This window comes from Gavia stellata, chromosome 18, assembly GCF_030936135.1.
Source record: "Gavia stellata isolate bGavSte3 chromosome 18, bGavSte3.hap2, whole genome shotgun sequence".
Taxonomy (NCBI): domain Eukaryota; kingdom Metazoa; phylum Chordata; class Aves; order Gaviiformes; family Gaviidae; genus Gavia; species Gavia stellata.
The window spans coordinates 10,916,313-11,155,947 of record NC_082611.1 but is presented as its reverse complement, the minus strand read 5'-3'; the positions used below and the strand labels follow the sequence as shown (position 1 = coordinate 11,155,947).

Sequence of the window (239,635 nt, the reverse complement as noted above, 5' to 3'; positions counted from 1 at the left end):
ACAAATTCTCAGTGTGCATAAATTAACACACCTTCTAAAGATTTTCTGCCTCTGTCAATTTAGTCTGAGGACTTAACCCCTTAGTTGTTAAAGACATTATTTCTTCACAACTTTTTGGCTTTGAAGATTAATTTCGCAGAATAACAGAATGGTTGAGGTTGGAAAGGACCTCTGGATGTCCAACCCTATTTGACACATATATAAACTTCTGTTTGCTGCTTCTAGTAATTCAGTAATTTTTTTTAAAAAAAAGAAAAAAAGATGGGCGAGACTTGTCCTAATGTCTCTCCACCACCCTTTCAAAAACAGTCATAAGGGCTTTATGACTATTTCAGAGAATTGCAGTGATCTTATTGCCAGCTGAACATGCAGATTTCAATAACCAGGAAGATGAACTGAGGGTTCACATAGGTACTCAGGAAGAAGGGAACACACTGCCAATAGCTTCTAGGCATGCATTCAGGTGACATTTTCATGTCACGGGTCCTCTCTAAGAGCAAATGGGATGAGAAGACATTTATATCAGGTGCAGTTCCAGCTTTGTGTTATTCTGGATAGCTGTGGAGATGTAAAGTCTGAATTTGATAAAATGAGAATTTCAAAATGTATTTTTCTACTGCAAATCTTTTATGCAAATGAACCTCCTGTGCTTACTAGTATGTGAAATACATCCTTCTAGGCTTGCAAAATTCACCAGAAGGCCTCTGTCTTTTTCACACCAGAAACAACCATCCAGTAACACAGCATAAAATAACCAATTTCATACTGCAGTGAAGGTGAAACTGCCTGTAGTTTGTTACCATATCTGATACGTTAAGGTCTCTGTATAGCACAACCTTTGAAATCTATGCAGTCTCAGCCTTCTGATTCTCTGCTGTAAGTGCCAATGCTTTCTGCTCGTGCTGCTGCCTCTACTGCCAGTGCCAATCCAGTGAGATGTGCAAGAAATACTTGAATTTGACTAAAATAATTAATTTCAAGTTGACTGAAAAATGTCTGTGTTTTTGCAAATGCTTAATAAACATTAAGTGCTGTTCTTGGGCTCTGTCTGTCTTTAACTAGTGTGTATATAAACAAAGCCAGGTCTTACGCAAAGTTCTTATGGGATCCTCATGGATCACACACAGCAAAAAGCTGAATTTTATGTCATAGACCTTAACACAGTAGCAAAGTAAAAGATAAGCAGGGATTATTCACTCCCTTTAAAGGTTAGTTACATACATTGTCATCTGCCTCTTCTGAACAAATTCAGAACAGAATTTCTATCTTCAAAGCCTTATGCTGAAGCCAGTGGACTTAATTTCTCTTTTATTAAAAAGAGGTCAAACTTTGATACAATTATCTGTTTAGATAATTAATACATTTGCAGAAGGGACTGAGGAATTCAGGTAGGGAAAACATATAAAAAACTTTTAAAGAGAACAGAGGTTAGCAATGGGGTCCTTACTGAAAGATTACACTCAGTGTAGTTTGTGTGGGATACTCTTGGGAAGGAAACGGTTCAGAAGATTTGATGCTGAAGGAAGTAATGTATTCCACAACTGGGAGAGAGAGACACCATCTCCATTCCCTTCTGTAACTTCTTGTATATTTAGAATGAGGAGGAAGCTTTACGGAAAGGTTTCAGGCTGAAAAATTCTGTTTCATAGACTTCATGGCCAACAGGGGCAAAAAAGATCATTCAGTCTGAATCCTTGCATAATGCAAAGCAAAGAGTTTTTCCTGAATCAAACCAGTGATGTTGAGTCTCATGCCATCTTCTAGAAAGGTATCCAAAGACTTCAAATAACGGAGGATCTTCTGCATCTCTAAGAAATTATTTATGTATTTTAATGAAATTTTATCACCTATCAAAATCAATCTAGCCTTAATATTCTAATAAGATACTGTTCTCCCTATCTGACAAGATTTAAAGACTTGGTACAGCAGGCAAAGCTTTCTCTATGCATGTAGTGGTAAACTGTTAAAGTTTTTATTTATTCCTTGGATAAACTACAATACGTTGAGCTCTGTCAGCCCCTTGCTAAATCATTCTTCAAGTTCTTTTGTGAACCCTTTTTTGCAGTGCAACCTCTAATTTGAAATGTAGACAGTAACGCTGCAAAGATTAATCCCAGCAACTGTTTCACATATGCCTCATAGATAATATTTTTTTCTACTTCTGCTTAATATTCCTATGCTTAAGTAGCCAAAGACTGTGCTCCTTAATTTCAAAGTTGCACTAAGAATTCCCATTCTATTGCCAGTCAAAGTTACTGTAATCCATTTTAAACAAGAACGAAGAATGCAGATTACATATCTGTATGAATGTTGTGTATACTCTTCAACGTCATCCACCCTAACAAAAACTGCCTTCCCTTTTTTTGCAGTTTATTAATTTAACGTGGCAGTGCCCAAAAGCTTGCGCCATGTACCCAGATAGCAAAACAAGACTTCATTGCAAAGAGTATAGTAAAATGCATCATTCCCCTCCATGCAATGCTAGGAACAATTACAGTTATTTGTGCTGAGAGAAGTCTTAGCACCAGAAAAGACTAATGAGGTGTGGAGTATGTTCAGAAAAGACATTGTCAAGGACAGCTCTGCTGTAGCAGCAGGTACATGAGAGAACTTCAGAAACTGAAGAACGGGCCTTTTTGTTTGCTATATTCAGGGAAAGCCAGCTGTAAAGTGAGGCTGTGAAACAACAGGAGAAAAAGGACAGCAAGTCAGAGTCTGTGCGCACACTCAGGGTTTTTTCAAGTGATGTAACATGAGACACCTATGCAAACGCTCCTCTCTGCCAGAAGACCTTAAATATGGGTTCTTGATGCAGTAACCCTCCTCCATTTTACACTGTCAAGACTGATTAAATCAGAGAGCGACCAAAAGGGAGCATGAATATATAGCCTAGTAAGTAGTTCAGTCACCAGAGATACAGAGGGAGCGGGAATATGCTGTTCCCAATTCTGTTACTCTACTTTATCCAGTTACAACAGAAGTAAAATGCATAAGCACTCAGATGGCTGTGATAAATACAGTGTCTGGCCCATATGGACTCACAAACCATGCACACAAAGTTCTACACCACATGAGATCCTTTATCTGTGGAGGAAGTGTCAGCTTTGTTCTGAATTGTGTGTTCTTTTATAGGGTATAATTTGGTGGCAGGGTAAATTAAGTTACAACATTCTTGCCTGGAATCAGTATATAAGTAAGTATCTCACTATAAGTAAGATGTGCACTTAATGTGTGCGTACATAAGAATAAACCCTCACACTATTACTTCTTTGATTTGTCAGGAAAGCAGCCTTCCTCTCGTTACACAAATATTTAGAAAATAAAATACAAGTTTTTTGATGAGTTCTTTTTCCACCTCTAGTCTTTTCCTTTCTCTTGTTCTATGCTGGTATAGAGAAATCTAACTCTCAAAGCCTGGTTCCGTGTGGTATTCTTATCTTACCATTGCTTATCTCTCTCTGTAAAGTAAAAAACACCTTATCTACTAAGGGTGTTCAGCTACTTCCATTTCATGCATCATATACTTTTACCTCCAAAATGTAAAAAGACTGTTAGCTGCAGCTGATTTGCCATGATACGCCAGAGGCACTGAAGGCTTTTGCATTAGTTCAATGTCTAGCTTAGAATGGTCATCATACAGTAATGAATTATGTGTTTGTAGTAATTACACCTGATATGATATGGCAATTACCTATACGGTGTTTTGCTTACTGTTGTGGGGCAGAAGTTGAAAAAACAATGGAATACAGGTTCTCTATCACTGAAGGCCAAATTTGGACAGAAATTCAAGTCATAAAGAAACCGTTTGCAGAAATCAGGGCTGTGACATTATGGCTTCCAGTTCTAGTGAAGGGGGTAGTGAAATGCTCCACAGAAGTGATGGGCATGACTGTTAGCATGCCAGGGTAGTGGAGCATGTACACTGCATAGGAACATGGATCAGCAAGATGCTGACACAGTCTTTTTGTTTGCCTCAGAGCTTGTAAGGAGTTTTGAGCTCTCTGTGTAAGATCCAAACTTGTGTAGGTAAAATGGAGGCTTACAGAAACTCACCTTTACATTTTGGGCTAAGTGAAATGAGGAAAGGCTCGGGCCGTAAGAGAGCTGTGCTTGGGGATGCATGCTGCTGTGTTTGCAAATTTTACACAGTATGTTTATTACTTTAAAATGGACATGCCCACATACACACTAAAGTATTACTTATTGTCTGCTGTGTTTGCAAGTCTCCTAAAATGGCCCAGACCAATTTATCTCAACATCCAAATTTACTGAACTCAACTGTTTTTCTATCTAGCTATGGCCACCCGTCACTGATACAAAAGGCACCTGCACAATGATGACTCATCTGCACAACAGTCAGTCCAGTCATAGCACTGGAGTTGGCTCCAAATGCCAAAAATAAGACTCTTACGTGGACGACTTCACCACCGTGGTATTAGTAACATATCTGACAGATGCTATAACAGCTTTTTCTGTAAAATTTTTACCTTAAAAGGAGAGTGAATGTAGAAAGAGTTTACTAAGACAAAAATAAAATGGGAAGGAAAAGAGTTTGGAGAAGTATGTTTCTGAAATCTTTTACGGTCACAACTACAGCCATTGGTCTCTGCAGATTGTCTCCATTCTTTCTACCAGGCATATATGCCCTGTCTCTTCTGCTACTACATCTTCTGAATTTGTGCTGTGTTTTCTGATCTTCTATACTGAAAATAGGTGAGATAAAGCTAAATAAGTGGAAAGCACTATGCCAGCTGTAGTAGTCTCTATTACTCATCTCCCAGGAACGTTTGCAAATAGGCTCAGTACAGGTACAGACATGATTGTCAAACACACTTAAAAACTTGGCATAGCTGAGCATAGGCCATTGATTTACCAGTTCAGTTTCATCTGAACCATATTTTAAACTGGCCAAATGTTTAACAAGCTATGTCCAGCCTAGACTGTGGTTTGGGAGCTCTGCAAGGCTCTGTCTTGATTTGAGATAGAAAAGCAATTAAGTACTCCTCCTCCTTAGAGTTATCTAAATATTTGCTAGATAAGACTCAACTTTACAGGACAGATATGCAAATTTGGATAAGAGATAGGCAGTCAAATGCTGTAGCTCCAGTGCTGCCAGTTAACATTTATTGCATGCAAGTCAAGTCATAAGCAGCAATATGCGGAGATTTTAAAAAATAGAAAATTTCCCTAGAAAAACAGTTTCTAGGACATGAATTACTTTAGTATAGTTCAACCCAGACCCTGTGAAGCATATCCAACACATAATTAGTGACACACCATCCACTAAAATTTGCCATTAAATGCTCGTCTTTTTCTTCCACAGGTCTACTAGAAATTCAGCTTTGGAGAAATAGTAAGTTGAATACATAGTCAATTTTTTTCTGGGTGCATGTTTGATGGAAGTTAATAACACATAGAAACCAGCACTACATTAATAAAATATTTCACATGGAAACATTATTAAAAAAAAAAAATCAGAATAAGATGACATTTAATAGGTGCTCGGGTAGAAATACTTATGAACACTCAAATATTTGGATCACTGTCATACCTCAGACTCATGACATTAAATTCAAGGCATCTCATTTGCCTTTTAACAAGCTCATTAGAATGCCTTGCTTGCCTGCAATACAGACTGCTTTTGAGCTATAGATGCACTTTCTATCCTGATAGATATGTAGGGTAGCTGTGGAAAAGGACCAACATCCTAGTTACTTTACTGCAACTGTTGTGAATTATTTATGAAGTTACTTCAGCTATAAAATATTTTTAAAGGAATGGTTAATATATGGAAAGGCTGTAACTCTGAATAAAGAAATAAGTATAAAAAGGACAGTAACTAAACATGAGCTAGGATTCATAAAAAAGGTAACAATATAATAAGGACATGCGTTGGCTTATGAATCCAGGCCCTCATACTGCACAAGTTGTGCTACAGCAGATCCTCTTTCAAGTGCAGAATGGTAGAGCCCAGGCTTCTGAGAACTCTTTTATGCTAGCACGAAATTGAAGGTGGAAGCTTACAGCAAGAAAGTATTTTCTGTATCAAGGATCTTCTGGTAATTTTCAGCTATCCCCTCTTTTTAATTAAATCATATTTAATTATGACTCTTTGAAAAGCAAATGAGATTTACTCTGGTCTAATACAGATCTTTCAGGGAGAGTGATAATACAAATGTGTATGAAATACACTTAGAATGACACCGACCTGATTTTCTGTGATAACTTGAATTCATAATACAGTAAGATCCTATTTACTCAGACAAGCTTATACTGTGTTATGACACAGGCTAGGGACACTAACAGATTGGAAGCATTTTCCCCCACTATGTAAAGCTGTCTATAGAGACTGGTCATAATGATTTCGGAAAAGGTGAAATAGAAGGTACAGATTTACCACTACAGCTCCCAGGACAGCACGCTGCCACCATATCACATGATGTGGCTGTAGCCCCAGAGCTGCACAGATCCTCATTCATTGGTAAGCACTGTGCTGAGTGAAGCTTTGTCTGTTTACCCACAGTGCTCACCCTGGCCATGTGGCATACCAGTATGTAGCGGGGATTCTGGCTGCAGCAGCCTCAAACAACCCCTGTGCTAGGTTATGACACTCCTATTTCTACCCACGTCATAGGATGAAGTTGGGTCCTTGAAAAAGTCATGAGTTGGCTGAATTTCAAGCACAGATAAACCCCATTATTGCAGGGATTATTTTATGTGAATGGTGCCCTACAACAACCCTATTGTGTTAAGGGCTTGTGTAGATTCTTTAGCGTAATTGTGGCCCTCTTTGTCTTCATCCCACAGCAAGTCTGCTGCATAGGATCATGCAAGGGAGGAAGTGTCATGAAGCTAAGTGTGTGCCTTCTAAAATCTGTGACTATCAGGTTTGCCAACAGACAAACATTTTCCTTTAATGCTTTATCACAACCTTTCACCTGTGCCAGGACACTTTTGTGCCATGCACATGCCTGGCAAGTGAGATCAGGAGGTGGCAGAGAGGCTGTAGTGTGAATGTCTGGAGGCTGACACCTCCCCAGGCTCCTAACGCACTGCTGAAACAGCTTATGGAATGTAGGGTCAGAGGTTGCACAGGGTACCAGGAGTAACTGGGGAAATTCTAAAGACCTGGAACTACAGAGGACCCTAAGAGCTAAGGGATGAAGATTCAAGAGGAAGTAAGATTAACCATGACATCAAATATTAAGGAATTATGGCAACTCCTCCAACACAGAAATGTTCTGAATCAAGACTTGGTGTTTAAAAAAATATTACAGGACAGATTCGCAGGAGTCCCACAACTTGTGTTATGCAAGTAGTCAACTTACATGAGCACAGTGCCCATTCTGTCCCTTCTAGATACGGATCTGGGCATTTATGCATACAAAATGGAGTTACTGTGCATAATCCACTTAATTTTGTTTCATCAGCTGAGTTGCAGGTTATTATAATGATAAATCAATGAAAAACCTGGGCAGAATTTTAACACTTTCTGTTATTTTTGTGTTGGAATGACTATACTGTCTGACAAAGAATGACCCTGACTTTTACCTTCACTGCAGCCTGCCCCAGACCCACTAAGCAGCTTTAGAAAACCCTTTCAATACACTAGATGTGCCCATAAAGACAAGAGAGATCTGAGAACTTAAAGCTGAGAAATCTAAGATGCTTGAGAAGCTCCATCAAAGCAAAGACCATTTTTCCCCAGCAGATTTACAAGCCATACTGCCATTAGGGATTTTTGCTGGGTAAAGTGTGCCCGTTGTTATATATAGTGTCATGTCTGCCATGGGACATCGGTGATGTCTAATGGAGGCCAAAGAGCAATAGACAGGAGAGTGGATTTGCCAACTGCCACTGACCAGCTATAGCTCCTGATGGCAGGACTTGATTGAGAAATGGGAACTAAAGCAGTCAGGGGAAATGACTGCAAAAGCAAAATGCACCTCTGTTTTTATACCAGGCATTATCTTACGAGCAGTGAGAAGAGACCTGAATTTTTATATTTTCTTCCTTAACAGTGCTTTCAGCAGAAGAAAACCAATCTTTGTGACTAGAGGAATTCATATATATTGCTGAGGTGCAGTGAAGGACATCATCAGTAGGGGAGAAATTTAATTCCACTTGCAAATGCAGCAGTGACAATGCTCCAAAGTCACAATAGCAAAAATGCTAATCCTAGAACATTAGCAAAACAATTGGTACATACTTAAGTCTTGCAAAACCTTTTGTGCAAATGAACTCAGCAGGATGGCTTCCACATACCGGCTCTTACGTTTAACAGTCTGCAGGACTGGGCCCTTACTGGATTTTGTGACTTTTTCAAAATGGGCAGATGAAAACTTCCTAGTTACAATAAATCACCTTATACATTCTTTGCTTTATGTAAGTAAACTCTGTGCATCCAAGTTTCTAGTTAGTGGGTGTTTTTCTCCCATACTAACAAATGCAGAGCTTTAAATATTCAGCCATTTCTAGGATCATTCCTTCATCTCCTAAACAATGCACTTGGATTATAATTACCTAAAAAACTTGAAGGGATGGATTGACACTAAATAGTCCTCAGATCCACCAAAAACTGGCCCTTCTCCCTAATCAGCCTGTTTCCCTTAGTCCAACTCTCATCCAGATCCCAGATGGGCTCTTATGTTCCTCCCACACTTGTGTTCCTCACTTCTACAAGTGAGTCAGTCCAACCCACCCCAGCAGGCAGCTGCACTGTCACCCAAAATCAGCTGTGCAGAGTGTTGCCACCAGCTTTTCTGCTTGACTCACAGCTCTGTTTGGGCTCCATCTCTAAAGGCCAAAACCAGCAAGGATGGAGCATTGCACAGTCAACAAGAGCTCTTCCAGCATGTCTGGTGCTCAAATAATGGCACATCCCTGGGGAGCACAGCTGACGGATCAAAATCAGAGTGCCCTGAAGACCTCTTAAAACATTGTCCAACTCATTTTAATTTGTTAGCTAATTCCAATTCTCAGAAAAAGCAGAGAAGTGATAACAGATTTTCAGTGTTACAATTTTAAAACCGATGTGGAGGTTTTCTCTCCTCCAACATGTGAAGCACCCCCCAAACAAAATTGTTCATGAGTAGCAGCAATGTACGTCAGTCCAATTAGTAAGTAAGTACACGACTGAATATAGAGGTAGTACTTCTGAAGTGTATGATTGAGGGGCAAGGCAAAGTTTGTAGGCAAAGGTAGGTGACAAACAAACAAGCTTTCATGCACTCAGTATGTGTTCGGCATTACCAATACCCCCTGAATCTTCAAATAAATTAGGCAAGGAGTGCTAAAACCCCGATTTGCTGTAGGGCACTGGAGAACCTGCCTAATTCCTGCTTCTTTGTCTTTACATCAGAAATCATACGACACGCAGTAAAGTGCAATGGGATTTCACTAGGAAAGGTACTCTCCAACTGTAAAATGCTGTTCAGGGATTTTATCCATATAACCTCCCCTACAATAAAAGAAAAAATTAATAATAATACCAACAATAATTATCACCACACTTGTGCTTTCTGCATAGTCATTTCCTTCTCTTCTAATCCCAGCAGGCTGCATAAGCAGCAAAGCTGCATGCTTATGAAAAATACATATGGTTATGAGAAATACAAAATCCCATCACTTGCTTGGGTGCTGTCCCCCGGCTTTTGCCAACATGATGCTGGAATGAGTGTTATTCCATTCAGTGCAGGACTTTCAGGAAAGCCAAAGCAACCTGAGATGTGCTAGACTGCAAAAGCCATGAGTGGCTGTGGATTTTACCATTATTCCCCAGCTGCTCAGGCCAGAAGATGTGCTCAGTGCTGCACTGGCCACAAGAAGGACAGTCCTCCCATGCCCTGGCAGTGAGCGTATTTACTAACTCGCTTGCCCGAGTCGCTTCGGCTATGCAATGGGAGGGCACACCGCAGGTGAAGGGATGGGGACAGACAAAACCAGCTAGCCAGGGGGTCTGAGCTGCACTGTCGTGAAGGTCAGTCTGCCCATCCAAGCCGGAGGAAAGGAACCGACCCGCCCTGGAGTGCCTGGCAGGCGGGGCGTATGTGCAGCATGTGCCCGGTGACGGCTCCCCGCAGGCTGTTACGGCTCGCATTGTTTCTCTGCCTCCCCCCGCCCCAGCTCCGCACTGAGCATGTGCGCAGCGCCCCTTCCCCCCCACCCACCCGCGGGCCCCCGTTCCGCGCAGAGGAGCGGTGAGCCCCGCGTCGGCTCCGCGGCAGTCGGGCCGCAGCCCCGCTGGCATGGAGTGAGCTGCGGAGCCCCGCGCCGCCCGGCCCGGCCATGGAGCTGAGGAGGTCCATCTCGGCCAGCGCGGAGGCCGAGAGACCGATGAGGCGCTACGGGGCAGTGGAGGAGACGGAGTGGAAGGCGGAGGCGCTGGGGAGAAGTGAGTGGGGGGCGCGGGTGCGGGTCCGGCTGACCAAGGCAGCCCCGAGCGGCGGGGGGCGGCCGGCTGCGGCGCGGCGGTGCGGTCCCCCCGGGTCCGGGTCCGGCGACGGGCGCACGCCGGGGGCTCCTGTTAGCAGGGCGAAGCCACCTTGGGCTTCTCGGGGAGGAAGATTTGTGTGACCATTTTGCCCTCTGAGGCTGGTGCTTCCCGAGGGGGCTCTTGTCTGTCGAGGGACCGGGAAGCAAAGGGCTGGAGCCGTGCCGGTGCATCTCCGGGCACTTCAGTGTTTCCTTGCGAAATGGGTTGCTCGCTCGCTCCGCAAAGTGAAGCGGTGAGAGGGTGGCTGAGGAAGGATGACTGAGACGTTAATTCTCCCTCGTTGTTTATTAGGTGGGATTTAATATATGGCTTTTCATAAATACTGGTAGTCTTTAATGTGCTTCACATTTGAAAGGCACGGATGACAACCACGTTATTCCCTCTTGTTATCTCAGGAAGAGGGTACAGGAATACAGCACTTAGTTCACTTCTTCAAGTGGTTGCACTGGATTTATGAGCTCAACAAATGTGTGGTGGAAGAGCTCTTTCTTGAAATCATAATCTTCCAGAAAGCAGCAATTGAGATAACATTTCAAAAGTGCCAATGGAAGGAGTAGTTGAAAAGATACATAGTTGCCAATGCAAGTTATCCATGGGACCTTGTTTTCTCAAAGATATCAGTTATTATTCTTTTATTGGCAGAACTATCTTCTTTACAACCTAATAAGCCTGTAAACCCCTTCTAATTTTCCAGGTAAACACTGAGGCAGGAAATGTTGAAAAGACTGTCACAAAAAGCTCTGTACTGTACTTTTCTGTGTAAAGAAAAATATTTTCTAAGTTTCATCAAGTGTTTGATTAGGCCACAGGAAAAAAAGCTTTGTGTGTATCTGTTGTGACACCTTCATCTTGGCTGACTTTGGGATTGCTGATATTCTTGATTCACCATCCATCTTTTGATGTGCACTGTGAAGTCTCACCTGGATGCCTTTTAACATCCCAGGGCTTTGCAGCATCCTGGTAGCAGATTTTAGCCAGCACTTTTGCTATGTTTAGACTTTTCAGATACTGCTGTGTTCTGGAATCATACTTCACCTCTGGCTTCAGTTTTTCATGCATATGTTATTGTCTACCATATGCTGATGACAAGGGTGTAACTCTCCCACTCTGATGCTTCAGTTGCAGTGTTGGTTTTGTTGCAGTGCCTGGCATAGATTCAGGACTGAGTAACTCCACACTTTCTAAAAAGGAATTGAAGACTGAAATCACTGTTGACTGAGTTGGTTGACTCAGACACATGCAACAGTTTTGCAGGTTCTCTGGCATGATACAGGCATGTGCTTTTCTTGTTCTCATAAATATGTCTGGTTTTGTTCCAGAGCTCAGGAGCTGAGTGCAGCGCAGCACTTGTAATAATAATAATAATAACTGGTAGCTTGAGGTGACAGAAGGGTTACATCTTGCAAGCTTTGGACAAAAGATCATGTTTGGCAGAGGGCAACACAGAGGCTGAGTGGGAGACCCGATCTGCTCAAAAATATGTGCTCAGCATTGAGCTTCCACCCAAATCACAGCTTGACCAGATACCAGAATGGGCGGTTGGCAGGACTAGAACCAAGTGTCTAGGTATCTGCACCCTGGCTCTGCTGCTAAACTGCCCTTCTACACACTAGATTCAGTTTAATGAGACTATTTCTCTGTGTATAACAATTTAGATATAGAATAGGAAGTAATCTAGAGGCCATGGTCTGTTCTTTGAAAAGTAGAAAATTAGTATATTAAGACTTTGCTATTTGAATAATTCATCTGTTTTGTTTGCTCATAGGCTTCAACTTTCTTAAAATACTGAGGAAAATGCTATTTATGGTAGCTGTTTTAGATGATCCCTGTATATCTTTACTATTTTAATACTAACACTGACTTCTGGTCACACTTTTGCATTGATTGAAAATAAATAGATCTTCCTATTTACTTTAATGCTCTCTTACAGCATAGGTCCTAAATTGCATGGCATGATGACAGTAGTCTCCAGAAGGTCTGGGAAGAAGCTGAAAAAGCATCATCCCCTTTTTTATTAATGTCAGCAATTAGCCTTTGGTAGTTGCATATTGTTTTAAATATGAAATGCTAAGTAATAGTATTAACAAAAGCAGAAGCCTGTTATGGTATATGCATTTGCCCTTTTTACTCTGACGATTTGTTGCGTCCTAAATCAGGATCTCTTTAGAGATAGAACTGGTGTATCTGTACAACACCTGCACAATAGGGTGCCATTTCCTGGTCAGTGCCTTTTGATGCGAGTGTAGTCATATCACAAGAGAATGTACATCCTGATTATGTCCATTACAGAAAGAATGTAATGGAAGTTGGGTAGTTTCTATTTAATCTGTTAAATGGAAAGGGAGCTCAGTGCTAACTTCTTTATCTGTGGTACAGAAAGCATTGCTGGTTATTGGTTATAACCAAAGATGAGTTACTTCATAGCAATGAAATGTAACATTGTGCATGTTTCTATTCTACAATGGCTTTTTTTAGCCAGATTATGAATGGAGTTAAGTTGGTTCACAGAAGCTGAGGGTCTGATGCTCTACAACCTGAGGGTGTAATGATCTCCAGTGGGTTTGCATGCAAAATATGAAGCGGATTGTTTCAAGGTGTCTCTTTAACAAGATACTGAAGCCTTTCTCTTTACATAAAGGAGGGAATTTCCAAGGAGTAGAGAACATTAAAAATGACAGTTTACCATGTACAGCAACTCATGCATTTTCTAATGCATACATGTAAAACACAGTCAGGCTTATAAATTGTCAGGCTTGTATAATAATAATATGGTTACAGCCTTCTCAGTAAATGATCTTTACAATATAGTCTTGGGGAGTCTTCTCTGAAGCAGAGCACTCAAGCATTTTGGTCAGTCCTCATTACCAAGTGCACAGCTTCATTTGGAATCATCTGTCTTGCTGTTGGCAGGGAGTCATAATGCCCTGATTAAATAACTGCATGCCACACCAGGGAAATAGCCACAAAGAAATAAAGCAGTTTTTCACCATCCTTTTGAACACTGTACTTCTCAGATACATCTCTGCTGATCTCTCCCTTCCTTTTTCAGTTTGTACGAGGTCTGGAACTGAATGCAAAATTCACAGTGAATGCCCCAGCTTCAGTCAGTATAAGGAAGCAGAAATGCCAGGAAACTGCAAAGGTTGTGCTGTGATGCAATTTTGTGCACTGTGAAATTTGCTTATTGTTTTCATTTTAATGGTAACTCAGCATTGGAGGTAAGGTGCCACACTCCTGTATTGCAGAGGTCCACCTTTTCAAATGTTTTTGAACATGAAGTGGAGATTAGGGGAAAGGGGCCCTATTACAGGCCAGCACTGAAGAGGAAGCTGAAGATTCCCAACATGCGACTCAGTAGTAGCACAAAGCCTTCGTAGCCAGCTTTACTTGCTCTCCCTTCATGCTGTGAATGTTGTTTCACAGATTATGTCCAAGCAAGGTACTGTGAGATGGCAGTGCACTCCAGAACAGGACCAGTAGGGTGATTTTATCTAGTTTTGAGATTGCTCTGATTTTGCCCAACAGCAGAAAGATCATACTGTTCCCAGGTTCACAGAGATCCTGGGCTGACACATGTGAAATGTTATTTCACCATATTCAGTTAGTTTATCTTGAAAATCTTTCTAAGTTTGTTAGCCAGAAAGAAACTCTTGTATGTATTTATATGCTGCACTGCTGAGCACTGAGAGTGGTTCAAACACTGAAAATATGCACTATTTAATATTCTGCATTTGCATTTCTTGACAGCATGGGAAGGTGGATGACTTATATCTATCAGGAACATTTTTGGTTCAAGACCAGTTTGTTTTAGAAGTGCTGTTATGCACAGAGATGGTCTTTCAGCTTGCAGAAGCTTGAAAAGATAAAAAGATGATGACCGTGGATTGCAATAACGTAGATAGTGGTCCTGTGGTCAGGTTGTCTTTTCTCTTTGGTGAACAAAGAATGAAGAAAAGGCATTTATACCCTGGTTATGGGCACTTGCTTTATCTAATCTACTGGGAACTGCTTGTGTCACCTTTAAGGCCTGATTTCATTAACAGAACAGAATGGCTGCGTCTTAGACCAGGATCTGTTTTAATGTCGCTTAATAACATTTTATAATAATTTGAAAATTTTCTGTTGCAATATTATAAAAATCAATCAAGTAGCAACAGAGAAACACATTTGTCTCACGCAGCAAAGCCTGCACAGCTAGTGTCCTGTGACATCTGTCATTCTGGTCACCAGTGAGTAGTTAGGATGGGTTTGTATTAATCGTATGCCTCTATGTATTAGTCAAAAAGTAGATAAATGCCAATTTGTTCCTGAATTTTTGTGTCAGCTTTATAAAATTTGGAGATTTAATAGCTGTCTATATATCTAGTACAGACAGACTGGATAGTGTGTTGGTTCCTGTGAGACATCAGTGCACCCTGTGTATTCATGCTGTATTGGTCCCAAGTGACTGTAGAAAAGCAAACTTATTTATACTCTAACAAAGGTGGATGCAGCCTTGTTACTTGGTGAGGTACAGCTGAATGTCCTCATTCATCTTCCTCCTGTATTGCTTCATGAGCGTGAAAGGTGACTCGTGTTGTCTCACAAGATGGGGAAGGAAATGTGATTACAAAGTTGCAATGGTTCTCAGGGCTGCCAAGTCAGAAACTACAGAGCAATGCTGGGAATTCAGGAGTTCTCAGGATGAGGGAAGACTCAGGAGTTGGGACTGACAAGGGGCTGAAGTTTACTCCGGACCGCCCACAGTTAAATCCAAACCTGCATCAATTATAGCTGTTTCTATCATCTGGTAGTTACATATTCAAACACACACCTTTGGGCCTTCTTCTGTAATACCCCACTATTGCACAGACATCCACAAACCCACTTCAGTGCTTTGCATAAAAACTCTCTGTTACTGTAACACCTCTGCAGTCAGTCAGGAATACAGTATGATGCTGCCTATCACGCTCTTGTGATACTGTCCCCCAGTGTCATCACGTTTCCACTCTGATTTAAAAAAGAAAAAAAAAAACAGAAAAAAAACCCAAAACCGTTTCACAGGCACAAACGGAATTTATATAGCCCAACTACCACTGCTGTTCCTTGACAGTGATGCCCTTGTGTTACGGTAAATTTCCGTAAATTGTTAATTGACTTATTACAGGCAATAAACCAGCCAAAACAGATGAGGCTTATTCAGACCATCTATTAAGATAGGTGGGAAAGAAACTAAGTGAAGGATATACACAATTACATTTCTTTTTATAGAAGCAGCAAGTCTGCTGGCATTATGAAGGTCTGAAGACAGGCTTCAAATAGAGAATGTAGTTAATATTCTCTCCATGTCTCCATTAAAAAAAAAAAAAAACACCTGTGTAAAAAATTTTGGAGAATGACCAAGAAATTCAAATGTGACAATAAAACACTAATAGTGAACCCCACACCTTTTTAGAAAATATTTGACAAATTACTGTAATCAACAGAGACAACTGATTCAAAGGATGATGCCAGTTCTAGATTTTTTCTTGTTCATAATTATTAATGTTAACATATTTATATTGTAGTTCAAGAGGAAAAGCAGCCTGTGTCTGATCTGTGAAACCAAGATAGAACTCCTACCCTGAAAATCAGAAAGGATTTTTAGAAAGGATTGAGGCTGTTTTCTACAAAACAGTTGTAAAACTCACCTGCTTCAATAGCAGTCAGATGACTCTCAAATTCTCCTACATAGCTTAGTGTTTTTACAAATCACTGGTGATTTTGGCTAGCAGTATGCACATACAACTTATCTGCACTTTCATTGCTTATCCACTTTTACATGTACTATGTCCTGATCCTTCTCCTTCTGCAAAGTATTTCTTAAATACAGAACCTACCACTTAATAATCTCCACCAGGTCATTCCTGCATCACCTGTAACTCATAAAGGAAGGGTGTATCTTGGTTTTGTTTTACTTCACAAAGAGCCAGGAGAATGATTTACAGAGTAAGACTAATCCAGTTTATATTATCAACACATTGTCTCATTTTTCTAATTCCTCCTCCCACAGCTAGGTGCTCCAGGAACCTGCTGATACAGAGGAAGAAGGAAAAGGGAGAACTGGAATTATTTTAGTGCCTCAGAATGCATTCCTGCTAAAATATTGGTCAATAACAGGAGGAACTGTGACCCTTAGAGCAGCTTCTTCCAGGTGCTACTTCACTTTGGTCTCCCAGAATTCTGTAGCACAGATCCCGATAGAAATATACTTCCTTATCTGGTGACAAAAGTAAAATCACTTAATGGGCTACCCTTGCCCCCACAGTCTCCCTATCATATTTCATTAGTTTTGCGCTTCCTTCACTTTTCTATCTAGCTATGGGCTATGTGTGTCCAAGGTTTCTCAACAAAAAGTGCAGCTAATTTACTCCCTAACTTGTTTCATGGTTCTGAATGTAATTGTCTCTTGATGATACTTTGTTTCTACGAAGTCCAACCTGTCCTACAAAACACAGACAAATGAGAAGAACAACAACCAAACCCACCCCAATGTAATCAAAGCTAAAAGGGCTGAGTGTAGCAGGAGTCTGCCTAATTCTGGATAGGGGCTACCTTGCAAAAAACATGTTGGTTTTTACGGATCAGGATCTTACTGCTGCATATCTACTCACATATGTCACCAAAGACATTTCTCTCGTCCGAGATACTCATAAATCAGAGGGTTAATGACTTCCAAAATCTCTGTGCCCAACTGTGTGTACCAGGCAGGAAATCATGACTTAATGTGTAATGCAGTGTTTATATTCAAACCAGTGCCAGCCAATAATTGTTGGAAAAGTTATAGATGAGGCTGAAGTGTCATATTTGGGACTGTTGCTTATGAATTTTCCTATTTCCTTTAAAGATATTTTACAGAAAAAATGCATTAGACCTGGAAAGTAGGACACTTGTAACATCATCCCAGCTGCTGGTAGCCTGTGGGATTATGGACTCGGTTTGTGTAATTTTTTTTACTGTGTTTGATAATTGATCCCTTAGTTGCATAGCATGTTTTCATCAGAGTAACCACTTGTGAGAATGTGTGCGTGTCTGTCTCAAGGGTGCATTATAAAACAGGATTTTAAAACTTACATGCAGGATTGGGCATGTGCTGCAAAGTATTGTGTATCATGCGTGAGGTTTATAGAGTTTTCTTCTAGTTACTGAGGACAAGAAAGGTTGGAACTCAGCACTCTGTAATCCTGAATCCCAAAGTGCTTTTGCTCTATAGCTGAATATGTTCCATTTGCATAGAAGTTTTACTTAGTAAATAGTCCCAGAGACTCAATAAATAATGCTCATTTATTTCCATGAAACATGTTCTGCTGTCTAACTACATAAAAGACATAGTATAAATGCATTCAAAATTCAAAGATGAAAAATGTATGCTTGGAGGGCAAACTATGAGAAATCAGTAGGAGCACCCTTGGATAATTATGCTAGCTGCCCTTCAGGATCAGCAATGAAACAGGAATTATCAACGTTTTGTCAGTTCATAAAGGGCAACATATTTGAGAAAATAATTTTAAGAGAATTTGTCATTAAATGTCATTAAATGAGACAAGCTGCTCATTTGCAAAAGCCTAATGATTGCAAACACTACCAAAATGCAAAAGGTAACTTGTTATTGTAAGAATATCAGCAGTGTTTAAGGATCTTTTTATTGTCCTGAACCCTTCCCCCTCAAACCCTTTACTGATTAGGGATTTAAGAGGTTTTGTACAGATACATTTGGTTTTCTTATATACTTATAAAATTGAACAAAAGATTCTCATTATAAAGTAGTTTAATGGTTTTGCTCATCTCTTGGAGAAAGCAACTCCAAAACCAGAAAAGGAATCAACAGTCAGTTCTACCACTAATGCCCTATATTGGGTTTGCATGGCAAGGTTTTTGTAGCAGGGGGGCTGCAGGGGTGGTTTCTGTGAGAACCTGCTGGAAGCTTTCCCTGTGCCTGATAAAGCCAATGCCAGTTGGCTCCAAGATGGACCCACAGCTGGCCAAGGCTGAGCCTATCAGCGATGGTGGTAGCGCCTCTGGGATAACACATTTAAGAAGGGGACCACCCCCCCCCCCCCCCCCCCACCCCCCCCCCCCCGCGCAACAGCAGTGGAGAGAGCAGTGAGATGTGAGAGAAAAAACTCTGCAGCCACCAAGGTCAGTGAAGAAGGAGGGGGAGGACGTGCTCCAGGTGCTGGAGCAGAGATTCCCCTGCAGCCATGAAGACCATGGCGAGGCAGGCTGTCCCCCTTGCAGCTCATGGAGGTCCACAGTGGAGCAGATATCCACCTGCAGCCCATGGAGGACCCCATGCCAGAGCAGATGGATGCACCTGAAGGAGGCTGTGACCCTGTGGGAAGCCCACGCTGGAGCAGGCTCCTGGCAGGACCTGCGGACCCGTGGAGAGAGGAGCGCATGCTGGAGCAGGTTTGCTGGCAGGCCTTGTGACCCCGTGGGGGACCCACGCTGGAGCAGTCTGTTCCTGAAGGACTGCACCCTGTGCAAGGTACCCACACTGGAGCAGTTTGTGAATAACTGCAGCCTGTGGAAAGGACTCACATTGGAGAAGTTTGTGGAGGACTGTCTCCCATCGGAGGGACCCTATGCTGGAGCAGGGGAAGAGTGTGAGGAGTCCTCGCCCTGAGGAGGAAGAAGCGGCAGAAACAACGTGTGATGAACTGACTGCAATCCCCATTCCCCATCCCCCTGTGCCGCTCCAGGGGAGGAGGTAGACAAAATCGGGAGTAAAGTTAAGCCTGGGAAGAAGGGAGGGGTGGGGGGAAAGTGTTTTTAAGATTTGGCTTTATTTCTCATTATCCTATTGTGATTTGATTGGTAATAAATTGAAGTAGTTTCCGCAAGTCGAAATCTGTTTTGCCTGTGACGGTAACTGGTGAATGATCTCTTCCTGCCCTTATCTTAACCCATGAGCTTTTCGTTACATTTTCCTCTCCCCTGTCTAGCTGAGGAGGGGGAGTGATAGAGTAGCTTTGGTGGGCACCTGGCATCCAGCCAGGGTCAACTCACCACATGCCCTTTCAGTACATGAGGCCAAGTAAGTTTTAGAATAATGGTACTGAAGCCAAACAAGCAAGACAGTGACCTGACCTCCCTGGGAAATAACAGAGAAGCTTGACTGACACTTTCTTAGTTACAAATACAGAACGCAGTCCTGACTTCATTGACATCAATGGAAATTTCCTCACTGATTTCAATAAAAGTAAAACTGGACTGGGCTCTGTGCCTTTGTCTCCTTGAGCCCTGTTCACCTCGATTCTCTTTAGAAAACTCTGGTGAGGGAATCTGGGGGCTGTGCCAGTTCCATGAGGATTCCCCTGGAGATCTGTGCCAGGCTGCCCTGTGAGTCTGGTCTCTCTGCCCTCACTTCTGACTGGGCATGTCCTGCAGAGCCTTGGCAAGCAGCGACGAGCATTCACTCCCTGGAGAACCGTTTGTGCTGGCAGGGGTAATGCCATTTCAATCTTCCTGTCGTTGAGCAGTGAATCATTAGCTAATACATTGGAGCCCCTATGGTGAGTGGCTGTTCCTCTATCGTGTTTCACCGGGGAAGAGGAAGTCACAGAAATTCAGTTATACATTTGTGCCCCTGCTCTCCTTATCCAATCTGTAGTTTCTCTCCTCTCATCTTCTACTATGGATTCCCATAAAACTTCCTCTGGGCACTGTGCCTGGGAGGGGACTGAATTTACTGCAGTTTGGCAGACTCTAAGACAGAGACATTTTCCTTCAGGCTGATACTTGCCTGTAGCACAGACAGAGTATGTGGGATGTGATAGTGAAGGGCACAGCCATGGAGTTTTGAAAGCCAGTAAAATCAAGATCCATTTGTCTCTGCCTTGGTAAGGTGTGAAACATCCTGCGATTACAAAATTTCTTTCTTTCTCTCATACAAAGAGGTGCCAGCCAGCCAGCCATTTGTCTCAGTGATAAAGACTGCTGAACTGCCTTCATTTCCTCACCTCTGAGACCTCCAGGAAGGCAGTCAGCCCAGCCTCACATCAGCCCAATGCCAGTTGTGAGGAAGAAAATACTAGCATATTTAAAGAAAACTGAATAAAAATTAAGTACGCAAAAGCAATTAACTTGGTGAAAACAGGTTGCTAGAGAATGACGCCACATCCACAGATGAAAGGCAAGTGCAAACCAGATATGTTTGTCAACTGTCATGATTATTTTGTGTGATTTGAAGAGATGAAGCCCTGTGCTGTTTCACCTGAGTGTACACTGAGAAAGAATCAGACGGTTTTGGCTCTAGTGGCTTTGGCAATTTCATCTTTAAGGAAGGGCACAGCTTTTGCCTGTGGCTCCCTGGAACCACTGTGTGCCTCATACATTGGAGAACAAGATCCCAGTATGATTCTCTGCTGCCTGACCTTCCACTTTGCTGTTATACTGTACACATTGTATGCCCATGGTAGGAATAGCAACATTCATCCCCCTGGGAAATTACTAGTCTTTTCTCCTATGAAATGTGAAACACCTTTTTTCTTGGCTTCTGAGGAGCATCTTCTCAATATTTAATTACTTCTTGGAGTGGGAATCTGTTATGTGAACCATTACAGTCTGAAGCAATTCTCCATACCAGTATCACTTTGGCCTTTACTGGATTAGACTCATATGTCTATAATATTTATCCAATGGTTTTAAGGTTGCCTGAAATTATCTACCAGCTGCTGGGAGGATGTTTAGAGCACTGTTAGAAAACTGTGTTGTTAAAGAATCACATCACAGAGGGGGGAGAGAGAGAAACAAGCTTTCTGGTATGCAGTCAGATAATTTCAAAGGAGAATATTGTAAAGATGTGAAATTTAGAAATGTCAGTGGCCATTTTACCATTATTTCACTCACAACATATTGCTCTTTATCAATTGATGCTCATAGGAGAAACCATAAAACCATATATTCCTAAAGAGGTTTCGCAAGACTTTTTGAGGCTGAACATTTTGTTGACTTTTTTTTCCTGAAACAAAAAAAATCAATGAAGATAGAAAAAGTCTTTTAAAAATATCAAACTAAATAAGCTTTAAAAAACTGAACATTAGCTCTAGCTGGCACTGTTACAGCATTTGAAACTTAAATGCTGAAGTTTTGTGTTAGTATTACAGGATCAGAATGTGACTCTAGTGAGGAATAAAATGGAAAGCCACAGGCTGTTTCCTTTGACCACTGAGCAAAATGACAGAAGTAAATGAACAAGTAATGTGTGTGTCTTAATACTGCTTTTTAATTCTCCATCACATAAGATGAATTGATGAAGCATGATTTGCGTTTCTTGGAGTGTAGCTTAAACACAGTCTTGTTCCAGATGGGAATGTGCATTGATTTCAGTAGGGAAGGTACCTACCACAGTAACTAACTGTACCAGTTTCTATTTACAGCCTTCTGATAGCGCTGAATCTCACGCAGGGCTGTGGCAGAGTTGGGCACAGAAACCCCTTCTTGAGTCTTCCTGACTCCTGGCAGTCTTCCTGAGCCAGACTAAAATAGCTTCTTGCAGATAAAGGTCTAACCCAGTACCTCTGAATAAAACTGACAATAAGGGCTTTTGGGTCAGACCTTCAAAGGCAATTTTCCTTCATTTTCTGTGTCTCATTTTGGATCCATTTTCTCATAGGAACAGCTGTCAGATCATATATACACTGTGCAAACTTTCCCACCAGGCTGCATATAGCTGCATATTCTCCCCATTCTCTGAAAGACAAACTGCTGTTTAAAGTGCATAAGGTTGTATTTTCAATTCGTAAACATGATGGGAAAAGGTGAAAGGAAGATGCAAAAGTGCAACAGTAACTACATTGTCAGCATCATGATTTATTTAAATGTAAACCAAGTTTTCATCTCACACAGATCTATTTTGAAAAATAAAACATTATTTTAAGCAGTCAGTCCATTCCCCTGTCCCTCTGTCCTGCATCCCCCCCACCTCCCCCATGTGAAGGCATTAAAGAACAGATACTGAGAGCTAGGTACGTTAGGTACTAGCAATTCCTGTCTCTTTTGCACTAGCTTTAAGATAATCAGAGAGATACTAGAAAAGATAGCCCCTGTTCTCACAAATCAGACCTCTAGAAATAGGTAACTAATGCAGTTTGATTTGTGGATTTTTTTTTCTATGTCTCTGAGGCACTGGAGGTCACTAGAGAGAGGACAAAGGGACTGGTGCTTGTGGTGTGAGAAGCACTGAGGTACCTGGAGGCAGTCAGTGACCAGCATGGTCCTTTTTATTTCTGTATTTATAAAGTAAACAAAGTATTCAATAGAGATGTAACAGTGGTACTAGGATGATTACTGGGGGAGGAGGGGAATATTGAGGCCTATTTGAAGGCTTGATTACATTTTAAAAAATTATTTCCATATACTACCATGGGGTTCTGATCAAGGTGGGTGCCAGAGCTCTTGTACTGGCTCAAGCAACATTTTACACTACATTCAATTCTTGTCTTTGATATACAGACACTGTGCTAGAATGAATGACTGAGCTTAATTCATCCACTCTCCTTGATTCCTCCTCTCTTTACTGCAGCACTCTCTGCCTCATCTCCTAAGTATGTTCATTCAAAGAAAAAAACCCCAACTATGACTCAAACCACAGCACTTCTGCTCTAGGGTTTGTATATGCAAAACTGTAGTGTTTTGAGGACTGGACAGACCACACCTAACACATATAAAGCACTCTGAGCTCATGTAGTCCAAGTTGTGTCTGTTCAGCGGAGGTATAATGCAAGGGTACTGAAACTTCAGGCTAATTCCCTATCAAAAATAACAAGCATGTACAAGAGTTCTTCCAACAGGAATCTTAGCCAGGTGAAGTATTTTTTCAGTCATCTTCCTAGTTTTATATTGTTGCAGTGATTTCATAATTGCTGATGTGAGTTTTTTCCTCAGTAATTGTTAAGAAATTTTATTGCGTTTACCTTTTATGTAGAATAGTCTTGATATAAAATACCTTGGTGATAATTTCTTACAGTGAAGAAAATCATACCACTTAATTTCATTGTTTTAAAATTATGTGGCTAGTCACAACAGAGTAAATCCAATATAACTATTTTCATGCTGGGAAGATGTTACACCACTGTGTTGCAAGCAAAAAAAAACCTGTCTCCTTCTGTGAGTCCTCCCCTTATATAGGTATTTACACCAAAGAAAACATTGTCCTTGTAGCATGTTTTCATTCACTCTGCACAAGGGAAAAAAGACATTTCTTAGAAGTCAAATCATTTGCATGTTTATAAGGAGGCCATCCACTGCCCTTCACAGAAGTAAAATAGACAAGGAGCAGGAAGCAGAACCCCTTCTCATAGAATATCTTTTTAATAATATCCCCAGGCTTCCTTATTCTGGAGTGGTAGAAAGGCAAAATATCCCAGCTAGAAACCATTTTATGTCTACTAGAACAGATGATCAGAATTCTCATCAGTTTCTAGGCACTATGGAAAGTGCTCTTCTAGAAAGAGTAGGGAGAGTTTTCTGTATGCTATCTAAGAAGACTGGATAGTAATGACATTTCTGTGGGCAAAACCAGGGCATTATCAGATGTTGGCTAGGATAAGATGGGTGTTTGCCAGTGAGTCAAATAAAGAAACAGGCAGCATGGGAGATGGTAGTTTTGAGATGTGTATCCTTCTATATGAATCAATATTGCATATGAGCTGAAAATTGTGCAAACAGATGCAAATAAAATAGCATGAACTGTTTACAGTAATACTTGAGTATTAGTTTATACCCAGTCTGCACCAACACAAATAAGGTCAGAGATAATCAATTCAGAAGAAAGGTTGGTAAAAATGAGACTCCTCACCAAAGGCTTACTTAATCCAGGAGGTGATTAACTTTGCATAGTGACTTCTGAGGAAATAATTAAAAGGAACTTACCCATTTTTTTTTAAACAAATAATTTCCCATTAAAAATGAAAATTTGTAAATAGAACTTAAAATTGCAAGCAAAAGGTAAATTCATTACTTAATCCTGTAGAATTTACTTAAATCACACTTCTGTAAGATCTATTATTAGTCTGCTGATAGCAACATATATGAACAGTGGTTTGAGACAGGTTATAGTGAGTGTGTTTTGTCTGTTCAGTTTATCTGATAACACTTCCCAAATAGAGTCAATATTATTTTCTTTGCTGGTTGCAAGAAGTTTTCATTTAGCACAGGGGAGATATAAACACCTAATGAAATCGGAATATCTGATTGTAAAGCCAAAAAATTGAATAGGAAAGATTACCTGAGGGGGAAAGACGAAGAAAAAAGGAAGCAATTTGGCTTAATTAATTTTTAAAAACAACAGATTTCATGCTGGTGGCATCCCAATATTTTACTGAATGACAAACCTGTTTCTAGCTCTATTTGAGCTTATGTTTAATTCATATAGTGAATTCCCACTTAAGAAACAGAGGAGTCTGGTCTGTTTGTTTTGTGGTGGCTGATTCCCAGGGATGTGTATGTTTAGCATATGTCAAAGATCTAGACCTCAAGCTTTGTAATGTGGAGATGTACTGAGATCAGATTCTGGGCTCAGATGAAAAAAACTATTAGTTTTTCTAAGACCTCCCTCAGAGAAAAGCTGGCTTCTCATATAAGAGACCTCCAACTTTGCACCAAGTATTTGTATCACACACATTGATTTTTGCAAAACAGGGAGAATTCTCCTTCATTTCCTGGTGTGAGGGGATGAGGTCACATATTACCTTGGTACTGAGAATTTCTCTGGGCAGCATTTTAAATGGGACACATTCCCAGGCTGAGTATATAATTAAGAAAATCTTCTCTAAGGCTGTGATATGTGATATAGCTGTGACTGTGATAAGAAACAGCTGTTTTTTCAAGAAAGTAAGCAGCTCCCTTTCCATCCCAAAGCTGCTCAAATCTTGGGTCTAAGCTGCTTATGAATAAAGCATAGCAAATTAGGGGCCTATATTTTCCCTAAAACAGGCAGGTGGGGAGGGGTGAGGAAGTGGCATGGCCATTACTCTGTCCCTTATCTTGGCTGCTGAAAAGACTTGGCAGGTGCAAGTTGAAATGGAAAGATGTACAGCAATTTACTGCACACCTTCTCCTGAGCCAGGAGGAAGCAGAGAGCACAGCTGGATGCAGAGCCCCTTGGCTGGTGTTCCTGTTCTCAAGCTCAGAGAAAACCAATCTCTGCACCAAAGCTGCCTGCCACTCCTCACAAAATCCAGGTCTGGCTGAGGCAGGCTGGACAGTAGTAATGACACAAACAAATGAGAGAACTTCCTGGGTTTTCTGCAAGCAGCACGTACTTGAATGCTGAAACAATATCATGCAAGATCAGCTAATTTGTCTCATCTGCAGAGATTTATTTATTTATCTGTGTGTAGGGGAGGAGGGAAGAGAGAGAAACCAGAAGAACAGTATTAGGAGTATTAGGAGAAGCTTCTGGTTTTAGACCTACTGGGAATACTGAGGGCACCCTTCCATCAGGTTAGGTCAATAGGAGAATCACTGATAATAAATAGATGGTGGAACATCTCCTAGAAAGAGGTGGAAGAATGCTGCTCTCCTGTTTCAGTTACAGCAATACAAATTAGGTTGCTTAGTTTCAGACTGACATGTAATGTGGTCTGGGGGAAACTGCTTTCACACCTCACCTAAAGCCATCAGCCAAATGTGTGAAAAATCCTGTTGTCAGAGCATCTGGCAACATGGAATGTGGTACTGATACCCAAACTAGAGTTTATTTAAAATTGAAATAACAGTAGCAAGTCTGGAAAACGTTCTTGCACAATTAAATTACAGTACTTTGTTAAGTCTGTCATAATTCTCTGCAGAGCTAATTATATGGACAGCCCTTCTTTAAATCCCACTCAAAACCACTTAATCCTTCATTATACACAACAGAAATGGCTGGATGAGATACCACAGGCTGTTTTGCAAATGGACTGTACTAATCTTGAAGAGAGTTTGTGGCTCAGTTCAGGCACTGGGGATGCTGGAAACTGAAGCCTGAAATGGTCACACCAGTCATGATGATGCCCTTCCAGTGTGCTGTAATTGCTTGAAAAATTTCTGTATGTGAGCAAGTCCTTTTTCCACTCTATCAATATATCTGAGACACCAGTAAAGACACTCTGTGTTGCTAGATTTTTATGTTTGATGTGTGATAGGAACTGTACTGAAATGATACTAAGCTGGCTACTGAGCAGTCACTTGCAGACCAGCTTGCATCTGAAGGCGTGAGCTGTAGTGACCTTATCACAGCCACCATAAGAAAAAAAAAAAGTTAAACCTGCCAAATTTAGAATCTGAATATTTGAAAACTGTCTCAACTCAGACATGCAATTTGTATTAGAACAGAGGATTCAGTTTCAGTGGAGTGGAGAATCATGTGTGAATTCACAAATAATGTCTCTGGGGTTTCTTAATTCAATGGGACTTGAGTTTAAAAAGGATTTTATAAAAAGACATTAATTCCAAACTCCCTTTGCTTATTTTCATGATTCTGTTTTCCTCATTTTTATGCATTTGCCCTCTAAGAGGCCGAAGAGGTGTGTGCAACCTTGTTATCATTGACTGTAATGGAAATTGGCTGGGGCATGCAAATTGCCTAGAGTGAGTCTTAGCATGAACTTCAAAGTTGCAAGGTTGAGCCCTATAATTGGAGTGTCAAAGTCCCTAAGGGTTTTCAAGACCCAGTCTGTGAGTGTCATTATGTTAGTGGACGTACTTCTGCATACCCTGAATTTATTTACATCAGAACCACTTCCTGCAAATTTCAATCACATTAAAAAAAAAAAAAAGCTGTACTTTTTACTTAATACTACGGCACAATTAAATCAGGCCTGGGGCTTTTATTTCATTGTTTACAGGAAGACTTTCATAGGAAGTTATATTTATCTTATATTTTCAAAGAAACATTTAGTTCAATATTAATTTCTGACTCCTTAGGCATTTATTGCTGTGAGTGCTGAAATTCTGTTTCCTGATCTGTAAATATGGTTTGTATTAGCTTTTAAACTGCTGCCAGAGGGGGTACTACTGAGGAAAAGTCCTCCCTCTCCTCCTAAGATTGACTGTTTAGGGGACTATACAGGGTATTGTGAGTCACAGATCAAAGACATGATATTAAAATAGAGAAAGCTAGTAGAACTCTCAGTAGTAGAAAAAACCTACATGTAAATCATAATGGTAGTGCTATAAACCAGCACCAAATCATGTATAGATTTACAACTAGAAAAGAAATTATTCTAGTTACAGATAATTAGGTAGCAAATTGTCCTATTGTACTGAGTCAGTTCCCTGCACCCTTAAGCAAACACCCTTAGATTCAGATGGAAGAATATGAAAGCAGAGATGGTGCACTATCCTTGAAGTGATAGTTTAATTTGACGGGATGGATCCTTATGACTTCATACATGGAGAAAGACTCTGGAATCTTGCGTGGGCAATGTCTGACTGCAGAGGACACTGGACCTCAAAAAGCCTACCTTTAAGAGTAAAGCCCCAGTTAATGGTCAAATTAATCTTTTCTACTTCCTGAGTCCACCCTCCTGCAACTGCAGAAAATCATACAATACCTGAGCTTATTCGCAGGACCTGTCTGGGTTTTTTCCCCCACAAAGTGAGGCCAGACCCTTTAAAGATCCGTATGTTCTGATCTTAGTTTAAAACAGCTTTGATTCCTTTCCTCCAATATCCTACTTGAAAGACTGCTTCAGAATGTTATTGCTTTGGGTAGTTACTGGCTTCCAGGCCAAGCTTATTCTTTACCTCTACTTAATTTTACACCAGCCGTTATAACTTAACATAAACAATCCTTTCCCCTGTCCTTGATCCTTTCCTGTTAGCTAACCAAAATCTCCATCTTCACAAGTAGATGAATACCACAATTTTGACAGCATCAAAAGTCAGGAGAATGCTGAAATCTGAAAGCTTAAGTGCAAGATAGAAGAAATGGAATTTATCATCCAAATACAGGATGGCAGTATAGATTTTAAGAAACATCAAGTCTGAATATCACATTAACTCCTATGCATCACAGTAGATCTCTGTAAGAACTCCAGACTGGTGCAGATTCAGAGGGTCTTCGCTGTCAGAGAAGGATGAACAACTATTAAGAGATGAACTGTTTTTCCAGGATATCATTACAACCAAAATGAAGTCTTCTATGCACAGAGCAGTTTAAGACTAGAGAGATCTTTTTCCCGGGGGAAGTGTAAGATTAAAGGGTTGCATAATTACCCACTTAGGAAATTGGAACTGTCATAAATTGACAAAAGACAAAGCCAAGAATAATTACTGCTTATAAATTTCTCAGGATAACAAACAAGACAATTAAATTTTGATGCTTTTTTTGAGAGGCAAGATCTTTATTCATCTTATCATTAGGGACTTGTGCTGACATACATCTTTAAATAGGGAACAAGGGTCACTAAATTAGAAAGTTGGAACCATCACTTAACCATAAAACTTCTAGTTAGCAAAGTACTGAAGACCATCCTTAATTAGCAATCACTGTTACTGCCTGAATGTCTATTTCTGCTTGGGAATATGTAGTTGCATTAGAAAGCTCAAAGCAGGATCTCTTTCAGGTTCAGTTTTTAAATCAGCCTTTCTTCAGTGCAATACTACTTGATCTACAGAAGTACAGCATAAAAGATGCGAAGCAACTAAGAATCTCATTTGGGCACTGGGCAGGTACAGGCACTTTCTTACATCAGACGTGACAGGAGTAATTGTGTGCAATGCTTTGAGTATGATACCATAGAAACCAAAAGGACTTTGAGAGTTAGAGGAAGGAGTTAATATTCAATACTGTGAATCTGGCGTTTATATTTCAAGAGAAATCTCAGTGAGACCACAGTGTACAAAAGCCTGAAATGGAAAAGAATAGACTGCTGCCAACAGGCTTTTTGCAACGGTAAATAATGAAAAATAAAAGGTCAAAGCTTGAAGATAAGAACAAGAACGTACAGGATAAGCAACTAAAAGAATCTTTTTATAACAAGAGGCTCTTAGATATGGAACAGACAGGGCAGTGATTCTGGAAGTGCAGTGGGCAATTGCACACAGTGCTTTTTATACTCTCTGCTTACCTAATTTTCAAATGGGGTCATATGGTAGAGTGTGAGTGAGACACTTTTGAAGTGGAAACTCAGGTTGTAATATGTCTAGACTGTAAATCTAACTGTGATAATTTGGAAAAAAAAAGTATTCATGACCTGAACAAAATAAATCACAATATTATAATTGTGCTATTGCACTCAGACCACAGCTGACTGTTTGAAGAGGGCCATCTCCAGTCACATCACATGACTTAAAATACCTTGGAAGGAAATGATATGGCAAACAGAATGACCTCTGGTGGTTTTTAGGAATAGGGTTTTTTTGTTACTGTTTGGTCGTTCAAAGACTCATTCAAATGCTGCTGAATTCAACATTATGAATGTCGGTTCTGTCTTACTATTTTGCTTTTTTCTGGCATTCTTTTTTCCCCTCAGCATTATCCAAAGGCTAGCATATCACAGCCCCGCTCCACAAAATTCCTCAGGCTGTTAGTCAATTTTAGACAATACGAACAGATTTCTACAGATTTCTGAAAAGCCAAGTCTGAACTTCCATGACTTTTTCAAACTTACACTTCTCCTTCAGAGGCAAAAATAACTGCATGCCTGGAAGGACAAGTTATATATGACACATGCAAAAAAAAAAGGAAAGAAAGTAGGCTGAAGTAAAAGACTCCTGTTGACTTCAGTGACCCTTGGATTAGGAGAAGGGACCTGCAGAGCTAATCATCTCCACAAGACAAATTCACCCTTTTCTGTCCCCTCAACCTGGCTGCTTTTTCCCCCTACAGAGCCTATATGGTGTAGGGCTTACTGCTAAGATTTCTGCATAAAAGAAAACTCCAAGTTTTGTTTTGTTTATAATTTTGAAGTTATTTACACATGCTTAGTGAATGCTGATCAGACCATTCAAAGATGGCAGAAAATACATATAACAGATTCAAGCTATGCATAGAACTACACAAACTCATTGTAAGTCATGGTAGCCTGTTATTAGAAAACAGGAAGGAGTAATTTCATGTATTACAGAAACAGACTATCTTTGATAGTCAATGTTGAATACTAAACAAGACTGAGAGGTGGTCAAATACCAAATGAGAAGAGGCAGATGAATAGAGCAAAAGAAATAATCATAGTATCCATATATGACTTCTTCCAAAGGTTGATAGACAAATTAATTCAGCAAAATTTGAAACAAAACCTTCCAAAAATTGGTGTATTTGCCATATAATAAATACGTCTTTTTAGGTTGCTTGTGCCTTAATGCTGTTAATATGTCCTACAATCAGAAGATTTCCATTTTGATTACAAAAAAAATTAATCTATTTCCATAAGCAATCTGTGCAAAAGCAGCTGTCATCCTAAAGGATGGTAGAAAGTATTTTTTATTCTCTCCAGTTACAAAATAAAAACGTTTTCACTGCAGCTGATGCTGCAACAGTGCTTTTCCCAGTGATTCTAACCATTACTATGAAAGCAAGATTTCCTCTCCTCCCACGAATAGCAAGTTTAAATGTGTGATAATTCATTTTTATAATCTCAGAAAGATGTCGCGCTTCTCTACAGGTTGTACCAGTGTCTCTCTACAGACATGAAATTCTGATCTCTTGACTGAGGAGCTGCTGAACGGACTACACATGTGAAGGGATTGCTCTAGTCTAGCAGTTTATCTCAGAACATAAGTGATCTTTACACAACACAGTACAGAGCTGAGGTGGCTAGTACTTTGTATTTCAGGTTTACTGGAAGCATAGATGCACCACAATTCCCCATGACTCAGAAAAATTCCCCATCTTCTTTTTCTCCTTCCCCAAATGACTGTTCATAAGCAGGGATATTTGGCGACTGTGACATTCCCCAAGATCCTGGTGTTTAATCAGTTTTCAGTATGTGTCTCTGGTTCCTTCCTGCCAAAGGGGTTCCCTAGAGCTGCCAGATTTCACAGCTGCATGTTGCAAAGCCAATCTGTGAGGGGAGTCAACCAGCCCAGAGGTTTACCCTGAGACATGGAGCATGTGAAAAACCAGCTTTGGGATTTCTAGGTGCCCTGCTGTCTGGCAAAAATATTGGAAGCTTTGATGCCTAGTTTAAGCCAGTATTTCAGGGCTCCAAGATTACCTCCTGTGCACATGGGAGCTGCACTGCAGTTGAAACTTCTGCTTCCAGGGTTTTGTGGAGAATTTAACATCTCCAGAACTGCAAGGCTGCTCTGGATCCTCATGCACTGACAGGAAACCAGGCTCTTTGCACAGAGGCATTCCTTTTAACTTCATAGTAAACATTCTGAATCCAATATGTTATCCCCCAAATACTCTGAATGTCATTTCTCTGGCATTTTCTAGCAGACCCAGTTTTGTCAGAAAGTTTCTGGCCACCATTAATGGCAGAGACAAAGCACATCTAGCCATCTGTGAAGGATATATGCTCAGTTTGTGTCAGCTCAAAGTGCATTTCATGGCTCTACATGCCAGTGATTCCAAATAAATAACTGTGTTGCTTAACCCATGGAGAAGTATTAATACAGATTCAAAAGCTGTAACAGGCCCAGTAAGAGAAGAAAAAAATTTCAGCTTCCTGCTAGAATAAAAATTCAGTTGTGTAATCTCCAGTATTCAGTGCTATTGATGGCAGTGGAAGCAAAGTGAATCTGAGAACTTTAGCACATGTAAGGGGGGGAATAGAACATTAGTTTTTTGCTCCTCCAGTAACAGCCTCTGCACACTACTATTGTCTTTAGAGATTACTTTTTCCCCACTACTATTGTCTTTAGAGATTACTTTTTCCCCACTGTTAAAACTTGTCAGGTATGCGCGCTCCTGTTGCCTCAGTGTAACCTATTAGCTGGTTACTGAGGCCTGATACAACCAGCAGCATGATTCCAACTTTTACTAAATTGGCTGTCATCATCAATCTGTTTTCAGTGCAAGAGATGAAACAGGAGGGCTAATTGACAAGCAGAGGGAAGAGATTGCCTTAAGGGAGAAGAGGATACAGCATTTTCTAAAATAACCCACTGAAATGGACTGTGGACTGTACTCTGCAGGACTGATTCCTGGGATGCACGTAGAGCAGCTGCTATCTCAGAGGCATTGGGTCTTACAGGCAGTACAAAAATATTCGTAACATTGTTCATGGAAAGACAGAATATGAAGCACTGACTTTATGTAATGCACTTAGATGCAGGTAATACCCCTGTGCACTGCTGTTTGAAACAGATGTGCAGTCATCTGGTACCGGTTCCCACAGTCTATATTTAAATATGCAGATTCCTTTGGAATTTCTCCAGAAATCATCAGAATTAAAAAAGGGAGACCCTGGTGAAGTAAGCCTTTGTCCAAGGTTCACTGCAGTCATGAGTATTTTCATTAATAACTGTAGGTGGAGGATCAGTGTTGGGTACAAGAAGAGCTGGCAGCTCCACAAGGGTAGGCAAGCCATGTGCTGAAAGTCATAACAAGGCAGGGGCAGGGACAGTGTCTTCACTGGCAAGAGCACATCCAATGGTACGTGAGCAAGGAAAGCAGAGCGGGTCTGGTGACAATAATGAGGGTCAGCCACGGTCCAGATCTCCAAGCAAATCCCTAGTACAAGGCAGGCCCATGGTCAAGTGGGAAGTCAATTCCAGGTCCCCAGGTGGGGAGCAAGGGCCAAGGGCCAGAGCCTCAGCTTGAAATCTGCTTCTGAGCAAGAGGAGGGGGAAAGGAGGGGGAGCCTCTGCTGAGACTTCTCAAAGCCAGACACCTGCACCGTGTGCTCAGCATCGTGACAGTCAGGTCACTTCCACACTGGTACTGTCCTGTGCCACCTTCCTCCTTTCCCCCAGTCTACCCGTTTTAAATTGCACAATGTTGCCTGTCTGTTAGAGAAGCCAGGAACAAAATATATTGCAGCTGTTTGTATTGTGTTTAGTTATTAGCTATATTTATATGGTAATTCCAGCATAAAACCTTGAATAAATACCATTCCACACACATGCCAAATTTAATCATTGTTAGGATTTGCAGTAATAGAATGCTGCGGCAGGCTACATTAGGAATAAGCAATTAGATGTAGTTTTTTTCTGCACAGGTTAGTTATTGGCCACTGCATCCTGCTCCAGATGGGTTAGATGGGTTAAATCAAAGAGCAGAAAAAACCTCTGGGCCTCTGAATACATTTGAGGCAACAGTAAAAGGTATAGTAAAAGGCGTCGCTACAAGACTAGTCATTTGTGCCTCCGTGTGACAAGCTAGTGAAAAACTCCAGGAATCATCTGATTCTTTTCACATGAACAATTTTATCTGGAATATTTTGTACTATAATAATTTATTTTACTGCATTATGCAACTATTTCAATTTCCACCAAGTGTGTTGTTTTTAAGTTGTACCATCTGGTTCTGTCTTCATCCGTCTCTAACCTGTGCCTCCTGCTTACTTCTGCTTTGGCTCATCAACTAATAGTGGTCTTGAAAGTCTTGATTTTGATACCTGAAACAGCATTAAGAGTGCACTTGCTACACTGTGCTCTATTAGCATTTAATATACTTCAGTGAAAAAGGATTAATTTTAGAATTTCACTGAATTCTTGAGAAAGCCCCAAAAGTGCTAACCCAGATTTGGAACAAAACTTAGCCATGAACAGTATTTTAACAAGGATTATCTTATTATTGGACTATTTAAGGGAGCGGAGATAGGCCTCAAATTACTCAGTTTAAATCCAATCCAGGATAACAATGTCTTAAAATAATTTTCAACTGAAGCACTGTAATTGAGTGGGCTGACCAGTCAGGTTTGTTGCTGAGTGGTGTCCACATTAGAGAAGCCATGCAGCTGATCTGTACTGCAATCCTTTAAAGAGCTCTGAACAGTCATGGATTGAACAAACACAGAGTCTCATTTAAGATGGTTCATCCATGTCAAAGATGAAAAAAAAGTGGCAGAGTAGCTGGGCCATTACCCTTACCTGTGCTGGAGCTCTTCTGTTGCTAAATGACTGAGATGACTCTTCAAGGCTGAGTGACTGATAGTTTCCAACAGCAACAGATTCACAAGCAAGAAAAAGGATAAACAATGCCCTGAAGAGACACCGTGATCCAGCAGACCTTGTACTGGCTCTGCCACAGACTTGCTATGTATCCATAAGCAACTCATTACTCAGCTCTTACTGCCTCGAGACTGCAAATTGCCTGCATGCCGCTTTAGGTGTTCATGAAGTAAAGGTCTGATTGCTGTTCAGTATATGGATACCACCAGAATAACAATGGCATAGTTTTGGTTTCTTACAGCATAGGTTTGGGACCCCTTTGTGTTATTGATACACCTCACCTTCTCCATGCCTCTGTCTTTTACAAAGATGATGGTAACAAAACCCCCAAATTAGAATTAAACCAGCTAATGGTTGTAGAGCACAATGAGCTTCTCAGTGAACAATATGCTTGCATCAAGTGATTGCATCACTCACATCAGATTTTTGCTGATAATTACTTTTTCCTTACAGCATTCCTTAGCAATTTGTCTGAAACTGTTGACACCAGGTGTAATGCATTCTCCTATTTCTCGTTGTATCACTTCAGGTTTCTTTTAAAGTTTTCTTTGCACTTATTGACTTAATAGGTATATTATTTTTTTGTTGCTTGTCATCACAGGTGGCTAATGTTCCGTTTCTGGCTGGCACACTGAGGATGAAATGTGATCATTAAGTTAATACCCAGTTTAACTATACCAGTCTGCATTTAAATTGAAGCAAAAATATGCGTAGATAGCTTCAGGTTTACCTGTTCAGTTCCTCTCATTATATGTAATAGCTTGATAATTTTATTTCTATATAGTAATTATTTTCATGCTAATATCTTTTTGTGCATACAGTAATAATATTTTACTTGTTTCTTTGTCACTGAAAATTATCCTGGAGATTGCAGAGCAGACAAAATAGTTTCATCGTGTCACTGGCTGTGACTAATCTCAGCGTTGTCTCCACTTTTGCTTTACGAATTTTGGCTCATTACCAGAATCAGAGCTTAATAACAATATATGCTAAAAAATAGTTGACTAATGCATGCATGCTTTAAATAAAATGAAACATTTCTCCTTTTATGAAAAGGTAAGAGACTTCTGTGTGAAGCTGTTCAGAATCATGTCTCAAAGCACTAAAGGTGTCATTCATCACTGGGACAGAGCTAGAGCATTACTCAAAGGCTTAATAACATTAACATACTCTTTCCCAAGTGGTTTGCATCTCAGGAGCTCAAACCATTTTATGAAAAATAATTAATTGCCCTTCAGCATAGCTGCTGCTAGGTAGGCCAAACAGTTATGCACAATATTAGAAGAGAAATTCAGACACAAACAGGTTAGTGATTTGTGAGGATTGCAATGGTGAAGGTGTGAGATGGGAATCCTGACCTGTGGCCTCTTCAGAGGCTTGTATTTCCAGAGTGCCCTCACACATGTGCTCTACTATTTCAGGATTTCTGGGAATTACTGTGTTCTAATTGTGCTGTTTCCCTCAAAGCCTGCCTTAAAAGTGCATACTCTTCAGAAGGGGCCAAAGTGGGTGGTATATTGCAGCTGTGTTAGGTTTATGAGACCTATGGACACACCTATATAAAGGGAATCAACAGCTGTCAAAGGAACTCACTTAGTCTTCACCTGTTAGGAAGGGAGGTTTAGAAAAGCTGGAGATTCAATGCAAAAATGATATCATTCCTTAATAGGGCATAGGTGAACATGCATAAAGAATGGATTGACTCTAGTTCCCTCTCCTTGAAAGACCATGCCTACCCCTCTAGAATTGGCTCGTAATCTCTTACAGCACCACAGTGTTTCCATACTCAGTTCTCTATATCCTCACCTTCAAATTTCTTCCCATTTCAACTGCCTGGTCTGTTTTTTCCTCTCAAAGTTCCCTTAATCCAGCTCTTGCTGAGATGTCCATGAGAATTAATCACTTTACAGGGTGTTCACAGCACATGTACTGCTATGAAGATAACTGAAACCACTCCTTATATCTCTGTATTATTCTAGCTACATCTCTAAGTTTGCAGACAAGTTGTGAACTAATATCTTATGGTTTCTATATTTACTTCCCTCCACTTTCAAACTTGTGGTGCCTTGCTTACATTTTTGATTCTTTTGAAAACACTGCATAATTTTGGATAGCTTTCAAAATTATTTTCTCTGGTTCAAGCACACATTGAGTGGGATGTGAAGGAGAATCCGTGACTGTTCTTCAAGAGGTCAGACTAGACTACTGCTTGTCACACTAATTATTGTGTTGGCTTTAAGCACATACTCAGGGCATAAGGCTTGCTCATGATTCCCCTCTTGAATCACTGAAATCACAGTATGACAGCTGATCTGGTCCAAGGGGTAACACTGGGGCATTTACAGCTAGAGTTGCAGAGTGAAAATAACATAGCTACTTTTTTTTTTTCTGTTTTCTGAGCTCTTGAGAACTAATTTTAAAATATGTATGTATATGTGAAATATTTGTGGCTTATCGTTTTAATTACCAGTATTACTGGCTTTAATTCATGGTAGCATCAGAATAACTTCCTCTCTCCTGCTTAATATTTTTGGAAAATGAGTTTGTACCAAAGCCAATTATGCTGCAAGCAGTTAAAATAACTCCACAACCCCAAAAAGCAACAACAGGCAAAAGTAAACTAGAACAAAGATTCTGTAAGTATATCAGACATCACTCAAAAGAAACATCTAGTGAATATTGAATTATAATTCTGCCCATCCATTAGTGGTAACACAGTGTGTGTTAGGTACTCTGCCACTAAGTTCAAGCCTTTGCTATGATTCCTCATTCCCATACACCCAGATAAGGGTGTGAGGGGAGGGAAAGGGTGGGGCTGAATACAGTCCCTAAAGCATTTTCAATGGTGTTCAACCTTCCTCAAGCAGATCTAGAATTTCCAAGGTTTTTAGGTTCTATTTCAACATCTAAGTTAGTGACTGGGATTTCAAAAAACTCATGTGTGAAGCTAGCCATTGATGACAAAGCTGGAACAACACTTCTTAGGACATCTGGGCTATACCTCAACTAAATATACCCCAACAAACACAATGATTTCTAATAGGAAAAGCCATCTTCTATAGGCAGCAGTTGTGTGTTCAGACATACAAGATAGCCTTACTTTACCAATCAGTTTTGCAATTTGAGTTTTAAAAACAACTACTGAGAGGTGATTGTTCTCTCATGAGAGACATTTCAAAATCTGTCATTTTTTTCTCTCTCAAGATTCTGTTATCTTGAAAAAAAACAGTGGTTTTTAATATTTATTTGCCTTTCTTCATTATTAAGTGAATCCAAAACTTGCAGACAATACTAGCAGGATAACTTAAAAAAAAAATTATATACTTTTATATATAAAGAAAATATATTTTCTTTATATCCTGTAGAATTTCTTTACTTTGCTTCCATTTTGGGAGAACAGGTCTTTGTGAACTAAGCTCATGCAGGAGCTGTGTTTGTTGAGATTCTGTAGTTTCATTCTTATTCCAAGCTTCTGTCAGAAATTCTTCTCAGCTGTTTGTGCTCGGTCTGTTAGGAGGGACTTCAGAATTCATGTCCTTAATTAATTGAACAGCTTTTTTTGATGCTTTTTGTCTCCTGTTTTCTGCATAATAATGCTGAGTACATTTTGACCTCTCCATTTTCCTTTTTTAAAGCAACACAGCTGAAACAGGCCTGCTTTCAGCAATATGTCTCCATTTGGGTACCAAAACATGCACTCTAATTTTTAGTCTCTAAATTCTTGTTCAAAATGAAGGTCAAGTATGGTGAACCCTTGGAATAAAGTTTTCCAGAGGCCAAGTTGCTCCTTCCCTAATCCACCTTCTATAGATTGGTTCCTTCTACCTTCAATGAACACAGTTCATAGCCCTGTTTCTCTCTGGTTTAGAAGAGGTAATACATCAACTATAGAGAAATAATCATAGAAGGACCCTGGCCTTACCAGTTGCCAAGTATATTTGTCTCCTCAACTGATTTCAATGCCCTAGTGAGAAACACTCAGCCCCTCAAAGGATTAGGCCCTACGTCATTTCTAATCACATCCTTGGGTCTTCTCCAGTGGGTCTGGGCTTTAGCTGTTAGTCAAGCTGAGATGGTGGAATGGCATGAAGAGTTATAAGAATGTAAGATAGGAAACCTTCATCAGCTTACATTGCCTGCACTTGCACCAAGATAGGACTTTTTAGAGTTGCAAGTAATTGCTTTGAGTGAGTTTTGTAGCAGTCTATGGCTGTTCTTTCAAAGTTTGTAGTGATACTCAATTAAGGAACAGTAGCTATAGTTATGTACTGGGTTAGGATTCCTTAGAGGTATGATAGATACTAACTAACAAAATGAATGTCACTTTGGCTTAGAGATTCTTTCACTTAAAAATGGTTACATAGAAAGTAATAAGCAAAACAATAGAGAAACCAGTCAACGTAGCATTCAGCTAGAATATTCTTTACTACTTGCATTAATTACCCCATAGTCAGATAGCTCTGTGATTAAATTTACATTCCTGAAAAACCCCATTAAGACAGTTTGACTAGCTTAATTCATTTTCTCTGCTTTCACACACAGATCAACTTGACATCATTTCAATGGCTGAAACAACAATGATGCCTGAGGAAATTGAGCTTGAGATGGCAAAGATCCAGAGACTTCGGGAAGTATTAGTCAGAAGAGAATCAGAACTCAGGTTTATGTAAGTATCAATACTTCTGAGAAAACACTATGCAAAATTAATCAAAATAGGGAAGAATGCTATTTAGAAGACTTATCTGCTTGACATTTTAAAAGGAAGAAAGATAAAGAGCATCTCAGTTAGGTGAATGCTTGCAAAATGCCATTGGGAAATGATTTTTGTAGTTGCAAAGGAAATTACCTTTTTTTATTCAGCACCTTTTTTATTCAGCATGATTTGCAGAAGACGTAAAAGGGTTCTATTACTTAGAAAAGGAAACTTTAGCAAAGTATGTGTCTATGGAGCATATTTTTATACCTGACTTCAATCCTTTGTGGGAAGGATATTTGTCTGAAGAAAATATCAACAGATAGGGGATTTGGAGCTTCCACAGTCTAACCTAATTCAGGCTTTATTCCTCACTTCATTAGTTGACTTAGACAGTTCATGTCACAAGAGAGCACGCTGTGTTTTGGTCTAATAGCAGCAAAGATTTGACATTTGTTAAATGGAAGCCATTAAGTTATGAACACAAAACACATTTTCAATGTATCAAATTAAATAGCAATACTCCAAGAGAGATTTTCAAAACTGCCAAAAGGGTCAGGCTTAGGAGCCTCACTGAAGGTTAAGGAATATTAATCCAGTTCTGATCATGAAGTCAATAAGGTTTATGTTCCTAAATCACTGAATGTAGAAGACCAGGACTTTATTAATAAGTAGTATATTATTTTGAAGTCCCACCTGTCTGTGAGTACCTGAGGTCAGAAACTAGCGCCTTTGCTGACAGGCCAAGAACCTCAGTAGATCTAAAACCTGCTGAACCCAGACCCTTGGCATTAATGAAGCTACAGTAGCCTGAAAAAACTCACTTGCTCTCTTTTCCCTTTAAAGTACAATGATAGGACTGGTACTTTAACCCTTATACCTGGAGGTTAATTTCAGTGCCCTGACTTGCACTGCCAGAATTTGAAAGCCTCACCCTCAAACAGCACCGACATCTGTCTTTGAGTATCATCCCAGAAGATTTCAGCCCAGAATCACTGCTTAGACATGTTTGGAAATAATTACTGGTAATAGTGATACTGACCTTTAACAATGCTCTAGTGGTACAAATAAAGTAAACAGGAAAGGTTTTGTCACACCTGCTCCTGGTAGTCAAATAACTACTTGGTTATTGGCTTACACATAAATTTAATCTGGAAGAATCCTCATCATTGAACCCTGCACTTCTCTTGACATTTTCTGTATAAAACAAACATCGAAATAAACTGTCCCAGTGAATAAGAGCCATGTCAGACATCTGCTTGTCATCATATTGCATGTTCTTCACTTGCTCTTTTTGTTCTTGTATCCAGTCTGTTCTTTTCATTTCTCCCATGGTCACACTCATCACGCTCTTTACTCTGTATTGTCTTGCAGGTGTTTGAGTAAGGAATTTAACACAGGGGAGCTTGCTTATTGAAAAGGGAATATAACTGACATTCATTCCGTGCAACAGTACTCTTCCTGCATTAGATATCATACAAACACACTCTGCCTAGAGCTACCCAAGAGCACTCCCCAGCTGCTCACTGGCTGAGTGAGGAAAGCTCTTCTGGGCATCAGAGTCTCCACTAGGTTTGGCCGTACGTATTAGCAAAGCAGGCAGGTGACAGAGGCAGCAACTGCCAGAGATGGCTCCATTTTTTTGTCCTTTTAAGCCATGGAAAGACAAGCTTGTTACTGCTGCTGCTGTCTGCAGGAAGAGGGACTGAGGTATGTGCCACTGCCACAGACCCTCTTATTCCTTCACTAGCAGTGGGCCAAGATGACCACTTTTCCAGGGATATTCACACAGCTTTCTAGCCCGACTGCTTCCTTCTCTGTGGCAGAATATCCTGACACTGCTCATTAATCCTTGAGGCAGTTAAATTCAGTTTGTTAACACCACTGAATGAAATGGTGAGATAGCATCCATCTCTGCATTGGGACTCTACTTACAAACCAAGACTGCACTGATCATGATTTTTCAAGCCCTGTGTAGGCTTCCCATCTTTCTAAGCCCATTTACAACAGGCAAGTTCTTCATACCGGCTCATGAAGTGTGAAAGAAAAAGCAGCCTCTCTCACTCACAAAGGCCTCCATAATTTGAACATGCTTCCCTTAATAGCTTTTAGGAGTCCAAAAAATTGTCATTTTAACTTTATCTCATTTTTAAAAATGTTTTTACATTTTATTCCTGACAAGTGAGAGGTATGTTGCTAGTGATGCCCAAGTAATATAGCAGCACCTGTTCTTTACTGCCTTTCATTCTGGATGGTTTACACTGACAGAGGGGCTTGGCTGCATTTGTCTTCAATGACAAAGGTCTTTTAATGACAAATGTGTTTTAATGACCTCTTGCTGAGATTAACAGCACAACTCACGGTTACCTCAGTGGTCCAAGTTTTATATCTGTTTAACTAAGCAAATTGCATAAACTCTAATTCATGGACATATTGTGGAAGACTTTATATGTAGCCATATTTCATTTTTTTTCAGTTGTTTCCTGAAGTAACGCATTGCCAGTGTCCCAAGAGCAGAATTCTGTATGTAGGTCATGAATTTTAGTAATTGTTTTCTTCTGACAGGACTAGATTGCCCTATGAATGACCTATACAACCAACTGCAGGAAACTGAGCCACCTCAGACAGGTTTAAGGCAGACTCGACTTTGAACATGTGGCTGCTAACTAGCAGTACTACACCTACGCTCAGACCAATGAGTTCAAGATCAGCTTTAATGAGAACTAGATCTCTTTAGTTCTTGTACCTGCTTTAGCTTTTAGCTCAATTATAACAAAAGGATAAAACATACCTGTAGTAATAGAGAAAATGTGTGGTATGTTTGTAATCTCTTTTTTCCCCCCTCATGCTATTAGCAACAGAGTAGAAATTCTCTTGAGTTAAATTGGGCTTTTGTTAGTTCTTATAAAAGCATGAACACGATGAAATAATTCCATATCACTTACACATCCAGCCACAGCTTACATCTCTAACTATGTTTTTAAAAGTAATGGTTCATTCTTCTCACTGTCTGTCTGTATGACTGATGTTTTTATTCACATGTAGCCAGATCCTAAAGCTAGGACAAAGTACATTGTAGTTGTGCTTTTAAAAAAATAATAAAAATAAAGGAAATAAGCTAGAGGGCTTGTGCTCTGAGTGTATCACAAGCCCTAATGGTGGCCACGGCTCCTTCCTGTTAGAGGCATACAGCCTGTCAGCTTTAATTACACACACCAACAGCTACCACAACTCTTCACAGCACAGACACTGTATTTTAACAATATTTACACTCAAGGACAAGAAAAAAAAAACCACTGCAAGCTAGACCTGTTGCTGATAAAAATCAGAGCAAGCTGTTCCGCTGTCAGAGCAATGCAGGTTTAATCCATGGAAGGAACTTGCTCTAAGACTGCTAATTGAAATTACTGTTTTCCTTGAAAAAGATGCACAAAGATGATCGAGATGGGATAATAACAAAACTCACGGTTACTGATGTTTGAAACAGCTCTGCCACAGCATGTGTTGTCTTTAACTGTTATGTCAACATTTTGCCCAAACAAATGCAGTAGCCATAAAATAAGGGCATTTGGCAAAGAACTGCTCCAGTTTAGCATATCAGCCAGTACAAAAAAACCAAAAAAACTAACCAAAAGAAAACCCATACCCAACTAAAAAAAAACCCTAGCAAGGTCTGGATGCTCACTGCACCTGCAGTTGGTTTGCATTTTTCACACTTCTGTGCATGAACCAGTAAAAACTTTTCCTGCTGATATGTGAGATCATAAATAATGTAATATTCTTTCAGGCAGTTCCTCAGCTGTGATCTATACAGCATGTGTCTCTCTTCAAGCGACATGAACTCTACATGAGGGAGCCTTTAGCAAAACATACAGCCAGCCTTCCTTGCTTAGAAAGTTAAGGCATCAAGGCCTTATTTTTACCACAGTAATACTATGAGGTCCATATTCCCTCTCCCCACTGAACAAAGTAACACCAATGACTAATGATGTCTGTAAAACAACAAAAGGGATAAAATTAAATATGTTGCTCCTATGTCACTACACAAAATGTGTCACAAACATGAAAGAAAGAGTGGGATGGTGAAGAAATAAAAGCTAGATACTTAATCATCATTATTATTTCAAAGCAAGTCCTAAAGTATTTGAGAATCAGGCAGTGGGATTAAACTCAAAAGGATTTAATAGTATTAGACTTAAAGTGGTACAGAATAGTGTTCAAAAACCATACAAAACTGTGTGTGCGTGTGTCCCTCATACATATCCAAGCACGCTGTGTCTCATCCCTTAGCCTATGTCTATCAAACATACTATTAGTTCAACAGACCCAGATTTTCAGTTTTCAAAATGAAAATTTCAATTCTATTTGAACAAATTTCACATACATTTCTGTAATTAAATATTGAGCTAAAAACATCAAAGCTTGTTTTTTTAGTTTGTTAATTTCCCCCCACCTCTTTGCAACAGTCACACTGTGAATAAGCAAGTTGCTTTGTGCTGTACTAGATATTAAAATTACTCACCATCTTCGCTCTGGGCCATCAACAGAAAGGTTAATCTCCTCAGGAAGAAATTTTCCACCCCTAGAAAAAGATTTGAACACACAGTCAGCAACAGTAACTCACGTGATACCAAAGTCAGTCACCAGCTAAAAGAACTCACCTGCCTGCAGGTTGATGATTCTGGTTAAAGAAGGGAAACGGCAGCAAAAAATCCTTTAATAAGGGGCACACTTTATTTTTAAAGTTTAGTGGGAGTCCTTCACAGGGACCCTTCCACTGCAGAGCCGTGCAACACAGTGCTAATTGCTTGTCCTCACAGGTGAAATGAGTTCTGCGGCCACATCAGATAAAATGGCTGCCATTCTGTGGCAGCTCAACCACACAATACAAAATGGCTGCCCTGTCTGTGGGGCTACTGCAGCAACCCTTCCCCTGACACCTACCTTCCTTTTGCAACAGCTTTGAGGTATTTTTTTTTTCCTCACAAACTCTGTGTGCTCCTCGTATTGTCTGCTGGGCTGTGTGGCATAGAGGGCTGTGTGCTGCCAGCTAAGGCCCTCAAAAAACTGTTTTTCTAGCGACCACCTCCAATGCCCCTGGCTCCCATGGGAGGCAACAGAGCACTGGTGAGTCTGTCCCAGGAGGCCTTTGTGAAAACCAGAGGATGTTTGGATGCAGGGCTGTTAAATGCATGTGTCCTCCACCTGTCCTTCAATAAAAACACTCACTGATCACCTGAAGTACAGCACCCAAGAAGGCCATGTACCCTGGTCCAAACCTGAACTCAGTGCAGTTTACAGGGCACAGCTCTGAAAATTAAACTGGCTGACAGACATCTACTGACAGCTTCCAGAAATTACATCATTCCTGACTGGTGGACAAGTCAGGTATGTACTAATATCCATCAAAATTATTTTAAAATTCAGATGATATCTTTAAGAAGGTGTTGCAATTTGTCTGCATCTCTATACCAGGCCCACAAATCATGTATTGTCCACAGCCCCACAGAGCAATAGATACTGGTTTTTAGTGACAGGCCAATAATTTACTGTTGAAGGGGAATACTTGTGTTTTCTCTTAGACAAATATAGACATTTCTGTAGTCTGCCTATCACTGTGTTAAACTTCCCCAAAATATAGAAGAAGTGAACGTTCAGTGGAAACAGGATTTACCCTGTTTAAAAATGAAACACCAAAAATTTTTAAGTGAAGACTACAAATATCTGTATAGTGTCAATACATGTGATTTTTCTTTCTTTTGTACTGCTTTGTAGTCCTTTGTATGCTTTTTTTGTCTCTGCCTGGCAGATAGGAGTGGAAATTCCTTACTGGTGTACTAAACATAATGTGAGACCTCATTTCCTTAATTAAAAACTAAAGCACTTAAAGGCAAAGATACATTTAAACAGTGTAACTTTGTGGAACTCTGAAGTGAAGCAAAAACATACAGTACAGGAAACTCCAGTTGACGTCTCTGATTTTCAAATTTGTGAGGCTTCTTTATTGCAAAACACAGCTTTTTAATTTTGCTGAGTGAAGCTCAGTACAATTAGATGTGTGACAGCATGTTCTTAGCCTGTCCCCTGAAATTTTTTTATTTGAAAAGCAAGGGAAGCAACTGAACTCTTTTATCTGTTTAACAGATTACATGCTATATACCACAGTGAAATAGTTCATCTTTTAGTGTATACTTTAAGAAAGGCCAGCTTTCTGATAATTCTTTTTTTTCTTTTTATCAATACAAAGAAATAAAGAAAGCAAAATCAGCTGAAGCAATCGATTAATAGATCATGATGTTTCTCAGAACTTGGTGCAAATTGCAAGTCAGATACTGGCCTTTGTAAGCCTGTCCTTTGCTTTGCTCCATGCTGTTATTTCCTCCTTTAAAAAGAAAAGGAGGGCAGCTGAAGACAGCTGTACTCTTCATATCCAGGAAGTCTTTACTATTTCCAGCTGAATACCTGCTTCCTATGAAGAATTACCTGAAGTTTACATGGAACCAATTTTCAGATTATAAAATCAAGTCTTCCTCAATTAGGTAATGCCACAATTTACGTTGTGCAATCACATTTTAGCTCAGGCAACCACAGCCACAGCAGAGCAGATGCACTGTGATTTGCTCTGTAATTACGTTATTGAATCCTATTTTTGTCTCAAGACCCTGCCTCACTTAGTGCTCAGGATGGACCTCCTCAGGATATGTCAAGGTGCTGTGGCTAGTTGTAGCATCTCTCCTTCTATGCTACTGATATTGTGAAACTTCATAAAATTATGCCAGGAGCTGTTGTGACCATCTCCAGCCAGCCCAGGAAATGAAAATACAGCTTAAAGCCATCATATGCTATCTCCAGCTCTTCTGGGTTTATTTTCAGTAAAGCTGAGGACTCAGCATGTATTGATATGAAGGAGACAATATGTACGGAAAAGCATCAGTTTATAGCTAGCCAGCATTCCCCCTCATTTGCTTCTTGGGCTTCTCTCAGCTCATTTCTTAAAATGTTCTCTATAAAAAGAGTTTTGGGTCAAACTGTAAATTTTCAATCTGTCTTTGCTGTTAAGGAAAGCAAACGTACCACTTCAGAACATGCACACTCTCTCTCCCTTTCTAATTCTCCTGTCCCACTTCCTTTTTTTCTTTCCTGGTGAGATAACAGACCCAAAAGCCGAGGGAGCTGCTCAGGCAGCATCCTCTCATTGCACATTTAACGTGTTACTGCTATGAATACTTGTGTGTGGCTTCAGAAGCAGTTGAGGATTCATATCACTGGGGGGCATGGGAATCTACAGTGCTGAAAGACATGATTGTAAAAATGGATAATGCATGGTTAGCTCAGTTTAGCTGACAGAGGAGACAGGCAGCAAAACCTCCGACCTCTATATGATATAGGAACAGATCAAAACTGAACCTCAGAATCATTTGTAGTGCAAAATTCATGCATTGTAAAATGTAATAGCATATTCTGACCCAGTAAATATTAATAGTATAGGTGAGATCACCCACAGTTACTGCCTATGCCTGTGAATAGAAAAGGCATGGAGTTTTTATGGCATTCACTGTCCTCATGAAACATGCTCCTTGGGAAATCTGCCAGTGCCTGATACTGCTGGCTTTCCAGATGGAAAGCAAAACTTGAAGCCAGCTATATTGGATGACCTTGAACTAAAACTGGAAGTTGCTTGCACCTGTGATAGCTGTCTTGGGAGTAGTTATTTCCGCCATGTAGGTGATACTGAATGGCAATTTTTTAATGTACAGGGAATATAAGATATTTAATAGTAAGCCCTATTAGGTTGCTTTAGGCAATTATTGAAAACAGTTTCTTACCTCATTGAACTTGTTTTATCTGTAAAAATGTTATAAATGTAACACATAGAGTATTTGCTTAATGTCTGTGTGGTTATTACATTGCTAAACTAATACTGTAAAAAAACCGAATTCACGTCTACATTGACTTAGCAGAATTAAAATTGGTCATTGTCTTTGTACACTCTCACTACACACTATTAGATGACTCCCTCTTCTCCAGAGTGCTCGTAATACCTACATCATCCAAATTCTCCATAGGTCCATTCAGGTTTTTAGACCATTTTACAGTATTATGTTTGCTTACTTGTAATCCCAGGAACAATTACCTTTTATGTAGGTAAGTTTGCTTCAACTTGACTTTGCCCTGGTAATAAACTCATACCAGCAGTCCCACAGCTTCATTAGCTGTCCAGAGTACATAATTAATCCCCATTTTGGTTTTTTTTTCTTGCTTCCAATCAGGCTTACTTTTTCTTTACTTGCCTTTTTAACCTTTATCCTTTTCCCACTTTGCAAAAAACCCATAAATCTCTCTTTTGCTGCTGTGACATTGATGCACCCATTGCTAGTAGTAACAGAGGTGAGATAGTCAGTAATGGTCATTCTATGGGGTATAATAGGACATAATGGTATAATATAGGACATAATGGTGGAATCTCAAACTTAGGGCAAATTCATAATGGAGAAAAATTTATAAACCATATTCCTTCTAAGGACAACAGAGGTCAGACAGGATTCTCACCTTGACGTCTTTTGCAGTATGCACAGCACATTAGTGTTTTAAAGTACAAAAAGGTATGTCTGCTGATTGCCTGGCTTTATGCAACCACTGCAAAGTGAAGCAACATCAAGCGACACAAGAACTGCAGAAGTGAGAGGTTAATTCCTTTGGTGATGGCAACCTTCAATAAACCAACATAGAAATCCTGTATTTTAATTTAGAATGAGTGCAGTAAATCTAGCAGACTCACACAAAGTGGGAACATGAAACAAACAGTCTTTCATTACTGGCTAAACTTGAAAAGTAATACTGTACTACAAAGCTGCTTACGTGGAGTGTTTCCATTCTGAAGTAAGAAAAGACAGCAATGATTGCTGTCTTTGTATGAACGAAGTTCATTTCACATTTTAATTATTTTTTCAACCAAATACTTTATCTCTCTTTCTAGTGACTGACTAGTGTAGCGTCAGTTATGACTTTTCAGTGGCTTAATGCCACGTGTGGCAACAGTGGCACACGCTAAGCATCACCCTGGGTAAGCATGAGAGGGAGGGAGAGTATAAAGAGATAAACAGGCTGTCAAAGGCGTGAATAGTGGTGGTAACTTGCTGGTTATATATTGCTAAGCAGGTGTTCTGACTTTTGCTTTCTTGGCTAGTTTTGATTTTTTCTCTGCTACTTTTTGTCTTTGTACTGTATCTATTTTCTATTATTTTCTATTATATATTTTCTCTCCTCTAAGGTTAAGCATGGAATTCTCTTAGGACTGTTTACTTTATGTACAGTATCTAGTACTTTTCTCTGAGTTTGGCACCTAGCTGTTACCAGAGTGCAAAGAAATAACACAACAAAACCAGATTTTTTTTCATGAATAGAGTTGTGTTGTCAGTGTTTTCTGATAAGGTCTGTCTTTTCACGGAAAGGAGTAATAAATCTTTTCTCTTTCACAGTTCTATAATCTTAACTATACAATATAACTTACTGTGAATTCCTTCCTTTTTTTTCCTGACTGTATCTTGCTCTAGGAACACAGGATGCACTTTGGGATGCTGTAGAGAAGGAGGCAGTTGTGTGATGGTATATATTTTTCAGTAAATATACATGTCAGGTTGTCGGCTTTATAAGATAAGGTACCATTAGGGAAAATACCAAGCCCAGCTTTATGACGGATACGATGGCTGTCCCACTGATACAGCCTGGTGTGGCACACACTCCTCTGCAAGATAGGATTGATTTGTGGCTGTGACTGTGTGTCCCCATTAACCTTCCCATCCCAAGCACATTGCAACAATGTCTCACCTGCAGATACCCAGAGTCCTTGAGGAAATAACCAGGAAACTATAAGCTGGGAAATGGCACAACCTGGTTTCTGTAATGAAAGTTGTCAGATAGTCAGAAGCCTCAAGCTTTGAGATCAAGGACACCATTTCTAGGGGACTGCCATGGATCTGGGAGCCTCAAGGATATCAGCATGCCCACTGTAGAACTGGGAACTCCTGGAAGGTCCAGCTCTGGTGAGGGTCTCCCAGGTCTTCAGATGGGAGCCTGCAAGCATCAGGAACATGAGAATTGCAACGTTCTGGACTGTGCACTTTAAGCTGAAAGTATAACTACAAATCAGCTCTTAAAGAAAGAAAAATGCCTTTGTTCAGTTTGATATCTCTGCAGAGCCATCTCCTTTACCTTGTTTGATAGTAAACAATCAGCCCCAGAGGAAAATATGACATTACACTTTCAACTGTGTGGCAGTTAAAATGCTCAGAAGAAAAGCATTTTTTAGTGTTGTACAATGATAAACATATCATTAGCAAAATATTTAGTGAATTGTAGACTTAGTACCTATTAGTTGAGATGTTTGTGTCTTAAAAAAGAAAAAAATGTAGAAGGAGGAATTTTCATTATTATCTCTGTTGGACAGCTAGGAAAATAATTATTTAATAGAAAACTTTCTTTAAATAGCATTTTCTACATTGAATATATGTTGTGGTTGTCACAAATTGCTGTTAATAGAAGAGGGAGCAGCTCTGGGTATCTTCAGTCTTTTGACCTAGTCATTTTTAGGTCAGTAATTTAGCACTGTATTTCCAAATGTAACCTTTAATCCCAAACTGGTTTTGATTTCCCAGTTCTTAGCTACCTGTGGTCTGGTTTGCATGAGTGGATGGTAGAATGAATTGTCTCCCATGACTCCATGTATCCAAGATAACGTATTCATAATACATCATGCATATATAGTACTCACAGTTACTATGGCCCACCCTTTTGCACAGTTAATCTTCCTATAGGCAAGGATGCTCTGTAGTAATGTGTAACTCTTGACCTGTGGTATTTCAGTTGTCTCTCTCACTCGCCTTCTGCTATAAATAGGAGAGTATAGATCAGTGATGATTCAACAGTGAATTGAAAAGTCCTGAAATGGACTGACTGTCAATGTTTGATTTTATACCAGATACCTCTATATTCTTTGCAGCTTTGATACCAAATTGTTGCTCTTCTCTTTTTAAAAATAAGAACAGGTCAAATATGGAGGCAAATTAAGAAGGAAATTTATCATCAATTCTGCTAGAGACAATAAATAGCCAAACCCAGAATTTCCTACTTCTGCTGCCTAATAACAAAGAACTACCAGACCACTTTAAATGAACCATGCACAGAAGTTGGCCCTATGCTTTTACATACAGTCTTCTGTATGCTACTGCAGTGGGGTTAGATACTTCTGAATTTTAATCTAACTTCTCTATTGTATGTTTTTAGACAAATTAACTTAGTCAGTTTTTGCCATGTAGAGAAATATTCCCCTCGACAGTGAGGCATTTCCAGGAAAGCTCCTCTTGTTACTATTGAAGTTGACAGTAAAACTTCATAACTGGCAGAGGAGATGGTCCAGCTCAAGAGAATTTAACAATGTCAGTGAGAATGAAATACAGACAGCTTCTTTAGACACTGTTCTGAATTTCTGTGAAATATGCCTTAAATATGACCTCCAGGGACTGAGATTTTCAAGTCCTGCCATCTTCAATTGTCTGAAACGACAGCTGAATTACATTACTTTGCAAGTTGTGGTCCAGTGCTTCTATCCAGTGTTCCTCCATCAGAGAGCACTTTTAACAAGAAAAGATAAACACACTTATTTTAATAGTTAAAGTTAATCATAGGACTTTTGATTTGTAACCTGACCTGCCAAGCAGGCTGGTCAGCAATCTGTTACCTTAATTGCCAGCTTTGTGTCTTCCAGCCTGAGCAGCACCAGGTGCTGAGCTAAACAACAAGGTGATAAACACATACCATAATGACTCAGACAATGTGTGCTATATTCATTAAATCTTGCATGTGATTTCACAGATTTATAATTAGAGGCTTTAAGAAACCAAGATGAGTTTACAGGGACAGAATGGAGTCAAATATAGAAGAGGGGCTTACATCAACTTCTTGTTTTCTCCTATTCCCAGAATACTTTCACCATTCCAGATTCCTCACAGCTTTAGCAAGGTCTTAAACACCTGCAGTCCCCAAAGGCATCCTCCACTGATGTCTCTCCTCCCCACCTCAGTCCATATTTTAACAAATCTGCAGCTTGACAACACGTTACCATCTCTGTAGCAATTCTCTTTTATTTCTATACAGCTCTTTATGTCAATCACCCAAATTTCTACATCACTATTGGCTACTCTTGGCTGGTGTTCAGCATGTTCATTGGTGACACCACCAATGAGATGATCTTCTTATCCCTATATTTGAGACCTTCTCCAGATACATGTAATCTTGTCAACTTGTGACTTAGCATGACATCTGATTCTTAGGCCGTCTCCTAGACTGGCATATTGAAGTCTTCAGAAACTCTAACAATTACAAGCATTTTACTACTGGGACAGGTATATATTAAAACAGAACTAAAAATAACCTAAGTGCCTGCAAACCCTCTTGGAAGAGAGGGAAGGAAACCAACAAAATGACTCTACATTCATTTTTTAACTTCAAGCACTTCAATGCAATAACAGAAAACAAAAGAATCTCAGACCTCCTCTTACAGACGTGCTAGAGGGAGCACAGATCTATTCCTAGCTTTGAAAGTCATTCAGCAAAGGCAGCAGCTCTCTAGACACACAACTCCTCTGCTCATCCTGAAATCAACGAAAAAGATATTGATGCTTACATAGCTGTTATCAATAGTTCTTATGCCTAAACCCTAAGCATTTGACAAACTTATTTGCCATCTTTTTTTCTTTGGCTGACCATTAAGGTGACTGTTTTTTGATTTTCCTGCTGTGTTTTACAATTGTTTTTGGTTTTTTTTCCATCCATGGCTCTAGATGGTATCTATGTCTTACACTAGGGAATTTGGTTTTCTTCCTCAGCTGAAAAGACGACAGAAAAATTTACCTGTTATGTAATAATTTCTATTGAAACAAAACAAAACACTTCTTCTGTGTCCAGTACAGAATGTTTCTTTTTTAAGTCCTGCCTGCCATTATCTTCCACAGCCTCTGAGACCTGCCAGGGCACAGCTGAATGGAAGGCCTCCTCTCTGTTTCCTTGCCCTGCTCCAACTCAGTTCAGATGGTGCACGGCAGAAGTGACTCATGCTGTCACCTCACTTGTGGATCTTATGGAAATGACAGCATTCAGAGCATTCTTCTCCTGGTAACTGGACCACAGAAACACATACTGGGGCTGAGTCACTGTGCCAGATTACTGCAGACTCTTCCGACCCACTTATTTTCCTGTCATTTTGTGACATATTTAAAAAAATCTTTTGCTCGTGCTGTTTATTCATTATGAGCTATTTTATCTTTTTTTTCGCAAACAGAGAATCTGCTTTTAGGTTTTGATGATATAGCTTAAAATACCAAGAGAGAAAAGAATAATACATGCTTATGTGATATCTCCAAGCATACAGAGGGTTTCTTGCAATAAGCCATCAAGAAATAGAAAAGCAGAATTGCAGACAGTGCATCAGGAATACATGAAAGCACACTAAGAATTCATCCCTGGTTCAATACTATTGCAATTACTCCAGGAATGGATTTGGGCTCTTAATAATCCAAATGTTTTATCATACTCATAACTCCTGTGTTTAAGATTGCTGGGCAGACATTTAAAGCTCAGCTCTGGGGGGAAAACTGACATACTGTAACTGCTGTTTGCTTTACTGATGTTTTTTTCTACAACATCAAAAGCGATTTCACAGGGACTGGAAAGAATGTACTACCTATTCCAGAGAACAGATAGTTCAGCAAAGGTGGGTTTATATTGCAAATTTTATGCAAATGTCTCGCAGCTTTGCAGGTAACTTAAACAGGCCAGGAGGGTGTCACTTCAGTACCCTATGCCATGCTGTATCTATAGGGAAAAAGCCATTGCATTCTGCACAGACCCATAACCTGACTGTGCTGCTCTCCTTTGAGAAAAGCACCAGGTGCACAGGGAGCATAGCAGTGCTCTTAAATAAGCTGGACAATAGTCTGTGTAACTTCTCTTGCCTGTCTTGCACTCTGGTAGATTTGACTTATAACATAGGAGAGAAAGTGCTGCAGAATTAGGCTCAGCATGTTTCTCCAGCTTCTCTGTAGAAGATTAGGGAACCCAAAGGAGTTTTGTTTTCTCTACTCTGCAGATTCCTGCTCTCTTTAAGATTCCCAAAAGCTCTTTTTACTTCCTAAAGAGGTCTGACAGTAATACAAATATGCTCTCAGTCAAACCCTGCTGACTATTCAGCTTTCAATTGGGAAATCCACTGGGATCTGATTTTTTTTTTTTTCCAGAAACAGCATTAACTTCTCCTGGGCCTCCTGTAACTGCTCACATCCAAGAACCAAAGCATAAGGGGGAAAAGAGAGGAAGGTTCATAGTACCAGTACAGATTGAATGGCCTTCTAAGAGCTTTCTTTCCCAGGAGTTCCTCCTCTTCCCTTTTTTTTTTTTTTGAAAGCAACAAGGTGACTGTTGCTCAGGACAGCAGTTGTAGCCCTACATTCAGTATTACTTGCTAGCAGATGTGTGATGTGCTTTATAGTTACAAGCAACTATACCTCCTGTTTTCATTAAGTCAGATGGATGAAGCCTTCACATAGTTTTTATGAATATGTCCCATAGCCCTCCTTTAGTCATTTAATGAGATCTTTTTTTTTTCCCTAATCAGCACTGTGGAGTGGATGAAACACAAAGGCTGTTTGACACAGATGGGAGGAAAGATGTTCCATGTGCTTAAGGGGATTTGTACAGATAGTGGGTTTAGTCTTTGTCCATCATCAAAATGCACTAGCCTACAGAGCTGGGACTCCAGAGAGGTCATCTGGCTTATGACTTTTGGAATTCAGATTGTCACGGAGCCGTTACAGCTCTTGAGTGCTTGGCCACATATGTACTTCTCTCCTGTGAGTAACAAGGCAGTAACAAAGTTTAGGTCTCAGGAAAAAGAGATGCTAAGAATATATATGCAGAGTGCTAGCTATATGCCCTGCAGTCAGATTAAAAAAAGAGCTGAAATAATGGGAGGAATTGCAACTACGGCGCAATATGAGGCCAGTACCTTTGCCGCAAATTGAGCATAGGGGCTGTAGGGACTACTGAACATCGATGATCTTGCTCACTTGGAACATACTGCCAATGATATTTTAAATTCTTGAAAATCCTGACAGAAGAGAAGTGAGATTAGCTTTTGGGAATTCCTTGAGGAGGGCAGGGAGCCAAACTGATACAGTGAAGTGTTTTAATTAGTATCTTTCAGATCTTCCCAGGATGAAGCCCAATCTACCCGATACAGAAAAAAGAATATTCTCTCTTTGTATGTCATAGAGATCTCCCTTGTAGAAACTCACTGTTCTCTTCGGGAGTTGAGGGTCTGGCCCTTCGATATCATTTGAATATAGCAGTTCAATATTGAACGTTTCTCACCAAGAAATTGTTGTCTTTGTTAACCACGGTCATTTTCCTCAAGTATATTAACACTCATTATATTAATGTGACACCCAAACTGCATGAACATTGAATGGATAAGGAGCTGTGAAGCTTGCTCACATCCCAGCACATTTTAAATATTGATTCTCCTGAGGGGATAGTGTTTAAGATTGTTAAATTGATAAAAGTAATTCCAGTACCATTTAGCATGATAGATCTCAAGAGTAAAACAGACTTTGCTTGTGATCAGCGTGAATAATATAGGGAGCCCAAGTAAGAATAATCATCAGTATAAATGTCTCTGCCTCCAAGCATCCTAAACGCATACAGCAGTGAACCATAGACTAGCCCTGAGGCTAGCATGCTGATCTTCCCAATAAAAGTCAGTCTTACAAGACAGATGTATGGTGGGAAAGTAGATCCCTAGCAGAGGTGACAGTGGCATCTAAACAAGGAAGAGAGGTCAGCAATAAAGATTATTATCAGAGGTATTTCACTGTCACATTTTGGGAAGAGACAAGTAAAAAGGCAGCAGGAATAGCTGTCATAGCACGATGAAAGGAGCAGAACAGGCAAGATGGAGTTAACACAAGCAGCAAATAATAAAAGAATCAACATGTTTTAATAACATGAGCAAAGCAGCTGAAGGACAGCTCCCTGCAGAGAGCTGCGTTCATAAAAGCTCTTTGGTTGTGATTAAAATCTTATTTGTGCCAGAAACACCTACTTTTTCCAGTCCTCACTTAATTCAATAATTTGACTGCATTATCCTTTGTGTGCTTGCTCTCACATACACACACACTCTAATCTCTCAGGTTTCCTCTCTTGAATTACCATTCTGACAACCCATGTTCTGATACCACTTCAGCTACCTTTAAGTGCTTAGGCAACAGGCAATCCACCCTTCCAGCACAGGATTACGAAGCACAGACTCTGAGATCTGTGGGCAAGGATAGCATTGGTGACATCAGAGTTGAAGAATGTACAATTGAACACAAAGGCTGTTTTTTGTATTCTTCAGGGCATGATTTCAAAATGGAAGCCCCTGATGCAGCCCTCAGAACCAACACCTGAGCCTTGGCTGCCAATATGGCTAAGACACTAAAAACAAAACATTTGCCAGGAAGCTACTGCTGAAGTTTGCTAGCTTCCGGGGGATAACTCGGTATAGCAGTCCTCAGGATAGGTATCAGTTGCAGTAAGAACTGAAAGAATAGTTTCTGCTAATGTTACAGATTTTCTTTTTTTAGCTGTCTTCTGTGTCTTAACATTAATGGACTTTCTGCACACATCAAGGATTTGAAGCACTTGCGTCAACCATGGAAGACATTCACCCAAGGCACAAGACCTCAAAACAGTTAGATGCCAAATTACAACAGTTTCTAGATCTTTGGTATCAAGGCTAAGTTATTAGTAAGGTCATAAAGAAAGTTGGTAGTGGAACATAAACCTTATCTGGGCTGTGCCAAATAATGTATCAGCTTCTGCTGCCCCTTCCCAGGCTCCCTGTTATTCTCACCCTTGCTCTTTTCCCTAGTGAAAACGGTTGCTGCAGTATGTGCAATATGGTACACCTGTCTTTTTCATGACTATTAAATATACAGATGGCCATTCCAGAATGTTTGGTGACATTCAAGAAAGCAAAAGGCATCTGAAATAGTCTGCAGTGACAGATATGACCTACACACAAATTAGATCCCAATAAGACAAATAATCAAGGGTTCAACAGGCATTTAGTATTAAATACCTTTTGCTATCTGTTAGAACTGGTGAATGAACAGTATTAGTATCCCCAGGTTAAACCTCTGCAGTTCAAGCTGATGCACAGGCCCCACGCAAGGGACAGTATCGTATATTCAGATGAGATCTGGCCAATCCCATCAACACAGGATGGAGTTTGCATGTCTCTGACCATGCTTTTTCTGTTTCTGCAGGATGGATGACATCCAGCTCTGCAAAGACATTATGAACCTTAAGAAAGAGCTGCAGAGTTTGGTAGCAACCCCAGGTAATGGCTATCTCCAACCCAATATTAGGATAATGCTTGGGTGATGCATGGGTGGGGATGGTGTCAGGAACATACCTCTGCCCCTAATGATGAGAAATCTGCCCCAAGGTTGAGTTTTGTATCTCTTTCCTCTAGTCCTTATTTTTTCTTCTCATTTTCCTTCCCATCTTTAATCTCCTGGTCTCTAAATTTCTTTTCATGCTGTATTTCACTGCTCCCTTACCAGCAACCCTGCAGATATCACTCAAACAAGGTGCACATTCCTTAGTTCTTGCACTCCCTTGGTAATCTCAAGAGAATCAAGTGTCATGGAGATTGTCAGGTAGAGAAGACAGAGTGCTGAGATACCCAAGATAAAAGGGAGAAAGGAGAGGGATTTATAACCATCACTGTGAACATGATAGCTTTTTTTCCTAGATATAGGAAAAGGTAGTTAAAGGTAGTTAAAACTACCTTATAGAATAAAGTAAAATGGGTTTCTACAAAAAGCAAGGGGCAAAAGTCTGCTTCATGTTTTGCCTTAATTCTCTGCAGATTCACTGCTCTAAGGAAGGACAGAGTTGTGGGCAGTTTTGCAGTCCTTCACTCCAAACTCCAGCTGAAATAAATGACAAATTTTGCTTCACAACAGCTTTGCTGTTTTAGATCATCCACAATAGCCCTACTCTGTTCAAGAAAAAAAGTAGACAGATCCTGCAAAACACTCAGCAACTGCAGTGGGCCATTTACACTAGATATTACTTCATGGCCTCTGGCATCCTTCAGAAATATTTTGCTGCTGCCAAACTATCAAGGATAAGTTTTGACTCTCCTTTGGTTATTTATCCTCATTTCCCCCCCACCCCATTTTATTGGGCAACTTTCAAGGACAAGTTTCTCCCCAGAAAGAAGAGAGGTGGTCACTCATGAAATAGGAAGCAGGGATCTACTCTGAGGCCACACGTTCTTAGTTGTGTCAGAACTTTTCCACTTTGCACCCAAACAAAAGTGGATTCATAATCTTACTTTTTTCTTTCTTTATACTTCTTAATTACTTACAGGTCACATTAAGTTCTAATAATTCTGTTGGTACATTATTGGTTTAAATAGTATTGGAAAGGATTATGAGTCCTAGAAGATATCTGTGAATGATTCCCCTTGCCTCCCCTCTTCTAGTCTGCAGCTTTCCTACTCATACATTTAACTTACACTTAGGGTTGATCGGTTTTCTTTTTTTGGGGGGCTTTTTTTTTTTAAAACCTTTTAGAAAATATTTTCCAGTCACAAAGTCTTAAGCAGAGATCCACAGACAGCAGTTTCTCCTTAGCACTTTGCAAATCTCAAACTTAAGAATTAAGTATGTGCAGTTCCAGCAGCACCACCTTTTGGCAGACTCACAACAAGAATACTTTTGTCTTAATGAAGACAAAAAAGCTGCTGGCATTCACGCAGAACTAAGTGCTGACACAGCGTGTGCCTAACCTAGAAAAACACTTTCCAGAAATGGGTTAATTCATAACATCTTAATCATAATTTTCCTGTTAGTATACAGATTTGTATAGAGAGACCTGCTCTTTGGTTTCACTAGGCACGGTTTAGCCCATTTCAGTAGACATGGGATCAGTCTTTTAGGACAGAGTATGCAGTACTTTGCCACAATTCAGGATGCATATATTTGGCAGGCAGTTTCCTGAAGGATATCATGGGAGAGCACATCTCAATGTGGGAAGAGGATAGATTGAAAGGAAGTAGAAAGTACCTTCTACCTTCAATAGCAAGAGGAAGTCCCTTGCTCTATAAACATAAGAGGCAAAGCAAGAAAAAGCAGTGATTTCTAAGCATTCTCCTTTTTTCTCTGCTGCAAATTCATCATTAATCACAGGAATTCTCCATAGGTAACAACGTAGAGGTCTTAGAAATCTTCGCAGCAGTCAATAATCACCTTCCTTTATCAGTTCTAAAACACAGAAAATACATCCCAGACAAAGCAGCCTTATGTTATATTACAAATTATTTCCTCTGCTATTGGCAGTCCATAATTTAAAATTCTCCAAGGAATATGACTTTAAGATACTTACAGAATTTAATTGTCTTGAAAATATATTCAAGCTGCTTTTATCTCACTTACTAAGGAATGGATTTAATGCGGAAATTCCCAGCAGTAAGCGTCCTGAAGCCCGTGATCCAAAATTAAGCTGTATTAAACAATTATATTCATGTCTGATTTATTTAGCTGTTTAAAATCTCTTATAAGTTCAATCAGCAGACATAACATAGCTCAGATGCATCAGACTGCAGGCAGCTTACCCTTCTTCCCACAATTCTTATTGTACCTAATTTTATGGTTCTCTAAACATAGTTCTACTGCTCAAAACCAAAATTCTTGATTTAATGCAAAGTGTCTTCTCAGCTAATCAAAATTTTCAGCTTCTTGAGGAAATATATGGGCTGGGATTTGCCTCCGGCTTTCTCATCTCTGCTCCACTTGCTAGGTTTGAAGATTTCTGTCTTAACTACATTTGCTTTATAACCTTAAACTACAGCTCTAATCCCTAACATTCATGAGTTTTAGTTTATGACAGGCACATCTTTATTGTCACAAAAATTGTTGTTTATAGACAACCTAGTCATTACAGACTGGCCAATTAACGAGGACATACAGTAATTACTCAGATTTTTGAAGCACAGGGAAAATAAACGCTTCCATTTATTTTTCCACATTTTACAATTGATATTATTTGTGTGGATTTGCAGCTCACCTGCCTTACCAGAGTAGTAAAAAGCGTTGTAGTCAACAGCCAACCTGTCATGAAATACAGAGAAATGGCTCCTTTTGGTGTGGTCTCATTTCCCCTGAGGTCAAAGGGAGTTTGTACCATGGATTTTAATGCAGCATCCTGGACTGTTTTCTTACCAAAGCTCTTTAAAAAATTCAAAGCAGTGTCTTGCAGAGTAATTTAATATTAAAAGTAGGCTTGGCAAGCCCCACACAGTCTCCAGACCATTAAGCTGATCAGACACAACAGCAGCAAGTGGAAGCGACCAGAACTTGCTGGGGTTTTGGTGACTCAGGTCTGAAGAACCATTGACTTCAATCAACAATTAATTCTTAGATATCTGGTATGTCCACCCACCCCTCGCTCCCTAGAATCCAAAGTAATAGTCTCTTTTCTCTGTTTTTGACCAGAAAAAGAAAAAACAAAGATGGAGAAACAAAGAGAGGATGAACTGATTCAGAAGATCCACAGACTGGTACAAAAAAGAGATTTTCTTGTAGATGATGCAGAGGTGGAGAGATTACGGTAAGAACTAAAAGGAACTGAACTTACTAGTGAGATTTCACAAGTCTAATACTATACTGGAGTGAGTGACAAAATTTACATTGCCATTAATGGGAGAGAATTGGTCCTGTGAAACAGCTTCCCAAGTTAAAAGCCTCCTCCCAGTTCCATAGGAAAAACATTAAAACTAGATTATTGCACTTCTGTGGCTCTTTATCCCATTAATTATTCAGTTGTCTCATGACTATAGTAGTGTTAGGTCTCTTACTTTCCTACCAGAAAGTGTCTGGGCATTTACCATAAAGAGAAGAATTTTTGCTGCTACCAGAGGATCCTCTTGGCAGGAGAAGTAGACATGAAGTGGAATTCTACAAGAGGCATATTTGTAGACATTTAAAATATGCCTTTTTAAAAACAAATTACTAATGTGGCCAAGTTTTATTATTACTATTCTCACCCTGCCATAGCAAAAAAAAAAAGAAAATGCAATCACTAACACAGGTCTACCTAACCTAAAGCATAAGTGAGCTCAGAATGGTTTCATCTCAGTATCTTAGCCCCAAGTTGCTGAGAAACCTGTGGTCCTTCTCAAAAGTTAGTTTCCAGCTGTTGCACTGAGATCCCAATACTCTACAAATAGTCAGTTTTGCTTACTTCCCCTATCTCCTTCAACAGTAACGATTCAAGGTTCATCAGTCCATTTATCCTAAATGACAATATCTCTTCCAACACATTTAAATTCAAAGCAAGCAAAGGACAGCAGAGAAGAAAGCTTGCCAGAGTCCTGCAGCTGATCAAAGAGAGCGGGCCAAAGTCAGCAGCTGACAAGAAGCCTGAGCTAGTAATGTAATGCAGAGCTCTCAACTGCTAGTTCAATGTGCAAATCGCAAAAACCTCATCAGCAGCCAGACAATACAGAAGCCTGATTGTAGGCTACTGAAAATGTACTGCTATGCACTGTGCAGATGTGAATACATCAGCGTCGATTTACATTTGCAGGAAAACCTGAGGCTTTTTTTTAAAACTCTTGATAATAAAATCCACTTCTCTTAACTGAGATATTCAATCAGTGCACTTATTGTTAAGTAACAACATAGCAAAGAAACTAACATGGAAATACCATTAATAGATACAATCAAGGTTAGCAACACAATCTTTTTATTTTGGGCCTAACACTGTCATCTTCAGGCAAAGAGAAATATACTTGGTTTTGGTAAAGACTAGCAGCAGAATACCATGAGATCCAGTCTTTTGTCTAAGCAGGCCTTTAAAAATAAGCAGTACCATCACAGCAATATGTATCCTCTGCTTTACTTTGTATAGGAAGCATTGTGAAGCACTTAAAACAGGTGATACATTATGGTTTAAATCTGCTGACTACGGAATATAAAGAATCCAACACTATCAGAGACAAGTAAAGAACCTTGGGGAAAATTCTGTCTCTGAATTATACAAGAAGTTTGTTACTGTTTTCATTTAGGCAAATATTTTGCTCTTTAATAAGCAGTAAAGTTAAGTAGTTTTAGAAAGAACAAAGTAGTGAATTGTTCACTAGTGATTTGATCCTAGCTACTCTAGCTTTTACTGTCCCATTTACAGAGAAAATATTGCTATTTCTATAACAGATTTATTTTCCTTTTTTTCCACCAGAGAAAAAGAAGAAGACAGAGAGATGGCTGAATTCCTTCGCACCAAGTTAAAACCCTTAGACAAAGCAACACAATCTCCTACCAGTGAGTTCCTAAACATTAAGAAAAACAATAGGAAAAACTCTAAAAACAACTAGGTAAAAGAGCATTTTCAAAGGCCATGCTGGGCCAGCCTCTGCCAAAAGCTAGGTTAATCTAGCTAGATCTCCCTGAAACAAGATAGTGTATCAGCAATTGCTGGCCACTTAAAATTCAGATGCCCAATTACCCCTTAAAACTGAGTCAAAGTTATGTATGGCCACTTTAAAATTGCTTTGTATGTTTTAAATATGCAAAGTATATTTGAATCCACATTGCCACAACCTGCTTTTGTAATCAACTAGATGTATTTTTGCCAATCATTTTCCCATTTGATTCTGCAAAAATACCTGGAAAAAAGCTCTTAAGATATATGCTAGGATATCTGAAGCAAAGTTTGCCTGTTTTACTGCAGGCAAGATGGAAACTGGAGAAAAGATGGCAAACTTCCACAGCTGCTCCAAATTTCTTACATCGTACCAGCATAAATAGGCTTTTCGATCACCTCAACCCAAATCACTTATGGACAGAACTGCAAACACTACTTTCTCAGAAACTAAGCAGTTCACTTGATCCCTTGGAAGCTTTTAGCTGCAACTTTCAAACAGTCACAGCATGAGCTCTAAAAGGTAACAGATTTTGACCTATCTCAAACTGAGCTCTTAAGCATGGAGATAGTCAAGTGAGAAAGGTGCCCTTCTTAGAGAATGAATTTGGTCCACTAGCTGAAGATGTTTGTATCCAAACACACTGCCATTTTGCAGAAATCAAGATCTTGCTAAAGAGTTTCCAGAGGGATGTGGAATGACTGTTAAGTTCAAGTACAAGGTTGATAGAGACATTTTAAGATGCATTGCTAATTGTTTATACCCTTTTAGTCACAGGGAGCATGATTCATGTCCCTTGTTTGTTTACTTCACGTCATTGCTTTTAAATGCAATGTTAGAGATAAAGATTCTTTTCACCCTGGAAAATTAAAATGTACCTTTATCTCATTCTCTTAATTATGACAACCAAGTTGATAACAGAATAAACTCTAGCAATATTTCTGTTCAACTCCTTAGTTGGGGGTTAAACACAGTAGGATAACTTTCTGTGGAAGGACCTGTTATCTGATCCTATGGCTGTGAAAAGGGACACCTGGATTGAACAAGATGCAAGTTTACCCTCCCATTGAGATGTCTGTATTCTTTAGCCCCTCTTAACTCCCTCCCCTGAAGAGATCAGACTTCCTGAGCTGTCTGAATCCACATACCAGCTTGGTTACTACCGAAGTGTTAGATGTGTTGTTCAAACAAGTGTTAAAATACCCAGGGGTAGAGGGGAGGGCAAGAAAGGCTTGCATTCTTTAGGCCAGAAGTAGGAAGAAACAGTTTGACCAGCTCTTGGTTTTAATAGTGTCCTGTTTTGAACATTGCAGGAAGCCCAGCAGAAAAGAAGGCAGAACCTCCTCCAAGCAAGCCCACCATTGCCAAAGCAGGATTGGCTATTATTAAAGATTGTTGTGGGGCTACACAATGCAACATCATGTAGCTCTGGGCTCTCTACCATGTTTGTCTTTTCAAATGTTTTCGCTGAATGAAACTGTAGGATGAGGGGAACTAACAGCGTCCTGCTAACGGAATCACAAGCAACCAGTACAACAGTAATACATGGAATGTACAATGGCAGGTTCTTCACTGTTGCATGGATCACTCAACACGCATGCCTAAAAACAAAAAGAAATCTATATAGTGGCTGTCCAGTGACCAGAAAAGGTCTGTAGTAGAGTCAAAGCACCCCAGTGATAAAAGTGAATGAAAAGAGGCTGTATTTCATCCAGTAAGGTGTAAACCAGCAATTTTAATAGGCCATCACTTTGCAAAAATTTGTTGTACACTTTCCCCCTTGACAAACAGCACTCAAAAATTGCTGAAATATCCCATTTTGGCTACTTTTCAAAACAAAATCCACACACAGCAATGCTGTATATAGCACAACTGATAAAGCAACTTTAAGATAACTGAAGTTGCATACAAAATACTTGAAGTAGTGTGACATTCAACTGCTTTGCTGTGGAGTTTCACTTCCAATTCTTCCTAAAGAATGAGGATCAGTGACAAGGATGCTGCAAGTAGAGATAGATTTTTATATCCCATATGATTTCTGAATTACTCAAATCAAATGAATATTGCTTGCACCAGGGAAAATAAATCTCTAGTAAAGCTTTAGCAAGCATAGCTACAGTAATCTGCAAATAGATGATGTAGTCCAAAGCTGTGTCACTTCTTCTAGATCTCCACCTCACATGGAGTCAGAGAAATATTCACCCAGAGAGTTTTGTCCACTATTAGAAGTTACATGCAGTATAAGATTACATATCACTGGTATGTTGCTGGGAGGAGAGCGGAAGACAAACAAAATTTAACTAATATTTAAATAATGCTTAAAAAAACCTATTAATTGCGTATTTCATGACCGTAAGAAATATAAGCTATCAAGCATAGGAAGACACTAGCCACCCAAGACAAATTCACCACAAGACACATACACAAATACAGAAGTACGTATTTGTGGTAGGAAGATCACATTCTACACAAAATGGATTTAAAATTAAGGGAAATACAGAAAGACTTATCTGTGTTTCACCATTAAATGTGTTTCTGGTCTCTATTCAGATTAAGCCTTGTGGAATCTAATATCTTTATATTAGCTGTCAGTAGCTGGTTTGTCTGTGTGATGGTATTCCATATAAATGTACTGTGATAGGTGTAAATAGTAAAATAAACATACATGAATCTAATGTGAAAATCTCAGGCTTAGAAATAACAGAGAGCAAAAAGTTCCTAAAATAAAGTTTTTTCAAGAGGAACTTTCATTTTGTGAAGCCAGCTAAGTAAAGTGTGCACTTATATACAAAGGAACCATAGTCAGAGGGAAGGAGAAAAAAATTAACAGCAGTTACCCAAAAAGGATTAACAGTAATTTTTTTTAGAGAGAGAAAGTATCTTAAAGTTCTAGGAGATAGACACCATCTAAAGTAACTCAGACTATTCTTGTACAAATCGCTGATGATTGGGGTGATCTCTGCATGCTGTACAGCATCTATAGTCCCTTGGGAAGAAAAGTGAAATTGGTGGAATGTAGGTATGTATGCAGAAGTTTCATTAACAGGAAACGGAGCTAGATGTTTCTGGGATGCAACTCTCATGATCAGGCTACAGAGCCCCCTCCTTTAATTAAAATTAAGAGAAAACCCAGCAAGTATGAATATATAATATTCATATACAGTTAGCACTGGTAGCCAGTTCCCCAAAGGGACTTGCACAACAGCAGTATTAATGAGAGTGAACTTCATTTTCAGAAGTTCTAGCTTAGCTCAGCCAAAAGGCTTTCTTTGTGTGAGTTTGTTTTGGTTTTAATTAGCAAATGCTTCTGTTCTGTTTTTATTTGGGTGGGTTTGAACAGCTTGCCTGCAGTGCACCAGTGGTTCCTTTAGAACGGGGTCAGTGATGCTGCTTAGCAATAAAGTCCTGGATGTTTTAGACTGTGAGGTCAGATTTTCAACTGTGTTCAACACTGGCTTACAGTCTTGTCCATCCAGCACACAGCAGAGCCTTAATGGCTTACTTCAAACATAATGGGTGTAACGAAACAAATTAAACATCGGAAGGAATTAAGTGTGTAAAAATCTTGGTCCTTGTTTTTAAAAATCAGACTAAACCATTGAGTATTCCCAAGTACAGTGAGGGGCTTTAAATTCCATGATCCTATGAACATAGTACAGTATGCAATCCCCATATGTAAAATCTGCAGAAAATATCAGAGAAGTATCTTTAGGCGATCACATTGTGTAACTGGCATCATTTCAGAGCTGATTTTCAGATATCTGTTACTGTCTGCAAAGAGGGACATCGGTTGACTGAAGCACCCAAAATCTCTTTTAGAAGTCCTGGCTGTTTATCACTTCAGAAAGAAGGCAAAGCATAAGAAAGAAATTTAAAGTAGATTTGACACAGTATTTCCTCTATGAACTGATAAATACAGCTATATTCAGGAAAGGATCTTGGTCTACTGAGAAAAAGTGCTGAAGTGCTATTTGTACTAAATCACCAATTCTACCAGCAAACGGTTCTCCTGTACCTTCCCCTAGGCCTACTGAATCTCTTCCAAATAAACTAAGCTGCTGTGTTATACTAAGCATATGTTTCTTCCTGTTACTGAAGGAAATAAGTGGTTGTGGAGTAGAGTGGGATGCTGCGATGTTTTTCAAGAAGAATAGGATTATTATTCTGCAAGAAAGGAATAATTTGATCAGTTAGTGATGCTACTGAAATAAAGGATTTCATCTCACTGAAAAAACAGTTTCTCCAATGACATTCCACAAAAAAAAAACCCCACCAGAAAAGCCAATCTCATTATGCTCCTACATGACTTTGAAACCTCACTACAGCCCAGAGCACTGCAGATTAGAAGACAGTTCCCAGCCCTACATTGAGAAGATAAAGGTCCCAACACATATGAGAATCAAAAACATTGCCAAGCCAGAAGGGCTTAACAGCAATTAAAAAAATTTTTAAAATCAGCACTGTCTGGTCTGCTCACCAGACTGGCTTTACAGATGCTACCTGAAGTGTGGGGCTCTGGAGACCTCAGAGACCAGAGACTACATGACCAGATAGGGGAATGATATGCACCTAGGTGTGGATCACATGTTGCCGCTTTGCTCTCAGGATCTACACCTGGATTCCAGGCAGCCTAGGCAACAACTTACAGTCTCGGAGATTAATAAGGAAGTGTTCAACAGCAGCATTTCCCTTACATTTAAGCTTGCACCCTTTACAGCATTATTAGTTTCTTAATTAGAGGCAGTTTTCTGCAATAATACTTCAGGTGAGGTTGAACTAATTGTGGTAAGACACCAAAAGACATTTAAACCAATACCTAAATTGAACCGATACCTAAAAAGTAAACCTCATCACCTGAACAGAAACCAGTGGATTATAATAGGCTGGATGTTGTAAAGGATTAGACTTTCAAGCCTGCTTTGACATGCTTTAGATAGACTCACTCCAGTAGGTAATACAGCTAAACAAAGAACTTCCAATTTAAAATTTTCAAGTTACAAGAATAGAGAGCTCATGCACCACAAAGAGCCACAAATGATAGCAGCAATGCATTTAACCATTTCTGTCTTCACTTAAAAACATCAGAAATTCCATTGACTGGAGGTATGTGCTTGGTTTTCCTAACAAACAAATCCTAAGAGTTCCACTGAATGGGTCTTTTAAATCAACTACATGTGATTGGATTTGAAATGCAGAAAACAGTTTTCCTTTATGATAGTACTAGTATTGAATCTTTTGTAAACACACCTATATTCCATTACTATTTGTTTGTGCACCTTCAGGCCAGAAAACCTCGCCAACAACCTAGCATTGTTTCACTGGGCAATCAAAGCTGCTCTAATAAAACACCATAAATGCAAAAGCTCTTTAGCTACTTGACAACATAGAAGACTGTCACTGTAATCTTATCTTCTGTAGCTAGCACAAAATAAACCTGACAAAGTCTTACAGCCCTCAATCAACTGATATTGAGCAAATGCAGGTCTACGGAGAAATTATATCCAAGGCACAATATTATCCAGTGAATTGCAACTACCACAGGCACTGCTGAACACACTCCTGATGCATGAGACAGTGGTGTTTTTATTAGCAAAATCAAAGACAAACTGCAAGAAAGCAGCCCAGCAATCTTTACTTCAATTTACAACTGCTTATTTTAAAACTAAGCATATCAACTGAATGAAAGACTCCACTCACTCCTAGGGGTCATGAATGTGACTATAGATTTGAAATTCTCATCATCCACTTGTTTCTCAGGCAAGTTCATGCTCTTAGTGACTGATGTCCAAGAGAACCCACACAAGTACATCTTCCCTGCAGGCAAACAAATGACAGATTCTTTCCTGCAAACATCTTCTCCTTCAGGATCTGAAGTAGCACCTAGAGTAAGACCACCCTGTCTCATTAATGAGCAGCTCCATTGTGCTCCAAGATTCTCTGTACCGAGACTGTACCCAACTGCAATCAGATTCTACACAAGTTTAAAGTGTCATGTATCAAAAGGTTTTAGCAGGAGATTTACCTTTAAGAGATCATTTACACATCTGAAATAAAGGTAAGAAGTAGAAATACATGTCCTTAGAAAGCAATGGGAGAGTCCAGAGTCAAACTGAGGGTGGGTGTTCTTGACGACAGTGCAAGCTCCCTCAGCATCACTGGCAAGTGCCTCAACACAGAGACAGTAATGGAGGTCACCCTGCCTTCCTGGTGTCCTTTGCCACCATCAAAATACGCACTGTGCCCATGACACCAGGAACCTGGCAAGACAGTTGCCATCAGGATTTCAGAGCTGGAACATCAATGAGAACTCCACTCATGCCCACAGTGGTCATCCGAGCTTCCGCACTAGGAATACCTTAAGTGACCAGACCTTGTCTCATGCTGCTCCCAGCCTATTTGGTAAAGCTGCACATAACAGACCTGCAGGGTCTATGTCAGAGCTAATGAAATAATTGCTGGCCTGTTGAGCACTTCGTTTTATGTCTTGGGCTTCGACCAAAAGTTGCTCCAGGTAAATTGCAGAGTAGTTTCAGAAAGCTCAAAACCAGCAAAGGTGATTGCAGCTAATTCCAAGTTTCTTGGAGCCAATTACCTTATCCCATCTACACTGACTAAGTTGTTTGGTTTTTTCTTACCAGTAAACTTCATCACATAAAATAGATTTTCTGGCAGAAGGCCTTTTTTTATTGAATTTTGAATCTAATAACTGAAAGGCTGACTCAAGACTTGGGTCCACAGCATGACATATAATAGTGCTTTGACAGCCATGTACCCATCTGACCTGCCGGAATGCCTGAGGCTTTATCATATCCTGTACCCCAGCACCACTGAATAAGGCTGTAGGCAAGTCAGCTCAGCATTACTGTATGTACCATATACTCAGTAGAATAGCTTCCGGCAGTAATACAGGTTCCAAATCTCAAGGTGAAATGGGTACGTGTCAAAATAGATCTGCAACCGCTGATGTTTCTCACCATCTTTCTTCCTGAATTACTACAAACTTGTTTCTGGCACAGTGTCACAGCTCACAAATTGCTTTGCTTTTGAGCTGGCAAAGGCTGTTGTACAGCCTCCTTAGACAGGCATACAAGGTTGGATTATAATCACTCCAAAACCCTGTTTGGCACAGATACATTTTAAAGGAAATATTTTGAAGGCTTTTGCTTTAGGACTGTCAAGCTCAACAGATTATAGACATAGTTTCCAAAGGGATCACCTGTATCCCCATGAGCAATAGGAACACTCCAGTTTCCACCATTTGTCTTGTAACCAAGAACAGTCTGTTAAAACACAAAATACAGAGCTAAGCACCAAAAGTATAAGCCAGATGCTTTTAAGCCTTGCCTGTACCTACACAGGCCATCTGTAAAAGCAGGAAGATCATCTTGGTGCAGGAATACCTTGCTCAACTTTTCAGGTAGCAAACTGCCTTAGTGAGGGCAAGGAATTTCCTTATATGTCATCTTGCTACTGCACTATTACTCTTCCTGCAGGCATTACCTATGCTTCAGACAAAGTCCAGGATACCTTGAAAGCCCTGCAGGATATGGATCCTTCAAGATACTGAAAGCTTGTGGTCAAAGAGATAATTTTCAGGAAGTTTTCCTATTCCTCCCCTAATCCATTTTTGATTATTTAATCCTAGCTCTCTCTCCCCAGAGAGCATCCTGGAAGTTTCCACATACTTGTCATATTCCACCCTCACATTCCCCTCCCACACCTTTAAAAAACACAACAGAAAAAATGAAAGCAATGTCTGTTTCCAGGGCTATCATGTGAACTGTTCCTCTCCCTCCCTTTGCCCAACTTGATTGTTTTTCTCTGAATTCCCTTCACATATTAAATGTTCATCAGACTTTTCAGGTAAAATTAAAATTACTTACCTGCAGTCTGATAAGGTGCTTAGGTCTCACTGCATAATATTGATACTCCTCTTCATCCCACGTCTGTTGGCAACAACCTTCAGTCATCATTTAAGAATCCTGTCCTAATAGCTTGAACTTAAATTTGAAATGTCTTCAAATCCACCAATCTGCACCTCAAATAACCACTCCCTTCAAGTGCAACCAGCATGGTCAGGCTTCTTCTGTCAAGCTTGTCACTACTTACAGCCAAACTGTTTAAATGCTTAGGGAAAACAAATGCAACACTGTCAGTGGCAATTAGCCAAAAGAGGAAAAAACAAACAAAATCTTTCTTAGATAGGTATTCTAGATACAAGGCAGCTAAGGATTGGATAGGACTAGTGGAGCATCTAAAAAAAGGCCTTAAAACTGATCTATCATAGAGCAGCTTTTTTTACTCTACAGAAAATGCTCAGAAGTAATACCAAGAAGGAATACTACATTAAAAGTAATGCATGCTGGAAGAGTAGAGACATCGTATCTCATCCTCTGAACAAATACCAACTAAATTGTGGGAAAATATCTGAAAGATCACCAGGTATCTCAGTTTTTCTACAGCAGACAACCACTGTAAGACATCACACTATACAGTAATAAAATGCTGAATTGAAGTACATCAGCATCTGACTTTTTATGGCCACAGACTGAACAGGTATCAAGGTCAAGCTTTGAGAAATGACCAAAAGCCAAGGTTCTCAAACTCTCAAACTCTTTTCAAAGGCACAAAAGAGATTAAATACTCGAAGTGTAAAAGGTTAGCTGCAAAGACACTTAACACATTTCAAGTGTCAAAGCCAAGAAATTAAGTGACAAGATTAAAAGGAAGGGTTACTACCTCAGACTGATAAGCAGGCTTCACTGATAACAGTTTTCAGTTGCTGACATTTCTGTAAATGGCAAAGCAAAGCCAGGCCATGTTTTTTCCTCAAGCAGTCAGTTTTTCTCTCCATACCCAAGTCCTGAGGCTGTCTAGAATACAGAAAGCAGTCTGTCCTTTGTGGCCAAAACCAAAGTCCTCAGCCCATTTGTAGAAAGATTGCTTGCTTTCTTACTCTTTCACACCCGGAAGCATTGCTTTGTCCAAAGGAAAAGCCTTTTATCAGCTCCTCTGTTCAGAAACTTCAAAGGTTAAGAGACAGTCTTATGTTCTCTGTTCTCTTAAGGCAGTCATGCTTCCTATCAGCATTATTCCACATTATACCTGAAACGTCAACCAAGTCACTTCCCTAATGCCCTTCTCTGGCGTTAGGCCCAAGTCTCTCCTTGTTGTGCCTTTTTTTAAATTACAGTCAATAGAAATAAGAGTTAAACCATAGTTCACCATGCAATTACACTGTCCTGTTACATTATGGCAGACAAAACAAGCCATATTAATTTTAGAAAAAACCCAAGTTATTTCCATCATGATTTTTAAAAACTTTTTAATAAACAGATGGCTTAACATAAAATGAGAATGAAATGAAAGAAGCGGGAATGTTTGCAGCATGATAACAAAAGAACAATTAAAATCAAACTCACCTTTTGAAAGTAATCGCATACCAGGTGGTATGAGGGATTTTACTCATGCAGACTTAAAACATTCACAACTACTGAAAGAATGAAATTACAGAGTCGTGATTATACCGTTTGTGGTGTTGCTTAAGATGCTATAGAAAGTTTTTCATAAATTAATTGCCTGCCCCTCCTTTTAAAGAGTGATATTTATTACATTATTTATGGAGAGTTTCCTGCTAAATAAGTTTTTTTAGGTAGTTACTTTAAAATCGTTTACTGAACAAGCAAGTACTCTGCAAGGTCAAGTGAATGCTTACCTGCATCAGGCCTGACAGGCTGTTCCACTTAATAGCTCCATTAAGTAAGAATATGTAATAAGACCACAAAAAAAGACAGACAGGAGCAGCTCATCCCGCTCTTTACTTTTGTCCATAAAGCTGTGAGATTATGGAACAGTCCAATTTAGTTGCAGATTTTTTTTTAAATTATTTTGTTAGATTCTGAAGTGAAGTTCAAAGCACCCTAGTGAAGCTGCAAAGTAACTTGCTTGCCAGGCTTGTAGTTCTTGGATAATTACTATCTTCAGCAAGCTGGAAAACAAGGCTATTATAACTCAAAAGTGACTTAGTGACTTTATTGCACAGTAACACTCCGTATGACATTATTCACATCAATTTTAATATTTCAAAGTGAGACTGAAACTCAGGAGGAACCTTACTTCCACCTGTTGCATTTACACTCCTTTCTCCATTTTTCTCTTTAGGCTGATAAATAATACAGTTTCCTTCTAAAATAAACCCTAAACATTATATTCTATGAAGAGCAGTAAGAGATATGAGTACATCTGCTAACAGCTGAATTGCAAAAATTGGGAAAACCCTCATTCTCCAGAATAGCAGATTATGGATTTATGGTGTTTCTTTTGCCTTCACTAAACCCCAAATTTTAGCTCTCTGCTCTGTCTGGATAATTAAACTTAATGTGACATGGCAAGTTGAAGATTCTAGGACAGGTTTTTTTTCAGGTCTTCAGACAAGGACAAGGGTTATGCTTGCTTGAAAATTTTATTGACACAACTGTTTGGTCCCAACGCACAGAACAGCACTTGAGCCACAAAAGAAAGTGTCCAAACAAAGTAGACAGCTAAGAAAAGCATTTTTTCTTTTCCCTCCCATTCCAAGAAAAAGATAGTGCATAAATTGAGGGCTTCAGTGACATATTTTTTTTTAAACAGACATGAACCTGAAGTAGTACATTTAATTGTTAAATTAAAGAATTTCATGGTTGTAATGCTTTTAAATCTGAAAGTCACATCATTCATTTAACCCTTTGGATAAAAAAATATATTGCAATTCAATTAGCTATTTTGTTACACTATGAACACAACTTCTCAAAAGTATTATTCTATTACTTTCAAACAGCAATTTCATCAGAATCACACATGAATCCAGGAAAGATCTGCTGACCTCCATAAATGGTATAGCCACCACACTCACTTTGACAAATACCATATTTTCCTCTAAAGCAAAAACCTGGTTTTCTTTAGTACTCCAGATGACTTGTAGCTGCATCTCATGAAAATAGAATTTCAGGCTGGTCTTTTCTCCAATGCATGCACTTGTGAAACAAAGATCTAGACTGATCAGTGTTAACCTTATCAAACTTAAGGTGAAAGCAGATGTTCTTGCATTTAACTCATTAAAAGCATTCCCAGAAAGCTTACTTCTAAATTTCTCTTTCTATAGCAGTATGTCTGTAGAGGTTTACTAAGGACTCAAAATACTGTGCCATAATGCTCAGAAAAACTTCCAAGTGTTTCTCTGGATTCACAATGGCTATAAGTTCACTACTGGTAACACTTGCTAAATTTAAAAGATTTTATAACAAAATCTGACTAGTAAAATTCTGTCTATAGCCATTATTCAGTGGCATTTCCTGTTGCTGGCTGAGAAATTAGACCCTGTGTTCTATCTCTTGCATATTACAATAGAATCCACTTAAAAATACTCAGTTGGCCAGTGGAAAACCTCTAGTATAGGTTCTTTCAATACTACAAGCAATTTATTTGCTGCCTGGCAAATACAACCCATTGTAAATGCCATGGTTACCCAGAATGGGTATAAAGTCTCATACACTGGACATTTCTGCTAACTAGAGTTAAGGTCATCCACTGACTTAACCTCTCTTCCAAAGCTGGGCCTTTCAAAAGCCAACACAAGATACCACAAATTGAAAAAAGCTTCCAACACTAGGAGTAAGTTTCAGAATAAAATCAGACACAGCTAAAAGACAGCACATCAAAGAATAAGCTTCCCATTTACTGAACATGCTTAAAAATAGAAAACAAGGTTAAGCAGAACAACCTTAGCATTTCCACATGTAGTTAGAACTTTCCTTACAGGTGGAAATAGCATCAATACCTTCCATCACAAAACATTTTAATAAGACCTGCTCCATTATCTGTAATTTATGCATTACATGCATATTTCAGAAATATCAGAATCTTCCTAACTTCATTTCTAGACACAATAAAATGTGTGTGTCTGTATCTTAAACTCATGACACCAAGACAGTCTTTTCCTTAACCAAATCCATGCCAGACTGGAACTAAATATAAAAGGGAAGCTTAAAACATTAATGTCCTAGAAAGCTCCTAAATGGAACTGAAAGCTACAGAAAACATTTAAAACAAGTTTTACAAAAAAATCCACATAATCTTCTACAGACATCTTTAGATAACAGAACTTCCAATGCAGTTACAAGTCACCTGAAAGGTCAGAGAGCAAGTTTCTCCTCTGGAGTACAATCAACTCCCTCACTCTTGTCATTTCAGGTCAGTGACTTAAAATTTCTCAACAGGCTTTTGAAAGACAGATCATGCATTTTATTAATACTGTCTGAAACAATACCAGTAAGCAACAGCCTATAGAATACAATATGCTACATGTATGATTACACCACCAACGAGGCTTAAAGAAAATAAAATCTGTTTCATTTTAGTTGAATTAATATTTTGCTTTTACTGAACACACATTTATGAAAAACTGTAAAATTTCAGAATAATTTAATGAATGCCAGAATTTTTTTCAAAATAATAGAAAAAATCTGCTCTAACAGCTGTGTTCAGTGTAAAAGGAACAAAATCTTCACAGAATACATTAAATACAAATTAATTCTTCTAGGCCTTTCATTAAAATACATAAGGGCTAGCAAATAGCTTTACTTTGTGCAGAGTCCATAGGTATTTGTCTTTCACACTAAAAAGAGAGTTAAAGCTTGGTTACAGGTGCAAGTGAAAAGTTTGCTGCCAACTTCACCTTGGTTTTGTGTTGCTTTTTGGCTGGGCTGTCCATTGCTTCCTTGTTTAGTTGGGTTTCAGAGGACTGACAGGGAGGCACTGAAGCATTCTCTGTGGTGTTAGATGCCACAGAACCAGAGGTCAATTTTTCTTGAGCTGTGGTAACAATTCTTTGTTTTTCTTCTTCTGTTAAAATCATTATCTCTAAAATAAATAAGACAACTCAATTTATTGATGCTCTGTTCTTGAAAAATAAAGAATATTTCTTTGGTAATAGGCAACAAATATTTAAAAAGAACTTGTCAGCCTGATTTGAAGCCAGAAGATGTGTCACGCTCACCTCTGCACTTGATGTGACATTTGCTTCTGGGTCTATCTGCACCAGGTACTATTTAGAAGGTTTAATTTATTTCTCACTCATTAAGTCTCTCAGTGCTCAGAAAAGCACTGTGAAATTACTGTAGTGAAAAGGTTGCTACAGGTTGGCAAAATGCAGTTTTAGTGGTGGATAAGGTCCCTATAAAATTCACACCAGAGATTCACAATAGGGTACCTATGATCAGTACTCAAGAGTTTCTGATGGAAGCCACATGCATGGCCAACACATCCCATTGTGCAATATATGTATATATTTATATGTATTTAAATGAAACTTTATATAATCAACCATTTGTTTGATGCTTTATTTTCCAAATTATATGAGTTACCATCCATAAGTAATACAACATAGGCAAGCAAACTCTTACCAGAGAGAGGTGCAGGGCGTTCCTCAAACTGAATGAGATCTGCAGACTCAAGAACCACTGGATCAGGTCTCAGTTGAGGGGATGGTAGGCAGGAAGGAACTGGCTCACACAAGAGGTCAACGGGAGATGTATTTGTGAGGCAAAGAAGTTCTTGCTCAGTTTGATTAGAAACTACAAAAATAAGGGAACATCTTTCAAAGTATCTGTAAGCTGTGAAGGTGTCACCATTTCAGAACTGTTAAGTGTCAAGTCTTCAGATGTGATTCTGGGAATTTGAGAGCTATGCTGTATTTGAAATACTAATATCAAACTAATTTAGTTAATGCTAACTAACCTCAGATTCATTCAAGAGTTAATTAGAAGCTCTTGATCCAGGAAAGTAATTACAATACAGCAGACAAAGCAATAGTATGTTAAACCTATTGCTTGTCTGAGTAAATATAACCCTGTAGTAAAACCTGGTATTTGCCAAACTTGAGTAATAGAAGAGCAGCTGAGGAAACAAGTCCTGCAGCAACAATCTTTAACAGAGAAGGGCCAGTTACCAGATGACTCTCCTGCAGACATACCAATATCCTATGTACCTTCTAACACATTTACGTGTGAAAATTAAGCTGAAAGTTTCAAAATAAAGTGACTTGCCCTCATTAAAAGGGACAAGCCTAAACTTCTGAAATAATAACTCAAGAAACATTCTACAAGTTCTCCAACCTGCAGGTAGTAAAAGAATTGGAGACCACAGCAAGATATGAACTGAGGTCACCATTTCCCAGTTATTTTTATTTGGAGACAGACTTATACCGACAGGACTACCGTTATTATTTGCAAATAAGTAACAACACAAAATCAACATAAAAACACCACAGAAGAGCACTATATTCTCATCAGAATACAGGAGATGGTCCTAGCAGAAGCTGCTACTGACCATCTTTTTGCATTAGCTTTATGCTTATAGACTTAAATTTCCACTAAAATCCATCGGAAACAGTACTCTAGCAGCTATATATGTACACTGACAGCTGAGGACAACAGACACCCTTGTCGAGAGGACAGATGCCTAACTATGTACTTTGGGAGAAGTTCAACAGCTTTCAAGCCATAACGCATTTCTACAGAAGTTCAGATTGACTAACTCACACAGCTTTCCCCGTGCTGCTTTGATTACTCTGCTTATTTACCCTAATATAATAAGTTTCTTATATAAATCAATTTTGCATTACCATTGCTAGGTGTTCCTAGACTTAGTTCCATTGATGAAGTGGATCCTGGGGTCTCCATAATATGTCCATTTTTGTCAGCAAGTTGATTTCCATGATCATCCACATGATCAGCAGGGGGAAAACTAGGTGAGCTAAAACGAGCTACAAAAAGGCAAGTTCGTTTGTTTCATTTACTCAAGTCACCTCTTAAAAAAGGAAAAAGGAAACTAAGATACTGCTCAAAATTGAAATGGCTTACTTTTCATATCATTCTTCAGTACCACAATTCTCTTATGGCCATGGCCTTTAACCCAGACCACCTATAGAGAAAAAAAGCAGAATTAAACATCAGCACATACTAAGCTCAAAGTCTAAAGCAGCTTACTCACTGCCTTTCATCTAGCCTTGCACTGACATTATTTCTAAAAGTAAATTAAGTCATGTTGCTAATTTGTACTACACTACTCAAGTAAAAGCTTGTCTCAAAATAATTGATGCCAAAGGCAAACTATAGGGCTAGAAAGTGTACTAACTGCATATTAACAAAACTGTATGTTTAAACATGGAGTTGCAAAATTCCATTTTGTCACTCTCCAGGAAGACCATTCAAAGACAGAAATCAAGTATCTAACTTGATAAAGGTGCCAAGTATGTTTGCAGCCTCACCAGGAACAGTTCTTAAGCAAAATTTAACCAAAACATGTAAAAAACACCAAAATGTTTTCTTTTTCTTATTACACAGTCCAGATTTCTCAGAAGCTATTAAAAATACAACTGGTATAAGCCTCCTTGGAGAAGGTAATTATTCCAGTATTTCATACCAACTAACAGAAATTGCAGTTGTTTAACTATTTTTAATGCATGCAGAAATCTCAATGTCATTGTGCAAATCAGAATTCTTCACACCTGTGGAATTGCTCCCAAGAGCTCTTCTAAATTATTGCATCCATATGCTTTAGGTTGCAGCACTTCTCCTGTGTATTTGCTATATGCTACTGGGAACTCATGAAGAAAAATCTGCTGATAATGGTAAGTGTGCAGTAAGGACCTTACATTCTTTGCAAACATATACAGATTTGTAAGCTTCACATATTCTTCTGCTGCACCATTGGTAAAAACCTATTAGAAAGAGAAAGAATTACAGTGCATACTTCTGTATCCTCTATCCACAATGTCTTTTCAAAGTACGAAACACACCAGAAAGGAAAAAGAGCTTTCATACCTCAACCAAGTAAGGCAGACTCTTCAGGAGCTCAGTTAAGGTCATAAATCCATATTCACATGGATTAAGTGAAGTACTATGGATTGTTTCATAATGCTGTTTAAGCTGTTCAACAGAGAGAAAGGATGTTCCATCCCAGGACATCAACAAGACTAGCAATTGGGCAGTCAGAGTCCGCAGAGATTTTCTATTTATCAGCTGAATTTGCTTGCCAGACTCTGTGTCAACAACCTAGAAAAATGGAATTGGGAATTAAGTTAGGAACAGGGAAGAGATCAATTTTTAAGTTGTGCAGCTGGGGTTTGTTTCAGCACAGCTGTATCAGTTATTAAATACCACCATCTGATACTCCCCTAGTGAAAAGCACACAGGATCAAGCAGCTTATTACATGGAAAAATTTACTTTAAATATACAAAAGCTGTGTAGCAGTGTTATCTGCTGTGTAGCAGCATGGCAGACATGATTTTACCCTTTGTTCCAAGCCAGCTGGAACTGACTGAGCTCTAGCCTGAACACCAGCTGCTAAGTTAACAGAATTGGAGCAACTAAACCAGTATGCCCATGTCCATGTATATGTAAACCTTTCTTTTCCATTGACATAAGACCATCTATGTATTTATAGTCAAAGCCTCAAACCATAGATCAAAAAAATTAGGAATGTAACACATTAGGAGACTGATAACTACTACAGTTATCAGGAAATGATTGCTTTTACACAGTTAGAAGTCAGGTGGGAAAAAAACAAATTTGTATTGTTAAAATAAGTACTATAATACAATCTTTTACTTATTTGCTAAACAAGCATGAGTTTTCCCAGATAAAGTTGAAAGTTTACAAAAGAACAAGAACATCATCACAGGAATATAGAAGCTATACTTAAATCCCTTTGGAATTCCCCCCCTTAATGAATTATTGTTTCTAGAGTACAATATTAAGCACACCGAGACCTGTAATTTAAAACAGAAAATTTCCTAACACAACATTACATACCTTTTAGAGGGATAAACTACAAAGATAAAAGGTTACCTTTACAACATGGCAAAGTTTTTGCATTAAAGCTGGAACTGAGCTAACATCGTAGTCATGAAGACGCAGCGTGTATCCAAATGTTTTACTGTACTCTGTCAGTAAATCAGTCATCATAAGGCAGTTGTCTTTCTGAGACCGCAGCAGTTTAACAAACTGGGCAGCAACTGCTTTGACTTGTTCCACCTCCGTGAGCGTGAGAATTTTCTCCTCCCCACATTCCAATACCTACAAAACAGAAATTACACTTTGTTAAAGTGATTTACCTAGTCTGGATGAAAAAGTATTATCTGCAGCTAAAATTCAGTGCTTTCACTCAGTCATTTGCTATGCAGCAGGGCTCAGCTACATCGAAAGATAACTATATAGCAAGCAAAACTATGTGATTTCTGAAATATAACAGAATAGGCACTTACATGGTTATTAACCTTTTTTAAAGCAAGTTTAACACAACTTTAATGAAGCTTAGCTCTAATTTTGATGCACTGAATTTTGTAAATGTAATCCCAATTTAGAAAACTTGAATTTGTTAACAAACTTAGCCTGAATATGCTAAAAACCTTGGACCATTTACCAAAATAGCTATATCAAAGACTTTCTTAAATACAGCTGTCTAACATTAGTGTGAGTTATAAACTGTGCACCTGTAAAGCTCATGAGCAATATAACCCTGCTGAAACAGTTTTACAGATATCAGAAAAATGCTTTAGTACAGCTTAGGATTTTAGAACTTACAAGTAAGACATCTGGTATGGCTTCAAAGAGCTCAAGTAGTTTTGTAAAACCATAGTAAGCAAGTTTGCACTGACGACCAAAGTGGTGGTGATAAGAAGGAATAAATTTATTGAAGGGCATTCGAAAATGGGGTTGATGGCGCAGTAGGTCTACTACCTCTTTAGAAAATTGTTTGGTTCTTTCAATTTCTTCTTGTGTACGTTCTAAAATTAAAAAACAAAGCAAGAGCTATGTACCAACACACTTATAAAATGCAACAGAATAAAACAAGAAAATATGGTAATTGATTTTCAGCTTAATCACATACCACATCAAGTCACTATTTTCTTCACAACTGAAGACTAAGCTAAGCTTACATGTTTACAGTCCAAAATAATCCAGTTATCAGTAAATAGCCAAATATGTTCTTATTTTTCTGTGTGGAAACAACCCACTCTAATCATTCCACAGGAAGTTTAGCTACATGCAAAAGTAGTAGTATTAATTTTATGTGTTTTGCCACCTGCTTTCCTATCTGTTCCATTGTAAGTGTTCTTAGAATGACAAAACCTTTATTTGCTAGAAGTTCATAACTTAGTTATGAAGGTAGAAACACAGTTATCAAAAAAATCCAAGTTGCACTGTACTTTAGTTAGTACAGTTATAAAACAGTCAAAGAACAATTTCTTTGGCAACAGTAACAAAAAAGTACATGGACATACCTCTTTTGGGAATACAAATTACCATTTCATTGTCTTGCTGTGACAAACAGATGGTTGTATCTGGAATTTCTGATATTATATCAGCCAGTTCACACACTCCGTACTCAGTAACATCCCAGTCCTTAGAGAAACACCTGAAAGTTTTAGGAAATTGTATAATACAAGTATTAATGCATGCTGTGCAGGCAAAAAATGTGTAAGGTGAGAGAATAAGCCTCAAATCCTAAAAAAAGCATAATTTCCATATTGGCAATAATACTAGCATGTGAAACAAAGGAAAAAGTAGTCTTAATTCAAATTATCTATTCATTCTAACCAGAAAAATAAGATCCAGTGTGATGTGAACATCAGTTTAAGAAAGAGGTGTATATACCAACCAGTGGATGCCTCAAACTAGTCGTGGTAAGTGACAATACAAAGTAATATTTTTCAAGCTTAGGTTTTAAGCTATTTAAGAAAATGTAATTATGTTACACAGCTCCATATGGCTACACTTTCAACAGTCTGTATTTGCTTAATAGTTACAGACATATGCTCTCCTTAAACAAGATCAGGTCTCAAGAGAAGGCAGAAACCATATCCTTGAAAACACCATATTAAGTTTCACAATACTAAGTAATATATTAAAAGGTATTTTACTCCCCCTGCCTCCCCGATGGGAACATCTCAGAAGCAAGAACACTTCACATATGTTGTTATTCAACAAATGGCCAGAGCTGACTACAATGGAGATGCACATTCAGTAGATTTAGAAACAACCAACAATGTATTTTTGCCAATAGTGGAAATATACGTAGAAGTGTGCATTCCCAAAAAGGAGCTGTTGGCACATGCAGCACAACAGCACACACGCAAAAGTAGACCACATGTAGCACTAAGATGTTATGGTTTCCTCAAAGCACATTAAGTACTACTTTCTATCTTCATATTAAGGAATGCATTGTTCTTGGTTCTTAAAAAAAACCTATTTTTTTATCACGCTAGAACAGAATATTCTTCCTGGCAATAGCTAGGCAGTTATTACTCCTCATTTTTGTGCAATTGCTAGATCCAGTTAAAGGAGTATCTATTGACAGTCTATTTATTTTACATTTCCCTCTAAAGAAAGCCTAACACTAAATTTTCCCTTTATTGTTCATATTAATGTGCCATGACCTGTGTGCTTAAATCCAACCTTGCAGTGGCTTCAAAGAGAATTAATGAAATAGAATTACCCATTTTGAACTCCAATGAAGTTAAATGAACTCAGTACTAAAGGAAGCAGTACAGTCTGCCAGAGAGCTTTTAATTTTTGTTTTCATTATAAGTTTGAACTTCCACATCGCAACAAAGAGGCAATATAGTTGCCACAGTTTTGTATTAAGATTTCAAGTGCTGATTTCTCTTGCACTAAGTTTTAAAACCACCATTGATAGACATGCCCTGCACAATTGTTCTTTAAAAAGGTAACTTACCAGTGATAAGCCTGTAAGAATTCCCTCACAATAACTTGCTTACTGGCCTGGGATTTGAGAAGCTTCAGTAAGTCTTGAGTAAAGCGCTTCACTTGAGCTCTGTGTGTTAAAGTTAGCAAGCGTTTGGAACCCATACCAAGAATCTGAAAGAAAATTTTCTTTGATCACTCACATCTAGCATTGTTAGTAAGTTCTTTTACAAGATATTTAGAAGCCAATTCTAGTATAGGTAGGCTAGAAATAAAGGATATAATGGACACAGTGTTTGGAAAGGCAGCCTCATGAAGCCATATACTTTCTGCCCTAAGGCACGCGTCATCAAGAAATGCTTCCTCCATGAGTGCTATTGCAACTGTTGCATATTTGTATTGGTTATTTTCAAGTTCTATGCCAACTGGTGTTCAAAGTAGTAAGCTAATGTGACCATAGTGTTTCTTTTTTGTAACATAAGGCCACATGACTGACTTCACACAGAAATCCCTGAAGTCACAGGCTACACATCACAGCTTAACTTAGAAGCACTCAGCATTTGCTGTGTTATGATAAACAGCACAATTAAAACCTTTTACCCAAGCACTAGTCACAGGTTAAAGCAGCTTCAAACTTTATTCCAGAGGCTTAGATTAAATGAAGAGTTAATTTCCCCAGAAGCTGTTTTGGAAGGGTGAAGACAATAAAAAAACAAACCAGAAACAACATCCCAAAAAAGACAGCAATTATACTGCAAGGTTCAGTTAACCATCTCTTTCAAGGTGGACTAGGTAATTGCATAGCATCTATTATACAATACCAACCAGTAATTCAGATAGTTGAAGATATAATTCCCCAAATTAAAAGGAATAGTGCCATATAACTCACTTGCAGTACATGAGGTACTGCTTCTAGCAGCTCCATTAATTTAGAATACCCGTAGTCAGACACACGGCATTGTTTTGCAAAGTGATGATGGTATGTTGGGATGAATTTACTGACAGGTATGACGCAGGACGGTTGGCTTTTAAGTAGATCTATCACTTCTCTACTGAACTGAATAAGTTGTGGATTACCTACAGGGCTCTTAGAACGTAGAAGCCAAGGATCTACAAAAAAAAAAAAAGATATTACTGAACCTTTCACTAATATACTTCCATTAAACACTGCACTTTATTTATGACACAGGCTAGAGCACAGGAGGAAAAAAGAAAAGAATGAACATTCAAGCTAAACTTTTTATAAAGAGAAACTTTAAACAATTATACAAGATGTTTACTTTATGCTACTCTTAATTTTTTAGCAGAAAGATTAGTTCAGAGAAAAGTTTTTAAATATAAATACTTACCTGTAGTAGGTGGTGGTGGTTTGTTATGTATCCATTTAATAACTTTAATGCCATTTTGGGCAGTGGCAATGTTAACTCCAGGAACACAGGTAATTAGATGTTCTAAAGGAACACCACCCTGGCATTCTGGCACCATTTCAAGATCATTGAACTCTGACATATAACAATCAGGAAAACTTTGGAAGAAAAAAAGCTTCCATTATACACTAAAATACTACTATAACAATTGTCCTAAAAATATCATTATTTTGAGACACTTCCTGAGCAAGAGGCTTCAACAGCTTACTAACACATTACAGAAGTCTTTAAAAATGCGTATTTTAAGTGTGTCTTTTTTTGCTCAACAAGAATTCAGAAAGTAATCATTTCATAAGGCACTTATTTGCTATAAAAGATGCCACCTTACATAAGAACCAGAGTTTTTAATAAAACAAGTAGTTTCAGAGCATTACAACAGCCATCGATAGTTTTAAATCTAAATTTTTTTAAACCTATTAGCCCTTACACTAGAAGGCTAAATGAAAATACTATACCTTAGTAAAGGCACAGTACCCTCATGTGTCTGTAGAAGACTGTGAACTTGGGGAGCAAATGTCTTCAGAGACAGAATCACAAAAGGAATTCTATAAGAATCTGGATCAAACTCATGCTCACTGTAAAAATAAGAGGTTGAAGTTTACATGCTCATTCTACACATAGCTTTAAGCATAGCATGCCTGTGCTCACATACACACCCACAGTAAACATTATAGTATATGCACACAATATACTGCTACTAGCTGACAATACCACTATGTACAGTCACAAGCAACTTCCATCTTTTCTTCTTCACAAAAATTAATACAGCTACAGCAAATTTCCAGAAGACAAGCAACATTTAGAAGACCACATTTTTATTATCAATAGATTAAAATTTTCAAATTAAATTTTAGCAGCACATACCAGGCAGTTAACAGTGAACACCTAATAACTGCTCTAGTAACACAATCTGGCTGCTGCTGAATAAAACAAAAAACTTAATATATGGCTTCAGGAAATCTTCAACCCAGTATGAATCACTTACTAACTGTAGCTAGAGGACAAAGAAGAATGATCAGTTCCAGCTATAACTACATAACAAAATTCAGGCTAATTGAAATCTCTAGTATATATAACCAGAGGAAGGTAGTGTACCTTTCAGGTTCTGCTTAAGATGTATTCAATCTTGGCAGCTGTGCTAGATTACAATAATCTTACCTGAACACACCGATCCATGATAACTGCCTAGAAAATTCACTGTGCCGTATCCCTATTTTCTGCATGACTTATTCTTGTAAACATATAAACAGTGACTGGAGCACGCTATATGAACATATATACCTCAACTATAATACACCTTTAAGTGTTAAATGCTGTTCAAATATTTTGTAAGATTTTATAGTATTTTATACACAGCTTACATAAAGTCTTTATTCAGGCAATGCTGCTTACAAACAGGCTCATGATATTCCAACTCTTCAAATATTATAGGACTACAGTTTGCTGATGAACCATCATGTGACTGTGAAGATCCCAATGGACTCTGTCGGGCTTGGCTGCTGGGTAAAAGGCACACCAGCCGCCCACTTCCTTGGTCACGGATTGCCACAGTATCTGTTAGTTTATATAAGTCTGATACAACTAACTTATGGCCAAATCTAAAAGAAAAAATTGAAATAAATACACATTATAAACACAGCTAGCAAATGCAGTAATCTGCATTTTTTTTGTCAAAGAAACAGGAATATGCTAGAAATTATTCTACACAAAATGTTAAGGTAATAATCTATTCATCCCAATGTAGAAAAACGAAGTAAAATACTGAAAGTATAACCTTTTAAGGATTAGTATTACAGTCATTGTCTCTGGATAGATAATATGCTGCAACATCTAAGAACAAAAAACCTGTAACACTCCATTCTGTTACTCTCTATAGTTCAACTGTAAACAATCACACAAGATCAGATTCTTTTTAAAAGTACTAGAGAAAAAACAACTAAGAACTTACTTTTTTTCATAGATTTCTGTGAATTTGAACACAGGCAGACAACAAGCAGGTGCATCCTGCAGAATGGACATTGTTTCCGAACTATAAAAGAAGTTTTGTAACATTAGCGCAAAATTAATCTGTTAGTATGAGTCTCCAGCCCAAACTGGTGAGATATTTACAGATGTGGTTTATGAACTATAAATGTAACAGGATTAATTGCATTCCCTTCCATCACAGCACTACAAAAGTTGACGCTTCAGATCAGGGGAGTGCAAGTAGTAATATTTCTGCTAATTCATTAGGTAATGTCTCTGAAGGAGTTGCATCTTTCATAGGCGGTGGTAAGATTTCAAGCGTCTAGAAAATGCAACATTAAGCTGCAGCATTCGAAGTTACCAGCCTGGTCATTACATTAAGAACTTTGAACAGGCATAAACTAAAAGGCAAGAATGAAATGAAGTTGTAAATTATATAATGACAAGTAGTACATAATTATAGAATACTCTATACTCCAAGTACTATTTTCACTGGCACTTTCTGTGAAAAAACGAAGACAACAACTTTTTCCTAATGCTTTCTTTCAGGAAGGAAAAAATTGAAACAGAAAATACTTGTATCCTCACTAGCATCAACACTCTAGTTCTATCATCCTCCACACAGAAAACGGACATCAAAGAAACACCAACAGCATTTAAACTGTGTACCCCATCCTCAAATTCATATGCACTTTCTTGGAGGAAAGAAAAAATAACGATGCCAAATCTAATCTTAACTCAGCTGCACTAACTAAGTTTTTGAGGTACATCAGTATTATGAAAGAGTAGTGATGAAACTATTAAACAGAGATCTAGTCTCTTCAGATGCAACATAAAATATAAGCACTGTAAAAATGCTAAACTGAAAACCAGCCTAGCTGTATTTAATACATTCATTATGTCATAAGACAGATTTTACTTTATTTCCCTATCCTTCCTTTGCTTAGTATTTTAAATCATCTCTCAGCTACTAAATACATGCTAGAACAATTAAGAAAATGCCAAAGTGCTTATTACCTAAGTAGAGAGAGTGATTTACTAGCAGTGCCTGTTGCTAATGAGACCTGGATCCTTTTACTGCCAATTTTGTATCTATGAAGACTGTTGACAGCACTGATAGCTTCTTGCAGATTTTCCATCTGAACTGTAGCTTTCAACTGGTAGTCTGTATGAGGACTGAGCTCCACACTTTTTACCTGAAAGAAAGAAAACACCTTATACATTTATCATAGTATTAACACAAGGCACGCCAACATGAGAGTAGCAGAGTCTTGCTTTGGCCAAGAGCCGAATACAGCGCAAAAGGGAACTGAGTATGATGAACCAGGGCCAAGAGGACAATGCAACCAAGAACCAAGTGCAGTGAGCCTTGGCCAAGGCAAGACCACGATATTCCTTTAACACAAGCATCATCTTCCCATGTAGAAAAATATGCCAGAAGAATGTCATCTGCAGATCAGACAGAAATAGGACCGCTGCAGAAATTACCTCTCCTTGCATAGTTGTTTTACTGATTCTCCTGTGTCTGTTTTTGATCACTTCTGATTCAAAACAGAAACTCAGTTTTTACTGTGATTTTTAAGCTGACATTAGGAATTCAGCTTCACAGCTTAAGGTTATCCAGCTAAAGCCTAGGTCTCTTCCCTGCATGACTAACGAGGCACTAACTAAGAATTTTATATACAAAACTTCAGAATACCAGCTCTATGAAGACCACATGCAAATTAAGAACCTAGTGCAAGTGATCGTCTTGTCTTTTTAAAAGGAAAAACACAATACCTCCTTTTAACAAAGTTTAGAAGTCATGTTTGGATAGCTTTCCATTCCTACTCACTTAAAGCTAGACTACAAACATGTCCATAAATACATCAACAGGAAGTATTTAAAAACAGATTTAATAAATGTATTTTAGCCTTTACCTTGCCATGCCTTGAGAAAGTTTCTTGTAAGTTTTGCTGCAACTCTTTTCTGGACAATCTGTAATCTATATTGCTGATCTGAATGTCTGCACCATTTGCAAAAGGATCAGGGCAGTCTGTACCACTGGTATGATTTACTACATTAAACGTGAGTGGAGATGATCTATTTGAGAGGTTTGGAGACATACTCCTGGGTAAAATAAAAACATTTATGAGCTAAAGTAGCTATTGCACAATTCTGATATACACATCTCAAAATTAATCAGAAAACAGACACAGGTCAAGTGCACAAGTACAGCACTTTGAAGGTATTTTCCTAGTACATATGTGTGTGGGCAAAACAAATTTCACCACAAGCAAAACATCATAACAAGACAAATATTTCCTATGAGAAGAAAGGAAATAATTCATACTATGTTTCAAAGTCTCCCAATTTAATAGTATATTTGACACCAAGTCTTCTACTATCTTACTAACACACTGAAAAAGTCGAACTCATTCATGTGATTTCAATAATTGGCAAAGGCCAGATATTTAAGTCTACAAGAATTTAAGGGGCCTAGATAAATTTCTACTGGGAATGTCAAAGGCACTGAAATTAAGAGGAGTAAGATGATTATAATACCTCTGAAGATTTTCCAGAAGCTTTGAAGACAAACTTTGCAGGAAACAATTGCCACACAGTAAGTTTCCGAAAAAGAGTTCACTCCACCTTATATTTACATCCACCCCCTGTTAACTGTTACGCAGCACCATCACTGTTTCCTTTTGCCTCCACATAAATCAGTGTATTACAGTAATATGCTTAGCATACGTAATCCATATGCAGCTGTCAACAATCAGTGTATATATTGAAGTCTCACTTCACCTCCCAAACAAGACACAGACACTTACCGAGATGACCAGCAACTCTGAGACATGAGTAAAGGACTGAGCTGTCTTGAGGCCGTCAACTTACTGAAAGCAGAGGGATAGCTGACCTGAAATACAGTTTCATCTTTATCTTTTTTCTCTACAGGGGAATTGGTAATACTCCTGGAAGCAGAGGTCTCTTTTCTATTTACAAATATATATAAGAAAAAGAAAACACATTATGTTGCAGAATTCACATTAAAAACAATGTAGCCAACATTGATGTCTTGTTGGTTTTAAACATACTTCTGACTACTTTTACAGGATGATTCTCCCGTTCCAATTTTTTTGGTTGCCAGAGACACAGGAATCACTGCATTAGAGTTACTCTGAGGAGAAGGAATTTCTTCTCTTAGATGTTCTTGCTGGTTTTCAATATTTCTATTGATTGTCTTTGATTCAAGGCGGCACAGCTCCTACATAAAACAGATGAAAGGTCAGCATAAAAGCACCAGACATTCCTTGCCAGATGCTTCCCTTGTGATGGGAACCTAGATAAGTGACAAATTTTTCTTTAATAGTATTTTCATTGACACTTCATAACCAGGAATATTTGATTTTCTGTGACAGAAAACAGTAAACTGTCCATTAGTTGATATACTTGCTACACTGTAGATTAAAACTAGCAAAGTGGATCCCTCTAGATGTTATACTCAATACCCATACAAAAGTCAAAACTGGCCTAGGATTCAAAACTCAGTAAGTACCAGCAGTATTTCCAAATTGAGAAAGAGGTGGCAGGGAGGGAATAAAACACTCAAATTCATTGTCTGCTTCCCAAGCAGATTAATACAGCTCTCATTTTGGGAATGTCACTATACATTACAGTTATTCATTAAACAGGACTGACAAGTTACAAGATAAAGCTGTAAAAGAAACAATCCTCAGAACATGAAGAAAAGCAAGAATATTAAACAAGGTAGAACAATACCTGTAAACTTTTAACATTTGTGGGTTTGACGATAGATCCATGAATCTGGAATCCTCTCCCAGCAGAGCCTTTGGTACCAGAAGACTGATCACTTGAGTCTTTGTTGAGGAGGCACAGCTTTGTGTTCTTGTTAATTTTTTTGGGAGACTTCACCTTTTCAGTTCCCACAAAGCTGGAGCTTTTTGTTTCATTAAGTTCTTTGTTTTTGGGAGTAAAAGACACTACAATCCTGTTACCAAAAACATCTTCATTTTCCATTCGCTTCCGAGCCCGTTCAGCACTTTCTTGATTTAAAAAACGGAGAATTGCACTGCTTCCAGAAATGCTCAGCACCTTCCCTCCACAGTTGTCTGACAAACGCCTGAGTCTATTACTGACACTTTTGCTGTCTCTGTTGGCTGGCAGATTATAAACATATAATAGTGTATGGCATGCCTGTTTAAAGGGAGTAAGATTTAGATTTCATTATGTCAGAATACCCTCTTGTTCAAAACCAGTATTTTTACATTGATTCTGGTGATACATGCTCTCCCCCCACACCCAAGTCATTCTTTTTGCAGCATTCAATTTGTTTGGAAAACTCTCATACCAAGATAGATCCTCAAACTTCCATCTCCAATATAATCTAAAATTAGAAGATACTACAGAGTCCCTGATCAATGGATCAATACCTCATAACTTCTCCAGATAAGAAAGCATCACTGTTTGCAACCCAAGAATTCTATATATTCTACACATGCATGTGAACACTTAGTTCAGGAAGTTATTTCAAACAAAGAAAAGGTCACAAGTGCTGTGCAAAGACAACACAGCGAATTCAGAGGGAATCATCAGGAAGACAAAAAACCCAAGAAAACAGTAGACACTCACTCAAAACTGTTAGAAAAGCATCACAGAGCTGTCTTAATGCACAACTAAGTCCTTACCCTAACTTTCTGCCAGTGAAAGAAAGGCATGTAAGATACATTACCTGATAAAATATTCAGTTATAAGAATGTGACCTTGCTATTTTACTGTTTTAGTTAACTACTTTCTTCTTTTATTATTTCATTCTTTAGAGTCGTAAAGCAGAAAGCATACATTCACATGGTAGTAAATGAAATACAGACAATGGTCAAATATGCAGCAGACCATGTCTCACTATAAAAACACACATAATTTCAGCCTCCTCTCCTGCTATATTAGGAAAAAAAGGAAGTTGACACTTTGAAATGTCTGCTGCATTAAGAATTAAAAACCTTACCGGCATTTTCAGTGGTAACCTTGGTGGCAAGTCTGAAATAAATTCTTCAAAACAAATAAGCTCATGAGCATGATGTAAGAGTGCTTCTGAAGCTTGGTTTTTATGTACCAAAATTATCCGAAAACCATGTCGATGTCTCAGGTCACTGAGTTCCAAAGCAAAGTTCACATCCGCTGGAGAAAAAAGAAGAAATAGAATGAACAAGGAAACACATGAAAAAGCTAAAAAAAGTCACATTAAAGAAACAAAACCCCAGATCTCACTTGACAAGTTCTGTTTATCACTGAAAATCTCCAGTGAAAAAGCACCAACAGCTACAAGGCTTCTCAGACGTAATTTAAATCAGCAGTTAGCATTCAGTATCAGACAGGGGCTTCCTTTTAATAGCAGCTTCTAGCAATTTATCTGCAAGGCATTCGGCTGGTACTGTATACTTCTATAAAAAATATTTGTTTAACTTTAGGGAGAAACCCAAGGCAACATACAGCAATTAAATGGTTGAGTGGCTTGCATGTTTAACTGTATAGCATGCTACTACAAGAATTAAAAACAAATCAAATACATTTCACTCAAATCATTCTGAAAGATTACCGTAAGACTCTGAGTTTTACTTTATTAGCTTCCTGCTGAAGCTGATTTATAGTATTTATGCACACAGCTACCGACACTCAACATCAGATTCCAATGCTGATTTAACTAAGCCAAGTTCTCATCTTACTGTCCCTACTTCTCCCTTGCTACCACTGACATTGAGAATTCTTGAGCAATTCAGTTAAAGCTGATTCTGAACACAACCCTTGGAAAGTAGAATAGTGTCATATGCAAAATACTGAAGAGAGGAACTGAATTCTGCGCTGTAGATGAGTACCACAAACACTTACTTGACACAAGAACCACAGTGGCAGGTGCAGTGTGTGTATCAGCAAATCTCCTAAGACTCTGTCTGAGTTTGTCATCAGCAGCATTCTTTGCTGTAGCATTGATGTGTGCAACAGTCACCTGTGGAAATACACAGATACGCTCTAAAGAAAAGCTTTATGTGAACTATGATTGCTTAAATTTAATTTTTTCATAAAATCAACATAAATACAAGCTTTCACATGCACCTTTTATTTAGATAAATTAATGCACGCATGCATGACATACAACATGTATGGATCTCAAACTGTTCTAATGACCAATGAACTTGAAAACCCTAGTCATTCAGTAACGTCTGAGGGATGACTTCTACTGTTCCATGTTAACCATCACAATTTACATACCTTAAAAACATTCCATAAACCCTTATTTGAAATAAGGGGTGACAAACACAGCAAGTACTCACTATCGATTAATTTTACATCACATAAGCAGATAAACTGCCAGCCTGTTATCATAGCTGCTATTTAGGGAGTGGTAGGGGAATTTCTGACTTAGAAACCTGCACTAAAAGTTAAAAAAATACCAAGAAACAAAAGGTATTGATGGAAAATATGTAGTGCTAAAGGTGCCCCAATCAATACCACTAATTTACAAGCGTCCTCACTAATCAGCACAGTATTCACTAGCAAAAGTAAAAAAGTTAACTTTACAGAATCATAGTTCTTTTAGGCTGTGATTTAGTCACAGATTTGAAGGCTAACACTAAAAACGCCACCACCATCTATTACTGGATGAAATCAAAGTCCCCTCTGAACACTAAAGCTAAAACAGTAACCTACATATAATGGAATACAGTTTCAGTTTTAAAAAGTATCACAGCAAGGAAGTTCATCATTAAAGACCATAAACTAATTATAAGCTCATGCACTAAAAAACACAGAAGCTAACATAAAGCTTTAGTGAACAGGAACCACTATTAGCACACTCGGAGTACACAAAATTTTCAAGCAGGAACACGAAGTGGATGCTGTTCTGATACCTGGCAGTTGTTTAGCTCCTGAATAACTTCTTTATTTTCTTTACTAATGTCACACACACAGATGAATTCCGCCTCTCTGTGACCTTTAAAAAACTTTTCACGAATCCTCTGTACAACTGCTATAGCTGAACGGCCAGTGGGAACTGAACAGTTTTCAATATCCCAGAAGACTCCAATGGGGGGCAAATTTTCCAGAACTTGGCCTGTTATTGCAACTTCCGGAGACCCTGTACAGGTTTAACAAGACAGCTCATTTTAATCCCCAAATACCAAAAATGTTAAAATTAGCATACTATAAACTTTGCACATGGGAAGCTTTATGTTTTAGAGAACATGCCCAGGAATGCAAATTCAGTTTTATTTTCTTAAGGAATCTAAAAAAGAAATCAGGTGTTTTCAAAGTTTCCCTTTAAGGGAGAAACTTTATACCTCAAATCAGTCTTAAACAGAAGTTTAGTCACTGTTAAATTAGGATAAAGATGCAAGACAAATTCAGGTTTACTTTAAAAACTCTCAAACAACCAAGTAATGTATTTAAAAAAAAGTTATCAAATGCTGAGGTGGCATATGCCATGAAAATTGTCTGAAGTTGTGTCACACTGAACTCAGCGGGTGCTATACCAGTAACGGAAGTGAAACATGAAAGCTATTCAAATTTACAGTGTGCATTAGATAAAGAATCTAAACAAAACTGGATGAGATTACCAGTATAGTGACAGTGATTATAGAAAATTAAGGCAGTATGGAAGAAACCCAAAGGTATCCCACAGTTCAGGAGAGTGAGGTTAACAGTTTTTGCTATTACAGGCTAAGAAGTGCAAATAAAGTTTCTACTGTTTCAGTAGTCTGAATATCTATTTAATTTTGAATTAACATTGTACACCCATTCCATCCCCACAAAACAACTGGAAAAGAAACATGAAGAATGACACAGAATACTCACAGGTCAAAAACAAGCTAAGAATTCAAGTTAGCTAAGAATATAAAATTAAGCACAGCAGACAACTGTCATTTGTTCAGGTGTATGTTGACTAGTTATTCTTCTATAAGATTCACTGGAATTGCATTTTGTAAGAACATTTAATTGGGGTGTTGCACCTTAAAAACGTAAAAATGGGTGTAGTCTTAAAATGATAGTAAAAACTATCCCATTTCTTATTTTTCCATGACTTCTTTTTAAGTTTATAACTTGCATACTAGCTATGATTTTGTAATTGAAGCAGTATAACACTGTAGAAAGACCATGTACGTATTTCACACAGTATTTCCCTCTCAAGAACACTGAAAAAAGCTGTATTGTAATTATAAACATTACACCTTTACTGCATATGAAGTGACAACAGACACTACAGACTAAGAAAATGCTTTTCAAAGTGTTGCTGAAGATAATTTCTTTATACACCACCAGAATGAAAGAGCTTCCAATTCCTTAGAATTTCTTTTTCTAGTTCTTAAAATAGTAAAAATATAATAGTAAAAAAAGTCTAAACTCTATGCAAACAATACAGTAAGTTAACTAGGTAGTCAAAACAAGTAAATCCAAGTTACAACTTTGCAAAACAGAATTTTTTTTTTTTTTAAACTGTTTAGTCGTCTATGACTTTATAGAAGTATCCAGAGAACAGTGCCATTTAGGAGAACTCTTCATGTGCAACAGTATTTAAGGAGGACATCCACTAAGTGCAAATTTAAAAAAAATGTGGTTTACCATATTTCTGTGGCGATTTGCCAAGGCTGCTCGCCAGCAGCAAACTCTTCTCATTTCCTGTTCCTTTGGTTCCACAGCCATTACATATTGGGATAGGAACAGGTGCAGTCTGTGCACTTGGAGGAGGAATATTTGGCCAGATTTTAGCAGCATCAACTAGGCTGTTTCTGGTTGGCTGTTGGGACAATTTTTCAAAACATGTTCATTTAGTATACAGTATTAACACATACTATTCCATGCTAGAAGCAGTTAGTTACCCTTCTGCAGCAAACACAAGTTCAGATGTACTCTACAAAGTTTAACAACAGTATCACCGCATGAAGGAAGCTTCTATTCTACAGTCTTTCCTAGCATACTTAGCCCTAGATTTCCAAATGCAAGGAAAGATTCTATTAAACTCTGCACATCAAGACATGCCATCTTTAAGAAGTACTAATATGTATTCTAAAAAACTTTCTGGCATGTGCAATCAGCCCAATTAAGAGTACAAGGTTGAATCACCTCCCTCCCCCCAGAAATAGTGGTCATAATTCCAAGCATACCAAATTCACCATTTAGTTTATTGAAATGAAGATATTTCACTTTTATATTGGAAACTCAAATCTGGAAGTTCAAGTAACACATCTCGCAAAGTTGAGTATATTATTGCACTTGAAATACCTATTAAAATTCAAGCACAGTTTTAACCAGTTCTAAAGTATACTTCAATACCAATTTGGTACAAATTACAAATTTGGGAAGACTGAACTAAGACCTATCAAACCAAACCTACAACATCCTTACTGCATCAGACATTTCACCTGACTTACAAATGGATCTTTATTGATCAGCTGCCCAAGGGTACATGTTAACTGTTGTCAGCCTTTTCTCAGAGTCACTACTGGGGAACATTTTAATTGGAGCTGTCCAGTCAAAATTCTGCTTGAGTACATTACAGATCCCCTGTAAGCTAAACATTGTGATAGCCTCTTTTGTCTTCCTATCAAACTGACTGTTACCTCAGAAAAGAGATCATCTTCAAAAAGGATATCTGGTACATTTGGACTGTGGATCACTAACTAGGAGGATGCAAGCTGCAACCCGTGGAAGCTGGTGTTTTGCTCAAGTAGTATCATTTCGACATTAACCATATACCATGCCTTAATGAATGAGAAATTTAATGAATGAGAAATGTGATGTGTACAAACCTTGCTCAAGCAGTCATTGCAGTAGTGAGAGCCCTTTAAACAAACTGAAGGTGCCATGTTTAGGTGCAAAGGGTTGGCGCACACACGTGATGTTAGCTCCGACTGTGCAATATGCTCATCCAAGTGGCCTGTAGCCCCACTTGTGAATTCAGAACAAGGGAAATAACCAGAAGATGTGCAGCTCTGAAGGGCTGGAAACTGATGCAGTTTGTGCACGTTACCATGACAGGACTGGAAATGGAGTTTTCCACAACAGGGCAGATGTTGACAGGAAGATACACTGTTTTCTACGCACATGCCAGGGAACTCACTCGCAATGCCTGCCAAATTGCTTCTAGCTGGAGGGTTCTTCAGTGAAGATGCAGACTGAAAAGCAAATCCTGACCCTACTTGACAAGTAATCGTCCCAGTGCTTTTTGAGTCTAATATTGTGCCAGGGTGAATCAAGTTACCACCACCACCACCACAATGCATTTGTGGAGTACAAGATGAGTCAGAGCCATGAGCACAGCAGCTTACTTTCGGGCTAGGTGAAAGCTGTATTTGCTGCTGCTGAAGAGGATGAACATCAGGAAGCGGTACTGCTGGAAACAGTTTAGAGCCAGCATTATGAGGAGATGAAGCATCCTTCAAATCTACAGCAGCTTTCTTGTTCTCCATGTAATCCTCCTGGAAAATGAAACCTCAGTTACATTCAGATACATAAATAAACCAATAATTTTATAGTATAAACAAGCATATTTTTAGACTGTTACAATTTTGACAATAACAGAAATCTTGAAAAGTGTTAACTTTATGATTACTATTACCCCACTGTCTGAACATGTAAAATCTTAAAAGAAACATGCCAGTTATGTGTGCCAGCCTGAGGTATATTGCTATCAGTGGAGTTTGGAAGCAGCAAAACCAAAAAGCTATAAAGCAAATAGCAATGAGTCTGTAAAACAGAATTTGAAAAGCAGAAAACAGTTAGGCTAAGGCCGAGAGATACTCTGCAATTGCAAAGCAAAGAAAGATTTATTTCTTTTAAGAGCAAACATGGATGGATGTGATACAATGTAAAAACCCCACAGTTTGGAGGTACAAAAGTAATAATCTTTTACCCTGAATAAAGACATTAAAATTGTATTAAAGTTTTAGAAGTAATGCATTAAAAGACTAAGACTTTAAAAAATAAGAAATTGTATCAAACAGGTAAACTAGTAGAGGACAGAAGACCAAATTTTCACAACTATATAATGCTTTTTGCCTACTCTGATTTAAGATATCAAGATGTACAGATGTAAATGCATAGACAGAAATACAGGGGTTTTTTTAAATGGCAGCAGTGAAAACTAAGCAAGGTTATGAGAAGCACCAGAACAGTCAAGGTCAGTAGAGCTAACCTGCATACTACTCACTGCTCCAGAGCCTTTAGGCCAGTACTTTGGAACCACTTTCACTTTCCAATTTGAATTCAATGCATTTCCTACTACACAGCAATGAATAATTGATTATCTAAGTTCAAAACTATTCTCCTCTACCTGATGCCACATCTTATGAATTGAAGATAAATTTTTGGCAGGGTGCATCTGGAACTGGTTTACGTGTTAAATTCCACAACTTAGGGCAGCTCCCTTCCTAACCCCGATGCATGAGAATAGCAACACAACAGGATTCATGCTTATCTGTTTCCCCCTCATGTCTTTTACTGAAGGTCAGACCGAACACGCATGAATGAGTGCTACTTAACAGCTGGAGCTTGCTTGCTCAAGTCATTGTGTTGTATTATTCCTTCTATACCCTAGCATTTTGCATCTTAGATGTATAAAATCATATACAGTTATAGAACAGGAACATTTAAATAAATGGAAACAAGGAAAAATTAAACATTCATGAAAAACAGTATCCACAATTGCTGGAACTACTATACAATAATAATAATTAAAAAAATTCTAAATTTGCCTCCAAACTGAATTAATAAAAGTCTGGAAGCGTGAAGACTACTTCCCTACTCCACTCTTCAGCAAGAGCCTCATAGAGCTTTCAAGAAGCTGCCTTTTACACTTTTTAAGAAGTCAGTTGTATTATTCCAAACAGAGCTGTAGAAAGTAAAGCCTGCCAAGCAAAGCAACTTGCCTACTTTCACCAACATTGATGAGAGAGGTGTGAACACAACTAAAGACCTTAAATTCCCAGGTAGATTTTGTACTCACCATGGTAACTGCTGTCTCTTTTTTCTCTCCTCCCCGCTCACCCCCCTCAGTTAGCAATAACACCTCACTTAGTTATACCGCTCTGTACTGGGATATCAACTATGCCTTTAGTAAAGCAACGAATTACCGTTTTCGCACTGCAAGGCAAAGACTTTTCAGCAGCAGAAAAGCAATTAGAAAGTTTCCAGAGCCATGGTTTAGCATCATTCTCTTGTCGCTGAAGCCATCCAAATGATCTATTGCAGAGGTTCTCTGTCCTGTTTCCTTCCATCATACAGCCAAACAAAAAGGTTCAACATTCTTTCATTCCCCCTTCCGTTCATTCTTCCCACCTGCTAAAGGGAGAAAAATGCATGCTTTAAAAAACTTCTAAGGTAAGAGAGAGAAAAACCATGATGGTCTTATGAATTCCACTACTGCTAGATCGCTGAACCTGCATTATTTATGTTAAATTTAATTATGCAAATGGGACATGGCCTTGACTATTCCTATTTAGTACAGGAATATTCCTCGTGACCTGCAACACAGGTGAGGTAGTCTGAGGAAAACACTGTTTAAGTCCGTGACATTAGCTACAAAGTCCTAGAAATGCATTGCTGCTGACATGAAATAATTCCCTGAAACTTTCAGTGCATTCTCCTGGAAAGAGAAGCCAGGAGGTAGGTTTTCAAGAAGAGCTCATCAGTAAATACAAATTAGGTGCAACTGAACTCAGCTGACAGAATTAAACTGCATATTCATTGTTTTTCCATTGGCTAACAAAACCATACAAAACCAGTGCTAAGCATACAGCATTTAGTATTTAAACAGAGCTTTAAATTATTAAAATTAATTACAAATGCTTCTACTAATTCTCAAGCTGCCCCACAGCACACCATATCAATTTAGCTTTACAGAACCACAAAGAAGCAGAACAACTTGTTTAAGGCCCAGCCACACTGTACCAGAAAAACTATGATTAGCAACGTCTTCTTACCCTCCAACTATGTACTGCATTCATTAGACTACAGTCCTTCAGGTTTTTTGCACATAATGTTAAACACAATAGCCATGGAGTACATTCCATAGTATTACATTTGCCCCAGCGTTACTTTAGCCACAAAAGAAGTCTTTTTTTTTTTTAAAGCAGAAGTGTTTATTCATAGGAACCCTAAGTACCCCAAAATTATGTTATATAAAAAACTAAGTTGATGAACTTCTACAACTCTTAGAGTATGTTACTTTGAAAAATATCTGGTAGCACCAATTCGTTTAGGAATTAAAACATTAACTGAAAGAAATTAGAAGTTATGTCAACTACATATGTCCGCGCTTTGCCCTCTGCGGCTCGCAGCTCCCTGGGCGCTTCCAGCTCGGCCTGGCCCGCCGCCCGGGGGGCGACGGCGAGGCCTAACCCTCCCCCCGCCCCAGACAAACAGCCCCAGGGCGCCCCAAGGCGCTGCCGAGCAAACGGCCGCTCCCCCCCGCGGGGCGGCGCCGGGCCGAGGCCGTTGTGCAGCTCCGCCCGGGGGACGGGCTGCTGCCCGCGAGGGGCGCGGGCCCCGTCCCCGCCCGGCCGCGGTGTTCCGCCGGCGCTTCCTTCGCTGCCGCAGGGCAACGGAGGCAACCCCAGGCCAGCGGGAGCTGGCGGGCTCGGCTTAGCTCCGCTCTGCCGCCGCGCCTCACCTGAGCTGCCCCCCGCGCCGCCGCCCCTCACATGCCGCCACAGCCCCTCACGCCCCTTTGTTGTCCTCCCTCCTCCCTCTCCGCTCCTTCTGCCGTCAAGCGACGCCGAGCGCCGGAAACCAGCCCGCTGCCGCAAAGGCAGCTGTCGTAACGCTCCACTCCCTCCTCCTCCTCCTCCCCGCCCCGCGCTCAGCGGGCCAGGCTGGGCCGGGAGCGGTGGCTTTTAAACCTACCGCAGCCCCGGGGCTCCCGGCGACCGCCGGCGTGCGGGCCGGGGCGGGGCGGGGCGGGGCCGGGCGATACCCCGACCCGGGGTAGAGGGGCTGCGCGGGTGCTCGCACCCAGCTGGAGTGTGCCCGGGGCCGCCCTGAGGGGGTGCTGGAGGCCCCGCGCAAGGACAGCCGGGGCCCACCCCGGCGGGACCGCTGAGGAGCGCCCCTGTTCCCCCTTACACTGGGACCCCCCCCTCCTTACGCTGAGTGGGGGGGGTCTCGGTCCGGGCACACCTGAGCCCTGGCCGGCAGCGCCGGGCAGAGCGGCAGGAGGCGGCCCCGGAGGGGTCTCCGGGAAGCCCTGTGGAGGGGCCTAGGCTCCCAGCAGCTGCCTGCGCAGGTGTGCTCACTGCTCAGGCATGCGGCAGGCAAAGAGGAAATTGCCACGGCGTTGAACTGGCTTCTTACAGGTAGTAGTTTTTGATGCCTTGCGCAGAATTTAAGCTTTCACTTGGAACTTTTTTTTTCACATACAAAATAGGTTGCCAGGGATGGACAGTTTTAACCGGTTTTAAGAGCCAGTTCCATTGAAGGCAGTATATAGTCCCAAGCCCAAGGGCAGCAGTTAAATATCAGTACTATTCAGAAATCTGCCTTTTGCTTATTTTAACAGAAGTGTCTGACCTCTCTGTACTGTCCTTCTCTGGGTTGCTTTGGGCATCGTTAGCTATATATAAAGAAATTCCCCAAGTAAGATATATAAAGCTTAAAAATATAAAGCAATTACTGGCTAACAAAACAGAAAAAGCTTCTAACAAGCCATTGGATTAGGCATTAGTGTGGTCCCCACCCCCTGATAGAACACCTGAAGTCTGCTGGCCAAAAAAGCATCAAGAAAAGGGAGGGCCTCTACTGCTGCCTCAGTTTTAATAACTTGTCATTCACTGGGTCTGTTGATGCCGGTGACACTGGCAACCCGCTGAAGATAACTGGGGTTTATTCACTTTAGGATTTTATAACTTTCCACGTTGATATTTTTCCTCTTGAATCCTTGTGTTACTAATGGTCCTTGTCTCAGCAACCCTACGTCTATTTGTAATTTTACTTTTCTTGTCTTTCTACAGACACAGCTCTGTCTCACAATTTAACAGTTCCCTCAGAAGTCTGGGCCAAAGTTGTGCAGCAAATCTGTATCACCCAGGCTGGGCTTGCTCCTTGGCATGCGGGTAGCTGAGCCCCTCAAGGAGAGGGGATAGTGACAGAGCAGGACGAGGGTCCACTTTTTGGTGGCTCAGTATCTTTTGATCATAAGTGACATCAGGGTATTAAGTTAAGTTGTCATTTTACCTTCACCTTTGCCTAATGGGTTGCAGCCATTAGGCTCTTAACCTCAAGGTTAAGAGTCTTCCGAGTGACAATGCTCATATCTACATCCGGTCTTGCCCCTGCTACCGTGGTTCACTCAGGGTGTAATGCTGCTGTGTATCAAGGCCTTGAGTGGTGTTACATCTTGCTTTGCTTAACAAGCCAGGGCTATTAATGAGCATTTGACAGTTTCATCAAAAATTTGTCAGTTCAAGATATCAGAAGGGTTTTAAAATAGTGAGAATCTTCTTGCTTAAGCATATGCAAATCCAGTTTTACATATTCAGACTGCAGAGAATGATATAACATCTTTAAAGAGACAGAAATAGGTTTCATTGATGTTAAATACTTGCTCTTTGGTGATAGCAATATTTGCATATGATATTCTAATACATATGTTTGTCACATCTTGTTATTGGTATCAGTAATCCATTAAAAAATAAAAGTTCAGTAGTTTGTAATGACAATTGATGAGCAATTCCATCCAGAGAGTGAGTGGTTCTATGGCGAGTTACTTAATTCTTGCAGAAAAGCAAATCTTTTTTCCCATAAGAAGCTTATTGCCAAAAGATAAGGTGTTGCAACCTTACCAGAACTTAAAGTGTACACATTTTTGCCCACTTAGCTTTCATGGAAGAATCAGTGTGGCATTCTCGTTAAAATAACTAGCACATGAACCCTAGCACCACAAAAATCTGTCATTTTTTAACTATTAATCAGCAAACTAAAAATAAATGCATCAAATAATTTCTTCTTCTCCTCTGCTAATTTTAAAACAGACAAATGTTCTCATTCTTCTTGCAAAAAAGGCAGTGATAGTAATTATAGTAACCTTTTTTTAATATTTATTGCTTGTATACAGTAGTGCCTCTGGTAGTGCCTCTGAGCCTCTGGCATTTGTCAAGGTGCTGTTACTGTTTTGGAATTGGATGAGAGGCTAAACATCTTCCTCTGAAATCTGAGAATTTTTGCCATGTTTTACAAGTATTTCAAAATGAGAACTATTGAAAATACTCAGGTGTACCTTTGATATCTTCTGTGTACTCACACCATTCTCAATGATTTGTTCGAAGAGTTGAAGTAAAATGTCCTTTGTCCCAAACTTGCAAACCATGTATACATTTTTTAATTACTGGGGACATACTACGATAGTATGTGGTTTATTTTCTTTAACTTACCGATAATAAAAACATTTTTGAGTAATGACAGAACTGCAAATTGCTATTAACTCAATTTTTAAAATACCTAATTTAGTTTTCTATTCATAGTTGTATAATAGTTTGTCTCCATTTGCTTCTGCTGAACACCTGACCTCAAAATACAATTATTTTGCTGAACATCTGACCTGAAAGTAATAATTGTTTTGCTCACCCTTTTCAGTTAAAGTTATCTTAGCTATGGATAGATTTCTTTTAGTGGAATATTCTTACTGAAAAGCATCAATCCTTTTTGTTACAGTCCCTGCCTTGTTCTACAAAGTCTTTGGGAGAGGCACATTCCCAGTTTAGACAGTTAAGTCTCTTCAGGATCAAACTGCTCCAGGCCTGGTATTGCATCACAGAAGTAAATGGAACTGGGATCGGGACCCCTGCATGTGGGTGCCTATCGTCCAGCAGTTTGTAAAACGTGCTGCAGGGGTGTGAGGTGATACTCGGTGACACATGGCTGTATGTATGTGGGCTGGAGTATGTCGACACGTATGTGATAATTTGTGGTTTTGTTTCGACTCAGGAAACAAATGCCAGACACGCCTAATGACCAAGCGTTTGTGTACACGGTTGGGTAGGAACACACCTAGGGCACTTGAGAAGGCCTCCGCATACCTCAGTCCCCTTCGTATTGATCCTGCGTGGTGAGAGCATGGCAAGTGATTTATTGGCTGCACTGAGCTGCAGCTCCGGCCTGTTGTCTGTGGGGAGGTCGTTCCCCCTGCGGATGCTTGCGGCTCGTTTTCTGGAATGATGACATCATGCTGAGATGTAGATGAGTGCAAGTGTCTAGTGTTTCATGGACTGCTTTGTCCTTGCGGCACGGGCTTCAGTGACCCAGAAGCCTGTTCCTTGCTTGTGAAAAGGGGACTTGGGTCTGAAAATGTTGCACTGGCGTTAAATAGTTACGGTCACTGTCTCACTGCTTGCTCTTCCAGAAGAGGTCTTTGGAATAAAAAAATACTAATATTTGATGTAAAGGTTTTGCTCTTTTAGAACGTTCTGAGGGAAAACGTTTATTTAAAATGACAGCACGGTGGCAAATGCTGATTTTACCGTTAACATCTTGGAAGATGCAGGCCCTTGCGCCCACTGTAGCTCATAGGACACCCATTGAAGGGTCTAGCGTGGTTGACGCGTGCCAGGGCTGAGCGTGAGCCCGCACAGAGCAGGCAGCCGAGGACGGGCCGTGGCTGAGGGCTGGGGCTGGGGCGGTGGCGGGGGGGTGGGATGGGATGAGCGGGACGGGCCGCCGCCGCCGCCGCCCCCGAGCGCCTTTTGAAAGTAACGAAAGTTTCCAAATCTTCCAGCAGGCGCCTTCTGGCCGCGCTGATTGGCGGAGCCTCCCGCCGCACGTGACCGGCAGCCAATGGGGCGGCCGTGTCGGGCCGGGCCGGGCTGGGCAGAGCAGAGCGGCGGCTGCCGGCGCGGAGCGAGCTCCGCGGTCCTGTGGCGGCGGCGGGGGTGAGAGAGCGGGGTGCCCCTGCGCCGCCCGGCAGGCTGGCGGGAGGGCGGGCAGCGCTCCGGGGCTTCCCCTGTGGCGGAGCGCCCTTGCCCCGTGTAGAGGAGGGAAGGGCGGTTTCGGTGCGGCGCAGCCGCTCCTGGTGTGCCTCGTCCCGCGGCGGTGATCGGGGCAGTGTCGGGGAGGCAAGGGGAGACGGAGCTGGGGCCGGGCCTGTCTGCGGCCCCCCGCTCCTTCCCGCATCCTTCCTTGCGAACCTGGATCTCCTTCTGCTTCTGGAGGTGCTCTTGCGGTTGCTGGTGCGGAGGGGAGGGGAGCGTGGGAGCCGTGCCCGCTGGCTCGGCTCCCTCCCGCCTTCGTGCTCCGAATGGGAATGGGAAGCCCAGCGCGCGGTCTCGCTGGCTTCGTGGGTCGCAGTTGGAAGCATCAAGGTCAGGCGTTTCAGGAGGGAAAACTTTGCGGAGCTTCCTTAGGAATCACTGGAAACTCCAAAGTATTGGAGCTGGACTGGTATCTGAAAAGATGAGGGCTCTGCTGGATTAAGCCTTTTGGTAGAGAAGACCCTGGGAAGATGAGAACTCTTTTCAGTGCTGGCTGTGGGATTCTGTGGTGATCCTGGCACTCCGATGACCTCTTCCCTTTCTTTCTCTCTTGTGGTGATTTTCTTTTGTATTGCTTAAACAAAGGAAAACAGGCCCTTATGTTACAGGAAGACCCTTGAAAGGGGGCTATTTTAAGAAAATGTCATTTTCATAGGATAGGAAAGCTACTTTTCAGGAGCAAAGAGGGGTTTTGTTTTGGTTTACGGTTAGGAAAAAATGTCTAATAGGTGCTTCGTCATCTCTGCCATGGATAATTCAGTAGTATCTATGGTATTTGGTGTTTTACTTTTTTCTTACAGTATGAATTTCTCTGACTCAGACCATCAGGCATTGCTACAAAGATAGGCCAACATTGTTCACTAAGCTAAAATGTTCTTTTGTTTATAAAAAAAAAAGTATTGAGTATGCGGGATTGTTTTGAGTCCTTTATTCTAGGACTGAAACAATTTAAGTTGAGGTCCTCATGAATTTGGTAACTTAGACTCTGATTCCCAAATTGAAGATCCTTCAGTAATTTTGTGTGTGGCTTTTCTTAATGTTTTTTTCCTTAAGAATTTTGCAATTCTGCTCTCACTTGTATAAAATTGTTTCCTGCAACATTTATGCTGAGGTATTTTTCTCCTTGCAGAAGTGCATTCCCCACCCATGAACGCTTCCACTTCCTGTATGATGTAGAGGTTTTGTAATGTCTGTGACCAACACTTGTGCTGCTTGCACGCAGGAAATCTGGCCAGATGTCTCTTCTGGCTTCATGTGTGTGAAAACAAATAAGGTGCAGCCAGTGTGTGACTACTGTAGGCTGTGGCTTTCTCTTCTTGTTTTTTCCACATTTGCCATTGTTTAACAAAACATTGCTAAAACCTCATTCACCCCCCCTCACCCTCCCCACTTTTGTTGTGAGTCTAGATAATGAGATGTTCTTAACTGGTTTAATTAATTACCTTCCAGGCATTTTGCATACTGTCTCCAAGCTGTTAAAAATCAAGTGGAGAAGGCAGCAGGGGGGAAAACAAAGTCAAAGCCGTATCCTTCCTACAGGCAGAAAGATTAGGAAGCTTTATGTGAGTGTTTTTTTATTTTTTTATTTTTTTTTAAATTTCAGAAAATCAAAAAAAGCTTTAATACTTTGTCTAAAACTTGGAGCTTTTCCTTTCAGCTTAAGTTTGTATCTTGCATCTTTGGTTAGTTTGAAAATCCCTGTGAGCTAAGACGTAGTGCAGGTGTAGAGGGAACCTTACAGGCCTTCCTTGTGTGTTGCCGACAAAAAGCATGTGCCTGTGGCATGGGACAGTAGTGAAACAATCTCTGCTACGTTGTGTCATCTCTGTGGATTAAATATAGGTCCACAGTCCTTCCATGTATTTGCAGTTTAACAATTAATTTTAAATTGTAAGTACTATTTAGTAACGGTAATTATGAAACAGAGCATACTCTGAATGGGTAAGATCCTTAGCAGGTCCATAATCTCATGTTTAAAAGACATAGTTAGAAACTGAAGGGGACAGCATCTTCATGCTTCTGTGGAAGTTATCAAGGTTCTGGGGAACTCTTATAAATCTTATGGCTTGGTTATAGAAAGTTCTTTTGTAGTGACCATACAATCTTAAAAAATGCAAATTAGTACATTCTTTTAGTCTTTCCAAAGTGCAGTGTAAAAACACAAGTGAGAGCCAGATATGGGCATATTCAAGCTTTTGAGGCCAACGGGAGCTATGCCTTTTGGTTCCAAAGGGTTGTTTGAAAGCTTTTGGGAGCAACGTGTCTTACACTCCTTCATCTTTATCTTGTCTGACTTCTTTTTGTTGACTGTCTGAACACAGGTATGGGATTTATTATAATGCTTATGTCTGAAGAATTCCTCTTTGGAGACTTCTGAAATATATTTTAATTTGTGTAGCAAAACCAGGCATACCCTGGGTGGAATCTCTGTTCTTGAAGAAGTACATACAGAAACTTCCTGTTCTCTGAGTGGTGAGAAACAACCATCTAAAGGAAACTCTGGCTTGCTGTTCTCTGGAGTGGTTTGACCAGTGATGGATGCTAGTCCTTCTTGGTTTCTCATTGCACCTGCATCAATTCTTTGTGTCTGACCCTCCCTCCCTGTCCCTCATCTGTAAAAGAGAAAATTTTTTTTTCTTTACAAGTGTGCTGCAAGGATTGGTGTGTACACAGTGCCTTGAGCATAAGGACATGCTCATTAACATCAAAGACACTTTCAGTTCGCTTAAAAATAATAGAGTAGATGTGTTGTAAACTATCCTAGGTCAAGAATGTTAATTATGCTTGGTTGTGATTTTCTTTTTAATGGGCAAGGGTACTATTTGGAAAATCACTCCTCCTTACTCACACTCCTTTTCCTCTCTTTTTACCCCCGGTGCATACTTCTGTAAATACATACGGAGAGCAGCAGGCTTGAGACTTCTTGCTGGAAGTGTGTCAATACATCACACAGTGGTTTTATTTGTTAGAAGGAAGACATGTAGCTTTGTTTAGTTAACATTTTGTGTCAAGGAACTGAATGATGAAAACTAAAGCATAGTTAACTTTTCCCTTCACCCACCAGCTCCCCCTAGTGTAACTTCTGTGAGTGTGTAGCTGATGTTGTGCATTGAGGTGTGTGGGCAGAGCCCACTTAGCTGTGACAGCTGCTTACTCTTTGCTCAATAATCTCCTGAAAGTCGCCTAGGCTGTGAAAAGGACTTGTGCTTTACAGCGCTGTTTGGGTATGTAAAAATTGAGCTTTAGATCCCCAGACTACTTTGAGTACTTGATACTGTTGTCCCTAGTAGAGGTAAGAATTAAATTTGTCTCAGTAGAGTTACCTGATAGATGGCTGTTAATCTTGTTTAAACCAGGTGATTTTCTGGAGAGGACAATCTGAACACAGGTTATGAATAATTTTTTCCATTGAGTTCAATAAATGTGCAGTGGATGTGCGTTTTCTTTAGCTATGACATGCTGCTCAGAAGGTCTACTCCAGCATTTCCTGAGTATCATAAATAAGAAGAGTGGAAAGCAGGACTGATGTCTAAATGATCTTAGAAGGCTTTGGCTATTTTTCCTCTTCATTCCATCAGGACTACCTCTAGGAAATGTTTTGCTCAGTAGATCTGGAGCTGGAACTTGGTAGAATTGTGTTTCCTCAGACATTAGATTTCAGCGATACAGTTTCCTGATAACTACCATTGTCACAGATTGTTCAACTCCACCTTTATTTACTGTCCTTGATCTATTTGGGTTTCTATTAAATTGATAATGTCAATGTGGAATCTTTGCCTCACCCAGGGTTGCCCATGGGCAGGTTATCCAGAGCATTAGGTCTGATGTTTCTCCATTGTCAAGACTAACTCATATAAAATGATTTTTGCTAGTGACCTGTTTATTAGAGTGCATCATGCACATCAGGCATATATATATATATAAAAAAATAAGTGCATTAATAAATAAACTTATTTAGGGCATTTATTTAATTGTGGTGTCTAGATACTTAAATCTTCAAGCAGAAGTGACCAACTTAAGGTTCTTGATTCCCCTGTGGCTCTTTCATGTGTTGTTCCCATTTGGGACTATGTCCTGTGACTGAGTTTATGCTGGCACAGGGACAGCTGGATGGTCTGGATTGCTCACTGGGTTGCTGCAATCTATCTGCATACCTAGTCCAGCCAGGTGGTATTCCATTAAAACCTCAGTGGAGCTTTTATCCTCACTTCCCTGGGGATTTCTGGAGGTCCCTTCTCCCATGGCTCTCTGAGGTATTCAGTTATATTGTGGCTCTCAGCCATACGTGGATTGTGATATTTCAGGTTTAAAGTTGGGTAGTTTTGTCTATGTTGACCCAGGGAGAAATTTTTCACATGTCCAGCAGCTATGTCCATAAAAAGCTTAGGTGTTCCTGGAAATGTTAGCACAGGAAACTAGTATCTTGAGTACCTTCTCTGTGTCTCTTTGAAGTTTCTCTTTAATTTCAGGGTCAGTGTCTTTAGGGTTGTTGAAATTGACCTTAATTGCACTGACTTTGGAGCTGAAGATGTGCTTGAGATGTCTTATCTTTCACTTGTGTTCTGTGTTCGTTGGCACAGCTGTGGCTAAAGTTTGAGGTTTGGTGCTCTGTGGTGTGTAGTCAGAGGGTGGGGAAGGTGCTCACTGCTGAGCATGTGGCGTAAGCATGCAGCAGCTTTGGGAAAACTGGGAAAAGGAACCCGATTACTCAGTAGTGATTCTTTCACATTTATGGTCTATCTGGCAGAGCCCTGCCAAGGCTGGTCTTTAGTTTGGTCTCCAGGCATGCAGTGACTTCCTGGGAGGAGGGTTGCACTGCTTTGCAGCAAAAGTACTGAGGTAGCTCACTGCATTAGCTCTTATGCTTGATCCTTTAATTTTCCAGGGGATCAAAAATGAAACAGGAGTTTTAAACTGTGAGGACTCATCATGGAAGACTCAGAAGGACATCGCTTCAGCTCAGTGGAAGAGGAAACCAGATACTGGAAAGAGCTGGCTATGAAATACAAGCAGTGGTAAGGCAATGGCTTCATTCATCTAAGTTAGAGTGCATAACCACTGCTTGCAAAGACATAGATAGCACCACAAAGGGGAGTAAATTCAAGGTGGTTCACCTGTCTTGAGTGGTAGCAGTAGCAATGCTTCTGCATAAACTACAGCAGCCCAGAGTCCTTTATGCTTATTTGAGCAGTGAATCTGTGCTGCTGTGGTGCTGCTGGTTTTGGTCCCTGCTCTGGTTTGAGTAGGACTGTGTGTGCTGAAATTGTGCCTCTGACTGCAGTCTGTGGGCAGCCCGGGTAAACATAATTCATGCAGAACCTTGTTGGGGGTGGATGATCCGGGCTGTTGCAGACAGAGGGATGCTGCTGTTCACTCTTTGTATCTCTGTGTGGATCAAGAACGGTTTGACAGCACGTAGATGGAGGAGGATCCCTGGCTGAGAATAGACATACTTTGCTCTTCTCTTTAGCTCAGCATATTGCTCTAAATGCAGTAAAGGGTGAAAAAAATCCAAACTTTTTAGGTGCTGATATTGGTGGGTCCTTTTTTAGTCCAGGTATTCAGACCTTTCAGTGCTGCTTGTTTAGCTTGCTGGAGGATTATTTCAATAGAAGTGTTTAAGTATATAAGAACATCTTTCCTTCCACCTTTCTCTCTTTTTCTCACTTTTTATTGCTAATAGCAAATGGCTTTGTTCATATTTCCAAAAAAATAATTGAATTGAATAACAGATTAAATATGGAGATGGCAGTGGACAAGGTACAAGTTGAAGAGACCCCATGTGTCCTCAATACCTATAGTGAGAAGACAGACTTTGTTTTTTTCTATTTATTTGGGCTTTTTAAATTGTTTTTTACTGGTTTGCTAGGGGATGGGTTTGCATGCTTGAGGGGGAAACATTTTCATATGGTCCTCTCTTCCTGTTGAGTATGTATGTTGGAGAAGGGCATAGAGATGTCTATGTTAAAGGGCAGTATTTTTTTTACCGTGAGTGTACAAGAGTTTTTTTTTTCTTCGTTCATTATGATGAGTTCTGTTGCTGGAATTGCTCTCTAGTGCTGAGAATACACAGGAGGAATTGCGTGAATTCCAAGAAGGGAGTCGAGAGTATGAAGCTGAACTGGAGACTCAGCTGCAGCAAACAGAGTCCAGGAACAGAGACCTTCTGTCGGAAAACAATCGTCTGCGAATGGAACTGGAGTCAGTTAGGGTAAGAGTGGATGATGCATAGAGTATCTGTACACCCCAAGTGCAAAGGTGAATGAGACAGGCATGTGCATGTTCAGCTTGCCTTGTGGACAGGGACCTTCAGCGTTACAAAAAAATTGAACTGAAAACTGCAAAAAAGAAAGTCTTGAAAAATTAAGAAATACCAATCTATTGTCTCCTTTGAGGTTGCCAGACACCTTGGTAATGTTCTTGTTAGCAGGTTGTGGCTATATGTCAGCATAGATTTGAGATGGGAGAATATTGTTTGCAGTAGTGTGGACAGTAAACATGAACATAACCGAGCTGCTGTTCTATTCCTTCTTCCATCTACGTAGGGCTTTTGTTCACAGCTTTTTTGCTGTCTGTATTGTGCAGACAGAAATAATATTGCAGAACAATCAAAATGCAAACATTCCAGCTGTGTTCACGCATTACATAAGAAAACTCAGTAGTTCTAAACTGTTTTTACATATTTATGTATTTATTATCTGGCATTCCAGATAAGCTGGGAAGCAGCAGCCAGTGGGTAACACATAGAACTGAGAGGCATAAACCGGTTTCAGTCCTGGTTTCATTACTGAATGTGTTTGTACTTGGGAAAAAATAATTTGTCCTCTTTACACTTGGTTAGCCTTCTGTGAAACTAAGAACCAGCTAAAAAGCATTAACTTTCATAATTATAAAACATAGGGGATATGAACTTATTGAGATGTAACTTCTTAACCAGTGTGACTTAAAAAATAATGAAGCTACTTAGAGTGTGAAGAGTAATGAGTCTGCCACATTTCAGTCTCATTAAAGATGCTGCTAGTCCCCTGTGCTGGTTGACAGGTTTAGGAAATACAGGTCAGTTTTCTTAAACTTGAGGAAAAAAAAAAGCCACTGAAATTGGTGTGCCTTTTTAAAGTTTGGTGGTGTTGGCCTTTTACTTAAAGGTAAGGTGTAGTCACCCAAGAAACACTACACTGTATTTTGTAGAGCTGGGTCAATATCTGTGGAAGCAGAGATTAATTTAATTACACTTCTACTCAATTGGATGCAATAATGAGCTAATGGGTGTGAAGGTATTTGTGTAAGTGATTAGTGACCAGATTAATCCAGGTTTGCAATGCTTTTTGTCTAAACTGTTGTCCAAATTACTGTCTTAAGGAAATACTCTTCTGTTCCAGGCAGGTGTCCTGTCCCTCTAGCACCAACTTAGTGATTTCACACCCCACACCCCCCACTTTGATAGCAAAACCTCCAAGGCTTGTTTCATTGTATTTGTTATGTTGCATTGATCTTTGTTCTTGTTGTATTAGCTCCTTAGCAGTATTAAATGCTCTGCATGTTGTATGGAGTATTGGTCTGCTGTTCCATGTAGCCACATAAACCCATGGAAGCTGATGGATTTGGGGAGAAGACATTAAGTTTGACAAAAATAAAACCTGCAGCTCATTTAACTGAGGAGGGTGTGGACTATTTTCTTTCTCTAGAGGAGCTAGGATGAGAGGAGGGGACAATGAACCAGCCAAAGCAGTCAAGAATTAAAATTGTAGGAAACAACATAGAACCTCAAAAAGTGGAGGGTAAACATATTTTAGAAAATCTTAAATTATTCTTCACAGTAGATAACTTTATTAAAACATATTCTGCTTGAAACAAACCTTTTAACAATTGGCTATTCATGCAGCCTGAAAACTGCAGTAACACCCTGCAGTGAAGGAACAGAGACTCCATTGATGGCCAGATCAGCTGATAGTTTATTACAATTGGCTAAAAACAAAGACTCAAACCTTGCAGTTCTGGTCTTTTATCTGAATCATTTCAAGAGCAAAGCATTAAACTCGTGAAGCTATTGAGCAGCAGCGTTAACTAAGCCCATCAAGGGTTGGTGTCTGCATCTAGGTCAATACTAGTGAACTTTGCCAGGCCCACACAGCTTGTGGCTTTGGGCTTACCAGCCTAGCGTGTGTACATGCTGCCCCCTCAGAAACCAGAGTTCACACTACTGGAAAATAAATGGAAATAATGCTTTGGAGGGTTTGTTTAGAGTGTCCTGAAAAGCTAGTTGGAAGTAATCTGCCTCTTAAAGCTTGGGGGCTCTTAAATTCAGCATGTAACTATGCCTCAGAGATCTGGAATTATGGCAGTGTCACCACACTGTAATAAAATAAGAATTTCTTAATTCAGAATAGGTATCTCTTTCCCTCCTCCTTGTCTATGCATTTCATGTGCTAAAATAGCTGTCTTCAAAATAATCAGTCATGCTAGACTACATGCCATAGTTTTCAAATTCCAGTGCATGGATTTGTTTTCAGTGACTTGAAGTGTCTTGTACTTAAATTGTAGATGCAGAAAGCATTTCAGGAATGCTATTTACACAGCAATCTTGGAGTTTCAAAAAAACCTCTGTCATGTTGAAGTGATCTGATAGCAAGGCGGTGGAGTGTAAAGCGTTGCAGTAGACAGTGTGCTGTGAAGCTTTCCTTGTCACATGATGTGGAGCTAGCTCCACATGTAGTGGCAATAGCAGGAGAGAGATATTTGGTGGAGAAGCTAGGCCTTACTCCCTGCCTGTGCCTCTCTTAAATGTACCCTTGTGTACATGCTGTAAAGGGAAACAGAGTTTGTTTTAGGTTCACATCCAAAGCATGTTGCGTAACTGCACCTGAAATGTTTTGTGATCTAGAACTCTGAACCTGCTTTGAGCTAATAAAACCACAGGGGCAGTGGAGAATCCTACTGGTTCCACAGCAGCATGTAACTGTCACACTTGGATATATATATATTTTTTTTTCTTGTGTTTTAGGCTCCTAAGTACTGTTTCTCTTTTTATTGGAGTTGCAAATAAATGGCTTGTCTTGCATCTTGGTTTTGTGTGTTGCTAAAGTTCTTGGGGCTCAGAAATTATGCCGAGTCTTGCTGTCTGGGAGAGCAAGGAATGACCCTGTGCTGTGGAGGTCAGGAACTGATCCCTGGCACCATTGTCTGATAAGGAGTGACAGGAAAGAGCTCTTGTCTGCTGGCAGCCCGGAAGTATGTGACCAATTGGCTTTGTTGGCATTTTACCATATGTAAGATGATGTTTCTCAAAAAACTTCTCAGCATCTGCCTCTGCCTTTAAAGGTGCTCAGACAATGCCGCAGAAAGAGAATGTGCATTGCTAACTCCCTGATACGCTCTTTGATTTGCTTTTGATTAGGAAAAGATTGAAATGCAGCATTCAGAAGGATACAGGCAAATATCTGCACTGGAAGATGACTTGGCACAGACAAAAGCTATTAAAGATCAACTTCAGAAATACATTAGAGAACTCGAGCAAGCAAATGATGACTTGGAAAGAGCAAAAAGGTGACCCACCTTCTGAGTTTTCTTTTTCCACCTCTGTTCTGTCCTGTGAGCGTGGTGTTACTGAGCTGTTTGTGATTCTGTGCTCATTAGCACTGCCATTCTGAACTAATCACTTAAGTGATGATTGTGGTGAAGAGGTTTGTGGCAGATGGGAAATGTGATATTTTTTTTTTCCCTTCCACTCCCCCCACTGCACTCTTTCATATCTTACAAGCTAAAATAAAAATATAGTAATAAAACAAAGCAAAACAAAACCACAACATTATCCCTTTTCTTGAGAGAGGGAATTCCTCTATGTGCTTGAAGGATCTGGTAGTGACATCTTGCACACTCTTTTTCAGAGCCACTATAATGTCTCTGGAGGATTTTGAACAGCGTTTAAACCAGGCTATTGAAAGAAATGCTTTTCTGGAGAGTGAGCTGGATGAGAAAGAAAACCTTCTGGAGTCTGTGCAGCGCCTGAAAGATGAAGCTAGAGGTTAGACAGCAATTGTATCTTTCCCTTTCTCCCCTCTTGGCTTGTAGCTGTTCAGTCCTCTCCATATATCTTGGAGCTTGGCTTTTAAGTTTACATCTTTTAAATCTGCTCTCTGAAATGTAGAAGTAAATGAGGAAGCTTCAAGACTGTTGCCCCCCACTCCTGAAACTCCTGACCTTGTTCCAAACCAGCTCACAGAAACAAAAGTCTGTTCCAGACTTCTCCTAATCTGTGGTGATGCTTCAGGGCCTTAGGGGTTAAGAAGAGCCAGTCCAGCTGGGCATGTGCTGGTCTGGCTTCCTGTAACCCATGAAGGTCATCTTTAATAACCATTAACCTCATTGTTTCCTGGCTTGTGAAAAGTGGAGTCAGTGAAACAGTAATGGGGCAGTAAAACAGGAGGGCTGTGACTAACTTCTGGTTACCTTTGAATAGCCTCATGTGCTAGCTTCTTGGTATCTGTCAATAAGGCTGGGTGAGAAGAGAGAGACCATGGAGCTGGAAAAACACCATTTTTCAGCTCTGCTCAGACTCTGTGCCCTCGAGTGGTTTCTGTAAGCTACAGCCAGGCTGTGGGACAGAAGTGCTCTACCCCTTGGTTAGATAATGGTGTGGCTTCCACCTGGCCTCAGCTTAGGTTTCCTTCATGTGGAAACCAGGGTAGAAGAGAAAAGGGTACAATAGGTAGGATCTCAACCTGGCAGGGAGCTGGAATGCAGCCAAGGTGTGCCAAGTTGCCTAGCCTCAGTCTTGATGTGCTGCTTACCAGCCTGTAACATTCGGAAAGGAGTTAATTCCCTGCCTCGAAAGGGAGCCTTGTGAAAGGGTATGAAAATTAAAGCCAGATAATAGCAACTGAAATAATACTACAAAAACATCTTAAGCCACAATCCTAGAAAAGCCTTTAGTGATCGTCCAGATTTTGAACATAGGCCTGGAGTAATTTTTACAAGGATAAGTGACTTTGTTCCCCTTGTGGAGGTGAAGAAATCTTTTGAGCAAAACAAACTTTCTCACCTGTTTTTATCTTAGTGGATACATACTCCAAAGGCTTGCTTTGTGTTGCTTCCTTCGTAGATCTACGACAAGAGCTTGCAGTGCAGCAGAAACAGGAGAAACCCAAAACACCGATGCGAACTACCCTGGAAACAGAAAGAACAGACACTGCAGTTCAAGCATCCTTATCTGTGCCTTCAACTCCCTCGGTGCACCGGGCACCCAACATTAACATACCCACCCCTGCGACATTTAGGAGAGGTGACTGACAGGGAACCAGCACAGAAATACTATTTGATGCTCTTCTTTTTACTATAGTTTCTGGCTAAAGGAGGAATGAGAAGAAGGGAGCAGAGTTGAGTGTTTCAGTTAAATACACCCAAATCCAGTCCCCATGGTCTTAGTATTCATAAACTGTGATTTTTGGGGTTTATTCATAGGCTGTTAATTTCCATTTGACTTGAACTGTCCAGTAATAATAATTGTCAGGGACAAGATGAGCTGTTGGGACTTCACTGTTAGTTCACAACTGTCCCAGAGATGTTGGGCTAACTTAGGGGAAGGATTTTAAAAGCTTCAGTGTGATCTTTAATGTCACACTCGTGTTACTTGAATTGGCTTCTCTGTGAGACTAAATGCTCTTTGAGAGAAGTTTTTTTTTTTTTTACTCTGGAAGAGCAGGACACTGACAAGTCATCCTAGCTGTCTGTACTAAATGACTGTATCTCTGCTTTCATGTCAATAATATCGTTACTTATTTTTTGTGAGCACTAGTTATTTCAATATTTCAGACCTCTAACACTAACTCTCCCATCTTCTTACTTAAAAAGCCAGAAATTTCTGTGACTGTGTTCATGTGTATGCCTAAATGCAGGGAGTTGTACTGTCAGATTCTGATTTGATATTATAGCTCTGATTGTGGGCTTTAGTATGCTTAACCTAAAATTGTGTTTTGTGTGGAGGAATTAATGCTTCTGTAAAAGTGAGAGGATTTGGAGATTTGTAGTAAAATGAGAGATGATGGTCCTCTCTGAGGACACATTCCTCAGGTCCCACTGCAGCAACAGAGATGCAGAGTAGGCTGGTAGAACAGACCTCTAGAAACCCAAGCCACGGCATGTCTAGAGACTTAGCTTAGGACAGTGTAACTTGAGCTGTCTCAGGGAGACAGTGTTTCATATTCCTAATAGACACAGAAGATCTGGAGGTGAGATACAAAAATGTGAAGACATTGATGTTTCCTCTGCTCTGTCAGGCTCTCTTCTGACTTCCAGTGTCAAACCTTTTTTCTTTTTTTTAATGAGTAATGTATCCTTTAACCTGCCCTGCAGGTCTTGAGGACAGTTACAGTGCAACCCCTCTCACACCTGCTGCAAGAATATCTGCACTTAACATCGTGGGAGACCTGCTGCGAAAAGTGGGGGTGAGTGATTACCTGCTAGCCTCTTGGAAAGGTAGGGCTATATGAAACTGCAGCCAGCACTATTTGTGCTGCTGCTCAGGGGAGACTGGAAAGAGTATCTTGCCCCCGGGTTAGCTAAGCCTTGAAATTTAGTCTGGACTTTGTATGTTTTTCACCAACCCCAAATAAAGATGGACCCTGCTCTGCTTTTCTAAGATCTTATCCACATGGGGATAAGATCCTCCTCTACAAATTTCTGAAAGCGCATGTGCAGAAAGAATAAATCAACATGAGTAAGTTAAGAAGTGATCTGCTCCCATGGAAGGCAGAGAAGAAAGCAGGCTGGTTCTTGCTGTCCAGAGGGCTTCTGGTGAAGTTTGCCTTAAGAGCCCGGTAGTCTTTTGAGCAAGGCCTAATGTCATGTTAAGCAGTAGTTTGACATTTAAGGTAGTGCTAATGCTGGAAAAGTTATCCTATGACTTCCTTATGTTTTCTTCCTTATGCCCCAGTGCTGTGTTGGCACAAGCATTCGTATGACTTTTTGATGGGCTGAGCTGCAGAACTGGTACAGCTGAAGAGTAACCCAGCAACAAAGGTGGAGAGATCTAGGATGGGAGCATGTGGTGGAGAACAGGGTATCTGTGGTTCAGTTTCCTCAGGTGTACCACCTAGTACATACAACCTAATATGTGTCTGGGGAAGCAGCTAGCTTAAATGAACATTTAGTAATCTAAAAAGTGTTGCCTGTAAGCAAGATGTCAAAATCTCCCTGAGGAACCTGAAGATTTTGTGTCCTGCTGGTGAACAGCATCAACAACTTAACCTCCCCTACAGAAACAGAGATTCAGCTTTAGAGAGATGATTGGCTTCATCTCTTTAAAAATTCAGAATTCATGTGGCACTGGGGCCTAGCAGGTTCCTCTACTGGACAACTAATTCTAAAAGAAACAAAAAAACCCCAAACACTCTTAATGCCATTTTGGTGTGCCACAATGCCATCTTGTGAAAGAGAAGGGTGACATCTGACACTTGCGTCATCTGTGTTTACATTAGGCTTTGGAGTCCAAACTTGCTTCTTGCCGAAACTTTGTGTATGATCAGTCTCCAAACAGAACCACGGTGTCCATGTACATGAACAGAGATGTCCTTGAAACACGCCTAAGTCCTCATCAGCCTCTGTGTGATACAGGGTGAGTGCTGTTCTCTGCTGTTGAATCTTAGTGAGAACTGTGGTGTCGGAACTTAGTGACTGGCGCTGTTGTATTTAGTATTAAATCCTTGTTTTGGTAGAGATGGATTTGTTTTCCAAAGGTAATGAAATGTAGTTATTCAGGATTACGATTTGAATGTTTCACATCAGTTTAAAATTTGGAATCGCTAGCTGCTGAAATTCGAAGACTAGCTGGAACCAAGTTTTGAAAACAACAAATTCAAAGCAAATGTAATGCATGTATTTATTATAAACCCAGTGTTTAAATGGGATGAAGTACAACAGAGGAGCTCTTGCTTATTGGCTCAATTTGTTTTATACTTCATGTTCTTGTACAAGTGATGTCTCAGGAACATTATGGCATGTAGGGACTTCCCTTACCACAGTTAAGATTCTTATTTATGGGAGAACTGGAAAAAAGGCAAATAATGGGTTTACTCAATCAGAATGCTTTACGGTTGCTAAGATGTGTTTCCAAGGAGCTGCTGACAGGAAGTTACCTGACTAAACTTACAAATTTGTCTGAACACTTGAACTGGTTGTCTTTTTTTAAGCAAATGAAGAAAAATCAGCAAGGTTATCGCAAATTGCAGTTCAGTGTCTGCTTAAACCCTTCCAATCCTGTACTATACGTTCCTTAGATTCTCTGTAAATTAAGTGCCTATAGTACAGTTTGTTCCAGACTTAATTAATCAGCTAGACCCTTGCGCTTGGAATACTGGTTTGTCCTGTTAACCAGTGCCCAAAGTTGTTGTGTGGAAGGAGTGCTCCACATCGTACTTGCTATCCCAGCCTGGGGAGAAACCTCATGAAAGCTCCTACAAGAAAGTGTTAAGGGCTACACATTTAGATATTTGTGCAGCTGATTTTGCATCTACCACTGTAATGCTAGCACTGAAGCTCCAACACCTGTAAAAGATAGCTTCTCACTACTCAGGGGGAAACAGAGCCCTGTGTTACAGTGGAAACTGCGCTCAGTTAAGTAACAGGCTCACTTCGTGCTCAGAGTGATATTCTTTCATCTGTTGATTTCTCAAGCCGAGTAGTGTACTCTGGAAGTGACCATTTAATCTGAAGATGGTAAAACTGAGCCAAGAAATGCACTAACTTCTATTTTGTATTTGCAGGTTAGTGAAACGCCTGGAGTTTGGAACACGGCCTTCAAATATTCCAGGACCAATGAGCCATCCCTCGCAAAGTGTTGTCAAGATGCTGCTATGAAAAGCCTGGCTGGCTTTGGAAAAGGAAAAAAAAAAAAAAAAACATATTAAACTTTATTTTTAAAGAGAATATCGATGAGCAATCAGGCAGCAGTCTCAGGGTAGGTGAGAACTGAACAAAAAGCTGCAATTGGCAATGGCCTTCTGTGGCCTTGCCCTGTCTGGCCTCTTGGCTGAGCGCTGTGGATAATGTGATATAGCAGTGCTGCCTAGCAGGGCTTAGAATTGCTTCCTACATCAGTTGCTGTAAGTAGCTCCTTGAAAGTTGCTTCTTTTGACACTGACAGTCAAAGCCATTGTCCCTCTGCCTACAACAGAGACAGTATTCCCTATGCAGCTCCTCAGGCTTTGGCTTTTGGTGTTAACACAGCACCATGGTGTTCTGGCTTAAATTCTGGTTGTGCTGTCTTTCTATCATCGATGTTGTGTGCTGCAGTCACCTGAATTAGAGGAGTGTTTGTATGTGGAGAAAGGTGTATTTCTGTGGGGAAGCTGCTCAGCTCTTTGTGGGATGTTTGCTGGTCAGAATCTTGCTACACAAAAACCTGCCTCTGCAGTGGTAAGATGGTTTTGTAAGCAAGGATTTGCGATTAAGAACAGGCCATAGTTAAAGGTGAGGAATGCCTAGTGCTTAGAGTACTCGGGAGATCCCAGAGCTAACAGCAAGGTAGGAGACTTTGGACTGGCTTAGCATATAGACATCTTTCTTTGCCATATTGTGGCCCATAAAGCCTGGCTGTTGTAGGAAGCAAGAAACCTGATTAAGTTCCTAGTTCTAACACCTTAATAGGTGGGGTTTACTGTCTTCCAAACCTCCCTTTATTAATGTGCCTTGGGTATTAGTGATTTTTTCCTTGTTTTATTTTTTTCTATGAGAATGTATGCTTTCAGCTGTTACTAATTTAGAAATTTTTTTTAACCTGAAAAGTCTTTTATGCTAGACAAGTGTATATGAGTAGAGAATTATTTTTAAATCAGTTTTTTCCCCTACAGAGTATTACTGAATTTTGGTTTTTTAAATGGAGTAGTTCCACTCACAGTATTAATGTACCTTATGGAAGCCTGTACTTGCAAAAATAATCATGACTAAACAGTTTTTATGTTTCTTGCAGGGGGTGGGGTGGGGAAAGCTTACTTGACAAAAGAATGCATGAACGGGTTTGGGTTTTTTGGTTTTTTTTAAGAAAATGCTGTGAAAACAGTCACTGATGCATCTATTTCTCTGGAATAGGAAATAACCACAGATCATTCCCATTATTCAGGCCATCTACAAAGTTGGCTTAACTGGGGAGCATAATAAAGCTTATTTTGAATGCTAGTTGTTGATTGATTTTGAGTTTTTTTTACAAGTTGTCACTGTGGTTTAAGCACAAATGTTTGCTACCAGTTTCTCATCTGTTTCTGATCAATGAAGCTGAAAGAGATGTTGTTTTGCTGAATCATATGCAAAGATTTTCCTACATCTCTTTCTTCTCATGGTTTCCTACCCTAAGGAATGTAAACATTGCCATAGCTAAAGGTACCTCTGGGATCTACAGTGCTTAGTATTGGCATTGCTCTCTCTTAAAATCTTGAACTCTGGCTGTTTTAACATGATTTTTGTCCTCTCCTCTCACACAGGGAGTTGACACTCTTTTCTTACCTATGAGGAGCAGAAGCACATGGGTTACTTTTAGTTGTGATGACACATGAACTACTGTTCAGTGGACTGTGTAGCCTGGAGGGATCAGTCAAGACGATTGCATTTTCCTTATCTTGCCAGAATTTGTCTGCTTGGTGAGCAAGTTGGCTTGCGGTTAGATTGAAGCACAGCATTGAGACAAGGTAGAAAGTTGGAAAATCGTGGCTGTGCTAGTATTATATATTTTACAGATATATTATTAATGTGACTACAGATGTAATCAGACAGGCTGGGGTGGATATGGTATTAAGAATTGTCAAAATAACTTAGTCCAGAACAGTCACCTCTGTAATGGCACAGAGAGGAACTTTTTTTTGGGAGAGGAACTTTAGTTCAGCCACTGTTGCAGAAGGATGCTTTCTGTGGTGTTAGTAAAGAAACTCTGCCTCCCTGTTTTGTCCAAAGCTGTTCCACAAGCTTCGTGGGGCAGGGACTGGAACCTGAGTTTCTCAAGTGGTAGGGCGGTGCTCTAACCATGGGACCAACCTCTACCATTATGCATGTGAATTTTCTAAATGAATTCCTTTTAGAAGGGTTCCATGTTCAGTTTGCTGGTTCTGCTCCCAGCATTGGCGCTTAAGACCATTCTTTATGAAGTCTGACTTCCTTGGTCTGCTTGTTCCCACATGCAGGCTCACAAGCTGTGTGCTTAATAGCCAGCTCTTGAGCATGTTTACAGAGCTGGGCTGTATGGCTGATCAAGCAATTGAAAAGGTTTTATCCAATAGCTCCTAAGCCCCTTCCTCTGCAGCTTGTCATCTTAATTGCTCTTATTTAAACCCCTACTTTACTTTTTCATGAGCAGAGAGAATTCTCTGGGCTCTGATTCTGCTGGCTAAATGGTGCCTAGTCCGAATCTCCAGTTCATGATCTCTGTGCCTCCTGCAAGAATGCTTAGATTTAGAAGATGATTGCATTAGCTGCCAAGGTGAATGTTTCTGCATGACTTGCTCTCCCTGTAGTCACACTGCTTAAGGTTCATCTGCTGTACAATCTAAGACATCAAGTAAACTGCTGTACTCGATTCAGGGTAATTCTACGCTTGGCTTTGCTGAGCATGGCTCTCTACTGCCCCAGTGTGACACAGAGCTAGCTGCTATCTGAAAGTACTAGAGCTGCATGGATTTGTGGTAGGTCCTGGTAATTCCCAGGAGTGGGCTGTGGTCCTGTTGGAGTGCTCCAAAAATAAAAAGTAACTGCGTGCTGATCCCTTAATGCAGAATAGCTTGGCTTGGATCACTGCATCTAGTGTGGGCTGCTGTTTCTAATTGTTTTCAGCCTGCTTTAGAGGCTTTAGATGGAAATATCCCTATACCTACAGACTTCAAGGGTGGGTTCAGTTACCTAAAGACAGCCCACGTTCCAGAATGCTGCAAGTCTCCTGCAGGTCTTGTGTCACGTCTGTCAGTCCTTGGATAGATCCTAGGGCACCTCAGTTAGCACTGTGTGTCCATGAGGTAATCAAACCTGTCCCAAGTACTTCATGTCATTTTGCATTCAGCTCAGTGTATGTGCTTTTTATTATTCCTTCAAAAGCAATTGCTTAGGAGAAAATCAGGTTTTTGTTCTAATGATTACAGATGACCTTTTCTAAAAAGTATTTGAGTTGTAAAGAAGGTCTACTACATGCCTCGTTCCCTTCGAGCATGCTGTATTCCACTCAAGTCACACCTGTACACAAGAATACTGGAGTAGTTTTTATAGCCTTTTATTAGTGTGTAAGCACATCCATGGTGCATATAAAACGGTAACAGTTGGCTTAATTTGAACAAATGATATTTTATTTTTCAGTAAGTGATCAAAAAGGCACTTCCACCTTGTGAATGGTGCATCAGGGGTGTAGTAACCAGGAAAAAAACCCTATATTAATCGAATACTCAAGACAAAATGAAAGTTTTAAAAAAAAGAATAACTGACCAGTGCCTTTTTTTTTTTTTTTTTTGCCCCCCTGCAACAGTCTCTCAAATCCTGTGTAAACTACAGTTCACTGGGATTTAAATCATCTGAACTACTAGAATTCACTTTCTGGAAGATTCTCAAAGTGAATTACTCTGTTAAAAAAACCTCCACCTTTTCAAATACACTTCATGGTAAAATAAGTTTTGGCGTACTTTTAACATCAACCTATACATTGAAGACAAGGCAGTTGTGCTTTTATCATTGTCAGAGGAGTGGGTGTATGTGACCTTGACACTAAGAGTAGACTTATACAGTGCTAAATATTGTCCTCCCTCCCCTTGCTGCAGTGCAATTTTTTAAGCGTGTTTATTCACTGGCTTTTGTTCCATTGAAATCTCCATCTCTTGCATCCATTTCTTCATCACCTCCTTCTGTTGCATTCTCAATTACTCTTCTGCCTCCAGATCTGCGGGGTGGGGCAAAAGATGCTGGCTCATTTCCCCTCCTGCAGTAAGAGGGGAAAAAAAGAAAAAAAAAAAAAACAACCCAGGTGTTAGGTCATTTGCAGTCCTTACAAATAAGCATAGAGTTTTGTAACAGTTCCTGTGGGGCTGATGTTTTTAAATGCCAAGAGCTGTGGGTCTCTAATACAACTTTCTGTTCTGTAGCATATAAGAATAATTTGTGGACAGGTTGAGACTCCCAGTTGCTTGGGACTGTGGTGGGATTCCTGTTCTTGTACTTAAAGTTCTCCTCTCAGTAGTGTCATCTGCCCCAACCCCCCCTACTCTTCCCTTCGTTTCACTGTTGTCCCCTATGGGGACTGCAACTGGTTGTGCTTGGAAGAAATGGGAAAGGGGGCTGCTTGTACCTGCAACAGGAAGGTAATGTCCTTCCTGTCCCTTTAGAAGAGCAAGGAGAGAGAGCGCAAGAGCGCTTGTGCTAAATTTCTGACCTACCCACCAGTTACTGAAGGTCCATGAGACCTGGGACTGGAGCAGTGCTGCGGATGTTGGCAGGCATTTTTGAGCCCACAGTCCCTCTCTGCAAAGGCTGTGTTGGTCAGAGCACACAGGTGCTTTGACATGTATGGCATCCTAGGTTGTGAGTAGCTCCAATCTCTTTCCCAATGGAGAGAGGAAACCATTGCTGCTTTGGAACTGTGTGGTGACTCTGGTGCTGACACTTAACAGTGCAAGTGTCTTGCAGAAGATCTTACAGAAAATGCTTTTTCCCATATTTACCCCCTTTTCCTCTCCCATCTCCCTCCCATCCCCGTATATTTCATAGCCACAGCCCAAGGCAGGGACACTTTGGTTGTCAAGGTTAATTTTTTTGGGAGGTATGAGCAAGTGAGACAGAAGATGGGTTTGTCTCTTCTTGGCCTCCATTGTGACTGTGCTACAAAACGCGTAAGTTTTGTAACATGGCCTCTCACTTGCCCCTCATTAAGCAAACCTTTGTAAAGGCTTGAGACCACAGATATAAGCAATAAAATAAATTAATGATCACTGAATGTTGTGCCAAAATTACTAATTTAGTGTTAAATACATCTGACTCGGCACTTTTGGGTACAGCAATCGTGCATAAATATTTAAAGGCTTGTCTTGTCCTTGCAAAAGACTAAGCCGGTGTTGTCCTTTCTGAAGCAGCTATTTAAGTCCAAAGTTCAGTCTTCCACACAAGGGAAGCAGGTAGGAACATTGGCTGGACTAACTGATTTCAGAGGCACAAATCTGTGTTTCCAAGGTGGAAATATGACATATAGTCTGTTTTCCACAATTTTGACCTTAAACTTTTGTGTGAGCAAGCAATTAGCTGGATAATAAAGCTTCATTTTAAGATCTGCTGTTATTTAACCTTAGTTGTTCTGGTGCTGATGCATGTATTGAACACAAGGGTATGTAATTTCTACGCTGGTATGTGCTTGACAGAGTAACAGGAGTGTCTACTATTTTATGATAGCAGATATTTGTTATTACTGTTTAACAAGAAAGTTCTAGTTAGGTCAGTAAATTGATTAATTCTTGCCAATAAAGATTTCGGTCTTCACCAGGAAGAACTCTTTACCCCCTTGGACTCCTGCTATCTGGACTCAATTATTCTCATGAATCGTTTGTAAGATAACTCTTTATGCTGCAGTAATTCACTGAAGTGTTATAAGAGAACATGGGACTGGTGGGAAGTAACAGCAGGAGTCTAACCAAATTGTGCAGTACAGTTTTGGCTACAAAGAAGTGAACTCCCTATCACACAGTAACCACTTATTAACGTAAACTGTTGCAGTATGCATAAACTTAATACTTCTTTAAACTGGTGTTGGCCCTGTGGATAAACACTTTGTTTATATTTGTTTCTCTTAAACAGGTTTACGGGTTTGATAATATTCATGTGGTGATTCGCATTAGTACCTTTATAATAATGTGTATAGTTGAGGCAAGCCTTAAGCAATAGTGTTTGCTTAGTATCTCTATATTTAATCTACCTTGGAACAAGTGCTACTGGAGTAGTGCTTGAATAACAGTCTGACTGGAAATATTAGGCTGACTAAAAGGCACATGCAAGGACAAGACATAATCTTTAAATATTTGTGTATTCACAGCAAAATCCAGCATATGTAAAATAGAAGATATACAAATATTACAAGGCAGTAGCTCTTTAATTTTTGCAACAGCAAGTATTACTCCTATCTCCAGAGAATGTGGTAAAGTGTAATACAAAGCTGTGCTAGGTTACAGTGTCAATATTAACTTCTGTGTCTGTGCTTTATGTTTTAATAACAGTAAACAAGCAATGTAATGTCTGCAAAATACCTCTAAAAGTCTAAGTAATAGCTCTTTGTAAGCAATACAGGCACAGTGCTATGTAATGAAAGGCAAGATTTTATCTTTTGTCTGTGATTGTGTGGTGTGTGATAAATCACATGCAAGTAACATCTTCCCAAATCTTAGGTGAGTTAGATGGGATCTTACCTTAGAGTCAGCATTACAATGTGTGTAAGAAATGCTGTGAAATTCTAATGACATGCTGTGACACTTCATATTAATTAGTCCTTTTAATTGATTTTACTAATCAATGGTGTGTTTGATTTGAAAAATTTTAATCTTTGTGGCTGTGCACAAAGATGAGGTGCAAAAAAGACAATTTTCATGCAGAAAAATCAGAGTACTTTATTAGGTACTCTGTTGGTAGAACTTGTGAGAATGCAACATTGGTAAGTCTACATCAGTCCATAACCTACTTGTAAGAAAGATGTATCACTGATGAACAGCTGATGGTAGCTAGATTATTGTAATATTTGTCTCTTTTGATAAAACAGATTAATGCCAAGATATCCAAGCCTTCACAGTTTGCAGAAACCTCACATAATTTTTACTTGGGCCAAAGAAAATGGAAATTTGTGCAACACAAGCTAGCTGCAAAGTTGAAGGCATGGTACCTGCTTAGTCATGCGAAGGTTCCTGTGTCCCTCTGAAACAGAGATAAAGAGTCCCGGGCAGTTATACTAAGCACATGGTCATGATCAGAGGTAGGTAGATTACTTTTAAATAATTAAACAAAGTGCATTACAGCCAATTACGTTACATCTAGATAAAACAAAAATGAGTCTTATGCTATTCTATGTAAAAAGGGCTGGACACAGCCACTCCTTTGTAAAGCAGCCAGGAGCATGCACCACCCAAGATGGTGCTAATGGAAAAGGCTACCACATCCCTAACTCTTCACTTTGAAGTAAATCCACATCTGAAAGTTCATGCATGTTACTGGTAAACACACTGGCAAACCGCTTCAAGAACACAACTAGGCAGTTGCTTTACTTTCATCTGAAATAGTGTTGGGATTAGGTAGAAAGCAAAGTTTTATGGTATGATGATGCAGATAGAGCAATTTTACTTATAATTCAAGTCAGCCTCTTTATTTCAGTGAGTTGATGTTTTCAAACCCAGTGAGTGCAGGAGCACTCAGGTATGTAGCTGACTGATCACAGCTTTATCTTTTTCCTGGGCAGTTTTAACAAGAAAATGCAAAGGCATGTTTTCATTTTTCCCTTGGTCTGATGACACTGAATCCCTTTGTGGTGAAGTCCAAAGAGACTTTTGGATAAGAGTCCTTAATAACGTGCTTTGCCTTTTGCTGCCTGTGATGTTGTCTAAGACTGTTTCCGGTCATTGTGTGTGAGTTGTGCATGTGTGGAAGTGTGAAAAGCACAAGCATTTCTACCCCTTTGTAACTGCTTCTGTCCAAGTAGATATAGCCATTATATAAGGGGTGTTTTCAAAAGCAACCAAGCCTAATTCTGTTCCTATTTAAGCCAACAGGAGTTTTGATTAGAAAAAGAGCAAGGCCTGAGCCATGTTTTCCCAGTTGTTCATCTCACAGCTGAAATCCTGAGACTGCTGCAGTCTATGAAATGCACTTCACCTTCTGACTTCGGCGTTCTGTTGTATCTGCCAAGCTAATACAAGGAGTTGAGTAACTGTGAAGCATTATCAGTGTCTGTTCTTTACTTGAACGGATTTTTTTTTCACTTCTCTAGTTTAGTTCCAAATTTTAGGCTGTCAATGAATGGGAACGGCTGTCCCAAACAAGGGCACTCTACCTGAGCTTGCTCTTCAGTGCTGTAACCTCACGGCCCAGGGCTTCGTTACTCTCGGTAGCCTCATCCAGCTCTCTCTGCAGCTTCCTGCGGTTTGCATTGATACGCTGAGACTCTTCCTCAGCCTCCTCCAGCTGCCTTTTCAGTTGCTTGAGTCGTGTGTTGCCCTTTTCGGCCTAAAGGGAAATTTTAGAGTAATGCTTTAACTCAAAACAGATCTAATAGCTTCACATTCCTCATTTTAATTTCATGCTTCTCTTGAGAGTTTTACTGAAACATGGCCAGAATCAAAGGTAGAAGCTCAAAATCTAAAAAAATGTAAAAATAACTTTGCTTTCTGGGAGTTCATTTTGATGATAGATACTGTATTCAGACACTACCTTGTTGTTTCTTTTGCTGCACAGTCCTGCCTCTGCTCTTCTGGCTTGCAGGTTGGTGTGCTTTAGGTAAAGCTAAAATTTTCAAACAAAATTTGTTCATCGTCTCCATTCATATACCAATATGAATGTTGTGCACAGTCCTATATATCACTCTGCAGTCAGACTGTTGCAGCTGACTGATTGACAAGGACTAGTGTTTTGGCACTCGACTGAGCATGGAAGAAGAATTATACTGTCCTGTCTTTTAGCAAAGGGCTGTATAGCTTTCCCAGCATAGAATCCAAGCAGACAGTCTGCATTCCAGAGGGATATTTCTTTGAGGCAGAACATGGAATCTTCCTTTCTTAGGGTAAAACCTGAAAATCCCTGTGCTCCAGACTAAGACCCTCATGACATAGTTTGATACCTGCTCTTTGTACTGCTCTGCTTGCTTTCTCTCGTCTTCCACCTGCAGCAATGCATCCTTCAGCTTCTTGTCCTTCTGGCGCAATGTCTTGGCTGCAGCCTGCTTCTCTCTGCAAATGACAGTGCAACATTTACTGATGTGGATGGTCTGTAGTCTTCACCTGCCTCAGGCATGTTGCTCATGAAACTGGCACCAAGGACCCATATATTAAAGGCCTTACTGAATTTAACAGATGGATTCTATGCAAAACTTAAAGGTCATGTTCTTATCAAAACACATATGTGTGTCTGCTGTATATGAGAGGTGCTCCAGGAGATCTGTTCTAAAACACAAGGTGATTTCCTCAAGGAATAATCCTGCAAATGGCACAATGTGTTATGGCAATTAATCTGGCAGGGTCATAGAAGAGTGGATCCTTGCCTTTGATACCAGCAGAACTCTTCAGCAACAAAATGGCTCTTAATGAGAACCTGTAACAACTCCGGTTACTGGCCATATGTCTAAGAAGTGTTAAGTGAGGGAGACACTTTACCAAGCCTTAATGGCACTGAGAGCCTGATGACAAAAATCCTGTATACCTTTGTTTGCTTTCTGTCTCATTAACTGGAATAATAAATGGACAGCTGTGCCCTCTAGGAGATCAGTACCTGGCTTCCTGTTCCAATTGCTCTTCAAGAGAAGCAATTTTGGCCTCCAGAGCAGCAATTGTAGTTTTGAATTTGGACTTCACAGCTCCCTCCATCTCCTGCAGCTTACTCTTCAGCTCTTTGTTCTGCCTCTCCAGTTGCTGCCGAGCGTTTTCGTTCTTCTGTGCAGTTGAGCGCTCTGTGGCCAGCTCATTGTTCAGCTGCTCTGCCTGCAAGGGTGAGAATGGATGCTGTCAAAAGTGTTGCATGCTTTCAGAGAAATGACAGGTGGCAATTTGGGGTGGCAATTCTGCAAATATTTATTCAGAACCACAAATAGCTTTTGCTGGCATACAAACAGAAAGTGACAGGTGCTGAAATGAGCTCTACCTGCTGTACTGCTTTCCTCATGCGATCACCCATTGCCTCTATGTTGCTTTGCTCCTCTTCTAGCTCTTCCTCCAGTTGGGCAATTCTTGCCTCCAGGCGCCGTTTCTCATCCTGAAGGCTTGTCCTGTAAGTTTAAAGTTAATGTGTGTAGTTATGGCTCTGACCAGTTGAATGTGTCTGAAACTACTATGAACTGGCAATAATTCGAAAAGAAAACTAGGTATTTCAATGAAACTAGTCATATGTGTGCATGTTGTGTTGTCAAGACCAGATGGCTGTTGGGAGAGGAACATAACTTCTCTTGGCAGCCATGCTTACATATTTACGTTCAGCAGCATGTTTACAGCCTTGTGAGTAATCCAATCTATTCCTACCTTCCAGAAGTAGCGCTTGCAAGTTCCTCTGCCATCTCTTCTTTCTCCAGGTCTGCTTGTTTGCGAGCTCTCTCTGCAGCAGCCAGATCCTAGGAGAAAAGGAAAAGGCAGCATAATAAAGAAATGAGCAAGTAAGTGTTCAGACAAACAGCTATAGCATGATACACAGGCCTGTAAACTTTCTAAAACTAGTGTAAGATGGGTTGTCTTGTTAACAGAATAAGTTCTTGTCATATCATAAATCCCAGGGAAGTACAATGAAATATACTTTATCCAGCCTGTCAGCTGGTTTCTATTTTATTGGTTTTAGTCACAAGATTGCCATTTAATACATGTAAGAGTAATAGAACTAACAAGACTTCAGGAATTTGTAGCTATTGAAAACAATTTGTGTTGGATCATAGAGTTCATCTCCCTTTAAGACTTGTGAACTGTACCTTCCTCCAAGGTGACTTTTTTTTTTTCAACTTAATCTGGCTATGCTCAGATGTAGATCCAACAACTTTAGTGGAGTGCATGGAGCACGTGGAACTTGTTATAGGCACTGCTTATAGCTTTCCATCCCCGATAGCTATTATATTATTTCATTGCAGTTCTGTTTTGCTGCTGAAGGTCGTGTGTAATGTAGTCTGCTTCATACTGCTCTAGGTTTCCCACCTTACCTCTTGAAGCTGGATGAGCTCTGCTTCCAGGCCCTTTGCTTTCTTCTCATTTTCTCTGGCTGTAGCAAATATTTCTTCTCTGGCAGCCCTTGCATCATCCAGCTCTCGTTGGTAGTCCTTCATCTGGGCCTTGGTGAAAAGAATAGCAGAGATTTATTTTTTTCTGGCTTTAGTACAGTTTCAGTAGGAAGAAATTTGGACAGAATAGAAGACATGCATTTACATAGTCTTAATGCCTGCTTAAATTATATTTTCTTGAGAGATCATCTAGGACATGTTGGAAAGGTCTGAAATGCTATTCCAAGAAAAGCGATGCTTCCACTTGCACACTGTGGATTTTGTAATGCCTGTTGTCTTTATTTCCTCTGAATATTTGAGTACATGTGCAGTCTTAATCTTTCCGATGCATCCCTTTTTGTTGTTTAGCTGTCAGCATATGACAGAACAGTTGATATGGAGACTTACAGTATAAATAGGAAAATGCTAATTCAGAGACAATGTGATTTCTGAACAGTCCTCTATGCTTTTGAGTCAAGTGTTAGAGCCAGGATTGAAGCCCTGTAATAGATTTTATCCTGTAGCCCTTTCTCTACATGGGAGTCTATGTTTTCCTTCATATGGGTAAGTCAATAGCAGATGAGTGTTGGCCAGAGAATTTTGGAAGCTCTCTGCAATGATGAAATTTAAGGTTTTCATGGTTTGCCATGTGAAGTTTTCCATTGTCTTTCAAACTGAGCATTAGAGTGCAGATCCTTGAATCTGTGAGTCTAGTTAAAACTTTCCTTCTAACCAATCACGTGTTTCAGGCATCAAGTTCACAGGTGTCACCTAACTTTCATATTGTGGCTGTACAAAAGACAGCAGTGGGAAAAACTCTATTTGTGGGAGTACATACCTGTAATTTGCGAAGTTGTTTGATGGCTTCTTCCCGAGCTTTATTAGCAGAATCAGCTTGGCTTTCTAGATCTTTAACGTCAATCTCCAGCTTCTTTTTGGCTGCAGCTGCCAGGGCACGTTGCTTCCGCTCATCTTCCAGTTCTGTTTCATATTCGTGGAGCTGATCATTAAAGAAAACACCTTAAGTCTAGGAAAGTCCTTGAGCATTCTTAAACACTCTGTGTATGTCTGAATAATGTATATGGCTCCCTATATCTCTATTAATTGTGATTTCCCTGGCAGTTAAAATACATTTCCATTTTGTCCAAAAATTAAAGATTCTTGGAAGGAGTCAGCAATGTGGGTTCTGTATTCATGGAAATACGTATATTACAAGATGATGACTACAGTAGTTGTGCTTGCTGTCACAACACTACTATACAAATAGGCTGTGTCCTGTCTGTTTTAATTTCCAATGCTTTTGTATCCATTCAGTGTACCTTGGGAAGGCAGATACATTAGAAGCTGTCTTTTTTTTCACTTGCACTGAGAACATAGGAAAAGTTCTTCTGACTGTGTCAGAAATAACAGTTCATATATTTTGTACTATATTGGTTGAGTGTTAAATTGCTACATCTGTTGGCAATTGTGCACCGCCTACTGAAACAGGAAAAAACCTGTTATGTAGTTTTGTGCCTTTTTAGTACAATAACCTACTTTTTTTGTTTTATTTGCCAAGCACAAGGCAATAGAATGTTTTCTTCTCGTTATAGTAAGGTGCTTTTAATAATGGCATGAGGCTGGGGACTTTCAGCTGGCTTGGTTAGATATTTACTAAGGCAGTAATAGGGAATAATACCTGTTTAAGTAGTTGTCTTCTCTTCTCCTCATTCTGTTCATCTCTGGCTTGTAAATCTCTTTCAAATTGGCCTTTCAGGGCCTGCATATTAACCTCCAACCTGAGTTTGGCATCTTCAGCAGCCTGTAGCTCATCCTCTAGCTCTTCTAATTGTGTCTTCATCTCTTCTACTTGCTGTTCAAGAATCCGTTTAGATTTCTCCAATTCATGGACCTGTCAAACAATGAGAATTTAATAGACTTGTTACAAGAAATAAAAATAATTCTAGTTAAACACAGTCTACCTGCAGACTAGGCCACATTTGAAAATATCGACTGTGGACAATTAATGAATTTGCACTGAAAATGGTAAATTAGCATTTTTTGTACACTTACAAATCTGTCTTAAAATAACCTGAGATTCTCTTTATCCCAACTTTCTTTTTTAATCTAGTTAAGTATCATAACTGAGTTTATTTAATATTAGAAGTAGTATTATCATATCACTATAATAAAAGTAGTGATTGGCAATGCATCAGTGGAAGTTTGCTGCAGCTATACAAGTAAATGTTAGGGTGGTGGCAAAGTAAAACAAATAACTAATAAAATCAGATTTGCAGAGTTTACAACTTCAAAGTTGCTTAATAAAATAGTAGATTACTTAGAATCTCTTCAATGTTTTTTCAGTCTTAGGAATTAATAAGAATCTTCTTCATGGTCGAAGTCATGTTAAAAATAAAGATGGCTTACAGTTACTTTGCCAAGTCTCCTGAAAGTTTGGGCACAAATAGAATGACCTTTGAATTCTGTCTGAAATATCTGATATTGCTGAATGGATTTGTGGGCTACAGAGAATTTCCCACACTGAAAACAATGATCGGTTTGTTAGCTGCTATTTCAAGTTACTGTTGTGGAAATTGTTCTAAGCCCAAAACTTACATTCTTGCCAACATCATCTTTGGAGCTAACAAGATCTTCCATTTCAGCTTTCAACATTTTGTTCGTTCTCTCCAGTTCTTCTTTGGCTTCCAAAGCTTCTTCAAGTGCTCGGGCCAATGACAAAGCCTTTGTTTCTTTTTCTCTAGCTTCAGCTTCTGCTCTGTCCCTTTCATCTGCATATTTTGAAGAGATGTTTTTCTCTTCAGCTAGCATCTGTAAAAAGGGTAGTGTTAATACAGGGAGTCATCAGTAATAGGGTTTTGTTATTGCAACTGTTTTGTCAGTTGTTAATGACAGAGAAAAATCTCTGCTTTTTGATAAATGTATATAAATACAAAATTAACCAGTGTATGTGTAATTATATTTAGGTTTATTTTTTGTCCCTGCTTTATCTTTTACTAAACTAGTGGAGTGTGTGAGTTCCAGAGAAGATAGGTGATAACACAGCAAGGAAGGATCTTAAATCCATACCTGATCAAACTTCTTCTGTTTCTTCTCCAGGTTGGAGACCAGCTGACGCTGGTTGTCTAAGTCTACCACCAGGTCATCCAGCTCCTGCTGGAGTCTGTTCTTGGTTTTTTCCAGTTTGTCGTAAGAAGCAGCCTTTTCCTCAAACTGTTGTGTGAGACTTTCAATTTCCTTCTGAAGTTTCTTTTTGCCTTCTTCCATGGTTTCTACTGTGCTGGAATATTCCTGTAGCTTCTTCTTAGAGTCAGACAGCTGAAATTTGAATTCAGAGGACAAATCTTTATAGCAGTGACAACAAAGTGTGGGAGAGAAGATGGCCAGGAGACAACCAAGACCCAGAAATCTTATCTAATTTGACCCATGTGAAGCTAGTGACCAGTTACCCATCACCTAGCCTTCATATAATGAGGCAGACCACAGACCTAGTATGCACATACAGGCCTAGTGTGCAAGACTGTCTTGGGAGCTACCTTGCATTGGTACCTGTCCTAGAGATCACACTTTAAAGCAGAGGGAGACTGCTGGCTCCATTGTGGAGCTTCACTGACGCCATCTGGGCTAACAGCAGTAGTTCCTTGAAGGTCCATGTGCTGTGCCAGGATAGTTCTACAGATCTGAAACTTCTAGAATTACTGACAAAACTCACAGTGATGGAGCCAGTGATTTAGCTATGGCACTGATACCTGTATTGTCAGTGTTGAAATATGTCTCTCCAGATTTTGTTTTGCTTCTATTTCTTCGTCCAACTGCTCTTGCAAGCTGTTCTTCTCATCCTCCAACTGGCGAAGCTTAGTAGACACATTTAGCTTCTGCCGCGTTTCTTCCTGAAGCAGCTCCTACAGTCACCACATCAATCGGCAATACAGTCATTAGTGTAGGTCTTTTTATACTGCATTTTGTAAATGTTGTAGGTGAGCTGTTACTGGATGCAAGTTTACCTGTGTATCTTGTAGCTGAGATCCTAAGGTTGCAACATCTTTGGTCAATTTGATTGTCTTGCTTTCTGCTTCATTGAGCAAACCAGTAACATTTTCAACCTCAACCTGTGAGACATCACAGTGAATAAACTCAGTTATTTTGCACAACTTAAATCTTCCTCCAAACTTTAGTTTGCTCTAGATTGAACTCTTAACTTTGAACAGGATCTGAATCTGCTCCTATGCTTCTGGGTCACCTCAAGTACCAACAGTGTTTCTAGCTTAACTGGAATCCACAATTTTGCCATAAGTTTTCTGGACAATATGTGGGATTTAAGTCCTGTGGAACTAAATCCTACACACAAACTCTGCAGTGTCTGCACATGTCATCTTTGTGGCCTGTGTATTAAGACCGCCAAGGTCTAATGCCTCTTTTGTCTAGTTTACCTCAGTATTTTATTACTATATATCAAAACCTAGTCATGTTCATAAGGCAATACTGGTATACTCCTTTCAATGAATTCCAAAGGGGAATGGGGATTTTTGTGGATTTTCCTGCCTCTTCTGAAGTTTGACAGAAGTTGATGCATTTTGATTATATTTTCTTATTTATCCACTAACTTAAAATAATAAAGAAAAGCTTACTGCTGCTATGAACAAAGTGGTAACAATAAGCTTGATTAGTCTTGCTGAACATTGAACATATACCAAATTTTAAATTACCTTTAGTTATTTCTTATTTGACACTAAATCATAGATAAGTGAGAATTCTCCTTTCGTTGTCATTTTTTTCTGAGCACGTATTGTGTGTTTAATGGCTGTTTAATCCATTTCCAGAAGCCACATTCCTATCAATGTTCCCCACCACCCAAAAATGGATGAACAGAAAGAAACTCTCTAAAACATGCAGCACAGTCACTGAACCAGTGGTGGCATTATAGACTGCAGCGTATACAGAGGGACGGTGAGACTAAAAGCTCTCAATTCCACGACACAGAGTGGTTGTAATTGTTTAATTGTGTAATTATTGAGGTAGGAGTTCAAGGTAGGAACCCTACAGATGACAAAAAAATGAGCATTTCAGCTGAAGTAGACAGGGCCAGGATTCTTCCGGATATACCCTCACAGAACAGTATAAACTGGTCTTCTCAAGCCCAAGGTGTCACAGCAAAAGGTCAAACTCCTTCCTACCTGTAACTTATGGACTTTTTCATTGAGTTCTGTCCGAACACGCTCTCCATCAGTGTACTTGGACTGTAACTCTTGCAGCTGTACTTCCAGCTTCTTCTTTTTGTGCTCCACATCTTGTTTGGCCTGATTCAGGCTCCTGACTTCATTAGCCAGATCAGCGTTGTCTTTCTCCAGTGTCTGTTTGGTCTTATCCAAGTTTGCTTTAGCCTACAAGCATGAAGTGAAAAAAGACGATCTATAAAAGGAAGCCATGTTATCTAGTGGATAGTTTTCAATAAGATGGATTTCTGTTTACCCGTTTAAATTGTTCCAGCTGCTCTGTTAGCTCTTCCACAGCTTGAGTGTGCTTTTGCCTCATCTCCTGGACCTGGGCTTCATGAGTTCGAGTCTCCTCCTCCAGAGCTCTCTTCAGCACTGTGACCTCCTGTTCACGCTTTGCTCTGGAAGGTAACACACACAAATGGAGCAGCAGCAGCAAAGAGTGTTCCAGTCACTGGGAAAATAGCACTACTGCACAGTTACTAGACAGTATTATACCGACCTTGGTGACATTTATTTTTGGCCCATGTGCTGTGTCTCCATACCTGAGCTCTTGCTGGGTGGCTGTGGTATCCAAAGTATCCTCAAGCTCTGTCTTAAGAGCCTCCAGCTCTTCACCTAGATCTCTCTTCTGTTTTTCTGCTTTGTTTCTTGCAGCTCTCTCAGACTCCAAGTCTTCCTGGAGATCAGAGATGTGAGATTCCAGTTCACGGATCTTCTTGAGGGCATTGTTCTTCTGACTAGTTTCATCTTCAAGCCTGAAAAGAGAGTATTTCATTTTCTGTATTAAAAAAGAAATAATTTCGCCTTGAGGAAATCAGTACACAGAGATTAAAGGTTTATAGGTTTTGTGCAAGAAAGTACAAAGAAAGAGGGGGGACTGAAGCAAAAAGGATCTGGCAGCTGTACTTTTATCAGGACACAATGCCTGGAGACACTGATCAGCCAATTCAGCAAAAGTTTTGGTTGAGTGTTGTCCCTCTTAAATTTATAGAGAAAATCCACTGAGACTCTGGAATGGATCAAGGTCAGACTCTTAAGTAATTTCTGCCTTTTGCCTATGAAGTACGTTGTTACATTTCATTCTTTACTTGACAGCACTGACAATGCCATTGGGAAGAGGAGTTTTCATTGATATCTGGAGGTAAGATTATGTGTCTATGCGCAAACAAAAGTATAATTATTTTTCGCAAAAGGAAATTTGGAAAATGGGGAAAGCATGCAGGGAGGATGTAACTGAGAGATGAGATTCATGGCTGCAGCATCTCAGTGTCTGGGAAGGGGAGAGACATATGTTCCAGATTGGGTTTTTAACCTGGGTACAGATTCAGGAGGGAATACCTGGCTAGAGCAGCCTGGAGCTCTTCCTCCTTCTTGGCTAGTTGTGCCTTCAGCTCAGCAATTTGTGCCTGGAGCTCTGCGATTTGCTCATGTAGATCACTTGACTCCCCTTCCAACTTCCTCTTAATTTTCTCCAGTTCTTGTCTGCTCTTCTCTTCTTTCTTCAGTCGCACTGAAAATGTAAGGATTTTGGTTAGTGCGTTAGCGCAAGGAGTCCTTAATCAGATCTTGAACTTAGGCAAAAAAAATGTTCTGGCCTCCAATGAGGCCATACATTTAACTACAAGTCAGTGCATTTCTGAAGCAACACACAATACCTGACTGTCACCACTTATTTCTAGCCACCCCAAAGAATCATTTATTTATCTTTCTCTAGAAGAAAGATTACTTTTTTCCCAATTTTCTCTCATGTACTGTTTTGTATGTTAAAAAAAAAAAAAAGGTATCTATGGTTTATGCACCCTCGGGTTTTGGTGATTCTCACGCAGGAAATGGCTTCAGCATAAGAAATTTGGAAAACACCCCACAAATTTTTTAGTTCTCTCCAGATTCTGTTTATGTTTTTTTGTCGTGTGCCAAGGCAAAAAAAACTGATATAAACCACTTTTGTTCATGTTACCTTCAAGTTCTGAAATCATAGATTCATGTTTGTTTTTCAGCTTTGTAAGATTTTTGGCTTTTTCTTCTTCTTCTGCAAGATTTGTTGTTAGATCGCTTATTCTTTCCTCAAGGAGTTTTCTTTCCTTAAGAAAAATAAAATACTTCTGTTAAAAAAAGTGTCCGTCACTGGTGATCGTGAATCAACTCTTTGCCAACCAAAAATGTCCAAGAGACTGTCTTTTTATGCTGTATTTCTTGAGGTTGTAGTGATACATTTCAATTTGTCAATTACAGAGGAGCTGAGGAGTGTGATGTCTCTGCCTTCCATATTCTCTAATCTGCTGCTGTTAGAAGCTTGTACTCACTCTAATGGCTGGTAAGTACAGGGCCCAGTTCAGAGGAGCATCCCCTTTCGAAAAGTACTGGAATATATGCTTACTTCTGGTTTGAATCATAAAGTTTGGTTGAATTTAGTTGAAAATGAAGAGAATTATTTAATCTGCTTGTGGCCAAGAAGACATGTCTTCCACTGATTGTGCTTGACTGCTGTGGGTATTTTGCTTGAAGATATTGTTACCACAACAGACCTCAAACCCAGTAGTTTTACACAATTTTGAATTGTTTAAATGAGCATGGAAAACCCATCAGAAACTTGTTCGATAGAGGCTGGAATGATGGTCTGGTGAATCTGTCCACCCATGAGACTATATGGTCAAGAGTATTCCTGTTCTTCTAGCAGAAGAGGAGGTTTTCTCTCATCTTGCACTATTTTCACAAAGTAAGAAAATGGACCCACAATGCTTACCTTGGTTAGCTTATTATTCTGATCTTCCATTATGAGAATATCATCTTCCATTTTCTTTATCTTGCCATCTGCTGTTACTTTTTCAAGTTGCAGTTTCTGCCTTGCAGCTTCTTCTTCTTCCAGCTGTTCCTCAAGGTCCTTTGAGCGGGGAAAAAGAAACCCACAAAACATGAATTCTGGAAATAAAATACTGCTTAGATTATAGGAAATGCTTAATATTTGTCACTGTATGTGGGGTATATTGTAGACTTTGTTGTTTTTATTAAGAACTAGACAATCTGTAATGCTTGGTGATTTAGAAGGAAAGATTTGTTAAAATAATTTTTTAGAGCAAATACTATTTAAAATTGAGATGGGGAAGAAGAGAGCTCTGGAGGAAGGAGCATCAATTGATTGTTCTTACTTCACTGGCACAGACGCATATTCTACACGGGGCTGCGTAGCAAGCACTTTCATAGGATCTGAGGTTTGCCAGTCTCCATTTTTTCTCTTGAGAGATACAAGTTATTGTCTGTACTTGTCACTTATGCGTCCTTACCAGCATTTGTTGTTGCATCTTTTTCTTTTCTGCTTGCAACTGCTGGCTGCGCTCCTCCTCTTCCTCAATTCTGGCCTCCATCTCATGGAGAATCTCTTCCAGCTCTTGTTTCTTAGCAGCTAAACGGACTCTCATCTCTTCAGCTTCAGCATACAGTTCAGTTTCTGCCTGAAGCTGTTCCTGAAGGAGGTTCTTCTCTTCACAAAGCTATGCAAATAAAATGGATAGGAAATTGAGACTTGGATTGTGAATTGCCCCACAGTGTCTTTTTACTAGATAGTCCTAGTGTACAGGCAGGCAGCTCTACCACAGCCTTTTGTGTGGACATTAGGCCTCTACTGAAGTAACTGGGAGTTTGTCTGCACTGAACTTTTGTTCTGGACCATCGCTGTGAATACAATCGTGAATACAAAGAAAAAAGACACCTTTATTGTAATAACTTCTAGAAATGGTGAAAGAACAGCTAGCATTTGCCAGAGGCTCAGAGCTGTAAATCACCTGTGTGTGTTTCAGTTCCAGCTCCTTCAATTCACTCTCTGCTTTTTGTTGTCTTTCCTTAGTTTTTTGTAGTTCTTCATCCTTGGCCTGCATTTCTTCCTCTTGGCGGGTGACTTGCAGCAGTGGTTTCACCTGAAAATAATTTTTTTTTTTAAGAATGTTTGCTGTCAGTATTTATGTTACTGAGCATGGTATTTAAAAGGTGCCAGGCTGACTGGCACTAATGGTAGCTCTGTCTGTTGTTGCTCAGGTAGTGGACAAATACTGTACAGCCAAGCTTGATGTAAGCATCTTTAAACCAGCAAGCCTCAGCAGTGTTGCTCTTGGCCATCTCTGTGTTCATTCTCGAAGCCTTGTGAGCACCTCTGCCTCCAAGTGTCAGTTTTTGGATGGCTTCAAGCCTTTTTTTGTCCATTGACAATGTACAAAAGCTACATCGTCTGCATAGAAGGTCAATGTGCATACGCAGGTGTATTACTGCCTATTTCTGGTTGCAGAGGAGGTTGATACCAATGCAAGTAGGAACAGTTTTCTGAATCCAAACTGGAAGCCATTCTTGAAAAAAAACCCAGGCCTCTTCAATAGGAAAATAGACTTAATTTGCTTGAGTGCCTAGCAGGAAGATATTTAGTGTTCCAGTTAGGGAACTCCTGAGCTGCTGAGTCCCCCATAGATACATAGCTCTGCGTGTGCACAAAATTCAGTTTTACTCTGTCTTCTCATTATCCACCCCTGTGACATTATTTAATTTTTGGCAATTAAAAAAAGTCCCCAAACATGCAAAATCTTTTATGAATTTCTGCTTAACTAGTTTGTTTCCTTCTCAAGCTAGAACTAACGTTAATGTTAATGGCTATATATAACTATGCAGAGGATCTCTAACCCAAAATTTTGTGAAGCTAATGAGGCTCTTGCCATCAGCTGCAATGGACTTCAGAAAAAGGAGTGCGCCTGACGCGATATGCCTCGGTGCATTTTGGTGCATTTAATTTCTTTTGGAAAGCTAAGGAGAGATTCACCGATAGCAGTCACTCACTTTAGTGAACAGTCTCCACCATTGCCAGTTCCTCAGCTTCAGGTAAGCAGCGCAATTTCTTTGGATAACCTTCATTGCAGTCAGCTGTTGCTGTCTTTTGGCAAAGGCTCTGTGATTAAAAACATAATGGAAATTGGTTCAGTCTGAGAATACAAGGTGTCTGCAAGATACACACATTAAGAAAAGAAACTCTGGCATGACAGTCTGATTAAGCCACGTGGCTTGAGAAGTCTGGCACAAATTCTTTTGTCACTTAAACAGTGCCTGTGCTTTCTTGAGGAAAGGTAATAACTCTGTTTAGCTTTCTGGTATTTTATTTAGTTTTCTGTTTTTCAGCTGTTCATGCTCCATAGGTAGGTGCAAACCACAAAGTATAGATCTAGTTCTGGATGTGAACATCTTTCCAGAGTACACGGGCACTCAGAACTTGCATTGTCATTCTTGAAACCTATTATTTAAATTTATTTGCTCAGCAATTTGAAAGCCTTGGTAGTATGCAGAAAAAGGGCATTATTTTTAATAGTTTTGTGCTGTACATTAACTGACATCATGCTAGATGATCAGTGCTTTATGCCCAAGCTGTGTAAGAAATTATTTTGTTTTACAAATGCCAGTGGTGCTGCTGCTTGTAATAGTGCATAAGACTCCAGTCATAGGCTAGGATGCTCCTCCTGCTTGTACAATCACATGTTTAAATGATGGGTCATTGCCTCAGAGAGCTTACTGTACAGAGGGTGTAAGTAGCCTCATAATGTAATTGCTTCCCTGTAATTATATTAATAAGCCTCTTCTGGGCAAGAAGTGAGTCCATTGGACACAAGTTGAGTTCTAATGCAATACAAATAATAGGTAATAATAAAATGTCTTAATATCTTCAGTTTGTTATACAGAGAACTAAAGGTTACTGTAGATACTTTGCTGCAGAGGACATTCTTTTTGTTAGTACATATTCTTACTTTCTTGCTAGGTAGCCTCGGCACTGAGCCTGGAAGGCAATAATAACGTCTGTGATCTTCAGGTCTCTCTCTTCTTCCAGGTGAGCCAGAACGCCAGTTCTGAAGAAGATTTTACTCTGTCCAATTCTGTACAAGTTGGGATCAAGTTCTAATGCTTTGATCTGGAGGAAAACAGGGATATTTGTTAACTCCAGTGCTGAGGTTTAGGGTATTAAAAATTACTTCTCATTTCTGTTCACTCTCAACAGCTTTTATATAAGAAGTATAGACCTGATGATCAATAGAATCAAAAATGCTTTCCTCACCATCAGTATGCAAGCCTGCTTCCCATCCATGAATCCTTTAGGAATAGCATTTGCAGCAAGAATTTCATATCTGCCAAAAGACGTTGATGTTAGGGAGTTCGAAACACATCAGATTATTTTGTACAGACAAAGATGTATTACACCACTATTAAACCCAGAGTTAGGATCAAGTAAGGGATTCCTACCGCTGACGGAACTCCTGGAAGACAATCCTGTTGGGGAATCCCTGCCGGCAGATACGAATACCTTCCAAGACACCATTGCAGCGCAACTGCTCCAGCACTAAATGGGCATCAAGTTTGCCAGCCTGAAAAGGGAACAGAAAGTATTTTTATCAGAGCAGAAATTTACAAAAATGTTACCGGACACATATCTATGTTTGAAGACATTGTTCAGCTCTGCAATGTGCTGGTACAGTGAGCAGCTCAACATGAATAATGTGCCAGGAGTCTGAAAATTGAGCATTTGAAACTTACCCTTTTTTCGTGATTTGGAATGATACAGCGGACAAAGTTGGGATTGGTATTCCTTAAGGTTGTCATCAGTTTGGTCAGCTGCTCCTTATAGAGTTGTCCAACAGTACGGAACATGCCTTTCTTGGTTTTTGAAGCACTAGGGAGTGAGCTTTCAGTCATCTTGGCCATCTGGTCCAGCCCAACTATACGGTCCACTGAAATATGAAAGAAAGTATGAGTGGAACTGCTTTTATAAACAGTCCTCACCTCACATTACACCTATCGCTGGCATTGTTAAATTGCAACTTCCCAAAAAGGACCAATATATTTTTTGATGCAGTAGAAGCGTACTAACAAAAGTACTAGAAGAGCCTTCTGGGTAAATAGTCTACTTCTGTCAAACATGAAAACAAGGATCTTTGTTAACCAGTGACAGAATGGAACCACTGAATACACAGAATATATTTTATTTTTTATTTTTTATTTTTTTATTTTTTTAATTTTTTTTTTGCTCTAAAAAGGACAGCCCTTCTGCAAAATACCCAGTTGGTAGGTTGGCATCAGAACCAGGAACAAGAACATCTCTTGACTCCCATCTGTTACCCAGTTCTCAGTCTAGCTAATAATCTCCCTCAGTTATTTCATAATTCAGAGCCACCTTGCTGGTGTTTGCATGACATTTATGTCCATGCATTAATTATTTATACTGTAGTATATGTGTTACAGATCCATATAAACTTTTTAAAAATGAAGTGTCTTATATCCATACAGACATTCTTCTGATGGAGTTTAGTTGAGATTATACATCGCTGGAGAGAACTGTGCAGGACTTCTGGGAGAGGTATGTGTAAAGTAAGTCATTCATAAAACCCAACAATAACCTGTATTAAATGAGGTCTGCAATATCACATATTCAGCAGTGTTATAACAGTGTAACGAATAATTTTTATGCTGTTGCTGAATAATATTAAGGAAATGTTTTGATAGAGCTTAAAACTATTGAATGATGCTTTCCATAAATATGTCTTTAGAACACATTGTTCTTGTTTCTTAGTTCAGTCTCTTCTACGCTTATCGTTTTCACACTCGTGTCCTGCCAGCAAGGGATGGCTGTCAAAAAGTTCTAGTAGAAGTTTGTCCCTTTAAACCACATTACTGATTTAGAGTTACGATTCATACCGTCTTTCCAAAGGTCTGCTACAAATTTGTCTGAAGATTGGTTCAGCAGAGAAGTCACATTGTCATTTAGCGGATCCATGTTCTTTGTTAGCCAGGCAGTTGCGTTGTAGGTAACCTGCAGGAAACAGTAATGCATCAAAAATCTGTTCTTGATAAAGATATCTGGAGTGTCCAACAACACACAGCACCGTATTAAAACAAAATCATACAAGTAATAATAATGTGGAAAGCTTTCTATGGTTGAGAGCTGAGTTGAGTATTTATTCTTACATGTACTAGCATCTGGAAAGCTTTTGGCAGACATACCCATGGCAGGGCACCTGCCCTGCCTTAAGAAAATCTACTTGCTAGAAAGGAATCCGAATTACTTGGATTTTCAATAACTCCGGTGCTGGTTTTTTTGTTTGTTTGTTTTCATGTGAGCTTAGCACAACCATGAATGTTTTGCAAATCTTATTTCATATAATATGTAATTAAAGCTCTTAATATATACATTATGCAATGAAAGCCATCCCTTATCAATACGAGTATCAGACTGTTTCTTTTTTACCATCTGGGCATCAAAGAATCAAAGTTCCCTCAGTCAAAATAGCTCAATCTATCCAGTACCTTTCCTGCATAGTGCATTATACAGAACTCCGTTTTATCCTTGAGTTGCTTGGGCTTCTGGAATTTGGGATGGTTGCCTTGTTCTTGACATAGTTTCTCCACAAAGGATGTGTCAGTAGCTTTGGGGAACCAGCACTCTTCATCCAGCAGAGCCAGGACACCTGGAGGGTTGGTCTGCAATGTGAGAAATATCAGATCAGTATCATCACAGGCAGAGACAAAGAAAGAGCACCACCTTCTTTATCCCTTATGTTACAAATCCTCCCAGGAAACAAAGGATCTGAAATACCTTAAACAGCTCTCTTACTGTACTGATACATAACTGACCCTGATGCAACCTATGTAGTATCCCACCTATAGAGATAGAATCTTACTGGTCTTTCAATCAGCTCAATGCAAGGTTGCAGGTCAAGGCCAAAGTCAATGAAATTCCATTCAATGCCCTCTCGCTGGTATTCCTCTTGCTCCAGTATAAACATTGTATGGTTGAAAAGCTGCTGAAGTTTCTCATTAGTGTAATTGATGCACAGCTGCTCAAAGGAATTGATCTGTGAAGAGGAAAAAAGTGAATTCCTGATGTTAGAAAGAGACCTTCAAGAGGGAACTTAAATGACACGATAAAATTTGCTATCTTCTATTTCTTTTTACATATTACAATAATTCAAATATGAGGATCCATATTTTTCTAGTATAAGGTCTTGAAAATTTACAGTAAGTTCTTAAGTGGTAAATCTTTGTGTTAGGACCTGTTCAATAAATCACAAAAAGCAGACCCTGGTTCTAAACACGGAGCCCCGCAGAAGCCCAGCAGGAGCTTGCTGCCAGCCCCCAGCCCTTCCTGCCCATGGGAAAGGCAAACAGGCAGGTGTAATAGGCCTATGGGTTGTGTCTGCCACAGGCTGCTAGCCAGCTTGAAAGAACCAAACTCTTTTTGTGGCTCTGAACTTAGATTTTTGTCATCTTATATCCAAACCACTGTACGATAATAAGGAGTTTAGCCAACTTGTGTTCCACAGTACATACCTCAAAAATCTCAAATCCAGCAATATCAAGGATCCCCAAGAAGGAAGCACCTTGTCTTTTTGTTTTGTCAAGAGCTTTGTTTACGCGAGCTAGAATCCAACGGAAAAGGCGTTCAAATTGTGCCTTGGCCAAAGCCTCTATGGCAAAGTCCGCCTGAAAAAAAGAAGACAAATTTGTAAGTGAAAGAAGAAACCCAATTAGCTGCTAATTTCTGTAGAGATAATGAGACAGAAAACTGACATTTCCCTTTAGACAAGATGTAAGAAAAAAAGAAGAAAGAATAGTTTCAGGAGAGCTGAGCAGACTGCAAGTAGATACCTGCTCTTTGGTCTGAGCTTTCTGAACAACATCTCGTCCTACTTTGATCCTTGGGGTTAGAATAGATCTTGTGAAATCTGTCACATTAATCCCCATCAGGTGACACACTTTTTGTGCAGCTAGAATCAAAGAGTGAGATTTTATTTCAGATTGAATTTTCTCTTAGCTGGTCAGTAAGTGTGAATACAGTAGCTCAGCAAGTATGTGAAGTCATTTGTCTGCCTTAAAAGCCCCTCTATTGTACATACAAGAGATGCCACTTGCCATAAAAATATTATTCATGATCCAAGCAGCAAATTCACTCTTCATCAATTTAGGGATTCAAGAAAAGGTAATGATAATTGAGCTGATTTTAAGTATGGTATATCTCTTAAAACCTGTGAGCTATATATGTAATAACAATTAATAAAACATACTGATAAAGAGTGCTTACTCAGCTGCTATTTTATTAATTTCTTAATGCTAACTAAATTTTTTAAGTGGCAAATCATACCAGTATTGTCTGGCATAGAAGCTTGATCAGTGTTTCTCTCCTTCTTGAAGACAATATTACCCAGTTGGAGGACAGATGAAACAACCCTCAGTATAGCTGTAAGAGAAACAGATAATAGAAATGAGGAACAGAATGGACACGTTTTGAAAGCTCTGTTCTCTGCAATAACGAAGATTCATTCTATTGCCTATGGTAGTCTGTACCTCTATGGAAAGAGGTAGATTTGCTTTAAAAGACTCTGCCATAAACTGCAGGAGTTTGAGAGCTGATTGAGCAGCATCTCAACAATCTGTGCAGTGGAGTAAACAGGCCAGTCTGGGAACACCAGCAACTCCAGCTAAGTTGTGCTGGCTCCCCAGGCAGACCCCCAGGCCTCAGGAATTCATCTCCCACTCACAGTGGCCTGTAGCATCTTCCCTGCTCAGTCTCTTGACAATCTGTTTCTCTGTCTTTAAAATAATAATAAAAAAAATCTATGAATTACCAGCAGCTTTAAAAATGTGTGGCACTTCTGAAGCTCCAGTTATGCAGGAACATGTGGATATTTAGTTGTGCAACTAAAATGAAATATATACAAATCTTTGAAGGATTAGTGTCAAAGTACAGAAAAGTAATTGATTAATGTTTGATCACTAAAATATACATAAATGTGATGTTGCCTAACTTCAGGTAGTAAAACCTACTGAGATTGTATGAATCTAGGGAGTTCTCTTTGTTTATTTGGTAAACTTACACAAGAGAAGAATACTGTCCTAATGGGCTTATATTTTAGAGCCTGAAATCACAGGGGTTCAGACAGTAATATGACTCCTATTGTTGTAATGGAGAATGCTGCTGTATCAGTGCATCAATACGCATGCCCTGGCAGGAGAAGGAACCAGTCTTCATCAGTAACATCATCTGAATTTACCAAGGCTGGGACTTGCACTGCTGTCCTTCAAGGCAAGACATCTTTTCCTCAGCATCCCTCAGTCACTGATGCAGGGGTGGGATGTGACGGAGCTCTGCTCCCGCCTGCCACAGCTGGACCAAGGCTCAAGTGATGGGGTGACGCTGTTTCTGCCACCAGGTGTCACTTGGGGCATGGCAGTTTGCATCCAGGGGCCATGCGCACTGGCGCGCGCCAGCAGAAGCCCTGCACACTCCCAGGAGCAGTGAGAGGTAAAAGCTACGCAGATAGATGTCTCTGGCAGGCCTACGTTTTCAAGATAGTTTAGTTGTTGGTTCATGCTCCCTGTTTTTGTTTCTCTTATCTCTGAATCAGTGAATACAAATATGAGCTATTTGAGCCTGTTCCATTTCTTTCAAAATTAAATCAGAATGCTTTGCAACTTTTTCATGCTAGTTGTTGGAAAGTACTGAAAAAATGGCTTTAAATGGTCATTACTGTTGTTAGAGCTGGCTTGAATTCAGTAGTCTGTGCTGGGTATGTATGGAGTTCTTCTAGTGAGAAATCTTCCCTTTCATAAACACAAATTACCTTTAAAAACACCATGTGTTATAGTACTTTTGCATGCTGACAACTGCACCGATGCAGTGGAATTCAAATGTCAGGAGTGCATGTCATGTCCCTCCTACAAGCAGGTCTCCAGAATTTATAAGACTTATAAGAAAAAGCCTTGCAATTCTTCATTCAGATGGACAGCAAAATATTGTGACCATTATTTTATTTGATGCATGTTTAGATTACTGTATAGAGCTGCCTTGTGCACCACCACTTGTTCTGTGCATCACAGAGATAATTTCTCTTTGATATATATTCTATTTTCCAATATAGGTGGTGTTTCTTCAACGTTTCTTCACTGTGTTTCCAGCAAGTGCTGCCAGTTTAAACCTTTGAAGGAAGTGGTTTGCAAAGAGTTTTCATTATTGACTTCAATTGCTCCCACTGCAGCAATGGGAAAAGGTAGGCCACTGTAGTGATTTTTTTAAGTAGAACTTTTCTAACAACAACCTAAAAGCAGTAGATCATAATTAGATCTCCTTGCAAGGCAAGAACAGTCACTCCAACACTCAAAGACTTCCTGAAGCATCACCCTTTTTAATACAAAGGTGGCAATGATTCCAAGGAGGCTGTAGTGTTTTGTGTCATGAATCTATGACAGTAGTTTCAGTGTCTTCACTGCCAGTCTATTCTCAGCCCCTGCTGTCCTCCTCCCAGATTCCTGCTGCTGGTTTATGTTGTCTTCAGGCACTGTAATGCCACCAGTTCAGTTGCTTGTTACTGGCTCTGACGATGCTGCTTGTGTTATGAGATCCTGATCCTGTGTTTAGATCCTGCCTTGATCTTGTGTCTCTCCTGATCACGTGGAACTGAGTTCCCATATTACTTTTAAGGTGAGGTAGAAACAAATCTGTGCTTGAGAAGTTTTGCCTTATGAGAGAACCTTCATTCTCTTTCCATGAGACATCAATGGTTTAATTCATCTAATACCTCCTGAGAAGGAGGGAAATCTATGGGCACTAATTCACAGTGCACTTCTTAGGAACAGTAGCTAGGTAACGGTTGGTAATAGTTTTACACAGGGGAAATAAGAGGCAAAGAGGTTAAATAACATGGGTACATTTGGAATCCTCCAGTTGGTGGTTCATGCAAGATCACACTTCTCCAGAGAAACATGGACATAAAGTCTAAATAATCTTAATTTTCTTATATTAATATAGAATCTTACTTCATATGCATATTTTGCAAAGTGATTATTCTGGACAGAATTAACCTCTGTGCATTTGCATCTCTACATAATGTTGCTTGCAGATGTATAGCTTGAATACAATCTTGCTAACAATTCTCACCTATCTGTTCCTCCTCGGTAAAGCCCATAATTTTCATGGCTTCCAAGGTCTCTTGGAACATTTCATCATCTTGTTGAGCAGGAATAGGCACGTGGCCATTAGATAGAAAGGTATAATTGTTGAAGCCTTCCAGCAACAGATCATCTAAAAAGCAAAGAAGAAAAGCTTTACTTAAGTGCATCATTTTAATGCTCTTGGTTCACAAGTTCTTCCAGTGAACAACAGGAAAACCCCCAGTGTTTTCACCAAAGGAAGACTCTGCTTGAATGAGGAGTTTAGGGTTTTGTGGTGCACAAATATTTTCTGAATAACTTAATTTAGCAAGCCTGATTGTGTTAAGTTTCCAGTTTTCATTAGTAACTGGGGAATGTCTCTGCCGCTCAGTGGAATTTTGCACACTATGGACTCAAATCTGAGCCATTCTTCCCAAAAGTCTTCAATGCCATGTGTAACCTACTCAGAATGACACCTCTCCCAATGAGGATTCATATCAGGTGGTAATAAGAATGGAACCAGGTAACAACCATAGTGGGCCAGACCAAAAGACTCATCAGCCCTATAGTGGCCAACAAGAGATTCTTAGGTAAGGAGCATAAAAACCAGGGAAAATACTGAGTTATCCGTTGCTTTATACATTCTTTGGCAACCAGTGATTTGGGGAAAGATTGTCATATTTGAACCATGATGTTCCAATACATATTATGTCTAATCTCTTTTTTTTGATCCACTTACAGTTTTCACTTTCTCAGCATTCTGAACCTATGGGTTTCACAGTGTAATAATGTGCTGTGGGAAAGACATTCTCTTAATTTATTTTAAAACCCCAAGCCAATATTTTTATAGGGAACCCCATTTTCTTTTGTGTAAAAAATAATTAATAACTCTTCCCTATTCTTCTTCTCAGTATCATTCAAGATGGGATCTAAATGGGTTTACATCTCCTGTAGACTGCAAACAACCTGACTCAAACAGGTGGACATCAATAGAAGCTTTCTTATAACTCACTTGAGAGAATTATTTTCTATAGCTAAAGAGCTGTTTATTTATAGAAAGGATTGAATGACATACAATTAAAGAAGTTAAGATAAAGTACTTAAAAGTAAGCCATTGCTCAGACTGTTCAATGGGATCTAAGAATCATTAGCAAGTAACTTACTTCTCATTTGTTCAGAAGCTCCAGCAATCAAATAGTAAAAGATATGAAATGTTCGCTCATCTTTAGCCTGACGAATAGCACGGGATTTTTCAAGCAAATCTGTTTGTCAAGTGTGTTAAAAAAAAAATCAATAACATATTTCAGTCCTTCCTTAATTGTGCCATTAGCCTCAGAACCATCAATAGCATTGCTGAAATATTTGCCATGAGCTTGTCTAACATGAACATGTGTCTAATTCTGTGGTGGGAGCTCTGGTATTGGTATAATTCTCAACACAATGAGTAGATCAATTTCTTACCTCTTATTGTATGGTAAATGCTGATAATCGTGGTAATAAACACCACAATAGACATAAATGCTTTTAAAATCAGATATATAAAAATGGTATTCACAATATAATTCACATCACTTTTAAAATGAAGTACCAATATGATTCTTTCAACATAAGGTGGAGCTGCTAGGAAAAAACCTCGAGGCCACTATTCTAGGTATAAAAGCAAACTTTATGTATGTCCATTTTTGCGACTATAAACTACTAAAAGTTGGCAATAGTGTAAGTATTTCTACCTCAGCCAGTGATTCACTCTTTAAAAGCTATAGTGCTATAGATAAAATTTTAGTTAAGACCAAAAAAAATTGAAACCTGATTTTTTTCTAAAGATCACTTGTCAAAATAAGAGCAGAAAGATAAACTGTTTGTTTTTTGATGCTACACCCAAGAGATAAGGTCCTTCTTTATAGCTGCATCTTTCTTTCTCATTTATTGGAGCAAGCAGCTCTTTCTCTATGCAAAGATGAGCAATGCAGCACTGAGGAATCTAGCTACATATTAATTTGTTCATTAAAACACACTATCTCATAAACATAAACAAGGGAAGAGGCAACAGTACTTGGCAAGCAAAGTCAGGCTAAGCTGAATTTCTCTGAAATGTCTGTACTTTTTTCCTGAAAATATACATCGAGGTTATTGACATATAGCTCGCTGCTCTGGGTATGTCATTTGAAACAGCAGGGCAGTATTTAGCACCCAGAGCAGACAAATTCTTTGGAAATTTCTAGCACTTGATGCTATCTGGGGCATTAGCACCAGCAAAATATTTGCTTCACTTCAGTTGAGTGAGTTTCCAGAAAAATGTAATTTCCAACCATGGCAGTTTAACAAAATACACAGAGATCAAGTCCATTTCAGGATAAATTGTCCCTTGGTTTGACAAAGGGAGAGGAGCTGTAAGGATTCTAAGACAGCACTTCTGACCACACCATGTTCTTTGGCTTTTCCTGTCTCTTTAGTCTTTATATTAATAAAGTCTTTGGAGGGGTGGAGGGGAAAGGTATATTACTTTTATTAAAATGACCCTCCAATCCTCCAGGCATGAACTAGAAAGCTGTCATACTAGGTATCATATAGACTTCTCCCTTAACAGGTTGCTCTCAATGCTTTTTCTTGAAATGCCCCAGTACAACATATATAACCTTTGCCATACCTAAACAGCAAGGCACGTGCAGCCACAGGCTTGATCATTCAGTCTGCAAGGCTCAGGGCCCTTCCCTTACAGAAGCCAGGGTGCACAGAGCTGAGGGTGAGATTGTACTGAGCATCTGGACTTCATCCCAACATGTGGTCAGGACTGCGTCAAAGTGCCAAACCTGGACTTGAAAACCGGGAAGCACTCTCCAAGTTCCTGGGTAAACTGTAGTGATAATACCAAGCATTCAGTGTTTTTTCAAAGTGCCTGTCATAGCACCAGTAAGAAACAGTACAGTTTCAAAACTTTTTATGCAGCTGGAAACATAGACCACAGGGAACTGGAGTGATCCATGCAGGATCACACTGATATGAAACAAAGACTGCATAGCTCTCAAGATCACATGCAATCTTAACCACAGAACAATCTTTTCCCATTTTCATATTATTGGGACTTTGCTTTTAAAGTCCCCTGCCGTTGCCTTAGGTATGGTGCTTCCGTTTTCTGAAGCTGTATATGGGGAATAGCACACTTTCCTATAGCTAAGAAAACAGACCTGAAAATGTAAACATGAGATTAAAACAAACTGCGAAGCTGGTATCAGCATAAATGGAGCTGCTTCCCTCCATCTTTGTTTATACCAGCCTCAGCAATATTTGCCTTTCTTAGACATGCAATGGAGCTTGTTTATCTCACTTCCTTCTGCTCATCCTAGTTAGCTTCCAGTGCAGCTCACTGAAAAGGATACAAGTCTCTATGTTTGCTCCGACAATGTAGCCTGTCACATCAAAGTTGATGCGGATGAATTTGCCCTGTGAATGAAAAGAAGATCTAGGTTGGGCTGTTCTTTCAGGTTATGCCAGGTTTTCCAACATTAGTATTTAGCCTGTTTAATAAGACACATATATCATCCTCTTAAGAGTAACATGCTTGATTTCTTCCTGCCACCACAAGCCCTGGAAAAGCCTCAAAGGAAGTGAACTTCTCTGATATTCCCTCTGCAGAGATTTGCCCCCACATTTCATTCAGACACTTTGAGGGAAAGGAGTCTTCCCTACGGGACCAAGCTTTGGAAGCTGGGGATATGACAACATTTATTTTCTACTTTGATTTCCACAAGTTCAGTGAGGGAATAGCATTGGATCTGCGTAACTCCCTCTGCTAAGGTTCATCTGCATGGATCCCTGAACTTTGCAGGGAGAGAGCAGAGATGGGAGAGGAGGGTCTGTGGGGAAAACAAGCAACTGCCAGCACTCCCAGAAAAAAGCGTTGTCAAATAGTGACAGTCTCAGCTCACATCATTCTAACTTCAATCTGTACGACTGTTTTTTCTTTTTCTCCTGTACTTTTTAATTTATTAATCACTCTTGCTAAGTAACAGTCACACCTTATGAGATACATGCAGTGGTGCAAAGGAAAAGTACAGATTTTTGTTTGCAAATATTCTGAAAGTGGATATGTCCTGGAGTAGGAATTGACTCTGGAAGGCCACACATAGACTGCTAAATTGTGAGAGGACAAGCGTACTGTCAAGTATGAGCTTGATCTTTAATCTTCTAGAAGGCCAAATTCGGAGAGGAATTCTAAACTGTTTTTAGGGGATTAGTTTTAAGATGCTCTTTAGAGAGAAGCACTGATGAGGGCCACTGTCTGTACATTGTGATGCTGTACCTCCCCCCCACATAGACCCCACTGGATTTCTCCTACTTACAAATCTGGAGGAGTTGTCATTCTTCACAGTTTTGGCATTTCCAAAAGCTTCAAGAATAGGGTTTGCCTGTAGAAGCTGTTTTTCCAGCTCACCCTAAAATTCATTCAGACGCAGTTAACCCTAAACTTCATAATTACTTAATTAAAACCAACACATATACACTGGAGAAAAATGTGAAAGATAATTTAAGCCTCTGACTTTTTTTTACTGAATACTGCACTTCATGTGGATTTGTTTTCATTCTCTGTTAATCTTTGTGTTTATGTATTTGTGCAGTTGACTGCTGTCCTGTATACATGACCCTTTTCCAGCCCTGTTGTCTGTGACAGGTCAAAGTCTATTAATCTGTTTAGCATCATGACTGGCCTTTTTTAAAAAAAAGGGTCATTCAATGTCAAATATATCTTTTCTTCCAGTTTAATATAATTTTTAGAAGGGACATCCTTAAAGGAACCTCCAGCATGTCTCTTTCAAGTTAGTTTATTGAGATCCTTTGCTAGCAAATGACGATGTAATTAGAATAACTTGCCAAGAATAATTTTAATGTAATGCAGCACAAAGCTACAAAGCTGATTTCATCAAGTCTATTAATAATGATCCATGCAAGGCTATTTAGGTTAAATATGGAAATGCATTGATTTATTTCAAACCAGGATAATGAATTCTCATGCAAACACACAAACTTCGTATTATATTGTTAATTGTGATTGGTAATTGCTAATGAAACAAATCATGCAATGAAACAAGCATGCATTTAATACTCCTATTTCTAAACAAATCAATGAAGTTGAAAAAATCCTTTGCTTAGGAATACAGCGTTTTTGAACTACTCGTTCAGCTCTGTCTTATAAGGTCACTCACTTTCACATTTGCTTCTTGTCATCCTATTCTTTGAGTACTACTCTGCAGTAATATGCATTATTTCAAATAACTCACCCTGAAAAGGAAAAAGTCCTTGACAGATAGTATGATATCATTTAAATACTTACTATTAGAAAACAAGGCAATATTTAAGTTGAATCTAGGGGAAGTAATTTGGAAAATGAAAGTGCTTCCCAATTAGTGTGCAAAACTGGTAACCTTTTTCTAAATGCCGTTCCTGAATGTCTTGTAACTTATGTGGCAATGATGAGAGCTGCCTCAAAAATATCATTAAAAAGCAACAGATTGTTAACAAATCGCTAAACTTATCCGCATGGTCACGAGATGGGAGAGTGAGCACCTTCCTGAGAGCGTAGATCTTTTGAGAGCTAAGGCATGTATCAAGACTGCATTTTGAAAAAAGAAGAGAAAAACCCCACCAAAAATCCCCCAAAACTTACTACCTAAGAGTTGAAGGAAGAGGGAAGGAAGATTTCCAAACAAACTAATACAGGAGTCCTAGAATAAGTAATGAATTCCTAAAAGTCCCTGAAGTTTCTCTGTACTGAGCAACTCCTTCTAGTTATACTCTGTAGACTTAAAAACTCCACTATAAGCGTAGGGTGTTGCTGAAATCAGACGGTGACAGCTAAAATAGAGCCTTGTGTGCTAAACTGGGACAGATACCACCTGCTTCTGGTGAGAACTGAACTATGCCATAAATTTGGGATATAAAACTGTGGCTTCAGATTAACAGCATTGTATGCAGCTTTAAGTCCCCTGAACTCCCCAGAGTTGCCTATGCCAGCAATGAATTAGGTTTTTTGCAGAAAGCTTGTCAAATGAAGTACTAAATTAACTAAGGGGCAACCCACTGGCCTTTGCCATAGCCAAAGTCTGAGAGGCAGCAGTCAGAATGGGGGAAAAAAAGACCCCGTAAAAAATAAAATCCCATTTGCCTGGCACAGAAACAGAAAGAATATGCCAGCAAACCTGCCTGTATTCCCAAAGCTGGTACAGCACACCACAATACAGGAAGGCCTGTGAGGGCCTGTAAGAAACTGCTGTAACACACCTGCAGACACGCTGCAGTGAGAATTGCTCTGTTACACATCATAGCAGCAGGCTAAGAACATGCTAACTTTTGCGGATGTGAACAATTCTCAACAGTTACGTGAAAATGTAAAATTGAAAGCAATATCAAATGGAAAGCATGCAGCCATACAAATCAATCAAACATCGTGAGGTTTAGGAATTATTTCACAACAGTCCTAAAAAGTTCAACCTGAAGCACAGAAAGCATTTGGGTATTTTCATTCAGAAATCACATTGCTCAATTTCAGGCTGAGTGGCTCTTTCAGGATCGTGGGAAATTTCATTCAAACTACGGCAATTTGAACACACACATATAGAAGAGAGTGGTACTTGAAAGATGACCCTGCCTGTGTCAGACCTCATTCTTTACCATGGAGCCTGACACAGTTAGGGTTGATTTGTGAGAGCATTTGGCGCTATTGTTGCTTTTTATCATATCGTACAACATATTTCAACAAAATCTCCTTAAATTTTCGAGGTGCAACAATAGCATGCATATCTACACTCAGTGCCTTAAACACACATCAAACAGTCTAAGTTACTCACGTAAGAAAAAGATGGACCTTGCTGTATTGAATAACGTGGTATAAAACAAGTGTCAGTATCATTTCCATTACACAGACATTTTTATTGTTTTTCCTGTATTAAAATAACCAATACACAGTTTCCATGCAAATAAACCAGGGATACAAATAAAAACAATCTATTGCAGACATACCAAGAGTACAAATACCAATAACATATATTGAGCATTTTAACTGAAGGGAAAAAAACCCTGAAGCAAAGGGATGGGATTTGGATCCAGTCCCAGGTTAGTCTCTCAGGACCAGATATTTTTATGGTAAATCCCCAGTTCTTCTCTGGTGCAACTGAGGCATTTTGCTATCCATTATTTTTTAATGACTGAAATTGCAATGTCTGTAGTCCCAGTCATTGAATTACTATTTGTCAGCATGTTATAGAACAACTCTAGACTTTCTCTCAGCTCCCATCTTGTGGATATTTGCCTGCAGGTCTGTCTCAGGGCCAGTTTGATCCTGAGACTCACGTAATTCCCCAGAGAAGTCAGCAGCAACTGCAGTTACATGCCCATTAGGAATGGCCTTGAAATTACAAGTTCAATTTCCCCAGCCGCTGAGCAGGACTCAGTGGGAAGAAGTAAATTGTTTGCATAAACATTCAACAAAGGAAAACTATGCCTTTAGTCTTGGACTGTTTCCACTAAATGTAATCACAGATTTCTAGAAAATACTACCCAAAGGGACATCTACTCCCTCCCCTGCCCCAATGCAGAATCTGCTGTACATAAACAACAATTATTTATGGTGGAAGAGGCCAGGCTGCACACTCCGTGCTCTGGAGTCCTCTGTCTGCTGGCATACAGGGCAGGCAACGGCAGCTGCAAGACCCAGCACAGGTGTGGTCATGAGATTTTTACTTCGTTTCTCACTACCCTACTAATTACTTATTTTGGACTCAGTCTGGCGTTTGGGACACACTGAAATGTCTTCCTGAATTAAGCCTGTTTTGTCATAAAAGTGAATTGCTACATTTTTTTGCGGAAGTTTTTGAGTAACATTCAGAAGGCTGGAAATGATGTAGGACCTGGAGTCGTATCATTGAAAACAGCAAAGGCAGTTGAGAGCCTCAGCCACACCAGTCATCTCTGGGAACTGGGTAGGTACAAGCTCGTATTATGGTTCAGAGCAAGAAAAGAAACTTCAGTCGCTAAGGCAAGATTATTACAAATTTTGAAGGAACAAAGTACTTTTTAAAAATTGTGCCTTTCAAAATTGTTCTCTCTGACAGGGGAGTAAAATGAAAAGGCAAGTTTTACACTGGGACTCTTTGCTAGTCAGTAAGAAAACTTGCTTGCTAACAAAGCCAGTCAAAACTTTAGAACTTTAAATGCTGGTATACGTTTTTGTGATGCAGTTGGACAATGTGTTAGTTAAAGGCTTTCCCAAACTTCTCAGTTGCCAGGGGCCAAGGGTAAAATAAGGACCCCAGCCCTTGCAGACTTCAGGGCCTTCATGCTGGGATATAAATAGGTGCTATGCATATGGAAAGCTATGAATATTTCTCTTCTAGCAAAGTACATTCTCATTTGATGCCTAAGGGGGTGTCAAACAAAAGTTTTTTTCCATAAACATAGAGCTGTGATGTAATTGTGTACTCTTAATATGTCGACTGTTTGGCAAGCCACAGACATTGACTTGCTGTTAGCACAGTCAGCTCAGTACAGTCCTAACAGGCTTGAAGAAGACTTGAATACGGAAGAGCTCACTTACAGTGATGGTGGTGTCCTTTTTGCCCTTATGTGATGACGCAACAACAGCCAGGTACTGAATGACCTTTTTGGTATTTTCTGTCTTGCCAGCACCAGATTCACCTCTGAGGGGAAAGAAAATAACACAAAAGAAGGTAGGTAACTAGTGGACTCCTTCTGGCATGTGAGGAATTTAGTGTATAAAAACAGGACTGGAAACTGCCCAGCTCAGTTAGTATTTATCCCAGAACACCACCTCTCCAAATCCACCTGACTTCAGCATGCAAAGAATGCATTATCAGAGCTGTATCTCTGTCCCGTTAGTATTCTGATGGGACATTGGGCCATTTAAGGCAATTGTAAAACATGATGCATTTTTGAACAGCAGTTCATCTTGCTTTGGCAGCATCTGAACATTTATGAGAAGTGGAGCTGGCAAGGAGTCTGCTTGTATTTTAAGACCAAAAAATACAACATTAACTATGGTGCGGTACAGCAGTAAGAAAAAACATCAGCAGTAATACAATAGTTTTCTCTTCTGAAACTCTGGCATTAAAGTAGACTAACAGCTTGTATCAGTACTGGAGAACACGTGAATGATCCTGCCTCATCTGAACTCCATGTTCAAATGCTCCTTGAATTCAGTGGGACCAGAGCTAGGACTACCTGAGGTGTCCCTGCTAAGTGGGTAGTAAGGGACATCTCGTGTGGGGACATGTCTGACCAGCAGAATCGGCATCCTGGCTGTGCTCCGTGCAGTGTCCCTTGGGAAGCAGGAAGGCAGTGGTAACTTTCCACTTCCCAGACGACCTTCAGGGTTAAGTTTATTTACAACTTCTAAGCCCTCTCTTAAAGTAAAATACTGGTTTTCAAAGTACAGGTACAAGAGCCAGATTTACACAGTCTTTTCTCAGAGGAATATTTCCAGCCTACTTTTCCCTCCAAGTGTCACATTACATCATCTCACATCTTCTAGATACCTTTGGCTCTGATGATTATATAGATGAAAATGTTTTTATACTGTCCGGTCTCAGCCATCAAAAAGGGCATTAAAGTGGGTGTGGATGTAATAAACTAGTTCTTTGAACTGTAGTGCTGTGAGGAGGGCAACAGTCTAAATGTAAGTCGGACCTCTTTGTCTTTGGATTTAAATTAAAATGGATTTAAAAATAAAAAGAACAATACATTCAAAAACCCCATGGATATTTGTCAACTCTTTTGAAGCTGAAACTAGCTGGATTCATTGTAGTTCTGCTTCTTTTCCTAATTAGGAAATATAGGAGTTAATTTTCCCTACCAAGAGACCAGTGATAAATGGACATAAAAAATATGAGTAAGTGCTGGGCAGAACTTTCAAGACGTGATGACATTGATGTAAACCTTAGGAAACGAGAAACAATTCCTGCCTGAGGTACGACATGATGAGGAGTGTTTCTTCTGGCTTTTAGAGTTTTAACCAGAAATAATTGAGATGAATATGTTCCTTTTCACAAGACCTGGGTTAATTTGCACAGTTTAGAGGTTGGATTCATCTCTGCCTGGGCTTCAGTGCTGAAACATTTCCATGTTTTATTGATAAAAATTAAGTGTCCTGGGAACAATTCCAAACCAAGCACACCAATCTGAACACATATGCATACAAAGTTTTCAAATAAATCTACCTTACAACTTTGTTTCTTTGGAAAAAAATAAAAACCCCCCAACTTTCTTCAAACAAACCGTGGGCTTTGAACTATTCCGTTTTATTAAAGGTTAGTTGTAGTTCATCACTACATGAATTGCATTTCCTTTCTCCCAGGGCAACTGTGCCCATCATTTGGCTTTCCCCTGAATCCCTGTGAGTATTACCATATATGGCATCATTTTACTTGTAATTATCCTACCATACTGTAATGCTTAAGTTACTTAACATTTTGTTCTGTACTTTCATCCTTAACTCTTTGCTCCTGCACAGGCTGAGGGTTTTCCTATTTTCTGCAGATATACTTTAAGGCCTTAACTTCCTTTTGAAGTGGACAATAAAAAGTTCTTCAACGTGACGTGGAAAACAGACAGGATCTCAACAGCTACAAGTAGGAGAAAAATGTCTAAGGTCAATAGGTAATGAAGAATAATGTCCGTGGCTGATGAATACATCTAATTTTTCAACATATCAGATCATTTTTAAATATACATGACAATAGACATTTAACACGGACAACATCCATTAAACATTAGTAGCCCTCATACTCCGAAGGATACATCACAGCTGTATGACAACGTCTAGATTTCATCTCAGTGATAAAATACCATGTGTTTGAAAACTAGCTAATGAGGAGGAATGGCTAGATGAGGTTCAATGCCTCTGAACATCAAGAAGCTTACAAGGGGAAAGACCTGGGAGAAAGAGAGCATGTGAATCCCTTAGTTCGCTTCACAGGTGGATGAAATTCTTCCTAGAACTATTGAGATGCAATGGAATTGGTCAGGCTGGTTTTTTTCGCTGCATCTGCCTTGAAGTACCATCATTTCTTGGGTGGCAGAAACAGCTTTCATTGTGACGTGGTATGAAGAAACCCGCCTGTTTTAAAATCTACATGCTGTCTTGAGCTCAGTGACTGAATTTTTAAAGATGGGTCTTTTTCTTACAAGCGTCTTTTGGCGGTTTTGGCACGGACTATACACAACGGGGTTCCTCCCAGGAGGCATCTGCTCCTCTCTTCTGAGTGCCCATTTTCCTCAGTCTTTACCCCTAAATTATGTTCCAAAGTGGGAGTTCACCATATAAACGCTGTTACCACTGTCCTAATCATGATCTTTTGGGAGTAGACTGATCATTTGTTTAATTGAAGCATCTCAAATCATTCTTGCTGCCTGCCATACAGAGAGGCAGCACATTTGCTGCCAGTGCTGTTCTTTGCACCCAGCTCAGATGGGCAACACAAAAAAAACAGATCAAAAGCAGGCCCCGTTGCACAGTTCTGATCAGCCCAACAGCAGTACTTAATCTGCTTCCCATACATGTTTTCCTCCTAAGAAACTCCATGGCTTTCCCAGAGCAAAAGGGTCCACTAGGCTTACAGGCTTGCTCTGTTAAAAACACCACTCTCACGTTGTGTGGCATAGTTTAAATTTATTCTTCCCTCATTTCTTGCCAGGCATTGTTTTAGGAACTCAGTGCAGGATTTAAAGCACATAAACCTACATATATAGTACTCAGCTATAATAGCATTTTTGCACCACATGAGCTACTAAATCCTCTGTGACTCCATTACCTTCACCTTAAATGAAAATTACCCCAGTTAGAATAGGTTTCCAAATTAAAGCAAGGTGAGACTAGCAAGTTGGCCCCACTGTTGTGGGGTGAGCCTGTGGTGTAGCTAGGACTCTTGTACGTTTGGGTATAACCGGGAAAATTCAGTTAAAAAAGTGTATTTTTTTGTTGAAAATTTGAAAGCTTTCTGTATTAATATTATGATAGAAGACTTAGCTTAATTCCACTTTTGGAAACACCTAAAAAGTAACAGCAGAATTTATTTTCAGCATTTGTTTCAGTAAGCAATGAACCACAAAAATTGACCGTTCACACATCTCTTAATCTGGCTATGCTAGCACTGCAGGAAACCTCTCCACAGAGCAGTCAATGAGGTGCTCTAAATCCCATCAGGGCTTGGCAGGCTTCATCCTGCAGTATGAGATGTGCAAAGATAATGAAGATCTTTGTCCTAGACCAGCTGTACCCTCCTAGAGACCCGGCTCAGAAGCCAGCCCACTGATCCTGCTAGTTTACTTATAAAAAAATTCCCCGAAGAGCCCGAGCTGGTTCAGCACCAAGCTCCACCCCGGCTCTAAAGCTACACAAGATATCTGTGTGGGAGAAGGGCCAGGCAGCAACGCTTGCCAGCTCCAGCCTTGGAGATTTAGTGAGCTGGGAAAGAAAAGAGTTTAGCTCTCTCGTGGAGGAGTCTTTTGACTAATGGGACTTTGCAGTTTGGAGGATGTTCTGGATGACTCTGCTTCTTGAGACGTGTCAGGGGAGAAAGCAGGGTGAGGTCCTGTGGCTGGGTGAGGCTCTGGAAAGTTTGCCCAAAAAGAGAGAGGGGAGGAAGGGGAAAAGGGCAGGATGGTCACTGCCTCATGCACTATTTTGTCTGTCACTGCATCGAATTAAGTGGAAATAGCACCCTGCTACCGTATGTTTTAATAGAAGCTAGTCAGACTAAATGCGTGTATAAAAAAAAGTAAAAGGTAACAAAAAAGTATTTGATTATAAAATGTCTAACAAGCATTTGTTTTCACAGACTTCACGTTCCCCCCAACATTCAGAATTTTTGATCAGATTTTTTTCTCATTCATTTAAGGTGGTTTCTTGTTTAACTGAAGCTTGTGCATAGTCCTTTTAGCCACATCTGCTTTCTAGAAAATATTCTACCCACTCTTTTCAGGAAGTGGCTAAAATATGATAACCCCCAGATCAGACAGGTTTAAGGGGACATCTTTAAAACACTCATGTGCTTAGCTATGCAAATAAGCACCTGTGGAATTTTTAGTGAAAAAACTTCTTGAAAACTCCAGTAGGATCCACTTGTATCTGCAAAAATTGAACAACTTAAAGGCCAGAAGTCTTCCTTTGAGGGCTGGTGCCTTTACTTACACTGGAGGACGCTTGAAAAGTCACAAGCCTGTTCACTGGCCATTGCTTAGTCCAATTCACGCTTAGTTGCTGATGCAGCAAGGTTGCTCAGGTCTCCGAGTAACTGGACAGATTTCTGGGATTTTTCCTTCAGCAATATCTACTGTGCTGGTCAACACAGACCAAAACGGTCTTTGCAAGAGTGAATACAGAATATTGCATGGCAAACTCCGGTGTCAAAGAAGAGAGACTGCAGTGGGGGATGCCTGAGCGCAGGCAGGAATTTCAGGGAATCCCAATAGCCAGGCAGTGGTGGAGGCTGCCCAGAACAGTACAGGAACCAAAACACAAGGATGGAAAAGTCTTAACTGCCTTACTTTTCAAACACATAAACCAATAAGATTTCATACCCTTAGTGCAGTATTATATATTATATATTGTATATTTATTAGATATGTTATGTTATGTTATGTTACGTTATGCCATAATAATGCAGCCACAGATATATTAGTAAGCACAGCCATGGTATAAAGTTTCTTATGATGTTCCAGAGAGGTAGCTTGTAAACGTGCATGATAGGATGTGGAGTTATAAGGCTGACTGTAAAGCGGCAGAGAGCAACTGGCAGGGAATGACATGAGAGGGTGTTCAGTGACACTGCCCATGGGAAAGAGCTGACAGCAGAAAGGATGTGTGCACAGAGGAGAGTAGCTCAAAGGCAGTATGTGTGTAGTTACTAAGAAAATGTAGAGGAAATAACAAAATCTAGGAAAGACAGGAATTCTGAGGAAGCATTAGAACCCATGAGCATTAAAGACAGATGGAGCATTTTAAACATACCACAGTTAATCACACAAAGGGTAGGGATTGGAAAAGAATGCAAACAATACTTAACCACCTGAGGGTAGGTTCAATGAGCTGAGGGTGAAGTCCTGAGAAAGGGTATATTTATACTCAGAAACGCGGAATCACTCCTAGCTCTCAGGTCTATGCCCCTGCCTATGCCCCAGCTGCATGTCAGGGGAGTCCCAGGTACTCAGCACCCCACCAGGCCTCTGGTTTCCAGGTGAGCTCTACTAACAACGGAATAACTTTGCAGAAGTAGTACAAAGCACACAGCACAGAGTACTTAAAAATAAAGTGCACAATTCCTGCTTGCATTTTGTCACCAGTATTTTGGCTATCCTGCTGAACTCCCGTAAGGTAAATAGCAAAAAGTGAGAGATGGGTAGCAATAAGTGGAAGAATGCAAGAGTCTACATTGCAACATAACTAAACCTAAGTGAGTTTTTGGCAGCATCCACCACTACTTGTAAATGATCCTTACAGCTACATTTTTTACAATTTAGGTACCAGGCCTTGGAAAGTTCGAGTCTGTAGGTATTTAAAGAAAAGATCCCAGCTGATCAACACCATGAAGTCTTTAGTTATATATTTTAGGCAAAAAGATAATTTCTTAGAATTTTTAGCAGTTCTATAAAGTAATGCAGATTGCTTCCGCTTGACAGCTGCCCAGCTGAAAGCCAAGTGAACTTTCTTCTTTCTGTACAGCCAAATAAGGCCAGCAAGGATGATAAACCAGCAGTGATTAAAATTGTGTACATTAGTTTTAGCTTGACTAATCTTTTAAAAGACATGTGTGAGAACTGTTTTAAGCTAAGGGTCATGATGGCCATCCAACATACAGCAGTTATTCTAAATGTCTCAATTTCAAAACGGGAAAGACATTTCATTCTCTCTATTTTATGTATTACTGGTGTGAAACATCTTATGTTTCCAGCTTAGCTGGCCAGGTGAAAAAAAAAGTATTTTCATATTTTTTATATATATGGTAGCTGTCAGAAGTGGATCCTTTAATGAACAAAAAGGCATAGATTTGCCAAAGAAAGACCCTTTCTTAAAAATTCTAATATTCCTAAGTTAAAAGAAGATCTGAAGATTTACTAATGGAAAAATAAACTAAAGTACAGGAATAGAAAGAGGAAATGCGTATCGTAAATTAGTCTTCATTACCATGACATGTTTCATCCTGGGAAGAAAGGGATGGTCAATTTTTATGTCATCATTGCATAGATTTTAGATTTCTTTTTGGTATTAATGCATTTTTTGAGAGATTCTTGACTGATATATTTGCATGTAAAGAAATCTTGTTGCAACAGAGGTCAGAGCTCTGCAAGCCCTTACGGTACTGGATACAGTATATAATTTTTACTTTTTCTTAGGTGATGATTTTTTTCCAGGTAGCAGTGGCATTCACAAGTAACTGTATAGCTGGTGATCAGTAGCAGTGCTTTTTAAAAACTCTAGTATAAATATATATTCAGTCAGTCAGTATCCACATTTTGACAGATAACCTAAAACCATTTCAGTTTGTGGAGTAGTAAGTTGTGCACAACAAAGCTTATTGCAATAAAATCACTGCCTGACCCACGATGCACAGCTGAACCCCCCATGCCGGTGCTGTCTCAACACTGGCTGCTCAAAACTCAAGGAGGAGGCCTTCAGCAAGCCCGGTTGCAGAAAAATCAGAGAGTTCAAAACAGGGCTGGTTTACCTAGTATTTCACTGTTGCCTAAACCGATTACCTAGAGACTGCAGAAAGGTCCAACCCGCGCGGTGTTGCTGAGCCCTCTTGGCCAACACGCCCCTGCCTCGCGCGCCGGCTCCAGGGGCGGCCGCTGCCACTGCCAGCAGGGAGGTACCAAGCCCTCCCCGTTCTAGCTCCAGTGTATGCAAACAGCACAAAACAACAGCATGAACAGAAAAGATGATGGCACTTTTCTGCAATGACAACTGAATTAGGAAGTTACGGTGAGTTAGCAACAGATAAAAATTAAAAGGAGTTCAGTAAATATCTGGGATGCTCTGTGTTCCTCACTTTTCTCAGTTCTTCAGCTTCCTCTAGGAAGCTCTTAAAATCCCTTGTTCTCTCTACATATACAGTTTTACAACCACACGCCCCAATTCTTCATTGTAAACTCTTAAATCTCTGAATTCAGAAAGTAAATTTAAAGAAGTAAGTTTGTGCATTAAAGACTTCCTACAGGTCTGATACCTGCTTTTTATTTTATCAACAGGTAAATCTACCGGGACTGGAGTTCAAGCTTACTGAATGTGAGGAGAATATGTCAGTTCCATCAGAATTTGAATCAATTTTGAATAAAGACAGACACTGTAACATTGAGATATACTAGATTAGTTTACTTACGTGCACAGGATAGACTGGTCTTCTCGATCTGTGAAGAAAGAAAAAAATCCATTAATTAGGGAAAATGGCTATGTCCTGACAGAAGCACTTACATTTATAAGGATTTACATTGAACAGCCTAGACCTTCCAAAATCTGGCAATCCATGATTAGTCGAAAGTACTGGGTTCACATCTTATTTAATCTGCCCTTTCATTTAAATAAGCATCTCTAATGGAAATATTTTGTACAAAAAATGAACAAAAGGTTAACAGTTCAAAAATATTTTTTGTAAATTCCATTAGAGATGAACTGTAATGAGGACAGCAAAAAGATCAGGCTCTCTGTAAGAAGATTATAACTGAAAATTTCAAACCTGAAACTCAAGTTGTTACTATATTTATGAAGTATGGCTAGCAGCCCACTTGAGACAAAGTCTGGACAGACAAGGTATCAAAGCCTAAAATGTTTTAAGGTGGTCATGCAAAGATTTGAATTTTGAAAACAGAGCAGTTCAAATGCCTGAATAATGTACTCTCTATTTCACTTCAGACTGAGAGACAACTTTTATCAAGAGGACAACTACTTTCTCCGAGATGTCCTCCAAAGAATAAGATAAAACAAGGTAATTCACGTATTTTACAAAAGCATGTGAACAAGTACATAAGTATTCTTCATGCTTTTTACTATGAGCAGGACCATCAAACACATTTTGGATCAAAATTTATAAAAAGGTGGGCCAAAATCTCCATTTCTACTATGGGAGGCATGTAAGAGATTTCTGCACAGCAGATGCCAGTACGCTGCAATGCTGCATCAAGGTTCAGGATGACATCCTAGCTCCGTAACCTGCTCTTGCAGCATTTCCCCCTGCTTTTACTTTCGGAGTTGGAGTTTCTTTTTACCTTCCGAGCTTTTACACAGAATTTTCTACCAAAAGGCTGATCTCAGGCTAAGATCTCTAGCCTGGGATGGACAGTGAGCACACACTGAGGTTTCATCACGGGCTCCACAATGCTAAACTGTTTTGTAAAGCTCCGCTGAAGCAAGACTTCCAGAAAAGTCTGTGGTAACAGGAGGCTTTACAATTTGCCCTCTCTGTAATGACGCATGACTAGCGTGTTTGCTGTGATCAGTTCTGAAGTAGAACCTTTTTTTGTCATTGTGGGAATGGTCGAGTGTTGGGACAGGTTGCCCCCAGAGGTGTGCTATCTCCACCCTTGGAGCTATCTGGAAGTAGACTGGAACAAGGCTCTGAGCAACCCGCCCTGGCGCTGGAGTTGGCCCTTCTTTGAGTGAGGCTGTCACAGACTGCCTTGTACAGACTGTAGAAAAATCTTCTGACTTAGGAAAGGGAATTCCCAGGCAGGGCAAGTACATTTTTGAAAAGTGTGTGTAGTTTACAAATCTGAGACTTGAGGCAGGCAATTAAGGCAGAAGCAAGTGTTTCTGTGTGGTTGACATTATTTATCAGATGCAGAGCTGGCATTAGCCCAGTGGGGCTTCTGGTCAGAGGTTAAGACATGAACCCCTTCCTCCTTTTATTCAGGGTGTGGGGTGGCTTGCAGGGCTACCTTTCTGATTGCTTGCCCCTATCGCTGACCCTGTATGTAATAAATACCATGAGATAAACAAGCTTTCTGTACTGTGTAAAGATAATGGAGATAAATTTGACCTATTAAGCTTGCAAGTTGTAATTGCTGCCTGGACCACAGCCAGTCTAGGAAAAGCAGTAGAGGATCCTTCTATGGCTTGCATTGATATTAAACAACTGTTTTACTCCCAGTTCCTCAATAGCTGTAACATTAACTGCTTTATTGATCACTCACACAGCAAATGGTGCCACTTAACTACTTTATTCAGTAAATCGGTGCAAAATGACTCATTGCATTTCTATTGGAGATATTTGTCAGCAATCAGCCCAGCAGGACACTTCCACATAAACATTTGGGAGGAGAGGAGCAGTGAGTCGTGTTTATTTTGCAGTGCAGGGTATGAGCTAGACTTTCTTTTAAGCTAAAAAAAGTGAGAACACGGTAGAATTTTTGCTAAAAATACACTGTTGTGTAAATAGAAACCACGGGCATATATTGATAGTGCATCACAAACCCATAAATACCATAAAGAAAATAAAAGCGACTCCTTGATAGAGAGTTGCCAGTGGAATTTCTGAGCTCAGGGAACATTAGAAAAAGTCGTTCTGCTCCAAGCCAAGTATTTTCTCACTACTTTTCGCTGCGCATTGCTGCCTCATTTTGCTCCTCAGTAAGTGAGAAATCCCTCCTGAAGGTATCTGATAAACTGGCCCACCACAGGGGTTTGCATAAGTGCATGCATATGGGCAGCTTTGCTGAATTGTAAGAGCAGAAGAAGGATTAGGAAGGTCAGAAGTTGCACCAGGTGCCCGTCCTGGATAGAGAACAGGCTGTGCAAGCCAAGCCTGAGTTACTGAATTTCTTTGGACTTGATCAGCCCAGCCCCCCATGCAGGTACAGGGAACAAATCCTGCTGAAATGGGAATAAGAGGGAATGGTGGGTCTTCGGTCCTGGAAGGAGTCAAACTGAAAGCAGGGACTGCTGGGTGGTTGCTGACTCTTCAAGGGTGCCTTCTGGTGAAGCAGCACTCTGTGACTCTCTTGCTTGAGAGCTTGAGAGCTGTTGGGGGTTCTTGGAGGGAAAATCAAAATTATTTATTTGATTTCAGCTTTATCTTTTAGTCTGAAGGGCTTCCAGGATTGGACCTATGCGATTTGCCGGTTCTCTGTAGGTGAACAACCCCATGGCAGTCTTGCAAGCTTCTCTCTTGGTCACTGGACATACCCCTTCTAACTTCCCTTGTGTTTGGCAGCCATATGAAGTCTCGAAGCTTTCAGCCCTGCGTTGCTGAACTGTGCAGCCCGTCCTACGAAACCTCATGCTGACAAACTGTCCTGTGCACATTCATGGAGGGAGAATTCCAGATGTTACTCTATTCCTTTCAGCAGTTCTAACAGATTGCAAAGGTAAGGATGAAACCTACCTGGAAATCTAATCCTATTCTGTTGTGACTTGAGCTGCCGATACTGGTCTTATTTACTTTCAAGGGCTCTCCTGTTCGATTGCTCCTATTTCTGTTCTGGAATATTTTATTCTGCATAGAAAGGACTGTACTCTATTTTGAGAGTCTGCAACTTTATGTGGGTAGATCTACCAGAAGAGAATGACTTGCATGAATAAAACTCCTTAAACATAATTCCTGGGGCTTAAGAAGGACAAAATATGTCTTCTAGCTTCCAATATCTTTTTGGTTAATGCCTTTTTAAAAATTTGACACTACCTGGAAGACTATCATATCCACCCCCTGTATGTCTATAATAGATGTTTTGGACATTTTTTAATTTTCTCCTCAATTTTTAATGGCACAGAGAGCTACATTTACATCCTAAAACCCACCAGCTTTCCTAAACATGGAGTTGACTTTTTTTTTTCCTGAAATCTGCTTAGGTTTTTCACCAAACACCTCCAGATTGCTTTTAAGAATCATATGCCCCTCTGTTCTTGATAGACCAGCTAGCTCTGGTTAATCACAAACAAAATCAGATGGTTTATCACAATGAAGCAGCAAGTTGGCAGCGCTACCATAAAAGGAAAAAAACAGACTGAAACCATGTTCCAACACTCGCTTACTGCTTCTTTACATTTGTTAATAACTACACTGCCTAAAGGGGACATTTCTGTAGAGTCCTGCTGAGGACACAGTAAACAGATGGCTTTTCACAGCAGCCTCCTTTTCTAAGATCTTGGGAACTGTGTTTCCCTCCCATACCTCCCAGTAACTACCAGGTTGTTTGTTTTTCCATCTTTAACTCAAGCTTGCATAAAAATGGCTTTGCAGAAAATAGATAACCTTCCTGAATCTGCACATAATACATCTTCTCCGTGATGATTTATTGCCAGAGAATTTAACAAAAGCTAAGCATCCACATGGAAACTTATATCTATTACTACTGCTACATAACCTGACTTTTTCACATTTATATTGTTTATCACTTATTTGCTGTGAGCAGGGAAGATGGCAGAAGGCAGCAGAATTACTCAACCTTACCGGACCGGTGTGTCAGCTCCATCATCACTGGAAGCTGGCAGTGCGGCAGGAAGAAGTCATCCATCCACCTCCAGACCCTCTTCCCTGGCCTGCACTGCCCTCTCCTTGCTGCTGCGCCCAGCGTTCATGCAGCCACACTGTGGGCCAGGCAGGGGTGACCCACCTCAAAAATAATCCAGCAAAAAGCAAGGGGTGGTTTTCACCTGGAGCAGTTTTGCATCATGACTGCATGAAGACCGGGGCTGGCAGTGCAAGATTTGGAATGAGGGGGTCGAGCCATTCGTGGGGCAGCTGTGCCACTGGGGAGCTACTTCATCCGAAACACAGGAGAGAGAGGTGGGTGCAGAAGCACAGGGTGATTTTGTAATGATTGCAGTCTCCGAGTGTAGTAGTAGTCAGCTAGTTTGTCTATAAAGACAGTCAGTGGGGCCCAGTTCAGTGTGGTATCTCCTGGGGACAGATACACACACAAAATGCTCTCGTGGAATATTATACTCTCTTAGTCTTTTAGATTAAAGAAAACTGAGGTGGATAAAGTTTATTCTTGTACCGTCTGGAAATAAGCATCAGTGACTGTGCCCAGGCAATAATCACACTGCACTAGTGACGTGGTAATCAGTAGATTCAACAAGCACCCTGGTTTGAACATGAAACAGCATGACTGTGATTTGTAAAAGGGTTTTATGTGCTCAGAACCACTTGAAACAAGTGGAAATTTTATGTCTCCCCAGCCAACATCTCTGTTAATTCCCATGCCCTGTGAGATGTCAGCTTTTCTGCGTATTTGGAAGAAAGTCCAATTATCTGATTTCTGTTAACCGTAGCTAAGTGTTATTACCAGAACAACTTTGATGGGACTTAAACATCATCCCTAATGAATACATTAACCAAGTAAGTCTCTAAAGCAGAGGAGGAGTGCAGTGTGCACAGCTCATGTTTTTTGCTGGTTGTTTGTGCCAACAGAGGAGAGGGTGAGAGTGTGAAGGGCTGTGATTCCCAGATGGTGAGCCTGCGATAGGACCAGTGATCTGCAGACACTGAGGCTTGATTCGCTGAAAGACAAAGGTTCCCTGAGACATCTGAACAAGCTGATTGCTCTTGGCCAAGTAGCCCTGGTCATGAAGTACCAGAATGTAATTCTTCAGTCTCATCAATCTAAGATATATTTTACTTTGGCAAACAGAAACTATGCAAGTTTCCCAGATAAGGAGCAATACTGAAATTTCACAAAGAAAACATTCAGTGCCCTGATCCATGTTTATAAGTAAGAATTTTTGTTTATATTCCATTTGCAAATACGCTTACAAAAAACTATGAAACTCTCTATGTCTGTATACGTTGCGTGCACAGGCACACACAATCATGTTGACGCCCCCTTTCACCACTCCAATGTGAATACAATGTGGCTGAATAACTAGAGTTATTTCGAGGTTTGGTTTAGTTTTATGCACAAAACATGAGTAAGTTTTTACAAACAAAAGCACAGCTTTAAAACCAGCTGAGGCCCTCTTCAGAGATGGACAGCCTCCAAAATGGCATGTGCAAGTAAATAAGCAAGTAAAGCGTGGGTGTCCTGGGCTTGTGATGCAAGCTCTTGTGGGACCGCTCCCCGGCTGCTGGTGCCACGCCAGCTGTGCGTGGTTAGGATGGGAGGAGCTGGAAGAGCATTCTCTTAAAGGTTCAAGTGATGATCTCTTCTTTCCTCTTTTCTTTCTGCTTGCTTTCCCCCCCTTCTCTGCTGTCAAGAAGAATTCTTTGCCAAGGGGGCACATGAATAACAAGGCGTAGAGCTTCCCCAAGAGTTGGTGGGGCCAGGAAATTATTATGAGAACCAAAAAAGTGAATAGAAAGAAGCATGCATTCTTGCTACCTCCTCCTCTCAGCACTCAGCCTGGGAGTCACAGCTGAACCCAGGCTGTTCTAGGTGCAGCTAGAGGACAGCTCCAGCGGCTTCACCGCTGCTTGGGTGAGTGTGTCAGGACGGACAGGAAACGGTCAGAGAGAGGAGGAGTGAGCGAGCGAGGTCCTTGTGCTGCTGGGACCAGCCTGATCTATGCTGACACTAGTTTCATGTTAAGCAGAAAACTCAGGTACCGTCAGGCCAAAACAATTCTCCTGTTTCAGTATAGGCTGTAGTACTGTGTTTTTTCTCTTTCCTGCAGATAGCTTGTACCCCTTTCCTAGCTGTTTTTCCCCATCCCGTTTTTAGGGACAAGTAGCAGTATTCTGCACAGCTGAATGAGAACACTGCTAATGACCTGCAGGAGCCAGAAGCTTCTTGCAGAGCTCCCCTGTAGAGCTTGCTGCTTAAATAAAGGATCTGAGGAAAGAAGACTGCTCTGACTTCAGGGCCTGCTCAGAGTCCTGGACAGTGCTAGATGCAGAGCACAGAGTTCAAGAGGTGATCTGAAGACAGGTATGTGTCCATGGCCTAGTGGGACGAGCTTATGCCAAGTAAGTTTCTTATAATTGTGGTTACATCAAAAATGATATTTACTGAACCTTGTTATTCTAAAAGCACCTGCCCCCTCAGTCCTAAACGTATTTTATATGCCTGTTTTCATGAATAACTCTGCTGTTACAGTAAGGAGGAAGGTCTGTTTTCAGAATGTCTTTTATTGTCGCTTTATTGATCCTCCTTCTCTGCTGCCCTGTAGCTCTGCCTTCTGGGATGTACTCAAATAAAGGGACTGAAATAGCTCCAGAAAAGAAATGTATAAGCCGTAGGAAGAAAGAAGATTGATATTGTAAAGTAGATACCTAGTGCTCTGGGTTTAGAATTGAATTAACTGTGTTTTGAACACTTGTATATCTGAAAATGTAAGATTCTAAAGATAGGGACCTAAGTTATAATCAGGGAATCAACTTAAATAAGTAAATAATCTTTAGGAGTTTAATCTTCAGAAGTTCTAAGGATTTTGTTATTTGGATTATTTTCTTAGCATTACAGTTAGCACATATGAGTACTCAGGACTTTTTTTGGGACTGTTTCGATGCCTTTGATATCAATCACCATTGGTATGTTTGTGTGTGCATGCTTGTATGTATAGTGCTTGTACCAAAATGACAGGGATTTGATTGGTATTTACAGTCAGTAGAAGTCTGCCTGGGGTTGGGCAATTTAGACTGCCTGAAAGCCTATCGCATGTAAGATGATGGTTTTTTCACTGTGGGGAGGGACTTTGTCTAGCCCAAGTCTTGGTTTAGAAAATAACAGTTAACTATGATATGCCAAACTGACCACTTGTAACTTTTAGTAAACTTCTCGAGTTCGTATTTCAAGTAGGACAAGTACAGAAGTACTGCAATCCTGGTGATTCCAATGTGCTGTGCACCTGGAGAAATGGGGTATCATTTCATTTGCGTAGTCAGATGAAGTGCAAAGTGGTTTTGAATGGATTAATTTCTCAGTAACAATCACTGTTCTATATATGTAATGACTACGAAGAAATCAATACCGGGCACTAATCTAGCTGCTAAACTGAAACTTCTAGATGCTGTTTATTGTTTTCCCCAGTCAAATCTAAAACCCATAAGCCCTAAACCCTTAAGCTTCAAACCTGGAAGCCCTAAGCATTGGGGCTGAGCCTGCGAACCTTGCTGAGCCATGGTTACTGGTGAGAATTTCTGCAGGATCAGGCCCCTAATAACGGCATTTAAATTTCAAAGCATTTTGCAGAGTCTTGGCCTCCTGGAGCACCCAAGGTCACTGTGAGATGGCAACTCGCAGTTGTCACTGTGGTCTGTAGATGTTGCAGCCTCGTACATTCATCGCTACAGCTTGTTCATCCCTAAATTTATTCTTTTTCCCTAGTCTGTCAGTAGTGACTGCAGAAGGAGGAGAGCACTGTGAATTTCAAAGGTTTTGTTTGCACCATTTGGGGCCTGACTGCTTTCCCATTGCTGCTCGATGCCGTTATTGTTAGAAAACACAGCACATCTCAACTTAGGGCTCCAAAGCATTAGACTGTAATGAAAGTAGCCCCAAAACATTATTTGAATTTGCTTTGCTAGGAGAGAGAGCAGAGCAATGCTGACAGATCCAGCAGCGCTAGAGGCTAACTTTGGAATAGTCTCCACTGGTGGAGAGGGAGCATTTTCCATGCCCGTATTTGCCAAAACTATTTGCTTGACTTTGAAACCTTCCCACATGCCTCGACACAGATGGGTAAAAGGATTGTTTTTCCTTTTTGAGTCACAGTGTTTGTGAACTGCTGTTCCTGCCAAAGAATTCCTCTGAAACTTCTAGAAAGCCCCCGTCACCCTCCGTAACAGATCTTTTCTGGCTGTGCTTCTTGCAGGAGCACATGTGGAGTTATAAGGTGTTTTCTCCCATGTTGTTGTGCAGCGATTTCTAAGAACTGCAGCATTAAACTCGCCTACCTTGCAGCATGCTCCTGTAGGCTGTGTCCGCAATAGCATAGATGTGGGGCGGCATCTCGTGCCTCTTCTTTCCCTTGTACATGTCGATAATCTTCTCTGAATAAATGGGCAGCTGTTTGTATGGATTTATCACCACGCAGAAGAGACCTGAATAAGTCTGCAAGGAAATTCAGATAAAAACTGGAATTACTATCGTGTGCTATGTCTAGTCGGGGAAACGCCAGCATCAGCTGCACTGAACTAACAGGATTTTAGCAAATAACACTCTTTTGTAGTCTGCCTAGTGTAACAAACGAAGCAGCAATTTCTCAATGTACACGTATGGGTGGCTTCCAAGGGCATGAAGAAGTATTTGTAATAAGCAAACTGCTAGAAAGTATGTGAATTTAGCAATCTGTAGAAACACCATGCTTTGACCTGATGTTAGAGCTTCTTGACTTCAGTTATTTTCAGTACATCGTGAATCACTAATATCTGTGATGATGTAACAACTGTAATACTTCATGATATTTCTTTATATGTGTATTTTCATACCAGAGTATGTCCTCTGCTCATGTAGGTGTCAAATTTTGTAAACTGAAATCCTAGGTAAGAGGCTTGGATTGATGTTAAAGAAGGCTTTTTAACAAAGATGATATCAACACCATATAATGATTGTTGAGAGTCCTTGCAAAAAAATTAATTAAGTTCCAAATGCATGTCTTAACATAATAGTCATGCTTTCACTGCATGACTATTTCTGTAAGAAATTTAAGGAAAAATTTGGTTTCTGTTCACAGTTTAATTAAGGTATTCATATGAAAATATATACAGAAACAAACAAGAACATTGGCTACCAGCTGATAGCTGTTCATCCAGGTTTTGGTAGGTGTTTTTAATTCTCCTTTATTTTGGAAAGCTCCAGCTCTTGAACTGGGAGCAGAAATAATAGCATATGATAATAGATGGTGAGCCATGTACCACAAACAGTTACTAAAAGTAAGCAGTTTGCAAGGGTTTCCCATTAAAAAAAAACAAAAAACAAAAATAAAAAAATTGCAAATTTATGAGATTATAATTGCAGGGGTATTGGGATATTTAAGCTGGCCTGTGGCTGTTAGTTTTAAAACCATGCCAGTTTAAAAAAAGTGAAATAATGAAATTACGCTCTTTCTAACTTAGGCATAAGTGGGTTGGGATTTTTTTTCTTTTTTGTTGCTGTGCTGTGTGAATGAGTGCTTTGTGGCGTGCAGCTGCTGCCATGCCTTAATCTCAGGGCTGTGTCCAAGGATGGCTCAAGCTGCCTCGGTTCCCCCATAGGAGGCACTGCAGCTCAGGGCTGTCAAACGGCATCTGGGAGCTTGGCTCTGGGCACAGGGATTTCCCTTTCCTGACCATAATAGGAAATGGCACAACACGCTCTCAGCACAGCCTGAGCGCTTTATATGGTATTCAGCAAACATGGGGAGAGCATCCACCGGCCTCCAGCAGCGAGGAGCAGGTTGGGTGCTCCACGCCGGGCAGGAGAAGGTCTGGGGTGCTCTGGGTGGTGATGAGGACCTCTCCTACCGTTACAGGTTGTGACTGTGTTTCCATGGTCTCAAGTCAGATAACAAGAAAATCAAGCTCAAGACCTTTGCCAGCCTTCAATATCCCCAAGCTAAAACCCTTGATGTGGAAGGCAGATAATTACTGTGACGGATTTTCATTGACGCTGGAGTTGAGAATGAAACTGCTAATTGCGTCAAAATGAACTTTAGTGCTGCAGGGATAACACACTCGAGAAGGCGCAGTCTTTTATCCTAGAATGACTACCAGGGCTCTTAAGGAAAGGATAGCAAGGCCTTTGTTTTCAGTAGAAATAGATTTACTGTATGCACTCAACTCATCATTTCCAACCAAGTAAATAAAATAATAGGAGAGTAAATCTCCAATTCAGGAAATTATTTAGGCCTCCCTTCCCTGAGATTTATAGGCATTTGCCTGACTTGCCATATGCAGGGCTGTTCGCACAGCCAGGCATACAGTAACATACCTCTGAAGAACTACCTTTGAGGCACAAGAAGCAGGTTACTAAGGCAGGGCAAAAGCCTGAGCTGATGAAGCTCAGGAATCTCTATTTCTAACTGGACTGTGCCTGATACCGTCTCTCACCTCAGGAAAGTTGACCGAGACCTCTTGGTTTCACCGAGCGTGGTTCTAGGTAACTGCTTTGTAAGGATTTGGGGAAAACTGATTAATGTATGCGATGTTTTGAAGATAAGCGAGCCAGCTGGCTAAGCACGTGATTGAAAGGGGGGGTCTGAAGTTTCCATGCTTGAAATCATTTTCCTTGGGGCACGGTCTGCCCAGAGAGGGGGACCCATGGCTGTACCTCTCCCTAGAGGGTCTGGAGACAGAACATGGTTTGAGGTATCTTAGGGATAGCGTCCATAGGAGTGCTGAGTTTGTGCGTCCCTTGGACAGTCACTGCTGATGGGTATTTAAGAGAGACTGGCACAAATACACACATCTACGTTGTAAATGCCTAAGTTTGGGCAGAAGAATCCCACCTCTGGTTCAAATATGCACATAGAGTTTTTCGTATTTAAGAAAGCATTTTGCACTCTTAAGCCAAGATGGAATTAGTAGTACAGGCACAAGAAACTCTACTCTCAAATCCACTGGACTTGCATTGCTATTTTATTGATGTTTATTTAATAATTTTTGGTCTAATTAGTGTGTGGACAAGGCAGATTCTGTTTGTTCTGAGCAATGTGAAAGATGAGTTAGTGGCAACGCACTGCTTGCCCTTCTTTCTTAATTATGTGTGATGAAGAAAAAGGCCAAGGTGTTTTTCCAGTGTACAGTCACTCTGTGAATTTCTGCACTGAATCTTTTCATTTAATAATATTTAATATAAATGCAAGGGGCAGATGATTTTATTTTATTTTTTTTTTTCCCCCCAGCTAGGTTGACTTTTTTCTTTAGCAGAATTGGGCATCCCCATTTGTGTCAGTGATTCTCGAAAGAGGAAAATGTTAAGGTTATGTTTTCTTTGTATGTGTGGGACTCCAAGGGAGGCAACGTAGGCGTTGCATGACAAAGCCAGGAGATGGTTGTTTAAGTTAGTTTTGCAAGGGGATGAGAGAAAAAAACTCAAATTCTGTTTAGATGCTCCCTACTTATTTATATATTTTTTTAAAGGTATGACAGTATCTAGTAGGGCAGAGCTGTGTAAGGCTGGACAGTTTTAAGCAGTTTTTGGTTAGTGAAAGTACTAATAACTTGTTGTAATAAAGTCAAAATAATTTCTTTATAACTGTTAATTTACCACCGTCTTAAAATCTAGTCTCTTGAGAAAGAAAACTTCATTTCAGATACACTTCCATTTATGTCACCATGAAAAATTCTTTGATTTCTAGTATCACTATGCTCTTCCTGTTGACAGTGTAAGTTCCACAAAAAATCCACAAAGTAAACATATTGGGAATTCTGGAACATCTATGCAGAGTGTTGCTGAGAACACGAACAAAGAAATAAACCCCATGCATTTTATCCCACTATTCTTCTAGTAATTCTTTTTAGATCTTAGAACAATGCAGATAGTTTTCAAATTCCATTTTACTAATGAATGCTGCATGTTCTGATATAATAGCACATAGGTCCATATCTGTGATTCTGTGATATGTTCACCTGCAAACTTAAAATCCAATAAACTCAAATACTGAAAAGATGGAAAGTCTAGCTTCTTTCAGGAATCTTGATGATGTGCTTTTTAGTACATTCCTGAAGGAAAGATCTTGAGCTTAGCTCTTTTAAGTTATACATAACAATTAAATAGTTCCTTTGTTGTACTATATATAACTATCTTATTTTCTGCTTCATTTCCTACCTTCCAATTTTAGCATTCCTCATATTAATAATGAGCTCTACTCCTGCTTCTAAAACCTTGTTACTTAAGCTCTCTACTTTCTTTCACTCATCAGTGAAAAGTAAAGTAAAGCAAGTAAAATTTTCATAGCTTGAAACTGTAGGTTACTTTTCTGCAGCACAGTATAGGGATACTCCATGTGAAGTCAAAGATAACAGCTAAGTTCCATGGAAACTTTCTGGGCTTTCTTACTGTGCAGTTTGCCTGCTGTTCATGCAGCTAGATTACAGGGTCATTAATGTCAAAATACGCTTGTGTTAATATACTTGTGTGGACTGGAAAACAGAATAGTCTTGGCCCAAATTCACATGAATATAGAGAAGATTATAATTTGTCCAGGCTTGTCTGATCTGTAAGTTGACAAACGGGGGGTGGTGGCGGGGGGGAGTTTTCGTAGATGCATGACTTTGGTTCAGTAACACACTGGAGCATATGAGTACTCTCACTTGAATTCCAGTGGGTTTATTCATTTACTCAAACATAAGGTTTTACTCAAGCACCCACCAAACCAGAACTTGTCAGCTGCCTTTCAGTAGGAGTTTTGTCTGAGAAAAGGCTGCATGATCTGGCTTTTCCGTATGTTCTTTTTGCAAGTTACTGGGAACTTGTTCAGGTTTACGTTGAAGTAATTCAAAAGTTCCTATTTATTTACTTATTTAAGAGCAGCAGGACTGAGGTGTTGCTCAGCTATCGGAGAGTACTTTCCAAGCCAACAACATATTTTCAGAATTAGTAAGCTTTGGGGAAGAAACCTTAATGTGTGTTAATTAAGTAAAGAAGCAATTATTAAAGAAGCAGGAGAGTCATGGGGAATAAAGTGAACTAAATACGTTTTTGGTTTGGGATGCCACTGCTGAAGGGCAAGTACTTGCATGGTAGTGTTACATGCAAGGACTGCATCCCTGACAGAGGGTGGGATCCACCTCATTTGCGACGGGACGTGGTAGCATGCAATAGGAAATGCCATGTGCATGTTTGAGTCTACTTACATAAATTAAACCTGAGAAGTATCTCTCCCTTAGATTGTGCAGCACTGAAGCTTCATTGAGGCAAGTCAGCTCTGCCATGTCCTCCACTTTGGAGAACTTTGGAGGGTTCATCTTCTGGATGTCATCCTTGCTCAGTGTCACTTTCTTTCCATTTTCTGCCAGTTCAACTGTCACCTCATCCCCTTTCTCTTCCTTGATACTTGCTGCTTCAAATCCATGTTTCTCTGATGGAATCCAAACCAGTCTCTTTGCTGACCAGTCAGCCTGGGCAAGTGGGTTGTTAATGAAGTTTTTGTCCACGAAGAGGAATTTCTCATCATCGCTGAGAGATTTTTGAGCCATTTTGACTCAGTAGACACCTGTTGAGGAAGCAAAATATTCTGTTTTAAAGGGAGGCAAATGTGGAGACATTCCAGGCAAAACACATTTGTCAAATCTGCCACGTGGTAGAGCCAAAGCACTATGGGTCCTGTGTCATAGCTCACATTGCCATGCAGATACTTTTGGGTGCCAGCTTAGATATCTCAGAGTATCTGTGTTCGGATTTCTATTCCTTTGTTACTGTGTCTGAAATCACCTAAATCAAAAGCTTTCTGGCACTAAAACAAATCGGGACACCTGGGCTTATTACTTTATTTTGTTTGTGTTGTACTGAAGATCAGAGAGAAAAGTAAGGCATAACTAATGTCTGTGCAATGAGACTGTCAGGACTGCACCCAGACCACCAGCTGAACAGCTTCCTGCTGCCTCATCTCTTGCCCATCACAAAGTTAACGGAATTCAGATACACAAAAAATTTCTCATCACCTAAATACTGTTGCGTGTGTACTGAAATACCAGTGCAATAAAGAAATAATCAGTAGAAAAGCAGTTCCCAGGCTGTGTTCCAGAAAGTAGAGGAATGCCCTTTTCTTGCAAAGGACTATTTCCAATCACTCTAATACCATTTCATTTGGAGAAGTATAAGATGAAGAAAAGGTCAAAAGAAAAAAAAAATGTTATCAGTACTGCTGGTGAAGGAGAAGTAATTTAGAGTTATGCCCCCTCCATGGGTCAGACAGTGGGAGCTGATCATTTATCTACCACATGAGAGAGAGAAGTAGTAAAGCAAGCGTGGAAATTGCATCAGCTATTAGATACTCTGAACCATGATGCTCAAACTGGAAGGATGATGCATCTGTGTCATGCAGTTGCACATGGGTAAAACAGCATCGTGCAGTCGCGCATGGATAAAGCAGCCGGATGTATCTCCTCCGTAGGTGAGAGCGATGGGAGGGTTTTGGCTGCTTTGCACCATGTCTGGGAGGGAGGAGGCAGCTGCTTTCCTGCTCTGGCCATTGGAGATTAGGACGTAGCTGCAAGAGCTTTGCTGATAATGCTGGAGCTTTTGTACACGTTCTGCTGTGTCCTATGGGACACACAGCTCTAAATGAGGAACGGATTAAACAGAGGACTTCTTGTGGTTTGCTACAGGGCAGGAAAAGAGTGGTGCTAACCAGAAAACCTTCCATGCAGCAGAGCAGAGAGGGGAGCTGGGGAGGAGCTACAGAGGGGAGCAGGGAAGAGTGTGTGCCCAAGAAAAACATGTCCAGGAGACAGAGGCTGTTTCATTCCCTTATTGAGAATGGATTTAATATTTAGATCATTCAAACAAACATGAATCTTGAGGGAGTTTGGGGAACAGACTGCTAAAGATGTCAGCAATCAACCCATAAGCAGAACGATTTTTGTAAAGACCAAGCTCTGTGGTATGTAGCCAAATGGACACCCTGTGCTCTGGGAGTGTCAGAGATTGGTTTCCAAATATTTGTCCCTGAAGCCTTCCCACAGATAAATGTTTTTTTGCAAGGCCAGACTGTGTGAGGGGTCTGAGAGAGAAGCATGGATCATGCGGAAGGTGACATAAAGCTTAAAAACAAAACTAGGATTTTGGAGGCGCCTAAGAAGGTTAGATGATATCCCAACTATAATTTGGTGGAAATTGGATGTCCCAGCTTCTTAAACTCCCTCAACAATTCTCTCATCTAAAAACAACCCCAGCTTTCCTCTAAATGTGCTTGTTCTAGAGCCACCAGCCTTGCCTGGAAAACAGGAAAATTCACCCAGGTCGTCCATGAACATGCAATGTGCGTGGTGGTGTGGGTGAACGGGAGGGAGACCCGAGCAGCTCGGCTCTGTGCAGTGCCGCTGGCCCGCGTGCGGCCTTCACCGTCAAGGCTCTGCGAGGGAGCTCTGTAGGATGTGGCCCTTCGCCCTCTCCCAGGGGATTCTTGGAAGAGAGCTGCAAGAGGAAACTATTTGACCTCTGTGTGGATTAAGGCAGAAAATGTTCCCTCATTGCCAAGAGGGCTGGTAGAGCCGCACAGTTCCAATAATGGAGATGGTATTCTTTCCAGCTGAGCTTTCCAGCTGGCGGCCGCAGGGTGAAGCCGGCCGGACAGGGGAGCAAGGGGAGCGCTGCCCCGTTGCCCGGGCTGCGGCTCCGGGAGCAGGGGGCTCGGGGAGCAGCAGGAGCCTGCTATGGCCTCTCCTCCCGCTGCCGCAGCCATGGGCAAGGCACGTTCTCCACCCCACTGCCCCAGCAGTGTGGGAGGAACTGCTGCGGCAACAGAGGGGAGGATTTCGGTCTGTCCTAGGCCCAGAAGAGAGAGCTATATGGGCATCCTGAAGTATCAAAAGGGGTGGATTGTGCTGCCGGTGGCTAAGTGCCAAGTGACAGCACATTCAAATCAATAGGAATTTGGTATTGCTGTCAGAAACACCAAAAATTAGACCAAACTGCAGAGCTGAGTTTCACAGAGTCAAATCCCACCACTTTGAAGCTGCCTACAAACGATGATGGTGGAAATCAAACTGCCAAATCATCCTGACCACCTACCTCAAAAACCCAACCAAAGATAAAACTGTTGGCGTGCTACAAAGCATGTCACCAGTGGGACGAGCCCAAAGTTCTTTGCTGTTTTGTTGCCCAAGGACCAAGGGAAAGTTCCTTTCCTTGTTACATGCTAAGTCAAAAACACCTTCCACAGATTACAGCCTGAAACAGAGAGCTGCTCTGTCTGTATTCTGCTACATTCTCCTACTTCTGCACATAAAGCTTACTGCACCTTGTTATTTAAATTCAGTCTTTTTGAAGGCGAGACGAGGTTGGAAGGTATAAGAGGTGGCATGAACTGCAGAGCTTGGAAATACAAGTTTTCATCCTCTAGATCTAAGCACTATGTTTGACTAGTTTAAACACAGTCAGAATAGACCCCCTACAAGAAATAGGGAATAGACAGCCTCAGCTGGATCTTGTAACTCCTCTGAAACACAATGAGGGGAAAACGTGGATTTGTGTAAAAAGAACTTTTCATGACTGATTCTCTGGAATCTGAGGATAAAGTTTGAGTAGTGGCTGAGTACCACCGTAGTAAAAAAGGAAATGCAGTTATGAAGTGTGGATTAATGAATATAAATAGTTTAATAGATTAATGAATATTAATTAATGCATATTAATATGAAAGGTAGATTTCTGAATAGAAGAGGTAGAAGATGAGCTCCACACACTCAACTAGATTTGTCCCAGTGAGGTGCTGTGCACTGAACTAATGGGCTGCTGAAGCTTTCTGATGAATAATTGGCAGTAAACCTTCTGGTCCATCTCTGATCAAGACTGAACTGCCCTGGACCAGCATATGATTGATATTGGGGAAATGGACCAAGGGGAAAGATTCATTACTGCCTATGGAGAACGTTCCCTGAGAAGGCAAAATTTGCCCCTTAGCCAGTTCCTGGGTTTCATCCATAGGGCTGCCTCAGAGAAACAGAGATCAATATCTTCTCTGTGCAAGAGGTGGTAATAAGTTCTCATCCATTCCTTTAGGTAGATGATAGCCCCAATCACGTGTGTGAGTAAATAATTTTATACTCAGAGGTGAGCTATCCTGAGGAAGCTAGGAGGAAAAGCAATCACAAGAATACTACTGATACGAAGTTTCTTGCCTTAGAAATGTGCCAAATGACACCGAACTACATCCATCTGTTATACTTGTCTAAACCCCAAGTACACAGGGCACGCATACTTGCACAGCTTACTTTCTATTCCACCTTCTGCTGTCCCACTGCAGATACACCCAGCTGATCTTCAGTCTTTTCCCTTACCATGTCAGTAACAGAAGTTGAATGCTGTCTTTACAATCAGTTTATCCTGAGTATATTATTCCACGGACAAAGTATAAATATCTCCAGGAAGTGCACTTTTAATTAAAAGGTTATTGGCCAAGCAGAATTGCCTCCTGGGTCAGAGCTCAGAGGGACTGCTTTTCTCCTGATGAGAAGATAAAGGACACTTCTCCCTTCCTCTGCAGGATGTGCACATCAGTATAAAAGCTTATCACAGCTGTACAGGGAATAATTATTAGAGCAGAGGAACATACAGCCAAGTATGTGAATTATCTTCAGAAACCAAGTCCTGCTCTCATAAGTGCCTTCTGATGGAAGAGTGTAGCAGTAACCTGCTGCTTGACTCAAACTGCGTTTCTTAGGCTATAGTAGTTCTTGCCTATGTTCTTTCCAGGTTGCTTATGTTTTACGGTACTTAACTGAATTACCCAACTGAGCATTGCTTGGAAAAAAGAAAATCTAGGGGTGAATCCTAATCTTGTGATCTTTGTTTGGGCACTGGCTCCCCAGCACTGTTAGCTTTGTCACGAGCACTGCTGCCAGCCCCTCCTGGCCCCTCACCTCTCCCCACTGGTCACCAGGACCACCCCTCAAATGCTTACTCGCATCATTGACATTTTCATCTGAACATGGAGGTATCGTCAGTACCAGTGTGTAGGTGTTCAACCATGGAAGACGGGAAGTCTGTATTTTAAGAAAGAACATTTTCAGTAATTTCACAGGGCTGGTTTGGGGTTTTTTTGGTGGGTGCTGGTTTTCTGTTTGTTTGGGTTGTTTTAAATGCATTCTCCATGTACTTCAATCAAATTGTCTGTAAGTGCCTTGGTCTCCTATCAGGTCTTCTCACCTCTGTTAATGCAAGTTACTACATAACTCTGATTAAACACTTCATAGCTCTTTTAATACTCCAAAGAAATTGGCCCAGGTCATTACCTGTGTTATAAACTGTAAAAATTAGAAAAGAAGGAAAAAAGACTTGAATTGCATCATGTGGGGATAGATTCCCTTTATCTGGAAGATACCAGGTATTTCAAATACCCCCGAATGTCATTCTATTAAGTAAATCAGGTTCTGCATGTTCATTAGAATTCATCAATAATCTGTATTTTAACTGGACTTTGCACAAGTTGGAAAGCTATCTCTAGCTCTTGGCTTCTTCTAAAATTAACATGCTTAAAAGAAAAGCCAACAGATTTGCAACTAGTAAGTCTCGGTGAATTAGAAAGAGTCGGGATCCTCTGCATACATCTATGCATGCTACCATATATGGCGATGTTCTTCTCAATACTAGCTGTTCCACAAAAATGTAATGATAACAAATTCAAAACAAATACCTTTTAGGGACTAGCGTGTCAATTGCAAATGAGATAATAAAAATCATTGTTTACATCTAAGCGAACACAGCCAGAGGAGTATCATGTACTAAACTAAACTGACTACTTAATCAAGCACTTTGCTTTGTGGGGGTTCATCATTTTAGCCTCTGTATTAGTGGCTTGAGGGAACTGTGGACTTTGGGAGTTCAGCAAGTCAGTCCGTGCACAGTGTCTTGTTGCAAGCTGCAAAGCTTTGAGTGAAAGAGAAGGTGGGCTTGTTTTTGAACAAGTGCATTTTAGAAAAGAATTTATTGAGGCGTATGTATTGGATAATAATGACAAACCTTCTGCTTTCCCTTATATTTAAAATATCTCATATTGCTTCTTAATTATGCACACGCATACGCCTCACATACACATCAAAATTTATCTATGTGAGCATGCACGCGTACATACGGATCTGTGTGTGTCAAACAAGCAAGTGACCGCCTGGGATGACAGCGAAGCCGCTTTCTGTACTGCCATCTACCGTCATCTTCACTGACTCACGGCAGTTCGTTAAAGTTAGAAGTTTGTTTCTCTGTTTTCCCTTTTAGAAAGGCATGTCACCTTTGAAATTACTCAAATTAGTGTACTTCAGTCAATTACCAGATTACTGTCGCTTAAACTTTATTCTCAGCATATTAAACCCACACATATATAACGCTATGGCATTTTTGTAAAAAAAGTTTCCATTCCTTCTTCTAATTTTTAAGCAGTTTTCCTGTTTAAAGTACAAGTAACTGACAAGCTAATTATTTCATTTGGTTATGCTTTCTTGAAACAGCATGGGAAGTACACTAAGTTCCTTTATTAGCACTGAAAAAGTAGAAATACTTAAAGAAGATCAGCTGCTCAGGCTACCAGGTTTCTTCTTCGCTGAATGCACGCGTGATGCTGAATGGCAGTGGGTACCTGCCACCATCCGGCAGTGCCCAGCACCTTGCGGGCTGCGTTGCCGCCGGCTTGGAGTGCACCTCGTGCTCTGCAGCCAGCATCTTTAAGGCTCGATTCGGCAATAGCAGTGTTAGAAGTGACTGAGGAACAGGCTAGAACATCTGTGCATGGTCTCTAATGCATTTTAAACAGAACCCAGTCAGTAATGCACAAATGAGGATAAACCATTTGAGCGTGTCTGGTAAGTCTGTTCCTATTTCTAATTCGTACGCTATCTGCAGGTTAACTCACTGAACGTGTTTGCAAAGTAGCGAAACAGTTAGCTTGCCGACCTGCTCCATCCCGAAGTGCGGCCAGCCCCCCGCCCCGTCCCCAGCAGGGATCTCGGGGCCCCGTGGTACTTACAGGCGTCCAATTAGGGGAGCAGAGAGTGAATTGGAGAGTCGGGAACCTGTACAGCCACCAGCCGGGACAGTCCAAGTCCTCGCAGCCTTTGCAGCCTCCCTATATAGAGGAGGAGAATCTTGTCAATGGGGAGGGGCCCTGGAAACCACGTCCTGCTGGAAAATCCTCTTGGTACCTGGGTTGGGAAAGACAGCCTGAGCCAAGGACCTCATTCCCAGCAGGGCCTAACCCTGGGCTGCTGCCCCTGCGCCGAGCCGCTCTTTTGGGAAGCAGGCTGGTTCCGGCTTTTGGAAAGGCATGAAAGGGGTGCCCCTAACTTGAAAGGGGTGCCCCTAACTCGAAAGGGGTGCCCCTAACTCGCAAGTTTGGAGGTTTTGCTTTTTCCTGGGGTGAAACTGTTTGGCCAAGCAAATGGACCTTTAACTCCTTCCTGGCTCGGCAGCGTCCTCTCCCCTCGGGGCCCCCTGCCTAGAAGGACTAAGGGCAGGTCACGGTCCCGCGTGGCACAGGAGGTTTCCCACCCGCCGTCAGTGCGTTTTCTTGGAGCTAAGTCAAGTCCCGGGGTTCAGGGGTTGCTTGGGAGACCAGGGTTATTCCTAACACAGCAGGGATGTGTGGGTGGAGATTGCTCTGGGTCTCCGTGTGTTTACGTGACATCTGGAGCCTGGGGCTGGTTTAAGCCTCCTTTGCCCCTGGGGAACAAGAGGGTCATTTCCCGCTTCCCCGGCGGATTTGCCCAAGTTTCTCTTGCGATCTGGTGCACAGCTCAGTTCCTGAGAAAGGACTGTAAATACTTTTTCATATATAAGAAATACCTCCCTCTGTCCATAAAAGGAAGAAGAGAAGTGATAAATAGCTGAGGGGGAATGGTCCCCGGGATGCAGTGGAAAGAACAGGCGGCAGGCACCGTGCGCTGGGGGGGAGAGGAGGACAGGGCGCTGGGACCAGGCCTGCGGCGGTTAGGGAGGGATCTGGTCCTCGTCAGCCCTCCCTCGCACCCCCCAAACCTTCAGTCCCCGGCTGTCCCCCCTCCTCCCCCCGCTAGTAGCCAACAGCCTTGTGCAGTAAGACCTGTGGATGGAGACATCCCAAAAAGGGAAAGCTAGGATCCTCTAGGAATTCCCATCGACGTGCCAAACACAAAATACTGAAACAACCCCCTCTCGGCAACAGACTAAATATGGTGTATACCCAAAGGATCGGAGCACAGTCCTGGGTGAAATAATTTCTCTTGACATCAACAGTCCTGTCTTCCCTGGAAAATAAATCCTCCTGGGGAAGATGGATGAGGCTCGTATTGGTCTCGGCATCCTGAAAAAATACCTATGAGGGGAGGCTGGGCTGGAAACCTCTGCTGTCACTCGCTCAAAGTACCAGCACTTGCAGGTATGACAGACCTGTAGCTCCTTCTTCTACCTCTGGCCAGAGGCAAACAAATTCGGGCAAAGAGGAGAGAGGGGAAGAGCATCAGGGTTTCTTCCCTGCAACATTGCAGAAATATCAGGTACAGACTCATGTTCGGGCCTCAGCTGGAGAAGACCAGGTTTGCCACCACAGTCGCACGGTCCCAGTGGCTGCAGCCTGTCCTTCAGGCGGAGGGTCAGCGTCCGCTGCCTCCCCAGGTGCGGGGCTGCTGCCCAGCGCTGCAGAGCCCTCCCGGGAGCTGAAAGGCAGCAGTGTCATATCAGACTCACGCACGTGTGACTGTCTTGGAGCAAAGCCAGGGGAAATGATTACCAGGACATAAATCCAAGAAACTTGCCCTTGTTAGCAGAAAGTTCCTCACTGGGTAGTTCACTCTATATATTTTTTTTTTTTTCAGTTTCTTGATTGCAAACTTAGCTTTTAAATAGGAATATAATGACTATAAAACAATGAAACATAAGGGGATCCTATGAAAAGTATGATCATTTTAACATTCTTCAACATTATCCTAAGAAGTTCCTTTTAAACCCATGCAGCCGTTTCACAAAACCAGGCACATTTTAATAGTAGCTTAAAAAGGAGTGGAAATTATTCCAGCTGGTTTGCAAACCACTGCATGTGCACATGCAGGCTTGCTGCCGAGCGGTGTGTTTAACAGAGGCAGTGGTGGAGGGTGATATATGATGCAACATTAAACGGAGCTGGAAAGTCTAAAAAAACATTACTGCTGGGACTGAAACAGTTGCACTCTTGAGCCATGTGGGGCAGGAACTGATAAGTGTAATAAGCATGGCTTCTAACCTTCACTTAAAAGTTAACGTAAGAATATGCTAATATAATAGCCTGGTTGGACTTTCCTAAATGTTGTGGTATTTTTTTAAACCAATGTTGCCTCAAAATGAAAGCCATAGATTCCCAGTGGACAATGCCTTTGTGACACCCCCCCTTCCTTCTTTACCCCCCCCCCCCACAATTTGTTTATTTGTTTTAATTACTTTTCTAGAAAAAATAAAGTATGGAGCATCCTGCCCTTAAAATATCTCCTTGCTGAATTTGCACTGTAAATATTGTACTTGAGAAAAAAAGAAAAAGAGGACTCAAGAAGGAAAGAAATGAACTTTCAGCTGCCTTACCATGGTGTAACCTGAATACAATGGAGGGAAAAAGGAAAAGCATGGATGGTGATGTTAGTTTGTTAAATAATGTGTCAGGTAAGCAATTTTTTTTGTTTGAAAATGTTTTTACCTAAGCTGGCATGTGTAGTTGGAACTGACAAGCGTACTGGTGGGTTACCACCTGTGTTGAGCTGTGCTTTTGCAACAGGAGGGACAGTCTGTGTCCAAATAGAACAATTAATCGTGAGAATGGTCTGACGTGGTACAATAGTCACCAACTGCTTAATGTTAAGCTTTGTGCTTAATGCTGGCTGCAGGTCGAGTGAAGTATGTGAAGCACACAGGTCAATTCTGAATCAGCTGGACACCAGCTGCTGCTGAAAGGGTGTCTTTGCAAGTGTGAACAAATATTTTGGGGGTTCCTTCCCTAAACATAATCGCCCAATGATAATCACTCCTCCGGAAAACTGATCAACTGACACCAAGATTTGGCTTGATACAAAGGGCGCCTAAGGAAGGAAAGCGTAACCGACTCCTTGGAGTGTGTTGATAAAGCTTAGAAAAAAATTTCCTCTGTGCATGACAGAAACTAATACCTCTGAAACAGCACTGATGCTGTGGAGTCTATAAACATAGTTTCCTCCGATTGTAGCGGAGAGCAAGGAATTTGGTTTTTAAAACTTGTGGGTTAAGTTCTCCCACAGTGCTTTCCAGATCTGATATCCACACCAAACTTCACTGGCTTCTTGTCACCTTCACTTATGATATCACGCTTAGACAAAGAACAGCCTCTTTTAACGTAATTCCCTCCATAACTGTCTCAGTTACAGTTGTTCTATCTCCAATAAAATTCAGAAATACGTTTTGCTCATTAAAACCCCCAAACTTCTGCATGCTTCTATCTTTTTTTTTTCCATATTCTGATGTCAGTAGAAAGAATAAGGTCAGTTAATGCAAGACAGTGCAGTCTGTAATTAAGCTAGATGGAGCTTCTTAAATTAGTTGAGAAAATAATTTCTGTGCATGCTCACCTAGGTGGCAATTTCATCTGAAAGCGGACCCTGTGACTCTAGGATGGTGAATTATTTTCATCTAAATACTGACCTTGCTTAGTTTAAACTGGTTTTAAGGAATGATTTTTTTGAAAGCGCATGCATATTATACAGGCTTTGCCATTCCTCTTCATCCGTTAACAAGTAAGGCAGCCTGACATTCATCGGACTTGCTACATGTCTGCATCTTGAAAGGCGCTCTCGTATTTCATGTCAGGATAAATGCTAGACCATTAATAATGTGATTAGACCAGTGTATTTTCACAGACATATTTCAAAGCTTTGTTGTACAAATAAATAACACTGGAAATACACTTTAATTGTATTTTAATTTGCTTGTACAATGACTATACTTTGAAATGAGATTGTTCCAAAATGCCAAATCTGTACTGTGAGGGTATTAGAGAAATAGACGAAATGCATGTTGCACCGAGAACAAACGGGCCAGCTCCCACCCGCTGTCCCAGCACAGGATCCCAATAATGGGCTGAAGCTGCAGTCCCCAAAGAAAATAGTCCCAATATTCCCTCTGTCTTAAATGGATTTCTTCTCTGATTTCAGATACACACGTTTACCTCAAAGCTCAGTGAAGGACACCCTTGTAACCGCCTGTGCTTTCATGGCTGTGGAGACCATCAGCCTGCTGAGCTGTGTGCTTAGGAAAGGGCAAGTACCAAATATCCCTTTGCCTTCTTCAACCAGAACAAAAATTGTATTTAATTTCTACCAGTAAAAATCCATTTCCCAGGGAACTCCATGGCACCTGTGCAGCTTCTGTATCATCTATGGTGGGAAGACAAAAAGCAGACGCAATGGCTTTGGTTACACTGGAAGATTTGCACAGCATATAGAAGGTTAGAGCTTCTGTGTTTCCCAGAGCCTTTTTCCTTGCCCTTGAAAAGACAACTCAGATTCCAAATACACATAACCATTTGACCCACTGGTTTATGGAGGAACAGAGGTCTAGCATTTCACCTCTGGAATACTGAAGTTAAAAATTCAGGGATTTCTGCGGCCAGAGCAATCATATCTGCATTGTTCAAAAGTTCATTTTTGCAACTTTCCCTAGGGGCACTTTCAGCTCATTCAAAAATGAAGGCAATTTGCAAATAACAGCTTGGAAGACCATTTTCCTACTACATATTTAGACAGAGAAATTGAGAGAGATTAGTGGTTGTGAATATTTGCATTAATTTGGCAGGAAAGACTCTAGTAATGACGCAGAATCCCATGGTGGTACTTTTTACATGGATGGCTCTTTAGCCAAGTAGTTGAACCCGACGGTGGTGTTAGCACAGAGCAAACAGTGAGGGCATAGGGAGATAAATTCGCTTGCTTGACCCAATGGTCAACTATAATTGATGCAAAGCTACAAAAGACTTAAAAGTGGATTTGATTGTGGTATATCTGCAAACACATGTCCTCCCCTCCTCAAACCAGTACTGAGATAGATACGAATCAGCAGATGGGGAGCTGGCGGCATTGCCAGTCACACAAAGGGGATGAACTCATTGCTGAGGCTTCAAATGGATATATGCAACTTCTCCATTCAACCCGTAACTGTTGTCTGCAATTTCACATTAGAGCAGAGGCTAGGCTGCTTATCAACATGAAAAAATACCTGTAACACTAACTGGGTCAAATCAAGATAAAGGCAAAACTTTGCAGTTTGTACAACTCGGGGTCCTTTCGCTTAAATTCAAAAACTGCATGTTTTCTTCCTCTGTTTTTTCCCCCCGCTTACTGTACCATTTATCTAACAAGATTTTTAAGAACGCAACCCTAAAAATTCATTTACACAAAACTCCTCTCAGTACCACTGGAAATACTAACATCTATACATTTCATTAAAATGAGTAGAGAAAAATAACTAACCTGTTATTTTTGATGTAACCCTGTAAGTTTGGCTTTTCAAATAAATTACCATTTCAAAACATGTAAATAACTGTTAAAAAAAGTTCTGGGAATCAGTAACCTACTATCAACTTTATTTTCAGCTTTGCCTGACTTTGAGTTTCATGTCGTTTGGGAAAAAACACAGAAGTTCCTCCTCTCCCATATACTCAGTGTTACACCGTACAATTTATAGCAACTCCAGATGGAAAAGACTTACCCTGATTTGTTTGCTGGCATGGAGATAAATATAGTCCTTATTTCCGGAGAACTAAAAACAACTATTCGTTTAAAGCACTTCAATTTTCTATTCAAATTTATTTTCCCATACTTATCCAAAAGTAACAGCTTCTTCTTTTTAAAGAAGAATGATTAAAATGCTTAGTTTGAACACTTTCAAAATACCACACAGAATAAAACTGAAAAATTTTATTTCAGAAACACAGGAAACACACACAAAGACATAACATAATAAGGAAAGTGCAGAAATTTTAAGTTATCTCATAAATTTTTATAAAGTAAACCCAGTATTTTTAGGCCAAATTCTAGCCACAGGCTTCACTAATCTGACTTCATACACAGTTTTACTTCTATCAGCACTGGAGGAAGAGAGCCTTTGCTAACATTTTTCTCATTGACAGTTAGTATGACCCTGTCATCCTGTCTCATGGGTAGATCTAACAAGCTGAAATGGTCCCACTGGACATATTGGGGAAGTTTATGCGAAGAAGAATTTCCTAAATTCTCTTACAGAACTTTACATGAGAAATTAGCATATGAAAAATATCATCTGTTTATACTTTGTAAAACAAGGGGCTCTTCGATGCTCACGCCAGCCATCCTTCCTAGTTCTGGAATTCCAGCTGAAAATGAAGCAGACATAAATATTCTCACACATCTGGAGTGTAAGTGTTGTTTTCTACTATTATCAACTTTGATACAGAATATCATCATAGGAAACTCAAGCAATTTTACAAATATATTTTTCCATTCAAAAGAGCTTTGCATTACTAAAGACTGGATTTCAGACAACTTCAACTCAGCTATAGTGAATGAACTGACAGAAACACCAGATTCCACACGTTTTATTAGGATTCCCAGTCTGTATACCAGTTTACTGGAATATTCATTCAGCTAAATAAGCAAGATAATTTCTAACATGAAAAGCAAGTTAGATGTTAAAATATGAGACTTGAAGAGTTGAGTTTATGGATGGACTTGATTACCTTAATATGCATCCTAATTAAAATGGCTAGATAATTAGTATTTTAAACCCACTGCCTTTAGGTCTCCACTGACATATTCCACAAATATGTGCAGAAAGTAATTTCAGACTACAGTTACTTAAAGGTTAAAAGCCTTAAAACTATTATATTTTTGTTTAGTTCAAAAAGCAATGTGCTGTCATGTCTTATGATTAATCCTGAGTTTCATAAATAACTCTAAACAATTAAATCCCCATGTGAAATTATACTGGAGTCAACAGGGCAATGTGACCCTGCACAGAGTCCATTTCAGAACTGAGGTACAAAGTTATACGTTAAAAACAATTCTTCTATAAACTGAATTTGTTTTTAAAAATGGAGACATTTCTGATAGGAATGATTATTTTCTAAAAAAAGAGATCATTTATAGCAGTTTTGGTATTGAAATGTCATTTCTTCAGCCCCCTCTTCTGGCAGAAGGGAAACAACATTGTCTCAATGAATTACATGTTGAGAAAAAGTGTTTAGTACTTGTCTCGCACTTTTTAGATGTCAATAGTATCTCAGGCCTCGTATTTTTCAAATTTTTGGATACAAAAGAAGTAATTGTTAGTACTAACACAACAGTACTAAATTCTCACAGTAGAAAGTGAAGTAATATGCCAAGCAAGACTCCTTGAAGGAAAAAAAATGGACCAATGATCCCTTTCATGCTGTAGCTTAGGCAGTATGAACTGTAACCAGTCAAAATGCAGACTAGAAAAGGAAAATAAGATTTAGCAGCGTTCTACTATAGAGCAATGAACCTAGAGCTTAAGCTTCTGCAGTCAATGAGATGTGAATTATTTCCTCAGGAAAGGTTTATGCCCATATACAAAACTGACAGCTAAAGAGTTAAGAACTTTCTATAGAAATTAGGTAAGTTAGAACAGATGAGAAACAAAGAGAAACACCCACTGTTTAACATATTTTACTGAGAATTTAGGTTAAATTCTTGTATTAAATTGCCAATGTAATGAGACTGTCTCTAGCTGACCCATTTCAGATTTGTAATAGTATAAGGGAGTACAATTTGGCCAGTTTAACTTTTAGGAAAATGGTAAAGCAATTTGGTGGATGACCTTTCTGATACCAAGAATTGGGATATTAGTATTTTCCGGTCTTTACCAGTAACTGCAGAGCAGCAAAACTAATTAGAATAGCACAGCTGTCCAATTTAATTGAGTGTTCAGTTTCTAATAGTCCAAAAGCCTTAAGAGAATAAAGTTAAAGACAATTAGGTTTTTTTCCCCTTCCCTCTAGTAACTAACAAGTAGCTACAGCTACCACAAGGTAACAGGAGCTTCACAGTACCTTGCACTGTTGAGAAATTATACAAATTTGGCTGTCTGCAATTTTTAAAAATGTCTGCTTTATAAATAAAATACATTCCCATATAAGAGAGAAAGTTCTACTACTGACACATCTGAAGGCCAGTCAAGCACTCGCAAAGGCAATCAGATTTGTATGCTGTATACGCTGTCCCATTAGCACACTGCAGAGAGAAGCAGGCCTAAGAGTTGGTGTAAGCTGGTCACTTATTTAAACAAAGGCACATATACGGGTTGTTTTAGAAATCATGGGTGGGTCTTCCTTGAGTTGGGATATAGCAGCGCCTTTCTTAAATGAATACACGAGCAACTGGTATGGTCGGGTCACACAGCTTAATGGTATTTTTGAGGTATGAACACTATTCTGCTGAAGAATTTTTCTTACAAAAGAGGCGTCAGCTCAAAGCATTCCTTGCACAGAGAAGGAAGTACACTGTGTCCATCTGCATGTTTATGCTGTTATATGTATCATACAGAAATTCTAGTCACAAATAAAACTTCTACAAAAATGACCTCATACCCACACATACCTTTTTGATTTCTCTCAGTAGGTAGTTTGCCAAGGTTCTGCTTTGGATAATTCAGCAAAGACACTTTTGGGAGGGTATTCTGGGTACTTTCTTCTTTACCACCATGTAAGAAATGAGAGATAATTCCGTACAAGAGAGGTCTGCTTAAGAGAGAAATGACAAAAGCAGTCTATGAAATACTGAGCATTAAAAAACCACCCTTTCCTCAGAACTTCTGAGACCTTAATGTTTACTTCTAGAATATGTACAGATGTCTTAAAGTACATTATGCCAAGTGTCGTCATATAAATAAGCACAGACCTAAGCCCACCCTGAACATCAACACTCTCCTGAAGACCTTGCACTAAGAGACACTCTCAACTAAGATCAAGATCCCCTGTAGGTGAAGAACCGGAGCACGTAAGCGTGCACAGGAACACAGATCCACATTCTCACTTGTGCAGTATGAAGGATCAGACTCTGGTGGGCTGCACATCCCAAACTTGATTATTCCTAAGCACCTGACAGATTCTGACAGCACAAACGACAGAAAACACTGAACTTGTTTAAAGCTGCTTCAGTACCCTAGCTCATTAATGCAGTCGTATCGGAGCATTGTGAATTTGTATCTAATCTCAGAGTGCAATATCTTCTTATTGGTCTACAAAGCAACTCACTGATATGCAAAGAGTGTATCTGTTTTCTGCTTCTGACTGTAGGGAAGACTGTACTGGTAAGAGACTTGTGTTTTCGTGTGCAAGTACACTATCTCAACAATGCTATAGAGTTGGCAGAATGAAATGTTAGTTTTGCTTATGTTTGAAAATTGCCCCATGTTTGACATGAGTTTGAATCCAGCATGTCAGAGCAGCCCTGTGATCTACTCACGTTTCAACTGGTGAGAACATTTATATGTGATTTGTAATAATACTAAAGAGAAAAATATATGCAGAACAGAATATACTGTGCATTCCAAAATCACTCCTTACACTGATTTTCCATTTGAGTCTTCAACTATGTTCAGCTCTTTGGCAAGAAACTGTCTATCCAAGGGCACTTCAGGCTGGCCAGATTCTGGAAAAGAGATTTCCCCCAAATTCTTAAGACTGTTAAGAAAAACATCATCAACTAACTTTTAAAGACTGCCCAGGAGGCTTCAAAAGAGAATGAGAGCACACACCTCCCTTTTAGACTATTAACATCTAATAGTATATTGTAATTCCAGGGAACTCACTTAAACATTAGTGCTTTGTACTCATATAATTTACAATAAGATATTACAATTTTTATCTTCCCTCTAAAGGAATCTAAGAAAAATATTAAAGACGTCTTACAATAGAAAGATAAATTAATCAGGCGGACAATTTTTTCTCTAAACAAGTACTGTTATTAAACAGATTCCATACATTAACTACTACACAGACTGTTTTCATTCCCTCTTCTCAAGATGAACCTTTGTGCCTGTAATTTTAATAGAGTGAAATATATCAAATTACTAAATATCAAATGTAATTACTGTATCTAAGCACAACTACAAAACTTCACATTTCAAATACAAGTTAGCAATAGCTGCAAAAATAAGTAAGTGCTGTACCATATAAGTTACAGCTACCATTTAGATGTTGTAGTCTAAAGAGCTCTCAAATATTGGTATTTTACCATAACCAGTAATGGTAATACTTAACTCTAGTTGTTAAAAAATACGGACCTTTTTCATATCCTTTTTTGTTATTTAAGCTGAGGACATCTAACCACGTTTCTGATACAATCTATATGCATGAATTGCCAGAATTGCTATAATTCAGACTATCAACTACTTTAGGTATGTATTACTTCAGTTTAAATGATTCCTCAAAGAAATTTTGTTCATTTGTAGGATTTCTATTTTTTTATTTTACCCAAATGCCAATGAGAAAAAAAATGTGATATATGCTTTAAAAATATTGTTAGCCATTTTCCAAAACAAAAGCAGGTATTTCAAGAAAGGTATTTTGATTTTGCAGGCCACTAGCAAGTTTTCTTGGTTTTGCATTAACTGCTCTGTCAAAGCCTTTACCTCAAGGATAAGGAGCAAAGGGTAAGTTTTCTTGATGGTATGATTTGGCTTAATGATTCAAGTAAAGCTGTGGTGAGAGTGATTGTATCTTATTTATTTCCAAGGGAAGACAAGATTGTGCAGCTTGGTCCCACTTACTAATTTCATAGTATCAGTGGAATTACTCAACCAAACAGTAAACATCTATTAATACAGTGATGACAACAAAAATTCAGCCCCAATACCTGCAGTTAAAACAGATGCTGCGTATTTATATTTGTTATATTCCAGGTATTCACGAATCAGTTCATTGATTAAGAGATTTTCATGAGACAGTGGTGGCCGTGGTTCACTTTGATCATCCAGCGCGTTAAAAACTTCAGCTCTGATCCTTGCTTTTATTTGTCCAAGAGCACCTCTTTTTTCCAGGGTGTCCTTTAAAACTATTACCATAAAAAGATCTGTTAATATAAAGCCAAACATATTCAAGCAGCATTTATATAATGAACATAATTTCGGCATATTCAGAGTGAAGTAAAGATACGCGCACATGTGCCAGTAGGTAACAACAGCAGGAACATTACAGATAAAAACTAAGCCTTCAAACAAGTCACAATTCTATTATTTTTAGTAGCAAACATACATTCTAGCAACTGCAGAAGTGGTATGTCAGTGGACCAAGACGTTTTTAACGAGTGAAAACCAGACCAAGATAAACGACACGGGCAGAGTGCTTGTGTGGAGCCTTAAGGACGTTTCTCCCGCGGCTCCCCAGCGGGCGGTGTGAGGAGCCGGCGGCCCCCGCTGGCGCCCGGGGCAACTACGAGAGCTAACCAGCCGCCGGATGTCTGAGGGAAGTCCGGCTGCCCGCCCTTTCGGTGGTCCGAGGTGCCGCCGCCCCCCGGGGCTCCCCACCCGCTCCGGCACCCCTCCACCCCCACAACCTGCTTTCAGCTCCGCTACCGTCGCCATCGCCCAACGGCCGCCCCAAGGACCCGGATGGAACAGCCCAGCGGCAGCAAGCGACCACTACGCAGGCGCAGTGCTGGGAGGTGGAAGAGGGCGCCTGCCGGCCCCGCCTCTCGGCGCGCGCCAGCCAATCGGACAACGCCGGCGGGCGGTGCGTGCGGTTCGAGCGGGGGCTGGTGCGCTCCTCGCGGCTCGCGGGTGGGGTCGCGCTGGTTGGTGTCGCGTGCTCCCTGAGGCGGGGCCGGAGCGCTCCCCTGAGGGGACGGGCGGGCGGCCGGGCTGCCCCTGGGCGGGGAGCGGCGTCCAGCCCCAGGGTGATCCCCGGTGCTGCCGGCATGTCCGCAGGTCAAGCCGGGACAAAATAATTAGCAGTGCCTACGTGGTGTATATGGAGTTACCGTTCGGTATCCTGCCTGTGTCTGCCTGCCCGTACTGCAGTCCTGTCAGCCGGGGCGGGGGGGAGCGGACGGCGTTTCAGGGTTGCTGTACTGCTTCCCCTGTGTAATTTCAAAGGTTGTCAATGTGCTTTACTGGGGGGGGTGGGGGGGGGAGAAAAAATTGAAAAAAGGAAACATGGAGAATGAGTGAGAGTTTCTCCCTGATGTATAGCAGAGGAGTTTTGCACTGAGTCCCTGAAAGATGAACTTTTAATTAAAAGGTATTGCCAAAGATGAGCCTTAATTTAGAGGACTTGCCAAAATGTAACTGTATACTGGATGTTTTGCAAGTCTGTGAGGATCCCTGGTGTGTCGGGAGGCGTCCGTGCCTGCTTCATGTTGCTGGGATGAGTCAACAGTGTTTATTTTGTATTTCCCAAAGGAAACGCAGCCAGTGTGGATGAACAAACTGGATTTGTCATGGTCTAGATGGAGCAGCCTGCTTGGGCTTGAAGGAAAATGTGAGTCGTCTTAAGCAGTAAACCACTTACCGCCTTGAAGTGTGGGGTGGGTTTTTTTTGTTGGGATTTTCTTGGGCTTTTTTTACATTTCCTCTCAAAGCAAGTATTTGTATTATGAGCTTCCAAAGAATCTCTGGCAGGGGGCAATAAATAAAATTCAGGAAAAAAGAAGGCTTTAGGAGTAATGAAGTTAATGTATTCCTTTAACATAGCAGTAACTTTCAGTGAGTCAGCAGCAGTAAGTGCCTGTGTCTATCCTAAGTCTGCTTCCCAGATCCCTAGTGCAACTCTGGTGATGAACAACCGCTTACCTTTAACATGCATGGCATTTTCACAGGCAAAACATGTTTCTCTGCATCCTTCCAAATTTCTCCATGCTGTTGTGGATCACTGTTCTATTACACCTACTTTCCAGCTGATAAGTTGTTGCTGTTTTCCACCCTGTATTTACCATCCAGCTTTAATTTGTATCTTACAAAGCAAAGTTCTGAGTCCAAAATAGAATTTTGTGGGGGTTTTTTTTGTGATTGCAAGAAAATGCCTTTTTAAATAAGATTGCTGTTTCTATTTTATGTATTAATCTGTGTTTTAAAAGGTGCTGTTATAACAACGGTTTGTGAAATCTGCATTCAGTGACTTTCTGGTACTCTGAGATCTTGGTTCTGTATCTTTTTGCAGTTTGGGCTTGTGTCAGTTACGGTTTTTCTCCTCCACAACAAATATTTTGAATCTATTACATTTTGCTTCTGAACTCTTCTGCTTCCCCTCACATTAATTATTTACTCTGCATTTTGACTGCACTTTGGTTTACGTCTTCATTGTTGTTGCTTAGAGTTTCTAAGGGAAAGAGATGGAATTAATTGGAAGGGAACTAATGTGAGGTGCAGATCCAAGTATCTTTATTTGATGAGAAACATCATTAACCTGATCCATGATTGGTACAGGAACAGTTTGATGCTGAAAAAGAATTATTATATTGAAGTAACTGGAAGTTTGAATCCTGAATGTGTAACTTAAGTTTTGTTAGTCTTATAGCATAGAATAGTATCTGGAGAAAAACACGTGTGGGTAAAAATTTATTTTTCTTGACCCTCATCACTTCGTGCTTATTTGCTGTCTTCTTGTTTGGAACAATCCCTGCATATGATCTCTATATCCTAAATAATTTTCTACTGTATTATTTCAACTATTAAGCTTATATTCTATTATCACACACAGAATATGTGTAAAAGTGTAAGCTCTTAGAGATTGTATTATCTATTTAGCATTTTTTCTGGTTTACTATTTTATTAATAGTGCTATTAAAAAAGAAAAGCACTTCCAACAGCTTCAGGATCGCTTGTACTAATTGTCAGAGCTATTATCATTTATATGCATGGCAGAGCAGCCAGCAGAAAAAAAGTATTCCTTACAGCTGAGGGGCAGTAGGATAACAGACGTTGGAGACTGTGATGTAACTTTTTCAGCAGGAGTCGTAGTGAGCATTGAGACATCAAAAAACAACCCACCGTGGTATTTAATATGATTTTAAGATGAATGTAGAGAGTGCACAAAACAAGACAGAAATATTCTTAATAAGGGGACTCAGACTTCAACATTTAGCTGTTCTCTTGCAATACTATAAAGATTTTAACATGGTATGAACTAAAGTATGGGTTAAACTGACGCAGACTTGCATAGCTTCCAACACGCAATTTGTTTGGTTTGATCTTTCTGTGATGATTCTGCTCAGTTCATCAAGGCGTACATGACCTCGGTGTGGGCTGAACTCTGCTGTTGCTGCTCCTTGACCTGACACCCTGGGAGTGAGAGAGCCAGGGGGACATCCAGAAATGCCCGAGTCGGACGGGCAGTCTGGCCACAGCCAGCCACCAGCACAGCTCTGAAACTGCAGCAAAGGCGTGCAGGTGAGTGAAGAAGAAATCTGTGATACGGTTTTTGTATGTGTGGTGCTTGCATTTTAGTTATACATTAGACAAATGAGATCTGTCTCTCTTCTAACAACTTTGTCCGTTACTGTAATAGCTGTGGATGCAAAAGAACATTTTAAATTGAGGTTCTTTATGTAACTTGTGTGATTAAAGCTTTCAGATATCACTGCAGGGTAGTATGTAACCACCCTGCTCTTTCCTGCAGCGTATGATGCCATTCCTACATATGCTCCATCCATACTCCAGCTGGTCTGTTCTAGTACATTAATCTGTCATCTTAGCATGGATGTCTGTGGGTTTAACCGATGCATTTTAAATAGGATGTGAAGAGCGCGCAGTGAGACACAACCACACCCAACCACAGGGGCTGTGCAGTTATTTCAACTAGTAGATATTTTGGTGCAAACTTGGTTGTGGATGAAGTTATTTTGGTTCAGTTCATGCTAGTCAATTTGAACTAGTTCAGGGCTTTGAAACCAGTTCAGCTGGTTCACGCTGAAAAGTGAAATACTCGAAGGTTAGCCCAGGCTTTCACTGTGGCCTTCCCCGAGGGCGGTGCCTTGGCTCTGTCCCGCGGGGCCCGGGTGTCGGCAGGGCCCTGCGGTGCCCCTCCACGGGGGCTGCGCGGCGTCCCTGTGCCCAGGGGCCGGAGCGATGTCACGGGCAGGGGCGTGTCGTGATGCCCGCTGGTGGCTCTGGTTGAGCCCGGCGGGCAGGTGCGGTGTGTGGGACCCGGAGGGCTGCTGGGGGCAGCCGGCACGGGCAGGGAGGCGAGGCGGAGGTGCGGCGGGGCGGCAGTGCTTCCGCCCCGGTTACGCTGCCGGGGGCGCGGGGGGCTTCTGTGTTGAACAAAGGCACGCGCTGGGCTCTGGCCGAGCTCGCAGCCTCCTGGGCCCGTCCTCCGCCCCGCACGGGGGCGCGGGCCACCGCCTGTGCGGGGGCAGCGGGCGCCCCGCGGAACGCCACCACCGCCGCCGGGGCAGCCTGGGGCGCGCCGCGCCGCCTGCCCCCGCCTTCGCCGAGGCGGGGCTGCGCAGCGCGGGCGGCAGCGCCGCCGGGGCTCGGCATCCCCGTGACCGCGGAGCCAATCAGGGCGCCGTGCTGGCGCTGCCGGCACGTCTCCGCCCGCCGCCGCCCGGGCACGGAGAGGTGCGGAGGGGGAAGCGCAACGCTGTTGCGGTCGCCCGCGGTCGCCTTGCCGCGCCCCATGGGGATCGAGAGCTTCTGCAGCGCGGGCCCCTACGAGCCCTTCTGGGTGAGCGGCGGGATGGGGCTGCGGGGTCTCGGCTCGGCGGCGGCTGCCGGTGTCGGCGCTGAGGGATGGCGGGAAGCCGGGTGGGACGGAGATGGTCGCGGGCCGCCGGTCCCGGGCGGAGCCCGAGGGGGCCGTGCCCGGCGGCGGGAGAGCGGGAGCCTCCTGTCCCGGCGCTCACCTTGGGCAGAGCGCGGGCGTCTGCGGCGCGCCCCGGCCGTGCGCCAGCCTCGCTGGCCGCGGCGGCGTGCGTGCGGGAGCACCGGCGCGAAGCGGCCGCGGGCTCGGTGGAGGAGCAGGGCCGTGGCCGCGGGCTCGCTGGTCTCCGGCGGGGTGCGATGTCCCCCCGCCCGGGGCGCAGAGCGGGAGCTGGCGTGCCTCGTGTGCGAGGTTTCCGTCACGGAAATGCTTGGAGGGGCGAACTGGTGTGTGAGTGCTTGCCTGGGAGACGGGAAACGGGTTCCCGAGTGACCGGAGCAGTCTCTGCTTACCGCGTTTGGCCGCTCGTCTGCGTTACTCGGGGCTGTGCGGGTAGTAACAATAAAGGTGACTGACTGCTGCCATCGTACTCAAGAGTGGTGTGCTGTCGTGTGAAGGAGGCCGAAGATACGCTTTCTGCAGGCTAGCAGCTGTAGCGTATGTTTGCATAGCAATATTTTCGCTTCCTTAATGAAGAGTGGTGAGCGCAGCCCACTGTGGGTGAACTGAAAACCAGCTATGCGATGGTGAGTGATGTGGAAATGTTGCAGTGTGGGTCTTGCTCTGCTGAAACACGGGGCTCTTCTGTAGAGGTACGCAGGTGCTGGCAGCAGTGAGGCCCGTGGGAGGGCAGGTGGGTACTGAAAATCCTTCTAAGGAGGAAACAGGTTGTATGGAGAAGGAGGTTGTGTGGAGGAAGGGAGGAGAGAGCTGGAAGTTAAAAAGAAAAAAAAAGGTGGGGTGAGAGCTACTGAAGACAACATAGGGGTAAGAAGGAAACGTGGATTTTCTTAAACTGTTCAAAGAACTTGTCATGTATTCATCAGATATTTGCCAAATAGTATTGAGCTAATGAGCTGCCTTACTAATAAAAAAAAAAAACAAAATTGGATGTCTCAACAAATGCCATTGTACTATTTGTCTCAAGAACCATTAAGATATTACTCAGCAGATATTTTAAAAATCATTAAGACTTTAAGATATTTAGCTTTTCCAACTGATCAAAAGCGACTCTGTTAACCTGCTTTTGCATTGCTTATGTTCATGTCTTTTTTCAGCTAATTTTCAGGTTTCTCAGAACTGGCTAAATTATGAGTTGTCATCAAACATATTTTTTTCCTCTCCTAGAATGAGACATTTTATTTGAAGAGCTTTTGAAAATACATGTTTCAGAATTCAGTGTATGGAAAAACTGACTTTAGAGAGTAGTAGTTTTGTGAAAAAGAGTTGCCGGTTCTTTGAACTGTGGAATTGAAACATCAGGTAGAAGCAAGAACTACACTTAGGACGTTGGAAACAACTAGTTTATATAGGATTTCTGATGACAGATTCTTTTATTATGAAAATACTTACAATTCTTGAATATACTACAGCCATTTCTGATATTTGTGGTGTGTCATAACTACTCCATACATTTTTTTCACTAGTTGCACTGGTTCCCAAGAATATAAATGGTTTTGTGATTTGTCATTCTTCTCCAAATCACGTGGAGTCTGCCTTTCATTTCTTCCAGCTAAAGAGCTTGTGGGTGTGGTTTTTTGATTTCTGGATTCTTCTAATCCAGCAAAAGAACAGTTGTGCATTCCAGTTGGTGTAAGATGTATCTGGAGAAATCTTCTTCCTTGCTGAACTTGTCCTCATAAACAACACTATGTATCCACTTTGTTGTTGCATTGTTCCCAGTAGCGGAGAGGGTAGTAATGCTAGTTTTGGTGCTTATGGATACTCTGGCTGCTTCATTTTCTGGTATTTCCATTGTTGCTACTATTTGAAGCTGAAGTTGTAATGGATTTTCAGAAAATGCCGATGCATATGCAGTGTTTCACTGGGCTCCTAGCTGTCACCTGTGTGTGCGTGCTACTGTTCTTCCTGTGTTGTAGACTGCATTCTTCCGCTTCTCAGAGCTGGTTGATAGCTAGATAGTGGGGGCATGTGTTATTGCATTCTTGTGGTGAACTATGTGGCCGCATCAGCTGTTTTGGTTGGTGCTGAAGCCTTGCTAGTGGAGCAGCGGGATTTCCTAGTACTGGCAAACTCAGCTTCAAGGAAGAGATGTGTTTTCTGTCAAGGGTGGTGCTGAGTTTGGGACAACTCAGTTTTAAATTGTGGGGGAGACTGGAGGTTGAAAGGACCTAATGGACCCTTAAAGACTGTATGCTAATCTTCTTAGGCTTTGCTGGTCAGGATTTTTCTTGTTTGCACACCCAAAGAATGTTATTGTTGAAAGTTCTTGTCTGAGAATTAAACAGATTGGTTTTATTTAGTACTTACTGTGAAAGGTCAACAGCCCAAGCAAGTTTGCTGTCGTCGTCTTAATTCTTTTTTTTTTTTTTCCTTTCTTTTTCTCTCCTCACTGTTTAACCTATCTCTGTGCTCCCACTCAGCATATTAACTTCACTGCAATCAGATTTGCTTACAGAAGTTAACTGTTTCTTGCTTCCTTTGAACCAGACTTCCTTTTTGGAAGGGTACTGTTTCATCCTTGCTTTGTCTGGCATCACTGAGTATCTCAGAATGAGTATCCCATCCATAATATGAAGAAAGGTATAGCTGTGTAAGATGAAGCTACTATTTACTAATAGCTGTTGATGACAATAAAAGCTTTAAAAAACCCTAGTGGGCTAGGGGTAATATTTTGCACTGCTTGCATTTCAGTTCAGTGACTCTAAGAGCCCGTTTAAACTGGAAAACTTTTTTGTGAATTGACATGCTGAAATAGCTTTGCTTGGAGTATCACCAGTGTATGAGTGCAGTCTACCTTGCTTCAATACCAGTATGCAAAAAAAAAAAAAAAGTAAAGTGGAGTGAGGAACTCTGATTCTAGGTAAGCAGGGTAAGTGTCGAGGCAGATGTAGAACTTACTGTACACTTTGGGCTGCTGACCTAGCTGTCTGGATATACGCACACTCGCACAATTGGTGGTCTTGGTGCAGTTACGTTTTGCATAGTCTGCTGCTTTTCCTTTCTTTTGAATAAAATTTTGGGGTCATTTCAGTTTTTCAGAGCTTGTAAACTATGCAGTATCGCATTTAGAGAAGTCTTTTCATGTTTGAAATTGCTAAAGGAAGAGGTTAAGAGTTTTTGTAACACTTTTGAGTTTTCAAGGCTGACCTTCAATAGGGCTTTTACGAAAAAGAAGTAGGAGATACAAAAGAAAAAGTGAGTTCAAACTAAGCAGTTCCTTACAGTCCTTCCCCAAGTGTTCTGCCAGGTTTTACAGGAAGTCTCGGTTATTCATTCAATATGCTTGTAAGTCAAATAGAATCTGAAACTGTTGAGGTTCTTGCTTATACGTAAGGCAGTGTGAGAGAAATGGCTTATATTTATGTAAGTTCCTATCATGTCCTTCACAGGCAAAGACATTGTGTTTTTTATAATTAATTTAGATAAAGTTAACTTTAATTCTTCTTTATCTCAGTGGGAACTTAATAGAATTTTTTTCCACGTTCTTCTAGTTGGGCTTTTGGTTGTTGAGGAAGGATTGAAAGCAAGTAATTCCATTCACTTCTAGGAGAAAAGTAAGTTTTCATCTCCTCTGTTTTGTTTTGAAAACTGGAGTCCTGTAATGATTCAAGCTGTGTCTGCCTGCATAAACCCAGGCCTGTTTCTTTCCTGTAGGTGGAGAAGGCTTTTATGGAGCCTTTTATTTGTCAGTAAAGAAACTGCATCCAAAGGCTATTCTAGGTTTAGCACTTCTTCATATGGAACCAAACTACAGGAGATAAACAGAATGGATGAGAAAAGGTTAGGCAAAGCCTCGTACACAAAATCGAGGGACCAGCTTGGTGGGATTGGGCTCTGTTTCCCTTGCTGTTGTAGAGAGTTCTGCCTGAGGCTTTCAGGTGTGTTTTGTCTGCCTTAATAAATGTATTTTCATGAGTGTTTGTCCAAAGGCATTATGCTTTGTTTTTCCAAAGGCATTATGCTTTGTATTAGGGTTGACGTTGTAGCTAGGGGAGATCCACCAGCCTCTCTCAGCTGGTTGCAGACATGTTAGGATCTCTAAGAATATAATGTGGCTTGATGGGATTTTATTAAGAAAAAAAAAATAATATTCTTTAATTCATTATAATGATTACCTGATATTTGTGAAGTGATTTTGTGTGAGGTAAACAGCTGCTAGGCTTATATTGTTCATGAGGACACTGGGACACTAATAGTTTTCCTGAAATAGACTTCTTAAGGAAACCCAGACTTTTTGTGTAAGGAGTAATTTAATATTCTGAAGTTCTGTGGCTTATGCTTTCATGCATTAGATAAGCAGAAAATCAGCATGTCTTTTGGAACCCTGCAGCTTTTTGCACTGTAAAATGTCTTTAGTGCTATTTTGGTGTGTTTGTGGCAGAGCTAGGGGGGATGTTTGAGGTGCTGTGGGAGCTGTGCTGAGCGGGCTTGATAAAAGTGATGAGTTTAGGCTCTTTCTTTTGTTGTAAAGGTATCAAGTTTATGAAGGCATTTGTGACCAGCTAGATATTAAGAGTTTGAAAGAGTATGCAGATCAGAAAACTACTTACATTTTCTGACATAGGAAGGCCATATGTGGACAGCATTTGGAACAGAGGAGGAGCAGCAGCAGAGTGTTGAACTGAAAAACCTTTACACAAGACATTACCTTTATTATAATTAACAGCTGATTGCCAGATTCTCGTGGCTTGGTTGTCGCTGGGGTTTTTTTAGTGATGAACGCCAGAGGCTTGTCAGCTTTCTCTCATGTAGACCTGTAAAACATTTTTGTTGGTCATGTGAACAAGGGTTGAAATCAGCATACAAATTAAGCTTATATTAGAAATTAAACTTACCTCTCTCTATTCAGAGTAGATCAGTTTAGGGGAAATACAGGAAAATGAAGCCTGATATTCTGTTGTTGATGGGGATTTCCTTAACAGATGACCTGTCATTTTACAGCTGTCAGTTCAAGGTTGCTCAGAAAAGTTAAATGAGGGAAAAAAAAAACACCCCAAAACCCAGCAAAACACCTGAATAACTTGTGCTGTTCCATGCAATTACAGTGCAGTTTACATTGAAACACTGTGCTATACTGGGACTAAGTGAAGGTTAACCCGGGTTGCACTGGAGTCATTCTGGGTCACATCTCTAAAAAGCCTACTGCCGGGTACTGACCTTTTACTTACTTTTAATAGAGTCAGAATTCCGTGCATTACTGTTTTCTCACTGTTTGCATCTGTGATAGCTTCGGATACAGTTTATCCCAACTTAAGCTGTTATCTTAGTCCCTTTGTAAGATTATTACCCAGGTGTGTTCAAACTTCTCACTGTGGTTTGAACTTGATATACAGGCTGTTGCATTATTAAGCAAAAGTCCTGGTTTTGGTGCAAAAAGGAAATGAGAGGAGGAATCTTTTTCCTGTATCCTTTTAAGTAACAGTGATTTCAGTGAAAAGCTTTACAGAAGGGTAAACGCCATCCTTTTGATTCTGAAACTGTGAATGGTAAATACTTTGTTGTCATGTGGCCAAATGTTGTCTCACGGTACTTGCAGACATTGCAGCCTACAGAAAATGTTACGTCTGTAGAAAGAGGTGAAACATTTTAGTTTTGCAGGTGCTGACGTAATCTGTCATATGTTTCCCTGACACAAAAAAATAGCCATAGTTCAGTGGCTTTTAGCTTCTTGGATTACAAAGATCAGCTCTTACAAATTCCACAGCTGCAGGTGCTCCTCTGGCGACTTGTTAACACCAGCTTCTTATTTTAGGCTAAAGGGAACCAAAGGCAAAACATGCTTTTTTCTTGTCATTTTACACACAGTTTCAGCTGATGTCTATAACAAAGGATTTCAACTCTTTGTAAACATTAGGAAATACCAGTGTTTGGGTTTTGGACAAGGAGGTGCAGACACTTGATTTAGATTCAGGACCAGGTATTGGAAGGTAGAGACTTTTCCTTGGCTGTGTTGAGTCAAATCTGCATTATGTAAGTCATTACTGTTGAGAACTTAGTCTTGCTAAAACCATTTCTAATAAAAAACATTATGATAAATTAAGGTTATTTCCCTGTCACTAGAAACACTTATTGATATTTTCCCCCCTAAATATTCTTTATAGAAATGATTTAAAAATTTTAGGACCCCTGTTTATTATGTGATGACTTGGTTTTTTTTTTAACATTCCTCCTCTTGCTCTAACAATCTTGTCTTGTGATAATGTTAAGAGACTGTAAGAGTAAAGCTTAGATTTCAGACTTACTTTGAAATAAAGGAAGAAGAAGGGGCATAGTCTCTTCCTCTATCTGAGTTCTCGATCTGAACGTGGTGTTTTGGGAGGCTGCAGTAGAAGGCTTGCTTGTGAATGATTTAAGGCTTTTTATTCAGACACAAGACTTGCACGTCAAAATCTTAATTGGAGACCTGTATTTTTCGAACTTTTGCTAAACTGTTACTTGTTCCTTGCTTCCCTGACTACTACGAGCATTTTAACCAATGAACTTTAGATTTAATACCAGTAGTTTTGTTCCATTTATGGTTTTATGAGGAGAAGTGTCACATCACTGTTTGGTGGACACCCCTCTCCCCACCCAAGACTCTAGTATCAAGTAAGAGGAGAAGATCCTCAATTGCATGGTAGGTTTAGTTCTCCTGTAGTAATAGAAACCCCTGGGCCCCAAACTATGATTTTTCTGTGGGTGAACGTGATCTCTATGAGAGTTGGAGATCTGAATCTAATTCCTACATCCCAATGTGGTAATTACCATTAATGTTTCTTATTTCACCTTTGTGGCAATAGAAGAACAAAAAGGCAGAAACTTACTGATCTGATTGGGCTGTTATTGGCCCAATTAGAAGAAATGTCTGAGAACTTGTGGGGATATGAGCACCTATACTCAGATGTGACCATGAAGGGAAGTCCTGAAGTCTCTTGTCAAATCAACAGTCTGGCACACTATATTCATTTGTTCCACTACTTGTGGTAAGTGGTGTAGTTCTGTGCAGGAACACAATTCCGTTATTTCTCCTTGCAGAAGTAGTTTTTGGAGTCTGTGGAGGTCTGGGAATGAGATCAAGTATTTGGTTGTGTGGCTTTTACTATTTAGTAGAATCCTGGTTTTGTTGTTCTAAAAATAATTAAAAAAAAAAAAATCACTCCTGGCTGTTTTTCATTAAGCATAGGAAGTAGCTGTTCGAAAGATATTATTGTAAAATCTGTGTGAGTATTTTAATTTTTCTTCTGCTTCGTGTTTGCAGAGTACACCCTTAGATGATAAAATAAACCAGTAAAGCATTAATTTCATGTAGTTAGTATAGTTCTTCAAAGGAAGTGGCTGTGTATTGAAAGCTTTGTTTAAAGGCAGCATGAGCTGACTTTTGTGTGCATCACAGCAAAGGTACCATTTTACTTGTACATTCTGCACTAACTTCACTTGCAAGAACAATAACTACATTGTGTCATAGGAGAGATCCATGCATTTTGGGTAACTTCCTGTTTATTAACAAAAAAAAGCTAGAGGAAATAAATGTCAACTAAGGTGGAAAGGTATGTTTGTCCTTGTATATTATGCTACTTCATCTGGAATTGATTCTAGAGCCATTGGATCCTTCAATGCAAGTAGTACTTTTTCCAAAATAATTTCAATATAATATGCATAGTATTTTTAAAGGACTTATAAACATGTAAATAGGAAGTTTGTGATGGTTGCTTGTAGTGTCATGCACCTCATCCAGTGCCTTGTTTGCCACTGTTAGGGATGTTGTTACTGTCTGCTGCTTGTTTTTGAGTATTGCTGAGCAGACAGGAGAGCTGCAGGTGTGGGTGTTTCTGCTGCTTTTTGTGGGAGTTCTGGAGTATATTTCTTGTGTGAATATCTGTTGCTTCTTTTATCAACCTGTCACCTCTTGTGATTTAGTCTGAACAGTAAGCACAACAGGGCAAATGTTATGCTGGTAAAGATTGTGTGTGATTGTGCTTGTTGTAGGCTCTATTCTAAATATGCTTTTAGAGAAACGGTGAGCTTCCTTCCGCACAAGTTTAATGATCTGACTCCAAAATGTGAATGACAGAATAAAGATGCTATATTTACAGTGTTTTGAGAACATTATTTCAGTCTTTCTTCAAAATTTCTAAAGCTAAATTGAATAAAACTTACTTGGCAAGCTGAATAACTTCAGAGAGCTCTTTTAAGTTCATCACTTGAAAATGGACCTCCTAACCTACTGCAAAATCTGGATAATTTTGTAGTTCTTTGTTTTCCTTAATTCTCAGTGTGGTCAACGTTGTCACTGTTCTTACTATTGGTTTTGATGGAGAATGGTGGTATCGGGGACTTTTAAAGCAAGGTCAGAGTTCCTTTAAAGCAGCCTTAAAGGGAGAAGTCCTTTTCTGTATCCCCCCCACCCTGCGTTGTTCACTGATGGTAGTAGCTCTTCTGAGGCTGTAGGCTCACCTAGATCAGGCAAATCTCTCTGGCGAGAGGCAGGCAGGAAATTTGCTATCCTAGATAGTGTAGGCTAAAGGCTGATGGCCTTGCAGCATCTGAGGGAGAATGGTTGAGTCAGCTGATGGGTTTATAGGTGCTACACTGGGTAATTTCTTAATATGGTATCATCTAGAGCTGCCAGATTCTGAGACTTCCTATTTCGATGAGAAAGTGGTGATACTATTATAATGAAAGTTGTCAGCTGCAATTACAGTGTTAGTGCCTGAGAGTGCTAATTACTTGCATTCTACTAAATGTAAGCATTGCATTAAACAAAAAATGGTTTTTACTGTTAGGAAAATAAGATTGAGAAACCATACCTTGGTATCAAAAAGGAGGTGGTTCTTCTGTGGGTGATTATCGAAGTAGTGGGTACACACCGATGTCAGTGTCAAACGCCATTTGAAGGAGCAAGTGTTGACCGTGATATTAAGATTCCAATGGGGTTTTGTAATTTCATTTTTTACGTAAGTGTGTGGTAATGTTTAAGTAATTTTTCCATTATAGCTGGTTCATGCAGGTGGATTTAACAGTGTGGTTGGCAGCCTGCATCTCTAGCACACTTGCGCACAGCAGGGGTGAAACAGAGATTTTGGTCTCTCCATCTCTGCCAGTGAGAATTTTAAAATGTGCTGTGGGTCAAGCAGGGTTATTGATGTGAGAACAGGCATCCGCTGGCTGCTCACTTAACAGCCTTTCCTGGCTGCCAGGAGAGAGGCAGCCAGCCACAAGGTCCCGTACAGTGTCAAATACTGTTACTCCTCAGATTAGGCACACTGGAGGCATACAGCTTCTCTGTAGTCTTCTTTCCCTCAGCAGAGGCAGAATAACTGGTCTTTTGTGTTGCAACTTTGTCTTACAGTCCTACTGCTAATGTTTTTATCTTGCCTGTTCCTGAAATTTTAGATGGGAATTAATACAGTTCTTCATTTTCCTAGGGTTTATGCGCTGTTAAATAAGTGGTTTACCTGTGAATATATCCACATGATTCTGGGGAATGCCAGCCATTTTTGTGCCCTTGGAGATAGAGGGTTTCACTTCAAATGTGATAGGAAGCCTTTTTGTGCCATAAGAGAAAACATGCTATTGGGCACAGAAAATGTGGACTGGTATTTTTTTCAGCCATAGTGCTGGTGAGGGAAATGAAAACTGAGAAATAGGTCAGATAAATTTAAAAATACCCATTTGCTATTCTGGGAAACTTTAAAATTGTCCAGGGATTTTAAAAGGAAAAAAAAAACCAACATGAAACTATTTAATAGCTGAGATGTGGTTCTCCTGGACTAGACTAAAACTAAGCCAACAGCAGATCTCTTCTCTCCCAACATCCACCAAGAAAGGAACAAGGATCACAACTGATTCTTCTCCTGTGGGTCCCTGCAGTCATAGCTTAAATTAAAGGCTGCTTCCTCGTTATAAAATCTAATAGCTATAGACCTAACCCCTTTTTTCCTCCTCCTTTATGGTAGGAGGCTCCTAGTTTGTGTAGGCTTTCAATGGGTACTTGGATCTCTGTCGTTTGATGTGCTTTTGCAAAGAAGAAGGGTTAGCTGATCAGTCAGAGTGAAAATTGTTATTAATCTTTTGAGATGTGAAAATGGGGCAACTTAGTGCTTATTAGAAATAGTGTTTCTAAAACTTAAGTCAGAAAAAATGTCATTAATTTTCTAATTAATGTCTGTTAAATACAAGGTCTGCTTCAGTGAATGTTTCTGCATCGATCCATATAGAATTTTGGTTTGTGCTAGAAGAAAATAAAACTCTGAAACTGGGTTTATATAAAGCAAAGGAGAAGCATGCACTTTAAACTGGAAGAACTAGTCTAGACTTGTGTAACTGAACATTGTGATTTGAATATGAATACATGTTGGTTTCATGATGAGAGTGGCATGTTTTCCAGACACGATTGAACCTCTTAAAGCTGCGGTGTCCTCCATGCAGAACTTAGGGTATGCCTTTTTTTTGTAATAGATTGAGTTCCTCTTGACTTTGCCCACTGAGGGCATTAACATCTCAGTTCAGACTGGGAGCCTGCTTCTGATGTGACCTCCTGGTAGTTCCCTGTCTTGCTTGTTGGCTCACTCAAGAGTGGTCCAAGTGCCTTGTGGACAGGCGTTAACTGGGAAACATGCTCCAGTGGCTGATGGACAGTCTGGTCAGTCTGCAGGGGAGCCTGCAACTCGTCTCATGTGAACCTGAGTGAAAGGCATCTTGTGAGGACACTGGGTGCTCAGCAGCAAGTAGTGGGTCTACGCCTCTATTCCTGTCTGTGCTACTGCCTTGTGTAGACATAGCCTGAGAGAACTGCATCTAGGGAATCAGCAGGAAAAAACATCACTATGTCTCTCTCTTCATGCATGCTTTCCTCACCTTTTGTCATCTGAAATGAATGTAAAATGGAAGGGGCTTCTGCACCTCACCTGTGTGTAGCCATTTCTCTTGTACAGAGAAGAATAGTGTACTTAAGCTAAGCAAACTGCTGTTTGATATGAACAGTCTCTGGATAAAATCCTGGAAAAATGTGAAAGAAGACACACTGATGTTGCTGTAGCTGTGAAGTTCTAGCAGTAATCTTACCCCGAACTGCCGATTTGTCCTGACTTTCTGTTCTTAACCCTCTTGCCTTTCATGAAGAAACACCTTCAGATAACATGCAAATATCAAAGTCAAATGAAAGATTGCACATGTTTTTAGAATATCCTCCAGCCAATATGAATAGCAGTCATGCATATAGCACTTCTTTCTTTTATTTAGCCACATGGCAGTGACATGTGCATTACCTTCTCTGTCCTTTCTGGTAATTGCCTGATTCATTTTACAGCAAGCATTTAAAAACACTGAGAAAGGAGATAATAACTTTTCTAAGCAGTGTGTAGATTTCCAAGAATTTACTCAATAAAATGATGTCAGTGCTCTTGTTTGTTTGTTGTAAGGCTGATTACATCCTGTCAATTTACTTGTATAATCATATTAACTGTCTTAATTTGTGAATTGTAAACTGTTCTGCAGAGTCATGAGACTTTTTCTTGGCTGTTGTGCTGGAGTGGAGCAGCTGGGACTTAGAAAGCCAAAAACATTTGTGCGGTGGCTAAATGTAAGCATGACTCAGCTGAAATTTCTGATGTTATGCAGCCAGGGAATTTAATAAGCATGGGGCTTGCCCACAGCGTCTCATAGCCACTGCCTTGTCATGAGCAATTTACGTGACCCCTATGCAGATACACTAAAATATAATTGGGCATTTTTATACTCTACCAGCGTTAATTTCCTTGAATTGGCTGTATTAAGTTCAAAGATTTTTTTTAATTTGTCAGTTTTAAAAAAAAAAAAATTAAGTGAGAATACTTTTTAGAATGCTGTGGAATTAGAGGAGAAAAGTAACAGCTATGTGTCCTGTGCATACAGTCTGTTGTATCTAAGTGAGAATTCTGACAAATTGAGATTCTGACAAATTCAGAGGGAAGTGGGGAAGGAAAATACTTTTGTTAATACATTTCCAAAGGAAGTTATTTTTTTGTAAACAACAAAACACCTTAATAGGAAATGGTCCAATTTAAGGGGAAACTTGCTCTATGGTAAAATAATGTCTGGTAAGCCTCAAGTTGAAATTTTTGCAAGTTATATCTTCCATTTCTCTTTAGATCTATTTTCCTCTTTTTGTAATTGTGTTTGAAACTGTTTAATCCGTGGAAGATGGGCGCAAATAAGGATCACAGTGTGGCGATTCTGAGCAGTGGGATTTGTTTCCAGCTTTGATGTTGGAATAGGGGGGCAGGCACTAGAGCTCCTTTTGGTTCTGTTTCCTAATCTCTAAAATGTGGGTAATGGCACTTATTTCTGTGACCAGCTCAGACTTTTATAGAGGAGAAGGATTACTGACTGCCATTATGTCCCAGTAGTGGTACTGGTATTCTGTGCAGTTGTAAGCTGTGCAACCGTCTGAAAAAATGCTTTGCAACTGAAAATGACGCTATAGTTAACAAGCCTTTGGGCATGGGCCTGCTGCTCTTGGCTGTGTGGCTTTTAAACAGAAGCCTGTGAGCTACGCTTTGGCTCTTGAATATTGCAGCCCTTCAGCAGCGATATCTCTGTATTGCATCAGTCTGTTGGAGAGTCAGAAATACACAGCATTTGAGAGGAAGTGTTCTTTGTGATAATTTTATAGCAAAGTCAGTAATTTTAAGGTAAATTTTCCTGCAAGAGATTTCCCTAACTGAAGCCAATCATAAATATGGTATGAAAGTTCATTTTACTAAATAGCCTGTCATTGTAAATAGTCCTTGTAGCAGTAATGGAAGTGGTGATCACATTTTTATTACTGTAAGTGTTGGTTTTGGTTTGATTATTGTATGGTGGTTTATCTTGGGTTTGAGAATCATGTTGAGAGATATAGGAAAACTTTGGATTATATTGATTTACATTTTCCTGTTGTTCAGTAGGAAATGGGCTGCAAGGGAGAGCCTCTTTTACTTAGTTCTATGCCCTGTTGTTATGAATTACCAGAAAGTCTCAACTGGGTTTCCCACAGCCAGCTTGGGAACTATGAGACTACTTTACAAACAGCAAAGTGATGTTGTCCTGTGCTGTTCACCTTTATTGTGTGCCAGATAATGTTCCCCCACCGAAATTCGGGAATGCGGTGTATCTGGGTATTTATACATACACGCACAGTGGTTATAATGGGAGATAGCTAGCATTATCACATTATTTTTCTGCAATGATAGTGTGAAAATCCTTGATTATTCATGGAATGGTTTGGGTTGGAAGGGACCTTAAAGGTCATCTAGTTCCAACCCCCCTGCCATGGGCAGGGACACCTTCCACTAGACCAGGTTGCTCAAAGCCCCGTCCCACCTGGCCCTGAACACTTCCAGGGTTGGGGCATCCACAACTTCTCTGGGAAACCTGTTCCAGTGCCTCACCACCCTCGTGGTGAAGAATTTCTCCCTAACATCTAATCTAAATCTACTCTCTTTCAGCTTAAAGCCATCACCCCTTGTCCTATCACTACAGGCCCTTGTAAAAAGTCCCTCTCCAGCTTCCTTGTAGGCCCCTTCAGGTACTGGAAGGCTGCTATAAGGTCTCCCCGGAGCCTTCTCTTCTCCAGACTGAACAACCCCAACTCTCTCAGCCTGTCTTCATAGGAGAGGTGCTCCAGCCCTCTGATCATCTTCGTGGCCCTCCTCTGGACTCGCTCCAACGGGTCCATGTCCTTCTTATGTTGGGGGCCCCAGAGCTGAACGCAGTACTCCAGGTGGGGTCTCACGAGAGTGGAGTAGAGGGGGAGGTGTCACTCGACCTGCTGGTAGTGCTTCTTTTGATGCAGCCCAGCATACGGTTGGCTTTCTGGGCTGCAGGCGTGCACTGCCAGCTCATGTTGAGCTTCTCGTCAGCCAACACCCCCAAGTCTTTAATACTGTTAAAGACCCTGATAAGGACTGTTAAAGATTGCAGTATTACATTTGAGTGAGTTATGTGTTATGGTAGCTGTGTATAACCAACAAAAGTGACAGTAATGTCATCTTGTGAAGCTTTAAAACTTCGGAGCTACAAAAAGTGCAATAAAATTAGATACATCACAGAATGGAGCTAGCTTAATACAAGTATAAATGAGTACACAAGAAGAGATACAGAATAAAGCAGATAGTGGTTATTTCTTTTTTTAAATACTGAAGTTCTGTGTTTGCTTTTTCTTTAACTTGATCTGTTTTCTCTCCCCAGGATTGGAATCTGACATGGCACACAGAAAATCCAGACTTCACCCAATGCTTTCAGAACACAGTCCTGGTCTGGATTCCTTGCATTTACCTATGGGTCTGCTTCCCAGTGTACTTCCTTTACCTTCGTTGTCATGACAGGGGATACATACAAATGTCAAACCTCAACAAAGCCAAAACGGTATGTAACTTTTTAAAATCAGAGTTTACTAAGCTTATGTGGAAGTTGGAATCTATTTTCAGCTATGTTTTAGCACACTGTTTTTGTTGAGCATCAATCTTGGCCTGCATGCACACTTCAGCTGTAGCTTACTTGTTGTACTTGTGTTTGATTTCCAAGCCTTATGTGTTTCCATTGCCCTTTTATGAGTAGGCTTTCTGAAATTTACTCTGACATAGCAAAAAAGCATGCAAATCCTTTGTAAGATCAGTTGGAGAAGGCTATTTTAAGGCAACTCAATCTCGAGGCCTTTATTTCAATAATAAAAAGTTTTTATCCTGTCAGCTTCTTAAGTTACACAGGATAGATTTCTAGAGCTGCTGCAGGTGTTCTGTTCCACTTCTACTGTGAAACAGGTACTTAATGTTTTCTTATTTTTTTTTTCCCCCTGTAGAATAAGTGAAAGTTTTAAGAAGGACTGTAATAGCATGGTGTACTGGAGAGTTTTTGGCTCTGCAATCTGTTATTCAGGGGTCAGATTCACCAGCTTTCCGCTTCATAGTATGGTGAATTGTATGGTACTAAAAATTAGTAAACTTTTTTCTTCTAGTGGGCATCCAATAGGTAAAGCCAAATTACTCTTCTTTTGTGCATTTTGTAGAATTGCCCAAAAGAGATGATCCAATTATGACTCCTCTTCTACTAACACATAACATCTAGTGTTCATGTATATATTGTGTTGCCTAATCTGTGTGAACTGATGTATGAAATACACTTTTGTATTGCAGGCTTTGGGCTTAATACTGTGGATAGTCTGCTGGGCAGACCTTTTCTACTCTTTCTGGGAAAGAAGTCAAAATATTTTTCGAGCTCCATTTTTTCTCGTTAGGCCTACAGTATTGGGTATAACAATGGTAAGTTCTTCTGTTATGGCCTTTGTTCATGCAAAGCCTTAAGCAATAACATGAATCTTAATATTATTCAGTGTTGTAGTTCTTTAAGCTACAATATTTATGTACAGACTTAATCTGCAGTTGAACTGTAAAATACTGACTCCAAAATGTCTGCTTTCTTTTAATAAAAAAAATAGGAAAAAAACCCCAGCCCAGCTGTGTGCTGACATGCAACGCACTGAGCACAAGCCAGTGCTAGTTGTCTTGCCTTATTTTGGTAGGCTTGAGCTACCATTCATTTAATAGCTTGACTCAAGCATGGGGTGGAGGAATCAAGTCGAGAGAACTGATTAAACCTAGATAATACAAATAATACTGAATTTGGTTAAAGAGTGTCGAAGGCATTGCATTATTAAGTATCTTATTACAAACTCTCTTGCATATAACATTCTTTAGTACATGTTTTCTTTATTACATTTGATGGCACGGTGGAAAGTCTTAAATGCCACGAGGCACATAAGTGTCCCCAGCTAACTCTTTCTGCCTAGATGCGCAAGTATTGTCTACTTTCACACCAGCATCTCTGCAGCCTATATTTCAAGGAAAATGCTTTGCTATTCATTTATTGTCAGTTGCCTTACATTTATCACAGACTCAGAATGGTAATGATTAAACATGATACTCAAGGGAGGGATGGGATGGGAAGGGACACAACCACTCCAACAGCAATAACAACAACAAAAAAACCCAACAGCCCTGAAACATACTGACAGATGCAAGAGCTGTTAAATAGTTTGTGGTCATTTAATAATGCAATTGTCAAGCTTTTGTCAGGCTGATTGAAAATGCATGTTGCAGCAGCCAAGTGAGATGACTAAGTTGTACCAGCTTCCTAAAGGACTCTGAAAACACACAAAATACAGAAATAGAGCAGTATTTGGTCAGTGTTTGGCATTGCGGCTTGTATGGAAAGAAATCTTTTTATTTTAAAAAGAATTAATCAGGAAATACTTGGAAAGGGTATAATGTCACTGTAATTGCATGTTGATTTGTGATGTAGAACCAGAAAAGTAAATAAATAAAGACTGGCAGCTTTTGACAGTGCTTTTGTGTATGTGGTAGTTTACTTATATGTAATACATATTCCTTTTCCCTTTTTTCGTCCACTTTTTGTCTTTACTGCTCCAGAGAATTTCCTATTTAAACGTATTTTTGAATTACACTTAAAATCTCTGGGTGTTAGAATGTCTGGGAGATACTGGATTTGAAATAAGCACACTTTAACACAGTACCTTGTATATGTGTATAACGTGTTGTAAAACTTAAAGCTTAGGAATCTATTTTTATCTTATTTGTCCACAGTTGCTTGCCACATTTTTAATACAATATGAAAGAATAAAAGGAGTCCAGTCTTCAGGTGTAATGATGATTTTCTGGCTCATCTCATTGTCATGTGCCACAGTGGTTTTTAGATCCAAAATAATACATGCCTTAAATATGGTAAGTGATTGCTAGCCTCGTTTAGTTGAAAATAATCCCAAATGCTGCAGTAATAGAGTAGTTACTTGCTAATTATGCCAGTCAAGTCAGTTAATGATCCATTCAGCATACATTGATTCCTTGGGTTATAAAAGCAAAACAAGCAAGACTTAATGGCTCTTGTTTTGAAATGCTAGTGAGATTCAGTGATCTTAACTGTAGCAACAGTTACCAAGAAAATTCTGCTAGCTGTTCCAGAGAGGGGATGTGTCTGCTTGAGTACAATAAAAGTGTATAATCTTTGATACGAAACTGTTCTGGGAGTTTACATCGTCTTCCTGTTGATTATACAGTGGATTTCCTGAAACACTTGGTTTGATGTGAATGTGGTCTCACCTGCTGAGACAAAAATGAAAGTGTACAAGTGACATGTTTTTATGACAGTCTGCTTTATAGTAAGGCCACCTCAAATATCAGATTAATTGTGGAGCTGCCTGAAAATGGCATGTCACTTTTATTTCTTGAAACCTTTAAGCCATGTTGTGAATTTTGAGAACTTTCAGCCAACTTTTGTCTTTAGCTGTTGGGAGTGGGATTTTGGTGGTGGGTATGTGGGGGCGTGTGTCTCCATCTGTCCCTGTGCTTTGATTTCTGTGGATTATGCTTTATGTATCAGTCCCAGTCTAAAAAATGGAAGAACTTCTGGAATTTGAGCACAGTGCAACAAACTGTAATCTAAATTCTGCTTCTCTAATTCTTATCTTCGGTGTGCATACTAATTAACAAATTTGCTTTGAAAACTCCTTATTACCCAGTGCATAAATGCCTGGCTCCTATGAAGAATACCTTGACTTCAAATTGGAGCATGCTGTGTTGCTACAAATGGTGTCTTCAGGAGAACTGTACTGAAGAAGTTCATGCTTGTGTGTTTATGGCAGTGATTGATTAAAAATAAATATCTTTCATCTCCCGCCCCCTCTCTTTACCTTCTCTTTACCAAAATAGACATTGACTTTAATTTGCATGGGGGTGGGTAGTGTAACATTTACGTAGTTTGCAGAATTTACAGTAAGGAGCTCTTTTATGTTTAGTGGTAACGTGTTGTTTTAAAGAAACTCCTCCAGCCTTCTAATTGGAATATTACCTTCCTTTGTAGGGTGCTGAAGTGGATGCATTTCGTTATGTCACCTTCTGCATCTACTTCATCCTGTTGTTTGTACAGCTCATCCTGTGTTGTTTTCCAGAACGACCACCTTTGTTTTCTGAAACAGTAAATGATCCTGTAAGTGTTCAGTCTATACTGAGTGCTGAGTATCATACATGCAATATTCTGTACAATGAGTTATAGGGCCATAGTCTCCCAGATGCCAAATAATTCAGATCTTGTTGACTTGTTTGCAATAGAGTGTTCTTTCTGATCTTTAGTTGGTGATGCAGAAGATGAAGCCCATAACATGCAAAACAGGGTGGGCTGTATTTAAGAGCAAAAATACCGTGTCAGTCATTCCTGAATAGCATTCCTGAAGGTTAAGTCATATGTATTTATATTGAGTAGTGCTTCTGGCAACTGATGGGAAGTAATTGATTTGAAATGCTGTCCTCCTAGTCATACGATACTGCTCAGTAGGCAGTAACTCAATAAGGATCTGTATTCCCTTCCTGTTGAAGGTGGGGAAGAATCTACACCTGGAAAACTTGTGAATCTGGATAGATGCATTTAATTTCCATATTTACCTCCCTTGTGTCAAGCAAAAATTTAACCAGCTCAATTGCAAGACCAGTTAACGTTAGAGTTTAGTCTGGATGTAGAAATTTAATTTTATCTAAACATGATATTTCTTGCATGTGTTCTTAATTATATATGCTAGCTATGTGGCATGGATATAAAGTGACCCAAGGGATGCTGGATCATTATCCTGCTTGCTTAGCCCCAAGCTAGACCTTCTGAGTCACAGCAGAGTGATACCTGTCACTGCCTGGAGTTTGGATGTGCTAAGTTTAGAAACCTCATTTCTGTATATTTTTATAAGGCATAATTCTGGCTTGATGGATGTTAGGTGTCACTGGCTGACGCAGGAAGGTGTGAAATGTGTGAGGGGGGAAATAAATGTTGCCTTTGTAACTGTGGAAGAGGTCTGTAACCAGTGGCACTTACTGAATTCCAGTTACCTTCTCTGTCTGTATCCAGTGTGCCAGTGGTGCTCTGCATTAGCACTGGCAGACAGTCTGCGTGTATACCTGGAGGGAAGAGTAGACTGCTGAGTCTTTGGATCCTCTTCATCTTTGGGTTCTTTTAATCTCATTCCGGGATGAAATGTATTTGACAGGATATGGATTTATGGAAACCTTCTTTTCTGCTTTAATCATGGTTACAATAATTACAAGGTGTTTTGAGACCACAGTGGTTTGTTTTTGTGTTCTGAGTATTTCTAGGACTGTCCTTAGGAAATAGGGCAGACTTCAAATTTTAACCTGTTTTTCATGAGTGGTGTTTGTTATGATGGGGAAAAGAACAAAGCAAGTCATGTTAGTCAGTCTTAAATTCTGCTTTATTCCTTTCTGCCAAGAATTTCCAAACCAGAAATGTTTGTAAGTCTTGAGTAGAATCTTATTATATGTTTACTTAAGTGATGTAGATGCTGATATATATAGAAGTCAAACAATCTGTTTTGTCGCTTGTTTTTGCCTTGTTTACATTACATAAGTCCAGAGTTGTTACAACTTGTTGTCTTCATTCTATCTGGTGTGAATGTCAGTAGGACTAACAGTGCTTTGTGTGATAACTATTTAATTTTATCGAAAATAATACTATTTTAACAGTGATTTAGTATGTTTCAATGTTTTAAACTTCTGCTTTATGCAAATGAAGTCCAGTTTTTGGTAGTAAAAGATCTAGTGAATTTAGAGTTTCCACCTGCAAGTAGATTTTAAAAAAGTATAAAGGAAAAAAGTGATACAGCATTTTATGTACAGTTCAGAATATTTTCAGATTTTGTTGAAGTTGAAAGTATTCCCTGTATTTGCTGAAGTAGAAATCTGTCTGTCAGGAGCATTGGCATGGCTGAAGGCTGAAAGTACTGCCCCGTGCCTGCATTTTTTTATTAACTTCTCGGAGTTTAAAAACTTTTATTTATTCATTAAGCGATGGCGTTGGATTTGCTTGCAATCATTTTGTTGCAAGTGTTTAAATACTTTGTAAACGTGGAACTCTTATCCTCTTTCAAAAAAACCCTCTGTTTCATACATGCTCTTATTGTTCCCTACAAAGTTGCAAAAAAAAGTTGTTGCGTGAAGAGGAAATGCAGGAGTCTCTTTCACGTAGCTTGATTTATGACACGCTTCAATAGAGGTTAGCGGAGAAGCCAGGTTCCACAAACATGAGTTGAAAAATGCAGATCTTGGAAGCACTTGGCTGTTTTAATTGCAGTACTCTAATGATGTTTGGTGACTTCTGTAGATGGAAATACCCGAGTTGCTCCAATTATAGTTGATGATAAAAACCTAGTGGTTTGTGTGCCAAAGGAGTGGCTGATTTTAGCATGCTTTAGATGCTGTTCAGAGCAGTGAAAGAGAGAAGAGAGAAATCTGCGATGGAATTCTGCAAGTAAATCACCTTTAGTGCCTTTGAAATTCTTCCAGCCTTCCTTTCTGCTGTTTTAATCCAACCAGATTAGGAGAGAATGGTAACCTGAAGAGTAGTTAAAACGGACAGCCATTGTGCTGGATGTAGAACACGAGCTAGCTGCATACACCTTTATGGATACTTAAGTTTCCCATGCTTATTGATGAATGCAATGCAGGGTTTTCAGGGGTTGTTTTGGGTTGCTTTTATGGAGTTTACACATTTCTTTTTGTTCCTGCATCTGTTTTGATGGAGTCACAGCACTTAACTGCTAGAACAGTAGAACTGAATTCTTCATTTATGACTAACTCTACCCAATTGACATATTTATGCTCTCATATGGTAGCCTGCCGTGCACTGATATAGGTAGGCACTGATGACGTCTTGAGAGCCTGTCTGGTCTGCACTGTCTTATAAAATTTCCTCAACTATTTGTTGTGTTGTTGATACAGAGCACTGCTTTTCCTGTGTCCCAGTGGTCTGGTGTGCTGACAGCCCTGAAGCTGTGCCTCTGTTTTCTGAACAAGCTCTCAACAGCATAAATGATAAGTTTAGTAATGTGAAAAAAATACTATAAACAAAAGGAATTTCAAAAGCATCTTTTCTGCTTGGTTTGTTTCTTTTGGCCCTGTATCAATCACTTTGTATGTGGACTGATTTCTTTTTCTCTCTTTAGAATCCATGTCCAGAGTTCAGTGCTTCTTTCCTCTCCAGAATCACGTTCTGGTGGATCACTGGGTAAGATCAAGATGATGCATAAAGCACCAGTTAAAGTTAGATGACCTTTTAGGATCCTGCTTTCAAAGTTAAATTAGCAATAATCATGCAATAATAATTTTGGTTTGTTTGGTTGTTTGTTTTGTAGCTAGATTAAATTGATTTTTTCCCCCCGAATTTGATTAATCTTTTTTACTTCCTTTGTAGGGTCTTTCTAATTTTAAATTTTGCCAGTATTTATTTAGTATGTTTGCTGAAAGAATATAATTAAAAAAATTGCTTTGGGAAATGTAAGAAGATTATCTGTTGTATTTAGAAACTAAGGCATTCAAAACTGTTAGCTCTTTTTGTCCAATAGGTTCTTTTTTTTTCATTAACTTAGCTTTAGTTATACTGTATGATTTGATCATAACGCATGCTCTTGTGAGTTAAAACACAGAAACATGTAAAATAGTATTGGTGTATAGTTGTGGTTGGTACTTGGCCAGAGTTCCAACAGAGAGTTAGATGAAAGGAATTGCTTTGTAAAATTAAAGGCTAATAAAGATTTTGAAACTTGGTAGGCATGGGAATAGTAATGGCCTGGCTGATTTTCAAGTGAGATCACGTCATCATTTCTTTTATTTTCCCTGAAATTTGAATTCAGTGGCATATCCAGGATCCTTAGATATTTTGGTGTCTAATTCTCACAGTAAAGACAGGAGGATGTATGTTTTAGCATCTGGACCTGTGTTGCTACAGGTACTAACTCTTGCATGCATTTTTGTGAAGAGCTGGCTCTGTTTTGGGGCTGGATGTAAGGGCTACTGTCTTATGGCATATATATACACACATGCATACACATGTCTAGTGTACTTAAATATATAGTGCTGATTCTTTCTAATACAGGTTGATGGTTCAGGGTTATCGGAGACCTTTGGAAGCCAAGGATTTGTGGTCATTAAATAAAGAGGACAAATCGGAGGAGATAGTGCCAGGTTTGGCTAGAAATTGGGCAAAAGAGTGGGCAAAGACCAAGAGGTAAGTTCAGTTATCCTGGCTGGCAGCTCTTCCAAGATGTAGAGGTTTTACTCAGCCTCTGCTTTGAGGTGTTTGTCATCTGTTATCAAGCCTGCTTTTGTAAGGGCCAAATGGCAGCTCTGAATTTGTCCTCAAGTGCATACAGGGCAGGAACCAAGTAGAGTGTTGTGTGCCATCTTTATGAAGAGCTGCATCAAGTTTCCTTTAGTCTTTCACGATCCAAAGCTGATTATTGTTACTTTTGATGTGTGTTTTTTCCCTGGGGACGGAATGTTTTTACACAGTCAAACTTCAGTCATGTAATTTAGGAGCTTGGGCTCCCTCTATAGTTAGTGAAGCCTCAGGAGGGCAGTTCAGAGTGTAAAAGTGAGAAGCTTATTTCTTTCCTTTGACTATATAGGGAGCCTGAGCATCTAAGCCAGATGACTAAAATTAGAAAGACTGCATGCCTGCAGTTTCCATCCTACTTTCATCATCCTTTACTGCAGCAAATAGAAGTACCTTTTCATTGAAGGAAAATTGCTTGCTTGCTTACACAGTGTATTTTTACATACGGCTTGTCCTCAGAAGTTTGGAAGTAGGTAGTTTGGCATAATCCAGATGTATGAAGTGAATGGGTTCAGTCCATTGGAGATGACTTGGCGTAAATCTGAGTGCAATCTTTTAACTCTGGTGGTAAAGTGAGGCCTTGATTTTGATGAAAGTTCAGCATACTGGGCTCTAGAATAATAATGTCCTTTGCTCTTTAAGTTTAACACAGGTTACGGCCCTATTTCTCATTCTCAGGGGCAGACCTATAGGAGAGATTCAACAGGAATGTTACCTATCCCTACAAAGAAGATGATTTCTGAATGGCCAGTTCATTTAGCTATGGTTGTATGATTAAAAAGATGTTTGATTGACGGCAAAACCCAGTTAAACTATTAAGAAGGGCAATAAACAGCTCATAAACATCTCATTTGTATACTGTGCATTTTTCCAGCTTGCTTTATGCTTGAATAAAGGCTACATTATATACCTATTCTTATTTCAGGCAACCATTAAACATATTATACTCGCCCAAAAAACAGCAAAAATCAAGCGACTCAAATGGTGATGTGACAGAAGAGGCTGAAGCTTTGATTATAAAACCATCTCAGAAGAGCTCTGAAGCATCTTTATTCAAGGTGTTATATAAAACCTTTGGACCATATTTTCTCATGAGCTTCCTGTTTAAAGCTGCACATGATCTCTTGATGTTTGCAGGCCCAGAAATTCTGAAGTAAGACCTATGTACTTTATTATTGTATTAAAAGTATGTGGACAGAATTTAAAACACTGGTATTTCACTCACCAAGCTGCTTTGCCTTCGGTTGGTTCAATGGGGAAGAGTTGTCATGCAAGTTAGAGACCATGTACACAGGTGATTTTGGTCCATTGGTTTTCAAATTATAACATCGTGCATTAAATGTTTGACTTTTTATGTTCCTTTCCAACACTAGGAAGGCCAGGGAGGAACATAATCAACAATAGCAGGAGAGTTTATTTAATTCTAACCTGTAATGGTTGTGGGAATACAAGTCACAGTATGTGAAGCAACTGTAAGTGGTTGTGTATTAGCTGGAGGGATTATGAGACTTTTTTGAGTAGCTCCGAGAATGCTGTACATGTAAGGTATGGGATACTTTGTATTAAAGTAGTACATTGTTAGGAGGAGGGAGTGATGTATGCTAGTATAAAATGATCTCCAGTTTCTAAAAAGTTTGCTTAAGTGTTTGGGTGCTTGCTTGACCCATATAACGTTTGGAATAATCTAAGGTTGTAACTCTGACATTGCATTTTGGTTTGCATATATCAAGAAAAATTACTCCTCTCTTCACAGATTGCTAATCAACTTCGTAAATAACAAAGCTGCCCCAAACTGGCAAGGCTACTTTTATACAGGGCTGCTGTTTGTTTGCGCCTGTCTTCAGACACTGATTCTTCACCAGTATTTTCATATTTGCTTTGTAACTGGAATGAGGCTCAAAACAGCTATTGTTGGTGTAATTTATCGAAAGGTAGGTGTTTCTTTAAATACACAACAATACCTCTCGGTGACTGTGTGAATGCATCGCTTAAGTCTGAATAATTAAAGTAGTTAGGAGATTCTGGTAGGCTGATTCCTAACTCTTAATAGAAATAAGAAAGCATGTGATTTATGAATAACAGCCTTTAAGATAGAGCAGTTTTCTAATTTACTAGGTAAAGTTCAGGCACCTTCTTCCCATTGCCAAACAAGAAACCTTGTCTCACTTAGACTAGGGGTGTGAAACTGCTTCAGTTTGTGCAGAAATTAAGATGCATCTACATTTACAGCTTCATTTGGGACTTAGCAGCGGTACCACCTCATCTTGGAATAATCTGGAACACTTTAGAAAGCTGTGGGCTGATTGCTCTGTGTAAGAAAAATGTGTGACAAGAAGTGAAGATTTCGCTTCTTACACTAAAAAACCAAAACAAGCTAACAATACCCCCTCCCAAGCAACAAAACCCACCAACCAACCCTAACCCCAAAGACTGTTTGTTTAGTTCTTTATAAGTTTAAACCCAGCTGCTTGTTTCAAACTATACAACTTGCATTTTGTAAGATGTGCAGGGTAAACAGAATGTGAAGCAGGAAAAGGATTGCTCGTAATTTTGAAGATGAAGCTCTGTAAACCAATTGAATTCTGTGAAGAAAATGCAAATGACTGTCTTCCTTCATGTTGCCATAATTTGTTTTTTATTTTTAATCTGCGCCTAGGCACTTGTTATCACAAATTCTGCTAGAAAGACTTCAACTGTGGGTGAGATTGTGAATCTAATGTCTGTGGATGCTCAGAGATTCATGGACTTGGCTACCTATATAAACATGATTTGGTCTGCACCTCTCCAGGTGATACTAGCACTGTACTTGCTGTGGCAGGTGAGTATTGCGTGTTGTTTCCTGTTTTGACTTTGGCAATGTGCTGCTTCCTATGGACATGACTACAGACAGCTGTTGTTCAGACCACGGGAGGGTTTACAGCAGTGTGGAGAAAATGCTGTTTGTTTAGAAGCCATTCTGAGGTGCTTTTATCAATGCCATCAGGAAGGAAGGCAGGAGGTTCTTAATTTGCACATCTGAGTGCATGTGGGGAGGATGCAGCTGGGAGCTACTATTTTTTGGGATACTGCAACACCTATAGTATCTCAGTTGTCACTTGAGTTAAAGAAAAGTGGTCTTGGTTCTGTGCTGTCAGAATCACCGCATGAGATGTTTGCTATTTCTAGTCCAGTCAGTCACCAGGCTGACTCTTCCTGATTCTGACTTTCAATCAGAAAGGTAATGAAACTCTGCAAGAAGTCAGTCACTTCCTGCATGGGTCTCTACTTCAGAAGAACAGACAAACAAGCAAAAACTGGAAAACATTAAAAGATCTCTATATGTGTGTATAAATAGATTTATATAGAGAGATTGATCTGTATCTACATATACCTCTCTATATGGGGGCTATATATGCATGTTTGTTTCAGAAAATCAAAGGACATAAACATCACCCCAAACCCCTACTTGATCCTCCTCTTCTTCCCCCAAGCTGTTCTTGAAAAGGGAAGAAGAGGTTGAAAAGCTATTTCAGAATGCTTTTCATATGCACTGCATATGCAGTGGTTTGACCCAAGATTTTTAAAAATTATTTTGAATAAATGTTTACAATTAAGTGCTTTTCAGAATTTAGGTCCTTCAGTGCTGGCAGGTGTGGCTGTCATGATCCTTCTGGTTCCGATAAACGCTGTGATGGCAATGAAGACAAAAACCTATCAGGTTAGAACCTTAATATATGTGACAGAGTGCTCTTAAGAAACATGTTCTGTTCTTTGACTTGTTCCTGAGGTTTGTGCTTTTAAATTTTTTTCCCTCCCTCTATTTATCCCTTAAAAAAAGGGAAGGGAAAGAATGGTCAGATGTGTGTGTATGCGGAATAAACAAACTCACATATTTTTCAGTCTTAGAGTGTATCTGTACATAACGGTCTAAAAATTTTGCAGTAGTTAAGACCAAGGTAGCAGGTTAGCTAGCTTCATGAAATGCCTGATGATTGGATTGAATTAGTTTAGTTTTTAACTTACTGCCTAAGAAGTAAAGTGCAAACATAAACTACTGCCTGCCTAACAAACCTTAATGAGTGAAGTAGTCACATTTCCAGGATGATGGTTGCAGTGTTGGGGGGGTGTGTGTGGTTTGTTCTTGGTGGGGTGGGTTTTTCTTTTTTTTTTTTTTTTTTTTTTGTTCCTGGGGGGATGAGGAGGGAGAAGTCTTAATTGTCGCCTGTTCTTGATCCCTAGTCCGTTTTGTTTAAAGGGGATCAGTTTGTTCCAGAGAGTGCACATAAGTAAATGTACACTCAAACTCTAATGTTTTCTATTGCAAAAACTACTTCGAACAGCCCCATCACGTGCTTTCTGGTACAGACTTCACTACTAACTGAATTTACTGAATGTCAGAGGAGATTGATTTATTTAAATGAAACCTTTTAGCTCTAAACGTTCATCAAAATGTACCACAGCATTTGGTTTGTACATGGGAGAAGTAAGGATATCTAGCCTGCCACAGCCACACTGCCACTGGTAATAGCTGTGTGGGATAGCTGTACCGGTGCAGCCTACTGCCTCTGCTTAGTGCTGAGTCAGAACATCGTTCCAGCTTTGCACTGCTGTCATGAAAATACTTCGTGAAGATGGAAACTTCTGAAGAATGGACTTTCTTCTTATGGCTGAATAGAAAGCTTTTTGCCTTAATGCACCATCAGAAAGCTATTGACAGTGCTGAAAATGAAGCAAAGCCAAGTTTGGTCTAAGGTTAGATACAAACTGCACATCACTGAAGCTTGATTATAGTGGCTTATTTTTTAACTGCATATCAGACCTAGGAAGAACCCGAGTCCCAGGGGTCCCACTTAAACCAGTGCCACAATTGTTTTGATCTTGGTTTGGATTTTTAGTTGCATGAAGCATTCTTTTAATTGGTTTAAAACATCTTGTTAATTCTGCGTATTTGTTTGTTCAGATAGCATCTCAGATTTCCTGCTTGGGAAGCTAGTAAGCTTTTGATGATAATGAGGTAAATTTTGCCATTGCAAAATACAAAGCTCAAAACTTTGTGGCTCTGCCAGGTATTGTGCTCTGCTAATTATTTTTTGCAATGTTGTTTTTAGGTGGCTCAAATGAAGAGCAAAGACAACAGAATTAAGCTTATGAATGAAATTCTCAATGGAATTAAAGTTCTGAAACTTTATGCTTGGGAATTAGCCTTCAGAGAGAAGGTATTAGAGATCAGACAGAAAGAACTCAAAGTCCTAAAAAAATCTGCTTACCTTGCTGCAATGGCAACCTTCACTTGGGTTTGTGCTCCTTTTCTGGTAAGTGAAACAAATCTAGAAGTCTGCTTTCCTTTTTGCGATCATGCTTTCCAAGGCAACGCTTGAGAACTTGTTTTGGTTTTGTTTTTTCATGAGTGGAAGAGTTAGAATGCCCTGCGCAGCAGTGGGAAATCGAATAGTTATGTCTCCACTTCTCTATGAAAAGGCACTATTGTTTTCTTTGAAACTCAGTAACATCCAAGTTGGGTGTATTCTAGAAGTTAATGGCCAAAGTATTTAAAAATAAAAACCTCCTCTGCATCCCCTCCTATTTTTGTGGTGTGCTTGAGGAACCTAAGATTAAATGTACTGTCAGATTTGGAAAGGATTACTAATGTGCACAGTACCCTCCGGGTGGTAGCTGTGTTGACAGAGTAAAACTTCCCTTATTTCAGCATCTTTCTAAGAGCAGCAGGTCTTTAGATAAGAGTCCTTGACCGAATGGGACATTGTGCACCAGGTGTACCTCTGGCCTGGGTTCTCCCAGAATCTATTTAAGAACAATGTGGAGAGGTAAAGCCATTGCATACCCTGGGATTGCTTCAAATTCTTATTTTTAAAAAAAAATAATATTCTTGATATGTGAAACATCCCCACTGTGTTTGTGGGTAGCTTACATTTAAACTAATAAAAGGGAGAGAAGGGTGAGATCACATCAAAATTGCTTCAGACTCTATTAGAACAAGGGGCCATTGCTCTTGTCTGCAGAAGCAAATAAAAGCCATGACTACATTAGGATAAAATATGTGTCGTTACAGTTGAAGGTGTTTAAGTGTACTTTCCAGTCTCAGATTCCTTCCCCACAAACATTTTTAGTGTTTACATTATGTTTTGGGCATGATGAAAGGCAGAAGCAGCAGTGCCCTGGGTAGGAAACATCAGCTGCATTCTTAAGTGAATGCTTTTCTAAAAGAAGTCTGAGATGGTTTTAATCTAAATACATTATTAAATCAAGTTTCTAAATAAAACTCTGCAGGTGGACTCTTTAATGCTGTTCTGTGGAGTCTGAGAAGACAAATTCGCCTAACGAGTAGCTCTGTTTCAGCGTGCATTGTGAATGTGTGGCAATGGCCCTACACCTTAGGGGGTTTGCCACTGGGGCAGAATCGGTACAGCCCAAAGTGCAAGGCTGCTGTTTGACATCCTGTTTCTCAGATTTTTGTTCTTTCGTATATGTTCTTCTGAACTTCTGGTTAAAGAATTATTGCAAGTGCCTACCTGAAAGCACTTGTGACATGCAAAACTCTATTTCCTCTACTCTTCCTGTTTCCATGGCCAGGGCTCTTTAAAACATTGTTTAATAATGGTGTCAGGAAACTATTCATTTTGCAGTACCTCCCCTACCGCTACGTGTGCTGATAAGGGTGTATTTCAGATTAACTGCTGGTAACACAAGAGTGCAGACATGCTGCTTGTGAGGTTATTCTTTGGACCCTGTCTTGTTTTGCATCACTGTGGGAGGGCTTTCTCCCTGGGATATGGTTGTCCAAACTAAGGATTGTACAAACAAGCTACTGTACCAGGCACAGCTGATTCAGTCACCATACAAAGAACAATACATGTCTTCACAGCAGTCAGATTTTTAACAGAAATACGACTGTCTTCAATGGATGCTGTGCTTAGATGAGACTGTTCCTTAGGCATTTGAGCTAATTGTTTCAAGTCTTGTGGGAGGGGGAACGCCAAAGGTTAGCCTGCCTTGATTGCGTGTTTTAAGTGCCAGTCTGTGGGAAAGAGTTGCTGGATCTTGTGATACCTGAGGTATGAATGTTGTTACACTGGAAGAAAGCACTGTGAAGGGAATAGATCTGAAAGTGAATATTTGGTTTTACTTAGTTTACTTTAATTTTACTATAATTCAATCAACACATTTTTAAAAAATGTAAGTAAGTGTATGGATTTTTTTGAATTATTTTATACCTTATGATTGATAACAATGGTTCAGTGTCATTTTCTTGTTCAGCATGGATATTAAGTTTTTCTTTTGTGAACTGTTTAGGTACTATAAGGCTTCATCTTTGTAATGCAGTAACATTTCAGGTTTCTTGGAAAACAATCTGTCCACGATAAAGTGGGCTGTACTTGGAAATACAGGGTTGTGGTAGTCTTTACAAAATGTAAAATGGGTTGGCATTGGGGTGTTTCGAACTTTTCTGTCTATGTATGTGGCTGATCCAGTATCTGGTACCATGGGAAGTGCCTTAAAACTGAAAGAGAGCAGCAAGAAAGACTAGTGGTCATTCCGCTTGTTCCCTTCTCGTGCAGTGCGTGCACAAATAGCCTGGGACATTTGTGGTTTCATCCTCCCGATGTGAAGAAAGTGAGCACTTGACACCTTTCCAAGAGGAGCCATCAACTTCTTTTTGCAACAATAGATTTAAATCAAATGTTTGTTTTGCAAAAAGCTTTATCAGGAACAAGGAAGTTACCGGAACATTACTCTTTCTTTGATTTGTAGACCTCTGATTCCATTTGTCAGACTGTGTGACTCCTGAATTAGTGGCTTTAAAAAATGTTACCCTAACTGTAACCATTACACTTTGTTTCAGGTTGCCTTGTCCACGTTTGCTGTGTACGTCACAATAGACAAGAACAACATCTTGGATGCTCAGAAGGCATTTGTTTCTCTAGCGTTATTCAACATCCTCAGGTTTCCATTGAACATGCTTCCTATGGTTATCAGCAGCATAGTAGAAGTAAGACTTCAGTCATTAACAGGTGTTTCTGTGCAGAAGTAGCCACTGGGTGGAAAGATTACATTCCTGTGCTTAGAGAACGTCCACTGGTGAAATTCAGCCACCTCAGAAAGCGAGCTTTGCATTTCCTGTGTGTTCAGTGCTGTGCAAGCGAAATTATCAATCCCAGTTATGGCGGATGGGTGTTCCTGAAATAAACTATATTTCCTGTGGTTTGGAAAGTGTGAGTTTGACTATTCAAGAAACTATGCAATGGATTTAAGGAAGGATTAGGAGTGCATAACAATGATGTAATGTATATGTGGTGCAAAACAACAAGCTCTTAAATATAATGGGCAGAGTATTAAGATAGTTTTGCATCCCTTTCCCATGCAGGCCAGTGTCTCCTTGAAGCGCCTTAGGGTGTTCCTGTCTCATGAAGAGTTAGATCCAGACAGCATAATCAGGGGTCCCATCACAGAAGGTAAGTTTCTTTTTCTATTGAAAATCAGTGTGTGGGGGTTTTGGGTGGCTTCGCAGTGTTTCTTTTGCTTTCTGTAACAAATTTACTGCATTTTGGTGGATTTCACTGATAAATTTTAGACAGAAAGCAGAGAAGGGAGTTTGTAAAAGGGAAATCATATATTCTGCCACCTTCTCAGGTAATTTCTTTCCTCTCCCCAACTCCTGTGTCCGAACTACAGAATGGTTGCATCCAGACACAGATGGTTGCTTTAAAAATTACTTGTTAAACTGTTCTAAGTTCAGCTATTTGAAATTTGAAGGCAGTTAACAGAATGATAATTAATGCTGTGCCAAACCCCAGGATTTTGGAGAACTGCTACTATGTAACACTTCAGCACCCTTGAAGGAGAAAGGATAAGTCCCAGTTCTGGCAAATGCCTCTGCTTTCTGTTTCGTGCAAAGAACGTTATTCCTAGCATCACTCCCACTGTATCCAGTGTTGCTGGTCCAGTTATACAGAGCCGTTTAGGAGATACATAAGCATGAAGGCAGATCTACTGAAAAACTAAGGCCCTTTTTCTCGCAAAACAAAACTTGACTTCAGCTACGTCAGTAATTTCTAAATTATTTTTCTTTATTCCTTTGTAAAAAGATACTGAAATCCCCATCACTCCCTCTCATGTGGTTAGCTGAGCTCTGTATCATTTTAGTCACTTGGCTTTCCAGTAAGCAGTCATCTGCTGTACTTTTTTTTTTTCTTTTTTTCTCCATCTTTCTTTTGGGAATATCTTCCCCCCCTTTCCCAGCTGATAACCATGAATACATTGCTCACAAATCTTTAATGTGTTTTTTTGTTTTGTTTTGGGGGGGGTGGTCAATAATGGGTTGTACTTGCATACTAATGTAAATGTTTACCTAGGCTAAGTATTTCTGGCATAGTGGGTTGAATTAGGAGAGGTATATTTTGAGTTGTCGCTGTAAAAATCTACAGATGCTAGTACCATGCGACATTTCACTGAACAGTATTTTTGGTCAAAGTTATTTTATTTGGTAGTTTGATTTATTTTGCCCTATCATTCTTGTAGTAACTTGGCTTCACACATAGAATTGGCAGTTTAGCTGACGCTTCCATTGAAGCGCAAATCAAATTGAGGCTGCTAGTTTCTTGAACTGACTTTGCAGTGCTGCAGTGGAGTTGCTGGATAAAAGAGGATGCAGCTGAGTAAGTCAGGATCTTTCTATAGTTGACACTCATGTACCTCCTGGTTACTGAATAAGTGTAACCTCAGAACCTCTCCTGTCTTGATAAATTCAGTAGAAGCAGAACACAAGCTTTTCGTAAGCAATGGGTTGTTGTTCTGCTGGAAAAGTAGCTTTATACCTCTGCCTATCTATGCTTAGGTAGACTTCGAGCATATAATTTAGCAGCTTGCATTGGCACTTTTATAAATATGAATTTTCTGTTTGTCAGCTGAAGGAAGCATTGTTGTAAAGAACGCAACATTTAGCTGGTCCAAAAATGATCCTCCTTTACTGAACAGGTAAGAATTAGTACCCTTTGTTCTGCTCTATAATCTTGCTGCATCATAGATGGTCTGTATTTGAATTACAAAATCTATACACAGAAGAGTTTGTTGCCTTAAAGGAACGGGAGAACAAATAACACTTCTTCTATATATTTTTTTTTTAAACTAGGGGCTTCATGAACTAGAGGAATTTACAAAGTATGTTGTATGTAAGGAATGCATAAAGGGGAGTAGCAAGAGGTATAATGGGAGGAGAGAAAGCCTCAGAGATTTCAAGCTCTTGCTGCGTCCTGCAGATGGAATGAGCTCCATCTAGAGGATGCAGCCAGATTAGCCCCTCGTAATTATCCCTAGTCCCTTATATTTGCACTATGTCCTCAGAGTCTTCCTTTTAAAATCTTATTCTCACTGAACTGTAGCAATCCTTGATTCCTGTGCTGGAGAAAACCAGTGAAGAACCTTGTCCATGGTATGACTAACAAAGTAACTGGGGTGATGCAGCTACAAGCCATGTCTTCCCTGTGTCCTTTCCCCTTCCTTAATTTTGGCTGCTCTTTCTTTGGCCTTAAATTGCATATTCTTTAGGACAAAGATGCTGTTTGGGAAACTTTTTTTTTCTTTTTTTCTTCCCCTTTTGACTAATTGTATATTAAGAAGCTATGTCGTAAGCATAAGAAGAGCTAGGTGCTTTCTGAATGAGAGGTTTGCATTTTCAAACAGTTAAAGTTTCTGTGCTGTGTCAGCATTTGCGGTGGGTATTCACATTGCATCTGGCTTTATATGGGCTGTTCAATAGACTGTTTAACTACTGTGATGTGCCAGCAAACAAGGCTGAATTATGTGTGCTTTATTTCAGCATTAACTTCACTGTTCCTGAAAGCTCCTTAGTAGCTGTTGTTGGTCAAGTTGGCTGTGGAAAGTCTTCACTGCTGTCTGCGTTGCTGGGGGAGATGGACAAAAAGGAAGGCTACGTGGTTGTCAAGGTGTGATATGTTTGAAGAATTGTTCAGCTGTTTTGTGGGTATTGCCAGAGGGATTCTAGATTTCCAAGTGGTGTGAAGAGGGGAAGAGACAGCCTTTGAAATGAATGTGTTTTTCAGTGTGATTTCCTGGCAAGCCATGTATATGCCTTAGCCTGCACTCTGTGTGATTGCCTGTTAAGCTTTGACCCAACAACTTATAAATCTGTTGGTTTCAGATTTAGCCAAATAGACAGAATGATGGAGGTCTCAAAGACAAGCATTCTGGTGAGTCTTGTTGGCAGCCAGGTATAGGCTGGGAGACCTTATACATACTGCAGCCTGAGGAAGAGCAGTATTGGTTCATACCTTCTTAGACATCAGAGAATTACAAGGAGAGAGGGTACACCCAGATACCCAAACATGGGAAAAGCTGCTGTTGTAGTTTGTACTTTCTTAGACATCAGAGTTGCACAGAGCTCATAGATGAAAAATGACCTGGAAGTAAGTAAGTAAATAAGTAAAAAGTCCAAGTTTTGGATTTTGCTGCTGTTGTAATGTATTGAAAGAGAATTATTTTAAGAGCAAAACAAGAATGTTGTATTTCAAAGAATACACATTTGGTCACCTCCAAAATTGTTCTGGAAAAACAAAGTAGGTGAGATCTGAATCACTGGTTATTTGTGCAGAAAGAGAAGGCAGAACTAATCTTCAAAGCAAAATACTTTTCAAGTAGCTCAATCTCTTCCTTTGAAGTGACTTCCCTTACTTTGTGCAGAAACCTCTTGGCAGAGATGCATTTGTGAGATGCTTGCATTCCAGATTAAATTGTTCTATGCAGAACATAATTTCTAATGGTACGAAAGAACTAATGACTTTTGACGTTTGGTAATTGTGCAAACATTTTCTGTAAACAAATGTTTCCTTCAAGTTTATGTTAGAGAATCATATTTTGTTTGAAGTCCTTTATTTTCCATCAACACACTTTGTTACATTCACTCGGAGAGAGGATTATAAAAATAACATTTTGGAGGAGGCGGTAGCCCAAGAACTACTTTGTGCAGTTTTGAAATTACCATAGGCAGTTTGTGAGGTGATTAGCACTGCGTGCCTCACAAAGCCCTACTGTGCTTTGACTTTGTGTGCAGACTTTTAGTCTAAAGTACTAAATAAGGAACTTTATTTTTCTTGCAGGGCTCAGTAGCCTACGTTCCTCAGCAAGCCTGGGTCCAAAATGCAACTCTGGAAGATAACATTATCTTTGGAAGGGAGATGAATGAGAGTCAGTACAAGCGTGTGATTGAGGCTTGTGCACTGCTGCCTGATATAGAGATTCTTCCTACAGGAGACAAAACAGAAATAGGGGAAAAGGTATTTAAATACCCACTCTACCATAACAGTGCTATTGCTTGTAGTTAAGGCCATATGACTTCTGTTCTACTTTATCTTAAAGTTGTATTGAAGTTGTATTAAAACATTCAGAGTAGAAATCCTCTAGAATAAGAGGCAAATTTGAACAGTATGTTTTCCTTGGTCTTAAGCCTCAAAGGGGAGGAAACCTGTCCTCAAGTAAAAATGCAAAAGCATCTTGCAATGACAGGTTTTAATCGTCTCTATGTTGCCATAGTCATAAAACAGAAAAATGTATGGAAACAGGAAGAGAAGAATCTTCTGAGCGCTTCAATTTCATTTAAAACAGGCAAACAACCCCCCTTCCCAAACACCCCAACCCCCCACCCCAAAACCCAAACCACAAAAACAACCACTACCCCAAAATTGGCACTTGGTTGCAACAGTATGTGCGGTGTGGGATTTAGAAACTTGCATAGATGTTGTAGTGCCCTGCTATGGGAGCAGGACTGGGTGTCCCCTAACCATGTAGTATATGTATGTGACCTGCTTGGTGTTCTGCTAAGCTGATGTGCTCCAGAAGACAGAGTTAATGTAGGGATATGTGCTTTGCCTGCTGACTAGTTATCGGTGGGGTATAGCTGCCAACTGACAGCTCCAGATTCAGTAAAGGGTGCAGCTTTATCTTCCTTATTGGTCAGCAGGCCAACCAAATTGTAGAGTGTGAACAGAGTTTGTTTATTAAATCGGAGGCAGTGCTGCAGAAATACAGCTGAGAGAAAAAGTAGCCTCTGAATGTACAGAGTTAGGTAGGTTGGTCTGGGTTAATTGCTTTACAATACTAGCAAATGATTTTTTTTTTTTGGACTAGCTCCTCGCTGGCAGTGAGAACTTAGTAGGCAAGCTTCCTTCCAAAAGGATTTTGACTGTGATCGCTTATGTTAGTGTGGTAGTGAAATTATTTGTGATGAAGATCTGTTTCATACAATGTTGAAATTTCTCTTAATTTGCATAAACCACCTGTGACTTGTGTCTTTCACAAACTGTAGCAAAACATCTCTTTTCAGCTGTAAATAAAGGATGATATTTTGTTTCCCCAGGGTGTGAATTTGTCTGGAGGACAGAAACAACGAGTCAGTCTTGCTCGGGCGGTTTACTGTAATGCAGATGTCTATTTATTTGACGATCCTCTATCAGCTGTTGATGCTCATGTTGGGAAACATATTTTTGAAAAAGTTATTGGACCAAAAGGAATCCTGAAAAATAAAGTATGTCATAATGAGATACTTGTATCTAAAGAATGATTTGTTTTTCTTTGCTGAGTTCAAATGATTCCAAGTTTGTCAAGTTGCATATTCAGACTTTTGTTTCGAACATCTGAAAAATGAAAGGATCCTTCTGAGATTTTTAGAGGACTTTTATAAAACACTGAGTTTTTTATAATGAAATGTGCTCTGGTTTCTGTAATTCAAAATTCTTTGATGCAAAAATCAAGACAAGGACGGTATTTGTTCTTAAAAATGCTGCATGCCTGTCCATAGTTATTATTGTGTAATACACAGAATTCAAGCGGCAAGAGCAGTAGTTCAACCACTGAATTTACTAATTTGAGTGCTAGGAAAACTTTTTTTTTCTTTTTGCTATTTAGACACGGGTTTTGGTAACGCATGCAATCAACTATCTGCCTCAAATGGATACAATTCTGGTAATGACTGATGGAGAAATCTCTGAGATGGGCTCCTACCAGGAGCTGCTGAAGCAAGATGGGGCTTTTGCAGAGTTTCTTCGTACATATGCTAATGCTGAACAAAGCATGGAGAACAGCGGTAAGCTTACAAATAAATTCTCTTGGGATAAGCTGATGTGTGGCATGTTAAAGGAGTCATGTTAAAGGAAAAATAGTGGTAGTGGCCTTCCACTAGTTAAAAGAAATTATTATTTCTTGTGACATACCTATACGTAGAGGTGCTTTTTTCTTGAGGGCATTGAAGGTTGTCAGATTAAACACAAGTTCTTTCTCAAAGTTTAGGAAAACGTGGACCAGATCTGTAGTAAAATTCCTCTCACTTAGAGCAAAATTCAGATGGTTGTGAGATCAAGTAAAGGCTAGCTGGTGTTTATACACCCTTCCTGTGCTTACTAGGGTGTGTCATCGTTATGCAGATAATTCCTTTGGGGATGGGGAGGAGGAAGCAGCAGTTCATTTTTCTAGCTGACATCCCTGACTCCTGCTTCTGCTTTACAAAACAGCTGTAAAGCTGTACTGATATAGGAATATACTTTAGTTTTGTTTTTTTAACCTGCAGATGGTTGCAGTATTGGATTTTGGTAAGGGAACTTAGTCTCTTGCCCCCAGCCTGTTTTCTTCAGCAGCTTGCCTATGGCCATTTTTTGACACTCTTCTATATGCTCATGTCGAAAAGTATGAGGGGTGCTTGCACTGTGCTGACTGGGGTTAAGTTGTTGGCATGTGCTTGAGGCCTGTTTGGTAGCAAATGCCTGCTGTTGAGTGCCACAGAGCAGACTCTCCAGAACAAGGAAAGATTGAGCCCACTTTTCCCTTAATCTTCCATTTGGAAAACGCTTGGTTCCCACCCATTCTCTAGAGGGAAGGCAGAGGCATTTTTTAGTCTACTCCTCATATGCCTGTCACAGGCAAAACAGAAATCGTGCCACATCTAGCTGCACTGATGAAGCTGTGAAGTGTTAAAAGAGGTGTTGAATGGCTGCCCTTGGCAAGGGGCTGCTCCTTATGTTCATCTAGAAGTTCATTGTGTGAGGGCTGTGATGGTCTGCCTTATTCTCTGAAGCTTCCTTCTACTACCCAGGCTGGCAACAGACTGCTTTGAAGGCTGTAAATGAGCAGAGTCTGTTTCCTGGATGTGCAAGGTGGCATCTTCTCCTGGCTCCCCGTCATGCATCTAGCTATGCCTGATGGGGAGTTGGATTTGGGGGCGATGTGTTGAGCTGAGGCTCAAGGTTAGGATTCCCTGCTGTAGGCTACCTCTCTCTTGGAAAGGTCTCTTGATAGGTCTCAGTTGTCACTCTGCAGACTGGGATGCTGGTTTGGGTGGACACTGTCTGTAAACAGCAAGTGCTGTATGGGTGGTATCTCCCACTGTGAAAAGCACTGTGGAAAGAGGTTTTATGGAAGCAGAATCCTGCTAACTTCTGTGTATTTTCTGTAGGTGCTCCTATAGCTACTTTGAGCATAGTCAGACTTGTTGCAGTCTTCAGTGTACAAGACTTCCAGAGACAAATTAACTTCCTCTGCCCTTCCCTAGGAAGTTAACAAGTTGACTTGTACAAAGATTTGCCTTCTTTAATAGCTTTGTTATTTTAGCCTTTGTCTCCTCCCCTTTCCAAGTGCATGGTAGGTTTTAAAGTCCTTTACGTTAAACTAAGTTACTTTACTTTTCTGTTTAAATACTAAATCTTCTTTTGGAAAGTGAGCCAGTGCTTTATCTTTTGTCATGCTTCTCTGCAGTTGTCTAATAAAAGGCACTTTTAACTTCAGTATGACCCTGGTGATTGGGAGAGGATTGCTGTATCACAGGGTTGGCCTACTTGCAGCAAATTTGTTTCTCAGTTTTGGTTGAGTGATCTTCTGCCAATGGTAGGAAGTGAAAAATAGGGCATTATTTGTCTGGATCACAGGGATAATATTAATATTTATCAGATGTGTAAAAGCTAACTAAATATTATTAAAAATCACAGGTTCTTGGATAAACACTGAGTAATTTGTGATGGGAGTTAGCCTGAGCTAGCTGGAGGGGATCTGCACACCCACTTTAAAAGGGTGGCTCCCTTATGTCTGAAGCTACATGTTGGCAGCCTGAAAACACTTAAGCTGGAGCAAAATAGAAAACTCTGGATTGGTGTTTTCTGGCTGGAATACATCCTGCTTCTTCCTACCCAGCCTCTAAGGTGTGGCAGCGAATCTGTGCCCAGCTCTTCTATCCCATTGGGATTCCTGCGGGTTACCTGCTCTGCTGTCTGTGTGCTGTGCTGCTGTTTTTCCCATCCTCAGCTTCACAGTGTTTCTTCTGTGAGGAAAACTCACCACGCCAGAAAGCTGTCCCCATGTGAGTCTTTGGGATGGCTCAGAGGGGAGTTGTAAGCCCCTCCTTCTCCAGCATCCTGCTTGATGCAGAAGGCAGCGACAAGGGTGGCAGCAGTAGCTGCTCAGCCACAGGAAGTGCAACGTGCAGCGCGGCTGCTTTCAGCTGTGGATATATGAAATGGTTGCCTTACTGTGTCTACGGTGTGTAATCTTCTCTAAAATAACTGGAACTACATGTAAAATAACCTACCAGGTTGTATAAAAAGCATCCAAATTCTTCTTGCTTTTAGCAGTTGTTCCGTTCTCTGGCATTTAGTGTGGCTGATTTGCCAGTACTACTCCAGCCTGTGCAGATTCGTCTGGAGTCGTAAATGTGCCCTTGACTCCTGTGAGTGCGTTCCTGTTTTGGTGTCCCCCCCCTCCAGATTTGTAGCTGTTGCTGCAATACCTCTTGCTGTACAGGTAGTGAATAGTTACTTTAAGATTACATTTCTTATGACTGTTCTCCCTCGTTTCCCATACAAACTAATGCAGCAGATGTTAGTTTTTGTTTTAACGTGTGTGGGGTTTGGGGTTTTGCTGTTTTTTTCTGAATGGCTTCAGCATGAACTTTGTTCTGTCCTTGAAAAGTCTGGAGCTATTTTTAGTGCTTGTGGGGAGTAAAAGTGGCTCCACAGAAGTGCAACCGCACCATAAGGTTGAAATACTTTTTAACTGTCTGGTTCATCTTTGGTCTTGACTGCAGTGCCTGAAAGATAGAGATGTGGAAGATAGAGATGTGCAGCACAATTAGTAATTCTAAATGTGGTTTACGTTGTGTGGGCTGTGCTTCAGATGGTTGTCTCCCCAGCATTTAGCTATGTGACTTTGCAGTCAAATAAAAAGTTGAAAGACCTTTCAGTGGCTACTCAGTTAATTTTTTTTATATGAGAATTGTCAGCACAACAGGTTACTCAGTTTTGTTTTGGAGGGGAATGGGGGTAAAAGTACTCTGAGAACTGCAAAGGGTCTGGACTGTAGCATTCAATGATCTGCGTATCTTGAAGGGAAGCTTCTTGATCTGTCACTTGGAGCTATTCAGTTTGAATGTTGAGTTTTTTTCTTAAATTTTGTGGACTTAATTCCCCAAATTTCAGATGTCATCCTGCACAAAGTAGAAATCTGCTTTCTGGAAAAGATAGTATGGTACAGGGGTAAGATTCGCAGGGGCCTTTATTTTTAAAGTGCTGAATGTGAAGGGAAGATAGCTTCGTTGCTGAATTGCTTTGTATTATACACTAGGTAGTAGTGTGTATTTCATAAAAAAATTTAACTCTGCATTATGGGCTGGGGTTTCATATGTGCACGGAAAAGCATTGTGCCTTCATGATCAACACTGTCTGCCAGGAAAGCCCAGCACACCTGTATTTTGTGGCTGTGCGTCTTTCTAACAGCATGAGGCTGAGTGAAGCTTGATAGCAGTGTTGGATAGTTAGGATAGCTTGTATGATGCCTGTAGGGATGGTTGGGTGCTTCTCTGCTTTCTGACTCCTTGAAAGGCAAGAGTTAAATGCTGAGATGTGTTGGCTTTTTTCCAAATGTTGTTGTTGTGGAGTCTGGACCTGAGTAGTAATTCAGGAAACACCTGTCTGCATCAGGAAATACTCTGGCTTTCTCTTAAATTAATTTTAGTTATCTTTAACAAAATTCGACTCTTTCCTTTCTCTCTCCTAAAGTAAAAGCTATTTGCAGCCTCTGTCCCAAATGGCAAAAGCAAATATTGATTCAAG

The 239,635-nt window shown here is 40.2% G+C and overlaps 6 protein-coding genes across 10 annotated transcripts; 3 read left to right on the top strand and 3 right to left on the bottom strand.

Moving 5' to 3' along the window:
- The first annotated feature begins 10,287 nt into the window (after positions 1-10,287).
- Positions 10,288-63,347, top strand: BMERB1 (bMERB domain containing 1). Its single transcript, XM_059826333.1, has 6 exons — positions 10,288-10,393; positions 39,107-39,230; positions 56,618-56,691; positions 59,858-59,972; positions 61,602-61,688; positions 63,103-63,347. Exons 1-6 carry the CDS (start codon positions 10,288-10,290, stop codon positions 63,209-63,211), a joined length of 615 nt encoding a protein of 204 aa, XP_059682316.1. The 3' UTR covers positions 63,212-63,347.
- An 8,887-nt stretch (positions 63,348-72,234) lies between these two features.
- On the bottom strand, positions 72,235-97,216 carry MARF1 (meiosis regulator and mRNA stability factor 1). Its single transcript, XM_009811414.2, has 26 exons — positions 97,049-97,216; positions 94,727-95,395; positions 93,540-93,714; positions 91,832-92,058; positions 90,813-90,930; positions 89,932-90,104; positions 88,689-89,123; positions 88,004-88,173; positions 87,740-87,901; positions 86,846-87,035; positions 85,944-86,122; positions 84,910-84,990; positions 84,323-84,559; positions 83,417-83,536; positions 82,884-83,059; positions 82,424-82,644; positions 81,566-81,708; positions 80,112-80,245; positions 79,411-79,613; positions 78,676-78,903; positions 77,649-77,879; positions 77,333-77,545; positions 76,686-76,746; positions 76,448-76,588; positions 75,228-75,398; positions 72,235-74,685 (listed from the first exon to the last, which is right to left on the bottom strand). Exons 1-26 carry the CDS (start codon positions 97,193-97,195, stop codon positions 74,453-74,455), a joined length of 5,238 nt encoding a protein of 1,745 aa, XP_009809716.1. The 5' UTR covers positions 97,196-97,216; the 3' UTR covers positions 72,235-74,452.
- A 1,948-nt stretch (positions 97,217-99,164) lies between these two features.
- NDE1 (nudE neurodevelopment protein 1) lies at positions 99,165-119,101 on the top strand. 2 transcript variants are annotated; one of them, XM_059826267.1, is made up of 9 exons: positions 99,165-99,268; positions 107,820-107,949; positions 108,992-109,145; positions 112,329-112,477; positions 112,819-112,955; positions 114,033-114,212; positions 115,283-115,374; positions 116,407-116,543; positions 117,691-119,101. In XM_059826267.1, the coding sequence occupies exons 2-9, from the start codon at positions 107,864-107,866 to the stop codon at positions 117,782-117,784; spliced, it is 1,029 nt and encodes a 342-aa protein (XP_059682250.1). In that variant the 5' UTR covers positions 99,165-99,268; positions 107,820-107,863; the 3' UTR covers positions 117,785-119,101. The 2 variants fall into 2 exon arrangements, with proteins under 2 accessions (XP_059682250.1, XP_059682249.1); XM_059826266.1 differs by lacking the exon at positions 99,165-99,268 and adding an exon at positions 102,798-102,835.
- Positions 119,102-121,407: 2,306 nt separating this feature from the next.
- MYH11 (myosin heavy chain 11) lies at positions 121,408-177,060 on the bottom strand. Of its 2 annotated transcripts, XM_009818118.2 has the most exons (41): positions 176,719-177,060; positions 171,838-171,994; positions 163,393-163,420; positions 155,595-155,697; positions 153,850-153,870; positions 151,348-151,440; positions 150,385-150,448; positions 148,171-148,269; positions 147,015-147,158; positions 144,222-144,317; positions 143,729-143,847; positions 143,411-143,563; positions 142,762-142,935; positions 142,388-142,561; positions 141,779-141,893; positions 140,621-140,814; positions 140,330-140,451; positions 140,145-140,214; positions 139,840-140,000; positions 138,884-138,992; positions 137,848-137,979; positions 137,350-137,556; positions 136,812-136,949; positions 136,026-136,149; positions 135,407-135,578; positions 134,611-134,823; positions 134,322-134,466; positions 134,027-134,233; positions 132,857-132,961; positions 132,602-132,754; positions 131,922-132,170; positions 131,451-131,663; positions 130,534-130,746; positions 129,694-129,855; positions 128,799-128,927; positions 128,137-128,225; positions 127,763-127,886; positions 127,394-127,602; positions 126,747-126,855; positions 125,964-126,136; positions 121,408-121,868 (listed from the first exon to the last, which is right to left on the bottom strand). In XM_009818118.2, exons 1-41 carry the CDS (start codon positions 177,058-177,060, stop codon positions 121,730-121,732), a joined length of 5,943 nt encoding a protein of 1,980 aa, XP_009816420.2. In that variant the 3' UTR covers positions 121,408-121,729. The 2 variants fall into 2 exon arrangements, with proteins under 2 accessions (XP_009816420.2, XP_059682317.1); XM_059826334.1 differs by lacking the exon at positions 153,850-153,870.
- Positions 177,061-189,486: 12,426 nt separating this feature from the next.
- Positions 189,487-195,150, bottom strand: CEP20 (centrosomal protein 20). 3 transcript variants are annotated; one of them, XM_059826515.1, is made up of 5 exons: positions 195,088-195,150; positions 194,389-194,586; positions 193,098-193,182; positions 192,130-192,272; positions 189,487-189,887 (listed from the first exon to the last, which is right to left on the bottom strand). In XM_059826515.1, the coding sequence occupies exons 1-5, from the start codon at positions 195,113-195,115 to the stop codon at positions 189,811-189,813; spliced, it is 531 nt and encodes a 176-aa protein (XP_059682498.1). In that variant the 5' UTR covers positions 195,116-195,150; the 3' UTR covers positions 189,487-189,810. The 3 variants fall into 3 exon arrangements, with proteins under 3 accessions (XP_059682498.1, XP_059682499.1, XP_059682500.1); XM_059826516.1 differs by having other exon boundaries at positions 192,130-192,269; XM_059826517.1 differs by lacking the exons at positions 189,487-189,887; positions 192,130-192,272 and having other exon boundaries at positions 193,094-193,182.
- A 3,998-nt stretch (positions 195,151-199,148) lies between these two features.
- On the top strand, positions 199,149-235,694 carry LOC104250332 (multidrug resistance-associated protein 1). The gene is made up of 17 exons (XM_059826603.1): positions 199,149-199,622; positions 217,227-217,352; positions 220,369-220,430; positions 221,298-221,429; positions 222,463-222,690; positions 223,291-223,468; positions 224,194-224,355; positions 225,132-225,234; positions 226,477-226,508; positions 226,625-226,828; positions 229,378-229,524; positions 229,900-229,987; positions 231,440-231,509; positions 232,351-232,477; positions 233,648-233,824; positions 234,904-235,071; positions 235,452-235,694. The coding sequence occupies exons 1-17, from the start codon at positions 199,149-199,151 to the stop codon at positions 235,692-235,694; spliced, it is 2,721 nt and encodes a 906-aa protein (XP_059682586.1).
- Positions 235,695-239,635: the final 3,941 nt, after the last annotated feature.

What these genes read in the sequence shown, in the direction of transcription:
- BMERB1 (XM_059826333.1), top strand. Translation starts at nt 10,288, where the DNA reads ATGGAGCTGAGGAGGTCCATCTCGGCCAGCGCGGAGGCCGAGAGACCG. An exon ending in GGCGGAGGCGCTGGGGAGAA is followed by an intron (nt 10,394 to 39,106) that starts GTGAGTGGGGGG and finishes TTTCACACACAG; the next exon opens with ATCAACTTGACATCATTTCA. An exon ending in ACACAATCTCCTACCAGTGA is followed by an intron (nt 61,689 to 63,102) that starts GTTCCTAAACAT and finishes CATTGCAGGAAG; the next exon opens with CCCAGCAGAAAAGAAGGCAG.
- MARF1 (XM_009811414.2), bottom strand. Translation starts at nt 97,195, where the DNA reads ATGATGGAAGGAAACAGGACAGAGAACCTCTGCAATAGATCATTTGGA. An exon ending in TGCCTGAATAAAGACTTTAT is followed by an intron (nt 83,537 to 84,322) that starts GTAAGCTGTGTA and finishes TTATTTTTACAG; the next exon opens with TGAGCATGAGTTTGATCCAG. An exon ending in GTCTGCCTTACTTGGTTGAG is followed by an intron (nt 77,546 to 77,648) that starts GTATGAAAGCTC and finishes TCTTTCTAATAG; the next exon opens with GTTTTTACCAATGGTGCAGC.
- NDE1 (XM_059826267.1), top strand. Translation starts at nt 107,864, where the DNA reads ATGGAAGACTCAGAAGGACATCGCTTCAGCTCAGTGGAAGAGGAAACC. An exon ending in GCTATGAAATACAAGCAGTG is followed by an intron (nt 107,950 to 108,991) that starts GTAAGGCAATGG and finishes ATTGCTCTCTAG; the next exon opens with TGCTGAGAATACACAGGAGG. An exon ending in GACTTGGAAAGAGCAAAAAG is followed by an intron (nt 112,478 to 112,818) that starts GTGACCCACCTT and finishes ACTCTTTTTCAG; the next exon opens with AGCCACTATAATGTCTCTGG.
- MYH11 (XM_009818118.2), bottom strand. Translation starts at nt 177,060, where the DNA reads ATGGCTCAAAAATCTCTCAGCGATGATGAGAAATTCCTCTTCGTGGAC. An exon ending in AAGGTCCATCTTTTTCTTAC is followed by an intron (nt 151,441 to 153,849) that starts GTGAGTAACTTA and finishes AATGAATTTTAG; the next exon opens with GGTGAGCTGGAAAAACAGCT. An exon ending in AACAGAAGAAGTTTGATCAG is followed by an intron (nt 131,664 to 131,921) that starts GTATGGATTTAA and finishes CCCTTTTTACAG; the next exon opens with ATGCTAGCTGAAGAGAAAAA.
- CEP20 (XM_059826515.1), bottom strand. Translation starts at nt 195,115, where the DNA reads ATGGCGACGGTAGCGGAGCTGAAAGCAG. An exon ending in AGCATCTGTTTTAACTGCAG is followed by an intron (nt 193,183 to 194,388) that starts GTATTGGGGCTG and finishes TCTCTTTTCCAG; the next exon opens with AATCTGGCCAGCCTGAAGTG. An exon ending in TACTGAGAGAAATCAAAAAG is followed by an intron (nt 189,888 to 192,129) that starts GTATGTGTGGGT and finishes CTTCATTTTCAG; the next exon opens with CTGGAATTCCAGAACTAGGA.
- LOC104250332 (XM_059826603.1), top strand. Translation starts at nt 199,149, where the DNA reads ATGGGGATCGAGAGCTTCTGCAGCGCGGGCCCCTACGAGCCCTTCTGG. An exon ending in CACTGTACTTGCTGTGGCAG is followed by an intron (nt 224,356 to 225,131) that starts GTGAGTATTGCG and finishes TTTACAATTAAG; the next exon opens with TGCTTTTCAGAATTTAGGTC. An exon ending in TTATCAGCAGCATAGTAGAA is followed by an intron (nt 229,525 to 229,899) that starts GTAAGACTTCAG and finishes TTTCCCATGCAG; the next exon opens with GCCAGTGTCTCCTTGAAGCG.